The sequence below is a fragment of the Carcharhinus amblyrhynchos genome, chromosome 3 (genome assembly GCF_965287045.1).
Source record: "Carcharhinus amblyrhynchos chromosome 3, sCarAmb.v2.hapA, whole genome shotgun sequence".
NCBI classification, from domain to species: Eukaryota; Metazoa; Chordata; class Chondrichthyes; order Carcharhiniformes; family Carcharhinidae; genus Carcharhinus; species Carcharhinus amblyrhynchos.
The window spans coordinates 75,398,910-75,634,355 of record NC_137326.1 but is presented as its reverse complement, the minus strand read 5'-3'; the positions used below and the strand labels follow the sequence as shown (position 1 = coordinate 75,634,355).

The window sequence follows — 235,446 nt, the reverse complement described above, 5'->3', positions numbered from 1 at the left end:
CGTGCGCCCCCCCCGCCCCCCCCTCACGTGCGCCCCCCCCCCCGCCCCCCCCCCCGCCCCCCCCTCACGTGCGCCCCCCCCCTTCACGTGCGCCCCCCCGCCCCCCCCCTCACGTGCGCCCCCCCGCCCCCCCCCCTCACGTGCGCCCCCCCGCCCCCCCCTCACGTGCGCCCCCCCGCCCCCCCCTCACGTGCGCCCCCCCGCCCCCCCCCTCACGTGCGCCCCCCCCGCCCCCCCCCTCACGTGCGCCCCCCCCGCCCCCCCTCACGTGCGCCCCCCCCGCCCCCCCCCTCACGTGCGCCCCCCCGCCCCCCCCTCACGTGCGCCCCCCCTCACGTGCGCCCCCCCCTTCACTTGCGCCCCCCCGCCCCCCCCCTCACGTGCGCCCCCCCGCCCCCCCCCTCACGTGCGCCCCCCCGCCCCCCCCCTCACGTGCGCCCCCCCCGCCCCCCCTTCACGTGCGCCCCCCCCGCCCCCCCCCTCACGTGCGCCCCCCCCGCCCCCCCCCTCACGTGCGCCCCCCCCGCCCCCCCCCTCACGTGCGCCCCCCCCGCCCCCCCCCTCACGTGCGCCCCCCCCGCCCCCCCCCCACGTGCGCCCCCCCCGCCCCCCCCCTCACGTGCGCCCCCCCCGCCCCCCCCCTCACGTGCGCCCCCCCGCCCCCCCCCTCACGTGCGCCCCCCCGCCCCCCCCTCACGTGCGCCCCCCCCGCCCCCCCCCTCACGTGCGCCCCCCCCCTCACGTGCGCCCCCCCTCACGTGCGCCCCCCCCTTCACGTGCGCCCCCCCGCCCCCCCCCTCACGTGCGCCCCCCCCGCCCCCCCCTCACGTGCGCCCCCCCTCACGTGCGCCCCCCCCTTCACTTGCGCCCCCCCGCCCCCCCCCTCACGTGCGCCCCCCCGCCCCCCCCCTCACGTGCGCCCCCCCGCCCCCCCCCTCACGTGCGCCCCCCCCGCCCCCCCCTTCACGTGCGCCCCCCCCGCCCCCCCCCTCACGTGCGCCCCCCCGCCCCCCCCTCACGTGCGCCCCCCCCGCCCCCCCCCTCACGTGCGCCCCCCCCGCCCCCCCCCCACGTGCGCCCCCCCCGCCCCCCCCCTCACGTGCGCCCCCCCCGCCCCCCCCCTCACGTGCGCCCCCCCCGCCCCCCCCTCACGTGCGCCCCCCCGCCCCCCCCTCACGTGCGCCCCCCCCGCCCCCCCCCTCACGTGCGCCCCCCCCCTCACGTGCGCCCCCCCTCACGTGCGCCCCCCCCTTCACGTGCGCCCCCCGCCCCCCCCCTCACGTGCGCCCCCCCCGCCCCCCCCCTCACGTGCGCCCCCCCCGCCCCCCCCCTCACGTGCGCCCCCCCTCACGTGCGCCCCCCCCTTCACGTGCGCCCCCCCGCCCCCCCCTCACGTGCGCCCCCCCCTCACGTGCGCCCCCCCGCCCCCCCCTCACGTGCGCCCCCCCCCCTCACGTGCGCCCCCCCGCCCCCCCCTCACGTGCGCCCCCCCCGCCCCCCCTCACGTGCGCCCCCCCCGCCCCCCCCTCACGTGCGCCCCCCCCGCCCCCCCCTCACGTGCGCCCCCCCCGCCCCCCCCCTCACGTGCGCCCCCCCCGCACGTGCGCCCCCCCGCCCCCCCCCTCACGTGCGCCCCCCCCGCCCCCCCCTCACGTGCGCCCCCCCTCACGTGCGCCCCCCCCTTCACGTGCGCCCCCCCGCCCCCCCCTCACGTGCGCCCCCCCGCCCCCCCTCACGTGCGCCCCCCCCGCCCCCCCCTCACGTGCGCCCCCCCCGCCCCCCCCCTCACGTGCGCCCCCCCCGCCCCCCCCCTCACGTGCGCCCCCCCCGCCCCCCCCCTCACGTGCGCCCCCCCCGCCCCCCCCCTCACGTGCGCCCCCCCGCCCCCCCCCCTCACGTGCGCCCCCCCGCCCCCCCCCTCACGTGCGCCCCCCCGCCCCCCCCCTCACGTGCGCCCCCCCCGCCCCCCCCCTCACGTGCGCCCCCCCCGCCCCCCCCCTCACGTGCGCCCCCCCCGCCCCCCCCCTCACGTGCGCCCCCCCCGCCCCCCCCCTCACGTGCGCCCCCCCCGCCCCCCCCCCTCACGTGCGCCCCCCCCGCCCCCCCCTCACGTGCGCCCCCCCCGCCCCCCCCTCACGTGCGCCCCCCCCGCCCCCCCCCTCACGTGCGCCCCCCCCGCCCCCCCCCTCACGTGCGCCCCCCCCGCCCCCCCCCTCACGTGCGCCCCCCCCGCCCCCCCTCACGTGCGCCCCCCCCGCCCCCCCCCTCACGTGCGCCCCCCCGCCCCCCCCTCACGTGCGCCCCCCCCCCTCACGTGCGCCCCCCCCGCCCCCCCCGCACGTGCGCCCCCCCCTCACGTGCGCCCCCCCCGCCCCCCCCTCACGTGCGCCCCCCCCCGCCCCCCCCTCACGTGCGCCCCCCCCCGCCCCCCCCTCACGTGCGCCCCCCCCGCCCCCCCCGCACGTGCGCCCCCCCCTCACGTGCGCCCCCCCCGCCCCCCCCTCACGTGCGCCCCCCCCGCCCCCCCCCTCACGTGCGCCCCCCCGCCCCCCCCTCACGTGCGCCCCCCCCCCTCACGTGCGCCCCCCCCGCCCCCCCCGCACGTGCGCCCCCCCTCACGTGCGCCCCCCCCGCCCCCCCCTCACGTGCGCCCCCCCCGCCCCCCCCTCACGTGCGCCCCCCCCGCCCCCCCCTCACGTGCGCCCCCCCCGCCCCCCCCGCACGTGCGCCCCCCCCGCACGTGCGCCCCCCCCTCACGTGCGCCCCCCCCGCCCCCCCCTCACGTGCGCCCCCCCCCGCCCCCCCCTCACGTGCGCCCCCCCCCGCCCCCCCCTCACGTGCGCCCCCCCCCGCCCCCCCCCTCACGTGCGCCCCCCCCGCCCCCCCCTCACGTGCGCCCCCCCGCCCCCCCCCTCACGTGCGCCCCCCCGCCCCCCCCCTCACGTGCGCCCCCCCCCTCACGTGCGCCCCCCCCCCCCCCCTCACGTGCGCCCCCCCCGCACGTGCGCCCCCCCCGCCCCCCCCCTCACGTGCGCCCCCCCCCGCCCCCCCCTCACGTGCGCCCCCCCCGCCCCCCCTCACGTGCGCCCCCCCCTCACGTGCGCCCCCCCCCGCCCCCCCCTCACGTGCGCCCCCCCCCGCCCCCCCCTCACGTGCGCCCCCCCCGCCCCCCCCTCACGTGCGCCCCCCCCCGCCCCCCCCTCACGTGCGCCCCCCCCGCCCCCCCCTCACGTGCGCCCCCCCCTCACGTGCGCCCCCCCCGCCCCCCCCTCACGTGCGCCCCCCCGCCCCCCCCTCACGTGCGCCCCCCCGCCCCCCCCTCACGTGCGCCCCCCCGCCCCCCCCCTCACGTGCGCCCCCCCCCTCACGTGCGCCCCCCCCGCCCCCCCTCACGTGCGCCCCCCCGCCCCCCCTCACGTGCGCCCCCCTCACGTGCCTTCCCCCCCCAACCACCACCACGTTCCCCCCTTCCAGCCCCCTATCACGTTCCCCCCCTCCCCCATTACATTTTCCTTTTCCGTTCCTCCCGCCTACGCTCTGACGTGGCTACAGCTGATTGGAGCGCGCTGGCGTTATAAGCGGCCGCCCCGCTGCCGGGCTCACTCTGGCTTCAGGAGCTTCTCCATCGGAGAGAGCGCTAGCTGCGTGGACACCACCACCCGGTGAGTGCCGGCTGAACTAGGGCCTAGTTCAGGGCCGCACCCAGTCATCCCCTTTCACCCATACAGACCCTCGGCTGGCCACGGGGATGGTGATCGGTGGGGATCGAGAGCATCCTTCCCTGAGCCCCGGCCTGTGGAGCTGTGCGGCTACCTTGGCCGGCCGGTGGATGTGAATACCGGGGCGGAGCGTGGGGGTTGAGTATTTTTTTCGTCGTCGAAGGCCTTGGTTTCCTCTCTCCTCCCATCCTAGTTAAGTGGGGGTGGTCTTGGTCCCGGGGCCGGTATCGGTTTCCGGGCGGCCCCTGTAATTCGGGTTGGTGACGGGCTGTTCCCCGGTGTCGTTATGGGTTGGTTTCTGAGCGGGCCCGGTGTCACGGTGGGGTCGGTGTCGAGGCGTCCCGCCCTGTGTGGCGGCGGCGGCGGCCCCGGGGCCGGTGTGGTGTCGGTGTCGAGGCGGCCCCGGGGCCGAGCGGCCGCCTGCTGGCTATCGGCGCGAGCGCCGCTGGGACAAGCGGCTACGTGTCAATACTGCGCACGCGCACAAAGTTTCCCCTAAAGTTTCTTTAATTCTAGCCCGAAGTTTTGTTTTCTGCCCCCAAAAGAACTGGAAATATCCATCAGAGTGTCTGGGCTGCGATGCCCTCCCCAGTGGAAATTTTCCAGCCTGCATAGTTTTAACAGTAGAAATCTAGGGAGCTGCTTGCCTTTCCTTGCTGGAGAGACAAAGGTGATTATGTAATGGAGTGTGCTACGTGGAATTACCCAGAGCAGGTCTGGAATATGAGTAGTTGAGCAAACTAATCCAGAGATAAGCAAACCCCTTGCCCTTCAGTATGCCACACTCGGCCTCTTCTCCTTATTGTGTTTTTTTTTCAGAATCGTCTATATTTTGGGGGCATTTTTTGTTAATCTTTCACCCTTTCTCAGTTTGTCTGGTGACGTTGTCACTTCTGAAACTACTGTATGCAGCCCTCATTTGGGAGAGTCCTCTCAAGAGGATCTCGCCCTTTTGCTTTGAAAGTGCTTTTCTTTATGTAAACTTTACCTGTCACCCGCATTTGCAGCACATAATGTCTGTATGAGAATGTTAATTGAATGAGCCATGAGTTGCTGAGTTGGCAGTGTTTGCCACAGTCTACCCATTGCTCTCTTTAATTGAGTGAAGTGTTATTCTACAGTGATTTTAAGTGAACAGGTTTACCAGGCAAGTAAAACTTTTTGAGGTGGTGATGGTGGAGTTGAGTATGTTGCGTTAGCTTCTAACTTCAATTCCTAAGAAGACCTGGATTCACTTAGACACCAATGTAATGTACACGTGGGACCCACAATGTACTTTTGAAGATTTCTAATTGGATAATATTGTGAATCAGCTGATGTGCCTTTTAGAAAGGACGAGTATAGAAAAAAGTGGGCATGAAAATGTTTTTGATTTGTAGACTTAACTCATTTCTCCCCTGAACCACCTACTACAGGAGCTTTATCAGTATGGAATTTGCCCTTCGGCAGTAGTTGTCAATGTAAAAGTTCAGAAATTACTTAATTTAAGTAGAACCTAAACCCAATTGGTTTGTTATGTTGATTGGTGATGCTTTATTTGAGATAACATTGTTTTGGGTTTTACTTTTGCTGCCAGTTTTGCAATTTTGATAGATATTAGACCTGCTGGAGTGACTGATGAAGCAAAGATAGTTTTGTACAGTGTGTCATTCATGCTAACCTTGGCTCCATTGCATCCTTTTGCTCTTGATGGTCCAGATGTTATAATCTGGACCATCAAATAATCATTTTTTTGCCAAATCCTCAATCAGCATAGTGGATGTAAATTTCTGAAACAGGAACTTGCAGATGCTAGTGTTTAATTCCTCATCTGTGTCTGACATGTCTCAAAAGGGCATCTATTGCATCAGTCTGGTACATTTTCATAGGAAACGGCTGATTTTTCTTTGAGTCAATTAGTAATTGAACTGCAGACTCAAATCTTAAGGCTTCTACATGGGAGTGTTTGATAAAGGTTCCTTTTTTAGTTTACGGTTGTGATGTCGTGGCAGAAGTTGATTCAAAATCTTATTTGTTTCATCAATAGGTACATACTTTTTCCGTTCTCTTGTCTCTGTACTCTGTAAACAGAGAAAGGGACAGTGCAGAAATAAGCCTCCTTATTTTATCTAATGGTATGAATGTACCCTATTCTTTTCCTCATCTACTTTTCTATTTTTCCCCTTAACTTCACCTCAGCCATTCAATGTGGTCACAGGTTTCACATTGTCACTTTCTGACCAAGATTGAGCCATGAGGGAAAAAAAACCTCTTAATGCAGTGACTGTAGGATCTGTAATGCATTAATTGACAATAAGGTTGAGGTTAGTTCTCAGTCATAGCTTTTAAAATGGTATTGGGTAATTGCCTTGAGAGAGAGCTTGGGGGTAAATGTGTGTGAGGTAAGACTAGTTGAATTGTTCTTGCAGAGAGTGGCATGGACACTAAGTCAAATGGCCACCTACTATATCTTTGATCATTTCTGTTCTGCATGGGATCTTGAAACATTTCCTAACTAAAATGCCCAGTTTGTCTAATGCTGTCTGTTGCAAATGGGACAGGATTCATTTCCTGGCAGACAAAATTGAAAGCAACTGTTTATATTTCATGCAACACTCTTAATTCAATAAAATCTCAGCAATATCTCTCAAGGCTCATTGGCTCAATTTTGTCCAATTCCAAAGACTTAAACATATGTAATCTTGAAATGAAAGCTTGAAGGGGCTTTCAGAAGCCAATTCCAAAGTTAGGGTCTTGGTGACAGAAGGCATGTCTACCAGGGATTGGGTGAAGTAAAATGAAGAAATGAATGTAGAATTCTGGAAAGGTTAGAAATAGGAACTATGGTGCAATTTCAACATGGAAATGAGGATTTTAAAATTGAGAGATTGGTAAACCAGGAGCCATATGGGAAGTACTGGGGTGATAAGTGAATGAGCTGTCCTTTGGCAGCAAGGTTTTAGATGAACTCAAGTTTACAAGGGGGTGAAAACTTCTAGTGTGGCCAGAAACGTATTGCAGTAATTGAGTCTCAAGTCAATAATGAAAGCATAGGTAAGGGCAAAAGCAGTGCATAGGGCCTGGATGGGATTGTTGTTAGTGCAGGCTCGATGGGCCGAATGGCCTCCTTCTGCACTGTTGGATTCTGATTCCAAGTTGTATTACGGGGTGACAGTACTGAATGGGAGCACAGCTCATGGTAAAATAAGGACAGCAGTTATGAATGATCGGATTCAGCCTGGAACAGTGACTAGGAGGTCAGTTGATTGGTGGTTTGGCTTTTGTAACAATGCCATTCTCTAAGCTTTACCTTCCTCCAGATGCCATAGGTCAATTTGGTGGGATTTCTGGCAACTACATGTGCATTGCTCCTCAAAGTAAGTTTCAGATTTTTAAAAGTTGGGATCTCTGCTCTGCATTAACCTGTTTTTTATTAACATGTCTGTTGGAAACTTTGCCACAAAACTCCATTCTGACTTTTTAATTTTGGAGCAAAGCAGACATTTTTAATGGCACTATCCTGGAGACTTGAGTCCTGTCATTACACTGCACTTCTCTAATATCTTTATAAAGTCATAGAAACATATACACTAGAATTAGGAGTCATAAGAAATAGGAGCAGGAGTAGGCCATCTAGCCCCTCGAGCCTGCCCCGCCATTCAATAAGATCATGGCTGATCTGTCGTGTCTCAGTTCTACTTTCCCGCCCTCTCCCCATAACCCTTAATCCCCTTGACTATCAAAAACCTATCAACCCGTGTTTTAAAAATATTTAGCGAGGCAGCCTCCACCACTTCAACGGGCAGAGAATTCCAGAGATTCACCACCCTTTGAGTGAAGAAGTTCCTCCTCAACTCCGTTCTAAACCGCCCCCCCTTATCTTGAGGCTGTGCCCTCTCGTCCTACTGTCCTTTCTGAGCAGGAAGAGCCTCTCCACCTCTATCCTATCCATCCCATTCATCATCTTATATGTCTCAATGAGATCTCCCCTCATTCTTCTAAACTCTAACGAGTACAAGCCTAGTTTATTTGGCCTCTCCTCATAGCTCAACCCCCTCAACTCCAGTATCAGCCTAGTAAACCTCCTCTGCACTCCCTCCAAGGCCAAAATATCCTTGCGTAAGTGCGGCAACCAAAACTGCACACAGTACTCCAGCTGCGGCCTCACCAGTGCCCTATACAGCTGCAGCAAGACCTCCTACTTTTATATTCAATCCCCCTCGCTATGAAGGCCAGCATCCCATTTGCCTTCCTGACCACCTGCAGGCTGGGTTTTTGCGACTCATGCACAAGGACCCCGAGGTCCCTCTGCACCGTTGCCTGCTGCAGTTTTTTGCCATGTAAGTAATAGTCCTTCCTACCAAAGTGGACAACCTCACATTTGCCAACATTAAATTCCATTTGCCAGTTCCTGGCCCATTCGCCCAGCCTATCTAGATCCTTCTGCAGACTCTCCACACCCGCCGCGCGATTTGCCGTTCCACCAATCTTGGTGTCATCAGCAAATTTGGACACCATACACTCGGTTCCCTCCCCCAGATCATCTATATAAATGGTAAATAGCTGAGGCCCCAGCACCGACCCCTGGGGCACTCCACTAGTCACCAACCACCAATCCAAATAGCACCCATTGACCCCCACTCTCTGCCTCCTATTTGACAGCCAATCCTTTATCCACGCTAACACCCTACCCCCAACTCCATGCCCCCTGACCTTCTGTAATAACCTCTTGTGAGGCCATTTGGCCCTTTGAGTCCGCTTTGCCGTTCATTTTGATCATGGCTGACCATATTCAATATGCTGGTTTCCCCCCCCCCCCCCCCCTCACCCCCCATTCCCTTGGTCCCTTTACCCCCAAGACCTATACCTAATTTCTTCTTGACATCGGACATTTTGATTTTGGTGGTATTCCACACATTCACCACCCTCTGGGTGATGAAATTTCTTCTTGCTTCAGTTCAAAAGGTTTATCCCTTTTTTCCTCAAACTATGACCCTTGGTTCTGGACTCCCATTGGGTACATTCTTTCTGAATCTACCTGTCAAATCCTGTTACAATTGAGATCCCCTCTCCTCATTCTTCTAATTGACTTGGTCTCTCCTCAGATGATAGACCAGGAATCAGCTTGGTAGACCTTCACTGTACTTCCTCATCGTTCCTCAGATAAGGGCACCATGTAATGCAGAAAAGGCCCTTTGGCCCATAATTGCCACTTGAGGTGTGCTAATCCCATTTTCCAACACTTGTCCTAGAACCTTGAATGTTATGAAATTTGAAGTGTTCATCCAAATTTTTTTAAAGGTTTCTGGCATCCTATTTTCCCAGGCAAAGAATAGTATAGCACAGGAACATACCCTTCCATCCACCAAGTCTGTGCTGATACAGGTGTTCCTCGAATCTAATATTTTATTGGGCACAATAGGAAGTCTCTTAATATCACATTAAAGTTTATAGGTTTATTTGGAATCACAAGCTTTCACCTGAGAAAGGAGCAGAACTCTGAAAGCTTGCGATTCCAAATAAACCTGTTGGACTTTAATCTGTGGTTGCATCAATTGTTGTGAGACTACTTATTGTGCCCACCCCAGTCTGATGCTGGCAACTCCACATCATAAAAATTTCTTGCCTCTACGTGGCCCATATCCTCTATTCCTCACCTTTTCATATATTTATCCAGATGCCTCTTGAACATCATTGTAGAATGTGCTTCCACCACCACTTCTGGCAGTGCGTTCCAGGCATTCACCACCCTCTGTGGGACACCACACACACACAGACACATGTTCCAATGAAAACAGTCCAGATTTGTTCCACCTTTCTTCAGAGTCCATATCTTCTAAACTAGGCAACATCCTGGTAAATCTCTTCTGCACCCTTTCCAATACGTCAACATCCTTCTAGTAATGTGGCAACCAGAATTGTACACAATACTCCCAAATGTGGTCTGACCAAAGTGTTATACAGCTGCAAAGTGGTTTTCCAGTTTCTATACTCAACACCCCAACTGATGCATGCCATAAATTGTCTTGACCACCTTGTCCACCTGAGTTGTCACCTTCAGAGAACTATGGATCTGTACATCTAATTCCCTAATACTTCATAGGGCTCTACGATTTACTGTACACTTTCCTTCTGCAGTCAACCTTCCAAATCACATCTCACATTTGTCTGGGTTAAATTCAATCTGCCATCTTTTGGCCCAGGCACTCAGCCAATTTATATCCTGCTGTATCCTCAGACAATCCTCCTCACTATCTGCTATCAGACCACTTACATTTTCCTCCAAATCATTAGGCCCAGCACTGATCCTTATGGAACACGCTTGTTACAGACCTCCAATTAGAAAAGTACCCTTTCACTTCAACTCTCTGCTTTCTATGCCTAAGTCACTTTTGTATCTATCTCAACAGTTCACCTTGGATCCGATATGACTTCACCTTGTACCAGTCTGCCATGAGGAATCTTATTGAAGGCTTTACTAAAATTCATGTAAACAACATCCACTGCTCTGCCCTGCCCTAGTCAATTTTTCTTGTCACTTTCTCAAAGAAGGCAATCAAGTTTGTGAGACATGACCCTTCATAAAATCATGCTGCCTATCACTAATAATAATCACCTATTCTCTTCCAGATGTGAATACATCCTGTCCCTAAGCATCTTCTCCAATAATTTGCCCGCTACTGATGTAAGGCTTGTGGGCTTTTAATTTTCTGGGTTGTCTCACTGCCCTCCTTGAACAGGAACAATGTCAACTACTCTCCAATCCTCTGGTACCTCGTTTGTGACTAAAGGGGATGATACAAAGATTTTGGCCAAGGCCTCAACAATTTCTTCCTCACCCCTCAGTATTCTGGGACAGTCCCAGTCTGGTTCTGGGGATTTGTCCACCTCAGTATTTCAAAACCTCCAATACCTCTTCCCTTAATAGCTTAACATGTCCAACAATGTCAACAGCTTCCTTTCTGCACTCACATCCACCACATCCTTCTCCATTGTGAACACTGATGCAAAGTACTTGTAGACCTCACCCACCTCATCTAGCTCCACACTCAAATTCCCTCCAATGTCCTTGATTGGACCTGTACACAGCACACCATCTGTGGCATAACCAACATTTTGTACAGCTCCAGCGTTACCTCCTTGCTCTTCTGCTCTATGCTGTGACTGTTGAAAGGAAGTGTCCCATCGGTGGCCTTAACTATCTTGTTCACATGTTCAATTCAAGCCTGGCCCCTTTTTGTGCTGTGCAAGTCTTATATGGTGGTGGGGGTGTATCTGGATTTGCTGATTGGCTTTGTTTGCATAGTCAGATTTGAGTCTTGACTATTGTCAGCCAGAGCTGTTTTTTCCCTTTGCCTTGGGGATGAAAAAGAGAACGATCTGTTTGGGATCTCGCTTCTGACTGCTGTCCATTGCACTTGTTGAATGTTGCATGGGGTTAACATTTGGGTTTTGCCTCCAAATGATGAAATGGTTTGCTTACGGATTTAACTGAATTAAGGTATTTAGCCCCTGAGGGTTGGGTGCCAGAGCATGGCTGGCCTACTCTGAAAAGAGAACTTTTCTTTCTTCAGTGCCTTCCACATTCTCAGGACATCCCAAAACACTTTACAACTAATGAAGTACTTCTTAATTGTAGGAAAAGCAGCTGAGAAGAGATAGTAACCAAATGTTTGTGATGTTTAAGGGACTGAATGCTTGTCAGGCCAATGAAGAAAACACTCTTACTCTTCGTTGCAATTGTTAGTGGATTATTTCCATCTACTGAATAGATGGTGTCTTGGTTGAATGACTCATTGACAAATAGCACTGCTGACAGTGCTGCATTTTCTCAGTACTGCATTGGAGTATCAGAGAGTATACTCAAAATAAGAATGTCTAGAAATTCTATTACTGCGAGCATTGTGGTGGAAGTTAATCCTAGTCTTCTGTATTGAGCAGGAATATAGAAGGTATTTCCTCAGTACTGAGGGTCATCTCAGATTTTTGCGTGCACATGTCAGGCAATAAGACTTGAACTGCTAATCTTCAGACTGGGGTGAGAATGCTAACAGCCGAGCCAAGGTTGGACACAACCACGTCAAAGACTGTAGCAGTGTCATGGAATTAATAGTAAAACTGCCCCCCGAATTGGGAGTTACAATTTAGCAGTTAGATCCTGAGGGAACAGGAAACCTCAAGCATGTTTATACTATGATAGCTGCTGCTGTTGTACAGTTACTCCTCTACTTTTTAGTGGAGGCACAGTGGTTAACACTGCTGCCTCACAGCGCCAGGGACCCGGGTTTGATTCCTGGTTTGGGTCACTGTGCAGAGTCTGCATGGGTTTCTTCCGGGTGCTCCAGTTTCCTCCTACAGTCTGAAAAATGTGCTGGTTAGGTGCATTCACCATGGTAAATTATCTTTCAGTGTACCTGAACAGGTGCAGGAGCGTGGCGACTGGCGGATTTTCACAGTAACTTAATTGCAGTGTTAATGTAAGCCAAATGTGACACTAATAAATAAACTTAAAACAAAGTTGAGGCTACACTGGGCTGATATGGCCTTTCTAACTGAGAACATTCCCAAAGCCCATTGAAGCCTTAAGTATTTTATAGGGTAAGCCTATCTTGCACCTTTTAGTCTTCATTAGCTTTAATTTGATTAGCTGAGCTGTTGAGATTTTTTTCCAAAGATAACTTTAGAAAAAAGGATGAGGTTTTAAAAAGTGGCACAATTATAAAGGGAGTGCAGGAAGAGAGAAATGAGAAGTGGCAGGGGACAGGCTGTTTGTATTAAAGGAAAATCATATGGTATCCTTGGCTTGGCATAGAGAAAGCATGCAAGCAAGACCTTTTATCAAAACACTTAGTCCTCTGCTAGAATGTGTTCCATTGTGGGCACTGCACTTTAGGATGAATGATGAAGGCACGGAGATTGACTAGAATAGTAACAAAAGATTTTAATTCCCTGAACTACCAGTTAGGAATGAGCTTGCCAGCAGCACTCATATCTGAGGATGAATTAAAAAAAAATTGACTGAAGAAACAGGCCACCCATCCTTGGAGCAGAGGAGGTTAAAGAGCTTTTAAATGAGGGGCCTATTAGAGAAATTGGGGAAATCTCCCATTAATGAAGAGTCAGTAACCAGGAGAGATGGATCTTAAATAATTGACAAAAATTCAGAGGAATTTGAGAATTTGTTTAATGTAGTTACCTGGAATGTGCTGCTCGAAGCGATGCTGCAAACAGATTTGATCATAACTTTCAAGAAGTTGGAAAAATACTTGAGGGAAATTTAATTGCAGGGGTGTCGGAAGTAATTGAACATCTTTTCCAAAGAGCTGCCATTGGCATGACTGATAGAATGACCCTAGTGCTATATGATTTCAAGAACATTTAACTTGCTGGACAGTGCCTTTTCGTGTGGCTAAGTTACTGAATACAAGGTGTAACCAAATTATAATGGCTGTTTAAGTTCCAGTCTGAGTTGGATGGCCTCAACCATTGTAACATTTAGGGTGCTTCAATTAATCTCGCTGGTACTGGATCAGAGATGGCAAAGATTAGCAATCGTTTTTGTCGTGGATTTATTACTCCAGAGTACCTGATGGGCAGCGCGTGTATAAATAATGAATTTAGTCTTGCCCAGAAGCTTAGTGGCTTGCATTTGGGACAAATGGATGAAAGGCTTTTTTTTTTAACTTTATTCCAATCCAATCAAGTCAAATTAAACCCAATTCAGAGTCCCAACAAGTTGGGACATTCCTGATCCAAGCTGACAAGACGGGGCTCTCACCTCCTGTCTTGGGCTTGATCTACATGATCCAAGCTGATTGGAGTAGGTGTAGCTCCTCCTCCAGGGCTTGATCTTATTTGCATCTTAGCCAAAAGGCTGAGATGCCGCTTTAAAAAATTGCTTCAAATGAAGCTGAAATGCAACCTAATGACTTCAACCAAGTGCAGCATGTCGATACTACACTTGATCTTAGCCAAAAGGCTTAGATGAGGTTCTTGTGGCCTTTGAGAAACTGTGCAGTCCTTTCCTAATAAATAGGAACAAGCTGGATTAAAACTTGGCATCTGCTTTTAAGCCTGGTCTGTTTGTTGCATTGTTGAAAAAGTTAAATTTTGATTCTATGGTGATGTTTATTTCTCTTTTCTCCTACTCCACCCCCAATAGGCGAATATGTCCTGTGTGGGCTGCCATTGGTAGTTATTGAAACAGTTCGTGGCTGCCACATTTAAAGTTAACTTAAAGCAGGCTGGTTAAGGAATGTGAAAACAATTCTTATCCTTGCAGACTGTTGTGTAATCTTGTTCTCAGCAGTAGTGCTGTGTTGCCAACCATTCCTGTCCAAGCCTTTCATGTGTGATTCATGCTCCTGCCTAAGCTTTGCTCTCCCAGTTCTGGCGGAGCCTCACAGTTCTTCCACCTCTGTTTTCCTCAAAACTGAAACTTGTCTGGTGCATTCTTATAATTAGTTGAACATTTACAATGCCCACCCTTGTGGAGTTCCTATTATAAATTAGCTGACACTACTTTGATTTAGATTATAAAAGTCCTGCCCCCCTGCCCCAATTTAGTGTAATTAAGATTGATTTTTTAATTGTAAATGTTTGAGGAGAAAATGCCTGCCAAAGTAGGTGCAGAGTCAATGGGCCGAATGGCTGCCTTCTGCACTTGAGATTCACTGCCTTATTCTGGAATGAAATTCTGAGTACTTGCTGCCTTCCCAAACTCTACTTTAATTCATGGTGTGAGGTTCAATGCCGAAACAACGTTGGGCTTCAATATCTGGGCTTGGACATTCAGTAGGAAGGTAGCACTTTGGTAGGTCTGGTTCAGTTGACTGTAATGACTGCTGAGGTCCGAACAATTGTGGATACAGGCTCCACTCCCTCCATAGACATGTACTGAACTGACACTGCAATGCATCAATGAACCTGCTTGTCTCGTCAGGTTGATTGTAATAGATTGCATGGCAAGGATTTCTGTTCTGGATAACATTTCACTTCCTTTTTATGTGATGGGGTGCCCTAGAACTCTTATTTTAAAAATGTTTGGCCATAAATTTAAGGGTGAACTTTCTTTGAAATATTTTCTTTCTTCATCTCTGTCCTTTTGATTATTGTATTATACGGTCTTATTTTCTCTTCTGCAGATTTAGTTAGCTCCTCACGCAGATACATACGTGTCACTCCTTTTTGTGACCTTAGTCTGCCAGCTGCTGCTTTCGCTCCTATTTCAATGGAAATTTGCATAACGAAAATAAGCACCCTTCATTTGTTTGACAGTAATGACAGGCTTGCATTAAAATCAGTCTTTTGCTTTGCATTCCATCAACTGAGCTGAATTTTTAAATCTGTTCTTTCTTGAAATTTGGTGCATTTTTAGGCTCTGATTTCTGGAGCCAACATCGAGTGACATCTACTGAGTTCGCAGATGACCCAGCTTCCCTATTCTGGTGCTAGACTGTAGAATAGTTCTTTTATGGGTGTAAAATTCTGCTGGGAGTAAGGTGGCTGGACCACCATCCGTGTGCCTTCTGACCTACATTGGCTGCCAATCAGGCAACCCAACTTCAGTTTAAAAAATTCTTATTATTTTCAAATCTCTGTGGCCCTACTTCCTTCATCTCTATAAGGCTGGAGGAGATTTTAACTGTTTGAAAACTCTGTGGTCTTCCAATTTTGGTCCCTTGCACATGTTTTGATTTCTTTATTCAATGATTGGCAGCATTGCCTTCAGCTATCTTGACCCTAAGCTCTGCAATTCCCTCCTTGAACTGATCTATTTCTTTGGCTTTCCTCATTCTAAGACGTTGCTTTAAATCTACCTTTTTGACCATTCATTTGATCACCTGTACTTGCATTCCTACATGTAGCTCAGTATGATTCTACTTTGATTGTACTTCTATAAAATGCTGTGCAATGGTGCTATATACGTGTTGGTTGTGGAAATCTAGGCAGCCAGTGCATGCATCTGACCTAAATGAGTGGCTTTGATCAATATCATGTAGGCTGTTAATGGGTCCTTTTTATTCCAGACAAGCACACCAACAAATTTAACTACTGAGTACTGTAGTTGGTAGTTAATCCCACATTGTATGTGTGTCTACATACATCTTGCATAATTGTAGATCTGCACATGAACTGAAAACACTCTGTTCATCCATGTTGTATAAAATTCCAATAGACTGGACCATTGCCAGCAGTCCAGGACTCCGGTCATGTTCCTATTCTCATTATCTTCACTGGATCAAGAACTCCACAGTGCTGCTAATGGAAGATCAACCTGAAACGTTAACCCCCTCCCCTTGCATGCTGCCAGATCTGCTGAGTATTTTCTGTTTCTGTTTCAGCACCCACAGTATTTTGCTGTACTCCACTCTATTCATGGTGTTTCATAGAATCCATGTAGTGCTGAAGGGGGCCATTCAGTCCATCAAGTCTGCAAAGACCCATTCAGGCCCTATCTCCATGTATTTATCCTACTAACCCCCTAATGTACGCATCTTTGGGCTGGGGAGGAAACCCATGCAGACATGGGGAGAACATGCAAACTCCACACACAGTCCCTCAAGGCTGGAATTGAACCTGGGTCCCTAGTGCAGTAAGACAGCAGTGCTAACCATTGTACTGCCCCATGTGTTACTAAGAAATGAGAGGTACATTCTGTTCACCATGATTTGGGGCAACTTTATGCATCATCCTTCCCATTTGTTGGTAATGCCAATTCCTAATTTTTTTCATTCAAGGGGTGTGGGCTTCACTGGCTAGGCCAGCATTTAATGCCCATCTCTAATTATCCTTGAGATGATGAGCTGCCTGGTACACCCACTGTGGTGTTGAGGGAGTTCCAGGATTTTGACTCAGCAACAGTAACAGAATGGTGATACATTTCCAAGTCAGGATGCTGAGTGGCTTGTAGGGAACTTCCAGCTGTTGGTGTTTCCCTACATCTACTGATTTTTGTCCTTCCAGATGGTAGTAGCCATGCTGATATATTAAAACGAATGGGACTATTAAAATAGTGCACTTCACTTGCCCCTTCCCTGAATTTCATTGGTGTTACAGGACAAAACTGCTCATTTCCACTCATTGAGCTAGTCCTAGATAAATTCCACTGATTCTCCATTTGGTCTAATCCATTTATCCTCATTACCAAAAATGTACCCGTTCTGTATTGTCTCTGGGTAACTTGAAGTATAATTACTTTCCTAACTCCATCTTTCTGTCCGTATGTTTGATTTGGGGCTTGTGTTCATTTTGATTTATCCGTTACTTGCATGTTAAATTCACTTCTCAACTGCTTTGTTTCTTCTTTCCCTCCCTCCCCACCATGTAAATAATCATAACTGCAGATTTGATGCCCAATCCCATTTATCCATTTGTCAGTTTTGTTCTAGAGCAGGGTGCTCAGGATTATATGTCTGTGCATACAGGGAGTCCCAGAAGTCAAGCTTGTATGGCTGTTTTAAATACAGTAGATCTTCAATCAAACAGTGTCATTTGTATGCAAAATCTTTTGTCTTGATGATTTTGGATCTGTAAAGCAGATATTTTTAACATTGCATTTCTAGTAGTTTTGCATATTGGTCTAAATATAGTATTCCCACAGAACCATAGAAAATTACAGCTCAGAAACAGGCCTTTTGGCCCTTCTTGTCTGTGCCAAATCACTTTAAACTTCTCTCCTTTCACCCTTAACCCATGCCCTCTGGTTTTTTTTCTCCTCTAGCCTCAGTGGAAAAAGCCTGCTTGCATTCACTGTATCTATACCCATCAAAATCTTCCCTTGTTCTTCTACGCTCCAGGGAATAAAATCCTAACCTATTCAATCTCTCTCTGTAACTCAGCTTCTCAAGTCCTGGCAACATCCTTGTGAACCTTCTCTGCACTCTTTCAACCTCATCTACATCCTCCCTGTAACTAGGTGACCAAAACTGTACACAATATTCTAAATTCAGCCTCACCAATGCCTTATACAATCTTACCATAACACTCCAACTTCTATACTCAATACTCTGATTTATAAAGGCCAATGTACCGAAAGCACTCTTTACGACCCTATCCACCTGTGATGTCACTTTTAGGGAATTCTGTACCTGTATTCCCAGATCCCTCTGTTCAACTGCACTATTCAGAGTCCCACCATTTACCCTGTACATTCTACTTTGGTTTGTCCTTCCAAAGTGCAATACGTCACATTTGTCTGCATTAAATTCCATTTGCCATTTTTCCAGCTGGTCCAAATCCCTCTGCAAGCTTTGAAAATCTTCCTCGCTGTCCACTACACCTCCAATCTTTGTATCATCAGCAAATTTGCTAATCCAATTTACCACATTATCCTCCAAATCATTGATATAGATGACAAATAACAATGGACCCAACATAGATCCCTGCGGCACACCACTCGTCACAGGCCTCCACTCAGAAGCAATCCTCCACAACCACTCTCTGGCTTCTTCCATTTGAGCCACTGTCTAATCCAATTTACTACCTCCCCATGTATACCTAGTGACTGAACCTTCCTAACTAACCTCCCATGAGGGACCTTATCAAAGGCCTTGCTGAATTCCAGGTAGACGACATCCACTGCCTTCCCTTCATCCACTTTGCTGGTGACCTCCTCGAAAAAATCTAATAGGTTGATCAAACATGACCTACCATGCACAAAGCTATGTTGACTCTCCCTAATAAGTCCCTGTCTATCCAAATATTTGTAGATCCTATCCCTTGTCACACCTTGCAATAACTTGCCCACTACCGTCAAACTTACTGGCCTGTAATTTCCCGGATTTCTTTTGGAACTTCTTTAAAAAACGGAACAACGTGACCCACCCTCCAATCGTCCGGCACCTCCCCTGTGAATATTGACATTTTAATTATGTCTGCCAGGGCCCCTGCAAGTTCAGTACTAGCCATGTCTTATCCTGGGGATTTATCCACTCTGATTTGCCTCACGACAACCAGCACCACCTCCCCTGTGATCTGTAAATGTTCCATGATCTCCCTACCTGTTTGCCCTATTTCCGTAGACTCCATGTCCGTTTCCTCAGTAAATACAGATGCAAAAAGCCATTTGGTATCTCCCCCATCTCTTTTGGTTCCATACACAGTTTGCCACTCTGGTCTTCAAGAGGATCAATTTTATCCCTCAGTATCCTTTTGCTCCTAACATTCCTATAGGAGCTCTTTGGATTTTCCTTCACTGTCTGCCAAAACAACCTCACGTCTTTTAGCTCTCCCGATTTCCCTCTTAAGTAGCTTTTTGCACATCTTATACTCCTCGAGCATTTGACCTGTTCCTTGCTGCCTGTACGTTAAGAGGAAGAGAGAGTTGTATGTAATCAGTGTTACGATGTCCCTTGAACCAAGGTTCCTTATTCCTATTTACTTTGCCTTTAATCCTGACAGGAACGTACAAACTCTGCACTCTCAAAATTTCTCCTTTGAAGGCCTCCCACTTTCCATTTACATCCTTACCAAAGAACAGCCTGTGCCAATCCACACTTCCCAGATCCCTTCTCATTTCATCAAACTTGGCCTTTTTCCAGTTCAGAACTTCAGCCCAAGGACCAGATCTATCCTTATCCATGATCAGGTTGAAACTAATGGCATTATGATCACTGGATCCCTCACACTCATCCATCACCTGCCCTAACTCATTTCCCAATAGGAGATCCAATATCACATCCTCTCTAGTTGGCACCTCTATATACTGATGTAGAAAATTCTTCTGAACACATTTTACAAACTCCACCCTGTCTAAACCTTTAACAGAATGCAGGTCCCAATCTATATGTGGAAAATTAAAATCCTGTACTATCACAACTTTGTTTCTTGCAGCTGTCAGCTGTCTCTCTGATTTTGCTCCTCCAGTTCTCGCTGACTCTTGGGTGGTCTATAATACAATCCCGTTAATGTGGTCATACCTTTCCTGTTTCCCACCTCCGCCCAAAGGGCCTCTGTAGACAAGCTCCCTAATCTATACTGCCTGAGTACTGCTGTAACATTTTCCCTGACCAACAATGCCACCCATCCCACCTTTTATCTCTCTGTCTCTATCACGCCTGAAACATTGGAACACTAGAACACTCAGCTGCCAGTCCTGCCCCTCCTGTAGCCAAGTTTCACTAATGGCTATAATGTCATATTTCCACATGTCAGTCCACGCCTCCAGCTCATCTGTCTTCTGCACAATACTCCTGGCATTGGAGTAGATACACCTCCAAAAGATTATTTCCACCACGCTCAACTCTTCCATTTGTGATTTTGCTTGAACTAACCTGTCTTTTTGCCACCCGCTCCACTATCTGCACTGGCACTCTGGTTCCCATGCCCCTGCAAATCTAGTTTAAATGTTCCCCGATAACACTAACACTAGCAAACCTCCCTGCAAGTATATTGGCCCCCTTGTAGTTTAGGTGCAACCCATCTCTTTTGTACAGGTCCCACCTGCCTCAGAAGAGGTCCCAATGACCCAAGAATCGGAAACCCTGCCACCTACACCAGTTCCTCAGCTATGTGTTCATCCACCCAAGCATCATACTCTTACCCTCACTGGCACATAGTACAGATAGCAATCCTGAGATTACCACCCTTGGGGTCCTGCTTTTTATTTTCTGTCTATGCTCTCTTTAGGACCTCCTCACTCTTCCTACCTACATCATTGGTACCGATGTGTACCACAACATCTGGCTGATCACCTTCCCACTTTAGAACGCTTTGCACGTGATCAGAGACATCCCTGACCTTGGCATTTGGAAGGCAACAAACCACGTGGGAGTCTGTGTCCCGACCACAGAACCTCCTGTCCGTGCCTCTGACCATTGAGTCCCCTATCACTACCGCTCTCCTCTTCTTCCTCCCTCCCACCCTTTTGCGCTGCAGAACCAGACTCAGTATCAGAGTTCCAGCTGTCGCAGCTTGTCCCAGGTAAAGCATCCCCCACAACAGTATCCAATTCAGTATACCTGTTGTGGAGGGGAATGGCCACAGGAGAAGCCTGTTCTGCTTGTCCTTTCACATTTCCATTTCCTCTCCTTTCAGTGACACAATTTCCTGTGCTCTGCTGCTTGGGTGTAACTACCTTCGTAAAGCTACTGTCTATATACTTCTCATTCTCCTGAATTAGACGAAGGTCATCAAGCTCCTTCTCCAGTTCCCTAACACATTTTGCTAGCAGCTGCAGCTGGATGCATCTTTTGCAGGTGTTGTCGTTAGAGATACTGGAGGTCTCCCTGATCTCCCACATCTTGCAAGAGGAGCACTCCAACATCTTGCCTGGCATTTTTTTTTGTTTTTTAACTCCTCAGCACTCCTGCCAAGAATCACTCCTGAGTCCTGCTCCAGCCTAACATTGAGCAATGAGCAATTCATCTTTTTTCTCATTGTTTCTTTGGTGTGGCTTGATCGCTGCAGTCATGTTACTGAAGCTTAAGTGAGTTGTGGTCGTCTGTTTTTATAAAGGCATTGAGTCAGTATTTCAGAAACAGCCTATACAATTCAATTAGTATGTGCCAATGTTGATGTGCCACATGAATCTTCTCCCACCCTACATCTCACTGCATCACATTCCTCTATTCCTTTCCTCTGAAAAGATGGAGAGATGAATGAAGGAATATAAATTATAATGAAATCTTTATGCCCCTTGAACTTCAGGGAATGGATTTCTTTAATCTTGTTTTATATGCAATTTTGGTAGCCAGTTTATACGGAGTATGATCCAACTAAGTAATAAATGAACAGTTGATGTACTTTTGATTTGATTGAAGAGTGAATGTTGATTAGGGCATCAGAAAATACGATGCTTTTTTGCTTGGTAATGAGATGCTGCATAAATACACAAACCTAGATTACAAACACTTGAGTGGGGATTGAACCCATGACCTCTGAGCCATAAAATTTGCCACTAATCAAAGTCGACATTTGGATCATTTTAATGTTAAAACGCTGCTGTAGTAACACATTAGCCAAGATTACAGAAAATGGAGGGAGAAATGAGTATTCCATCTTGGTGCACCGAGTGCAAAATTGCACACCCCAGCCTATGTTCTCCTATTGCATGATTTTTTTTTTTCCAAACTGTGGCCCTGACATATGCTGGGTGATACTGGCTCAAAGTGGACGGCACGGTAGTGCAGCAGTTAGCACTGCTGCTTCACAGCTCCAGGGACCTGGTTCGATTCCTGGCTTGGGTCACTGTCTGTGTGGAGTTTGTACATTCTCCTTGTGTCTGCATGGGTTTCCTTCGGGTGCTCTGGTTTCCTCCCACAGTCCAAAGATGTGCAGGTTAGGTGGATTGGCCACGCTAAAATTACTCCTTAGTGTCCTGATATGCGTAGGTTAGAGGGATTAGCGGGTACATATGTAGGAATATGGGGATAAGGCCTAGGTGGGATTGTGGTCAGTGCAGACTCAATGGGCCGAATGGCCTCTTTCTGCATTGTAGGATTTCTATGATATTCCTCGCAATCTCTTGATTGCTTCTCCCTACCCCATTGAGGCAATGCTATGTCTGCTGGTGCAGTCTGAGTCTGCAGTAAGGAAGCCCTTGATCTGTCTTTGAATAAGGTTTGGGTAATTTGCTGAGTTGGCAGCTGTGGAGTCGGTCTCTGTATTGATCTGCCATGACCTTGCAGCTCTGCCTCATCCAGCCAGAACACGATTAGATTCCAGGAGTGGAAAGGAGCTGGGGCTACAGTTGACATGAGCAGCAGATTCCAGCTGGCACCAGAAGGGTGTAACAACATTGGATCATGAATATTTGCATCCTACTTGGAGCAAACGAGATGACTGGTATTGCAGGACAATGGGAAGTGAAATGTTAGCCTGCTTCTTGTGCAAGATGCCTGCAAAATAACATCATTACTGACATTTTTTATGAAAATTAACATTGCTTATGCGTGTGTCAATGAATTTTGAAGCAAAGTGAAGCGTTTTGAATTTAGTGAAATCTGCAATAAGGATTTTTACTTTGGAAAGCTGCACGTGAAATGTTTATATTCTTTTCTCTTCTGACAAAGCTGACTCTCAGTTCTGATAGCACCACCACCTAGTCAAAGTGCCCATTTGTGAGTTTTGTAACCAGATGCTAAGTCTGCAGAGCTTTCACCTTAAGAGGTGATGTTCCGTAACTGGATCCTTGACTAACCTAACATGGTTATGTCAGCATGACTACTAGATAGTGACCAAATGTAAATAAAAATAATTTCATTTGTGGTGCCCTTTAAAACATCATTGACTATCAAAGGTGGTTGTTAAGTGCAGCAGCCAATTTCAGCAGAGCAAAGGCCCTGAAACAAGATAATTGTGATTCATGTGTTAAAGGCTGAATATTGGCCAAGACACTGGGAGAATTGTCCAACTCTGTCAAATAGTGACATGGAATCTTTTATGTCTGCCTAAAAGGACAGAGGATTTGGGTTACATAAGAACATAAGAAATAGGAGCAGGAGTAGGCCATCTAGCCCTTCAAGCCTGCTCCCCCATTCAATAAGATCATGGCTGATCTGAAGTGGATCAGTTCCACTTTCCCGCTTTCTCCCCATAACCCTTAATTCCCCTGTCTATCAAAAACCTATCTACCTGGGACTTAAATATATTTAGCGAGGTAGCCTCCACCACTTCAATAGGCAGAGAATTCTAGAGATTCACCACCCTTTGAGTGAAGAAGTTCCTCCTCAACTCCGATCTAAACTGGCCCCCCCCCCCCCCTCCTTATCTTGAGGCTGTGCCCTCTAGTCCTGCTATCCTTTCTAAGCAGGAAGAATCTCTCTACCTCTACCCTATCCATCCTCTTCATTATCTTATATGTATCTATAAGATCCCCCCTCATCCTTCTAAACTCCAAGTACAGACCCAGTCCATTTAGTCTCTCTTCATAGTCCAACCCCTCATCTCCGGTATCAGCCTAGTGAACCTCCTCTGTACTCCCTCCGAGGCCAAAATATTCTTGCGCAAGTGCGGTGACCAAAACTGCACACAGTACTCCAGCTGTGGCCTCACCAGTACCCTGTGTGGTTGCAGCAAGACCTCCCTACTTTTATATTCTATCCCCCTTGCTATAAAGGCTAGCATTCCATTTGCCGCCTTGATCACCTGCAGACTGGGTTTTTGCGACTCGTGCACAAGGACCCCAGGTCCCTCTGCACCGTAGCATGCTGCAGCTTTTCGCCTTTTAAATAATAATCCTTCCTACTATTATTTCTGCCAAAGTGGATAACCTCACACTTGCTAACATTATACTCCATCTGCCAGGACATTGCCCACTCGCTCAGCCTATCCAGACCCCTCTGCAGACAATTTGCTTTACCACTCATCTTCGTGTCATCAGCAAATTTCATCACCCTACACTCAGCCCCCTCCTCCAGATCATCTATATAAATGGTAAATAGCTGAGGCCCCATCACAGATCCCTGCGGCACTCCACTAGTCACCAACCACCAATCAAAATAGCACCCATTGATATCAACTCTCTGCTTCCTATTAGACAACCAATCCTCTATCCACGCTTACATCTTACCCCCAACTCTGTGCACCCTAACGTTCTGTGGCAGCCTTTTATGAGGCGCCTTATCAAACGCCTTTTGAAAATCCACATCCACCGGTTCCCTTCTGTCTACTGCAGTAGTCACATCCTCATAGAAATCCAATAAATTCATCAAACACGACTTCCACTTAACGAATCCGTGCTGCGTCTGTTCTATCAAACCATTTTTTTCTAGGTGCCTCGCTACTTCTTTGAATTCAAGCATTTTTCCAACTACAGACATTAAACTAACCGGCCTATAATTCCCTGCCTTTTGTCTGCTAACATTAGCTGTTTTCCAATCTCCTGGCACTTCCCCGGGTTAAGTAGCACCTCTGACAATGCAGCATTCCTCAATACTGAAGTGGCAGCCTGAATGGATGCCTAGTTTCTGGGTGGAGTTTTGAATCCATGATGTTGTGTCTGAAACTAGTATACTATCACTGAGTTTGTTTCTGCCCAACTTAATTTCCTGTTCCTTCCTCCTGTTATCCCATCATGTTGATTTCTTCTGATTAATGTAAAGGTTACCATTCTAATCTGTTTTAATTTGAAACTCATTATTCCGATTATCCCTGCACTTCAATTCAATAAGATCAGTGCAATGTAACATTGGGTTGTTTACCTCCAATCCATATCTGTACACTCGGCATTAACTGCCATTTCTACAACATTCTCCAATGACCAGTGAGTGGCCTGATCGTGTCTTGCTGCTGGCCTGCTTTAGATTATAGTTTACATATGACATCACCAGTCACTACTGGGTCTGACCCCAGGTTTCTTGCTTCCGTTTCTTGTGTGTTGCAAGAATATATCAGGAAATTAGGATATGCTCTCTGCTGCAAGCTATTTAACTGGGAAAAGCACTCTGATGCAGCAAACCAGCATGGACTTGTTCTTGGTTTTGGCAAGAAGGCTTTGTGTAATTCTTTGTGTGAGCTGTCTTCTGTCACTCTTATTAACTACACTGTTGGGCTTTAGTAAACGCTCAGAGTAAATCTTGTAACCTGGGACCAGAATTGGTATGTAGAATCTAGTGGGTCTGTGAAAGTCATCACTTAAAAAATTACTGCAGATATTTGGGGTGAGAGAGACTGGAAAAAGGGCTGCAGTTACTTCACGATTTGTCAAGAAAATGTTGACTCTTTGGTCATAAAATCTTGCTTCAGAACTGAGAGATTTATTGATGAATAACGTTTGAGGAACAGGGAGCGAAGAACAAACTGGAAAAAGTGAGTTGTAAAATACTACAGTGAGAATTAAGAAATGATTAAAAGAGTAGGAGTGATATGCACAGACTTCTGCCTGTTAATGTTTGGTCCTCGCTTTAGCACTTAACAGGTCATTCCATGTTCAGTTTCCTAAATGATGTTCTCCAGTAACATCCTTCAGTTCTGAAGAGTTTTGCACATAAAATGCCAACTGTCTTGTATTCTGTTCAGACATGGCTGCTGAACTGGCTAGTATTCTCCAATATACTGTTACAGATGGATGGGGACTAATTTCATTACTACTTTTTCTGTCCATAAACGGAAAGGTGTTTTTGATTTTGTTTCTCTAAGCAGTGGCGTATTTCCCAATCTCTCTGCTTTGGTTTAATCCAATTTTCTATTATTAACCTTGCAACAAACTTTAGATATAATAAACTTAAAGGGTTAGTTTATTTGCACATATATCTGGGGCATAGAGATCACTGAATAAATATTGATTCCTGTGAGGTTTTCTTCAAAATTGGCAGGTTAGAAACCGATGCTGTATATTTCACTTTTCTGGTGATGTTGATTTTATAGTAAGGAGTCTCAACATCATGTTAAAGTCCAACTGATTTATTTAGTAAATAAACCTGTTGGACTTTAACCTGGTGTTGTGAGACTACTTGCTGTGTTTTCCCCAGTCCAACGCCAGCATCTCCACATCAATGTTGATTATGCACAGCGTTTCCAATCAAAGCAGTGTGGATGAGGCTACGTGATCAATGTGGGCCAAGTTCCTTGTTTGTGAGGCTGCTGGTCAGATAATAGAAAAGCAGACTGAAACTGTGCAGCTCAGCAAGCTAGAGGCCCCTGTCACATGACTCCCACCACTCCACACTGTCTGGGACCCTGAGATTGTTAAATGTCTTGACCATTAAGAATTGAAAGGTTGCAGGGCCCTCCGTCTTGGCAATCTCTTGTTGATCAATGTGTGTTATGAAATGCAGATGATTCTCTGGAATCAACTAAGTATGCATATTGGTGAATAGCTATGACCATGGTGTTACTATCCTTGTTTGACCTCCGCAGGTGTTGATAGTCCACCTTGATATGATTGTCAATGCCTTGCTCATTAGGTTAGACTGTTGATTTATTGATTGCGTTATCTATTTGACAGTAACCAGAGCACTTATCATTGTGTCACTTCCTGTAGTAATGCCTGCAGCCTGTCAAGGATCCACACCCATCATCCTTTATCATTGTTTTACATCCTCCCTTTCGACAATGTTTTCCAGTGATGTGATCCATGAATGCTGAGGACGCTCCACATTCTCTACCTCCTGTGACACTTGTTAGAATATTTGTCTGACATCCAACAAATTGAGCCTTCTCAGCCCCCAAAGCCTGATTGTTGTGTATTTATAGGTCTAGAAAGATCAGTGGTTCGATGAAATAATTTTTTTGTTAGTAGTCATATAAATGTGTGGGTCAGCTGCTGCATCATTATTACATATTGTAACTGCTTTCAGTTAAGCAATGGAACAAGGAATACTTTGGGCCTTGCTAATTAGTGGATTTGCATGGATGGGGCAATTGGAATATAGAGAGCCTGTGATAAAGGCAGGATTGCACAAGTTATTGTAGCTCAATTCCTTCTGAACAGTGGGCTCCTTGAGCAATTTTTTTTTCCACTTAGTGTATTGGCCACTGGTTCAAGTAGCTGCGTGTCAGGAGACATGTGGATGTGCTTCTGAATTACTGTATTTACTGAGTCTTTTATTGCCATCTATGTCTACTCTCTTTCAGATCAAAAAGCTGGCAGGCTGACGTGGGTAGGAATCCACTTACAGGACGGACTTTCTGGCAACTGACCATTTAGCTGGTGAGTCTATTTTGTCTGTTTGAGTTACTTTTAGGTTTTCTGCATTACAGTAGTGACTGCTACACATCAAAAAGTGCTTATGTGCCTGTGCATCCCTTTGGAGTGTCCTGAGTTTGTACAAGGTGCTATAGAAATGCATGTTCTTCCTTTTTCTGAATGCATTCTCCTGAATCAAGTAAAACTACTTCTTTCCCATCACTGGGTTGAATTTGAGACACTGATTTTCTTTCTCAGGCCTCCAACAGCCTAACTTTCCTCCCTCTGACTTTACTGTTTTCTGTAATCTACAGGCTTTTGATGTAAAAAAAAATTAACCCTTTGATTTAGCCCCAATTTGTCTCTTTGTAGGCCTTCACCAGTGTGTCCTATCTTGTATGATGGCAGTGCATCTTTCTTCAAATATCCTTGGTCAGAATCACTTGCTCCCACATTCTTTCATGCACACAAACCTTTGTCTTCATAATCAGACAAGCCATCCTGTAAGATTAGTATTGTCTTGCTCTGTCGATCCTATTAGCCAGTATATACTAGAAGAATTCATGTCGAGTGCAGATGGGTGGCACAGTGGTTAGCACTCTGCCTCATTAGTGCCAGAGACCAGGATTCAATTCCTAGCTTGGGCCACTGTCTGTATGGAGTCTGCACATTCTCCCCCCCATCTGTGTGGGTTTCCTCCCACAGTTTGAAAGATGTGCTGGTTAGGTGCAATGACCTGAACAGGCACCAGAGAGTGGTGACTAGGGGAGTTTTGCAGTAATTTCATTTCAGTGTTAATGTAAGCCTTACTTGTGACTAAAAAATAAACTTTCCATTCAAAAATAAAGTAAAAGTAGGTGGACCACAGAAAGCAATGATAGCTCACAGTTCCCTAACATCTGTTGTAGCCCAGAATGGTTCTGTAAATTTTCTGGAGAATAGACTTGCAAATAATCCATTGCTTTGTATGCATGGGATATTGTGTAATTATTAAAACTCTTGGACTCAAAAATGCTTTTTGATAAATAAGGAATGATGTAATAATCACGTGTAGAAGGGGCTATTTAAGTTGGCATCTGAATGGAATAGGAACCTACCTGGAAATGTGGTTATATGGCTAGCTGGAATAACCATTGTGTATGCTGTTACTCTGACATGCGGATTAGGTTGGACTTTGAGATGGGGGAGCAAGAATTGATGATTCTAGGATTTGTGTTTTTTAGTCCTTTACTTTTTATAGTATGTCTCTTGCTGTAGTGTTAATCTTAGTCTTTGCCACAAAGGTATATCTGTGATTTGAGGACAGCTGTAATTTTGATTTTTCTTCCCTTGTTTCTTTTTACCTGCAACTCAGAGGCTTGGCTGTTGGACTTCCTGTAACCCACCTATCGCTTTATCCCTTAGCCAGTTGTCTTGTTTTGCCTTATTTGTGTTTGTTTGTTTTATTCAGTGTGACTTACGGTAATGAGTCTTGCTCTCCAGATTCTTAATCTGATTTATTACCCTTAGATTTAGGCTTCCCTATAAGTGGAAATATTTTCTCTACTTCCTAGCCTTTTGAACTCGTTTTTAGAATTTAAAGACTCTTTATCAGGTTACCTCTCAGCTTTCTTTAGAGATCAGTCTTTCCCTGATGGCTGAATCTTTTCAATTCCGCTGTTTTTTTTTGTGTATAATATAAAGACCAGAACTCTGTACAGTGCATCTTGTGTGATCTAACCAAGGTTTCATGAGTTTTACGTAACTTCCCTAGTTTTTCACTTCTAGAAATTAAGCCTAGTGCTATGCTCACATCTGTATGGCCTTATTAACCTGCAATTTAATGTGAATAAAGCTTGAGTTAAGTGGCTGGTAGTCATGAAAAAGTATCTGCCTGTATATAAAGCCACATTTTTCTGTTATAGTGGCATACCCGGACCTCGTGTACGTGGGATATCGACAATGAGCTCCGTAGCCGTACTGACACCTGAAAGCTTTGCCGAACACAGGAGTGGCCTCAATGAACAACAGGCCAAAGGTTGGTGAACAGTTTGCAATTCTTTAACATGTTTAAACCAGTAAGAATTACTCCAAGCTCTCTTGTTCTGTTCTTGATCGTGAAGCTGCAGCATTGTCTTCATCCGTTGGCCAGCAGTTGCTTTCCAGAATGAATGTTCCAGCCCTGCGGAAACCTGTCACTCGAGTTTCCTGTCCAGGCTTTTGGAACATTCAGACTTGACCTGTCTCACTTTTTTGAGCAGAATGCATTGAACAAAGGCAATACATATAGACCAGCTTGCCAATCCTGACTTGGAGTCGAAGGGTGCTAATCTGCATGCTCTGTTTGAGGGGAATATGGTCTTGACTGTACCAGATTATATCAATCCTCCTTTTTCTTTTAAGATGATATGGGATGGGAGAACCAGAGATCTCTGCCCTTTTGGCATACAGATGATCCAATTTCCCGTTTTCTTGTACTGATAGTAAACAATAAGCCATATTGCATTTCACCTGTAGACTACCACAGACCTTTTCTTGCTGTAACACATTACCTGTCTTAGATTGTCTAATTTTTAGTTATATTTTTCTCATTCTTCCCCACTTCACTGCTTGTGAAAGAGTTTTTAGTGACATGCTGTCCATTTTCTGAGCTAGCTTCCATTCATGTTTTGTTCTCAAACTCTTGTCTAGTGCAGTACTTTGGAGAGCAAAGAACAATTCTTGTGTTTATTGTACAATGGTCCTATTTAGTGCTTGGGCACACCTAGGAAGCAAGACAATTTGGCCCCAGGCTGCACTCTTTTTTTTTTCAGTGGCATCCGCAACTCCTTCCTGACTCAGATGGTGCATAGACTTGCAATTGGAAGAAAAGATTAGGAAAACGTAGACTATGGATACAGTTGGTGGCATATCGATTGTCCCACAGTTCCTGGACTAGGAATAGACTGACATGCTGCCACCAGATTTGACTGGATTCTCAAGTAACTTTTTACTCCCGCCCCTCGTTTCTTTACAATTCTTGATTTTCTTGAACTACACTAAAGATGTTGGAACTGTCAATCACCCAAAACACCCAAGCTCAGGTCATTTGCAGAAACAAAACTACCACCACTTTTTGACTTAAATGTGCCCTCTTATGCTGTTATTGTTTTTGACAAATAACCACAACTGCATGTATTGAAATGTGTTTGCAATTCTCTTGCTTGCTGATTCTAGCTACTACTCATAATTCATGTAATGTTGCCAGCTTTGCTTGTGACTTTGACCAAAATAATATCATCTTCATCCTACAGCAAGTGTTGGTTCTGAAGATGAGACTGACCTGGTACCAACTTACAAGGAAGCATTTCCTCCTCTTCCTGAGAAAGCTACTCCTGGAGAGACAACAACCGAACCATCTGGAGCATGGACCAAAATCCGACCACTCAAATCTTCTCTCATTACTCAAGTATGTATTGTATGGGATGAAGAGTAAGACTCCACTGGGTGGGGTACAGTTGCCCCTACTTTAATTGTAGGGGCAAGCATGAACTCATTCTAATTGGGAGCAGTCATTTGAGCGCAACTTTTGCCTGAGATCTGACTTCAAATCCAACTCACAATTAAGGGATTGAATGTATAATTTATTTTGAAGTAGTTTTAACCTTAATCTTTTTAGCTCTACCGGTAACTCCCCGACTGTCCCCATATAAGGTAGTCCAAATAGCATTTCATAGGGGGATAAACCCAAATCCTTTCGAGGAGCTGTACAAATACGCAAAAGTGCTTTTGGTAAGCACTTAGTCCAAGGGAGTTTCGTTTCTATTATCAGCTTAGATCCTCTGTCCACTTTAAAACATTAGGTTCTTCTTCTAACAGTTTCAAATATAGTTGTTTAGTTTTCTGTGCGTACCCTTTGATCCACAATCTACAGTATCCTACTAATCCCAAGAACCTCCTAAGTTCCTTTTTAGTCCATAGTATATTTAGATCTAGGATTCCTTGTATTCTTTCTGGATCTATTCTTCTCCTTCCCTCACTGATTAGGTGTCCAAGGTATTTAACTTCCTTCTCTACGTACTGCAGCTTTTTCTTTGGCACCCTGAATCCCTGTTGTCCCAGATAATTCAATAAGCTATTTGTGGCTTCTATTACCTTTTCCTTTCCTCCTCCTGTTACGAGTGCAGAGGAGGTTTACTAGGCTGATACCGGAGTTGAGGGGGTTGAGCTATGAGGAGAGGCTGAATAAACTAGGCTTGTACTCGTTAGAGTTTAGAAGAATGAGGGGAGATCTCATTGAGACGTATAAGATGATGAATGGGATGGATAGGATAGAGGTGGAAAGACTCTTCCTGCTCAAAAAAGACAGTAGGACTAGGGGGCACAGCCTCAAGATAAAGGGGGGGCGGTTCAGAACGGAGTTGAGGAGGAACTTCTTCACTCAAAGGGTGGTGAATCTCTGGAATTCTCTGCCCGTTGAAGTGGTGGAGGCTGCCTCGCTAAATATTTTTAAGAAGCGGGTTGATGGGTTTTTGATAAGAGAAGGGATTAAGGGTTATGGGGAGAGGGCGGGAAAGTGGAACTGAGCCACGACAGATCAGCCATGATCTTATTGAATGGCGGGGCAGGCTCGAAGGGCCAGATGGCCTACTTCTGCTCCTATTTCTTATGTTCTTATGTTCTTATGTAAATATTTCCCAAGTTGCACTTGAGATATACTAGGAATACTACAATAAATGAGCATGCTGGAGAAACACAGCAGGCCAGGCAATATCTGCAGGAGGGATAATGGTAGGAATGGAATTAAGTACAGAACCCTCCAAGTAGTTATATCAGTCAGAAAAGGGGGAGTATGTAGATTGAAAACAAATGCAGAGAGGAATCTTTAATGGAATGAGTAACCTCAGTTAAATAATAGACATGAAGATAAATGGTGCATTAATAGATTATGCCACTACTTATCTGTTCTTTTTGTCAAGGTTTTTCATGTACCATTAGAAGAGCGCAAATACAAGGAAATGACCCAATTTGGCGAAGGAGATCAGGCCAAGATCTGTCTGGATATCATGCAGAAGACAGGTGCGCACATTGAACTATCATTGGCCAAGGACCAAGGTCTTTCCATTATGGTTTCTGGAAAGCTGGAGGCTGTCATGAAAGCAAGGAAGGAGATTGTTGCTAAGCTGCAGACTCAGGTGAGCAGTGAGCAAGGTCTGGGAATTGCGAAAAGTTATGAACTTAAGTTAATGTAGGACCGATGGGAAGGGGAAGAGACTTTCCATTACATACAGAAAAATCATAACCTCTTTCTGCACTGTAGGGAGTCTATCTGGCCTATCAAGTCTATACCACCTGACATGGCTAATCCCCCAACCTATACATCTTGGGACACTTGAGCAATTTAGCATAGCCAATTCACTTAACCTACACAATTTTGGACAGTGGGAGGAAACTCATCCAGGCACATGAGAAACCAAAAGAGAAAATACTGGGAAATCTCAGCAGGTTGAGCAGCATCTGTAAGGAGAGAAAAGAGCTGATGTTTCAAATCTAGATGACCCTTTTTGTCAAAGCTGACAGGCATAGAAATGGGAGGTATTTATACAGTGAAAAGTCTGACAACACCAGGTTTTAGTCCAACCTATTTATTTGATAATATACTCACAAGCTTTCGGGGTTAGCCCCTTCGTCAGGTGAACGGAGAGTTCTGGCCTCAGACAGAACATATAAAGCACAGACAGTTTAGAGATTACTGATTAGAATGCGAATCCTTACACCTAACCTGCTGTTCAAAGACCTGAAGTGGCTGATAATGTGAGTGGAAGGAGCACTGATTACAGGTTAAAGAGATGTGTATTGTCTCCAGACAGTACAGTAAGTGAGGTTTTGCAAACCCAGGCAAGTCACGGGGGTTACAGATAGTGCGACATGAACCCAAGATCCCTGTTGAGACCGTCCTCGTGTGCGGAACTTGGCTATCAGTCTCTGTTCAGCGACTCTGCGCTGTCGTGTGTTGTGAAGGCCGCCTTGGAGAATGCTTACCCAGAGGTCAGAGGCTGAATGCCCGGTGACCACTGAAGTGTTCGCCAACAGGAAGGGAACAGTCTTGCCTGGTGACTGTCGAGCGATGTTCATTCATTCGTTGTCGTAGCGTCTGCATGGTCTCCCCAATGTACCATGCTTCGGGACATCCTTTCTTGCAACGTATCAGGTAGACAATGTTGGCCGAGTTGCAAGAGTATTTACCATGTACCTGGTGGATGGTATTCTCACGTGTGATGATGGTATCCATGTCGATGATCCGGCATGTCTTGCAGAGGTTGCTGTGGCAGGGTTGTGTGGTATTGTGGTCACCCTTCTCCTGAAGGCTGGGTAGTTTGCTGCGAACAATGGTCTGTTTGAGGTTGCGTGGTTGTCTGAAAGCAAGAAGTGGGGGTGTGGGGATAGCCCTGGCGAGATGTTCGTCTTCATCAATGATATGTTGAAGACTCCGGAGAAGATGTCGTAGCTTCTCCGCTCCGGGGAAGTACTGGACGACGAAGGGTACTCTGTCCACTGTGTCCCGTGTTTGCCTTCTGAGGAGATCGGTGCGGTTTTTCGCTGTGGCGCATCGGAACTGCCGATCTATGAGTCGAGCACCATATCCTGTTCTTATGAGGGCATCTTTCAGGGTCTGGAGGTGTCTGTCACGATCCTCCTCCTCTGAGCAAATCCTGTGTATACGGAGGGCTTGTCCATAGGGAATGGCTTCTTTAACATGTTTAGGGTGGAAACTGGAGAAGTGGAGCATTGTGAGATTGTCTGTGGGCTTGCGGTACAGTGAGGTGCTGAGGTGACCGTCCTTAATGGAGATGCGTGTGTCCAAGAATGCAACTGATTCTGGGGAATAGTCCATGGTGAGTCTGATGGTGGGGTGGAATTTGTTGGTATCATCATATAGTTGTTTCAGTGATTGTTCCCCATGAGGCCAAAGGAAGAAAATGTCATTGATGTATCTAGTGTACAGCATCGGTTGAAGATTCTGTGCAGTGAAGAAGTCTTGTTCGAACCTGTGCATGAAGATGTTGGCATATTGAGGTGCAAATTTGGTCCCCACGGCTGTTCCATGTGTCTGGATGAAAAACTGGTTGTTGAAGGTGAAGACATTGTGGTCCAGGATAAAGCGGATGAGTTGTAAAATTGCATCTGGAAACTGGCAGTTGTCTGCATTCAGTACTGAGGCAGTCGCAGCAATGCCATCGTTGCGGGGGATGTTGGCGTAGAGCGCTGAGACATCCATTGTGACGAGGAGTGTCCCTGGTTCAACTGCTCCGTGTGTGCTGAGTTTCAGTAGGAAGTCCGTAGTGTCACGACAAAAGCTGAGGGTTCTTTGTAGAGTGGGTTTCAGGATGCCCTCGACGTAGCCAGAGAGGTTCTCACAGAGTTCCATTGCCCGATACGATGGGACGGCTAGGTGTGTTTGCCTTGTGTATCTTTGGGAGGCAGTAGAGATCTCCAATGCGGGGAGATTGCCTCCCAAAGATACACAAGGCAAACACACCTAGCCGTCCCATCGTATCGGGCAATGGAACTCTGTGAGAACCTCTCCGGCTACGTCGAGGGCATCCTGAAACCCACTCTACAAAGAACCCTCAGCTTTTGTCGTGACACTACGGACTTCCTACTGAAACTCAGCACACACGGAGCAGTTGAACCAGGGACACTCCTCGTCACAATGGATGTCTCAGCGCTCTACGCCAACATCCCCCGCAACGATGGCATTGCTGCGACTGCCTCAGTACTGAATGCAGACAACTGCCAGTTTCCAGATGCAATTTTACAACTCATCCGCTTTATCCTGGACCACAATGTCTTCACCTTCAACAACCAGTTTTTCATCCAGACACATGGAACAGCCGTGGGGACCAAATTTGCACCTCAATATGCCAACATCTTCATGCACAGGTTCGAACAAGACTTCTTCACTGCACAGAATCTTCAACCGATGCTGTACACTAGATACATCAATGACATTTTCTTCCTTTGGCCTCATGGGGAACAATCACTGAAACAACTATATGATGATACCAACAAATTCCACCCCACCATCAGACTCACCATGGACTATTCCCCAGAATCAGTTGCATTCTTGGACACACGCATCTCCATTAAGGACGGTCACCTCAGCACCTCACTGTACCGCAAGCCCACAGACAATCTCACAATGCTCCACTTCTCCAGTTTCCACCCTAAACATGTTAAAGAAGCCATTCCCTATGGACAAGCCCTCCGTATACACAGGATTTGCTCAGAGGAGGAGGATCGTGACAGACACCTCCAGACCCTGAAAGATGCCCTCATAAGAACAGGATATGGTGCTTGACTCAGATCGGCAGTTCCGATGCGCCACAGCGAAAAACCGCACCGATCTCCTCAGAAGGCAAACACGGGACACAGTGGACAGAGTACCCTTCGTCGTCCAGTACTTCCCCGGAGCGGAGAAGCTACAACATCTTCTCCGGAGTCTTCAACATATCATTGATGAAGACGAACATCTCGCCAGGGCTATCCCCACACCCCCACTTCTTGCTTTCAGACAACCACGCAACCTCAAACAGACCATTGTTCGCAGCAAACTACCCAGCCTTCAGGAGAAGGGTGACCACAATACCACACAACCCTGCCACAGCAACCTCTGCAAGACATGCCGGATCATCGACATGGATACCATCATCACACGTGAGAATACCATCCACCAGGTACATGGTAAATACTCTTGCAACTCGGCCAACATTGTCTACCTGATACGTTGCAAGAAAGGATGTCCCGAAGCATGGTACATTGGGGAGACCATGCAGACGCTACGACAACGGATGAATGAACATCGCTCGACAGTCACCAGGCAAGACTGTTCCCTTCCTGTTGGCGAACACTTCAGTGGTCACCGGGCATTCAGCCTCTGACCTCTGGGTAAGCATTCTCCAAGGCGGCCTTCACAACACACGACAGTGCAGAGTCGCTGAACAGAGACTGATAGCCAAGTTGCGCACACATGAGGACGGTCTCAACAGGGATCTTGGGTTCATGTCGCACTATCTGTAAACCCCGTGACTTGCCTGGGTTTGCAAAACCTCACTTACTGTACTGTCTGGAGACAATACACATCTCTTTAAACTGTGATCAGTGCTCCTTCCACTCACATTATCAGCCACTTCAGGTCTCTGAACAGCAGGTTAGGTGTAAGGATTCGCATTCTAATAAAGCACAGACAGTTTAGAGATTACTGATATGTTCTGTCTGAGGCCAGAACTCTCCATTCACCTGACGAAAGGGCTAACCCCGAAAGCTTGTGAGTATATTATCAAATAAATAGGTTGGACTAAAACCTGGTGTTGTCAGACTTTTCACTGTTTACGCCAGTCCAACGCCGGCATACCCACATCAGGTATTTAATGAAAGATAAGTCATAGCCACAAAAACAAGGGGAAAGACTGCTAGTGGTAGTCTTTAGAGAGAATAGAAGGTGTGAATGGCAAAACGGCAGAGAAACTGAAATCGGAGGGTATGCTGTGACAGATGAAGATGTGGGAGCGGTAAAATTGAGAAAATAGGAGAGAAGAAAAATTAAGACAATGAAATAAAAGGTAGAGAACAGTTTAAAAATTAAATCGAATGAAAATAAAGGGGTCAAGATGGGGTAGAGCTAATCATCTGAAGTTGTTGAACTCAATGTTGAGATTGGAAGGCTGCAATGCGCCTAGCCAGAAAGATGAGACGCTGTTCCTCCAATTTGTGTTGAGCTTCATTGGAACATTGCTGCAGGCCAAGACAGACATGTGGGCGTGGAAGCAGGATCATGTTTAAAGTGGCAAGCAACCGGAACGTCAGAGTCCTGATTGTTTAGCTGAGTACCTTCGATTTGTGTGCAATCAACCAGTCCATGTTTGGCCTCTCCAATGTTGGGAGCAGTGAATGCAATACACCAAGTGAAATGCTGCCTAACCTGGAATGAATGTTTTGGACCTTGGTTGGTAAGCATGGAAGAGGTAAAGGGGCAGGTGTTGTATCTTCTGCAATTGCATGGGAAGGTGCCATGAGTGATGGGAGATGCATTGGTTATAGTGGAGGATTGGATTAGTTATCCTGGAGGGAACAGTCTCTGGAATGCTGACAGAGGAAATGCGGAGAAGATGTATTTGGTGGCATCACATGAGTTGGCAAAAATGGTTTGCATGTGGAGGTTGGTGAAGTAAAATGTGAGAACAAAGGGGACTCTATCCTTGTTCTGGGGGATAGGTGAGAGTCATGGTGCAGGAGATGGACCGCATACTGAGGGTGCAGTCAGCAACTGTAGATGAGAAACCACAGCTAAGAAAGAAGGAGCACATTATTAGAAGCATCGCTTTGGAAAATGGCATCATATGAAATAAACACAGGAGAATGCAAACTCCACACAGACACCCAAGGCTCGAATCAAACCCAGGTCTCTGGTGCTGTGAGGCAACAGTGCTAACCACTGTGCCACATTGCCACCCCTCCCCTATGGTATGTGTTTCTGGGGGGGGGGGGGAGCAAAAATGATTAGTCACCAAGAATTCAGTGCAAGCTTCAAGGCCTGGACTTGAATAATGCAGTAAGAAGTCTCACAACACCAGGTTAAAGTCCAACAGGTTCTTTCGTAGCAAAAGCCACTAGCTTTTGGAGTGCTGCTCCTTTGTCAGGTAAGTGGGACATGCGCAGTAAAGGCATGCCATATTAAATTTGAGTCAGCACATGAATTTCCACATTACATATGTATTTCACTCTGGACAAAAGGGAAGATTGAAGCTCCACTTTGCATTTATCACAATGGCCTCTTCCCCCATCCAAACTTGGGTTCCCCTCAGAATTGTTAACCTAATGGCCATGTGACTGAAACTGGATTCAGGAACTGCACCCTTATTATCCCATGACCCAGAAGATATCCTAACCATCAGCTGCCAGCTAATTTTAGAATCAGACTCTGAAACTAAGTTATCAAGCAGCCAATGTACTCAACCTGTTCCAGTTTCAAAGTTCACCAGAGAACCAACTCCTAGATGCTCTACGACAAGAGCCCTCAGCTTACTCTGACTGAAAAGAAAAGTGCAGTATCCTTATCTATATCTGATCTTCATATGTCAGATTGTTAATTTGGGATTTTTGTGTGAGAATAACATTTTAAACTCAAAGCTTGCTGCTGAATTTAATTGAAGTACACACAAGTAAGATGAGGCCCATACCTTTCCATTCAAAATATGCCAATCATGAGCAGTAAGAGTGCCGATGTCAAAGTTCCATTATTTCTGGTGCACTTTGTACAGATGTCATCTCAACCATTCAAATATTGCTTTTTATATTAAAATACCTACAGAATCTGAGTTTATCCAGCTATTGGCTGTATGTTTGATTGACATTTTCAGGTGCTTATCATTGTTGTTGGCTTGCTTAATTCCTGAGGAGTGGTCAGTATAGCTGGATCTGGGTAGTTACCTGGTGTTTGCCAGTGTTCTCAGTTGCTTAGTAAATGACTGCTTGCATTTGGGTAATGGAGCCTGGTATCAGTCTGCTTATATCTTGAGTGCTTACCTGGTATGTCCGCTTGAATTTTGGCCTTAGGCTTCAGCAACAGTAGCCATCCCCAAGGAGCATCATCGTTTTGTGATTGGAAAGAGCGGCGAGAAACTGCAGGAGTTGGAATTGAAAACGGCAACTAAGATCCAGATTCCTCGGCCTGAAGATCCCAGCAACCAGATCAAAATTACTGGTACAAAAGAAGGGATTGAGAAAGCCCGGCATGAAATCTTGTTGATCTCTGCTGAACAGGTATGCACAATGAACACAACTTAGTTATGATTTGAGATTTTTGACCCAGAAACTGAAATGGCCAGTTTGAGATGCTTCATGAATGTGGCTTTAGTACGGCTTTGCTGACTTGTTCTTTGACAATATAGCTCTGTATTAATTTACAGCTCTGCAACACATCAAAGTGTTAAACAGAAGTCCTTTTTTTTTTGCCAGGTATGTACTGTTGCACTTGCTGTCTGCAGTAATAATGTCTACCGATAAACATTGCTCAGGGTTTTATTTAACCTCTGTTTCAATCTTTCCTGCTGTTGCTATTTTCTCTCCTTCCCACATCTCCAGATTGTTATCATCTTGAATTTGGCCTTCCCTCATTTACCCAACGTGTTTGGGCCATGTAAACTAAGACCTAATAAGGATCCTAGCACTGATTTTTTTTTACACTCCATTCAATTAATCTCCTCAGCTTGACACACTGGCTGAAACATGTGGGGTTGGTACAAGAACAAAGTCCTATGTGCTGCACAGGTTTTTTTTTGAAGACTTTCTGGCAGCCTCAAGTCCCTTCCTCAAAAGCTTTGTGTCGAGCACAGGAAATCAGTAGGATGACTGACACAGGAAAAGATGCAGTAAAAAAAACTGCATCCTTGAGCTTTGTGATCATGCTTTAAAGGCAAAAAATTCATTTTGAAATTAAAATGGACTTGCCCTCAGGACAAGCGTGCAGTCGAGAGGATCAACATCGAGAAAGTATATCACCCATTCATTGCTGGACCCTTCAACAAGACCGCTGGGGAGATGATGCAGGAGACGGGAACTCGAATCAATATCCCGCCACCAAGTGTCTTGAAGAATGAGATTGTTATCACTGGTGAGAAAGAACAGGTTGCACAGGCTGTCTCCCGCATCAAGAGGATCTATGAAGATAAGGTAAGGGGTGCAATCACTGAGGGTCAATCTTTCACAGAATGCCACTGGCTGACAAAAGGCCAGTCTTACTGAGAGTGGATTCATTGCCATATGAAATCATTTTTTTTGTGGGCTTAGTTGGTATTTGCTTTTGACCTTTTGAGTAATTTGTGCAGAAAATTACTTGCTGCAATGCATGAACACCACCACAGCACAGCATTGAGATAGTTATACCTGTGATTCCATGTTCTCCTGCACTGATCAGTAACTGGACATGAAAGAAATGTGTTACTAGTAATTGTTTGCTTGCCAATTTCTTTGGCAGAGGGTCTGAAGAAGAAATTCAACTAGTGTAAAGATTGGAGTTGGATGTTTGATTAAACCCTTACCATGTTGATTTTGGACCATCAGCCACTGGCTCATCCCTTGAACAAGCAGCTATTCTTCATGTGTTGGTGTGGCCATCACAGTTAAACCCAAAATAATAGCAAATGTTGGAAACAGATTGGACAACTTCTGTTCCAGCTCAGTTACATACCTTTCACTTTTTTGTGATTTTTTTTTTCTTTTTCTCTATAGATGCTGACTGTGTTTCCAGAATCTGCAGTATTTGTTTAGGTTTTATAATTGACTCTAATTATATCCTTGCCAAATGTCAAAACAGACACACTGCAGGTTATTGACTAATATCCTTTCTTTTCCTGTAGAATTTCAATGTCATTTCAGTCGTAATTACCATACTGGGTGTTTAGAAGCAAACTTTTAAAACTAGTAATTCATTTACTTTGTACATTTTAGAAAAAGAAAACAACAACAATTGCAGTGGAAGTGAAGAAATCTCAACACAAGTATGTTATTGGACCCAAAGGCAACTCATTGCAGGAAATTTTGGAACGGACTGGAGTCTCAGTTGAAATCCCACCCTCGGACAGCAATTCTGAAACAGTCATCCTTCGTGGTGAACCTGACAAACTGGGCCAGGCTCTGACTGAAGTCTATGCTAAAGTGGGTGAAGCATGGTGTTGTGGCTAGTTTGATGCTCAGATTATCTATTTTGCTTGCCAAATACGATAACTTTGTAGGACTGATGCCATCCTGTGAGCAGCCTGGTGGTCTTGTATTTATTGTCTCTCATTGCCCTGCATCTACATATATGATAGTGTAACCCAGAGATATAAGAATCGCACCCTTTTTTTTTCTGCAGACTTGTTTGAGGCAGGGCAAGTTAACTGTTTGCCAAGTTGAGACTTGACTTAAATGTTATGCTGCATTATGTTGCAGAAGGTGAACATGAAGAACAGTATTGAGCAGATCTACTTGTTTTCATCAACACAACTTGTTGTTTTAAACAATATAGAGATAATGAACAGTCTGCACTGTCCCACATAAATGAATAGTTTTCCTTGACTTGGAACTGATTTTTTTTTTTCCCCAGCAGCTTGCTTATATTCCATTCTTGAAGTTGTCTGACTGCGTCTATCTCAAGAAGCAAATAGCATTCACCATTAGCTTTTAGTCATGGACTAACTCCCTACCTCAGCCTCCATCCGTCTTTAATAGCAGTGATTCTCACTGTACTGTGAATAACTAACTCCTTAAGAACTAAGATGAGTCTTAATTTTGAACATGTAATACATCCAAGGCATCCCGACTCATGGGATCATAGTCTGAAACCCCAAAACAGCACTTGGATCCAGCATTGATGCTCAGCTGTCTTCTTCTTGAGGGAGTTGTTCTTATGGAAAAGGTGTGTGATTTGGGGTACAACATTTGCTGATGCAAAGAAATTTGATTCCTTTTTTTTCCTCCAATGCTGGTTGTGGATTGAGAGATGAAGACTTGGCCAGAGACATTGTGTACATTAGTTAGATTAGGAGAACTTCTGAAGTATTTTCATTCCTTGGGTTTCAAACTCTGCTCCAGTCCATGATGATTGCTCCTGCAAGGTTGTTACTTTTACAAGGTTAATTTGTCCTTTCCTTTGGTTATTTGTGTTAGTTTACATCATTTCTGCCACCCAAGTGATCCTAGATTTGGTATTTTGTTGCAGCTTTACTTTCTGCAGTAGTTCCCAGTTATTAACTCTTTCACTAGATTCGAAATAAAACCTAAAATGCATAGCAAATAAATCAGTACCTGAAACAAATGAGGGAGGTGGGGGGAGACAGGAGGTAATAACTTACCACCCTGACCTGCATCGTCAAGGGGAGACACACAAACACACCCCTTATGCCATTCTCCAAAAGGGGCAGAAAGCAGCAGGAAATTGCTCCCTGGCTCCCAGAGGTGCCCCTGGGAATTCCAGAAGACTCTGGGAAATAACCATCTGTACTTAGCTATTTACCTCTGTTAAAGCTACACCCCCTCCTAAGGACTGGTGAATCCACAGTAACCATACATGCAGGTAATCTCTGCTTCAGAGGATATTGATCCTCTGTTTAACATAACCATTTTCTTACGTTGTACTGGTGCCCCCATAGTCTTCCCCTTTTCTGTTCAACTCAAATAACAACATCCACTCAACCCCAATGTATTTCCTTCACTAATTAAGAAATCTTAATATCTTGAAGTGTATTCCAAGGTACCGTGTTCTACATGTATGATGGACCTCTATACATAGTCTTAAAGAGAAACGAAATGGGTTCATATTTTAGATGGAGCACAGCAAAGACTTGATAAAGGTTTATTCGCCCATTTAACCTGGCTCCACTTTGATTTTCACCTTTTCCTATCTAGAACTTCAGATATTTTATTAAACTGTTGATGCTTGACTGACTTTTTCACTTGTGCTTTCTTTAAAAAAAAGTGTATGTTTTATACACCCAATGAGATAGCAAATGATGTAATACTTAGATTTTTTTTCTTTCTCCTGTTTTCAAGGCAAATAGTTTTACAGCAGCAAGTGTCAATGCCCCAGCCTGGCTCCATCGCTTCATCATTGGAAAGAAAGGGCAGAACCTGAGCCGCATCACACAACAGATGCCAAAGGTACAAGAAGCACTGACTTTCCATTGTTTTGTAGATTTTGCAAGAATCTGGCCATATTCCACTTGTTTCCATTATCTATTAGGGCTTTGATCTGTGGGTTTTTAAAAAAACATTATTAGTCACAAGGCTTACATTAACAATGCAATGAAGTTGCTGTGAAATTCCCCACATCAATTGTCACAGTCCAGCACCTGTCTGGGTCAATGCATCTAACCAGCATGTCTTTTTGAATGTGTGAGAAAACTGGAGCACCCAGAGGAAACCCATGCAGACATGGGGAGAACGTGCAAATTCCACACAGTGACCTAAGCCTGGATTTGAACCTGGGTCCCTGGCATAGTGAAGCAGCAATGCTAACCACTGTGCTATCATGCCACCTCCTCAGGCTCCTTCTCTCATTCTACCCTGTCCTTTGCCCTGCAATCCACTGAGGGGTGGTTATTGTCCTGTGCGGCAGAGGGTATTGTATTGCCCTGGTCTACCTGGTGTGTCCAGCAGTGTTGTTTGGCTTTTTTTTTGCATAGGGTTTGTTCAGATGTTCTATTACTGGTTTTTCCTACCTGATGTATAATGCATATCCTGCTTTTTGAGCAATTTGGAATTTAAATGTAATTTATATTTCATTTCACTTTTGTTATAGGTATACATTGAATTCACTGATGGTGAAGATAAGATTTGTCTGGAAGGCCCAACCAAGGAGGTGAAACAAGTTCAAGAGCAAATTGAAAATGTTGTGCAGGATTTGGTGAGTGGCACTGGACTTGGAGCAATGAAATTTACTCATATCTTGGAAGCAGGGTTTTAGTATAAATTGGCTACTGGGTGTCTTGATCATTGGTATTTCTATATTTAGGCAGTTTATAAAATTAACCTACTTTTGGGCAGGGAGCAATATGTCAAGGAGTAATGTCAAACAATGAACAGGAGAGATACAAGACATTGCATTTGATCTTTTGTCATAAAGTTTTACTGCATGTTATTCCATATGGAAAGTTCAGGCTAGACTAAGTGGATTTTAATGGAAAGTGAATTCTGAGCTTTTTTTAAAAATAAAATTGATGTGTGGGTGTTGCTGCCAAGGCCAGCATTTATTGCCCAACCCTTGCCATTGAGAAAGTAATGGTGAGCTGCTGCCTTGAACTGCTGCAGTTCTTGAGATGTAGGCACACTTGGAATGCTGTTAGGGAGTGAGTTCCAGGATTTTGACTGTCAGTAAAGAAATGGCGATTTATATTTCTAAGTCAGGGTGGTTAGTGACTGGTGTTCCTCTGTCTGTTCCCTTCTCCTTTTGGTTGTGGTTGTGGATTTGGAATTTGCTATCTGAGGAACCTTGCTGAGTTCAAGTTCAGTGCATCATGTAGATGGTACATGTGACTGCCACTGCTCAGTCAGCAGTGGAGGGATTGAATGATTTGTAGGAAGGGGTGGCAATCAAGCAGGCTACTTTGTTCGAGATAGTGTCAGGCTTCTTCAGTGTTGTTGGAACTCACCCAGGCAAGTGGAGAGCATTCCTTTACACCTCTTGTGCTTTGTAGATGTTGGCCAGGCTTTGGGGAGTCTGGAGATGAGTTACTCACAGCAAGATTCCTAACCTTTGAAATGCCCTGGTAGCCGCAGTATTTACATGTAGCTAGTTCAGTTCAATTTCTGGTCAGTAGTAACCCCCAAAATGTTGATGTTGGGGGATTCCGAGGAGATGATGCCCTCTTTTTGGTGTAGCACAGGGTAGCTTGTCTGGCTGTTGGGGAAAGGTAGATGGTCAGTAGGTTTATGTTGAGACATAACTGGCTTGTGTTACTGTTTTTAATTGCAGGTAAACCGCATGGACTACACTGAATTAACAGTTGATCCTAAGTTTCACCGCCACCTTATCGGAAAGAATGGAGCAAATAGTGAGTGAATGCAAAGATGGATCATCATTGCTGAAATCTTATGTAGTTAAAAGTGATGGTCATCCTATCCCAGGAGATGGGTAGCTGACCTGTATTATCTTCAGTAGTCCACTATTCACTTCCACAGTGTCTGATTGTGATGCACTAGGATGTCACTACTCCTGCATTTTGGAATAGTGCTCATCTTTGATTTCCCTCTGATCTTTGGTTGTGAAAGGGGTATAGGATGAAGAGACCTAGAGGAGCCTAGTGTTCTGAAAATATGCAAAAGTAGGCAGCTCAGAAATTTTATGGTGTGAAATCAAATTAGGGAGGGTGGTGGGGCTCTGTTATTGGGGAATGTATGCTAAGCTGCTTCCTGTTCATTTCCATTTATAGACAAAGAAAATACAGACTTGACATACTAGATAAATATAAACTTGACATGTGGCAGTGGTTTTAAGAATTTGCATTGAACACAAGAATCTGATACTTAATCCCAGTAGCTCCCCCTTTATATAGCTAAAAGCTGAGTTCAGTTAAACAGGAGAAAATTTCTACAAACCGATTCAGTTTCTCTGTCACTCATTGTAGTATTAAAGTTTAGTATAATCTGAGTCCACTGGCTCTTTGTTCTTTACATCTAAGTAAACCGTATCAAGGATCAGTACAAAGTCTTGGTGCGAATCCCCCCTGATAATGAGAAGAGTAATCTAATCCGGATTGAAGGAGACCCTCAGGGAGTTCAAGATGCCAAGAAGGAGCTGTTGGAACTTGCATCTAGAATGGTGAGTAGAAGATTATTGCTGTTTGATGGGAGCAAATTGTTACAATCTATTGAGACTGCAAATTCTAATCCCATTATAATACCCTATATCTGACAGTGCTGCTGAGATTTAGAATTCAAGCACAGTGTGAGTTGTGGAATGTCTTCTGCCTTAGCTTGGTGTCAGATTTTTTTTTTAAAAATTGTTCATGAGGTCTGGGTGTCACTGGCTAGACCAGCGTGATCACCATCCCTAATTGCCCTCCCAAAAGTGGTAATGAGCTGCTTTCATACATCACTACAGTCGATTTTGTAGGAGTACTTTGTACTGTCAGAGAGGGAATTACTAGATTTTGACCTCCATGATCATTGTGATGAGATGATTATAGTACCAAGGCAGGATGAGTGTGATTTGAGGGAAACTTGCAGATACCATGCTCCCATGTATCCCCTTCTTGTTCTCCTAGGTCATGGGTTTGGAAGGGGTTTGACAATGCTCTTGTAAAGTATCTTGTTTGCCTTAATTACTATAAATGTAAGTTGCCACTGAGTCTAAACATTTTGTTACGGACAGGAGAGGGTTAATTTAAACAGCCCTGATTTATCCTCTTGCTACTTGTCCATAAACAAAAGTATTTCCCCCTCCCCCTCTTAAATGTTGGCATATTTTCCCCAACCCTCAGTTGGGAGTGGTCAGATCTTCCTCTATTAATAACAAACTCAAGATATATCAAACTTTTCATTTTATCTTACTATGCGCATGCAACTCATGAAGGGGTTTGACGATGTAAACCCTTTTTGATTGTATACAAGAGAAACGAAGGAAAGAAATGGGTACAGAGACTCAACATGATTCGAGAATCCTGAATGAAATGTCCAATGCTGTATTCCTTCAAAGGTTAGCAAGTTGGAACTGTTAGTGATTTGTCTCTCCAGAAGCGAGGGCCTTCGCAATGGGAGCAGGTGCACGGAAATGAAATTAGTCTTCTAGGCACTAATGTAAGAGTTAGGCAGTTTACCTGGACAGAGTTTTTCCACTGCTACCGTTAGGTGGTAAAATGATTGCCTGGGTTCAGTTCCACGTAGCAATATTACAGGTTCTCACAGCTTGGAAGGTTATGTGACATACACCCACTTTTTCCAGGTCTCGATCTTGTTCTTTAATAGAAGAGTCCCTTTTGTCTATCTCTGTGGCCATGTATTTCTTTGGAATTTGATTCTGTTCAGTCGCAGGGTTAGTGTCAGAAGCCCCTCCTAGTTTCTGAAGGTTAGAAATTCCTCTGCTATGAGTCGTGACTAGTTGGGCATGTCGGGGTAAAAATAAAATAATTTTATACAGTAGCCAGGTTGACTTGGATATAATATTCCCTTCCAGAATTCTGGACAGGACACTGAACATTAGCAACCTGTCTGACTCCGAAAGACTTCACACGTAAACCCAATTCCACTCTCAATAGCTGCCTTTACATAAGGGTTTTTTGATGGCGATTGGGGCTGGAAACCTTGAATGGTTTTGTTTTGGTCACTCATCCCATTTGACTGAGGCTAATTAACAGTCCGAATTACCGATTTGACACAACAGACTATGGATCAAATTTTTTGACTTTTGGGCTGTTTGGTTAAAATGTTACACTCCATGATGCATTGACCCAATAGACGCATTTTGTAATCTTTCTAATTAAATTTCACTACTGCTTGTAAGCCTGCTTTGAACTGAAATGAGCATGAGAGCTGCTACTGTGAAAGTAGTTTGGTCTTTGTTTAGAGTTAGGGGTTCCATAGGAGAAGGGAACTTTTTTTAACTTGGCATGCCATGTTACCATTCTGTGCTCCCACATCAGTGCAGGTTAGATTATTAAATTGGTTCTGCTTAGACCAGTTTAGGTAATGCAGCGTAAGGCTATGTCTGCTATGCTGTGCTTCCATTCGGAGTAAATAGAATTGTCAGGTCTAGAATGCCTTTTTTCTCCAAGTGGGACTGGGATCATTTGCGTCATCTATACTACCATTTCAGCACAAACCAGACATCTGATAGTGTTCTCGTACCAAGTCATTGAATGAACCCTATGCATTTCAGTATTAGAAGTCAATTAAGACAATGATTTCAGTCTGTCCTTATTAACTGAGAACGTCTTTATGATTCACAGGAAAATGAACGTTCCAAAGATTTGATCATCGAGCATCGTTTTCATCGTACAATCATTGGCCAGAAGGGAGAGAAGGTCAAGGAGATCCGTGACAAGTTCCCTGAGGTAACCATGCAAGGAGCTGTGCTTTTATCAACTTTGTTTCCTGTTCTAACTTGCGTGTTTGGATTTCTGCTAAATTGACTGTATCTCACCCCAATTTAGGTCGTTATTAATTTCCCAGATCCAAGTCAAAAGAGTGACATTGTGCAGCTCCGTGGCCCCAAAAATGAGGTAGAAAAATGTGCCAAGTTCCTGAGCAAAGTTGTGGCTGAACTGGTAAGTGGCTATGTGGTGCCATGCAGTGAAGGGCCAGTTTGGGAAGATATTTCAGTGGAATGGGAAGGAGGGAGGGTGCGGGGAGGATAGTCTTTTTCTTGCACAAAGCAAGGTCTGTGCAGTGATAAATATTGAAAGTATGTTCTGTGCTATGGGTCATAAGTGGAGTGAAGTAAGGGAGCTTTATGCTGCAGAGTAAATAAGGTAGTGGGCAGCTTTGCATTTTTCTTAAATCTAGGGAAGTGCACATTGCTGTCCATTCTGAGGTAGGTACAGCCATAAAAAGTTCCAGCATATTATCCCAGTGACAGTGAAGGAGAAAACTTGAACTATAGTGACAATATGTAAAATATTGGAAATCAGTAGATTTTGCTGAGAAACAGGTGCATGCTCCTGAGTAATTACAATGCTGAGACTGGTTAAATGACTGTTGTAACAGGAAGCTAATGAGAAACTTGCCCCATGTTAAAACATGGGGTTCTTATGCTACCTGGGGCTTCTGAGGATTTTGGAAGGGGCGGGGGGGGAAGAGCCTGAGTTGGCATCACGATGACACCAGGACCCTGTGTATGGGCATTTCACTGGCTATTATCATCTTCCTCTTTGTCTTTAAACTTAGGTGGAGAACAGCTATTCAGTTTCTGTGCCCATTTTTAAACAGTTTCACAAGAATATCATTGGGAAAGGAGGAGCAAATATCAAGAAGGTATGTGTGTTATGACCCTTTCTACAAGAAAAGTAGGTAGAAGGGAAATCCAGTCAGAGAGCAAGATAATTGAAAAAGATCTTGTGACATTTGATTTTGTAGTAAGGAAGTGCATTTGCTGGTCTGGGAGCAGCAACGCACATTTTTTTTTTCTTCTGGAATTCTAGCTTTTGATGTCTTTGGGTAAATTAGCCTGTTTAAGCACCTTGTGAAACCACACAATAGATGCATGGGTATTATTTAGAATCTGACCTTTGCATCACAACTGCTCACATGAGTTTGCTTAAAAAAATTTGCTTGTATCCCAACTACTGTATTGAATGGCTACCCAGTGTGATTAAGGTTAATGCCCCAATATGCTATTAGGAGCTGTTTGGGTACAGGTAAGAAGTAGCATCACAGAAACAGCAAGCAACTTTTCCTTTATTGCCCAATCTTCTTTTTACGTTGGTAACTTTTGAAATGGTTGCAAATACATAATGCCACACTCAATTGTCTTGCTGCTTGAAGCTATCAGATGGGCTTTTCTGTTATTCAGTAAGGTCCTTGCTGAGTTGTACTGTTGCTAGATCAGGCTATATAATGTAACAAAACAAAAATATATAACACGAGTAAATTTAGTTGAGCACATTTTAAAAAGTATGTAGGAGAAAAGCATGCAACCATTGCACAGGTAATGTCATTCCTTCACTTTTGATGCAACTATATATCAATTCAATTAGTGGATGAGATTGTAGTTTATATTTTTTTAATTTGGTATAATTTCCTTGGGAAATCTAAAGATCAAGTGGAGAGGTGATCATTACAACTTTGGATTTATTGGCAAATCATAGAATTCCTACAGCGCAGGAGGAGTCCATTCAGCCCACTGAGTCTTCAATTCTTACTCAGGCCCACACACCTCACCCATCCAATCCCTGTAACCCCTAATCAATCTTGCCTACACAACTTGGGACACTAAGCGGTAATATAGCAAGGTCATTCGACACTACCCGCACATCTTTGTACTGTGGCAGAAGACCAGGGCATGTGGAGGATACCCATGTATGGGGAGAACGTGCAAACTCCACATACAGTTACCCAAGACCAGAATTTAACCTGGATTCCTGGTGCTGCAAGGCAGCAGTGCTAACCACTGTGCCACCATATTTCCTTGTAGGAGGATTTTTGGACACAGTTTGAATCATTGACATTGCACCTCATTTAATGTCTAATTCCACTTCATGAAGGTAACCCAACTCTTTCCAAAGATGAGAAGGCACTTATGCCAATTCGGCATAACACATTAGATAATTACTGGACAAATAATGCATATTACTAGCAATTTCAGCTATTTTTAGCTGGCATTCAATCTGTACAAACACTGCTTGAGACTAAAGTCCACTTTGTATATTCTATATGTAGAGTGAAATTCATGAGCCTGCCCAGTTTTTACATCTTTAAATTGATAGAAAATTGGGCAGAGATGTTGTTAGGGTCATTGCCATCCCCTCTATCCACTCCTCCCTCATCTTGTATTAGTTGTGCCAAGGCCAATACTGATAATAGCTCATCCCCCTGTTGAAATTGCTCCATAGCCTGCAACCATCTGAGATATCTGCATTCCTGCAATTTAGTGTCTCTATATCCCTAATCTTAATTGCTCCACCACCAGCCCTGAGCTTTGAATTCCCTCCCTAAACTTGTCTATCTCTCCATATTTTTCTGCCTTTTTAAGATGCTGCTTAAAACCTGATGCCTTTTGAGTTTTTGGCCTCCTATTGAAATATTTCCTATGTGGCTTGCCGTCCAATTGTGGTTGATAATTCCAGGATGTGACGTTGTCATTTAAATGGACTTCTGTTTTATTCTTTACATCTAAATACCTATTACTCAGATCTCCCAGGGTGTTCTTCCATGTTCTACTTGCTACAACAGGTCATAATCAATGAAATGCAATAGGACAAGTGTCACATGCAATGAACTATTTAATATCTATGGCAGTATTTAAAAACCAATGTTGCCTGAAATATTCTCAAGTCTTGCATTTAGTGTTTCTACTAGGGATAGGCAGAGTACCAATTTAATATCCTTTATTTCTTGACTATCTGTCTTTGCTTTTTTTTCCCCCTGCTTACTAAAACCCATAATGCAAAAAATGCTAGAAATTTTTTGTCTTGAGGTTAATGTTGAATAATCTGGTAAGGAGTGATCAAATCTTCCTGCTGAATAGGATCCAAACTATATAGTGCTTTTATCCATTAACCCAGAAGGATGAACAATCCTTGCCTTCGTTCCCACCTTGTATTGTTGAGAACATTAATTTTTGAAGTTTTTTTTGTATTCTAATGTAGAGAAGTGTATTCTCCTAAGCTGAGGCACAAATCCTTACTGCCAGTCTGTTCACTCTTAGCTCTGACTTGAGGAAAAGAAGTGGTCAAGACCTGTTAACTTTTCACACTTTTTAGCATACCTTGAGATCGGAGTACAAATGGAGAAGACTCAGTTTCAAATAAGAAACTTGGCTGCAAATAATTTTAGCCTTCAGTCCAGTTTACAAGTATTTAATTTAATGGCCAATGAGTCATTGACTAGGCATTTACTATTTGGATGTCATTATTCAATCCTTTCTTGAGGAGCATTGCCAACCCTGTTGTGTCTAGTGAGAAACATTTATGTTCCCATGACAACTGTCAATTTTTGGCTCCCGTTAATCAGTGGGCAAGACTAGAAAGAGTTCTTTTGAACTTTCAAGAGATTTGCTGATTTGTTTTTCGATTCTTTCCAGATCCGTGAAGAAACTAATACAAAGATTGATTTGCCAGCAGAAAACAGCAACTCTGAGATGATCATTATTACAGGAAAGAAATCCAACTGTGAAGTGGCTCGCAGCAGGATCCTGGCTATCCAGAAGGAATTGGTATGAACTGCATTCAACTTTTTTCACAAACAAATCCTACTGTTTGTCCATAAAGAAGATTCTAGTGATATTCCCCCTCCTCTAATCCAGTACAGCCAGGTGTTTTTAAACTGTATAAACTCCTGAAGAGATATTTCAAGACAAACCCAAGAGCAACATCCCTGTTGCTCATAATGTTCAGTCATCCTCAGATGTATATAGGTGGCAATGCTTGAGAACATGTCATGTTTCATAGAATCCCTACAGTACAGAAAGAGGCCATTTCAGTCCATCAAGTTTGTACCAACCATAATCACACCCAGGCCCTATTCCTGTAACTCCACACATTCACTGTGCTAATCCCAGTGATACTAGGGTCGATTTAGCATGGCCAATCAACCTAACACGCATATCTTTGAACTGGGAGGAAACCAGAGCACCTGGAAGAAACCCACACAGACATGAGGAGAAAGTGCCAACTCCACACACAGACTGGAATTGAACCTGGGTCCCTGGTGCTTTGAGGCAGCAGTGCTAATTACTGTGCTGCTCCTTTTGTTTAACCAATATTTTATTTTGTTACAAGTTCATCAGCAGTCCTGTAATTCTGTTATCCATTTATTTAAACAAGCTCCAACATTTTGAGAACAGGATTTAACATTAGTGCAAGAGATCTGGTTAGCAGATTGAAGCAAAAGGCAAGTGAACATTTGCCACATGATTCAGAAAGATTGCATTAATTTATCTGGGAATTTGGTACACAAGAGCTGACTTGAGACCAGGCTTTTGAAAGACTTGTGCTATTTCAGTATGGAGGAAAAGAATTGAAAACAAGCTACGTAGGAGCTGCTCCTTAGTCTTATGCTAGACAGCCACCGAGCAGGATTGACTGTTTTGGGTGCAGTTGAGAACCAGAGAATACTGATTTAAGATGATTTGTTAAAAAGCAGCATGAAGAAATACTTCTGTGCAGCAAGTGACCACAATCAAGAATGGACTGTGTGATGGTGTGATGGAGACAGATCCACTTTTGCTTTTGAAAGGAAATTAGATAAGCACCTGAAGAGGGGGAAAATAAGTCTACAGTGAAATTAATGGGATTTGGGACTAGCTGAATTGCAGTTGCAGAGAGCTGGCTGGCAGTGACTCACTGGCAAATTGCCTCTTATGCTGCAATTACTCTCTGATTCTGAGTAGGCTTTTTGCCTTCTCGGTGGCTGACCATTCTTCTGAGATTTGATCCTAAATGCCCCCAGTCAGAAAATGTCAACTGCTCCGTTACTTAGGGGAGGATGGACAGTAATTGAGTTTTTAACCTGTGGGACTAGGTTTAAACTCCACTAGGATTAATGATAAGTTCTGAATCCACTCGCCAACATTTTATTTCCTTGGTTTGTTAATGAAAATAAGGATTTGCTCCAATTTTTCAAGACTAACTTTCTTCATTCTAGGCAAACATCACAGAAGTTGAGGTTTGCATTCCTGCCAAACTCCACAATTCTCTGATTGGTGCAAAGGGTCGCTTTGTCCGTTCCATCATGGAGGAGTGTGGAGGGGTGCACATCCACTTCCCTACTGAAGGGTCAGGCAGCGATACCGTCACCATTCGGGGATCTACTGAAGAGGTTGACAAGGCCAAGAAACAGCTTCTTCACTTGGCTGAGGAAAAGGTACTTTTATGCTATTAAAAACAGAAAATGCTGGAAATACTCAGCAGGTCATGGAGAGCTGGCAGCACCTGTAGAGAAAGAAACCAAGTTGATGTTTCAAGTGAAAAGGCTTTCATTAGAACATTTTGGAGTTCAATTTCCAGCACTTTTGTGTTTTTGGATTTCCAGCATCCACAGTAATTTGCTTTGTACTTTTATGCTATTCAGAGTGGGAGTATTACTGTACCACATTTGTACATAGCTGTTTTTTAGAACACGCTTGGAGTTGCCAGTCTCAGGTGAAACCATAAAGAAATATGGGTGGAATAGTCTGGAACGTTGCTCCTACCCGTAGGCATAAATGGCCAGTCATGACTCGATGGGTACCACTCTAAGGTTGTGGATTCAAGTGGGGTTGCAATACTGTAGGAGATGCCATCTTTCAGATAAGATGGTAAGCAAAAGACCGTGTCATGGCACTGTTGCTGCCCAGTAGTCTGATCAGTGTTTTTATCCATTCACCAGACATGGGTGTAACTGGCTAGGCCAGCATTTATTGCGCTTGGGAGAAGTAGTGTCCTGTAGCTACATCCAGGGTACTATTAGCAAGAGAATGAATAGTGATATACTTGCACATTACAAAGGTGTGTGTGGCTTGGAGGGAAACTTGTGGACGGTGTTCACATGCATCTGCTGCCCTTGACTTCTAGGTGTGGTGGTCACCAGTTTTGAAGGAGCGTTGGTGAGCTTCTGAAGTACGTCTTGTAAATGGTGCATGCCGCTGCCATTCTGTCAGTTGTTCTTTGTGGTGGAAAATAAACTTGTTTATTATTACTCTAATCATGCTCCAGTATCATTGATAACATGAAGTAAATAAATGGAGCTGGACTGAATGGAGAATGTTGAGGTCATAAAGATAATGGATTCGGCTGGGTGTACAGATATGTGCTCATTAATAAAATGATTGGTAAATTACAAATTTGTTCATTTTCTAAAACTCATGCAGGATTGTTAAAGGAACATATTAAGTCTCCTGATGAAATTGCAGCTAGTCTGCTAAGCATAAGCTTTGGCAACTGGAATGAGATGAGCAAGTTTCAAGTTCTGTACAAAATTGGGTATTGAAAGTACAAGTTATCATGTAATACAGCTTAGTTTCTGTAAACTTAACACAACCGTCTTTACGATGTATGAACATAGCAAAGGTGCTGATGTACTGATAAATGTTGCAATATGTATGCAAAGTGAAACACTGACAAGACTTTAACAAAGAAACAGTTGCATTTTTGAGGCCCCTTTTCGTATCTTAACACACTTTATAGCCAATGAAGCATGTGTGGTCACTGTTGTAATGCAGGAAACATTTCTTCATTCTTTACTTGGATGTGTGTTACTGGTCAGGCCAGCAATTATTGCCCTTCCCAATTGTCCTTGACAGTGGTGAGCTGCTGCCTTAAACTCCAAGTGTTGTAGGTGCATCCACCATGCTTTGGAGAGAGAGTTCCATTTTACCCAGCAGCAGTGAAGGATACAGTCCAAAGTCAACTTGGATGGGAACTTGCAGGTGTTGTTCCCATGCATCTGAAGCCCTTCGGTACAGGGTGAAGGGTTGGAAGGTGCTTTCAAAAGAGCCTTGGTGAGTCCCTGCAGTTAATTGTGTTAATGGTACACAGTGCTAGACCACTGTTGGTGATGGAGAGTGTAGGGGTGCTAATCAAGCAGCTTGCTTTGTCCTGGATGATATCTGGCTGCTTGTGATGTTGGAGTTGTACTCATCCAGGCAAGTGAAGAGTCTTCCACCAACACTCCTGACTTGTCTAGATGGTGGACGGGAGTTGGGAGATGAGGTACTCTGCATAGAATTCCCAGCCTCTGACCCACCATAACCAGCACTTAAACAATCTGCTCAATCTTTCATTGCTGTTTTTGGAACCTTAGTAAATCGTCTGACCATGTTTCCTGTATTACAACTGTGAGCACACTTCAAAGATAATTAATTAGCTGTCTGGAGTTTTGTGATGTCCAAAGGCTGTGAAAGGTGCTGTACAGGCTTGTCTTTTTCTTGATTTAATCCGAGACCAGATTCCTATCAGTTTCCTACTTTGACCTAGGAAAGACAGAGGCCAATCAGTAAGTAATCCAAATTGCACTAATATAGAACATCTAAAATAACTGCTGACTTTATCCAGAAAAGCAAACACAAGATATGTGAAACATCATTGGAGTGTCTCCTATGTAGAAGCACAGAAATTGCTTTATGTCTTGCACTGGCTAGATAGTTACCACTCCTAACCTCACCACCTCCATTTGAGTTGCAGTGTTTCAATAAGTACAATACCTCCTATGTATTTTTCCCTTCCTCTTGTGGAGTAACAACCCTTGGGATTCTACTTAGTGCCTGATTTTTAAAATGAAAGCATTACCTGAAGGTCAAACTGTTGAATGACTGAAAGCAGAACAACTTTTAGTGGAAATGGATTTTTAAAATATTTTTCACCTGACAACATTGTTGACTTCAGCAACTCTGTCTTCAGTACAGTTATCGTGGTTCATAATGTAGAGTCAATTTGGGTGGTGATGACAAAGAGCTAGAGAAAGGACTCACTGGTTGGAGTGACTTGTTGGCTCCCTACTCTACGCTAGATCAAGAGTATAACTCAGCAAAGGTTTGTAAGAAAAGTGCTGTAATAATCATGCCAAGTTTTAATCATCTTGAATATGGGCAAAGAGCCTTGAGAATGAGTTCATATTTGGGATACTTTTTAGAACAATTTGTCTGGAACCAAGCAGCAAACAGGTTATTTTATATTTAACATGCAATAGGACTCAGTGTCCTGGCTGGAGATAACAGCACAGCCTCTGTAAGCTGCTGCTCAAACCCCCTCTCCACTCACACTGTCTGCACCTTTAACACTTGGAAAGACCCACATTCCAACCACTATCTTGTAAATGGAGTCTGTGCCTATATACACCCTGTTTGTGAACACATCTCCCGCTCACCTGAAGAAGGAGCCACACTCCGAAAGCTCGTGCTGCCAAATAAACCTGTTGGGCTGTAACCTGGTGTTGTGAGACATCTTACTGTGTCCACCCCAGTCCAACACCGGCATCTCCACATCAAGATTGTGATGAAGCAGCGACTCGCCGTGGATTCGCTGCCATTGGGGACAATCCCAGCCAGCAAGAGGCAGCACCTTCCGTCCCCAAGAGCAGCATTTGCACCGTCCCACTTTCTCCTCCATTTGGGCAGCACCACAAACAGCTTCTTGTTATTTCTTCCATTGGCAGCACCCACGGGTGCTCTTGGTGCTCCCGTTCCAGCACCTTTCCTCTTAATGATGGGGGAATGAGGCTCCCATTGCCCAGAATAAACATCCAGCAACGGCGACGACTCCCAGCTTCCACACACTTATCGCCGTAACTCCAGGTGCTTTCTACTCATCCTCCCTCTCTGGACATGTTCCACTCTCTGCCTCATAACCGGATCATTCCGGGTGACTTTCCGTACCTGGTTAGCGGTTACCAGAACTTTATCTTCTTGTGTGAAATACATTATCTTCACATTCCAGCAGGAACATCTTTATCTCCAGGCAAAGGCAGCTTGGACAGAGCATCCACATTGCCGTGTTTCTCTGACTGACAGCACCAAAACCCAACTCTACAATCAAACTGCTGCCATGGACGCTATCCCAGTGTATGGTCCAAGGATGGAAGATAAAACATAGGAATTATGAGTGGGAGATGGCAATTCAGCCCTTCGAGCTTGCTCCGTCATGCAACATCATCATGGCAAAGCTTTTAATTTCTCAACATTAAAGACAATGTCTAATCCGCTTTCTTCCACCTGAGCAGACTTTTCCTCAGCTTATCGGCCCCCTAACCCTATAAATTAGTGTAGAGAGGATACCCGATCCTCTACACTAGTAGAGAATCCCACCCTCCCACCTCCTCTAACCTAATTATAAGTGTGGGGGAAGTTTTTTTTATTATATTTTTTATTTTTCTGCTGGTAATTGCTTCAGGGATGGCAGTTCAGGCAGTAAGCTGCATCTCCTGTGGGATGTATGTGGTGAGGGAATCTAGTAGTGTTTCAGGTGATTTTACTTGTAGGAAGTGTGTTAGATTGCAGCTTCTGGAGGAGCGTGTAAAGGAGCTGGAGGTGGAGTTAGAGGAACTCCGCATAATTCGGGAGGTGGAAATTGATAGGAGTTATAAGGAGATTGTCACTCCTAGAAATGAGTCTTGGGTCACTGCCAGGAAGAGGGGAAAGAAGCAATCGGGGGGACAATCCCCTGGGGCTGTTCCCCTCCAAAATAGGTTTTCGGTCCTGGAGGCTACAGTTGAGGAGGAATCAACTGGGGATAGCCAAAGGGAGCAGGCTGCTGGGGGTGAGCCTAGTGTGAAAGCTCAGGTGGTTAGGGGCTGTAAAAGATTGGGCCTCGTGATTGGGGACTCCACAGTTAAAGGGACAGATAAGAGAGTTGGAAGTAAAGGTAGGGACTCAGGGCTGGTGTGTTGCCTACCAGGGGCTGGGGTCCGGGATGTATCAGAAAGGGTATTCAGGACTCTTAAGGGAGAGGGAGATCAACCCCAAGTTATAGTTCATGTGGGGACACATGACATAGGGAGGTTAAGGGAAGGGGATATTAAGCAGAGATTTATGGAGTTGGGGTGGAAGCTAAAGGCCAAGTCTGATAGAGTGGTTATCTCCGGACTCTTGCCTGTGCCACGGGATAGTTTAGAGAGGAATAGAGAGAGGGAAAGTTTGAACTCATGGCTGAGGGGTTGGTGCAGGAGGGAGGGGTTCAGGTACTTGAGCAATTGGGGCTCATTCTGGGGAAGGTGGGACCTCTAAGAGGGATGGTCTCCACCTGAATCAGAGGGGGACCAATATCCTGGGGGGTAAATTTGCTAAGGCTATCCAGTTGGGTTTAAACTGATTCGGAGGGGGGGTGGGATTCTGAGTAGAGGGGTTGAAAGTGAGGGGGGCATAGATGGGGACTGCAGTGCACAGCATCGCAGGGGTGGGGTGGAGCAGGGTTTGAAATGCGTATACTTTAATGCGAGGAGTATTCGCAATAAAGTGGATGAACTTGCAGCGTGGATCAGTACCTGGGACTTCGATGTTGTGGCCATTTCAGAGACATGGATAGAGCAGGGGCAGGAATGGTTGCTGCAGGTCCTGGGGTTCAAATGTTTTAGTCGGAGTAGAGAAGGAGGTGGGGGGGGGGAGGGGTAGCATTATTGGTCAGGGATTGTATCACAGTGTCAGAGAGGAAGTTTGATGAGGACTTGTCTGTTGAGGTAGTATGGGCGGAGATTAGAAATAGGAGAGGAGAGGAGAGGTCACCCTGTTGGGAGTCTTTTATAGACCTCCTAAAAGTTCTAGAGAGGTTGAGGAAAGGATTGCGGAGACAATCCTGGTTAGGAGTGAAAGTAATAGGGTAATTGTTATGGGGGATTTTAACTTTACTAATATTGATTGGAATTGTTATTGCTCTAGCTCGTTAGAGGGGTCAGTTTTTGTACAAAGCGTGCAGGAAGGTTTTTTGACTCAGTATGTAGATAGGCCAACTAGAGGTGAGGCTATATTGGATTTGGTGCTGGGAAATGAGCCAGACCAGGTGCTAGACTTGGAAGTTGGTGTGCATTTTGGTGATAGTGACCACAATTCGGTTACGTTCACCTTAGTGATGGAAAGGGATAGGCATGAACCTCGGGTCAGTAGTTTTAGCTGGGGGAAGGGTAATTATGAGGCTATTAGGAGAGAATTAGGAAGCATAGGTTGGACTAGGAGATTACAGGGACTGGGAACGCCTGAAATGTGGAGTTTTTTCAAGGAGCAGCTACTGTGAGTCCGTGATAGGTATGTCCCTGTCAGGCAAGGAGGAATTGGTAGGGCTAGAGAACCGTGGTGCACCAAAAAAGTTTTTTCGTTGGTTAAGAGGAAAAAGGAGGCTTATGTTCGGATGAGACGTGAGGGCTCGGGTAGTGCACTAGAAAACTTTAGATTGGCTAGGAGGGAGTTGAAGAGTGAGCTAAGAAGGGCTAAAAGAGGACATGAGAAGACTTTGGCTGATAGGGTTAAGGAGAATCCTAAGGCGTTCTATAGGTATGTCAAGAACAGAAGGTTGGTTAGGGCAAGATTAGGGCCAGTTATAGACAGCAGAGGGAAGTTATGTGTGGAACCGGAGGAGATTGGAGAGGCATTGAACCAATATTTCTCTTCGGTGTTCACGCAGGGGGACATGGATATAGCTGAGGAGGACACTGGATTGCAGGGGAGTAGAATTGACAGTGTTGCAGTTGATAAGGAGGATGTGCTAGATATTCTGGAGGGTCTGAAAATAGATAAGTCCCCTGGTCCGGATGGGATTTACCCCAGGATTCTCTGGGAGGCAAGAGAAGTGATTGCAGAGCCTCTGACTCTGATCTTCAGGTCGTCGTTGGCCTCTGGTATAGTACCGGAAGATTGGAGGTTAGCGAATGCTGTCCCATTGTTTAAGAAGGGGAACAGAGACTTCCCCGGGAATTATAGACCGGTGAGTCTCACTTCTGTTGTGGGCAAGGTTTTAGAAAAAATTATTCGGGATAGGATTTATAGTTATTTGGAGAGTAATGAATTGATTGGAGATAGTCAGCATGGTTTTGTGGCGGGTAGGTCGTGCCTTACTAACCTAATTGACTTTTTTGAGAAAGTGACCAAAGAGGTGGATGGGGGTAAGGCAGTGGACGTGGTGTATATGGATTTTAGTAAGGCGTTTGATAAGATTCACCATGGTAGGCTTCTGCAGAAAATGCAGATGTATGGGATTGGGGGTGATCTAGGGAATTGGATCAGGAATTGGCTAGCGGATAGGAGACAGAGGGTGGTGGTTGATGGTAAATATTCATCATGGAGTTCGGTTACGAGTGGTGTGCCTCAGGGATCTGTTTTGGGGCCACTGCTGTTTGTAATTTTTATTAATGATCTGGATGAGGGTATAGTTGGGTGGGTTAGTAAATTTGCTGATGACACCAAAGTCGGAGGTGTGGTAGATAGTGATGAAGGGTGTCATAGTTTGCAGGAAGACTTAGACAGGTTGCAGAGCTGGGCCGAGAGGTGGCGGATGGAGTTTAATGCGGAGAAGTGTGAGGTAATTCACTTTGGTAGGAATAACAGATGTGTCGAGTATAGGGCTAACGGGAGGACTTTGAATAGTGTGGAGGAGCAGAGGGATCTAGGTGTATGTGTACATAGATCCCTGAAAGTTGGGAGTCACGTAGATAAGGTTGTTAAGAAGGCATACGGTGTCTTGGCGTTTATTGGCAGGGGGATTGAATTTAGGAGTCGCAGCGTCATGTTGCAACTGTACACAACTCTGGTGCGGCCGCACTTGGAGTACTGTGTGCAGTTCTGGTCCCCACATTACAGGAAGGATGTGGAGGCTTTGGAGAGGGTGCAGAGGAGGTTTACCAGGATGTTGCCTGGTATGGAGGGGAGGTCCTATGAGGAGAGGCTGAGGGATTTGGGGTTGTTTTCGCTGGAAAGAAGGCGGCTAAGAGGGGATCTTATTGAAACATATAAGATGATTAGAGGTTTAGATAGGGTGGATAGTAATAGACTTTTTCCTCTGATGGAGAAATCTAGCACGAGGGGGCATGGCTTTAAATTAAGGGGTGGTAGTTATAGGACGGATGAGAGGGGTAGGTTCTTTACCCAGAGGGTGGTGAGGGATTGGAATGCCCTGCCTGCTGCAGTTGTAAGTGCGCCTAGTTTGGGGGCGTTTAAGAGATCTGTGGATAGGTTTATGGACGAAAAGGGATTGGTTTAGGTTAGTGGGTCATTGTTTTGTAACTGGTCGGCGCAACATCGTGGGCCAAAGGGCCTGTTCTGCGCTGTAATGTTCTATGTTCTATGATTTTTTTTCTCTCTAATTGCTTTAAGTTTCTCTCTCCTCTTTGTGCCTTGATTTTTTTTTTTAAAATTCTTGGATTGCTTTTGGTGTTCTCTGCTTAAAAGGCTGATACAAAGTACCTGTACAAAGTCTCTGCATTAGAATTTCATATTCAGTTTAAAGATGACAAACAATCAAAGGAACTGGGCCTAAATGTAGTGTCTGAAATAAAGGCAATTACAAAGAAGGGAAGCAATTGGCTAAAGTGGACTGGGGTAAATAAGTCGGAAGATAAATAGACATGTTTCATAATTGTCAAGAAGGGTATGTTGCAGTGAGCAAGAGAGGATTCTGCGAGAAGCTTGAGTCAACCATGGTTAACTAAGGGGAACATAAGATCCACAATGCTGCAGAGATTAGTGGTGGGCCTAAAGAGGGACAAAGAAAAGAGAGAAATTAGAATGAGAAACTAATAGAAAATATACAAACTGACTGCACAAGCTTTAAAAAGGAAGAGTAGCTTAAATAAATGTTGGTCCCTTAGAGGATGAGTGGGGAATTGATGTTGCTAAACAAAAAAAAGCAGAGCTTTTGAACCTGTTTTGTTTTTATGTCTTCAAAATGGGCAATGTGAAAAACAGCCTTAGAGTATTAGAAGATCAAAGGAGAAAATAACTTTGATCACCAGAGGAAAAATTGCTAGGAAAATGTCCTACATCCTAGCATTATGAAAGTTGTGGCCCAAGAGATGGTGGATGCTTTGGTTATAATTCAAAATTCCCTAGTTTCTGCAAAGATTCCAGCAATTTGGGAAACTGTAAATGCAGTGCCCCTTTTTAAACAAAAGAGGGAGGTGAACCTGTAGGTCTGTAGCCATAAATCTGATTTAGATTGTCAGAATCAATTATTAACAAATAATAGCAAGATATTTCAAAATATCACAATATAATCTGGGTCAACAGTGTAATTAGTTTAGGCCTGTCATCACCTTCATTTAGAAAATTAAAGGTGATCTTGAAATAAGATTCTGAGGGGGCATGACTGAGCAAGTCAGAAGATGTTTCCTCTTGAAGAAATCTAGAACTGGGGGGCATAGTTTCAGAATAAAGGACCTTGACGTTGAGGAGCAGTTGCTTCTCTTGGAAGGTTGTTTGGAGTTCTCTCAGGTAAATCAGGACATTATGAATGGAATGCCAAGCTTGGCTCTTAAAAGCTAGTAGGTCCCAGGGATTAGGAAGGATTGGAATGGGTATGAAATTATAGCTTTGAAGTGCTGAGAGGAGACTGAGTGCATTGAATTTTGATGTCAACACATGAGATTGCAGGGCATGTAAGGCCCAACAATTGAGCTTCCATGGGATAGAAAAGGATGTATGGAGAATAGTAACATGGTACGGCTGCAAAATTCTGAAGTTGAATGTAGCTAGCTACTGTATGGCCAGTGAATCATCTCACGTGCTCTTGACCTAAATCATTTTTGTTGTCTTTGGATCTGACATTTTGAGGTTTAACAAGTATTGGATCTGCTCCTGTCACCCAATACTAGCACCCAAAAACACAATCATTCCAACACTAAATGTTCATTTCTTTGTACAGCAAATCAAGAACTATACCAGTGAGCTGCGCGCCAAGCCAGAGTACCACAAGTTCCTGATTGGACGCGGTGGTGCCAACATCCGTAAAGTGCGGGATAATACAGGAGCTAGGATTATTTTCCCTACAGCAGATGACAAAGATCAAGAACTGATAACCATCGTAGGTACGGAGGAAGCTGTCAAAGAGGCTCAGAAAGAACTGGAAATCCTCATAAAGAATCTGGTACGGCTTGCTATGCTTTAAACTGCATCCTAAGTTCTTGTGATTAGCTCCTCTTGTCATCCTCCCACAGGTACAATTTGTGCATGGGTACAGTTATTTTGGTGCAGTCTGCCTTGTCCAGAGATGCTGAGACCAATTATGCTCTAAGTGAACTGTTTAACATTGGTTGGGGAGCAGGCATGGTCTGTGTGATCCAGTAATACAACATAGTAAATTTACTCACTACTCTACACATGACTGTTCTGAAAGCTACCAGAAAACTCTCCACTGGGAGACTGAAGTAAGGGGAGACAGGAAACCAGCATCCTCTACAAAGGGAGTTGTGGTGCATGGAAGCTAAATATTAAACAGAGTGGTGATGCGAGATGGTCAACACAGACCATCCACTAAGTTCAAATGCTGATCAATTCAGAGGGTGAAAAGAGAACTTTGCCAGTTTGGTTTGAAAATGTGAATCCAGATGTGAGCAGAACTCATGTATGGACATTGTTGGCTGTTTTAACAGCATTTTAAGTTTTTAAGCTATACAACTAATAATAAAATGGAATATTTTGTATAAATTATTCTTGGTGTAAAATGAATTTAACTATTCGTCTAACACCGGCAGCTTGTTGCCCAGAACAAGACACAGTCAAAATGTGTGGGTTGTGAGGGCAGATGATTCTTTACTTTCCTTTCACTTAATTTCTTTCTCTTGTAGGACAATGTTATAGAGGATGCAATGACCGTTGACCCCAAGCACCATCGATTCTTTGTGATACGCCGTGGGCAGGTTTTGCGGGAAATTGCTGATGAGTACGGTGGTGTGATGGTCAGCTTCCCTCGTACTGGAACACAGAGTGACAAGGTGACACTGAAAGGTGCCAAAGATTGCGTGGAGGCTGCCAAGAAACGTATGCAGGAGATAATCGAAGATCTGGTATGGGAGAGCTCAATATTATTGTTTGTTCATGTCGAATGTCTCATCCTAACTATAATTATAAAATCCCATTTTAAGACGTTATGGATAGCAAGTATTAAGTTTGAGTCTGATTATTCCATGACCAACTCGTTGTTACATAATATTTGGTGTCCTTTTTGAAAAATTGCCAAAAAAACAAATCAGATTGCAAAGTACTGCAGTATTTTTGAGGCTCATTATTTTCTGGAACCTCCTTCCTCAAAAGGCAGTGGAAGCAGAGTCTTTGAATGTTTTTAAGGCTGAGCGAGAGAGATTCTTGATTGAAAAGGGGTGAAGGTTTATCAGTGGTAGGTAGAATGTTAAGTTGAGATTACAATCTGAATGGCAGAGCAGGCTCAAGAGACCGAGTGGCCTACTGCTCCTGATTCACATGTTGTTTATATGATCTCCCAGCTCTATCTTGGCAGATGATACCCATACCATAAGGCACATTTCATAAAACTGACCAAATTAAGGTTGGTGTCTTTGACTCACGATAGTATCTGTTTTCGGCAGTGCCCTTGGCAGTCCTGTATCAAACCTACCCAAGCTTCAGCCTGTTTTAAAAGTACTGTAATCACATCCTGAGCCATACACTATCCACTGCCTTACTGGTTGCATCCTTGTTTCCATTTCCAACGTCTTCCATCTTGCCTTCATTCTGCGTACACTCTCTCTTTACCACTGTTAGCCTCTTGCTGCCTCTGCCGCATTTCCAATGCCACACTTCTACCTTCTGGTTTTCCCCATTCTGTCCCATCTACCTGAAAGGCTTGTTTTTGCTATGGGGTATGAAGTTGCTGGACAGAAACTGTTTGCTATTGCTGATTTTATGCCCAGCACTGTAAAGGTTAAAAGTCACCCTTTTTTCTTTCAAAAGTGTCTTAAAGTCTTAGTGTTTAATGCTGACTTTGGTGTCATAACCCAGCTTCTCTTTTACATTCCTCCTTTTCTATGCTCTAACCCTTTTCCATCTCGTAAATCACCTGAGGCATCATTTTGAGTATAGATGTAAAGATTGAAGTGCATTTTGTTGAAACTAATTAGTATTTCTGGTTCAAAACAGGAAGCTCAGGTAACCATCGAGTGTGTAATTCTGCAGAAGTTCCACAGGATGGTGATGGGTGCCAAAGGTTTGAATGTGCAGCAGATCACCAAGGATCACAATGTGCAGATCAAATTTCCTGAGCGTGAGGAGAATCCAGGTTTTGTTACAACTTTCCTATCTCTGGGCTACGAGCACTGATGTTGCTGCATTTCTCACTTGACCTTAGCAATCAGTCTTATTTTAGAATTAGCTAACTGTTTATATTCAAATTGCACATTTTACAGAACAGATTTGAGCTAATAGGCTCAACTAGCCCACACTGATGTTCATGTGCCACACAAACCACTACACTTCACCTCTCCCTTTCAATTATCTTCCTATTCCTTTTTCACTTCCCTAGATTCCCAGTAGGTTGCCCTGTTACACAGTTAAAAAGGAAAACTATGCCCTGCTGCAAAATGCCACTTAAAATTTTTGGAGAAGAATTAATGCACTGTCACAAATGGGTGCTCCACATGGTTGAAAAGGAGACACACACATCCCTATGAAATGGCGCTCGTAAAAACATTGTGGAGAAGAAGTAATACATTCTGTATACTGTCAAAATCAATTACATTTTGATAGCTTATGTTCCTGTTGCATCTTCAGCTCTAACCAAATACTAGTCTAGGGATTTTGTTGCAAGATAATAATATTATCCCTTTTAACTCTGGATTGAATTTTTGTTACTTATGCCTGACTGCAATTTTGAAATTCATGTGAGCTTGCCCGTCAACAGCAAGAGGCACCAATGGTGACAGAGTAGTTAGTACAGCTGCCTCACGTGACCAAGGTCCCAGGTTCAATTCCAGCCTCAGTTAACGAACTGTGGAGTTCGTACATTGCATCCATCATGTCTTGTCCTCCATTAGTTCCTCCAGGCATCTCTGATAGCCCAGCTCCTGAGAGCCACGTTCTTGGCTGGTCAAAATTTGGATTGCATTCTTGCAGTCAATGCTCTTCAGAGCTACAGAGCTCAACCTTTGTGTGGATTTTCTCCAGGTCCCACAGTCCAGGTGGATTGGCCATGGCTATTCCAATGCTCTCTTCACCTTCCATCTTTTGCCCTCTAAACTCAAGCTCATCCTAAATTCTGCTGCCAGCATCTCGACTCCACAGCAAGACCTATCAGCCTTGTATTCATTGACCTACATTGTCTCAATCTACTGATGTCTCCATTGTATAAAGCTCTTCCTCTTAAACTCTGGTCCACTTATGCACCCCCCCAACCCTGCTTTCTCCAACTTCCAGCACTTGTAACCCTCAGGACTTTGTTCCTTCTACTCTGATCTCTTGTGTGTTCCCCACATACTTCACCATTGGCAGCCATGCCTTCAACTGTCTAAGCTCTAAGCTAAGGCGTTCTTTCCAAAAGCACCTTCCCCTTTTAAGAAGTTAGTTAAAACCTTCCTCCCACGTGCAAGCTTTAATGCTTTCTCCTTGGCTCCCAGTAATGTTTATCCGATAAAATGCTGTAAGATGCAATTCAAAGGCTCTTCAAGGGAGCCAAAAATGCAGACCTGTTGTCTGAATTTTTGATCCACTCTAGTATTGTGAAGATTGCTTTCCCAATTGCCATCTTTGCTCTTCTGACCTGGAACAAGATGCAGTTAACTGTATACTTGAGTGGCATCTAAGAAGTGCGCCCAGGATGAGACGGGAATAAAACACTTGTGTTTTTCACAGCACATGAGCAGCAAGTCCACGAGAATGGAGAAACCAATGGAGAAGTTAAAGAGGTTGATTCCTCTGTACCTCGGAAAAATGACATCATTATCATTTCTGGACGGAAAGAGCGATGCGAGACAGCCAGAGATGCTTTGTTGGTACGTTCTAAATTGTGTAGTGCTTTAATTGGGGAGAAAGGCTTACGATACGTGATTAGAAGCCTAATAGTCAAAATGGTTTTTTATTCATTCTTGAGGCGTGGTCGTCACTAGTTAGGTCAGCATTTATAATGATTCCTAATTGCCGTTGAAGTAGCTCGTGAGCTGCTGCCTTAAATGGCGCAGGTACACCCATCATGCTATTAGAGATGGAGTTCCAGGATTTTGACCCAGTGACCGTGAAATAATATCAATCTATTTCCAAGTCAGGATGGTGATTGAATTTGGTGGGAAACTTGCAGGTGGTGCTGTTGCCATGTATCCGCTTTCCAGTGGTAGCGGTTATGGGTTTGGAAGGTGCTGTCGAAGGAGCCTTGAATTCCTATGGTGCATCTTGTAGATGGCACACGTTGCTGCCGCTGTGCATCAGTGGTGGAAGGGGTGCCAGTCAAGTGGGCTACTTTGTCCTGAAAGGTGTTGAGCTTCTTCAGTATTGTCGGAGCTGCATTCATCCTGGCAAATGGACAATATTCAATCACACTCCTGACTTGTGCTTTGTAGCTGGTGGATAGGCTTTTGAGAATCAGGAGTTGAGTTGCTTTCCACAGAATTTCTAGCATCTGAGCTGCTCTTGTAGCCATTGTATTCATATGGCTGTCTAGTTGTTTCTGGTTAATGGTAACCCCCAAGGAAGTGGCAAATTTAGTGATTGATTAATGCCATTGATTGTCAAGGGTGATGATTTTAGACTCATTCTTTCTTGGAGATGGTCACTGCCTGCCACTTGCATGAAACAAATGTTACTTTCTACTTATCAGCTCAAGTCTGAATATCGTCCACATCTTGCAGATACTGTAATGATGTAACCAACTGCAGGAAAGATTGTAGTAAAGTGGGGGAGGTGGTGGCATAGTGGTAATGTCACTGGGCTAGTAATCCAGAGGCCCAGGCTAAAGCTCTGGGGACATGGGACATAGGTTCCAATATGGAGGAATAAAAGTTATTGTCAGTTGTCATAAAGTCCATCTAGTTTACTGATGTCCTTACCTGGTCTGGCCTACCTGTTACTGCAGATCCACATCAACTGCCTTCTGAAATGGTCTAACAATCCACTCCCATTCAAGGGGGCAGTTGGGGATGAGTAACAAATGCTGACCTTGCTCATGATGCCCATACCCAATGAAAGAATAAAGAAAACATATGCCATTCTTTTTTTCGAGCTTGAGAGTAAATTGAGTTTACAAGAATCAGTCCAAAATTTGATTATTTATTAGCGGGATTAACCAATTTATTTAACAGTTTATAGCTACAGGAATTTCAAGATTCTTCACCTGTCATCAACAATATTTAACTTGTAGCTCTGGCCACAGTGGGGCCTTTCTCATTTTGATGCTTTCTTATAGGCACTGGTTCCTGTTACAATTGAAGTAGCAGTGCCCTTTGACCTGCATCGTTACATCATTGGCCAGAAAGGAAGTGGTATACGCAAGATGATGGAAGAATACGAGGTAAAAAACTGTTGTACCTGTCTGTAGCTAGCAGACTGAAGGCAAGACAGAAAGAATCCATATCGTTGGTGTTTATTGTGGAGTCATTCCTGTTAAACCTCCACTGTCTAGAATTGTATGATGTTATACTGAGGGAACCAGCCAACTGGACCCATTGGTTTACTTTATGCTCACCCCCCCAGTATTTATCCATTTTCCATCTAAAATGTTGGATTCTGTATCCATTACTATCTCTGGCAGGGCATTTCAAACCTTCTGTTTTATATTTTTAATATCATCCACTAACCTCTCACTTCAATTTTTATCCTGTGGTTACATATTTCCCCAACTACTGGAAGTAACTTCTAATCCTTCACTAATTCTGCTAACTCGTGTCGGGACTCCTGACCTCTTCTTCTAAAAAAGAGAACTTATGTTTCTCTGGTGACTCCTCACATCTCATCCCCCAAAAGCATGTTTTACTGAAAAGGTCACTGAATAGTAATGTGGAACTGGAATGTTAGTGATTTTTTTGTTTACTTCTGCAACCTGTGACCACTGAAATAATTTGTGATACAGTAGCCATCAGCAGTGAAGAGGTATTTTAAAAATGGTATATTTATTTTTTGATATTCTGAAATCTTGATCAAAGTGAGCCCAAATCTCCTCCCAGGATAACTAATGGATTTTATTATAATACTTGTTGCTGCTGCCTCATGTTCTCTTTTAAAAATGAACTTGAATATGGGCATGTAACATTTTAGCCTCAGGATTGCCAACATGTGATGTCCTTGTCAGAGTAACGAGCAGAGCCCATAAGACATAAGAGCAGAATTAGGCCACTCGGCCCATCGAGTCTTCTCTGCCATTCAATCATGGCTAATATTTTTCTCATCCCCATTTTCCTACCTTTTCCCCATAACCTCTGATCTCCCATTTAATCAAGAACCTACCTATCTCTGTCTTGAGGCAAAGAGTTCCACAGATTTGCCACTCTGGCTGAAGAAATTCCTCCTATCTCTGTTTTAAAGAATCGTCCCTTTTTATCCTGAGGTTATGCCCTCTTGTTCTAGTTTTTCCTGCTAGTGGAAACATTCTCTCCACGTCCATTCTATCCAAGCCTCGCAGTATCCTGTAAGTTTCAATAAGATCCCCCACCCCCTCATTCTTCTAAAATCCAACAATTACAGATCCAGAGTCCTTGATCGTTCCTCATATGACAAACTTCATTCCAGGGATCATTCTTATGAACCTCCTCTGGACCCTTTTCCAAGTAAAAAGTCTGACAACACCAGGTTTTAGTCCAACCTATTTATTTGATAATATACTCACTAGCTTTCGGGGTTACCCCCTTCGTCAGGTGAATGGAGAGTTCTGGCCTCAGACAGAGCATATAAAGCACAGACAGTTTAGAGAACCCCGAAAGCTAGTGAGTATATTATCAAATAAATAGGTTGGACTAAAACCTGGTGTTGTCAGACTTTTTACTGTGTTTACGCCAGTCCAACGCCGGCATACCCACATCATGACCCTTTTCCAAGGCCAGCACATCCTTCCTTAGATATGGGGCCCAAAACTGCTCACAACACTCCAAATGGAGTCTGACCAGAGCATTTATATAGCCTCAGAAGTACATCTCTGCTATTGTATTGTAGCCCTCCCGACATGAATGCTAACGTTGCATTAACTTTTAACTTTTGACTGGACCTGCACGTTAACCTTAAGAGAATCTTGAACAAGGACTCCCTTGTCCCTTTGTTTCTGATTTCCTAAGCATTTCCCCATTTTAGAAAATAGCCTGTGTCCATTCCTCCTTCCAAAGTGCATAACCTCACACTTTTTTCCACATTGTATTCCATCTGCCACTTTGCCAACTCCTAACCTGTCCAAGTCCTCCTGCAGCTTCCTCAATACTCCCTGGCCCTCTACCTATCTGTGTATCATCTGCAAACTTAGCGACATTGCCTTCAGGTTCCTTGTTCCAAATAGTTAATATATATTGTGAAAAGTTGTGGTCCCAGCATCAACCCCTAAGGCACACCATTAGTCATAAAGCTGCTATCCTGAAAAAGACCCCTTTGTCCCTATTTCTGCTTTCTGCCAGTCAGCCAATCCTCTATCCATGCCAAGATCTTGCCCTTAACACCATGGGCTCTTATTTAACAGTCAGTCTACTGTGTGGCACCTTGTCAAAGGCCTTCTGGAAATCTAAATAAATCACATCCACCGGTCCTGATTTAGATAACTTGCTTGTTACCTCCTCAAAGAACTCTAACAGATTTGTTAGACATGACCTCCCCTTGACAAAGCCATGCTGTCTCAGCCCTATTTTTTTCATGCACTTCCAAGTACTCTGCAGTCTCCTGTCTAATAATGGACTCTGAAATCTTGCCAATGACCGAAGACAGGCTAATCTGCCCATAATTTCCCAACTACTGTCTTCCACCCTCCTTTAAACAGTGTTACATTAGCTACTTTCCAATCCTCTGATACCACCCCTGCTTCCAGTGGTTCCTGAGAGATCACCACCAATGCCTCCACAATTTCCTCAGCTATCTCTTTTAGAACTCTGGGGTGCGGTCCATCTGATCCTGGTGATTTATTCACCTTCAGACCTTTTCAGTCACCCCAGAACCTTCTTTTTAGTGATGGCCATTATACTCACCTGTGTTCCCGATTTTCTCCTGGGACTCTGACGTCCCACTGGTGTCTTCCACCATGAAGACTGATGCAAAGTAACTATTCAGTTCCTCTGCCATTTCTTTACTTCCTATTATTACTTCTCCATCCTCATTTTTCAGTGGTCCAATATCTATTTTTGTCCCTTTTACCTTTTTTATATACTGGGGGGGAAAAAACTCTTCCTATCTTTTATATTACTAGCTGGCTTGCACGCATTTCATCTTTTCCACCCTTTTAGCTGTTCTCTGCTCACTTTTAAAGGCTTCCCAAGCCTCTGGCTTCTCACTAATCCTTGTCACGTTGTATGTTTTTTCTTTTGCATTTATGCTGTCCTTGGCTTCTCTTGTCAGCCATGAATGCCTTGCCCTCCCTTGAGCATGTATCCTCCTTGGGATGAATTTCTATTGTGCCTCCTGAATAACCCCAAAAAACACCTGACGTTGCTGTTCCACAGTCTTCTCTGGTAGGCTCCTTTCCAATCAATTGTGGCCAGCTCCTCCCTCATGTCTTTGCAGTTACCTTCATTTATTTGTAATATCGTTACATCTAATTCTCAAACTGCAGGGTAAATTCTATCACATTGTGGTCACTGCTTCGTCAGGGCTCCTTCATCTGAAGCTTAGTAACAAGTACATAAGAACATAAGGAATAGGAGCAGGAGTAGGCCATCTAGCCCTTCGAGCCTGCTCCGCCATTCAATAAGATCATGGCTGATTTGAAGTGGATCAGTTCCACTTTCCCGCTTAATTCCCTTATCTTTCAGAAATCTATCTACTCCTGACTTGAATATATTCAACGAGGTAGGCTCCACCACTTCAATGGGCAGAGAATTCCAGAGATTCACCACCCTTTGAGTGAAGAAGTTCCTCCTCAACTCCTCCATTCTAAACTGCTCCCCCCCCCCCCCCCCACTTTATTTTGAGGCTGTGCCCTCTAGTTCTGCTATCCTTTCTAAGTGGGAAGAATCTCTCTACCTCTACCCTATCTAGCCCCTTCGTTATCTTGTCTCTATAAGATCCCCCTTGGCCTTCTAAACTCCAGCGAGTACAGGCCCAGTCTATTCATTCTCTCTTCATAAGCTAATCCCCTCGTCTCCAGTATCAGCGTGGTGAACCTTCTCTGTACTCCCTCCAAGGCCAATATATCCTTTCGCAAATATGGGGACCAAAACTGCACACAGTACTCCAGTTGTGGCCTCACCAGTGCCTTGTACAGTTACAGCAAGACCTCCCTGCTTTTATATTCTATCCCCCTCACTATAAAGGCCAACATTCCATTCGCCGCCTTGATCACCTGCTGCACCTGTAGACTGGGTTTTTGCGATTCATGCACAAGGACACCCCCCCCCCCCCCCCCCCCGGGTCCCTCTGCACAGTAGCATGCTGCAGCTTTTCACCCTTCAAATAATAATCCCTCCTGCTATTATTTCTACCAAATAAATCAAGTCTGTCTCATTACACATCACCAAATCCAAAATTGCATGTTTCCTAGTGGGCTCTGTCACAAGCTGCTTCAAAAAACCATCTCTTAGACATTCCTCAAATCCCCTTCCTTGGGATCTACTCCCTACCTACTCCCTATCTACTTCCCAATCCAGCTACACATTAAAGGCCCCCATGATTATTGTAATATTGCCTTTTAAATGCCCTTTCTATCTCCTGATTTTTATTTTTCTGTCCCACATCCTGACTGCCAGGGGGCCTGTACATAACTCCCATCAGAGTCTTTTTACCTTTGCGATTCCTCAATTCCACCTGGGATCCATACCTCGATGGATAAAATATTTCATTAAAAATGATCAAACTGATGTTTGTCTTCCTGGGTTTGAGCAACTCTTTATCAGCTCCCTGACCCAAAGTTCCTGGTCTGACCATGGAGTCTTTAGTGGTGAAGATGGGCTGTTTACTTAAGAGATATGCCAGATAATTGAGGCAATTCTTTTTTTTTAAATTCTATTATGTTGGGTTCTTTTGAATTGTGTAGGGATGGTAACACTAGAAAGTTTAGGCAAAAGATAGCAGGAATTTGTCTGCGTCCAGCCCACAGGAGATGTCCTGCAATTGTCCTAGTGAAAGCAAAGAGGAAGGTATTTCTGTTTGTGATTTGTGTATTCTGTTTGTGTTAATTAACTGTGATAGAGGCATTAACAGCCTTAGGTGGTCTCCTGCCACCTTGTTTGATTGTCCTGGGGAATCGGGGATTGATTTGCAGATTTCTCTTTCTCAGTTGATTGGTTAGGGGATGTGATTACCCAAGCATTGATGCAGGTTGGGTTTGATGAGCCTGCTGACCGTTGCTCATCTTTAATTTCACATGTTAATATTCACAAAGAGCCACTTCAGGAAATGTTTCTGGCCGGTCTCGAACCAGGGACCTCTCACCTGCGAGGCAAATGTGATAACCACTACACTACAGAAACATAGTGGTAAAGCAAGCTTCCACCAAGACTTGCGAGCCATTCTGATGACCTGTTACCAGAACAGCTTAAGCTTTGAGTTGCCTACTAGTGCCTTCAATTTTAAAATGTAGGTTGTACATTTCCTACTAAGTATAGGAAATATTAAATATAATCACCTCATTAGGCAAAATTTCATTTTGGCCCATGTTTTAAGATGTAAAATACACCAAGTAAATAGGTTTCTTTACATTGAAATCTCTTTGTAGTCTGTAATGTGAGTGTCCATCATTTCAGAAAGCCAAGCAGTATTGGTAAGTTTTCCTTTTGTGGGATTTTTAAAATATAGGTAAACATTGCTGTCCCCCCTCCTGAGGAGCAGTCTGACACCATTAAGATCACCGGGTTGGCTTCTCACCTGGACCGCGCTCGGGAGGGACTGAATGAGCGAGTCAAGGAACTGCAAATGGAGCAGGAGGACCGGGTAAGCCTGTTGATGACATCTGAATTAATGTGTATGGACTCCGTAAGTTACCATTGTTCATGCTAAGCCAGCATGTTCAGTGTAGCCTAGCATAGCTTGTACTGTAGTGCTTTGTATATGGTAAGACAGTTACTCAGAATGACCGTGGCTTGTATGGTAAGTATAGAAAAGTTAAGGTGAGCTAACTGACATGTTTAAGATTGATGCAAGCAATTGATAAGGGAGGAAGAAAGAAACTATTTTCTCTAATGCAACAGTCCTGATCAAGGAAGCATAACCTTAAAATTGAACCTAGACCACTAGGTGTGATATCAGAAAACAATTCTTCTCAGGGCAGTAGAATTTCTCTCTCGAACCTATTGAGGTTGAGTGAGCCAGTTGAAAATTTCAAAACTGGGATTGATTTTTGTGAACTAAGGTATTAAGGGACAGAAAACTACAACTTAAACTTAGTTCTGTAATATTTGTTTGAAGTATTTTCTTCCCTGTTTGGAATGCTTTCTGGAAGGACTGATTTTCAGTGAGCAGGTATGGGGGAGAGGGGATCCAAGGTTCTGAGCAACCCACTACTAATCATTGTTATGCCATTGCCACCCATGTTGTGGATGCCATGTGATCAGATTAAAATGGGTTAATTTTCAAACTATTTCCAGTTAAATAAAGTCTGAAGCCATGTTGGGAATGCTGAGTGTTTGATCATAATGATTTGATGACTACCTCTGAGTACAGTGTGTGCATTTCCTCAAACAAAAATGTTGAGCACCTTTTTGTATTTCACATGAATTTGGGTTAGTAAAAGGCTGGGCTCTGATCTGGTTGGGTTGAGTTTAATATGTTGGAGTGGGTTTGAAGCAATTCTCTTATTGGGAGTAGTGAACAATTTTTTAAAAAATTGTGATCACTTCTCCCAAGTAAGGATCAATCTGTTTTCACTGTCTCAGGCTCTGAGAAGCTTCAAGTTGACAATCACTGTGGATCCTCGCTATCATCCGAAGATCATTGGCAGGAAAGGTGCAGTTATTACTCAGATTCGTATGGATCATGACGTCAATGTTCAATTCCCTGACAAGAATGATGAAAATCAGGTATGGACCCCTTTTCTCTGACTCCACCCAGGCTTTGGTACAGACCACCTCTAACTCGACACAGTTTGGGTGCAGGACTGGGTCCATGTGCCTGACCCTTGGTCTATTTTCTCATCCTCCTATAGTTAAATGATAATACCAATTACAAGGATAACATCTCATGTCCCTCTGAGAAATTCCAGCACTGGGATCTGGTCACTCTCATTATGTAACCATATAAATCATCAGCAATGACCAACGAATATCCCTAATGCAACCTGATGGGATCTACTTCCTGATCTGAAACTGTGGGAAATCTTACCACCTTGGGTAAGAACAAGTATAAAGAGATGAAGACCTGAGGGGCTGTGAATATTAATATTTTAAGGGAAAACTAAATGAGAGAAGGCAAGAGGAGGATTGTGTGATGGGTAAAGTCCTATTGAGAACATAAATAGGAGCAGGCAGGCCATTTGGTCCTTTTGAGCTTGCTTTGCAATTCAGTATGATTACGGTGATCCACCCCAACTACATCAAGCAGTGACTGATATCTTTCGATTCCCTTCGTATCCAAAAAAAACCTACTATGTCAGGCTTAAATCTACTCATCGACCTGAGCACTTACAACCTTCTGCGTCGGCAACTCAACTTCCCAACCCTTTTGGTAATAATTTCTACCTGTCTCAGTCTTGAATAGTTGGCCCTTTAGCCTAGTTATGGAACCATAGCTCGGGGAAACAGCTTCCCATTTGGGCTGAATGGCCTTTGTGCTATTGCTGTTAATTCTTTGTAGTGTGAAAGGTCCATATTGGAGAGGACATGGCATCAACTCTAATTACATTATCAGGGTGGTGGACACTACAGCTTAGAGCTGCCTGATCTGGGAACACGTTGTTAACAATGATGTTGTCAAGTGAAGGGAAAAGCAATGACAGCAATTAGTGACCCTGCTAGGCAAGGCAGACATTGTCATATTATGGTGCCATGAACACCTTTTGAGTTATTGCCCTTGACCTCATCCTGCTTATGTTTTAGGATCAGATAACTATCACTGGGTATGAGAAAAATACAGAAACTGCCAAGGAAGCCATCATGAAAATAGTGTCTGAGCTCGAGGAGATGGTGTCTGAGGACATTACACTCAACCACAAAGTCCATGCCCGTATTATTGGTGCCCGTGGGAAAGCCATCCGAAAGATTATGGAGGACTTCAAGGTGAGCTGGTCTGCTGTAATGTTCTACGCATGAGACCAAAACCAAACACATGCAACTCCCCTGGACACGTGGAACGATGTGACCATTCGGTGCCTGGTACTGGAGTGTGCACTCATAAGACAGGATCTGACTGATGAGTAATGCTCCCTTTTTGTTGACATGATTAGATACTAATCCAACACTTGCTATCATGATTCATGCATGAAACTTGGGAACTTATACAGTGTCAAAGCTTCGCATCTGAAATGTGTGACTAGAGCCTAAGCAATGGCAACATATGTTTTTGACTGTTGTTTGGGGGTGGGGGGGTGGAGAGGGGAAAGGTGGTGGTGGTTTAGGGAGTTGGACAATGAGGCACAGTGCATTGGGGATGGGGTGAGGAGGTGGAAACTGGGCAAGCAGAGTTGATAGGCCAGAGTCCTTTCCTGTCTTTTTTGTTCACGTCATTTGTTTTCATTAATCAATAACTTCAGGAAAGAAAATGGAGGTATGGTGAATTATGCAAGTAATCTGCTGGTTGTTGATCTCTGAACGAGAAAGCGATGGCCTCGTGGTATGAAGTGGCTAGACTATTAATCCAGAAACTTGGCTAATATTCTGGGGACCTGGATTCAAATCCTGCCACAACAAATGGTGGAATTTGAATTCAATAATAAAATCTGGAATTGGTTTACTGATAACCAGTCGATTTGTCAGGAAAAACCCATTCACTAATGTCTAGGGAAGGCCATGCTAAATTGTCCCTTGGTGTCAGAGGGATTAGTAGAGTTAATAGCGGGGTTATGGGATAGGACCTGGATGGGATTGTTGTCGGTGCAGGCTTGGTGGGTTGAATGCCCTAATTCTGCACTGTAGGGATTCTACCAGCTGTTTTTACCTTGTGCCATCATTCCTCTTGTCATTTAATCTCTCCTGCCTTCTATTCTATCACAGACATTTCCATTTATTTGTTCCTCCCCTCCCTGGCACAGTAGTTAGTACTGCTGCCTCACTTCGCCAAGGATCTTAGTTTGATTCCAGTTTTGAGTTTGCACATTCTCCCTATGGCTGCATGGGTTTCATCCCACAGTCCAAAGATGTGCAGGCTAGGTGGATTGGCCATGCTAAATTGCCCCTTAGTGTTCCAAGATTTGTAGGTTAGGGGGATTAGCTGGGTAAAAGGTTACAGGGATACAGTCTAAGTAAGAGGCTTTGTTGGAAATGTGGTGCAGACTCGATGGGCCAAATGGCCGCCTCCTGCAGTGTAGAGATTCTATGATTTTCCCTGATTTCTGTACTTGGTATAGATCGTGTTATAACTAACATTTCCAGTTCTGACAAAGGGTCATTAAATTGAAGCATAAATTCTGTTGGTCTCCACTGACCCTGCCAGACTCCTGAGTAGATCCAGCATTTTCTGTTTTTATATAAAATGATTGCTCTTTCTGTGTTCTGTCTTTACAACTTGTGATGCACCTCACTGGGATCTTGCCCAGTATTCGTGCAGGCACTTTCCAAGTACAGATAACTTGCACGTTTTGCCTTTTCTTTTGTTGTGCTTCAGGTTGATATCCGTTTCCCTCCATCTGGGGCAGAAGATTTGGACCATGTCACGGTGACTGGTCTACCTGAGAATGTGGATGAGGCTATCGACCATCTCCTGAATCTGGAGGAGGAATATGTAAGTATCAGTTGTGTTGCTCAGCTGGCCATGTATAAATGGTACACCCAATCTAGCAGCAACCCTTCCAACTAGTTTACTGTGTTATTGAAATTGGGCTTCATCGAGGGCCTTCTGCATGCCACCACTGCTGATTTGTTGGAGATCTGATTGCCATTTAAGGCAGTACCTTCAACCATCAAAATCCCAAGCTTTGAAATTCCCTCCTTAAACCTCACCACCTCCATCTCCTTTTAAAGATGTTCATTAAAAGCTGCATATTTGTCTATGTTTTTCTCAATTGTTTATCAATTTACTTTATTTTGGTGCTTTAGGATGTTTTGCTATATTAAATGCAGATTGTTGTTAGATGTGTAGACTGGAGGTGTATGATCTCAGTGTATAAAACAAGTAACGCAAATAGCCTCAATGTGGTATCGATCACCTACAGTTGAGAGATTCAGCTGGATTACTTGTAAGCCTCTTTTATAAAGAATATAAATTAACATTACAGACAATAAATGTGTTGGATTGATAGACCTGCATTGTTATAGCACCTTTCACCACCACCTCAAGCACTTTTTACAGCTAGTGACGTACATTTATAACTATATGCTATTAAAACATTCAACACTTGAACAGAGCAAGATTTTACCCAAAAGTTGGCTTTTGCTGTTTGGAAGTTTGTGTGTGTGTGATTTCCCTGGCTTGTATTTCTTTTTCTGGTAGTTTTCTGCTAATTTGCAAATTGCTTTTTTTTTATTTGCCTTTTATTGTAAGGGAGTTGGAGTATGGAAGTCTAGCTACAACTGTATAGGGCTAGACTGTGATTGAAATAACGTGTGCAGTTCTGGTCTCTTACTTAAGGAAGGATAAACTTGCATTGAAAGCAGTTCCAAGAAGTTCACTGTTCAGCTGATTCCTGGAATGAAGGGGTTAAGGTTGTCTTACAAGGAAAAGTGTGAGGTAATTCACTTTGGCAGGAATAACAGATGTGTAGAGTATAGGGCTAATGGTAGGACTCTGAATAGTGTGGATAAACAGAGGGATCTAGGTGTATGTGTACATAGATCCCTGAAAGTTGGAAATCAAGTAGATAGGGTTGTTAGGAAGGCATATGGTGTCTTAGCGTTTATCGGTAGGGGGATTGAATTTAGGAGCCGCAGTGTCATGTTGCAACTGTACAAGACTCTGGTGCGGCCGCACTTGGAGTATTGTGTGCAGTTCTGGTCCCCGCATTATAGGAAGGATGTGGAGGCTTTGGAGAGGGTGCAGAGGAGGTTTACCAGGATGTTGCCTGGTATGGAGGGGAGGTCCTATGAGGAGAGACTGAGGGATTTGAGGTTTTTGTTGGAAAGAAGGCAGCTAAGAGGGGACCTTATTGAAACATATAAGATGATTAGAGGTTTAGATAGGGTGGACAGTGATAGCCTTTTTCCTCGGATGGAGAAAGCTAGCACGAGGGGGCATAGCTTTAAATTAAGGGGTGGTAGTTATAGGACGGATGAGAGGGGTAGGTTCTTTACCCAGAGGGTGGTGAGGGATTGGAATGCCCTGCCTGCTGCAGTTGTAAATGCACCTAGTTTGGGGGCGTTTAAGAGATCCATGGATAGGTTTATGGATGGAAAGGGTTTGGTTTAGGTTAGAGGGTCATTGCTTTTTAACTGGTTGGTGCAACATCATGGGCCAAAGGGCCTGTTCTGCGCTGTAATGTTCTATGCCCATTGAAACCTAGAATGAAAGGTATTCTTATTGAAATATAAGATCCTGAAAGGACTTGACCACCTGGATGCTGAAATGTTGCTCTGTCTTGTAGGGGCATCTAGAACTAGGAGGCACAGTTATAAAAATAAAAGGTATCCCATTTAAGACAAGGATAAGGAGGCACTTCATCTGAGTTGTTGCTCTTTAGAATTCTCTTTCATAAAGAGCAGTGAAGGCTGCAGCATTGAATGTATTCAAGGCTGAGCTGGACAAATATTTGGTTGACAAGGGAGTCAAGGTTATGGAGAACTGGCAAGAAAGAAGAGTCATATAAGCCATGATCTTGTTAAATGGGCCAAACAGTCTACTACTTGCTACTATTTCTTAGGATCTCTCTCTCTCTTCACCCCCCCCCCCCCCCCCCCCCCCTCAAGATGTCTGATGTGGTGGAAAGTGAGGCCATGCAAGCTTACATGAAGCCAGCATCACGCATGGATGAACCCAAAACCACCTCCAAGGGCTTTGTAGTGAGAGATGCTCCATGGACTAGTGGCTCAGAAAAGGTAAGGAACCTTCTCTTCGTTAAACAGAATATGTGGGTATAAAGAACTGAACCTCTTGAGGCTAAATTCTGGCAGCCCCTTTAGGGTCACTAGAATGCACAAATTTCCATTCCAGAATATATCATGATACGCTTGATCCCGAGGCGGCTCTTCTGTATATCCTGATAAGTTCACCATTGCAGTCTGTTTCTATTAATCTGGAAATGGGGCCTCAGATTGTTGGGAAATACAAACATTTTATATATTTTTTTAAAGACTAGTTTGGAACCGTTGAGATTTTTAATATCATTTTTGAAGCAACAGGAGGGTTATTGGGTTGTTGTTCAGCCCAGTTGCAATGCTTCGGTTTTTTTCCCACACTTTTGCAATTTTCTTTCTCCCCTTCCTGATCCTTGATCAGTTCTGTTGGGAGTCATGACTAGGTTTCCATCTGGCCATTCTTCATTTGGTATCTTAGTCACGCTACAGGTGATTGGCATGCTATCTCAAACTTGATATCCACATGCTCACGGGGAGCAGATGTGATGGAGTACAAACTTGGATGATTCTTTCTGTCAGCCTTCCTAAAATTCTGTGGCCCTGTGTATTCCACATAGTACAAAAACTGCAGAAGATTATTGAGTGGATATCTCCTGTCTTCAATTGGGCTCAGTTTGAAACCAGGGGCTGGAGTTTGGGTTTCAGATTTGAAATGTCAACAGTTGAGCCACTGTGTGCCTGTCCAGTCAAGGAAACCTTCTACTCTGGATTTGAGCCAGTGTTGGATTTTAAAGATCATAATTTTCTAATCATGCATTCATGTTTTAGTCTGCTTTGGGAAAATTTCTGTGAATTGCTCAATGACTTGAACTCTTTATCTCCTCAGGCACCAGATATGAGTAGCTCTGAAGATTTCCCAAGTTTTGGTGCTCCAGTTGCTCCAAAGACTTCACCATGGGGACCGAAAAGATTCTGAGCTAGAAGAAGCTCTTATTTTCTGTGCCCCTTTACTCGCTCCCCCAAAACCTACACGTACCTTCCTCCCTCCTCCTCCCTCCTCCCTACCACACAACCCCCCCCCCCCCCCCCCCCCCCCAACCATACTGCTGGGTTGTCAAGATGTGCTTCCTGTTTGATTCCAATTCAGCAGCCTAGCAAGTAATTAGCATAGCAAAAATTACTTCCTGTGTCACAATCGTTTCCAAAAACACAACCGCCGTGATTGAAGGCCATACTCGTGAGCCTCACTCTATAACCACGCAACTGCGTGTGCTAAACCCCACGGCATTCCACGTACCTTGATAAACACAACTCTGTTTGAAGAGAGCTTGGCTTTGAATCGATTGCTGACCTGTTCAATGCAATGGCCCAAATTGCGACGTTTATCCAAACTCCTCGCTGGGCACACAACTTGGTCCACGGTTTATTTCAGTTGAGTCAACATTTGCAGGATTTTGAAGCAAAGATCGAATGAGATTGTGGCTCCTGATTTCCCCACCCCTCCCCGGAGCCAGCATCCTTTTACCTGCCTTTGCAGTTTTCCTGGTTGAGTGCAATTGTTTTACCCCTCCAACTGCCACTTGCCATAGAGCTCGAGTCCATTTTAACACCCACCCATGGAACTTGGCCATGAATCCTACTGGTAATCCCAGTCAAGTTATAATACACAGAGCTAATGTAGACTTGACCTCATTTAAATTAAAACATGAATCATATGCTCCTCCCAATCGAGCAGACTAGTAGGCCTTTGTTCCAGGGTCACTCAACATTCACAGCCTCTGTTGCTTTGTCCTATCCTCTGAGATAGGCCCTTGTGCATACACTGATATTGCTTTGTCCAAAAATGAGGCAGTGAACAAACCTTTGAGTATAGAATACAAGTGGAGCTCTACTTAACAGGGTCAACAACAAATGAGCACTGAGGGGGTTATTTTTTTAAATGCTAAAACAAGCCAAATGGATTCTCTTAAACTGTCCCACAGCCAAAGACTTATTGGCTGACTTGCTGTTTGCAAACGGCACAAAGCCAGGGCAGTGACTGATGAACTATCATGAAGGGTGAGGCCTCAAAACATGCAGCCTGCTCCTATTGCAAAGATCTCTGAAGTGGTGAGTTTATTCCTTCCCTGATTTCTCTTTCATAATGCAGATTTTCTTCAATTTGGGGAAATTTTGGTTCCATTTGAGGAAACCACCCCTCCCCATCCCCAAGACAAATTAGAATGACATTATTGTTTACCCTGGACTTAGTGTTTCTGTGCACAGAAAAGGCACTCAATTATCAGTTTTGTGCATGTCTGTGTGTGTGTGTATATATATTACATACATTTCACGTGCATGATAATGACTTTCAGCTTTTTCAGTGTATCAATTCCAAAGAGCTTGGGCAAAGCTAACTTGTAGAATGTGTGCATTCTAATGTTAGAATGTACAGCACACCACTTGTACTTTGATGTAAACAGTACCTTGAAGGTGAAAAATAATTTTTTTCCTGTTTTAAATTGGAATTTATTTTCTCATGAAAGCGAGAATGCCCATGTGGAACAGCAAGAAGACAGTTCTTTGACCAACACTACAGCTTCTGAGCCAATTCACTCAAGGCTGGTAAATCTAATTAGCCACATTTTGCCTCCAAATAAATCATGCACATGGGTAATCCACACTCCATTTGGCTAACTCTTGCACAGAATACCCAAAGGCTTGGAAGGGGAGAGGAGAATGTGAAGTGCATCTCCTCTTTATAACTTGCATCACCACTCTTTTCCACCACCACCACCTCCCCACCACCCCCACCCCCACCCCCACCAAAATAATGCTGCTTGCAGTGACCAGGTCCTCACTACCTTCATGGATTTGAGTTGAGGGTGTTGGTGGGCACAGTTCATCATCCTTCTGCGTTGGGTAGATTTGAAAAATGACTTACTGAAAACTTAACTAAAACACTAATCTATTGAAAATTGAGATGATCTGTTGTAATTTTCACTTTTGTCACTGACTCCCCATAATCTCACTTCACTGTGAAAGCAACTTTTGCCTCAGGACCTGCAGTCCAGTGAGTTGAAGCCATTTTAGTTTCAGACTTCTGCTTCCAAGTTATTTTCAAGTGTATTTTCTGTCAAGCTAATGGCAGGCCCCGCCACTTTGCTGTGAATTTTTCTTGATCCTTAACCATTGGTTCCCTCTAAAATCAGAACAAGTTATCTTTTCTAGTTTTGCTGATTTCCTAATCAATTGAAAGTTACCTAGTTTGTTGAGCATTCCCGTCGTGTGTAAACCAGAAGGAAAAAAAACTGGGCCTTTTTTTTTATTCCTTCACCCCCATAAAAGAACTTGTTTGATTTGACTCAAACCTGTTTGACAGCCAGTATCAGGCTGTGTTCCTACAATTCACCTGGAGGTGTTGCAGTAATTATGTGGTTTCTGAACGAGTAACTGTGCTAGATTAGTGGCCCCTTCATGTGTAGGGACGTACTGCCTCTCAGAACCTGGCTATCTCTTAGTTATGGTAGTTTCTTGCTGGCACTTTAAACTGAGGTGTGGCTACACTTGTGTGCTTGCATGTGCACAGCTGTGAGTTTGCACCTTGCAGATTTAAACAAAATTTGTAGATCTCAGTTTAATAATACTTTGATTTACCCAGGGTAAAAATTGGCTTTTCTTTTGAAACAACTTGCTAATCTTCTCAGGGCGTCAGTGTGCAATTCCCTTCTCTGGTGCAGGCTGAGAATGCTAGCTGAAGGCTGACTCTCCCCTAAATGTTGGGAGCAAAGTAGCAATAATGTACCAAGATCACCAGGGTGCATGTTTGGTACTAAGTTCTCCAGCAGAACACAGCTCGGCCAGTGTTGCTGGTCTGATGGCACACTTTAGGTTCAGCTTACTTTCAAAGTGGATGTTCATGCATTAGGTACCATGGCCGCCTTGTGTCCTTTTGTTCAAACCATCAATGTTCCAATGCCATTTTCCTTGTCTGCTATTGACCCCTGCCCTGTTGACATAATGAAGGATTTGAGAAACAGGCCTATTTTCACTGCTCACACCTGTTCAAGTCTTCCATGTTGATGCAATACAAAGAACAAGCAGTTTCCATGTAAGACCCATTGGCCTTAATTCTGAATGGAGATATGCAAATGTATAGGAGATATGGATGACACTGGAATTTTATAAATCCAAAATAAAAAAATTGAATAACTAGTATTTCGAGACTGTGTGCACCTGTGTTTTGTAACGGCTAGCTACTATAATGCATGAAATTATCATTTGCCCAATTTACTGGTGTGATCTTGGCGTTCACATGGATAAAACAAATGGTATCCATCTGTGTCGACCTTGGTAACCAGATAGCATATGTCTGAACAAGTAATGTTGTCTTTCAAGCTGATAATAGAGTTTAATTGGAATTATGGAATGAGAAGGCCACTGGCCTGTTGTGTCATGCCACCTCACTAGGTGCTCTCCCCTGTCTTTTCCTTGTGACCCTGAAATTTCTTTCTCTTCAGATAATTATCTGTTTGCCTTTTGATTTGAATTTGCTTTCACCATGCTCTTGGTTAGTGCATTCTAGATCCTACCTATTCGCTGTGTTTTAAAAGAAAATTTTTAAGTCCCCTCTGGTTCCTTTCTCAGTCGCTTTAAATCTGTCCCTTGTCCTTGACCCTTCTATCAATGGAAACAGTTTCTCTCTTTATTCTGTCCAGCACTCTCATGCTTTTTGAGTACCTTAAACCAATCTCTTTTCAATCTTTCGAAGAACAGTCCCAGCTTTTCCAATCTGTGTAACTGGAGTCCTTGTTTGCTGAAAATGTTTCAGTAAATCACTAAATCAGTATTTTATGAAAGTTTATTCTAAGTTCCACACTTTTTTGTACTCTGCCTCCATTTATAAAGTCCAGGATCCCACATTCTTTTGATTTCTCAACCTTCCAACGCTGTGTTCATCTACCCCAATGTCTCTTCCCTATACCACTTTAGAATTATATCCTTTGTTTTATATTACCTTTTCTTTCTTCCAAAATGAATCACTTCACACTTTTCTGCATTGTTTCATTTGTCACATTGTGGCTGTAGAAGCATCAGAATCATAGAACCAGGGAATAGGCCATTCAGCCCTTGAACCTGTTTCTGTTGTTCAGTTAGATCATGGTTGACATGTATTTCAACTTGTTCCTTTGTGCCACAAAATCTTTGGTCAACAGTGATTCTATACTATCAGCTAAATGCATATTCTGTTAATAGATAGCTTAGGCGCACTGTTGTCATCCCTAGCTGAGATTTGTTGGCTATTTTCCACACCATCTGTCATAAAATCAAAGAAACAGTGGCAGGAATAGGCCACCTGACTCAAATCTGCTCTGCCATTCAATAAGATTTTAGCATTTCTGATTATGGCCTTAAACTGCATTTTTAAACCACCGCGCCCCCCCCCCCCCCCCCCACCAACAATAAATTGGCTTCCTTGTAGATCAAAAATAGAATTCTATCTTGAATATAGTCAATGATCTAGTCTCCACTGCTTTTCGTAAAAGACAATTCTAATGACTCAGGGGAGGAAGGATTTTTTCTCTCAGATGGTGTTAAAAATAAGGGGTCCTTATTTTGAAATTCACTCCGCTGTCCCCCACAAAGAGAAACATCCTCCTGATGAGTATTTATACTCCATTCATTCCTTCCTAAATTACTTGTACTTGCATGTTAACTTTGATCAATATACAAGTATCTGAGCTTTCTGTAGTGCCTCTGTTTAAATAATCTGCTTCTCTACTCTTCTGCCAAAACACTCTCCCATGATATATATCTGCCAAACATTTGTCCACATTATTGACCTATCTAAAGTTCTTTGCAGACTCTTTGTATCCTCCTCATAACCTGTTTCCTATCTTTCTTTGTATCATCAGCAAATTTGGCTGCTGTCGAATCAGTCAGTCTTTTCCTGGTCATGAATATAGATAGTAAATAGTTGAACCCCAGATGTTGATTCCTGTAGCACTCCACTGGTTACTTTTGCCAAATTTGAAGGACTAATTTTCCAACTCTTTGCTGTTATCCAATACTTCATTCATTGTAACATAACACCAACACCATGAACTCTTGTGCAGTAGCCTTTTTTATGTGGCACCTTATTAAATGTCTTGGAGACTTACTGGTTGCATCCTAAAATAACTATTGTCAAGCACAACTCTGCCTAATTTTATTATGATTTTCTAAATGTCCTGCTACTGCCTTAATATTTGACAGTAGCATTTTGCTAATGGCAGATGTTAGACTAACTTGCTTATGGATTCCTGTTTTATCTGCCTCCTTTCTAAAGTAGGTATTAGCTTTTCAGTTTTCCAATCTGCTGAGACCTTTCCAGGAGTAAGAAGTGGCTACCACCTTTCCAGGAGTAAGAAGTGGCTACCACCTTTCCAGGAGTAAGAAGTGGCTACCACCTTTCCAGGAGTAAGAAGTGGCTACCACCTTTCCAGGAGTAAGAAGTGGCTACCACCTTTCCAGGAGTAAGAAGTGGCTACCACCTTTCCAGGAGTAAGAAGTGGCTACCACCTTTCCAGGAGTAAGAAGTGGCTACCACCTTTCCAGGAGTAAGAAGTGGCTACCACCTTTCCAGGAGTAAGAAGTGGCTACCACCTTTCCAGGAGTAAGAAGTGGCTACCACCTTTCCAGGAGTAAGAAGTGGCTACCACCTTTCCAGGAGTAAGAAGTGGCTACCACCTTTCCAGGAGTAAGAAGTGGCTACCACCTTTCCAGGAGTAAGAAGTGGCTACCACCTTTCCAGGATCAAGAAGTGGCTACCACCTTTCCAGGATCAAGAAGTGGCTACCACCTTTCCAGGATCAAGAAGTGGCTACCACCTTTCCAGGATCAAGAAGTGGCTACCACCTTTCCAGGATCAAGAAGTGGCTACCACCTTTCCAGGATCAAGAAGTGGCTACCACCTTTCCAGGATCAAGAAGTGGCTACCACCTTTCCAGGATCAAGAAGTGGCTACCACCTTTCCAGGATCAAGAAGTGGCTACCACCTTTCCAGGATCCAGAGAATTCTGGAAGGTTACAACGAATGTATCCAATGTCTCTAAGCACTACTTTTAAGACCCTAGGCCATCTAGCCCATGTGCCTTGTCAGCCTTTAGTGACTAGTTTTCCTATACTATTATTCCAGTGACTGTTTGTTTGAAGTTCCCCTCCCCTCATGCTTGAAACACTTTGTCTTCTACTGAGAAGACAGAAAATACTTGTTCAAAAGTCTTTGCCATTTCTTTGTTTCGCATTTATTAATTCCCCAGTCCAATGCTCACTTTGCTACTTTTTCTTGTATATTTGCAGCTTTTACAGCATTTTATATTTTTATACTCCAATTTCTCCCTCTTTTTAGTTATTCGTTGTGGGTTTCTAAAATTTTGCAACTCTTCTGGCTAATCATTCATCATTGCAGCATTGTATGTCTTTTAATTTGATACCATTCTTAGCTTCTTTAGTTAGCCATAGACATTGCATCCTTCTCATTGTTTTTTTTCTCAGTGGAATATATTATGAAATATCTTTTGCTTCTCTTCATCCTGCCTTTTAACCTATTTTTCAATTCATTAACTCCATCTTCATACCCTTTGTAATTGTAAATTCAAGAAGGCACCCCACAACCGTTACCTTGGGAGCAATTAGGAATGCATAATAAATGCTGGTCTGTAGTACCCCCATAAGGCCTTTATTTAAACTCCATAAACTCAGTCCAGACCCAAATTTCTCAAACCTTACACATGTGTTCACTCTTACCTAGAGGATCCTTTTTACTATTGTGAGTTCTAAAATAGCCTTTTCTTTAGCTGGTTCTTTTGTACATATGTATTAAGAAATTAAATTAATAGATTACTTTAGTTCTTTATTTAAAGTGATTCACCTTCGATGTGCAAACTTCCCAGGCTTTCATGGCTACTGTCTAATGCCAGCTGTGTCCCCCCCTACCCCTGGCCAAAAGCATGTGGCATGCACATACACACTCTTTTTATCCCTTCCTTTACCCCTCCCACCATCGCCCCTTTTCCCTGGGTGTTTTGACAAAATCTGCTAATGTGTTGTGGATGGAAGTAGTAGTGGGTGCCAATTCCCAACCAAGTCTGCAGAATGGTCAAAAAACTGGGCAAGGTAATTCAGGGGGGCACTAACTCAAGACTATGCAACAATTATTCAAATGTGAAATTTAAACAAAGTGATATCACCATAACTATGCTGCTTGATACACTCCTCCACTAATTTAATCAATTGTAATGCACAAGACTTAAAGGCCATGGGTGGGGCTATTCCTGCCCTGCATACACTTTGCCTCTGCCTCTGGTTGCTCCCATAAAGTAGTTCAGGGTTCTGCCTGGGGTGATTAGTGAGTGTGGCACTAACTATTCCACAGACAACTTGAATCCTTGTGTGTTATCTTCAGAGAAGAGGGGCATCACCGTGCTTAGTCGTCCTCACAATGTTACCATTCCCTGAGGCATATCATGCCTTATATACAGGCTCTTGAGGTCAAACTTTCGATAAGCTACAACAACTGAGGTGTGATTCGAACATACAGCTCACAATCAAAAGCTCAGAACACTTGCCTTGAATCAGAAGGGTATGGGTTCACTCCAGAGACCTTTACACAAAAACTAAACTGACACTGTTGGAGGTGCTGCTCTTCTGTTGGGAGGTTAAACCAAAGCCCTGTCTGCTCCTTTAAGAGCAATTTAGAAGATCCCATGCTATTTGAAGAACAGATAAGTTCTCATTTATTGCTGTTGTAGCATCATGTGCTGAATAGCTACTCTGATTCTAAAATGTTAGAAAGTTAAATCCTTTTTCCCCCAAAGTGCATTCTTAGTTTGTAAGCCTGCCTTGCCTTGATTTGTATGTCAAGGAAGGTTTCCAACCTGTACAAGACTTTCTTGCCAGTAGCTCCCTTGCTGATAATTCTTGTACAGCTGTGACTTTCGATACTACATAGAACACTACAGCATGAACAGGCCCTTCGGCCCACAAGTTGCATTGATCATATCCCTACCTACCAGGCCTATCTATAAACCCTCAATCCCATGCTGTTGCTGTTTGGACGACTCGCTATTCGTAGGACAAGAGCCGCCATCTGTTGTAACACTTTTTCCATTGGCTGAAGAGGTCAGCTGGGCTGAAATATGAATCACGACAACTGCTAGCATTTCTCCCTCAAATGTTTTGGGCTGCTTTACATTTTGACACTAACAGGAAAGGATGTCACTCCAAAAACAAAGGTTTGTTTTGCAGTAATTCATGAAATAATCTAGATATTATTTATTGTGCCTTGGACTTTGAAGTACAAAGAAAATTATAGCACAGGATTATGCCTTCAGTCCTCCTGCACTGACCATATCCTTATTTCTCATCCTATTTGTGTGTTTCTCCAGGGTACCCCCTTCAAAGCCACTATTATATCTGCTTCGACTACCTTCCCTGGTAGCAGGTTCTAGGCACCCACCACCCTATGTTTTTTAAAAAAACTTGCCGCATACATCTCCTTTTAAACCTTACCCCTCGCACCTTAAAAATATGCCCTCTAATAGTTGACTGTTCCATCCTGGGAAAAAGCTTCTGACTATCCACTCTGTCCATGCCTTTCATAATCTTGTAGACTTATTTCAGGTCACCCTTCAACCTCCACCATTCCAGTGAGAACAAACCAAGTTTCTCCAACCTCTCCTGGCTAATATGCCCTCCATACTAGGCAATAGCCTGGTATATCTTTTCTGTACCCTCAAGTCTCCGTATCCTTGTAGTGTGGTGACCATAATTGAACACTATATTCCAAGTGCGGATTAAGTTCTATAAAGCTGCAACATGACTTGCCAATTTTTAAACTCAATACCCCAGTTGATGAAGGCAAGCATGCCATATGCCTTCTTGACTACTTCACCTGTGTTGCCACTTTCAGTGACCTGTACACCCAGATTCGTTTGCCTATCATACTCCTAAGGGTTCTGCCATTTACTGTATTTCCTGTCTGTGTTAGACCTTCCAAAATGCATTGCCTCGCATTGTCCAGATTAAACTCCATCTGACATCTGTCTGCCCAAGTCTCCAACTGATATATGTCCTGTTGTATCCTCTGATGGTCTTCATCGCTATCTGCAAATCCACCAACCTTAGTGTCTTTGCGAACTTACTAATCAAACCAGTTATGTTTTCCGCAAAGGTCCCAGCACTGATCCCTAACGAACACCACTTGTCACAGCCTCCATTCAGAATTGCACCCTTCCACTGCTACTTTGTCTTCTATGACGAAGAGTAGCAGCCCCTTGAAACTGGATGTCTTGTTATGATGTCAAAGGTGGTAAAATTGCCATTGATCCTCCGTAGTATGTTCAGCATATACTTGCACACTGGCTGCATTGATTCCTCCATGGCTGTCTGAAGTCACATTGTGGTACAACAGTTGAATGCACTTGGGAACTGGGGGAAGAACCATAAAGCACAACTGTAGTGAATTTGGGCCAATTGATTTTGGAATGGAAAATTAGCTTTCACCCCATTTTTGACCAAAAGAGTTGCATTTCCTGATGTACATTTTACTGTGGAAAATATGAAAATTACTTGGGTAAGCAGGTAGGTTTTTGGATGCTGATAATTTGTTCCCTCCCCCGCCTACCCCCCAAAAGATGGGTCGCTAGTTTAAATCAGCATTTGGAAGATACCATTGTATTAAATTTATAGTGTAACCAGTTAAATGTCAGAAAATAATTAGATAATCAGTGATTTTGTTTCAAAATTGAAAAATAAACAAAGGTAAAGATGGTAAGACAAGTGATGTGTTGCAGCTATAGCATGTGGGTGCTAATGAAGGCCAGTGTGATCTATTAAGTATGGAGCAGCATGGTAGCACAGTGGTTAGCATTGCTGTTTCACAGCTCCAAGGACCTGGATTCGATTCCCTGCTTGGGTCACTCTGTGTGGAGTTTGCACGTTGTCCTCGTGTCTGTGTGGGTTTCCTCTTGGTCCGATTTCCTCCCACAGTCCAAAGATGTGCGGGTTAGGTTGATTGGCCATGCTAAAATTGCCCCTTAGTGTCTTGAGATGCATAGGTTAGAGGGATTAGCAGGTAATTGGGTGGTTGGGGGGGGTAGGGCCTAGCTGGGATTGTAGTCAGTGCAGACTCAATGGGCCAAATGGCTTCACTCTGCACTGTAGGGTTTCTATGGTTCTATGATCTGCAGCTTGAGGAACATTGTTCTGAGTGAGTCGGAGTTCATGTTTCAGACACTGCAATCAGGATGACCACCTTTTGGGAGTGGACATGTTAAAGGGGTACTTTGCCAAAAGAGTGGATGAAAGGGATGTTGGTGAGGCTGGAGAGTTGGTCTCACTAACATGCTTTTCATCCACCCAAGGGGTTGGCTGTAACACACTCGCACTGTTTCGCCACCAACCCCCGCCCCCACCCCCACCCCCGGCCCCATGTTTGGCTCTCAAGTTGTCCAAGCTTCCCATACAAGTACACCACAGGTCTATCTGGACTTTCCCACCCCCATCAACTCTGTACCCTACTTCTGAAATCTCCCAGGATTGCAGTTAATTGCCCCCCAAATTGCAAAATGCTTCTGCATCTGTTTTATTAAATTTTGGAAGAATCTGTACAAATTTAAACATTGTTGCAGTGGGTCCTGATGTGGAAGTGAGCCTTTCCTTTAGTATCTCTTTTTAACTGCCAGCAATTGAAGCCAGAATTCTGTCTCTCTCCCCCTTCCTTTGCTAACTTTTCCATTTCCTTTTTTCTTTCTCCCTTTTTGTTTTATTTGAAACACTTTCACTTTTTCCTTTTCCTCTTTCATTTCCTTTCCATTTCACAAATCTATTTCTTTGAAGCATTCTCACTCTTTTCCATTTCATATTTTCTCATTTGCAGTTTGATTCAGTTCAGTTGTCTCACGTTTTGGAGAACTTAAATCTCTCTGGTATACTTGCAATTCCAAATGATTAACTATACTTCAATTATGTCAGCTTTCTTTACATCTATGGGTAATTTTGACTTCAATTTGTCTGCCAGTTTCACTAATTTTGCTTAAGCTATATTTTTCAAACCTTTCATGGTTTATATCATCTTCTCTCAAACAATTTGAATAATTGCCAAAGCCATTTTGCAGTCAGCCACTTTAATACTCTACCTGGTTCAATGCTCTCCTCACTCTCATTATGTTTCAAATCATGAATTCCAATACAAACAAGGATAATGCTTTTAATATACTGCAAAGAGCACAGTTGATGTTAAATGCGAGGATATTCCAAAACCCAGAACAGAATTTCAGAATGCCTGCCCAACTGTATTTCTGCAGTTTGTTATGACATGAGAAAGGATGAGGGGATCTGTGAAGGATGTCCCACATGCTTTTGGGATGACTTTGAACAAAATAAATGCTTAATTTACTTTGTTTTACTGTTTAATAAAAATACAGTTAACTACATCAATTGCAGTCCACAATTTCTCTTATTTACCTAATCTCAGTTCAACCTCCCAAAACAACATGCCAGAGGTTTTAAAAATATAAACAAAATCCAGCAATAGTCACCACACTAGGCATCTATGTCTTTGTGTTGCTTCTGCGTTGGAACACTAGTTTCTCAAAACAGGCTTTCTTCAGACATAATGTGGTTGGGATTAAATACAGCATCCTGCTGTGTGAGCTGGAATCTCAGAGCATCTCTCTCCATTCTGTTTGGTCTTCCCTTATCTGAATAACCTTCTCAAATATTGTCCACAATTTTATTATATTTATATTCCAAAAGTTGAGTTCATGTGAAATCCTACATTATTACCAAACTTGTCTTAGGTAAGCACATTTTCCTAGTGGTACTTTGCTCACCAGTATATCAAAGCCCTAGTTCTATCAGCTTAGACAATATGTTTATTTTCCATCTTAACAATAATAGTTATTTTCTCCCTTAAGCCTATTTTTCCATTTTATCACAAAGTCTTAACACTTCGCATTATCAGTTGCACTAGAACATGATTCGGGTAACTTGTTTATTAACCTGATCTGGTGTTTGGCTGATAAATGACCCAATAGTTGAATCAGATTCTTATCTGTCAAGTGTGTGAATAAACTGCCTTTATTGTGACCTCAAGCCTTTGTGACTTTCTGTCCATTTAAATAAATGGTTGTAAAACCAGATACTATCACCCAGTGACTTTGCAGCTTCACTCCATTAGTATCTACTGAGGTAAAGTAAGCTCTGTCATTGACATAATATATCATTACAGCACAGAACCTAGAAGATCCTAGGCTCAAGCTCCATTTTGATCTCAGCCAAGATAGATGGGTAGAAATTGTTAGCTTTCGAGCTCAAGCACGTTTCAATCAGCCAAATGTTCCTGATCAGCATCGACAGTTAGTCTAATCACTTGGAGAATCATGTAGGAACTACATTAGGATTGAGCTTGTATGTGTGCCTTCTGCAGCTGAATAGTTGGGCTCACTCATGATAAGTAGCCACTGGGGTGAGTTGGCTTGAATTATATTCCAGCAAGTACCAGCTTCTTCAAGATAGGAAGAAGATCAAAGAGACACAACAGCTTCAATGTACCAATTGGTCACCAATATTCCCTGTCTTATTTAAATAGACTACTCCCAGTAGAGGAGCATGTGTGATTGGGAATAGCCTTGAAATCCTGGAAAAATTAAGATTGGTAGAACCTCTATCATATTTGCATTTGTTTCCTTCTGGACAGTTGGATCACTTGAAAGGCTGGATGGGAATTTCTGTGGTAAAAGACAAGAGAGGGAGCTTAGAGAAATTCAGCAACACAGTGCCATCCTGAAAGTAGTGGGGTTGATGGGGGAATTGACTGGTAGAAAGAGGGAAGGGGACCAGGTGCGATCACAGCAGAAGCTTTGTGCTTGAGCTGACAGATGAGCGTTGCCACTCCTTTTGACCCATAAGTAGTGCTAGAAAAAGCACATAAATGGCCTGCACCTGTCTCCCTTTATTTGTCAGGTTGTCTGGCAAACCTTTACAAGAGGTGTTAAAATCAAACCACCGCCAAAATATCTGGGAAGAAGCCTCATGTAAATATAATTATAGACCCACTGAATGGACCTGTGTTTAAAACAATGTAGCAGGCAGATAGAAGCCAGGTTTTGGATAGATGATTTGACATTTATTTCTCCAGCCTTCCCCAACCAACCACATGTGGGGGTTTGGGAAGGTTTACATTTTCCTCTTCAAATTTTTGACTGGAATTGTTCAGCCACACCCCTGGGGTGGCTTTTCCCACAGCAGAGGCAGCTCACCGTTTGGGGGGGATCTTCTAGTCCCACCAAAGTCTACGGTATTGGCTCGCTCATCCTGTTGCCTGCAGAGCAGATTCACTTTGGTGGGACTGGAAGATCCTGTCAGCAGGGAGAGCTGGAAAATTTCACCCATTGTGTCTCTTTAGTGTGAAGTGAGTGAATACTTCCTGCTAGACTCAGATCTGATTTGTAACATTGTTGTACAACTGTAGGCTGGTGAGCGATGAACATGAGCAGGAGATGTCAGGGTTCAAGTGGTCTATCTTCTGGAATGGGAGGCAGATTTTGTTGATCTACAGCAACTTTAGTTTCTGACAGCACTGGACTGGGAAATCCATTTGAGCTTTCAGCTTGTTCCAGAAGAACCTGAAAAGCAACATTGGAAAAGAAACAGTCAGAGTTTCCTACAGGCAGAGCTACTTGTGGGTGCAGGGGGCGGGGAGGGTGGGTGGGGTTGCCGTTTGCAGCATATGTGTAGTGCATATACTCTGTGTAATATGTTTGTTGATACTATATGAATTCAAAGATGATCACAAATCCTATGGATTCTCCTAGATGTATTGCGCCTTTCTTTTGTTCCTGAGCTCCAATTGTTGCCTATGCTATGCTATGCTCAGATTAATGCGGAGATGCTGGCGTTGAACTGGGGTAAACACAGTAAGAAGTCTCACAACACTCAGTTGAAATCCAACAGGTTTATTTGGTAGCACAAGTTACTAGATTTTGGAGTGCTGCCACTTCATCAGATGAGTGGGAGTTCTATTACAAACAGGGCATATAAAGACATAAACTCAATTTACAAGATAATGGTTGGAATGCGAGTCTTTACAGGTAATCAAGTCTTAAAAGTACAGACAATGTAAGTGGACAGAGGATTAAGCGCAGATTAAAGGGATGTGAATTATCTCCAGCCAGGACAGTTAATGAGCTTTTGCAAACCCAGGCAAGTCACGGGGGTTACAGATAGTGTGACATGAACCCAAGATCCTGGTTGAGGCCATTCTCATGTGCGGAACTTGGCTATCAGTCTCTGCTCAGTGACTCTGTGTTGTGTGTCGTAAAGGCTGCCTTGGAGAATGCTTACCCACAGATCAGAGGCTGAATGCCTGTGACTGCTGAAGTGTTCCCCGACAGGAAGAGAACAGTCTTGCCTGATGCTTGTTGAGCAGTGTTCATTCATCCGTTGTCATAGCATCTGCATGGTCTCCCCAACGTACCATGCTTTGGGACATCCTTTCCTGCAGCATATCAGATAGACAACGCTGGCTGTGTTGCAAGTGTATGTACTGTGTACCTAGTGGATGGTGGTCTCACGTGAGATGATGGCATCCACGTTGATGATCTGACACATCTTGCAGAAGTTGCTGTGGCAGGATTATGTGGTGTCGTGGTTACTGTTCTCCTGTTCTCCTGAAGGCTGGGTAGTTTGCTGTGACAATGGTCTGTTTGAGGTTGTGGGGTTTGAAGGCAAGAAGTGGGGGTGTGGGGATGGCCTTGGCGAGATGTTCGTCTTCATCAATGACATGTTGAAGACTCTGGAGAAGACGCCGTAGCTTCTCTGCTCTGGGGAAGTACTGGACAACAAAGGGTACTCTGTCTGCCGTGTCCCGTGTTTGTATTCTGAGGAGGCCAGTGCGGTTTTTTGCTGTGGTGCATCAGAACTGTCAATCAATGAGTTGAAAGCCACCTGCTGCTCTTATGAGGGCATTTTTCAGCATCTGGAGGTGTCTGTTGCAATCTTTGTCATCTGAGCAGATCCTGTGTGTACGGAAGGCTTGTCCATAGGGGTTGGCTTCTTTAACGTGTTTAGGGTGGAAGCTGGAGAAATGGGGTATCATGTGGTTATCCGTGGGCTTGTGGTACAATGAAATGCTGAGGTGACCATCCTTGATGAAGATGCGTGTGTCCAAAAATGCAACTGATTCTGGAGAGTAATCCATGGTGGGAAGGAACTTGTTGATGTCATCATATAGTTGCTGAATCGCTGAGCAGAAACTGATAGGCAAGTTCTGCACACATGAGGATGGCCTCAACCGGGATCTTGGGTTCATGTCACTCTATCTATAACCCCATGACTTGCCTGGGCTTGCAAGATCTCGCTTACTGTCCTGGCTGGACGCAATACCTGTGCTTAACCCTCTCTCCACTCACATTGTTTGTCTGTACCTTTAAGACTTGATTACCTGTAAAGTCTCACATTCCAACCATTATTTTGTAAATTGAGTTTGTGTCTTTTTAATGTCCTGTTTGTGAACAGAACTCCCACTCACCTGATGAAGGAGCAGCGCTCTGAAAGCTAGTGGCTTCTGCTATCAAATAAACATGTTGGGCTTTAACCTGGTGTTCTGAGTCTTCTTACTATGCTCAGATTACCAGCTTTACTTAGATGCATTGTTGGAGAGAATCATAAACCAGTTAAGCCTGTCATCAGTATTAGGGAAAGTGCCGGAAACAATGTGATTAAGCAGAGCCAACAAGATTTCAATGAAAAGGAAAAAGTGTTCGCAATATTTGTTTTACAGTTTGTGTTAATTGTGTAATAAGCAGCATAGATATAAGAGAAGCAATGGATATAGTATATTTAGATTTTCAGAAGGCATTTAAGAAGGTGACACATAAGAGTATGATAGACTTTAAAAGGTTTCATAGAATTGGAGGTAATATATTAAAGTGGATTGAAGATTGGTTAATGGACAGACCAAGAGAGTCAGAATAAATGGATCACTTTCAGAGTGGCATGTTGTACCTAGTGGGATGCATTAGGGATCAATGCTGGAAGCACAGTTAATTCCAATTAATATTGATGACTTAGATGAGGGGATCAAGTATAATGTATCCAAGGTTGTTGATAATACAAAACTAGTCAGGGAAGCAAGTTATGAGGAGGATAGCTGCCAAGGCAAATGGGGTTAGAGGAGTGGGCAAGAAAATAAGAGACTATAATTTTGAAAAACTTTGATAGGAAGAGAAAAGCAGGACTTTTTTAAAAGGTGATTAATTGGTAAATGTTGGGTTCAGAAGGATTTATGTGCCCCTGTAAACAAATCGCAGAAGGTCAACATTCAAGCACAGAAAGCAATGAGGAAGGTAAACGGGATGTTAGCCTTTATTGTAAAGGAGCTCTAGTATGAGAGTAATGAAGTCTGGCTGCAATTGCATAGAATTTTGGTGAGATCACACACAGTTTATTATGTACGGTTTTGGTCTCCATATTACTACCGGAAGGACGTGAAGACTCTGGAGAGAGTGCAGAGGAGGTTTACTAGGATGTTGCCTGGTATGGAAGGACTGGAAAGATTGAGCAAATTGGGGCTGTTTTCCCTTGAAAGACGGCGACTGAGGGGGGATCTAATAGAGGTATATAAGATTATGAAGGGTATAGATAAACGGTGGTAAGCCATTTCCTATGTTAGAGACACACAGTACGAGGGGCCACGGGCTTAGGGTGAGGGGGGGGAGAGGTATAACACGGATATTAGAGGGAGGTTTTTCACACAGAGGGTAGTGGGGGTATGGAATGCTCTGCCAAGTAAAGTGGTGGAGGCAGGCACGCTGGAGTTGTTTAAGAGTAACTTAGGCACATGAGTGGGTTGGAGATGGGAGGATATAGGAGATTGTTTTAAATAAGGTTCACTAGCATTGGGACGTCCCTGGTAATGTGAAAGGATGTGGTATGATATTAATGTTTTTCTCTTTTAATTCACAGGTTTTAAGTCGGTCCGCCTTGTTGTCCAACGAGGGGCATACACGCGACGGGTCGTACTAGGGCTGCTCTTGAATGTTCGAGAGTGGCCTAGTGCTTCATGTCGTTAGTCTGTGCTTAAACTGGACCAGATGCTGGGCAACATGACAGCTCAGTGACTATCACTGTTTGCTGTGCAGACACATGGATTTGGGCCAGTGTCTGTGGGAGTTTGCGCATTCTCCCCGTGCTTGTGTGGGTTTTCTCCGGGTGCTCCGGTTTCCTCCCACACCCCAAAGATATGCTATTAGGCTGACTGGAGGTAATAAATTGTCCCTAAATTAGTTTCCCTCAATGTGGATTGCCATAAACAATAGATAAGGGTCATGGGTGGAGGGGGGACTGGTAATGTTAAAATGGTGGCGCAGGCTTGTTGGGCTGAAGGGCCTGTTTTTGTTCTTTGTATAGCTAAAGAAGGATATACTTGCCTCAGAGGGGATTTAACATAGATTCACTAGATTGCTGGGATGAGAGGTCAGTTTGATGCGGAGTGATCAAGTGGAATGGGTTTACATTCTCTGGACTTTAGACAAATGAGAGGTGATCTCACTGAAATGTGTAAAATGTATTCGGGGGCTTGACAGCATTGGTGCTGAGAGGCTGTTTTCCCCGAGAGTTTAAAATTAGGGATCATGGCTTCAGAATGAGGGGTTAGTCATTTGGGACTGAGGTGAGGAGAAATCTCTTCACTTGGAGCATTGTGAATCTTTGGAATTCTCCACTTACAGCTGCGGCTGCTCAGTCATTGAGTCGATTCAAGGTCGAGATCAATAGACTTTTGGGCTTGAAGGAAATCAAGGGATGTTGCAGTAGAGTGTGAAAGATCAGCCATGACCTTATTAATGGTGGAGCAGGCCCAAGGGGCTCACTTACTACATCTTCTCTTCCACTAGAAATTTTATGCAGCGTGTCAAGATTCAATTTATACAGCCTAGGAGGGATTTCAAATCTTCATCTTGGGATGATACAACTAAATTAAATATAAACCATAAGAAATCAATGTAAGTTTTTGGGAATGTCAAGAAGAACTTGGCCCACCAAAGAATAGATCAAAAATAAATACTGAAAATGGTGGAAAGACTCAGCAGGTCTGACAGCATCTGTAGAGAGAGAAACAGAGTTAATGTTTCGAGTCTGTATGATGATTCTTCAGTGCCAGAACGGAAACAATGTGCAAAGTTACAGGGGAAAGGCACTAAGTCATAACGATCATTTGGAGAACCAGTGCAGACATGGCAGGCCGAATGGCCATCTTCTACACCGTAACAATTCTGTGATTCTCTCCACAGAAACTACCAGATCTGCTGAATCAGTCCAGTGTTTTGTGTTTTTAGTTCTGATTTTCAGCATCCACAAATTTTTGCTTTTATTTCAGGATTAGTCCAGTCCAGCCCCCTTCTAGAAATGGTGCTTTTCATTAACTATGTTGGTTTAGAACAATGGAGGTTCATTCTGCTGCCAGCACCTTCCACAGCTCAGCACTTGCACTCTCATACGCAAGTCACAGAATACTGTGGCACATCATGCAACACACTAGCGCATATACATGCAAACTCCACCCCTTCCATCAAGAAGATCTGTAACTTCATTCCCACACATGATTTCAATGCAAATTACACCCAGACAAATGAATGGGAGTCATTAGACATGACAAGCAAGTACCTGGTCTCAAACCCAACCCACTAGCTGCCCGGTTTCAACTTTCCAAGGAAAGAGTGGTCCACTCTTAACAGGACTGAAAGAAACTGCTTAGCTTAGGGACTACGTATTCGCTAAATAAATGGATATTTGTTTAGGATATTCACACGAGTTGGAACGGCATACTTCATTCAGGCTCAGTGAAATTTAGGAACCATCACTAAGAAAGGGTTTCTAAATCCAGCTGCAGGAATTTAAGATTAATCCCCAGGACACTAATGTGAGAAACCACCATTTTAAGGCAAAAAATATTAGTTACTGATTTTTCAATTTTTTTCTATTTCTCTGAACACCTTCATTTACTGGGAATGAAGATATTGGGGGAGAAAAGCAACTTTCAACTGGACAGGCCAGATCATGTGATGAAACCTCCAGGAATACATCCAACCAGAGTTGTGAACTAAGATGGTTGCAGCTATTTTTTTTTAAATAGCTTAACTGTTCAATTAGTTTGCACGTGGGTCAGGGTCAAGTTTTGTGCTAACTATTCAGAAAAGAGGAGGAAAGATGATCTGTCCAGAACTGATGAGAGAGACTAGTACGGAATGTGAGACAGCCCCACACCCACTCCCATCTTAAGTTTACGGGTTTTAGAAAATTATTCACCTCTAAAGTGTATTTACAAATGTGGCATGCTTAGTTATTTTATAGTTATGAGGGTTGATGCAAAACAGCTTCAAATTCAAATATAAGCATTATTCTGCCAGTTCATAGCTATGTAAAGTCTGTTATAATGTCTCATAAGAAGGTTCAGCAGTCCAATTTACAGAAGATGGAGGACAGAGTGTGGGTGAACTCAAGATTGGGATGTCGGATTCCCCTAATGTGAGATTCCACTTTAACAACTCCCATGGTCAAGCTGAATACTGACCAATAAACCAGAACTGCCCAATACATGCTATGGGAAAGTTTGGACTCGAAAGAATGTCAAAGGTAAATCTGAAATGTGAACAGTGAGTGAATGGCGGTCTATTTAATTCTGTAGCATCCTAATGGACCCCTATCGATTCTCATTGTACAGAATCATTAGTGGTCATTTTAATCCATGGGATCAGGTGGAATTTTACTCTGAGTGAAATTTAAAATTGGCAATCCACCCAATGGTCCATTACGATGCTACAGAATTGAAGTCTGGTGTTCACTGGCTACTCTCCAACTTTCTGTACTGGTACTAACTAGGCCATTAACGAGGAATCCATTGCGTCAAAGAGGTTCTAGAGAGTCGGGTCATTTGATTCGTGAGCTTTTCATCGACTGGAATTCTTTAATGGTTTTTAAGTTTATTTATTAGTGTCAAAAGTAGGCTTATGTTAACACTGCAATGAAGTTATTGTGAAAATATAATGGAGGTGTATATTGGAGGTATAGTCAGGACATCCTGTACAAAGGGTGTGAATGCGGATCCCATGAATATGTGTCTGATTCCAGGGTTAGATGATGTGTTCATCTGTATAAATAAAATTTAAAAATCAAATCAGCAAATTACTGATGCTGAGGGCAATGATATTCCTGAACAAACTAACAGAATAATCTCCTGTAAGTCACATCAATTTCTTAGTAGTATTACCTGGTTCTCAGCCAGAGCCTGCCTTGCCATGTAGCGCATTCTCTTCACCTTAATTTCTACAGCTTCAGGTATGTCAGGTACCAGCAAGTCAATCATTCGGGCTATAAAGAACACCACGTGCTGTTGAACAGACAGGAGATGAGGAAGTTAAAATGGTGAGCAGTGTTTCTAAATGGTCACACATCAAAGAACACACAATAACCAGGAAAAAGGAGGAGGCGTAGGTCACAAGGCCTTTCAAGCTTGCCCCACCATTCACTAAGATCATGGCTTGTCCATGACGACCTCAATTCCTTTATTGTGCCATTTCCCCTTTACCCTTTATTTTTTGATATTCACAATAACTTCATTGCAGTGTGAATACTACTTGTGACTAATAAATAAACTTTAAGTACTTCTAATGATCTAGCCTCCAATACCCTTTGGAGCAGAGAATTTCAGAGATTCACTATCCTCTGTGAGAATAAATTTCTATGTACCCCAGTTTTAAATGGCCAGCCCTTTATCTTGTAGCTGTGTCCCCTTGTTCAAGACTCTCCCACTCATAGAAACATCTCACCATCTACCCAGTCAAACCCTCTGAGAATCTAAAAGCAAAATACTACAGATGCTGAAATCTGAAACAAAAATGGAAGATGCTGGAAAACCTCAGCAGGTCTGACAGGATCTGTGGAGAGAGAATACAGCCAACGTTTCAAGTCTGAATGACCCTTCATGTGAGGTAGGTACAAAGAAAATCAGACAAGATTTATATTATGAAGGTGGTGGTGGGGGCTGTAATTGGACAAAGGAAAAGTAAATGATGAAGAAGAAAGCTGACAAAGGCACTAAAAGCATACACTAAGCAATCAGAATGCATAAATGGGTGGAGGTATAGTCAGAATATTCTATACAAAGGGAGTGAATGTGGATCCCTTGAATATGAGTCTGATTCCCTCAGGAATGTGGCAGTTGCCCTGACGAGGGAGGTTCTTGCCTACAGCTCTTCACACCCCACATCCCATTCTTTCAGTTGCTTCATCCGCTGTATCTGTTTTGATGATGCCACCTTCCAAAATAGTGCTGCCGATAGGTCTTCCTTCTCACTGCACCCACTGTGGTTGACAAGCCTCTCAACTGCGTCCGATCTGTTCCCTGGGCCATTGCTCTCACCTCTTCCCCTCCATCCCAGAACCAGGATAGGGTCCCCCTTGTCCTCACTTTTCACCCCACCAGCCGCTGTAATCAAAGGATCATCCTTCACCATTTCCAACAAATCCAGCATGATGCCACCAGTCAACACATCTTCTCCTTACTCCCCGTCAGTATTCTGCAGGGACTGTTCCCTCTGGGACACCCTATATCACACTCAATACTTTATTTCTTGCCCACGGCACTTTCCCATACAATCGCAGAAGATGCAAAACCTGGTCCTTCTCTTCCTCCCTGTTTAGGCCTTTGGGTAGAGAATTCCAGAGATTCACCACCCCCAGAGAAGAAATTATAACACACCTCAGTTTTAATGACTGGCCCTTTATCTTGTAGTTATGTCCCTTCTCCGAGACTCTCCCACTACTGACCAGATCTCACCATCTACCCTGTTTCAGGATCTTACATATTTGAATAAGGTCACCCCTCATTTTTTTGAAACTCCAATGAATATAGACCCAGATTATTTAGCCTCTCTTGATTAGACACCCACTTATCCCAGGAATTAGCCTGTTAAATTTCCTTTGAACTGACTCCAATGTTACTATATCCTTTTTTAAGGAAAGGGGTCCAAAACTGTATGCAGTGTTCCAGGTGAGACCTTACCAATACCCTGCACAATTTCAACAAAACCTCCCTATTATTAAACTCCAGCCCCTTTGCAATAAAGGCCAAAATGCTGTTTGGCTTCTTAACTACTTGTTGAACCTGCCTGTTAGCTTTTGGTGATTCACACATTAAAGACCCTAGCCCTTCTATATTTCATTCACCTGCAGATGCTCTCCATTTAGATAATAATCTGCATTTCGATTCCTCCTACCAAAGTGCATGACTTCACACTTCCCCACATTCAGGTCCATCAGCCTAACAGTTTAAGAGTAAGATGTTATTGAAAGGTTGAATTTAATCTCTCAATGTTATGTACACATAAAAACTTAATAGATTAAGAGATATTGGAGGGACTGGCATCTCTGAAGATGGATATATCACCAGGGCCAGATGGAATGTATCCCAAACCATTGAGAGAAGCCAGGAAGGAAATAGTGGATGCTCTGAGGGTCGTTTTCCAATCCTCACTATAGACAGGTAAAATCCCAGAGTATTGGAGGTTTGTACTATTATTTAAAAAGGGTGTGAGGGATAGATCAGAAAACTATTCATTCATAAGACATGGGAGGTGCTGGCTGGGCAACATTTATTGCCTAGTTGCCCTCGTTGCTTGGGAAGAGTCAACCACATTGTTGTATGCCACATGTAGATCACACCAAGTAAGGACAACAGATTTCCTTCCCTAAAGGACATTAGTGAACATAAAACATAGAAGAATATAGAACACAGAAAAACTACAGCACAAACAGGCCCTTCAGCCCACAAGTTGCGCCGATCATATCCCCACCTACTAGGCTTACCTATAACCCTCAATCTTATTAAGTCCCATGTACTCATTCAGAAGTCTCTTAAAATACCCTATCGATTGGCTTGGGATACAATCCATCTGGCCCTGGTGATATATCCATCTTCAGAGATGCCAGTCCCTCCAATATCTCTTAATCTATTAAGTTTTTATGTGTACATAACATTGAGAAATTAAATTCAACCTTTTAATAACATCTTGCTCTTGAACTGAACCAGATGGGGTTTTCCGAAAATCGACAATGGTTTGATGGTCATCGGTGGATTCTTAATTCCAGATTTTAAAAAAATTCCACCAGCTACTTTGGTGGGATTCAAACTCAGGTCCCTAAAACATTAACTGAGTTTCTGTATTAAAAGCCTAGCGATAATACCACTAGGCCATCACCTCCCCTACCTATAGAGGCAATTTATTGAAAACAATTCTGAGAGACAGGATAAACTATCACTTAGAAAGGCCTGCATTGATTAGGGATAGCATGGTTTTGTTAGGGGAAAATCACATCTTACTAAATAGAATCTTTTGAGGAAATAACAAGGAAGATTGATAAGGATAGTGCAGTGGGATGTTGTCTACATTGATTTCGATAAGGCATTTGACAAGGTCCCATATGGCAGACTGGTCAGAAAAGTAAAATTTCATGGGATACGAGAGAAGGTGGTCAGTTGGATCCAGTGGCTCAGTGACAGGAAACAAGGTAACGGTTGATGGATGTTTTTGTGAATGGAAAATTGTTTCCATGGTGGGTTCCACAGGGGTTAGTGTCAGGCCCCTTGTTGTTTGTTGTTTTTATGAATGGAAAATTTGCAGATGACAAAAATTGGCCATGTAGTTAATAACGAAGAGGACAGCTGTCGCTTCCAGAATGATATCAGTGGTTTGGTTGAGCGGGCAGAGAAGTGACCAACCATATTCAATCTGGAAAAGTGTGAGGTAATACATTTGGAGAGGACAAACAAAGCAAGGAAATATTCAATAAACGGGAAGATATGGAGAGGGATTGAGCAAGTGAGAGACTTTGAAGTGAATGTCCACAGGTCCCTGAAGTTGGCAGTACAGGTAGACAAAGCAGTCAAGAAAGCCTATGGAATGCTTTCCTTTATTGAATGCAAAAGCAGGGATGTAATGTTGGAACTGTATAAAATGCTGGTTAGGCCGCAATTAGAATTTTGTATATAGTTCTGGTCACCACGTTGTACAAAAGTTCTGGAGGGAGTGTAGAGGAAATTTACTAGAATGTTGCCAGGGCTTAAAAATTACCATTATAAGGAGAGATTGGATATGCTAGGATTGTTTTCCTTAGAACGGAGGAGGCTGAGGGGTGACCTAATTGAGGTGTACAAAATTATAAGGGGCCTAGGCAGGGTAGACAGGAAAGTTTTGTTTTCCCTGAGCTGAGGGGTCCATTGCCAGTGAGCACAGATTTAAGATGAGTGGTAGAAGGATTAGAGGGGACATGAGTAAAAACTTTTCACTCAGAGGGTGGTGGGTGTCTGGAATTTGCTGCCTGAATTAGTGATTGAGGCTGAAACACTCAACTCGTTTAAAAGGTACCTGGATCTGCATCTGAAGTGCTGAAACCTGCAAGACTACTGACCGGGTATTGAAAGTGGAATCAAAATGAATGGCTAGTTTCTTTATTCTCCTATTTGGCTAGTGCTACCATGATGAACTAAATGGCCTTCTTCTGCACCATAACTTTTCTATGGTTCTAAGTCAGTTATAATAGGAGATAGTTGCATACTTGATACTCTAACAAAACTTTTATGGGTTAAATTCATCTTAAACTTCTGTTCAAGAGCATTAACACTGAATTGGTGGCATGTTTCACTCAGTCTGATCCTCTTTCCCTCCACATCTTATCCCTTTTCCCCTCTGCATCCAATCCCCTTTCATTCCCAAAAGGCTGAGAATACTGGAGGAGGTTGGCTGACATTTTGAAGCCTGAAATTAATAGATTTTGTTATCGTGTGTCAATGGACCTGGCATGGTAGCACAGTGGTTAGCTCTGCAGCCTCACAACACCAGGGACCCAGTTCAATTCCCAGCTTGGGTCACTGTGCGGAGTTTGAACATTCTCCCCATGTCTGCATGGGTTTCCTCTGGGTGCTCCAGTTTCCTCCCACAGTCCAAAGATATGTGGGTTAGAAGGACTGGCCATGCCAAATTGCCCCTTAGTTTCCCAGAATGCTTAGGTTAAATGGAGTAGCAGGGTTGCGGGCATAGGGCCTGGGTAGGATTGTTGTCGGTGCAGACTTTATGGGCTGAATGGTCTCCTTCTGCATTGTAGGGTTTCCATGATTTCTATGGACATGAAGCAGATAACCTATACACAGATCAGCCATATCCTAACTGAATGGTGGAGTAGACTCACAGGGCTGAACAGCCTCCTTCTGTTTCTTATACGTGACTGTCCCAGTTATACTAAGACATATCACCAAAATATTTTATCAAAGGAAAAGGTTGCTGAAATCTTCCTACTCCATTGATGTAGCTCTGACAAAACTGTGTGATATCAATAGGGGGCAGTGTTATTCAGTGTAAAAACTAGCTGAAGCGGAAACATAAAGAAAATTGAACTGACTATTCACTACAATGATATTGAACACACATACCAAAACCCAGTCCCCAATTTCACAGACAGCTGAAGGAAAACAGGAGATTTACTTGGAAAGTAATTGAAAGTGGGTTTCAATCTGACTGGAACACTGATGCCGGATAGGAAGTTAGCAAAATTAACACTCAAGAAAGGAGGGAGAGATAAAACAGGGAACCAGAGGGCAGGTAGTCTGACATTATTCACTGGGAAAGTGCTGCAATCTATTATGAAGGTAGTCTTAACAATGCATTGAGGAAAAACATAGTATGATAAGAACAAGTCAGCATGATTTTACAAAAGTTTGGAGTTTGAACGTTCTCCCTGCATCTGCATGGGTTTCCTCTGGGTGCTCCGGTTTCCTCTCACAGTCTGAAAGACTTGCTGGTTAGGTGCATTGACCCAAACAGGCGCTGGAGTGTGGCGACTAGAAGAATTTCACAGTAACTTCATTGCTAACGTAAGCCTTACTTGTGACTAATAAATAAACTTTAAAAAGGAAATCCTGTTTGGCAAATTTATTGATGATATAACTTGCAAGGTCAATAAAGGACAAAGGGGAATCAGTAGATTTAGTATACTTGGATTTCTAAAAGATATTTGATAAGGGGCCACACAAAAGGCTAATACACAAGATAAGAGCTCATAGAGTTGGGGCAATATATTAGCACAGATAGATAGGTAATTGGTCAGGAAACTGAGAGTAGGGATAAATGGATATTTTCAAGTTGGCAGGCTGTGATGAGTGGAATGCTGCAACGATCAATGCTGAGGACTCAGCTATTTACAATCTATGTTATTAACTTAAATGAAGACTAATGTCTCTAAACTTCTTGACAATACAAAACTAAGTGGAATGCAAGCTGTGAGAAGAACACAGAGGTATGGGCCAGAATCTTATCACCCTGCCATGGGAATTGGAGCGGGCGAAGGGCAGACAATGGGAAGGACTGTTGATCTTGGATGGGATAGTTTCCATATAAGTAAAGCTGTAAAACCCTACCCATCGACAGGTTAAGTGAAAGGGCAACAAAATGACAGATGAAATATAATGTGGGAAACTACAAAAGTTATTCACTTTGGTCATGAGAATAGAAAAGCAGAATATTTATAAAAGGCCTGAAACTGAATGTTGATGTTCTGAGAAACCGGGTGGACTCGTCCAAGGAACACAAAAAGATGCAGGTACAGCAAGTAATTAGGAATGCAAATAGCATGTTGGCCCTTCTAGCAAGGGGAGAGTCCTAGAATAAAGTATTGCTACAATTGTACAGGGTTTTGGTGAGATCACATCTGGGATACTGTGTGTAGTTTTGGTCTCCATATTTAAGAAGCGAAATACTTGCATTGCAGGCGGTACAGCGAAAGTTCACTAAATTGATCCCTGGGATAAGAAGATTGCTCAATGATTGTAGGTGGAGTAAATTGGGTCCAATTCTCCATGGTTTAGAGTAATGAGTGAACATTCTCATTGAAACATTCAAGATTATGAAGGGGTTTGACAGGATACACATTGAAAGGTTGTCCCTTCTGGCTGGGGAATCTAGAACAAAGGGGCACAGTTTCAAGATAGGGGACTGATCATTTTGGGCTGAAGTGAGAACCTTTTGTGATTCGAGGGTTGTGAATCTTTGAAATTCTTTACCCCAGAGTGTTGTGGATGCTCCAGTGTTGAATATATGGGGAATGTTGGTGGCACAGTGGTAATGTCACTGGAAAAATAGTCCAGTGACCTAAGCTAATCCTCTGAGGACATGGGTTCAAATCCCATCATAGTAACTAGTGGAATTTAAATTTAACTCATAAAATCTGGAAATGAAAGCTAGTATCAGTAATGAAATACTGATTGTTGTAAAAACACATCTGGTTCAACAATGCCCATAGAAAAGGAAATCTTTATCTGGTCTGACCTACATGTGACTCCAGACCTGCAGTAATGCAGTTGACTCTTAACTGCCCTCTGAAATGACTCTACTCCATCCTGGGCAATTAGGAATGGGTAAAAATGTTGACTTTGTCAGCGGTATCCATATCCCCTCAAAGAATTCAACAAATAAATTTACAAACATATTAATTGGAAGGCCATTCAGCCCCCAGAGTCTGCTACACCATTCAATAATAGTTACGTCTGAGATAGGACAGATTTTTGGTCTCTCGTGGAATTAAGGGATATGAGGAGTCAGTGGGAAACTGGAGTTCAGCCATGATTGTATTGAAAGGTGTGAAACAGGTTTGATGGGCAGAAAGGTCTTACTCTGCCTCTGTTTCTTATTTTCATGCACAGAGCTTTGCAGGTGACATTCATATTGAAAAAGTGGTTAGCAAGGCACGTGGAATCCTGGGCTTCATAAATAGAGATACTTGAGTACAAAAGCAGGAAAGTTATGCTGAACCTTTATAATGATCTTATTAGGCTGAAGCAGAGTATTGCATCCAATTCCAGTCACCACACTTTAGGAAAAATATCCGGGTCCTTGAGAAGATGCAGGGGGAGATTTACCAGAAGGGTTCCAGGGATGGAGGATTTTACTGACAAGGTTTAGTTGTGGTTGTTCTCCTGGGAACAAAGGAGATTATGGGAAGATTTGATGAAGGTGTACGAGGTTAGGACTGAGATGAGGAGAAATTTCTTCACCCGATGGTGAATCTGCAGAATTCACTGCCACAGAAAACAGTTGAGGCCAAAACATTGTGTGATTTCAAGAACAAATTAAGCATAGCTCTTGGGGCTAAAGGGATCGAAGGGTATGGGGGGGTGTGAGGGGGGGAGTGGGATTTGATGATCATCCATGTTTGAAATGAATAGTGGAGCAGGCCCGAACGGCATACTATATTTCTGTGTTATGACATTTGTTGGTACAAAAGCTGTTTCCATTAGTTGATGGGATAAGGACTAAGGACTCGGTGTGGGAGGGGTGGGGGGCATGATTGTGTGAGGAAGGTGGAAAACGAGACAATTAATCATTTCAATCTTAAATTGGATGGGCGATTAAAGGATATAAACTCACAGGGTTACAAGGATAAATGGAGGACTGAAACTGACTGGATTGCTCAACAGAGAGCTCAGTGGTGTAATGACTCTATGAGTGACTCTTCTGTTTACCCTCCTCTTTCCGTGGGGAGATTGAACCTTCCCTGGTAAAATGGTATCTGGCTTCAGGTGCTGTGCTGATTGAAGCACGTAAATTGTCATTTTCCAAAGGTATATCTTCCCACAGGACACCCAGCATGGGCAATATCTCAGACTGATTTACTGGACACTGATAACATTCCCCATGTGAGACTCAATCCCACCAACTCACCTCAAACACAATGATAAATGCCAAACGAATAGCCAGTAAATTCCAATATGTCAAACTCAAGCTCCCATTGGGATTCCTGAAATCTCTGTACCTGCAAATTAGCAAACACATGCACATTATGGATTGCTAACCACTTCAGGCAATGAATCAGTCACATTTTACTGTGTTTCATAGATTCCAATACTCCCCAAAGCCTGTCTACCTTCTACAAGGCACAAGTCAGGAATCTCCACTTGCCTGCGTGAATGCAGCTCCAACATCATTCAAGAAGCTCAACACTATTCAGGACAAAATAGCCTGCTTGATTGGCACCGAATCCACCACAATAAACAATTACTCCTTCCACTATTAACACACAGTGACAGCACCGAGTATTATCCAAGATGCATCACCGCAAATCCTTTGATAGCATCTTTCAAGCTTGTGACCTCTACTATCTAGAAGGACAAGGGGGGTGGGGGGTGGTGGGCTGGGGAGTGGGTGGGTTTAGAAATGCATGGGAACACCACCACCTGCAGTTTCCCTTCCATACATCACCATGACTTAGAAATATATTGCCGTTCCTTCATTGTTGATAGGTCAAAATCCTGGAATTCCTCCCTAAGAGAACTGTGGGTGTGCCTGCACCACATGGACTGCAGGGTTCAAGAAGGCGGTTCACCACCACCTCCTCAAGGGCAATTAGGGATGGGCAATAAAGGCTTTTTCCAGCACTTTCAGTTATTATTCCAGTAAGTGCTGGTTCTGCTAATCCACATCCTGTGAATAAATAATTCATGGATAGAGGGTTTCTATTAGTTTATAGCCAATTAATAACTGGATTTTATTTGTGTGAAGAATCAATTAATAAGTGATTGTTTCCCAAATCTGAAAACAATCCTGGATTTTTCATCCTTTTTAAAACCAAAAATCAGATCTGGAATTTACAATAGTCCTGGTATTGTTGGATTAGTACAGAATCTGCTGAGGCGAGCAAAGCTTTATTGGAACAGGTCTTGCTTCGTCTTAGTGTAAGGTTGTACAAGAGGGAGCAAGATCATGAGATTTTGCATCACTTCCTGGATACAGTAACTGATTAGCATATTACACAATTATAATTAACCCCTTGTATTAAATCTCCCCAAGTCTCTGACTTTAATCATCTTGTTTACTTCTCCAGAATCCACTTATTTTTGCCATTTCTTTAACAGGGACAACCATTGTGGTAGTTTCAGGAGTCTACCAGATCAGGGCCCTCCTCATCTAGGGGGGACTGAGGTATTGAGTCCTGTAGATGGTGTCTCAGACTCTGCTGGGCAGGTGGGGAATTAATAGATGACTCGGGTTCACTAGTCAGGTTCCCTCTGGATTATTGGATGAATGCATCATATCTGGCTGGTTCAGTTAGGTAGATGATTGCATCCACAGGGTAGGAGCTGCTTCTATACGTCAACCAGTGCTCATCTGTTCCGCTGCACCACATTATTATCTGCTTCAATAAAGATAGGACCATTTGTCCATAACGAGCTTAGTTTCGGATCCAAACTGGCTGTCATGGTTGGAGGTCTAGCAGGTTACATGTCCTGGGATGTTTATCATAATTCTGCATCTGGCTGCATCCTCTTTCATAGGATCACAGATTCATAGAAACCCTACAGTGCAGAAAGAGGCCATCTAGCCCATTGAGTCTGCTCCGACCACAATCCCATCCAGGCCCTACCCCCATATCCCTACACATTTACCCCCTAAACCCTATAACCTATATATGCATCTCAGGACACGAAGGGGCAATTTTAGCATGGCCAATCAACCTAACCCCCACATCTTTGGAATGTAGGAGGAAACTGGAGGACCCGGAGGAAATCCACGCACACATGAGCAGAATGTGCAAACTCCACACAGACAGCGACCCAAGCCAGGAATCGAACCCAGGTCCCTGGAGCTGTGAAGCAGCAGTGCTAACCACTGTCTCTCTCACTTTCTCCAAGTCATCAGCTTGTACATATAGTATGAATGTATGTGGGAGAGTAGGGAGTTCAGGTCTCAGTCTATTTTCCATAAGGAGTTCACACGGTGCTAAAGCATTCTGGAACAGAGCTGAACCATGGCTCAGAAGTACACGTTAGATGCCATCATCCTTCTTCAGCAATGCTTTCACTGTACGCATTTCTCTTTCAGTTTCACTGCTGGTTTGAGGGTATCCTAGTGAGCTGATAGTCTGGACAAATCCATACAATGCCATGAACTCCTTAGTACTCACTGGTATATTTTCTGACATTACAAGGTCTGGGATTCCCTGTGTTGTAAATGTTTCCTGCAGTGATGTAAACACTGCTTCAGAAGTGTGACCCTGCAGCTGTTTGACTTCTATCCATCTGGAGTAATAGGCTACCATGATCAAGAACATTTCTTATGTTCAAAGAGGTCATATCAAGGTGTTCCCATGGTCTTTGATGGAAAGGAAAATGACATTAATGGGTTTCTTCTTCCTGAATGATGCTTTTTGCAAGCAATACAGTTTGTTATCACCCTGCCCAATGATTTTGAGAGACCTAGCCATCAAACAAGATCTTGCTCTGGCTCAAAATTTTGTGTTGCCCAAAAGTCACAGGTGCAATCGCTGCAACATATTGAGTCTCAGAACTTTTGGAATGACTGCTGTTATCATTGACAAGTCAAATTTCAACTACACTGATGTGTTCCCTCCGTTCTTAGTCCTGTCTGAGACTGGGATTGGGTGGCATGTATACAGGCCATCTTTTGGTACAGGATTCTCTGACCTGGGCACATTCTTCATCAGAGTCATGTACATCTCCAATTTCATTCCATTGCTGAGTTGTTGCTGGTATAGTTGTGGTTGTTGATACAAACGTTTGCCACCATTCCAACCAGGGATTCATTACCTTGTTTGGGTCTTGCCGCTGGAAGAAGGGACAAATTATCCACTGCATACTGTTGTTTTCCTGGAACTCAGTCTTTGCCTCAAACCTAATCATCCTCAGTTTGAATTATTACACTCATGGAATAATTTTTGCTAACTCTTCTTTATCTCGAAGTGGAGACCAAGAACATTGTGATCTGTGAACTTTATACTAACACATGTAGTAGCTAATGCTTCTTTCTCTATCACTGCAAATCTCTATTCAGTCTGTATCAGTGAACGAGAAGCATAGTAATCTGCTCTACACTTTCCCTCTTCAACTGTATCTAAAAGAGTACAGCCCCTAGCCCTGAAGAAGATGCATCTGCAGCAATGATAGTGGGAGCTCTGAGTCATAATGAGCTAAAATATCAGGTGATATCAGCATCTCAAAAAGCCTCTGTTGTCCTTTCTCCCGGTACCATGCATTATTCTCTCATAACAAATGGCATAGTTCTTCATTGACAACAACTAGGTTGGTCAAAATCTTTCTCACTTAGTTCACCAGAGTCATGAATCTCTGGAGCTAAGTCATGTTCCAAGGAGCTAGACTCACAGGGGGGTGACTTTGCTCATGAGCTGGTGATGTAACAAATGCTTTTAAATGAATGTTTCCTCCAAGTAAGGAACCTCCTCCCCACCATCTTGTCAACATGACATCATGTAACGTCAGCGAGGTTTACAATAGCTATTGGAAAACAGGCAGCAGTTGAGAGGAACCTGCTGGGGGTGCAAAGGTAAGCATAGCCCCCGGCAGGAGAGAAAGACATGACCGGGCAGGACACTAGCAGTGCCAACCTGGCAGTGTCAACCCCAGTATCCACGTTGGGGATGCTTTCTTTTTAACACAGATCACTGACCTTTATGGAGCCAGCGTTTCCAGATCTATGAGGCTCGTCCCACCAGTGTGATGGCAGAAACTACACTCCAGATTTTCAGTGCACAGCGCTGCCAGATTATCTGAAGAGGGAGCTCAGCTATGCAGCTGAAGAGCCACACACTGGTTTTCTTGCCTCAGCCAGCACTCAGAGTGCAAAATTCCACCCATTGATTACTCTTGTCTTCTGTGGATCAACTCTGACGCCAGATGCGTCCTCAATATGCCCCAGGGCTCTGACAGTTGGCTGTGATAATTTGCATTTATTGTTGAGTGCAAGTCTTGCTTCCTGCAGGGCATTGCAGCACAAACACATTCTGGTGTCATGTTCTATCTGAATGCACTTGATGTGGAGATGCTGGCATTGGACCAGGGTAAACATAGTAAGGAGCCTCACAACATCAGGTTGAAGTCCAACAGGTTTATTTGCTAGCGAACACCATTAGCTTTCGGAGCACTGCTCCTTCATCAGGTAAGTGGAGTTCTGTTCACAAACAGGGCATATAACTCAATTTACAGAATAATGGTTGGAATGTGCGTCTTTACAGGTAATCATGTCTTAAAGTACAGACAATGTGAGTGGAGAGAGGATTAAACACAAATTAAAGGGATGTGTATTGTTTCCAGACAGGACAGTTAGTGAGATGTTGCAAGCCCAGACAAGTCGTGGGGGTTACAGATAGTGTGACATGAACCCAAGATCCTGGTTGAGGTCGTCCTCATGTGTCAGAACTTGGCTATCATCTCTGGTCAGCAACTCTGAATTGTCATATGTCGTAAAGGCCGCCTTGGAGAACGCTTACCCAAAGATCAGAGGCCGAATGCCCGTGACCACTGACGTGTTCCCCAACAGGAAGAAAATACTCTTGCCTGGTGATTGTCAAGCAGTGTTCATTCATCCGTTGTCATAGCGTCTGCATGGTCTCCCCAATGTACCATGCCTACAGGAAAGGATGTCCCGAGGCATCCTGTAAAGATTTGCATTCCAACCATTATTTTGTAAATTGAGTTTGTGTCTTTATATGCCCTGTTTGTGAACAGAACTCCCACTTACCTGACGAAGGAGCAGCGCTCCGAAAGCTAGTGGCTTTTGCTACCAGATAAACCTATTGGACTTTAACCTGGCATTGTGAGACTTCTTACTGTGTTTACCCCAGTCCAACGCCGGTGTCTCCAAATCAGGATATAATCATGCCAGGAGCTTCTGCTTGGTTTCTGTATCTCTCCAAGGAAAGGGGCTCCTTAATATTGGTTTATTTATTAGTGTCATGAGTAGGGTTACATTAACAATGCAATGAAGTTACAGTGAAAATCAAAATACTTCATGGATCTTGTCACTTTTCGAAAGCTTCCAATTATGTATATCTTCTACAAGTTTCTTGCTACAATATACAGTCTGGAAGTGGCCCTTCTTTCTGTACAAATGGCTTTGTCTTCTCTGACAGGGCAATTTTCCTACCTATATTTTTTCATGCCACATCGGTACAGTTAGTTGGGGTTGTTGATGGATGCTCTTCCAGTCTCCCCTGCCCTTGCACAACCACTTCTCTGTTTTCACTCTTAAACTACATTACTGATTCTGTTGCTTCTGAGGTGGAGTTCCACTGTCACCTCGAATTGCCAAGCAATTTTGCCTTCTCACCTCAGCATGTCTGCTTAGTAGGATTAATTTTGCTAAATTGGGTCTTCTCTTGACTGCAAATGGTCAGACAATCTCTCATCCAAGATTCTGCTAACAATTCTATCCCTGATTAGTTCATATTTCAAACTGCTGTATTTACAGTTCTCAACAAGCCTATTCAGGTGGTTTACAAATTTATCAACATTTACCCCATGCCATTGAATGAATCTTTTTGATTTGTTTTGATTTATTATTGCCACGTGTTAGCATACAGTGAAAAGTATTGTTTCTTGGGCATTATTCAGACAGAGCGTAACGTACACTGAGAAGGAAAGGAAAGAGTGCAGAATGTAGTGTTACAATCATAGCTAGGATGTAGAGAAAGATCAACTTAATGAAAGGTAGGTCCATTCAAAAGTCTGATGGCAGCAGGGAAGAAGTTGTTCTTGAGTCAGTTGGTACGTGACCTCAGACTTTTTCATCTTTTTCCCGAAGGAAGAAGGTGGAAAAGAGAATGTCCCGGGTGCATGGGGTTCTTAATTATGCTGGCTGCTTCACTGAGGCAGTGGGAAGTATAGATGCAGTCAATGGATGGGAGGCTGGTTTGCGTGATTGATTGGGCTGCATTCATGATCTTTTGTAGTTCCTTGTAGTCATGGACAGAGCAGGAGCTATCCCAAGCCTTGATACAACCAGAAAGAATGCTTTCTATGGTGTATCTGTAAAAGTTGGTGTGGGTCATAGCTGACATGTCAAATTTCCTTAGCCTTCTGAGAAAATAGAGGCGTTGATGGGCTTTCTTTATGGTATTGGCATGGGGGGACCAGGACAGGTTGTTGGCAATCTGGGCACCTAAAAACTTGAAGCTCTCGATCCTTTCTACTTCGTCCCCATTGATGTAGTCAGGGGCATGTTCTCCTCTACACTTCCTGAAGTTGATGACAATCTCTTTTGTTTTGTTGACATTGAGGGAGAGATTACTGTCACTGCACCAGTTCACCAGATTCTGTATCTCATTCATGTACTCCATCTCTCGTCATTGTTAGAGATCCGACCCAATACAGTGGTGTCATCAGCAAACTTGAAAATCGAGTTGGAGGAGAATTTGGCTGCATAGTCTTAGGTGTATAAGGAGTTGAGTTGGGGGTAGAATGCAGCCTTTCGGGGCACCAGTGTTGAGGATGATCATGGAGGAGGTGTTATTGCCTATCCTTACTGATTGTGGCCTGTGGGTTAGAAAGTTCAGGATCCAGTTGCAGAGGGAGGAGCTGAGGCCCAGACCACAGAGTCTGGAGATGAGTTTCATAGGAATAAAGGTGTATAATGGTGTTGAAGACTCTAGTCGTTAAATAGGAGTCTGATGTAAGTGTCTTTGTTATTAAAGGTAGCCCACTTGACCACAGTATTTCTTCTCAGATTGAACTTGGTATCAAGTACTTTTATTACTTCCTCATCAATCTCCTGTTTGGACAGGATATCATCTATACAGCTACCCATTGCATAGAACAGCATATTGACCAGTCATTGCTCAGCTTCACATCGAGGCCCAGTACAGTGTAATATCTGGAAAATCTTCACTGCCAATTCAACCATACTTTGACTTAGAGGCCTGCAAACTGCTTGAAACTTTCCAGTAGAGATGGAGACTTTTCCCAAACTATTCTTTTACATGCTACTTGTCCTCAAAAGATTAAGCAACAACCTGGTATCTCCATCTTGCCTATTCAACATTGCAGTCCAGATGACATTTTTTTCTCTTCTCCATTCCAGCAGAACAGGAATTACTTCACAGAATTGTTACAGTGCAGAAGGAGGCCATTCAGGCCATCACACCTGCAATTTACTTAGTGCCATTCACCTGCCTTCTCACCATACCCCTGCAGATATTGTTCCAAGAGTCCCAACTTCTCCAATCTGTCTTCGTAACTGAAATTCCTTATTCCTGGGACCATTATCACGAACCTTTTCTGCATTCTCTCCAATGCGGTCACATCTCCCTGAACTGTTGCATCCAGAACTGGATGCAATAACTCAGCAAAGGCTGAACTAATATCTTTGAAAAGTTTAACATAATCTGCTTGCTCTTATTCTCTAGAACCATAGAACATTACAGCACAGAAACAGGCCTTTTGGCCCTTCTTGGCTGTGCCAAACCATTTTTCTGCCTAGTCCCACTGACCTGCACCTGGACCATATCTCTCCATACCCCTCTCATCCATGTACCTGTCCAAGTTTTTCTTAAATGTTAAAAGTGAGCCCACATTCACCGCTTCAACTGGCAACTCATTCCACACTCCCACTACTCTGTGAAGAATTCCCCCCTAATATTCCCTTTAAACTTTTCCCCCCTTCACCCTTAACCCATGTCCTCTAGTTTTTTTTCTCCCCTAGCCTCAGTGGAAAAAGCCTGTTTGCATTCACTCTATCTATACCCATCATAGTGTTATACACTTCTATCAAATCTCCCCTCATTCTTCTACGCTTCAAGGAATAAAGTCCTAACCTAATGAACCATTCTCTGTAACTCAATTTCTCAAGTCCCGGCAACATCCTTGTAAACCTTCTCTGCACTCTTTCAACCTTATTAATATTCTTCCTGTAATTAAGTAACCAAAACTGCACACAATACTCTAAATTCAGCCTCACCAATGTCTTATACAACCTCACTGTAACATTCCAACTCTTATACTCAATATTTTGATTTATAAAGGCCAATGTTCCAAAAGCACTCTTTATGACCCTATCTACCTATGACGCCACTTTTAGGGAATTATTTATCTGTATTCCCAAATCCCTCTGTTCTACTGCACTCTTCAGTGTCCCACCGTTTACCATGTACGTTCTACCTTGGTTTGTCCTTCCAAACAGCAATACTTCACACTTGTCTGTATTAAACTTCATCTGCCATTTTTCAGCCCATTTTTCTAGCTGGTCCAAATCCCTCTGCAAGCTTTGAAAACCTTTCTCACTGTCCACTACACCTCCAATCTTTGTATCATCAGCAAATTTGCTGATCCAGTTTACCACATTATCATCCAGATCATTGATACAGATCTGATAGCACTGATCCCTGTGGCACACCACTAGTCACAGGTCTCCACTCAAAGAAGCAATCCTCCACTACCACTCACTGGCTTCTTCCATTGATGTGGGTATGCCGGCGTAAACACAGTAAAAAGTCTGACAACACCAGGTTTTAGTCCAACCGATTTATTTGATAATAGACTCACAAGCTTTCGGGTTAGTCCCTTCGTCAGGTGAATGGAGAGTTCTGGCCTCAGACAGAGCATATAAAGCACAGACAGTTTAGAGATTACTGATTAGAATGCGAATCCTTACACCTAACCTGCTGTCGCACTATCTGTAACCCCCGTGACTTGCCTGGGTTTGCAAAACCTCACTTACTGTACTGTCTGGAGACAATACACATCTCTGTAACCTATGATCAGTGCTTCTTCCACTCACATTGTCAGCCACTTCAGGTCTTGAACAGCAGGTTAGGTGTAAGGATTCGCATTCTAATCAGTAATCTCTAAACTGTCTGTGCTTTATATGCTCTGTCTGAGACCAGAACCCTCCATTCACCTGACGAAGGGACTAACCCGAAAGCTTGTGAGTCTATTGTCAAATAAATCGGTTGGACTAAAACCTGGTGTTGTCAGACTTTTTACTGTGTTCTTCCATTGAGCCAATGTCTAATCCAATTTACTACCTGTCCATGTATACCCAGCGACTGAACCTTCCTAACTAACCTCCCATGAGGGACCTTGTCAAAGGCCTTACTGAAGTCCTTGTAGACAACGTCCACTGCCTTCCCTTCATCCACTTTCCTGGTAACCTCCTCAAAAAACTCTAATAGATTGGTTAAACATGACCACAAAGTCTTGTTGACTCTCCCTAATAAGTCCCTATCTATCCAAGTATTTGTAGATCCTATCTCTTACTACACCTTCCAATAATTTACCTACTACTGACATTAAACTTACCATTTTATAATTTCCCGGATTACTTTTTGAGCCTTTTTTAAACAACGGAATAACATGAGCTATCCTCCAATCATCCGGCACCTCGCCTGTGGATACTGACATTTTAAATATATCTGCCAGGGGCCCTGCAATTTCAACACTAGTCTCTTTCAATGTCCGAGGGAATAGCCTGTCCGGTCCTGGGGATTTATCTACTCTGATTTGCCTCAAGACAGCAAGCACCTCCTCCCCTTTAATCTGTATTGGTTCCATGACCTCCCTACTTGTTTGCCTTATTTCCGTAGACTCCATGCCAGTTTCCTTAATAAATATGGATGCAAAAAACCCATTTAATATCTCCCCCATTTCTTTTGGTTCCATACAAAGCTGACCCATTCTGATCTTCAAGAGGACCAATTTTATGCCTTACTATCCTTTTGCCCTTAATATACCTGTAGAAGCTCTTAGGATTATCCTTCACTTTGACTGCTAAAGCAACCTCATGTCTTCTTTTAGCCCTCCTGATTTCCTTCTTAAGTAGTTTCTTTCACTTTTTATACTCCTCAAGCATCTTATTTGTTCCTGTTCCTATACATGTCATACATCTCTCTCTTCTTCTTTATCAGATGTGTAATATCCCTCAAGAACAAAAGTTCCTTATTTTTATTCATTTTGCCTTTAATCCTGACAGGAACATACAAATTCTGCACTCTCAAAATTTCTCCTATGAAAGCCTCCTACTTACTAATCACATCCTTGCCAGAGAACAGCCTGTCCCAATCCAGGTTTTCTACATCGTTTCTCATTTCTTCAAATTTGGCCTTTTTCCAGTTCAAAACCTCAACCCAAGGACCAGATCTATCTTTATCCATGATCAAGTTGAAACTAATGGCGTTATGATCACTGGAACCAAAGTGTTCCCTTATACACACTTCCGTCACTTGTCCTAACTCATTTCCTAATAGGAGATCCTATATTGCATATTCTCTAGTTGGTACCTCTATATATTGATTCAGAAAATTTTCCTGAACACATTTTACAAACTCCACACCATCTAGACCTTTAACAGTATGCGAGTCCCAATTTATATGTGGAAAATTAAAATCCCCTACTATCACAACTTTATGTTTCTGGCAGTTGGATGCTATCTCTGCAGATTTGCTACTCCAATTCTCGCTGACTATTGGGTGGTCTATAGTACAACCCCATTAATGTGGTCATACCTTTCCTGTTTCTCAGCTCCACCCATATGGCCTCAGTAGACAGGCCCTCTAATCTGTCCTGCCTGAATACTGCTGCAACATTTTCCTGACTAGCAATGCCAACACCGCCCCCCCCCCCCCCCCCACACCCTTCATCCCTCTGCCTCTAACACATCTGAAACATTGGAACCCTGAAACGTTGAGCTGCCAGTCTTGCCCCTCCTATAGCCAAGTTTCACTAATGGCTATAATATCATAATTCCATGTGCCAATCCACACCCTCAACTCGTCTGCCTTCCCCACAATACTCCTAGCATTGAAATAGACACACCTCAGAAGATTACTACCACCACACACAACCCTTCTATTTGTGATTTTGCACGAACTATCATTTATTTTCACCCCCGCTCCACTATCTGCTCTGGCACTCTGGTTCCCACCCCCCTGCAAATCTAGTTTAAACCCTCCCCAATAACACGAGCAAACCTCCCTGCAAGTATATTGGTCCCCTTGTAGTTCAGGCGTATCCGTCTCTCTTGTACTCTACGCCCTTATTAATAAAGCTCCGGATAGTGTATGCCATTTTGGCAGCTCCCTCCATCTATCCTGCACCTTCAATTACTTTATGCAGATTTACCCCAGGTCTCTCTGCTCCTACACCCACTCCAGAGTTGGACCCTTTATTCTATACTATCTCTCCTTGTTCTTCCTATCAATAGGGGTCACTTCTATTTTCTCTGCATTAAACTTCACCTGTCGCCTGTCTGCCCACCCCACCAACTTGTTTATGTCCTTTTGAAGTTCTACACTGTCCTCTTCACAGTTCACAACACTTCCAAATTCCATATCATCTGAAAATGTTGAAATTGTGCCCAGTACACCAAAGTCTAGTGTCCTATTTGAAATAGAGCCAGTTTTGATAGTCTTGCCATCGCAGGCCAAGCTTATCTCTTGAGATATTCCATTCTCCCTTACCTGCATGTGCCATTGTTCTGCCGGTTGAAGCTGAGGGGTGAATATGCCAAGGTGAAGTTGGTGTAGCCGGTCAGGTCACTTCGGTGCATATGTTGGTAATATTGACGAGGCAGAAAATCGGAGGTGAATGCTATCAGAAATGCCTGTGGGAACAGTAAGTTGTGCATAAGTATGGCACGCACCACAATGTCACCCTTATCAAGACTTGCAGTATGATTCTGTTGTATAACCAACCACCAGTAGTTGTATTTATTTAACGTCTTTACCATCATAACATGTCCCCAAGGAGGGGCGCAAAGGAAATCATAGAGCAAAAATTAGCACGCAGCCACAAGTAGAGAGATAATAGGACAAGTGACTGGAAATGTAGCTAAAGAGATACGGTTTAAAGAGTGTCTTAAAGGAAAGGGTGCTGGAGAAGAGGAGAAGTTTAGGGAGAGAATGTGGCAACTGAAATCTTGGTTGCCAATGGTGAAGTGATTAAAATCAGGGTTGAACAAGAGAATTGGAAGAATAAAGAGATCTTGGGGTGGGTTTGTAGACAGTGTTCTCTTCGATGGCAACTCAAAGGTTCCTGTGCAGGATGGCACAAGTTGGTCCCTTTAAGTTAGAGTCTGAGTAGCCATGCAAGAAAATGTAAAGACCTTTTGGACTTAAGCAAATCAGCCACAAGCTCCACAAAAATAAAGCGAAAGGGTATGTTGTTGTAGGGAAGAGATTCCAGAGATGGGGAGAGTTGCATCTTGGAGGAATCTGAAAATAAGGGTGAGAATTTAAAAATGTTAGCATTGTCATTCTGGAAGCCAGTGTAGGTTAGTGAGCATAGTGGTGAAGAGTAGCAGGATTTAAGAGACAGGATATGGGAAGCAGAGTTTTGAATGAGCTCACATTTACGAAGGGCACCAGATAGAAGGCTGGGTAGGAGAGATTTGGAGTAGTCAAGTCTGGAGATAACAAAATTGTCCATGAGGATATCAGCAGATGGGAGATGCTATGATTTTTAAAGATATTCTCTCATGGAATGTGGGCTTCATTGGCTAGACCTGCAGTTGTTACCCATCACTAATTGTCCTTGAAATGATGGTGGTGAGCCACGCTCTTGAACTGCTACAGTCCATGTGCTATAGGTACACCTACAATGCTGTTGGGGAGGGAATTCCAAAATTTTGACCCAGTGATAGTGAAGAAACGGTGTTATGGTTCCAAGTCAGGATGGTGAGTGACTTGGAGGGGAACTTGCAGGCAATGGTGCTCCCAGGAATCTGCTGCCCTTGTCCTTCTAAATGGGAGAAGGTATGGGTTTGGAAGGTGCTTCCTAAGGAGCCTTGGTAAGTTCCTGCAGTACAAGTTGTAGATGCTACACATTGCTGTCAGTGGTGGAGGAAGTGGATATTGAAGGTGGTGCATGGGGTACCAATTAAGTGGGCTGGATGTGGAAGTGGAGGATCTTGGTGATAGAGAGGATATGGGATCAGAAAGTCAGGATCTAATAGAATGTAAGGTTACCCAGAATCTGTTTCAACCTCAAATAATGGCCAGCCAAAGGGATTGTGTTGATAGTTAGGGAACAGGAATCAAGGAAACTGGTTTTGATCTTCTCAATATTTAACTGAAGGAAATTTCTGCCATGGGTACAACAGTATCCAGCATAGGAAGGGATAACATGAGCCTAGCTGTGGTACTGCCCAGTGTGATGTAAACAGACAGATGGCCGCAGTCTAGGATTGGACAGAAACCTGTGCAGAAGCCAGCATGGAGTTAGCTCCTGGCTGGAATATATTTTCTATATATGTACATAGTTATACATTACCAATAGACATCTAATATTAAACTATACAAGTCTCAGAACCACTTTGTTGGACTTACCAAACAGTTTACAACATGGTGACAGCTATTTTTAAAAATTCCCAGAACTCAGAGAAGCTGGAGCAGAAATTCAAAAGCTTTAAGCTAAAAAGAGCAGCATTTTGACCTCACTGACAGCACCTGAAGTGAAGATAAAAGGAAATTGCCCGAGAGAATCTCCAGAACAGGACTGGCAGCAGAAGGCAGCAGATAGAATTCCACTGTGCAGCAGAGGTCTCTATTAGATCTCATGGAGATCCAGTTTGAATACCCATGGAATGCACAGTCAAAGGACCCAACAGCAGGAAGCTAAAGAATCAAGTTCTTGATCAGAATTAGTTTTTAAAAAAAACATTTTCAGTCTGCTGGATAACAGAGCAGCCGTTTTCTAAAGCACCATGACCAGCCTAGGATCCGAGTCAGTACCATAGCCACATAGTAGCTGAGCTTGTTGCAAACACAACAATCTAAAATTAGCCCAACCAAAGTCAGGCAATTTTGTTTAAAACACCCACCAATAGTATGGAGAAGGCCCAGAATAGTCGATTAAAAGACTCATGGCGTAAAAAGTTAAACAAAAACTTTGGGACCGACATCACGGCAAGAACCCATCAACACGGACAAACACAGGAAGACTCATCGCAAAAATGTTTGCTGTGGCCCCATTTTGGAATTCCTCTCCACATTTACTGCATGAAGTTAAATGTCACGGGATCCAGGGTGAGGTATCTAAATGGATATAAAATTGGCTTCTTGACAGAAGCCAGAGGGAGGTTGTAGAGGGTTGTTTTTCAAACTGACCAGCAGTGTGCCTCAGGGATCAGTGCTGGGCTCACTGTTATTTGTCACTTACATTAGTGATTTGGATGAGAATATAGGGGGCATGGTTAATAAGTTTGCAGATGACACCAAGATTGGTGACATAGTGGTCAGCGAAGAAAGTTATCTCCAATTGCAATGGGATCTTGATCAATTGGGCCAGTGGGCTGACGAATGGCAGATGGAGTTTAATTTAGACAAATGTGAGGTAATGCATTTTGGTAGATTGAACCAGAGGAAAACTTACTCAATTAATGGTAAGGCACTGGGGAGAGTTACAGAATAAAGAGATCCAGGGGCACATGTTCATAACTCCTTGAAAGTAGACAGAGTGGTGAAGAAGGCAGTCGGCATGCTGGGTTTCATCGGTCAGAGCATTGGATACAGGAGTTGGAACGCCTTGTTAAAGTTGTACAAGACATTGATAAGGCTACTCTTGGAATACTGTGTGTAATTCTGGTCACCCTATTATAGAAAGGATATTATTAAACTAGAAAGAATGCAGAAAAGATTTACTAGGCTGCTACCAGGATTTGATGGATTGAGTTTAAGGAGAGGCTAAATAAACTGGGACTTTTTTCTCTGGAGCATAGGAGGCTGAGGGGTGACTTTATAGAGGTCTATGAAATAATGAGGGGAATTGGTCAGCTAGAAAGTCAATATCTTTTCCCAAAGGTAGGGGAGTTTAAAACTAGAGGGCATAGGTTTAAGGTGAGAGGGGAGAGATACAAAAGTATTCAGAGGGGCAATTTTTTCACACAGATGGTGGCGAGTGTCTGGAACAAGCTGCCAGAGGTAGTAGTAGAGGCGGGTACAATTTTATCTTATAAAAAGCGTTGAGATAGTTACATGGATACGATGGGTACAGAGGGATATGGGCCAAACACAGGTAATTGGGATTAGCTTAGAGGTTTTATGAAAAAGGGTGGCATGGACAGGGGCCTGTTTCCATGCTGTAAACCTCTATGACTCTATTTAAAACTGTATCTACAAAAGAATTTTAAATGACCATGGGTCAGAAATTGATTTTGCTAGAAGAGTTTGAATTTATCTAAAGCTCAGGCAATGCACAAAATTGGCGATTTTGGCAGAAGTGATTCCTTAGATGTTTTATAGTTTCAAAAGGGCAGAAGCTGAACTAATTCTATGCTGCTTTATTCAGTAGGTCCAATAGCCAATGATATAATAACTAGACAAGGAATGAGTGAACCTTCAGCTAAATTAGACATTTAAAATCATTTTGTACATGCTAATTTGAGAAGAACAAAATCCCAGAGAGACCAAAGTTCAATGAAGGTGTCCAAACATCTGAGGATTTGGGGTAGGCCATTTAGGGCGGAGGTGAGGAGACATTTCTTCATCCAAAGAGTTGTGAGCCTGTGGAATTCATTACCACAGGAAGTAGTTGATGCCAAAACTTTGAATACATTCAAGAGGCAGCTGGTTCTAGCACTTGGGGTGAATGTGGATCAAAGGTTATGGGGAGAAAACAGGATTATGCTATTGCGTTGGACGATCAGCCATGATCATAGTGAATGATGGAGCAGGCTCGAAGGGCCAAATGGCCTCCTCCAGCTCCTATTTTCTATGTTTAAGAGAACCAAATTGGTGCAGAGGAGCAGATGATGCACTTTCAGACATGCTTCAAGCTAAGGAAGATTTGACCCTTGAAGTGGCCATTTAGATTGTCAGGCAATCCAAAATCCTTTTGCAGCATTGATCCGTCTTAAGGGATGAAGAATGTCAAATTGAAAATACTACAGGGGAAAAAGGTGTTTGGCAAATTGGCTTATTGGCCAAGGCGTTGCCATGGTGAAAGCAACAGGGAACTACAGCTTCTCTAAGCTCTTGGATAATTCAAAAAAGGTGCAAGGCTTGAACACGTCCTTTTTGTTTTCTGTAGAATAAATTATTGTGACAGTATCTAATTTGGCACTCTTCATCCCTTAAGATGGATCTGCATATGAATGTATGTACTCCATTTTGAATAAAGTAATGACATTTATCTCAACTAATCTTTTGCAGATGATCACTGGCCTACCCACCAATGCATTGACTGAGTAGATGGCTCCACATTTGTCATCCCATCTCTTGCATTATTCATCCAATGATTAACTAATATAGGGAAGAATACAACAATGCTAATTCTACATTGTACAACCATTTCTCAGAAAGCCTGGCCTTGGATTGTGCTTTCTCTATCTTTGCTGAAAACTGACATTTTCCTTCTTGTCAAACGTATAATTATTTCAGAATCTATTAATCTTTGGCCTTGATCCAGTCAAGATGGACTATGGAATTGGCAGCAGATCACTGGACCACATGTATCTGTATCACATCCAGATAGGGAAATGATTGCTGAGTTGTTGCTCCAATTCAGCTAATGACAGAAGTGGGATGTTGGGTGTGGTCCAAGCACAATGTCAAGCATTCCACCCCACTTAGTTAAAGTCCAATCTGCCTAAATTTGATTTGATTTATTGCCACATGTATTAGTATCCAGTGAAAAGTATTGTTTCTTGTACACTACACAGAAAAAGAATATCATACATAGAGAAGGAAAGGAGAGGGTGCAGAATGTAGTGTTATAATCATATTCAAGATTCAAGAGGACGACAACAAATTTTATTTATATGGTGCCTTTACCAGAGTAAAACATCCCAAGACACTTCACAGAAGTGTTTTAAGTGAAATTACAAGATACATAAGGCAGATGGCCAAAAGTATTGCCAAAGAGAGAGATTTTAAGGAATGCCTTAAAAGGTCAAGAGACCGAGAGGTTTGAGAGCATGAAATGCCACAGCTTGGGACCTCAGCAACTGAAGCTGTGGGCACCATTGATGGAACAATCAAAATCAGGGATGGTTAAGTGAGCATGGGTTGTGGGGCTGGGGGAAGTTACAGAGATAGGAAGGAGCAAGGCTATGGAGGGATTTGATAACGTGGTGGCAAATTTTAAAATCAAGGCGTTACTTGGTCAGGAGCCAAGGTCAATGAGAACAGGGAGTGATGCTGAACAGGGCTTTACGTGAGTAAGTACAAACATAGCAGAGTTTTGGGTGACCTCAAGTTTATGTAAGGGTGATGGTGGAAGGCTGGTTATGAGTGCATGAGAATGGACAAATGTGGAGCAAACCTGCCAAAGTCAATTGTTGGCATCACATTCAAGTGGTTACTGATTGTGTGTGAGCTTTGACAGTCCAGGTAGACACAGGGAACATCACTGCTGACCTTTAAAGTATGTCCTTAAACAGTGACTCTTGACAGCTCAGATCGCTGAATCATGACCACAAATGGATGATTTTTCTTCCTCCGTTCTTCTCTCTTAGGAAAAAAAAAACTACAGCACAAACAGGCCCTTCGGCCCACAAGTTGCACCAATCACACTGCTACCTATGGTTGCGCCGATGGTATCGTTACATACAAGGCTTACCTATAACCCTCAATCCTATTAAATCCCATGGCTCTGGACCCCTCTGACTAATTACAATTCCCCTACTGTGGTCAGACTGAGGTCAACTAATGCATAGGCCACAAATAGGGAGTATTCACTGTACAGAGAATATCTGGAATGGGAATATTCAAAGTTTGGGCTTTCCAATATGGCAAAAGAAGGTTGCGTGAAGGCTGTGCCTGATACCTGCAATGCAGCCAGGGTACTCACATTAGACATTACTGCTATTTTGGTGATGATCTCCAGGATGTTGAACCAGATTCCGATCCCCTGAGCTTTCTCCACGACAGGCCGTCGGTACTCACACACAAACTTGTTGGCATCCAGTCGGATTTCCACCCAGTTATTGAGAAGGGCAAATAAAGGAGTCAAGGGGCAGGCAGCAACAAAGATGGTGATGAATCCAAACTGCAGGACTGCAAATTGAGACAGGATGATCATTGTTATACAAACGTGTGTTGGAAGTTAAAGGAAGAAGTTGCAGTTGTAAAATCACTTTCTCTGGATCCCCCAAAGTGCCTCACAAGGTGATTGCCACATTTGCCCACAAACAATAGTGAAATGCGTAGGCAAATGAAGCAGCCATTTCGTGTAAATATCTTTTAATTAATGTTGCTTGAGGGATAAACATTTGCCAGAACACCAGGAGAATTCCCTTGCTCTTCTTTAAACGGTGCTGCAAGATCCCTTTCATCCAACTGAGGTAGATGGAGCCTCAGCTGAACATCTCTTCTTAAAGACAACGCTCCCACCAATGCAGTATTCCCTCAGTATTGCCCTAAAGTATCAGCCAAGATTATGCATTCTTGGAGCAAGATTTACATTCTTGTTTTGGTCCCCTTACTTGAGGAAAGATGCAGTGGACTTGGAGAAAGTTCAGAGGAGGTTCATTAGATTGATTCCGGCGATGAGGGGTTTGTCATATGAAGAGAGATTGAATAGTTTTGGCCTATATTCTCTGGAATTTAGAAGAACGAGGGGAGATCAAATCGAGGTATACAAGATGATAAAAGATATGGATAAAGTAGATGTGGAGTGGATGCTTCCTCTTGTGATGCATTCTAGGACAAGAGATAATAGTCTTAGGATAAGGTGTAGCAAATTTAATACAGTACGAAGTCTCACAACACCAGGTTAAAGTTCAACCAGTTTATTTGATAGTAAACCCACAAGCTTTCGGAAACTCTGTTCCTTCGTTAGGTATGTCAAACTGGTTGGACTTTAACCTGGTGTTGTGAGACTTCTTACTGTGTTTACCCCAGTCCTATACCAGCATCTCCACATCATAGCAAATTTCAAACAGAGTTGAGGAGAAACTACTTCTCCCAAAGGATTGTGAATCTATGGAATTCACTGTCCCAAAGTGTGGTGGATGCTGGGACAGTGAGTAAATTTGAGGAGGAGTTAGATAGATTTTTAATTGGTAATGAGTTGAAAGATTATGGGGGAAGACAGAAAAATGGGGATGAGAAGACATGATCGAATGGCAGAGTGGACTCGATGGGCCAAATTCCTAATTCTGCTCCAATACCTCGTGAACTTAGTGTCAGAGATACGAGTGCTATGATTTAGCCAAATGCTAACGTAAAAATCATCTGGAATCAAGAAAATTATTTTCTGGTGTTTGAATTGATACAGTCACCTTCAGGGAATATCAAGAGACATTGTCACACACAACCCTGGTAACTAGGACTGAACACGTTATTTGAAATGATCACTTTATTGGGAAATTACATGCATTTTATGTTAATACCTTTCAGGCTCTTGAGCTGAGACAAAGACGAGATGTGTGGCCCATTACTCCACAAACCATTCATGGTGAAGTACGCTGGTATCTAACCTTCTTAGTGAGATTCTTCACTCTTCCTCCAATCCCTAACTTGCAGACTGATAAAGCTAAACCTACACCATCTACCTGAGCTAACATTCTGCACCAGTGCTTTTCCCTATTTTCCCTATTTGAGGGGGAGTGGTTGAGCAGGGTCAAGCTTTGGGGTTATTTGGAGGGTGGGCATGCAGAGGCTTCAGCTGTTGGGGGTGGGGGAGGGGAGGCGTGGAGTCAATGAAGAAACAAGCTTTTAAAAACAAACATTTACGTTTTTACAGGCTTTATCTTTCCAGCAGCAATCAAGCCTCGGAGAGAACTCCATTAAGCTTTCAGTCCGAGCTTCACAGCAGCCATTGCTGCCTGGGGGCCCATGACGCAGAAGTCTTGTCTCGTGATCCCACCTGGGGGCTTGACCCACCTTTGGGAAGCATTATTCTATATCTACACTTCAAAACATGGCTGATTCCACAATCCCCATCAGGAATCCTTCCATTCAATTTAGTGTTCATTCATTTCAGTCTGTGGTCAGCCTTACAATCATATCATGATCTCATTTTACACGTGGCCAAACAGGCCACCTACAATGGCGATTTACAGATCATGCTGGGATAATCGGACAAGCACTGAAACAGGCAGGCCATTAGGTATACACCCTGAGATCGGTGTGGCAGCTCATTGGACTCTTATTGATCAGGGTGATCAAGCCCTGATCAACTGATTAACAAGAATCAAGAGATCGCCCAAAAGGACACAAAACCAAGGAGGGATGAAAGGTGCGGCCTCTCTCTCCCAACAAACCACAACAATGGTGACCATCGCCAGCAATGACCAGCACGAAGAGAGCCACCATACCCAAGAAGGAAAGAAGGCTAGAGCCAGAGTATCAGACCAGACCAAAGGACCAGACTACACAAACGACTACAGAGGCCAGCTCACAGATAAAGGCCAATATCTGCCTGGGTTCTTGCCAGTCACGCAAAAGTTGTCAAGATCCAGTATTGGGCTTGAACTTTAGTATTCTTTAAAGATAACTTATTACTGATTGGGTGGGTGATTAAAAATTGTGTGTAAATAAATATTATTGTGATCTCTACAAACCAATGAAACACACAATTTTATCAGGCTATGTCATTCAGGCTAAAAAGTTAGAACAATTTTTCCTGTAATGTTACTGAACCATAATTGAATTTGCAATTTTTGTTGAAAAATAACATTATTGTCCTGAAAACAGCAAACTCTTATGTAGTATATTTAACTTAAGTGCAAAGAGTAGCATAGACAGTATTCTGCCTCAGTGCAACCATTACAATGAACTTCACAGAAGAACTTAGAAAACCTCATTGTATTTGTGCCCAAATTTAGGCAGCTTCTGGCTAAACCAGAATAAAAAGAGTTGGTTTGTATACTATTTTGACTTAGCAGTAACTACTCTTTAAACAGAAAAAGCTCACTTTAATGCAACAAGTATACATATATATATATATAAGAACATAAGAAATAGGAGAAAACGCTCATTGCAAAGTCATAATCATTGTTGTGGAAAAGCTACAAATGATGGAAAAGAGACAAATTTCTTCAAAATAAAACCCAGCAGAAAAAAGGAGGAACAAACACAAGAAAATAAAAGCAAAATACTGCGGATGTCAGAATCTGAAACAAAAACAGAAAATGCTGGAAAATCTCAGCAGCTCTGACAGCATCTGTGGGGAGAGAATAGAGTCAACGTTTTGAGTCTTGATGACTCTTCATCAGATTTCTGGTCTGACAAAGAGTCGTCTAGACTCGAAATCTTGGCTCTATTCTCTCCCCACAGATGCTGACAAACACAAGAAGGATGCTTTCAGGTGATTTAATCAACTTTAAATGGCACAACTTTTATATTTTAACTGCTTAAAACAAATTATGGTTGTTTCAGACTGGAATTTAACTTCTCAATTAAATGGCAGTCTTCCCTATCTGCTAACAAAATGATAGAATTACATTTACACTACACTGCTGCAGAGTGCTTAACCACTCTCTTAGCCATCATCAGTGTCTTTCGCACACAGACCCAGATATCTCTGCTCCTGCACCCTTTTAGAAATACTCATTCTACCAAAATAACGTATTCCTCAACCAAAGGATAAACCTTGTTCTGATCTTCATCAGAGTCTGGTTGTGTTATGGAGAGTACGTACCCATCTCAAGATACTCATCAAAGAGACCCTCACATTCCAGGAGATTGTTATCCTTCTCCCAGGGCTGTTGAACTGGAACGGACTTCTCTTTGTCATTGCCCTTCAGCTGGCGCTTCTGCCACCAAAATTTCACCTTCCTGTCCAATAATTAACACAGTAATATTCAAAGAAAAGCAGCGAGTTAAAGCTAGCTCAAAGTCACGTCTTTGCAGGCATTTCTGCTGGTGTGGCTATAGCCAACATCAACATGCTGGGCTGCTGTTATTTTTTAAAATCCCTTCACTATTAGAGTCGTAGAAACCCTACAGCACAGTGGGAAACCATTTGGCCCATCACACCAACAACAATCCCACCCCGGGCCCTATCCCCACAACTCCACACATTTACCCTGCTAATCCACTTAACCTACACATACTGGGACACTAAAGGTCAATTTAACATGGCCAATCAACCTAACCTGCACGTCTTTGGACTGTGGGAGGAAACTGGAGCATCCAGAGGAAACCCACACAGACAGGAAGAGAATGTGCAAACTCTACCCAGACAGTGCCCCAAGCTGGGAATCGAGCCCTGGTCTCTGGAGTTGTGAGGCAGCAGTGCTAACCACTGTACCACCATGCTGCCCAGCATTTATTGTGCATCCAGCATTCACACCCCATCCCCAATTGTTCTTCAGAAGGTGTTCCCATACCGCTGTAATCCATGTTGCGTAGGTACACGCCCAGTGCTCTTAGGGAGGGAGTTCCAGGATTGCGTTTTAATGAAGACACAGCGATATAGTTCCAAGTCAGGATATTGTGTGAGTTGAAGGGACACTTGCAGGTGGTGGTGTTCCTATGAATCTGCTGCTCTTGTCCTTCATGGTGGTAGAGGTTGTGAGTTAAAAGGTGCTGGCAAAGGCACCTTGGTGAGTTTCTGCAGTGCATCTTATAGATGGTACACATGGCTGCCACTGTTGGTGAAGGGACTAAACATTTGCTGTGATGAATGGGGTACCAATCAAGCTTTGCCCTGGATGGGATCGAATTTCTCAAGTGTTGTTGGAGCTACACCCATCTAGGCAGTTGGAGAATGTTCCATTTAGGCCTTCCCAACACTAGAAACTCCCAGTCAAGACAGCAATGATACATTTTGCCAGATGGTAATGCGTAAAAGCGTCCCTAAGCTGTATAGTCAAAGCCCATCAATGGTGTAGCCAGGGTAGACAGTCAATGCTCAAGGATGCACCGAGCATACATTGGCAACGTCCATGAAAGATGCACCACAATGATGCTTGAAAGGTTAATGTGTTGGAAAAATCAGCAGACAGTGTGGGATAAATCTTTGCTAAACGCATCTTCCATTCTTCAGTTCAAAGCATTGTGAAAGTCAATCAGTTCCAATGGCTGCCTTTGGAAGGTGGTCAACTCTTGTTCAGATTAAATGATAATGTTGCCATAATCTACCCCCTGTTCTCCATTCTGGTGCATTACTGACTCCATCTAGTTTGCAGCTGGTGCTGCCTTTGGGGCCATTGAGATACTGATGGAATCACACAAGAGGGAACAGAAGTTTGGTCTGATATTCTGCCAGGTTTTGATTGAATAGCTGCTATACCAGGGAAAGAATTGAGGGCATACAAAATGTTTCCCTGAATTTGAATGGTATATGGGTGGATCGGAGGTGGGGAGGCAGTGGGGATCATGGTGGGAGTTATGAAGGTTGATGGGAGAATTCAGGCACTTGGCAGCATGTCTGAGGGGATCTTGTAGCTTTGCCCTCTGGAGTGAGGCTTATAAGTGGCCTAGACAGAGAGTGAGGGCAGAATGGGAGGAAACCATGATAATCCACAAAAAAGAATGATTCACAGCCAATTAATATTTCATTCCTGAGAGAGGTAGAAACTTCAGGAAGAGATAACCTGTTGGTCTTGCATAAAATTTACAACACAGAAACAGACCATTCAGCCCAACTGGTCTGTACTAGTGCTTATGCATCACACAAATTTCCTATCCTTGTTTGAACATTATTTGACTGGCTGACCTCTCCATTCTTATTCACATACTCACGGGATGATAAACTCCTGTATATTGTTGATAATTTGCTTTCCAACCATGATGATAAGCAGTTCCTGAGCCAGTTCAATCAGACAGCCGCCATTTCCGCACTGCAAAAAGAATATAGACACACGTAATCTGATTGACAAGTCATTAGAAAGCTACAAACAGCCATCAAACAGTAGAGATGATTGTACCATGAAAACGCTTAATGGACTAGCCATATCTTGATCAGACATAAGTGCTGTCCTTTCCACAGAGAGGGGCAACATGACTTTGTTAAAGGTAAGTCACACCTACCTAATCTAGTGATATTTTTCCAAGAAGGTCACAAATATAGGCGAAGAGTGTCTATGGATGTTGCTTACATGGGCATCCAGAAGGCATTTAATAAAGTTTGACACAAAAGATATTGTCAAAATGTGAATGGACTGGATTGGAGGTAGACTTTTGATGGATTGGAGGATATTTGGGAGGATAGGAGGCAGAGACTGGAGATAAATTGATCTTCCTGACTGACAGAACAGGCTCAAGGGGTTGATTGGCCTCCTCCTCTTCCTGTGTTCACATCAACAATCTAGTTTTGCCAAGTTCCCAGTCTCAGACACGTTGATAGAAAAAATGCAATGTGGAAATCAGGTTCAGGTCAAACAGCAGGGTGGAAACAAGTTGTGTTGAAGAGAGTGATGATTGTTAAGTGTAAAACAACAGGAAGAGACAGGGATACCAAAGGATTTGTTCTAGACACTCAATGTTTCATTGTATTTAACAATGGATAGAATGCAGAAAGGGAGAGCAGTCAATCCAAGTTTGCAAGTAACATTAAATTAATGGAGGGGGGACAGGAAGTTTCAAAGGGCAAAACAGATCTAATAAGAGAGCAAATCTGTGGCAGATGGAGTTCACTGAAATAAGTTTGAAGCCATTAGCTGAAGATAACTAAATCCATGTAATCTCTGACAGATTCAAAATCAAACAAGAAAGCAAATAAAATGGCCATCATCTCAAGAAGATTAGAGAGGCAGCCATGTTTCAGTTGTATAGAACCTTAGTTAGTCCCCCATTTGGAATACAGCTTTTGGTGCTGCACTTAAAAAAGAATATCTCTCCGCTCGTTGCTCTGTCCCCACCAGCTCCATGCCCCAACCCAGGGATCAAGGGTGACTTGAGTTTGATGGGTTTGGAGATGGATGATCACTGTGTGGTCTCTGCTACATGTGGGCAGGCGTTTTTTGAGGGGTTGGGCCGATGGGTTGTTTGGAGGCTTGTGTGCTCCTACCGACACCTCGACTTCATCTCTGAATATTCCTGAGGAGATGTCTTGATGTGTTTGGTGCCTTCCCAAATGATCCTTCTCCTTTTTGATCAGTCATAGGCCAGGATTTTCCATGAGTTGGTGGGAATGTTTGATACTACGAGGACAGCCCAAAGGACTTTCGGCTGTCCTCCAGTGACTGAATTCCGGGTGGAGCAGTTAGGTCAGGAAGGATGTTGGAACCTTAAAGGAACTAGGGCACAGATACATCAGGCGGATACTGAAGATTAAAGGATTAAATTGCAAGGCCTTAAATGCATAAACCTGGTTTGTGTTCCCTTCGGTCTGGAAGATTGAGGGGTGATCTGATTCAGGGTTTGATAAGAGTAGAATGAGAGAAACCCATGGTGGAGGAAACAAAAACAAGGCAACATGACGTTAAAATTGGAGCAATTCAGGAGTGAAATTAGGAAGCAATTTTTTTCCACCAAAGGATGAGTAAAAATGTAGGACTGTCTGCCGCACAAGACCATGGCTAATTGGAGTGTTCAAGATCAGCAGATCATTGTTAAGTAAGATTTTCTTTCCCTATATTTGCTTAAGAGACATTAGTCTCACTGGCTAGGCCAACAAATATTGCCCACCTTTAATTACCCTTGAGAACATAGAACATAGAACATAGAACATTACAGTGCAGAACAGGCCCTTCGGCCCACGATGTTGCGCCGACCAGTTAAAAAAAAAAACAATTACCCACTAACCTAAACCAATCCCTTTTCGTCCATAAACCTATCCACAGACCTCTTAAACGCCCCCAAACTAGGCGCATTTACAACTGCAGCAGGCAGGGCATTCCAATCGCTCACCACCCTCTGGGTAAAGAACCTACCCCTGACATCTGTCCTATAACTACCCCCTCTTAGTTTAAAGCCATGCCCCCTCGTGCTAGATTTTTCCATCAGAGGAAAAAGGCTATCACTATCCACCCTATCTAAACCTCTAATCATCTTATATGTTTCAATAAGATCCCCTCTTAGCCGCCTTCTTTCCAGCAAAAACAACCCCAAATCCCTCAGCCTCTCCTCATAGGATCTCCCCTCCATACCGGGCAACATCCTGGTAAACCTCCTCTGCACCCTCTCCAAAGCCTCCACATCCTTCCTGTAATGTGGGGACCAGAACTGCACACAATACTCCAAGTGCGGCCGCACCAGAGTTGTGTACAGTTGCAACATAACGCTACGACTCCTAAATTCAATCCCCCTACCAATAAACGCCAAGACACTGTATGCTTTCTTAACAACCTTATCTACTTGATTCCCAACTTTCAGGGATCTATGTACACATACACCTAGATCCCTCTGCTCCTCCACACTATTCAAAGTCATCCCGTTAGCCCTATACTCAACACATCTGTTATTCCTACCAAAGTGAATTACCTCACATTTCTCTGCATTAAACTCCATCCGCCACCTCTCGGCCCAGCTCTGCAACCTGTCTAAGTCTTCCTGCAAACTATGACACCCTTCCTCACTATCTACCACACCTCCGACTTTGGTGTCATCAGCAAATTTACTGATCCACCCAACTATACCCTCATCCAGATCATTAATAAAAATCACAAACAGCAGTGGCCCCAACACAGATCCCTGAGGCACACCACTTGTAACCGAACTCCATGATGAATATTTACCGTCAACCACTACCCTCTGTCTCCTATCCGCTAGCCAATTCCTAATCCAGTTCCCTAGATCACCCCCAATCCCATACATCTGCATTTTGTGCAGAAGCCTACCATGGTGAACCTTATCAAACGCCTTACTAAAATCCATATACACCACGTCCACTGCCTTACCCCCATCTACCTCTTTGGTCACTTTCTCAAAAAACTCAATAAGGTTAGTAAGGCACGACCTACCCGCCACAAAACCATGCTGACTATCTCCAATCAACTCATTACTCTCCAAATAACTATAAATCCTATCCCGAATAATTTTTTCCAAAACCTTGCCCACAACAGAAGTGAGACTCACCGGTCTGTAATTCCTGGGGAAGTCTCTGTTCCCCTTCTTAAACAATGGGACAACATTCGCTAACCTCCAATCATCTGGTACTATACCAGAGGCCAACGACGACCTGAAGATCAGAGCCAGAGGCTCTGCAATCACTTCTCTTGCCTCCCAGAGAATCCTGGGGTAAATCCCATCCGGACCAGGGGACTTATCTATTTTCAGACCCTCCAGAATATCCAGCACATCCTCCTTATCAACTGTAACACTGTCAGTTCTACTCCCCTGCAACCCAGTGTCCTCCTCAGCTATATCCATGTCCCCCTGCGTGAACACCGAAGAGAAATATTGGTTCAATGCTTCACCAATCTCCTCCGGTTCCACACATAACTTCCCTCTGCCATCTATAACTGGCCCTAACCTTGCCCTAACCAACCTTCTGTTCTTGACATACCTATAGAACGCCTTAGGATTCTCCTTAACCCTATCAGCCAAAGTCTTCTCATGTCCTCTTTTAGCCCTTCTTAGCTCGCTCTTCAACTCCCTCCTAGCCAATCTAAAGCTCTCTAGTGCACTATCCGAGTGCTCACGTCTCATCCGAACATAAGCCTCCTTTTTCTTTTTAACCAACGAATCAACTTTTTTGGTGCACCACGGTTCCCTAGCCTTACCAATTCCACCTTGCCTGTCAGGGACATACCTATCACACACTCGCAGTAGCTTCTCCTTGAAAAAACTCCACATTTCGGATGTTCCCAATCCCTGTAATCTCCTAGTCCAACCTATGTTTCCTAATTCTCTCCTAATAGCCTCAAAGAAGATGATGGTGGGGTGCCATCTTGAACCGCTGCAGTTCATGAGGTGCAAGTACACCTACAGTGCTGTTAGGAAGGGAGTTCCAGGATTTTGACCCAACGACAGTGAAGGAATAGCGATATAGTTTCACGTCAGGATTGAGAGTGGCTTGGAGAGGAACTTCCAGATGGTGGTGTTTCCACGTATCTGCTGCACCTGTCTTTCTAGATAGTAGTAGTTGTGAGTTTGGTAGGTACTGTCTAAGGTGCCTTGATGAGTTCTTGCTGTGTATCTTGAAGATGGTACACACTGCTGCCACTGTTCATCAGTGGTGGAATGTTTTTGGAAAGGGTAGCAAACTAGCAGGCCGCTTTGTCCTTGATGGGAAACTACTTGAGTGTTGTTGGAGATGTATTCATCCAGGAAAGTGGAGGGTATTCCATCACACTCTTGACTTGTACCTTGCAGATGGTGGACAGGCTTTGGGGAGTTGGGACGTGAGTTACTCACCACAGGATTCCTAGTCCTTGAACTGTTCTTGTAACCACAGTATTTATATGGCTGATCCAGTTCCGTGTCTGTCCAATAGTAATCCCAGAATGCTGATAGTGGGGAATTCAGCAATAGTAATGCCATTGAATGCCAAGGGACGATGGTTAGATTCTCTCTTGTTGGAGGTGGTCATTGCCTGGCACTAATGTGTGGCACGAATGTTACTTTCCACTTGTCTGCCTAAGGGTGTCAGGTAATATAGTAAAGACCAGCAAATGAAATTAAGGTACTGGTCAGCCATGATCTTCTTGAAGGATGGTACAGCTTTTAAAGAGTGAATGACCTGTTCCTAATGCTAGGCTCAATCAACAACCCATACATGCCAAGCTCCCACTCTCCAGAGTGTTGATAGGGCTTAGATGCAATACAGAGACCAAGTCCATATCAAATAGAGATAGAAGGAAGGGGAGAGTCTTGACTGTCCAAAGTAAAATGGACTGATGAACTAACATAATACCCATCTCTAATCTGATTGTTGCATTTCAGAATGGGCAGGTACCTTAGACAAGACATTGGCCAAGAACTTCCAATTTCTGATGATAGTATCTCAAAAGATTTGCTGGGGTCCCCCTCAGAAATTCCAGGACACTAACAATGTCGGAATTGCCCAGGAAGTCTGGACTTCTATTGAGAAATTCCCTGTGCCTGGAACCTTCAGAAAATCCAATTTAAAACTGAAGATTTTGTTTGGTTCTGACTTACTTCCCAGGATAGTTACCAAGGAAAAATTAGTAGGATTGAAATGAGTTCTAACTCCTGGATAAGTTGAGTACTGACTCCCCCTACATTCCCCATCCTGACTACACATTTGGACCACACAACTAATCTCCCAAAACCCAACTAATACCCCATCTGTCAACTAGCCTCTTGACCCCTTGACTAACCTTCGTGAACCCCCAATCACCCCTCCAACCTCCCTCGATTTTCCCTGACACTCACCAACTATTCCCCCACCCAGCCAACCACCCCCACCCCTCTTGATTATCCCAACTCCTGATCTTCTTTGCCACATTCCCAACTACATTCTAGAACAATCCGCCCCTGACTACACCCCCAACCCCAATGCCTCCCCCAGCTCCCCACACCCCACATCGTAAATGTATTCCAATCAACTCCCTTGACCCACCTACACTCTTCCCCCCACCTCATCCACACTATCCTCTCTCTGTAGCTTGTCAAAGTGGGTGGGACATTTGAACTCACCAGAAGATAGCAGCTAATGTCATAGAGAGGGGCCATGGCTTTGTTTCCCTGGATGATCCTGCATTACAAGGGAAGGAGTCCACAAACAAGAAGACTTCTCATTTCTCAGGAGGCCAGGTTTGGAAGCCCGGGTGGAAAACGTGGAGCTTCAGTTCATGGTAAGTAAATTGCAGCAGAGTGGTGATCCTCAGAAGATTCAGCCCAATATTATATTGGGAAATATAGAGATATTAGAGAATTAAAAAGACTTTTATTGGAGAAAATAAGGAGAAAGTCATTCCAATTGGCAGCAGGGCCGGTAACTAGAGGGCACAGATTTAAAATAACTGGTTGGTGAACATAGCGGGGAGCTGACAAGAAACAAAAGCCTGTTTAAAACTCGTTAAACCTCTAACTTTTTCCAATTCTGATGACAGGTCACAAACATTAAACCTTGTTTTTCTCTTTGCACAGATGCTGCCAGACCTGCTGAGTATTTCTGGCATTTTCTGACTTTATATTCTATATTATCTGAGGAGGTACTTTTTAAGCAGTGAGCTGTGATCCAGTATGTGCCACCTGAGAGGGTGATGGAAGTGGATTCACCAGGAACTTTCCAAAGGGAATTCCATAACATCTTGAAAAAAAAAGTCATAGGACTATGGAAGAAGAGACTTGGCTGTTTCAAAGAGCCAGCACAAATGTTGGGCGGGATTTTATGACCTTGCTTGGGTGGGACCAGAAATTCCCGCCTGAGGCCAACGGAGATTTCTGTTGTTGGACCCTCACCTGTGTCGAGGTGGGCGAGGTGGTAGAGTTCCAGCCAATGGATCAAATGGCCTCTTTCTGCACTATAAAGTGTGAAGTGTTATAAGATGTGCCAACAGTATACAATGCAGGGTGTAAAATTAGCATGGGGGAGTTAGAAAGCCCCAGACTGTTCCAATGTCGAAAGATTGTGAAAGCAAAGATATGTTGGTACCCTCACCAAAATTAGCAATGGAGAAACCCACAGAGCCCACACTCTGTAGTAGCATTGCTCTAATAAGCTGAAGATCAAAATTGTTGCAGTCTACAGTGTCCAGCTAGAAATGTGGAAACTGGACGATTGAGAATAAGAGGTAATATACACTCACTTCACAATGCCTATGATAGGAAAGATTATTTGACCCAGAGTTCGATGACTGGGAACAAAATATAGAAAGGCAGCGATATCACTTCGCTGCAAATGAAATAAATGTGGAAGGCAAGAGGCAGGTTATTTTATTAATAGTCTGTGGCTCATAGATGAGTGAGAACACTAACATTGCCAGATGGTCATTGGACCAGATTGTGGAGCTGGCCAAAAATCACTTTAACCCCCCACCCTCCATCAATTTGTAGAGATACAAATTTCATACAATAATCCGTGAGCCAGGAGAAACTGATTCAGGTTTCCTGGCAAGACTTAAGGGATTGGCAGAACACTGCAAATTTGGCCCAGTATTAGCTGAGATGTTAAGGGACAGAATGGTCTGGGGTACAAACAGTTTAATATTTCAGAAAATGTTACAGGGGGAGACCAAAATCACCTGTGAAAAATCTGTGCAGCTGGCCCAGGCGACTGAATGTGCGGAGCAGGGAGTAACAGATTTGCAAGGAGTGCCGAATGAAGTAAATCATTTGTGGTGCAAAACAGTCGAGGAGTGGACGCAGCAGTGTCCAGTAGCAGCAATACAACTGTGAGGCTGAAATGTGGGGGAGAACATGTCTAAGAAATCTGTCAATTCAAGAACTATGTGGGCTTCAAATGTAATAAGAAATGTCACTTAAGGTCATAGTGCAGGGCAAATCAATCAGCCCAGTCACTGCACTGACTACTAGCTTTAGTCCTGTAAACAATTTGGACAAGGAGCTGGCAAGGGCTCTGAGTCGTTCTCCCTAAACCAGGTCCAACCAAACAAAGTGCCCCCAATAGAGATAACTTTGCAAGTAAATGGCAATGGATACAGCGATGGCCACAGTCATAGGGGAACAGGCATTTTGTTATCTGTAAAAGGGGCTCCAACCATTAAGGCCAAGTGAGTCAGGTGCCATGTTGTCCACATATACCAGAGATACACTGCAGTCTTTAGGTGTAGCAACCAACAGTGGCATTTCAGAATCAGGCAGCAAGGCTGCCAGTCTTGGTAATCAAGGGTCACAGACCTTGTTTATTGGGATGTTCGTGGTTAAAAAAGATATGGTTAAACTGGCTGAAAATTTTAAACCTCCTGGATAAATACTCAAAGGTCTTCAGAGTCAAAATAGGATGTATATGGAGAGCTAAAGCCAAAATTTATCTGGATCAAGAGGCAATGCCCAAATTATTTCAGGCCATTCAGTACCTTAAGCCCTGGGTGGAAAGCAAGTCAGGAGGCTGAAAGATTTGGGCTTTATAAAGGGTGTATAATTCTCTGAATGGGCTCCACCCATAGTCCACATTTTAAATCTGGATCAGACAGTAAGAATTCATGATGATTACAAATTAACTGTCACTTTGGGAGCTCAGATAGACAGGTACTCCACACAGAATTGAAGATCTCTGTCTACACCAAGCCAGCAGGAGGTTTAAAATATACTAAATTGGACCTCAGCCGTGACAACCAGCAGCTGGAATTGGATGAGGACTTGTAAAGTACATTACAATCAACACTCACAAGGGGTTGTATCAATATACCAGATTGCCTTTTGGAGTCTCATCGCCCTTTGCCATTTTTCAGTGTAAGATGGAAAGTGGGTTATCAGGATGATGTACTGATCACTGGTACCTCACCTGAAGGACACAGATCAAATTTAGAAGGAGTGTTGAGACATTTCGAGGAAGCAGGATTTAGGCTGAAGCGGGAAAATGTACATTTTAATCGGAAAAAAATACCTATTTAGGATTCAGGGTCGATTTGAAGAGTCTACGTCCTCTTGGAGAAAAGGTAAAAGCCCATCAAGGAGGTCACATAGCCAAACGATGTATCCGATCTGAAATCACTTCTTGGCATGTTCAACTGCTATGGCAGATTTGTTAAAAAATGTTATTACCATTTTAGCCTCACTTCACTATCTGTTAAAAAAAAAATCAAAATGGGGAGAAAAATAGAAGAAAACCTTTGCAGAAGTTAAACAGGCACTGCAGTCATCTGCCTTGTTATTGCAGTTTGACCCAAACAAACTTTAATGGTAAGCTAAAATGCTGCACAGTATAGAGTGGGAGCTGTTTTGTCCCACTGGATATCAGATGATGCAGAAAAGACAATTGCTTTCGCTTCCGGAATGTTGTCTTACGGGGAGAAGAAATATTCCCAAATAGACAAGGAAAGTTTGGCTGTCATCCTCACGGTCAAGAAGTTCCATTAATATATTTATGACCAACATTTTACAACAGCCTCAGACCACAGCCATTGTTAGGTCCATTCAGCGGAGATAAGCCAGTGCCTCCAATTGCCTCTGCAAGTATTCAGAGATGGGCTGTTTTGTTAGCAGCCTACAATTATTCTTTTCAGCATCATCCTGGGGCACAGATATCACGGACTCACTGAGTCAATTATCATTGCCACAAACAGCAGCATCACCACCGGTTCCTCAAGAGATTATACTGGTCCTGCATTTGGCAGACGCCTTGCCAGTTTTGGCAAAAAACCAAGTTGTGGAGTGGCGAAGGTAAAAAAGACGCACATGTAAGGTGACACTATGAGAAGTCACAATTGTTAAAACCCCACCAAAGTCAGAAATAATCTCTGAATGTTGCTGTGGGGGTCCAGAATTATAGTCCCAGCCCAAAGTAGAACTCTCCTGTTACAAGAATTGCATGAATCTCGCCCAGATTGAAGTAGAGTGAAAGCCCTAGGCAGGAGTTTTGTGTGCTGGCCAGGCATTGACAAAACAATAGAATGGATGGTTAGTCAATTCCCCAGTTACAAAGCTGAACAGGCTTTACTACCACCAGAAAATTTGCATCTTTGGGAGTGGCCAGGCCATGGACAAAGTTACACATAGATTTTACTGGGCCATTTATGACTCATATGTTTCTTATATTAGTGAACACACTCCAAGTGGTTAGATGTGCACGTGATGAAGTCAACAACAGCTACACCATTGACAAGTTAAGGAAGATATTCGCCATCTATGGCATTCCGGAAGTGGTGGTGTTGGACAATAGCCTGCCATTCTCATCTCTCCAGTTTGGCCCTTTTCAGTGGCAGGCTCATCTGCATTTACTGAGGCGCTCTAACAGACTAAACCTTTGATCAGTTTTCCAAAGGTTCTTCTGGATACCCTTTTTGTACAAGAGCCTGTGATGTGCTGATTAATGTTGTTCTTTGTTTCTCCTTCGGAGTGTTTTGGATTTTGTGGGGAAGAAGAGTGTAGTAGCAAGGCCCTTTAAGGAAGGTTGTGTTCTAAGGACAACGTGACCAGAAGGACCCTATGGATCGCTCCAGCGGGAAACTGGGCCAATCGGTAGGAGGGCGCGGACCATGGGTCGAGGAGGGGTTGGCAGTTAGAGGCCAGAAGTCTAGAGGAGCAGTCATACTTCTTCATACCTTGTTTGTCCTGTATCTAAACACTCTGTTGGCAATAAAGCCTTTTAGTTTCAAACATCATCAAGTTGCTCTTGATCTATTGTGTGCTTCACCATGCTTTACAACCCCTGGGAAGAGATTAGGTTTCAAGTGTAGTGAGGTTGAAGAAAATGAAGAAAACCGAGAGTAACTCATGCTGTGCCCTTCACAATTTTATACACCTCTATTAAGTCACCCCTCATCCTCCGTCTTTCCAGGGAGAAAAACCCCAGTTTGCCCAATCTCCCCTCATAACGCTCCATACCAGGCAACGTCCTGGTCAACCTTTTTTAACTCTCTCCAAAGCCTCCACATCCTTCTGGTAGTGAGGCATCCAGAACTGGATGCAGTATTCCACATGTGGCCTAACCAACGTCCTATATAGCTGCAATATCATACGCCAACTTTTATACTCTATGCCCCGTCCTATAAAGGCAAGCATACCATATGCCTTCTTCACCACCTTCTCCACCTGCGTTGCCCCTTCAAGGACCTGTGGACCTGCACACCCAGGTCCCTCTGTGCACCTATACTCCTGATGGTTCTGCCATTTATTGTATAACTCCCCCCTACATTAGTTCTACCAAATTGCATCACTTCACAATTATCTGGATTAAATTCCATCTGCCACTTCTCCACCTAATTTTCCAGCCTATTTATATTCTGCTGTATTCTCTGACAATGTTCATCGCTATCTGCAAGTCCAGCCATCTTTGTGTCGTCTGCAAACTTACTGATCATACCAGTTACACCTTCTTCCAAATCATTTAGAAATATCACAAACAGCAGAGGTCCCAGTACTGAGCCCTGTGGAACACCACTAGTCACAAGCTTCCAGCCAGAAAAATACCCTTCCACTGCTACCCTCTGTCTTCAATGGGAAAGCCAGTTCTCCACCCATTTAACTAGCTCTCCTTTTATCCCATGAGACTGAAGTTATAGTGGGGCACAATTTTGCCTGGGCAGCAATGACAATTGTTCCAAATCCCAGGATCCCAAATCCCAGCATTCCATGTCAGGCAGCCTCATCTGTCAAGGGGCAACCGAGGTGTCCACGCACAAGGGCACTAGAAACCCAGAACTGCCAGGGAGGGAAGGAGCCAGAAGCTCTGACACCCCCAACTCAGAAGGCAATGGGCACAACACATAAAACAAATGGTTTCTCAGGCTTTTGCCTTGTTTTTGCACTGAATCTACACATGATCTTAATAGGCATGGGATCCATTGGGCTGAAGAAGGGCCAGCTGGGCTGGATTCCCAGGATATCATAGAATGATCCCAGACATTCCTCCCAAATTGTGCTTGGTGCATGTCAAGAGGATGGGTGGCTGACGTGGCAGGACCACACAGGCCCGTATTTCCCACACCAGGCTGTATGGCTTGGAAATCTGTTGGATTTTCTGTGCCTTCTCCGCCTGCCTTATTGGGATCATGCCATATTCCTGCCTTGCCCATCTCCCAGGATTGTGATTCAGTTGAACGGGCGCCCTGGAGGTGAACTGCCGTGATTTCTGTAAAGTGTTGTTGACTGATACTTACACTCTCGTTTCTGATTCCAAAGAACGAGCCATAGTGTCCAGGGTAACCAACAAACCTAAGGAACACAGCAGAACGGGAACAGGTTCAGCAATCGGGCAAGGAGTGTGGAAATCAAACAGAACTGAGAATTCAGATATTCTAGAAAAAGGACACCCTTCGGATTTTACTGCCTCCACATTCAACCCACAAAAAATTAACATATACATCTCTCTAGTCATTGTTAAAATAAGGTGACAGCAACAGTTACACTAAAACAGAAAAGTAGAAATCTCGGTATTTTGTGGCAGTTATTGATGAAGTATCATAAAGGGCAGAATGGTTGATGGTTATGGACTTTCAAAATCTTTTTACAAAGAACTACTTAACAGACCTGCCGACAAAATTATAGTGTGGATGGTAATCATGATGTGGAGATGCCGGCGTTGGATTGGAGTAAACAGAGTAAGAAGTCTCACTACACCAGGTTAAAGTCCAACAGGTTTATTTGGTAGTAAACGCCACTAGCTTTTGGAATGCTGTTCCTTCGTCAGGTGAGTGGAGAGTTCTGATCACAAACAGAGCATGTAACGACACACACAGTTTATAGAATACTGATTAGAATGCAAGTCTTTACAGCTAATTTGCTTTTCAAGTCTTAAAGGTGCAGACAATGTGAGCGGAGATAGCATTAAGCATAGGTTAAAGAGATGTGTATTGTCTCCAGACTGGACAGTTAGCGAGATGTTGCAAGTTCAGGCAAGTCATGGGGGTTACAGATAGTGTGACATGAACCCAAGATCCCGATTAAGGCCATCCTTGTGTGCGGAACTTGGCTATCAGTTTCTGCTCAGCAACCTTGCGCTGTCATATGTCGTGAGGGCCGTCTTGGAGAACGTTTACCCGAAGATCAGAGGCTGAATGCCCGTGATCGCTGAAGTATTCGCCAACAGGAAGGGAACAGTCTTGCCTGGTGATTGTCGAGTGGTGTTCATTCATCCATTGTTGTAGCGTCTGCATGGTCTTCCCAATGTACCATACCTTGGGACATCATTTCCTGCAGCGTATTAGGTAGACAACGTTGGCCAAGTTGCAAGAGTATGTGCCGTGTACCTGGTGGATGGTATTCTCACGTGAGATGACAGCATCCATGTTGATGATCCGGCATGTCTTGCAGAGGTTGCTGTGGCAGGGTTGTGTGGTGTTGTGGTCACTGTTCTCCTGAAGGCTGGGTAGTTTGATGCGAACAATGGTCTGTTTGAGGTTGTGCAGTTGTTTGAAGGCAAGAAATGGGGGTGTGGGGATGGCCCTGGCGAGATGTTTGTCTTCATCAATGACATGTTGAAAGCTCTGGAGAAGATGTCGTAGCTTCTCCGCTCCGGGGAAGTACTGGATGATGAAGGGTACTCTGTCCACCGTGTCCCATGTTTGTCTTCTGAGGGGGTCGGTGTGGTTTTTTGCTGTGGCGAACTCTGTGGTTCCTGGACCACAATGTCTTCACCTTCAACAACCAATTCTTCATCCAGACACACAGAACAGCCATGGGGACCAAATTCGCACCTCAGTATGCCAACACCTTCATGCACAGGCTTGAACAAGACTCCTTCACAGCACAGGACCTTTAAGCAGTGCTATACACTAGATACATCGATGACATTTTCTTCCTTTGGACTCATGGTGAACAATCACTGAAACAACTATATGATGATATCAACAAATTCCATCCCACCATCAGACTCACCGTGGACTATTCTCCAGAATCAGTAGCATTCTTGGACACACGCATCTCCATTAAGGACGGTCACCTCAGCACCTCACTGTACCGCAAGCCCACAGACAATCTCACAATGCTCCATTTTTCCAGCTTCCACCCTAAACACGTTAAAGAAGCCATCCCCTACAGACAAGCCCTTCTTATACACAGGATCTGCTCAGATGAGGAGGATCACAACAGACATCTCCAGATGCTGAAAGATGCCCTCATAAGAACAGGATATGGCACTCGACTCATCAATTGACAGTTCCAACGCACCACAGCAAAAAACCGCACTGACCTCCTCAGAAAACAAACATGGGACACAGTGGACAGCGTACCCTTCGTCATCCAGTACTTCCCCGGAGCGGAGAAGCTACGACATCTTCTCTAGAGCCTTCAACATGTCACTGATGAAGACGAACATCTCGCCAGGGCCATCCCCACACCCTCACTTCTTGCCTTCAAACAACTGCACAACCTCAAACGGACCATTGTCCATAGCAAACTACCCAACCTTCAGGAGGACAGTGACCACAACACCACACAACCCTGCCACAGCAACCTCTGCAAGACATGCTGGATCATCGACATGGATGCCCTCATCTCACATGAGAACACCATCCACCAGGTACACGGCACATACTCTTGCAACTCGGCCAATGTTGTCTACCTGATACGCTGCAGGAAAGATGTCCTGAGGCATGGTACACTGGGGAGACCATGCAGATGCTACGACAATGCACGAGTGAACATTGCTCGATAATCACCAGGCAAGACTGTTCCCTTCCTGTTGGCGAACACTTCAGCGGTCGCGGGCATTCAGTCTCTGATCTTTGGGTAAACGTTCTCTAAGGCAGCCTTCATGACACACGACAGTGCAGAGTCACTGAGCAGAGACTGATAGCCAAGTTCCGCACACATGGGGACAGCCTCAACCAGGATCTTGGGTTCATGTCTCACTATCTGTAATCCCCATGACTTGCCTGAACTTGCAACATCTCACTTACTGTCCTGTCTGGAGATAATACACATCTCTTTAACATATGCTTAATGCTATCTCCACTCACATTGTCTGCACCTTTAAGACTTGAATAGCAGATTAGCTGTAAAGACTCACATTCTAATCAGTAAACTGTGTGTGCCTTTTTATGTCCTGTCTCTGAACAGAACTCTCCACTCACCTGATGAAAGAATAGTGTTCTGAAAGCTTGTGGTGTTTACTATCAAGTAAACCTGTTGGACTTTAACCTGGTGTTGTGAGACTTCCTACTGACAAAATTATAGGCCAATGGGATTCAAGGGGCAAAAAACAGAAAATGCTGGAAAATCTCAGCAGGTCTGACAACATCTGTGGGGTGAGAATAGACCCAATGTTTTGAGTCTGGATGACCCTTCATCAGAGCTGATACAAGGGGCACAAGGGACGGTGGCTGCGTGGGACAGAGCGCAGAGAGCAATGGTGGATGTTGGTTTTCAGTGTTTCAGATTGCAGAAGAGACATAATTGATCCTGCCTCCAGCACCACCACTCTATGCCAGTGTGTTGTACACCCTAACCACTCGCTCTGTAGCAGTGTGTTGTACACCCTAACCACTCGCTCTGTAGCAGTGTGTTGTACACCCTAACCGCTCGCTCTGTAGCAGTGTGTTGTACACCCTAACCGCCTCGCTCTGTGGCAGTGTGTTGTACACCCTAACCGCTCGCTGTGTGGCAGTGTGTTGTACACCCTAACCGCTCGCTCTGTGGCAGTGTGTTGTACACCCTAACCACTCGCTCTGTGGCAGTGTGTTGTACATCCTAACCGCTCGCTCTGTGGCAGTGTGTTGTACACCCTAACCGCTCACTCTGTGGCAGTGTGTTGTACACCCTAACCACTCGCTCAATGGCAGTGTGTTGAACACCCTAACCGCTCACTCTGTGGCAGTGTGTTGTACATCCTAACCGCTCGCTCTGTGGCAGTGTGTTGTACACCCTAACCGCTCACTCTGTGGCAGTGTGTTGTACACCCTAACCACTCGCTCAATGGCAGTGTGTTGAACACCCTAACCGCTCACTCTGTGGCAGTGTGTTGTACACCCTAACCACTCGCTCAATGGCAGTGTGTTGAACACCCTAACCGCTCACTCTGTGGCAGTGTGTTGTACACCCTAACCGCTCGCTCTGTGGCAGTGTGTTGTACATCCTAACCACTCGCTCTGTAGCAGTGTGTTGTACACCCTAACCACTCGCTCAATGGCAGTGTGTTGTACACCCTAACCGCTCGCTCTGTGGCAGTGTGTTGTACACCCTAACCGCTCGCTCTGTGGCAGTGTGTTGTACATCCTAACCACTCGCTCTGTAGCAGTGTGTTGTACACCCTAACCGCTCGCTCTGTGGCAGTGTGTTGTACACCCTAACCGCTCACTCTGTGGCAGTGTGTTGTACATCCTAACCGCTCGCTCTGTGGCAGTGTGTTGTACACCCTAACCACTCGCTCTGTGGCAGTGTGTTGTACACCCTAACTGCTCACTCTGTAGCAGTGTGTTGTACACCCTAACCACTCGCTCTGTAGCAGTGTGTTGTACACCCTAACTGCTCGCTCTCTGGCAGTGTGTTGTACATCCTAACCACTCGCTCTGTAGCAGTGTGTTGTACATCCTAACCACTCGCTCTCTGGCAGTGTGTTGTACATCCTAACCGCTCGCTCTGTAGCAGTGTGTTGTACATCCTAACCACTCGCTCTGTGGCAGTGTGTTGTACATCCTAACCACTCGCTCTGTAGCAGTGTGTTGTACATCCTAACCACTCGCTCTGTAGCAGTGTGTTGTACATCCTAACCACTCGCTCTGTAGCAGTGTGTTGTACACCCTAACCACTCGCTCTGTAGCAGTGTGTTGTACACCCTAACCACTCACTCTGTAGCAGTGTGTTGTACATCCTAACCACTCGCTCTGTGGCAGTGTGTTGTACATCCTAACCACTCGCTCTGTAGCAGTGTGTTGTACATCCTAACCACTCGCTCTGTAGCAGTGTGTTGTACATCCTAACCACTCGCTCTGTAGCAGTGTGTTGTACACCCTAACCACTCGCTCTGTAGCAGTGTGTTGTACATCCTAACCACTCGCTCTGTAGCAGTGTGTTGTACACCCTAACCACTCGCTCTGTAGCAGTGTGTTGTACATCCTAACCACTCGCTCTGTAGCAGTGTGTTGTACATCCTAACCACTCGCTCTGTAGCAGTGTGTTGTACACCCTAACCACTCGCTCTGTAGCAGTGTGTTGTACATCCTAACCACTCGCTCTCTGGCAGTGTGTTGTACATCCTAACCGCTCGCTCTGTAGCAGTGTGTTGTACACCCTAACCACTCGCTCTCTGGCAGTGTGTTGTACATCCTAACCACTCGCTCTGTAGCAGTGTGTTGTACATCCTAACCGCTCGCTCTGTAGCAGTGTGTTGTACACCCTAACCACTCGCTCTGTAGCAGTGTGTTGTACACCCTAACCGCCTCACTCTGTAGCAGTGTGTTGTACACCCTAACCACTCGCTCTCTGGCAGTGTGTTGTACATCCTAACCACTCGCTCTGTAGCAGTGTGTTGTACATCCTAACCGCTCGCTCTGTAGCAGTGTGTTGTACACCCTAACCACTCGCTCTGTAGCAGTGTGTTGTACACCCTAACCGCCTCACTCTGTAGCAGTGTGTTGTACATCCTAACCACATGCTCCGTACAAAATGTTTTTCCTCATGTGGGCATTGCTTCTTTCACCAGTCCCCATGAATTGGTGTCCTCTCGTTCATGGTCCTTAAATCAATGCGAACAGTTTTTCTGTCTGCTCTGTCCAGGCCCCTCATGGTCCTAAACATTGTTGGAAGGCAGGGCCAGAACCATTAATGGAAACAGATTCCATAGCGACATTCAAAAGTGGAAGCACTTGAAGGGAAATATTCTACAAGGCTATGCGGAAAGGGCAAGGAAGTGGGACTAACTGAATAGCTTTTAATGAGACAGTACAGGCACAATGGCCTCTTTCTGTGCTGTTTGGTTCTATGATTCTACTGCTTCACTCATCTGATACTTTGCACTCAAGGACTGAAGAAATCTGATCCTTCCAATGCAACTGTTCAACCCAATGCAAGTTTCACAAAGAGGGCTGGGACTGTGAGGTTTGATTATCAATGGTGAGCCTCACTAGGCACAAGCTTGTTTGAAGGAGTGGGAGCCAACCTAACCACAGAATGTGTCCTCCTTATTGTTTTACAGAATCTAGAACATGAACAGGCCATTCGTCTGTGTTCACATCAGCCTCTGACCGCATTGTTTTCATTACACCTGGTCAAAATCTCAGTCAGAACCCGGAACCATATCCCAGCAAAGGTCGGCATATTTGCGAGGAGAGAATACAGAGAAAAATCCAAAGTAACTTGACATTAATTCGCCTGAACAGGGGAATTGCTGCTTACCGGCCTTTGAAGAAAGCAATGTAGATTGGTGAGGAATAGAAGTTGGTGAACTGGAAAATAAACACCTTGAAGACAAATGCATCTTCGTATTTTGACTGAGTCCTGTGCATTTCTGGAACAGATGAAACAAAGAGACTCAAAACATCCCAGGTATTACAAAGATAAAAAAGATATGTATTTCCTGCTTATCAGGCTCACTTCTCCAGCTCTCGCTCGCATACAATATTGTTTAATCCAAACCCAGGGAACCCACTTACTCAGGATCACAGTCTCCTCAATGTCCAACATTCCTACAACTGCAGTTAGGTGGCACAGTGGTTAGTACTGCTGCCTCATAACATCAGGGACCCTGGTTTGTTACCCGGCCTGGGTCACTGCCTGTGTGGAGTTTGTACGCTCTCCCCATGTTGGTGCGGTTTTCCTCCGGGTGCTCCGGTTTCTTCCCACAGTCTGAAAGACGGGCTGGTTAGCTGCATCGACTACGCTAAATTCTCCCTCGGTGTACCCGAACAGGCATCGGAATGTGGCGACTAGGGGATTTTCACAACAACTTCATTGCAGTGTTAATGTAAGCCCACTTGTGACAATAATAAATAAACTTAAGACTTAGAAAGGGCAGCCATTTGGGGTTTAAGTGGCTATTCATAAGCTTATAAGGTATAGGAGCAAAATTAGGCCATTTGGCCCATCAAGTCTGCTCTGCCAATTGATCATGGATGATATGCTCCTCATCCCCATTTTCCTGCCTTCTTCCCATAACCCTTCAACCCATTACCAATTAAAAATCTGTCTAACTCCTCCTTAAACTTACTCACTGCCCCAGCATCCACTGCACTTTGGTGAAGCGAATTCCACAGATTCACAATCTTTTGGGAGAAGTAGTTACTCATCAACTCTGTTTTAAATTTGCTATCCCTTATCCTAAAACTATGACCTCTCATTTTAGAATGTCCCACCAGTGGAAGCATCTGCTCCATCTCTACTTTATCCATACACCTTATCATCTTGTATACCTCAATTTAACCTCCCCTCATTCTTCTAAATTCCAGAGTGTATACACCTAAACTATTCAATCTCTCTTCATACGACAAACCCCTCATCGCTGGAATCAATCTAGTGAACCTCCTCTAAACTGCCTTCAATGCCATTTCATCTTTCCTCAGATAAGGGGACCAAAACTGAGGGATGTCAGGAGTTGCAGCGTGACATAGATAGGATGGAGAAGTGGCAGATGGACTTCAACCCGGATAAATGTGTAATGGTCCATTTTGGCAGGTCAAATGGGATGAAGGAGTATAATATCAAGGGTAAGACTCTTAGCCGTGTAGAAGATCAGAAGGACCTTGAAGCCCAGGTCCATAGGACTCTTAAATCGGCCTCGCAGGTAAAGGATGTGAAGGTGTATGGTGTACTGGCCTTCATCAATCGAGGGATTGAGTTTAGGAATTGGGAGATAATGCTGCAGCTTTATAAGACCCTGGTCAGACCCCACCTGGAGTACTGTGCTCAGTTCTGGTTGCCTCATTACAGGAAGGATGTGGAAGCCATTGAAAGGGTGCAGAGGAGATTTACGAGGATGTTACCTGGATTGGGTGGCATGCCTTATGAGGATAGGTTGAGAGAGCTCGATCTTTTCTCCTTAGAGAGACGAAGGCTGAGAGGAGACCTGATAGAGGTGTATAAGATGATGAGAGGTATTGATCAGGTGGACTCTCAGAGGCTTTTCCTCAGGGCTGAAATGGTTGCCACAAGAGGACGCAGGTTTAAGGTACAGAGGAGATATCAGGGGTAGGTTTTTCACTCAGAGGGTGGTGGGTGAGTGGAATCGGCTGCCGTCGGTGGTGGTGGAGGCAAATTCATTAGGGTCTTTCAAGAGACTTCTGGATGAGTACATGGGACTTAATAGGATTGAGGGTTATAGGTAAGCCTAGTAGGTAGAGATAAGATCGGAGCAACTTGTGGGCTGAAGGGCCTGTTTGTGCTGTAGTTTTTCTATGATTCTATGATTCTAAAACTGTGCACCTCACATTGGTGAGGTGCGGCCTCACCAATGCCTTGTATAGTTGCAACAATACTTCCTTACCTTCATATTCTACTCCTTCAGCTATAAATGCAACATTCCATTCACTTTCTTTATTATCTGCTGTACCTGTATGCTAATTTTCTTTGACTCATGAATGAGGACACCCAGATTCCTCTGCACATGAGCACCCCAAAGTCTCTCCCCATTTAGATATAAGTTGTCTTTCCATTCTTCTGACCAAGGTGCATGACCTCACACTTGTCCACATTAAATTCCATCTGTAGCATTTTAGCCCACCGCTTAACTTATTGATGTCCATTTGTAAGGTTCTTATTTTCTCATTGCAACTTACTGGCCCCCCCTATTTTGGTGTCATCTGCAAATTTGACTATTGAGCTTTCTACCCCTGTATCCAAGTCATTAATATAGATTGTAAATAACTGGGACCCAAGGACCGAACACTGCGGCATCCCACTGGTTGCTTCTTGCCATCCAGAAAAATAAACATTTATCCCAATTCTCTGTCTTCTGTCTATCATGATGTGGATATGCCGGCGTTGGACTGGGTAAACACATTAAAAAGTCTGACAACACCAGGTTTAAGTCCAACCGATTTATTTGATAGTAAACTCACTAGCTTTCGGGTTTGTCCCTTCATCAGGTGAACTCTCCATTCACCTGATGAAGGGACAAACCCAAAAGCTAGTGAGTTTACTATCAAATAAATCGGTTGGACTTAAACCTGGTGTTGTCAGACTTTTTATTCTGTCTATCAGCCAGTCACCTACCCAAGCTAATAAATTACTCCTAATCTCATGTGATCTAACCTTGTGAATTAATCTTTTGTGTGACACCTTATCAAATGCCTTCCAGAAGCCCAGATATACTATATCAACAGGATTCCCATTATCCACTTTGCTTGTTACATCCTCGAAGAACTCTTGCAAATTAGTCAAACATGATTTGCCCTTCATAAAATCATGCTGACTCTGATGGATAGCATTTTGATTTCCAAATGTCCTGATAATTGATTCTAAGACTTTTCCAACAACAGAAATTAAATTAACTGATCGGTAATTTCCCACATTTTGCCTCCCTCCCTTTTTGAATGAGGGCATTACATTAACATTTTTCCAATCCACTGAAGTCTTTCCTGTGTCCGGAGAATTTTGGAATATTATAACCAATGGATCCATTATCTTCACCATCACTTCCTTTAATACCCTAGAATGGAGGCCATCAGGGCCAGGGAACTTATCTGCCCTCAATCCCAATAGTTTGCTGAATACCTTTTCCATATTGATGTTGATTGTTCTAAGTTCTACCCTTTCCACTACCTCTGACTTGCCCATTCCTATGGGAATAGTACTAGTATACTCCACTGTGAAAACTGACGCAAAATATTGATTTAGCATCTGTGCCATTTCAGTGTTCCCCACTATTAACTCTCTGGTTTCATCTTCCAAGGGACCAACATTCATCCTTGTGACTCTTCCCTTTCATATACCTATAGAAGCTTTTGCGATCCTTCTCGATATTTTGCACTAGTTTTCTTTTGTAATTTACATTAGCTCTTTCTATTTCTTTTTTAATATCCTATGTTCATGTTTGAAAATTTCCCAATCTTCCAGTCTGCCATTGGCCTTTGCAATATGGTATATCTTAGTATTTGTCTTTATGTTGTCCTTGACCTTCTTGTTTAGCCATGGATGTTTTTTACTCCCCCTTGGTATCTTTCTTCCTCTCTGGAATATATTGAGCATCTCCTTAAACAACTACCGCTGCTCATCCACTGTCCTACCTTTTGGCCTTCCTGCCCACTCTACTTGGGCCAAATCTGTCCTCACGCCTATGTAATTTCCTTTGTTTAATTCCAGAATGTTAGTCTGGGAATCCACTTTCTCACCTGCAAACTGAATTTTAAATTTTGACTATTAAGTTGTTGTTTAGTCCAGGAAAAAAGTTCCCTTGCAAGAATTGGCAGCCAATCTGACTGTTACAGATTTGCTTTTTCAGAATTATTGACCCCATCCATTACTTTTTTGTATGGTGAATAATCTTCTCTGTATTGTTCCAATTTTAGCATATGTGCTGCCGAAGCGAAGGATAAGCAAAGTGTTTGGGTTTTGTGGACCTTCTCTTGTTCTTCAAGAATCAAGGGAAGGCCATCCTCCATTCCAATTATCTTCACCATCCAGAAAATATAGCAATGATCCAACAAAGCACAAAGCTCTAGTCAGGTCCCATTTGGAGCACTGCGTTCAATCCTGGGTATAGAAAGACATAGAAGACTTCAAATCGGAAAACATGTGACAAGACTATAATAGAAAAGGGCATACACAGCCTTCCGCAGGGTGTGCAGTTTGGAGTGACAATCTATGGTCATCTGATTGACCTGGAGAATCAATATCATAGTTCCTCACTCTATATCAGTCAGCTATGTACATCAAGGTGGAGCTTACCCCATTTAGTCAGGAGATGGGCGAGTGATGTATAAACCCGGGCCATGAGGAGAATCAACAGGAGGTTAACTAACGATCCCGTTAAACTCGCAATCCTTGGAGCCTGGTGAGAACAAAATACAATATAGATTAGATAAAAACTACATACTAGAAAGAGATACTATGTAACCCACACTTATCTGAATACAAGGAGATATCAATTTAACATATAGAAAGTTATAATCAAAAATAAATGGAGGCCTCATTCTTCCCCAAGTGGCCCTTGGTTGACCCTACCCCTGTGGGTCCTTTCTTTGCTCCACCATTATCCCTTGATCCAGGTTCTGGCCATGCTCTATCCGACTGTCACTTTAAATGTGAATATGACTGTAGCAATTTCTTGACACCCTGAATCCAATGGATCTCAGACAGCAGCAAAACAGACATCGGACAAAGTGTATGTAACATGATGGCACCATGAACTGAAATCATCACACCCAGCAAGCTCCTGAGAGGAAATACTGTAAAGGTGCAAGAATGGGTGCACACAAGAGTGGGCGCCAGCTCTTGCACCTTTACGGGAGATGGGGGGGGAACGTGTGGGGGGGGGAAACACATGTGGAGAAGGGGACAGGCATAGGGGGCAGGGCGCGCGCAGGGAGGCAGGGGGTGCATGCGGGGGGGCACACGGGGGAGGCAGAGGGGTGGGTGCACAGGAGGGGGCCCCATCTGAAGGGGGGCTCATCTGGGGGGGGGGGGCCATCTGAGGGGGGAAGCATTAAGGGGGGCCCCATCTGAGGGTGCAGGGCCCATCTGAGGGGAGCACCTGTGTGGGGGGGTCACCTGAGTAGGGGAGGGCCACCTGAGTATGGGGGGCCAAATGAGCAGGGGGCCCCATCTGAGGGTGCAGGGCCCATCTGAGCAGAGGGGTGCCCATCTGAAACATGCTCCATTGGCCATCTAAGGCTTTGGGAGTGTCCTGGGGATGTTACAGGTGCTACAGAAATGCAGATTCACTCCTTATCTTTATACATTATCATTGGAGAGTGAATGACTCACTGTTGCCATGGCAAAGACGTTTCCTGTCTTATATATGAGGATGCTAATTATGGTTCGGTACAGAATGATAGATATTAGGAAGATGACCACCACTGCAACCTGTAGAAAGACATCAGAATCAGCTCAGCCTTGGGATGAGTTGATACCCAGACCCAGATAGTCAGTAAAACACACAACGATTTATTAATTGTACTAATTAAACACATATATTTCCCTTAATTTTCATATGTATATCATATGTGCATATATATATACATACATACATAAATTCTTCAGTAATTTATTTTCATACATATATTACATTTGGCATTTATAGCTGAAGAAATAGAGCATAAAAGTAAGAAAGTATTGCTGAAACTATACAAGGCATTGGTGAGATTGCACCCAGAATACTGTGTATAGTTTTTGTCCCCTTATTTAAGGAAGAATGTAGTGGCATTAGAGGCAGTTAAGAAGAGGTTCACTAGATTGATTCCAGAGATGAGGGGTTTCGCTTGCGAAGGGAAGAGGAAATTTAGGCAGACGGATCAACAATCAGTGGGCCAGGAGATTGAGAAAGAATTTGAGGAAAACCTTTTTTCACCCAGAGGGTGGTAGGAATCGAACTCACTGCCTGAGAGGATGGTAGAGGCAGGAAGACTCACAACATTTAAAAAGTATTTAGATAAGCAGTCAAAATGCTATAGTATACAAGCTATAGGCTAAATGCTGGAAAATGGGATTAGAATAGATAGGTGCTTGATGGCCAGCACAACATAATGGATCGAAGGGCCTCTTTCTGTGCTGTAAAATTCCATTCTCTAGAGTTTAAAAGAATGGGGGGAGACCCTATTGAGATTTGTAAGTTGATAAATGGAATTGACAAAGTAGACATAAAGAGGATGTTTCTTCTTGTGGGACAATCTCAAATGAGGGGTCATAGTTTTAGAATAAGGGCTAGTAGATTTAAATTAGAGATGAGGAGAAACAACGGGGGCAATTCTCTGACCTTGACGTGTCGCGCTGATCCCACAGAATAGTGTGAGGGCCTTAAAAAAAATCGGTTTTGTGCCTGGCGCCAAACAATCTGCAATCTTCCCAGCCTCTTTCTAATGGCGGATCTGGGCATTAGGCCAATTAGCATATTTAAAGTAGTATTTAAATATATATAGCTCGTTCAACTCCCAGCACATGGAATTCTCCAGCATTCAGGCATGGCACAATAGCGGCGAGAATCACTACTGGTCTCCACTAGTGGAGAACTATCATGATGGTGATCAGGGTGGGTGGTGCCCAGTGGGCAGTTCCCACCAGGCACACTGACAACACATTGGGGCAGTGCCGTGGGTGGGCCTGAGTAGGGGCTATGACAGGGAAGGGGGGGGGGTCATGCAGGGATGTATCATGTTGGGTGTCATGATGGGGGGGCATTTAGGGTGTCAGGCAGGGGGAACTCATCCAGAGTATCCCAATGTCAGAGACCAATGTCGGGGATGGGGTGGGGGAACACATACAGCCAATGAGTGGGGGATGTCCCGATGTCCGTGGGGAGAAGGAAGGGGTCTCCCAGTGCACTGTGGGTTTGGGTGCCCGTACAAAATGGCTCTGAAGCCAGGCTCACCAGTGTGCTTAGACCCTGCACCTACCAGCAACTCACCTCTCTCCAAAAACATGACTGAGTGTGAGAGGATTGCAATGCGGAATGTGCCTGAGAGACCGGCATGAATCACTCTGTTATTCACATTTATAATCTACTGAAGCTTCATTCTTGGCAGGTTTGGTCAGTGGTAGTTTGCTGTTGCCTTCCACCGTCAGGAGTGGGATGAGGAAGCAGGTCCCAATCTATCCTAGTCAGAATAGTAATCAAACTTGCATTGTTGGCATTATTCTGATTGCTGCAGCTCCTCAGATATGGAAGCAGTCCAGGCCCACAACCAGGTAGATAACATTCCAGCTTTAGCTGCTACGTAATAGGAGTGGAAAATGAATACTGGCCCAGCCAGCAAAGCTGGCATCCCACCGATGAATATAAAGAACAGTGACCACTGCAATGTCATGGTCACTCCCGCCCCAGGTGGCCTGCTGTCTCCAGAGAGAAACAGCATGGTAGACAGTGAAAAGCAGCATCCGGCAGTGTGACTGCTGCCAACACACAGCTGTTGAAGGAAACCTAGGAAAGATGTGGCAGTTTTACCCATGTGGCTGTTGTGTCCTTGCACATTTAAGTTTTTGAAAATGGTCCAAACACTTTTTCTTTCTTGTGCTTTCTTTTCCTTTTCTGTAAATGTGAACTTGATGAATTAATACAGCGAAAATCCCTTTCAACCAAACCACCAGTTCTTAAAACACCAAAACACCTGAGGTGTATAGAATTATAGGGGATGTAGATGGCATGGATAGAAAGTAAATTTTCTCCTTAGCAAAAGGGTCAAATTCCATAGATTTGTGGGAAGGACCAGGAGATTGAGAGAGAATTTGACGAAATTATCCAGAGGGCGGTGGGAATCGAACTCTCTGCCTGAGAGGGTGTAGAGGCTGGCACTCTCACAACATTTATAAACTTATTTAGATGAGCACTCAAAATGCTATAGCATACAAGGCTACAGACTAAATGCTGGAAAATGGGATTAGAATAAACCGTTACCTGATGGCCAGAGTAGCCATAATAGACCAAAGGACCTCTTTCTGTGCTGTAAAATTCCATGGGCACAATTTCCCCAAAAAATTATCAAGTGTCATTTCGGGTCCGGCACGAATCGAATCGCAGTCTCCCCACACTTAGCTATCTGTTAGAAGAATGCAGAGCTTTGCACTAGTTCTGAGAGAGGTGGGAGAATCCCAGCGCTGGAAGTGGTGGTCCCCTACCCCGTGATTCTCCGACCCCAGCACAATGCAGCCAGAAAATCACCCCCATGACTGGAATGAAGCAGAGAAGAAACAGACCAAGTGGAGAAGGAAAAATCAAAGAATGTGCGTCTAATTTAATGAGTGACCTTCCTACCAGGATCAGAATCACAATGGAGCTTGCGATAACTCGCTGCACCCTGTCCTTTTCAGGGAAGTACGGCTCCTCCACCCCTGTGACTGGATTCCGTATTGTCATAGGAGCCACAGCAGAAAACTCAGGACTGGGGCGCTCCTGAAATGGAAACCCCCCCAAAACAAATTAACCTTTCAGAATGGAGCTGAGATCAGCGCAATGTAAATACGCAATTGACAAGATATTTGGGGCTTTCCCAATCGCAGCTTTGAAATCAATTCAATACTTAAATAAAAACAAAAGAGCTTTGGGAAGACTTAGAAAGCAATCTGTGAAGCGGGAACTAGGACTAACCGGCTGGATTTTATATTTGACAGGTTGAGGGAGGCAGGTAGGGTGGGGGACGGTGGAGGGCGGAGAGGGGGGGTGGGGGGGGGAGCTTGGCAGGGAGAGGCCGCTTAAACTCCAGCCCAACACTTCATCACTTTTCACCAGAATAGTGATGGAAACATTGAGTTCACGGCTGGAGGCGGGCTGTTGTTAAACACTCGGCAGCAAACACTGTCACAACCTTTCTCGTTTCATTCTTAAACAAACACTTGCATCTCAGCAATGTCATTCGCAAGTTTAGAACATCCCAAAGCATTCCCATGTCAGTGAAGTACTTGTGAAGTTACTGCTGTTGTGATATGCGAAAACACATCAACCAACTTAGGTGCAGCAAGTTTCCACATACAGCAAGATAATAATGATGAGATAACATCGTTTAGTGATGTTAACTGAGGGATAAAAACAAATACAACAACAAAACACACCAGAGGGAATTCTCTTTTGCAAAATGATGGGATTTTATGCTTAGGCCAAGAGGGAAGTGGAGGTCTTAGTTTATTGTCTTATTCTAAAGACATCAGGCAGGATTTTAAAGCTTCGCTCGACCAGAGGCCGGAAAATCCTATCCAAGGCCAATGGATCTTCCCATGTGCCACCTCTCGCCTGCTCCAATTCCCATGGCAGGCAGGATAGTAAAATTCCAGCCAGCATCTCTGATAGTGCAGCAGTCCTACAGTACTCCCAGTGACATGACAACACTGCTTCCATACTGCACCAAGACTTATCAGCCTCAATTGTGAGCACAGGTCTCTGGAGTGGGATTTGGGTTGTTGGATTCTGAAGTGAGACTGCTGTCACATTAGGTGTTTGGGGATTCGGCTAAACTTTGGGGTGTTTTGCTTGCTTGAACCCTCTTCTACCTCAGTCTCCTCATAGTTGAGGCTGTCCCACTTATGGGCCATGATAGCACTTTTTCTCTTCCAGTATTCGAGGAATGTTACCGCCCACAGTGACATGAAGATACTGAAGAACACGGTGCCCCCATTGTCGAACAGCTGGCTCACCTGGTGGAAGGGAGATATATGGATGGTCAACAATGTACCTATATTTTTCAATACATTAATTCATATCCTGCTGTATGGAACATTTAGGGTGATCTAATTGAGGGATTTAAGATTGGCTAAAGAATTTGATAGTTTCTTTCTATCAATCCTATTTCCTTGGTGGGGGAATCCAGAAGAAGGGGCATTATTTTAAAATTAGAAATTGGGCCTTTGGGTCTGATGGCAGAAAGCACTCTTCACACAATGGGTAGTGGAAAACTGGAATTCCCCCAAAAAGGAGTGAATTAAAAATTTCAAAATGGAAATGATGGATATTTGTTAGGTATGAAGGGTTACAGATGCAAGTTGGGTAGATGGAGTTGAGTTACAGACCAGCCATGATCCAATTGTTGGAAAGTATAAAATCTGATTGAAATGTATAAAATTCCAACAGAGCTGGGCCAGAACAAGGAGTCACAGTCTCAGGATATGGGGGAGACCATTTAGGACTGAGATGAGGAGGAATTTCTTCACTTGAATGTTGGTGAACCTGTGGAATTCTCTACACAGAAAGCTGTGGAGATCAAGTTGCTGAATATATTTAAGAAACAAATAGATTTCTAGACTCTAAAGGTGTCAAGGCGTAAGTGGAGAGCTCTTAAGTATGGTGTTGAGATAGAGAATCAGCTGCGATCATTGAATGATGGAGCAGGCTCAAAGGGCCAGATGGCCTACTTCTGCTCTGATTTTCTATGTTTCTACGAATGGCCTACTGCTATTCTGATGCTCTGTTAATGCTATACTAGTTTGTGTGAGGCTACAAAGACTAGTTGAGTATGGTGAATACACCACCTATTATGAACAGACATGGTGATGTGCTGTTTGATATGATCCATCAATCATTGGAATATACCATCTATGTACCTGGCATCACACCAGCACTGAAATCCTATCTCAAATCTGAGCGACAGGTGAAACTAGCTCTTTCACATTATACAGGAACAACAAGAGTAGTATTTGCCACTAACGGGATGCCGTTAAACCAAAAAGATGTTCTGCCTAAAATACAAATAAGCAAGGTGTTATATGAATTTCAGAGCTGGAGCAGTGCCAGGTACACAAGCTGTATGCCCCAACACTGAGGGATCATTTTTTTCTTTAAATGTTAAGTTAATTTATGGGAGGTGGTACACAAGAACATAAGAAATAGGAGCAGGAGTAGGCCATCGAGCCCTTCGAGCCTGCCCCACCATTCAATAAGATCATGGCTGATCTGAAGTGGATCAGTTCCACTTTCCCGCTTTCTCCCCATAACCCTTAATTCCCTTGTCTGTCAAAAACCTATCTAACCGTGACTTAAATATATTTAGCGAGGCAACCTCCACCACTTCAACGGGCAGAGAATTCCAGGGATTCACCACCCTTTGAGTGAAGAAGTTCCTCCTCAACTCCATTCTAAACTGCACCCCCCCCCTCCTTATCTTGAGGCTGTGCCCTCTAGTCCTGCTATTCTTTCTGAGCGGGAAGAATCTCTCTACTTCTACCCTATCCATCCCTTTCATTATCTTATACATCTCTATAAGATCCCCCCTCATCCTTCTAAACTCCAACGAGTACAGACCCAGTCTATTTAGTCTCTCTCCATAGTCAAACCCCTTCATCTCCGGTATCAGCCTAGTGAACCTCCTCTGCACTCCCTCCAAGGCCAAAATATCCTTGCGCAAGTGCGGCGACCAAAACTGCACACAGTACTCCAGCTACAGCCTCACCAGTGCCCTGTACAGTTGCAGCAAGACCTCCCTACTTTTATATTCTATCCCCCTCGCTATGAAGGCCAGCATTCCATTCACCTTCTTGATCACCTGCTGCACCTGCAGACTGGGTTTTTGCGACTCATGCACAAGGACCCCCAGGTCCCTCTGCACCATAGCGTGCTGCAGCTTTTCGCCCTTTAAATAGTAATCCCTCCTACTATTATTTCTGCCAAAGTGGATAAGCTTACACTTGCTAACATTATACTCCATCTGCCAGGTCCTCGCCCACTCGCTCAGCCTATCCAGATCCCTCTGCAGACTTTCCGCACCCTCCGTACAAATTTGCTTTTCCACTCATCTTTGTGTCATCAGCAAATTTCGTTACCCTACACTCAGCCCCCTCCTCCAGATCATCTATATAAATGGTAAATAGCTGAGGCCCCAGCACCGATCCCTGCGACACTCCACTAGTCACCAACCACCAATCAGAATAGCACCCATTGATACCAACTCTCTGCCTCCTATTAGACAACCAATCCTCTATCCATGCTAACACCTTACCCCCAACTCCATGCACCCTAACCTTCTGAAGCAACCTTTTGTGAGGCACCTTATCAAACGCCTTTTGAAAATCTAAAAACACCACATCCACTGGTTCCCCTCTGTCTACCGCACTAGTCACATCCTCATAGAATTCCAATAAATTTGTCAAACACGACTTCCCGTTAACGAATCTGTGCTGCGTCTGCTCTATCAAACCATTCCTTTCCAGGTTCCTGCTATTTCTTCTTTGATGACAGATTCAAGCATTTTTCCAACTACAGAAGTTAAACTAACCGGCCTATAATTCCCTGCCTTTTGTCTGCTACCTTTTTTAAACAGCGGCGTAACATTAGGTTTTCCAATCTTCTGGCACTTCCCCGGAATCCAGCTAATTTTGGTAAATAATCACTAAGGCATCCACTATCACCTCTGCCATTTCCTTCAGAACCCTGGGATGCATTCCATCCGGTCCTGGGGACTTGTCCACCATCAGTCCCATTAGTCTATCAGGTGGTAGTCACTGGATAGGCCAGCATTTATTCTCCCCTAGTTGTCCTTCAGAAGGTGGAGATGAGCAGCCTTCTTGAACTGCTGCAGTGTCTGAGGTGTAGGTACACCCAGTGCTGTTAGGGAGGGAAGTCCAAGATTTGGACCCAGCGACAGTGTTGGAACGGTGATATATTTCCAAGTCAGAGTGGTGACTGAGTTGGTGGGGAAGCTCCAGGTGCTGGTATTCCCAGGTATCTACTGCCCTTGTCCTGAACAGCAAACAGCATTGTCCCTCAACTGTACTCAACCAGCCTGTGTTTGCAAAACTCAGAACACAATGTTCGGTGTTATTCTGCAAATGACAACACTTACTGATCAATCCTGATGGTGCTCAGAATTTACACCAATGACCAATTTAAGATTATCAATGGGGCTCACGTCCGCTTTCTGGAAGTTACATCTATTCATTGACAGGACTGTGTCCTCTGCAGACAAAAGGAACTTGACCAGGCAGTGCACCTTTGGTTACATTGAACAAAAGATAACAATTCCCTGCTACATTCTCCATGACAACACATCTACCAGGGTCAAATTGATAATCAGCACCCTTTTCTCATGCACCTTAAATTGTTCCTTTGAAATTTGGCATTCTCGTGTGTGTCCTGATGAATGCAAGATGAAAAACTTCAACAGTTATGACTGTGTGGCCAAATTCCCCTCCAATTCGATTTTCAAGTTTGCTGATGACACCACGGTAGTGGGTAGGATCTCAAATAATGATGAGACAGAGTACAGGAGTGAGATAGAGAATCTGGTGAACTGGTGTAGCAATAATAATCTCTCCCTTAATTTCAACAAAACGAATTGTCAGCGACTTCAGGAAGCGTAAAGGAGAACACGCACCTATCTACATAAATGGGGACAAAGTAGAAAGGGTTGAGGGCTTCAAGTTTTTAGATGTCCAGAACACCAACAACCTGTCCTGCCCCTCCATGCCGACACTATAGTTAAGAAAGCTCACCAATGTCTGCTTTCTCAGAAGACTAGGGAAATTTGGCATATCAGCTACAACTCTCACCAACTTTTACAGATGCACCATAGAAAGTTGTATCACAGTTTGGCATGGCTCCTGCTCTGCCCAAGACCACAAGGAACTACAGGAGGTTTTGAATGTAGCCCAATCCATCATGCAAACCAGTCTCTCATCCATTGACTCTGTCTCCACTTCCTCGGCAAAGCAGCCAGCATAATTAAGGACCCCAGACATTCTCTCTTCCACCTTCTTCCGTTGGGAAAAAGATACAAAAGCCTGAGGTCACATGTCCACCGACTCAAGAACTGCTTCTTCCTGTCAGACTTTTAAATGGACTTATCTTACCTTAAGTTGATCCTTCTCTACACCCTAGCTATGACTGTAACACTAGATTCTGCACTCTCTCGTTTCCTTCTCCATGAATGCTATGTTTTGCCTGTAAAGCGTGCAAGAAACAATACTTTTCACTGTACATTAATACATGTGACAATAATAAATTAAATCAAAAACATCTCTCTTTTCTCAGTGTTACTTAAACTCTGTACAATTAAGAGATTACATCTTACGCTTAAGGTTCCAGTTTCAAACTCCCTCATTCATGGAAGCATCAGATGCACCCATTGTTATAGGAATATTCCACTGCAAGAGTTACATCAACAGATCCAGTCACTCAAACACACCCAAGGCTGAATGGATGAAGAAACAGGGTTACCTTAAAGAGGGGACAGATGCTGGAGAGTTTCCAGGTTTTGCAGTTTGTGCAGAGTGGGCACATGGTGAAATTATTTCCATGTTCGCAGATTTCCTTTCTGGTACAGACAGAAGAAGCAGATTCTCAGGATCAGGTATAAGAGTGGTCTGCATCGCTGGCTACACACGCTGTGCTCCTGGGCTACACCAAGATTCTGTCAACTTACTTTCAGTGGCTTTCCAACTGAGATATAACCACCTTGCTTTGGAGGACCAAGAAATATTGTACAATGAACAATAAGATCATATTCAGACTGTAGCTTTGTACAGCTTGAACATATGCAGTCTGTAGCTCTATACAGAGTGAGCACATTCAGACTGTATTTCTGTACAGTATGGTCACGTGCAGATTGTAGTTCTGTACTAAGTGACCACATTCAGATTGTAGTTCTGTACAGAGTGGTCATTTTGACTATACAGATTGACTTAATTCAGATTGTACCACTGAACATTGTGACTCTATTTGGAGTGCTTATTTTCTAGATAGTGTTCGGTTCACGGCTCTATTCGGAGTGCTTATTTTCTAGATAGTGTTCGGTTCACGGCTTACACAGGAATGTCAGCGACCATCATTGAGATTCCAACAAAAAAGACCACAGTTCCTACAATTGCTGCTGGTAACAACCACCCAGTGTAAAATCCTGAAAAAAAAGGTAACATCAATTAATGAAAGTACAGCCGGCATGATGGATACAACAGGTCTTCAGGCAGGCAGCTCACCATCACCTTCAAGAGCAATTTGGGATGGACAATAAACGCTGGCCAAGCTAGTAGGACACACATCCCATGAAAGTTTTTTGTAAACCTGGGAGATAGTGTGTGTCCTAGTTGTATATCATGTATCACAGGCTGAGCGATAGGGACAGACACGGCCAATGAGGCAATGCTGGGATAATGGGTACCCCGGGGACACAGAATCCCCGAAGATATATGGCACAGGGATAGGCCATTAATGCTATCCAGCCGGGTCACTTTTTCTCATTTAAATCTACTGCTATGTTCTCCCTCGTATGCTTCTCTAGATTCCTCTTAAACACATCTACACTACTTGCGTCAAATATTTTGATGGGGAATTTCTGACACCACCATGGCAAAGGCAGCAAGCCAGCAGAGAGTCCATGATTTTGAGAGGGCCAAGAAATCCTGCTAGTTAGCGGAGCTGGAAAGTGATATGTGATCAGGAGTTCCATATTCCTACCACTCTTTGAAGTGACAGTGGCGGGGAGGGAGGTGGGAGAATAGCAGCAGTGAGATGATGGTGGTAACATAAGAACATAAGAAATAGGAGCAGGAGTAGGCCATCTAGCCCCTCGAGCCTGCCCCGCCATTCAATAAGATCATGGCTGATCTGATAGTGATTCGGTTCCACTTACCCACCTGATCCCCATAACCCTTAACTCCCTTATTGATCAGAAATCTATCTACCCGTGACTTACACATACTTAACGAGGCAGCCTCCACCACTTCAATGGGCAGAGAATTCCAGAGATTCACTACCCTCTGAGAGAAGAAGTTCCTCCTCAACTCTTCTAAACTGACCACCCCCCCCGCCCCCCCCCCCTTATTTTAAGGCTGTGTCCTCTAGTTCTTGTTTCAGTTCTAAGTGGAAATAATCTCTCTACCTCTACCTATCTACCCTCTTTATTATCTTATATGTCTCTATAAGATCTCCCCTCAGCCTTCTAAACTCGAACGAGTACAGGCCCAATCTACTCAATCTCTCCTCATAAGCTAACCCCCTCAGCTCTGGTATCAAACTGGTTAACCTTCTCTGCACTCCCTCCAAGGCCAATGTATCCTTTCGCAAATAAGGGGACCAAAATTGCACACAGTACTCTAGTTGTGGCCTCACCAGTACCTTGTACAATTGCAGCAAGACCTCCCTGCTTTTATACTCCATCCCCCTCGTGATAAAGGCCAACATTCCATTAGGAGGTGCTGACAAGGGGTGTTGACCCACCTGATTTGCAGACATCAAATCCAGCCCCTTCTCCCAAAAACCTTTTCAGATATTTAAAGACCTCTATTAGGTCACCCCTTCAGCCTTCTTTCCTCAACAGGAAAGAGACCCAGGCAATTAGTCTTTTACTTTAGTTCTAATACCATCCTTGTAAATGTCTCCAGTGTCTTGATATCCAGGTTTAGTCCTGATTATAATTTGTATATTTCACAGAATCATAGAATCCCTATAGTGCAGAAGGAGGCCATTCAACCCATTGAACTTGCACCAACAGTCATCCCACCCAGGTCCTATCCCCATACTCCACGTATTTACCCTGCTAATCCCCTTGACCTAAAAATCTTGGGACAAAGGCGCAATTTAGCACGACCAATTAACCTAACCTGCACATTTTTGGACTGTGGGAGGAAACCAAAGCATGCAGAGGACAAGAGAAGAACGTGCAAACTCCAGACAGGCAGTCATCTGAGGCCGGAATTGAACCGAGGGTCCTAGCACTGTGAGGCAGCAGTGCTAACCACTGTGCCATTTGTATATTCGCTTTTTTATAAGGTGATAGAACTGCACAGAGTATTCTTAAAAGCATTCTAACCAAGGTTCAAAATGATCTCTTTACTTTGCCTATCAATCCCTCTAGAAATAAAGGGCAGTGCTTGGTTTACAGACAGGAAGGATAATATTGATAACCAGCAGACAGTGGGTTAGGTTAAAAGCTCCCCCATTGAGGCCACCCAGAGTACCTACAGATGAGGTGAGCTAGCTTGGTGCAAACTGGTGATTGGCCCCTGGGATTTGTCTTTCACTGGCTTGCTGTTACACGGGTGGTACAGGCATTAACTGAGCCACAGGAGACACTCTGAAAATGTTCTTAATAAAGACAAACCGAAGGAACATGTGTTTGGAGTTAGAAGAGGTGATTAGTGCACAGGCATTTTATACGGAGGGCTGTCCAAGGAATCAGATAACAGGGAAAAGGTTTCAGGTGGATTTGCTAGCTAGCTGAGGGAGTTGGTGGATTAAGCGATGAGTTCACGGGGCTGATTCTGGGCACCCTTCTCCATTGTGGATTTTAGAAATTTGAAAAAGATTAACTAAAGAGCCTTTCAGGCAGAAACATACCAATCCAGGTGAAGTAAAAAGCAATCTTCTCTCCAAAGTAATCCCGGATATGGTCCAGAGGCTGGTATTTGTACCATTTGCCCCAGCAAGCCCAGTATTTGTACAGTACCTGTCTATGGTTGAGTTCCTGAGGACATGTGACCTTATCTGGGGTCTTGTATGGACCCTGCAAACAAAACCAATTCTAATTGTTAGCGATTACTTGGCTCTCGAGGGCTATATGATGAGACATATGCAAATAATTATAAATGTATATAAATGTTTTTTCTTGTTTAAGGGGAAATGTTTAAACTTTCAGATTTTTCCGGCAGGCAGTCTGAAAGTCTGGAAAACATTTAGCTCTAGGATGGAAAAGCAAGTTAGTCAATCGTTTTAGTTAGAAATTTGTTACTTTCACGGAGCAGATATGCTTTTGCTTATACCAAAGAGATCCCTTGGGAGTTTGATTGACAGGGTCATGTGATAATATAAAGAATTGGGTCTGTGCAGGGAGAAGGGAGTTTTGCAGTTTGGAATGCAGCTCTGCTGAAGCATGTGCAGGCTGTTTCTGAGAACTCTCTCTCGTTCCACAAGATCTCTCTGAAAGATTCAACACTGTTAACACAATTAATAGCAAGTATATTTATGAGTGCTAACTATATTTAAAGTGGCATCTATATCTCTAAGAGGAATGTTGCTTATTTGGAACTGAAACAGTTATAAAATAGAATGTAAAGTTGCTTCCTTTCAATTTTAAATATTGTTCAACTGTTTATAGTTGTTATGGTTCAGGTTAGAAACTCCAAAATGTTTTATGAAGTCTGTCTGAATCATAAGTTTTGCATCTTGAATTTGGCTAGGATAACCATGACATGTTCCACTTCAGGTATGATTCAAAAGACTTGGGAGCTTTTATCAAACAAAGTTTATTAAAGAATATTGTTAACAAATACAGAATGAAAATTAGCTATATCAATTACAAGTGAAAACAAAACAACCACAATAATGTATTACCCTTAATCAATATATCAGATGTTCCAATCAAAACCAATATCCAATAAACAAATCCCTTCAAATAGGTTTATCACTGCACAGTCTAAAGCTTACATGATACTGGAATCCAGTTCCCCAGGTTGAATGCTGATTTCAAATGATCTTGAAAACTCAGAGCAGTTTGCAGTTAAATCAACTCCCCAAAACACCAAAGCATAGATTCTTCTGCACCATGGCAACAGGCCTTTCTTTCAGCTAACTGGTAAAATTTTCAAAGCAAAACAGAGAGAGAAAGAGACTTCTTTTCCAGCTTTCTTCTAAGACTGCCTCTAACATGGCAGCCAAATTGAAACTAAAAACTGAAAAACTTCGGTCATCTGATCTACCCACAATTTTTTTCTTCCAGCAATGACATCACCCAAGACTTTGACCATGATTTAAAAATGCCTCTTAAAGGTACAGTAATATCACATAGTTACGCTGCTTCACTTGTTAGACTTATTTTTAACTGTGTTATTAAATAAAGTTGTTTTTACTATAAAAGATTCCTAATTTGTCAGTGGAGTCATTCCTGTTAGGAAGTATGCTTTCCTCGCATTTATGCCAAAATAGAAAAATTGTTGGGGTCTAGTCTGGCTTCCTAATGTAATTTTAGGATTCTGGTCTAGCATCCCAACAGGCTGATCAGAGATGACTCCAGCAATGCCTTCCCTGTATACTTCTCTCAGATCCATTAACTGGGTGAAACAATTCCACCGCACCAGTACTTTTGTCTGAGTGAGGTCTTCAGTCAGACTGGTCAGGATAAATCTTCCACCCATGCATAGCCGACAGGGAGCATCCAAGGGTGTGAGCATGGAGTCTCAGAAGGCCTTTGTGACTCTTTTCTCCTCATTAGCTTCACAAATTTCAGATTAGCAGGCCACAAATCAGGCATGCTGCAAAATGCACTACATAGGGCAGGTTCCACCTTCAGACCGCTCTTAAATAAAGAAGTTTCTTCCCAATTGCTTCCCACTTCCCACCAATAGTCATTATTACGTAGGCTCTCCCACGAGTGGAAACATAATCCAAGGTAGCCACACCAAAGCAGGACAATGCTTTTATAAGGTCACAACTTAGAAAACTGGGTTCACTTTGAGTCATTGGAGCACTAGAGAAACTGTCAGGATGGAAGCTGTGCGCAGGAGTGCAAATCCCCAAACTTTTCCAAGCTTGATTGGGTAGAGTTAAGGGTTGCATTACTGCGCCAAAGCAGCAACTCCCTGAACAAGCTAGGAAGTATTTGTCATTCAGTTTAATAGCAGTTAAAATTCTTGCATGGCCCAATTAAAGAATTTCTGGACATTTTTCATGTTTTTAGACACCACTTGTTTTTGGATAGCCAGATTTGAGGTATTGTACTTACATTTGAAAGATGTGTGATGGTTAAAGTATCTCTGAAATTTGGAACTAGAACTCAAGCTCACAAACAAAGCAAAACTCTTACATCATGAAGGGGAAATGCCGCTGAAAACACATTGTCCCTTAATAGATTGGTGATGCCAATCTGGGCTCTTCGTCGATGCCCATATTTAGTCCTCGCTAATATTTCATAAACCTGTCCAAGGGGGAAAAGAAATCAGAATCAGATCAGATCCATCTGTTAAAAAGCCAAGATGTGACAAGACCCAGAATGGAATTTTCCAGAATATCGGCAAATGTCTGATTGAGCCTGACCTCAGGTTGGGGTTGAAGGTTGGGCTGCCATTTTTAAAAGGCCGCTCCCATGCAACAAAAGTTAACCAGAAACCCCCCAACCCAACCTTCCCAGTTCCAGGGGACAGTGCCTGGGAGAAGTGCCAGGGCCGGGGCTGGACACGTGTGCAGATGGTGCCGGAAATTGTATGGGATAGAGCCCGGACATTACCCTGTCCGTAAGCGATGCACTCACCTGAGCTCCTCTGGGAGGAATGCTTGCCAGGTGCACCCTTTGGGAGGCCATTCAGGACTCACAGTGGTCTATCCTCACACTGACATGGTGAATTTTCTTGGGGTGCGGAGGTGGAATATTCAGGCATAGAAACCTGATAATGAGGTGCGAATAAATGGGAATGATGTTCCTCATATAATGTCACTGGCAGGCATCAGGGACAATCCTGGTATACTTTTATGGTAGTGTGAAATGCATCTTGCCTGATTTTCTGCTCCTGTTGCCAAAGCTGCCAGAAAAAAAACAGGGGCAGTAAATCCAGATCCCAGTGATTGGAGCCACCAGCTCACACCCACGAGGACTGAGATTTGGACTTCCAAAAGGTCAAGTTGGAGTCAGATTTACCTGTAGCAGAGCCCAGTGTGTGTATACTCACACCTCTGAGCTCCATCATCAGAAGCTGCACAAACAGAGGCTTGAAAGGAAGAACATCCACTATCCGTAATGTCGTAACATTGCCGCTTGTAGAATAAAAGATAAATAACAGATATGTACAAGGGAACGAGCGTGGTGCTTTATTGAGCCTGCTCATGTACAGTACTTTAGAGTCACACACAGCCCATTACCTGTTATCTACCAACCATTCAATTCCCAGTAATAAGTGCTCCAAAACCAGCAGTGCTCCGAAAAAATGCTACAGCTTAAAGAACCGTCAACATTGCTAACAACCTGAACTGAACTTTCACACACCAACGAGGAACAAAGTGACTTAGTCACAATTTCCCCAGCCACAAGGACAAGTTGACAGCAAACAGTCTGGTATGCAGAGGTTGGTTGGGGCTTGGCAGCCTGTTCCAGGAAGGACAGTGTAACTAGCTATGTTAGGAGGGGTTGTGGGTTTTGAACGAAAAGAAAAAGACATGGTTTGCACATATAGATTCAAAGTAACACACAACAGGTTTATTAAAAGAAATGTTCTCAGCGCAGAACAGAAAATGAAACTAAACATGGGTCTATGAAACATGATATCGTCATCATGTGACTAGCACTTTAAGCAATTGGCCACTTAAATCCATAACAGCAAGGTTACCCAAAGCCCAGTACTTACTATCTGATGCCTTTGTGTGGTGGTGAAGAAGTCCTCTGGGTTTTTACTGTTTAAATACCTGCACAAAAAATATCGCAAGTAATTAATTCTCTCCTAACCCCTCTAAAGCGTAAAGCAAGTCAATAAACTCTCGCAATAAGGAAAGGCTGTGCGTTTTTGCTTTGACTTTATCAGTTGGCATGAACCCTGTTATCACTTGTTGTGGGAAGATTGGCTGCCATGTTTCCCACATTGCACCAGTGACTACACTTCAAAAACACTTCATTGATTTGGGTCCCCAGGGGCACAATCAAAATGCAAGGATGGGATTTTTCAGTCCAACGTGTCCCAAAATTGGAAATTCCCACCCAAAGTCAACTGGCCTCTCAATAGTCTATCAAATTGTCCATCCCTTCCATGACGATTCCCACAGTGGAATGGACTAGAAAAATTACCCTCAAGTCTATTGCTCCATCTTTTACAGGGTGGCTAAACGTGATCATAGAATTCATACAGACCTTTCTAACTTGGAGTGTTGGAACGGGCAGGTGAAATATTCTAGGGGGTTGTTCGGAATGCCTTCGTGCATGACATTACAGATTCTCAGCTTTGAGAGTAACTCCTCTGACCAGTTGCAGCTAGACTGTACTGACGCCTGAAAGAAACAACAGTGAAGGTTAATAAAACTGGTCAGACACGTCCTACCCAAACTGTCTAATTTAATCAACGCACAAGACTGTCTCTAAATCACATTGCAGAACCGGTTACTTTTATTCAATTGGGATGACAATGGTTCTACCTTAGTTCCAACCTTAGTTGAGCTTTGCTTCCCACAACAGGAACAATTAATTCACCACTTCTGTTCAGGTATACTGTATTTCTTTAATTTGATATAAAACTGCCCAATCCCAAAGCGCTAATTCTTTTTATGTATCTCTCTGCCTTTCTACTCCTGTCTTTTACTCACTCTCCCAAAATCCTTCACATTGTCCACTGCTTCTGGCGCTAATGTCTCTCTCACTGTACTAGTTGAGTCTTTGGCTGAGCTTTGACATGAGAAGCACAGAAATAGAAGGCAGTGCTGGATATACAAGTGGTATCGAAACACCTGCCCAGGCCCCACATGCACTACTATTTCACACCAGCTGACCAGTGAACTACCAGCAGGTGGGGAATCCAGCCAGCACCGCAGCTTTGCCAGTGAGGGACAGGGAAGAGGACAGCAAGGTAAACACAGTGAAGAGATTCTTGTTGCTATGGCAATAGGAAGTCTCTATTGGCTCTCTGTATCCCTTTGGCCAAAATACATCACCTCACATTTGCTTGTGGTAAATTCTGTTACTTGCCCATTCTGCTGGCCTTTCTATGACCTGAAGCAGCTGATTGACATCATCCTCACTGTTTGCCACTCCTCAATGTTTAGTATTTTTGCCAAACTGAAATTTTACTCTGTATTTTAATTTCCAACTCATTTATATCAATCCAAAGAAGCTACAGGCCTGGGTGAGACCCATCACCATTTACCATCCTCTAATCTGAAAAACAACTATCAACTGCAACCCACTTACTTCTGTCCTTCAACTAACTTTTTATCCAAACTGATGCTGACCATCCTCATTCAAAGAGCCACTATTTTGTTAACCAATCTTTAAGGTGGCATTTTGTCAAAAGTTTTCTTAAACTCCATATAGACCACATCTACCACATCACCTTCATCAACCTTCATTGTTATTTCATAAAAAAAAATCCATTAATCAAACACAATCTGCCTTTCATAAACCCAAGTTGGCTGATCACCTTTATCTTCCAGCTCCTCCAATTGTATCTTCTTTGTATCCATTGCACTCCTTTATATCTGCCAGCCAAACTAGGGAGGACCATGCCCTGGTCTTGGAGGGAGCATGGCCAGAAAATCTTGCCCTATAAACTTTCTTAACTTCTTTCCTGTTGATGTTGCTTCCAGGTCAAAGGTCACCAGGTCATGTGAATTAGTATTTCTTAGTATTAATCTCTTTACAATTGATGCAAACTCTTACAAGTACTTTTCAAACATTCTGAAAAACAATTATACATCCCATTGACCTTTTAAAGAAATTACAAATACTGCTTATTGTATTGCTTCCCTGTTAAAGGTCACCACAAAATTTATTTATTTATTAGTCACAAGTAATGCCTACATTAACACTGTAATGAAGTTACTGTGAAATTCCCCTAGTTGCCACACTCCGGTGCCTGTTCGGCACAAACACTTTATTTTCAATTTGCTCAAATCTCTCCAAGTGCTATTGACTTTTTCCCCCTTAACATTATTTCAAAAACCTTACCCACCATTGATGTTAAGTTAACTGACCTTTACCAGGACTCTCTTTATGCATACCATTTTTTGAATAGGAGTGTCACATTTACCATTCTCCAATCCTCTGGCACTTTCATTTAGCAACTTGGGATGCAAGTCATTTGGACCCAGTGAACTATCCACTCCAGGCATAGTCAGTCTTTCTTGTGCAACCTTCAATTTTCACCCTATCCATTACCTCTACCACCTCCACATTGCCCTTTATCTTGAGGGCTAGAATACAAAGACAAGGTGTCACACAAAAGACTGATCCAAAGGTAAGATTACAGGGGACTGAGTAGATTGTTAAAGTTTATTTATTAGTCACAAGTAAAGCTTACATTCACACTGCAATGAAGTTACTGTGAAAATCCCTTAGTCACCACACTCTGGTGTCTGTTCGAGTCAATGCACCTAACCAGCACATTTTTCAGACTGTGCGAGGAAACCAGAGCACCTAGAGAAAACCCACACAGACACAGGGAGAATGTGCAAACTCCACACAGACAGTGACCCAAGCTGAGAATCGAACACAGATCCCTGGCATTGAGAGGCAACAGCGCTAACCACTGTGGATTGGGTGACTGACAGAAAGCAAAGGCTTGGGGTACTGCAGGGGTCAGTCCTCGGACCTTAACTGTTTACAATCTGTATAAATGATCTGCAAGCAGGGACAAAGTTAACATGCAAAATTTGCAGATGATACTAAAATAGATAGGACAGCAGGCAGTGAAGAGGAGATAAAGATTTTGCAATCAGATAGCCTAGAAGAATGGGCTAAAATTTGGCAGATGGAATTTAATGTGGATAAGTGTGAGGTTATCCACTTTGGCCAAAAAAATAGAAAGGCAGATCCAAAATGCATCCAGGCAGAGGGGTCTGGGTGACTTTGTTCATGAATCACAGAAAGTCAGTATGCAGATGCAGCATGTAATAAAAAAGGGAAATGGGATGTTGGTATTTATTGCAAAGGGACTGGAGTATAAAAGTAGAGAAGTATTGTTGCAATCGTATAGGGTGTTGGTGAGACCATGTCTGGAGTATCCAGAGTATTGTGTCCAGTTTTGGTCTCCTTATTTGAGGAAAGATGTGATGGCATTGAAGGCAGTTCAGAGGAGGTTTACCAGTTTGATTCCGGGGATGAAAGGGTTGATGTATGAGAAGAGATTAAACAGTTTGGACTTATACTTGCAGGAGGTTAGAAGAATGAGGTGGGATCTGATCATGGTATATAAAATACTTAAAGGGAATGATAAAGTAAATGCATACCAAATGTTTCCCGTGGAGCAATCTAGGACAAGTGGTTACAGGTTGAGACGTGGTAGACTTAAAGCTGATATGAGGAGGAACTATTTCTTGCAGAGGGTGGTGAATTTATGAAACTCACTATCCCATGGCACGGTGGAGTCTGAATCATTAAATGGTTTCAAGAAGAAGATAAATATATTTCTGATTTTTTTAAAAAATGGGTTAAAAGGATATAGGGAGCAGGTAGGGAAGTGGATTTGAGACCAGGAAGAGATGAACCATAGTCTGATTGAATGGCAGAACAGGCTTGAAGGGCCAAATGGCCTATTTCTTCTCTTAATTCCTATCTTGCTATGTTCCGATACTATAATTGTACAGATTTCAGAGAGGTGGTAACATAGTGGTAATGTCACTAGACTAGTGTTCCAGAGGCCAACACTAATGTTCTGGGAAAATGGGTTACCATGACTGCCAATGCAACATAAATTTAATGAATAAATCTGGAATATAATGGCAATCATGATAACTATTACTAGGCTTACTAATGCCTTTTAGGAGAGGACAACAGATCTTTACATGATTTGGCCTGTTGTATTATGGTGCCTCATTGAGCACCATATTGTGCTGTGTGTTCAGTTGTGTTGTCTCAATGTTGAGATCTTAAGACTTGTATGTCTAAACATGAACCATTTATTGTTAATCTTTAACTATTTTCAGATCCCAGTTACTGAAATGCATGGTGCTGCTTCTCCATGCAGGCTGCTCCCAGAGTGTTTTTTCTGAGTCTCTTACCATGTGTTCTATGCATCATAAGATGAGCAGTGCTATCCTCCAATCCCATATTAATCCTTGCTCTGTTGAGCACCTCTCTATTATAATAGCATGCGCACAATATCACCACGTGATCTATCTATGACCCCAGGCCCACAGCAATGTGGTTATTTCTTAACTGCCCTCTGAAAAGCGTGATAAATCATCCAATTCAAAGGGCAGTTAGGGATGAGTAACAAATGCTGGCTTGCCAATGACACCCATATCCCATTAAAGATGAAAGAAAAAAATTCTGGTTAGACTCCATTTACAGAATGGACCTGGGTTTGATTCCTGGCTCGGGTCACTATCTGTATGGAATTTGCACATTCCCCTCATGTTTCTTCTGGGTGCTCCGGTTTCCTCCCATAATCTAAAGATGTGCGGGTTAGGTGGATTGGCCATGTTAAAATTGCCCTTTAGTGCCCTGAGATGCGTAGGTTAGAGGGATTAGCGGATAAATATATAGGGATATGGGGGTATCGCCTGGGTGGGATTGTGGTCGGTGCAGACTCAATAGGCCGAATGGCCTCTTTCTGCACTGTAGGGTTTCTATGATTCTTTCTATGATTCTAAGAACTGTGTTGAGTTCTAGTTCTAGTCTCACAAGTAGGCTTATATTAACATTGCAATGAAGTTACTAGGAAAATCCCTTAGTTGCCAGTGCCTATTCGGGTACACTGAGGGAGAATTTAGCATGGCCAATGCACCTAACCAGCACATCTTTCGGAAATCGGAGCACCTGGAGAAAACCTACGTAGACACTGAGAGAATGTGCAGACTCCACAACTGAACCCACTGTGAGGCAGCAGTGCTAATCACTGTGCCACAATGCTGCCATTGAATATTTTTGTTTAGTAGTGATAAAACTGCCAGATATGAAGATGAAAGATTGTTTGATTTACACAAAGGAATCATCCAGTCAGACAATGAAGAATCTATTCATTTTCCAATTGGTGGAAAGGGCATTGCAGCATGAGGAAAGACTTATCCAGTGACCAATGGGAGGGGCCATTAGATGGCCAAGATCATGTTTTAGACTTGGACTCTGGTCACATTAACACTATGCTACCGTTCCCCGTCACTATCGGGTAGTGAAACCACAATCAAATTTATTCTGAACCCGATCGTCTATTAATGTATAATGAGCCAGATTTAATTAATAGACTAATGGCATATTAACATTTATCTAATAGTGTGATCAGGTTCAATGTAGTGTTTAAAAGAAAGAAGCATGAAGCAGTTGCTAAGATATAGTAGGTAAGGCTCAATCCAGGTCTCCACCTCTTCAACTGAACCTCTGTGCCTGTTTAATGCAACTAGGGAGGGAGTAATTTAGTTTTATTCATTTGTGGGATGTGAACTTTGCTGACTAGACCAGCATTTATTGCCCATCTCTAATTGCCCTTGAGAAGGTGGTGATGAGCTGCCTTTCGGAACCACTGCAGTCCATGTGATATAGGTACACCCACAGTGTTGTTAGGGAGGGAGTTCCAAGATTTTAACCCAGTGATAATGGAGGAACGATGCTATATTTCCAATTTAGGACGGCGAGTGAATTTGAGGAGAACCTCCAGTGCTGGTGTTCCCAGGCATCCGCAGTCCTTGTCTTGCTAGATGATAGTGGTTGTGTGTTTGGAAGGTGCTGCCTAAGGACCAGTAATGACCAGTAACATCAGCCCTATGTCTTTAAGAAAGAAAGGGGCAAAAGTTGTAAGAAATGAAAACAGGAGTTAAAATTAAATGAAAGACCCCACCAGTAAATAAATAATGAGCCTTTCCACAAGCACTCGATGATTCACCTACCTGCAGGGGAACTCGCAGCCTCATGTCCTCTGCATAATAGCAGAGGACTTTCCATGGAGCATTCAGCACAATGTAATGGATCTTCTGCTTCTCATTCTGTGTCACATGCTGCAGAGAGATAAATCCAAATAAAGGCCAGGTAATCTCCTTCAGCCCCATAACCCTCAGATATCTTCACTCCTCCAACTCTGCCTTCCTGAGCATTGCTGATTTAAATCACCCATCCTTGACAGTCCAGTCCAACACTCTATAATTCCATTGCTAAATCTCTCTGCCTGTCTACCTCTAATTCTTCTTAATGCTCGACCTAGCTCTTTGTCCAGACTTTTGCTCACCTTCCTGAAAATCTCCTTATGTCACTCGGTGTCAAATTTTATTTGATAATGTTTCTGTGAAGCAGCTTTGTTATGTAAAACATGCTATACAAATATACATTGATGTTGTCATGCAGCACCCTCCTGGCTCAGACCTGACCTACATAATATTCTAGAATATTCTAAGTAAAGAGAGAGACGTCTTGCCAAAGTTTTTCATTTTGTACTCATCAGGACAAACATAAGAATGTTGAAAAGGAAAGTAGCTAAATATTTTTATAAAGCCAGAATTTAAAGTACATAGGGAAAGATGGAGGAGAAGGGGGTAGGGTGCTCTTTCAAGGAACTAGCAGAAATGCACTTAGCTGAATGGCCTCTTCCTGTGCAATAACATTCCATGGGCAATGACTGAACAAGATGCTGAGTGACCATGACATACCTGAGATTTGTTAGGTTGTCCCATTCATGTGGCTTTCTCCCAATGGCAACTCACCTGGATCACTGTATACATTTGTGCCAGGATTTTTTAAAAGTCATTTATGGGATGTGGATGTTGCTGGCTAGACCAGCATTTCTTGCCCATCTCTAGTTGCCCTTGAGAAGGTGGTGGGTGAGCTGCCTTTTTGAACCGCTGCAGTTCCTGTTGTTTAGATACATCCACGCTGCTGTTAGGGAGGGCGTTCCAGGATTTTGACCCAGTGACATCGAAGGAACAGTAATAAATTTCCAAGTCAGGATGATGAGTGACTTGGAAGGGAAACTCCAGGTGGTGGTGTTCGCAGGTATCTGCTGCCCTTGTCCTTCTAGATGGTACCAGTCATAAGTTTGGCAGATGTTATCAAAGGAGCCTTGGTGAGTTGCTGTAGTGCATCCTGTAGATGGTACACAGAGCTGCTATAGTTCGCTGGTGGTGGAACGATTGAATGTTTGTGGAATGGGTAGCAATCAAGTGGGTTGCTTTGTCTTGGATGACGTCAAGCTTCTCGAGCGTTGTTGGCGCTGCACTCATTCAGTCAAGAGGGGAGAATTTCACACACTCCTGACTTGTGCCTTATAGATGGCGGACAGGCTTTGAGGAGTCAGGAGGTGAGTTACTTGTCAGGCAAGTCCTAGCCTTTGACCTGTTCTGGTAGCCACTGTATTTATATGGATAGTCCAGTTCAATTTCAATGCCCCCCAGATGTTGATAAAGAGGCCTTGATAAAACTATTTTATTTTCTCCAAAACAGTCATGAAATTAGTGGGCATTTTCTTCACAATTAAAGCCTCCCTATAAATGCTGCAGTGAAAGGATATTACTAGCAAAGTCACTGCTCTTACAAACATAACAACCCCACTGAGTCAGTCTAGCATCACACAGGCCCCATCTGTGTTAACTCCTACATACTTCAACCAATCAATCCCAGTTTGAAGAATCAAAATAGCCCCTGCAGTTGAACATGTGGGCAAAGATTTACAAAAGAGAATGTCCTCATGGATCCCTCCATCGTGTTTATACTTACACTAAGTTTAAAAGGTTTGCAATAATTCATCCAGATAAAGTGCACTAAATCGACTTGCTTGTATTCTCACTATTAGCTGATCACTCACGTTGTGGACCAACTCATTGATTCTGTGCTGGATTATGTTAGACCACAATGAAATTGTTAATTTGCTTGCAGCCTTCTCTCCCAGCATAACACTCACCATCTCTTATAATGGGAATAATGGGATTATTATTTAAAAGGCGAAAAGCTGCAACATGCTACGGTGCAGAGGGACCTGGGGGTCCTTGTGCACGAATCGCAAAAACCCAGTCTGCAGGTGCAGCAGGTGATCAAGAAGGCGCATGGAATGTTGGCCTTTATCGCGAGGGGGATAGAATATAAAAGTAGAGAGGTCTTGCTGCAATTGTACAGGGTACTGGTGAGGTCGCAGCTGGAGTACTGTGTGCAGTTTTGGTCGCCACACTTGCGGAAGGATATATTGGCCTTGGAGGGAGTGCAGAGGAGGTTTACTAGGCTGATACCGGAGATGAGGGGGTTGGCCTATGAAGAGAGACTAAATAGACTGGGTCTGTACTCGTCGGAGTTTAGAAGGATGAGGGGGGATCTTATAGAGACGTATAAGATAATGAAGGGGATGGATAGGGTAGAGGTAGAGAGATTCTTCCCGCTCAGAAAGAATAGCAGGACTAGAGGACACAGCCTCAAGATAAGGAGAGGGCAGTTTGGATCAGAGTTGAGGAGGAACTTCTTCACTCAAAGGGTGGTGAATCTCTGGAATTCTCTGCCCGTTGAAGTGGTAGAGGCTACCTCGCTAAATATATTTAAGATGTGGGTTGATAGGTTTTTGGTAGGCAAGGGGATTAAGGGTTATGGGGAGAGGGCGGGAAAGTGGAACTGAGCCACGACAGATCAGCCATAATCTTATTGAATGGTGGGGCAGGCTCAAAGGGTTAGATGGCCTACTCCTGCTCCTATTTCTTATGTTCTTATGTTCTTATAACAACATCTCCCCGATTGTGTGTGGCTTCACCATCTTTGCTTTGAGCTGAGCTACCCAATACGACGCCTCCACCGAATTAGCATCATCACTATCAGTAGATGTGCATTCCATTTTTAACCACTTTGAAATTCCTGGAACTTGTTTTCAAAAAATACAATTGATTTGGATACGCATTCCGCATGTGTAGTCTCAAGATGATGGCAAAGATTAGTACGTTTTAAGCTTTCATTTGACAGAACTTCATGACATATAATACATAGCGGCAATGGTTCAGTGCCTATGTAATTAAATCCCAGTTCTAAGTACTTGCTGCTGTATTTTCTCTGCAGCTTCATTTACTCTTGTTGTGCTGACTGTCATTTGCTAATGCCTCCCTGTCATTTTGATCGTTTGTCTCTTTTCGCTTAAGTGTGCCAGATGAAAGCCAACAGTCCATTTTTGACTTTGCCAGGCTAATGTTTTTTAACCGTTGCCTGTGCAGAGGGGAGCATCGGTTCAAACTGAAGTCATTCAAAAGCACTGTGTAAGATTGATTATGATACAGTTGGCTGCTTTCGCTTAAGGAGGCTTCAGCAGACAGAACACTTGTGCAATTTGTCTTTTACAGTTGATGAAAGCACCAATGCACCCTTCAGACAGAGAACTTACTAACATGGTTAGTAACTTTGCAGATGACACCAAGATTGGTGGCATAGTGGACAGTGAATAAAGTTATCTTAGATTGCAACAGGATTTTCATCAATTGGAGCAGTGGGCTGACAAATGGCAGATGGAGTTTAACTTAGACAAATGTGAGGTGATGCGTTTTGATAGACTGAGCCAGGGCAGGACTTATTCAGTTAATGGTAGGGCATTGGGGAGAGTTACAGAGCAAAGAGATCTAGGGATACATGTTCATAGCTCCTTGAAAGTGGAGTCTCAGGTGGACAGAGTGGTGAACAAGGCATTCGGCATGCTTGGTTTCATCGGTCACAACATTGAATACAGGAATTAGGACATCTTGTTAAAGTTGTACAAGACATTGGTAAGGCCACACTTGGAATACTGTGTGCAATTCTAGTCACCCTATTATAGAAAGGATATTATTAAACTTGAAAGAGAGCAGAAAAGATTTACTAGGATGCTACCGGGACTTGATGTTTTGGGTTATAAGGAGAGGCTGAATATACTGGGACTTTTTCCTCTGGAGTGTGGGAAACTGAGGGGTGATCTTATAGAGGTCTATAAAATAACAAGTGGCACAGATCAGCTAGATAGTCAATATCTTTTCCCTAAAGTAGGGGAGTCTAAAATAGAGGGCATAGGTTTAAGGTGAGAGGGGAAACCAAGCATGCCGAATGCCTTGTTCACCACTCTGTCCACCTGAGACTCCACTTTCAGTATTGCTTGATAGAGCAGACGCAGCACGGTTTCATTAAGGGGAAGTCGTGTCTGACAAATTTATTGGAGTTCTATGAGGATGTGTCTAGGGCGGTGGATAGAGGAGAGCCGGTGGATGTGGTCTTTCTTGATTTTCAGAAGGCGTTTGACAAGGTACCCCACAAGAGGTTATTGCAGAAGGTAAGGGGACATGGAGTTGGGGATAGGGTGTTAGCATGGATAGAGGATTGGTTGTCAAATAGGAGGCAGAGAGTGGGGGTTAATGGGTGCTATTCGGATTGGCGGTTGGTGACTAGTGGAGTGCCCCAGGGGTCGGTGCTGGGGCCTCAGCTATTTACCATTTATATAGATGATCTGGAGGAGGGAACCGAGTGTATGGTGTCGAAATTTGCTGATGACACCAAGATTGGTGGAATGGCAAATTGCACGGAGGGTGTGGAGAGTCTGCAGAAGGATCTAGATAGGCTGGGCGAATGGGCCAGGAACTGGCAGATGGAATTTAATGTTGGCAAGTGCGAGGTGGTCCACTTTGGTAGGAATAATGGTAGGAAGGACTATTACTTACGTGGCGAAAAACTGCAGCAGGTGATGGTGCAGAGGGACCTCGGGGTCCTTGTGCACGAGTCGCAAAAACCCAGCCTGCAGGTGCAGCAGGTAGTCAGGAAGGCAAATGGGATGCTGGCCTTCATAGTGAGGGGGATTGAATATAAAAGTAGGGAGGTCTTGCTGCAGCTGTACAGGGCATTGGTGAGGCCACAGCTGGAGTACTGTGTGCAGTTTTGGGCGCCGCACTTGCGCAAGGATATTTTGGCCTTGGAGGGAGTGCAGAGGAGGTTTACTAGGCTGATACCGGAGTTGAGGGGGTTGAGCTATGAGGAGAGGCTGAATAAATTAGGCTTGTACTCGTTAGAGTTTAGAAGAATGAGGGGAGATCTCATTGAGACATATAAGATGATGAATGGGATGGATAGGATAGAGGTGGAGTGACTCTTCCCGCTCAGAAAGGACAGTAGGACTAGGGGGCACAGCCTCAAGATAAAGGGGGGGGTGGTTTAGAACGGAGTTGAGGAGGAACTTCTTCACTCAAAGGGTGGTGAATCTCTGGAATTCTCTGCCCGTTGAAGTGGTGGAGGCTGCCTCGCTAAATATCTTTAAGACACGGGTTGATGGGTTTTTGATAAGCGAGGGGATTAAGGGTTATGGGGAGAGGGCGGGAATGTGGAACTGAGCCACGACAGATGAGCCATGATCTTATTGAATGGCGGGGCAGGCTCGAAGGGCTAGATGGCCTACTCCAGCTCCTATTTCTTATGTTCTTATATTCTTATGAGAGATACAAAAGTGTCCAGACGGGTTATTTTTTCACACAGAGGATGGTGAGTGTCTGGAACAAGCTGCCAGAGGTAGTAGTAGAAGCGGGTACAATTTTGACTTTTAAAAAGCATTTAACTTGTTACATGGGTACGATGGGTATAGAGGGATATGGGCCAAATGCAGGCAATTGGGATTAGTTAAGCGGTTTAAAAAAAAAGGGCGGCATGGACAAGTTGGGCTGAAGGGCCTGTTTCCATGCTGTAAACCTCTATGACTCTAAGCAAGATTACCAGAGCAGCCATCACTCGCTTGGACGTTCTCTTTAATGGCTTTTGTTGGACATATTTCCACAGATGGGACATGCTCTGCAGGTGTCCCTGTATGAACCAGTGCCAGGCTTTACGATTTAGGGAATCCTTGTGTCCATAATAATGGCCATATTATTATCAGGACCTAATGCCTTTAGGTTCACCAGCAAGCCGAACTGAGCTGCCCTTTTTAATGTATTTGTGCTGTCTATATTTGAGGAAAGGAACTCCTTTGTCATTATTGTTTTCAGGCTTGTTTAACTTGTTTGTATCAGGTTCATTCCACATGTCATACGCTGCAGTTTGAGGTAACTTTACAATCGTCTTTTAAGCTACTGATTTCCTTATAATGGAATTTCAGCTCTCTTGCTCCTGTGACTTATGGTTTTAATGCTGTTTTCTTCCTGCTCTTGGTTTTCAACTCAGTTTCTCTACGCAAGCTGTCACTTAATGCACTGGAATGTTCATCTTCAGATTTAGTGTGACCACGAGTCATTTAGAAACTTCACCTCTACTATCCTCTCTGTACTGTCGGATGCCATGACCTTTTTAGATTGGATGTTTGTCAACTGTCCAACACAAGTTGCTTCCACTTTGTTTGACTCTTTGGGTTCTGAAAATATCAATTTTTCACCCCCTGGAAGTGGTTTATTCAATGGCAATGCACAGATGAAATCTTGCTGTGTGATTTTTGCTGGGCTGGGGATGTGGATTACTTGGTACTTTATTTAATGTATGATGCAAACCATTTATTGATATCAGTCCACGTGCATCATCGTCTGGATGTGTGCAAACCTGGCTGAGCTGTTTGCTGCCTATCTGCAATGCATCTTTAAAATTGAGATTTTCTGCTGTTGCTGCAAGTTTATCAGTTTCTGCAACCAAAACTCCTTCTTAATCTTTTCCTATTGTTTTTAATGATCCCCATGTTTTGGTTTCAGTGCTGTTCCTCAACTCTACGTAATAATCTCCAGAGCATTCTACAGTTAACCATTTTGAACAGATCGTTCTGTCAGTGTGCGATGCTGATCGTAGTCTACAAATAATCATTGCTTAAGGTTATCGGCAGATGAGGAATGGTTATTTTACTGCCTAGGGTTGATAATTTTGCACAAATTTATGCTGAACTCTGTTGGGTCCTTTCATCAACATCTGCAAACTCTGAACAATGACAGACCAGTTGGCCAGATTTAGTTTCTGTTGGAGGTGGACTTTGTTAGCTGAAGTTTTTGAGAATTGTGGTTGTTGTGGACAGTTCTGGACCTGCTTCAGCTCATTCTCTTTTCAAACAGATTTTCCCATTCAATCCATGCCACTAAGAAATCGCACAAAGGGTCCATGTTGCATGGTTCATCATGAACTTTCATCTGTGTTCACTTGAGGTGACTTCCTCCAGCTGAAAGTTGGAAAGCAATCTGGCCAGAGTCTGATCATCGTTCATGGTGGCGGGATTTCCCCATCCCACTGCACTGAACTGAGATTTGGCTGGCCGCCAAATTCTCCAACATCATTGCAATGGGAGCATAGCGTGAATGGCAGGTAAGATCGTACCCAATATCTTCACTGAACTCTCCATTTTCCAAAGAGTTCTGCACGTCTTCTGAAGCCACTATTTCTTCATTTCACAGTCATTTCTGCTCCCCTCGGAGATCTCCATAAGGCACCCCATGCCTACATGCAATCTCCACATTTTGATCAGCATTGCTGAGGAAGTTAAGCTGTGTTGATTTATTGCTTATCCGTGTGTACTCATTACAAGTAATAGATGGGAAGTCTGTCTGCCTCTGGGACTTGGTAGCCACTAATGCATCTTTACCCATGCTCATTTCTTTATTGTCAAGAGAGCTTTGCAACTCTCTCTTTTATTCTCCATATTGTCAGTTTCAGGAATAATTTCTTTGGTCAGGTCAAATCTCTTTGTATTTAAATCCTTTGCACTGTGTAAGATCCCACTGGCAGCACAACTCAAATCACATGACTAGCTGTCTAGCACTGCTGTGAAGTGCTGCGCACCTCCACTTATCATGCATCTCTTTTGAATCAGATACTGTGGCTTTAGTTTGCTTACATCCCTTAGACTCTAAGGGGCAGTAGGCAGTGGTACTAAAGGTTGGCTCAGTGTTGCAGCCAGAGGAACCACCTGCACGTGTGGGAACACAGGAGCAGGGCTTTGTAGCTCCTCTTGTGGAATGAGGTGAGGTGGACCGATAAGCAATATCATGAGATCTGGGCACGATGGCACTCCAGCACTTGTCAAGACCAAACTCATTCTGGTAACTTTTATGATTATTATTGGGTGGAATATTCCCAAAAAAACGATTAAGTGTCATAACAACAAGAATAGTGAAGCGGCCTGCATCAGTCTCTCAGGCGAACTCCACACTATAATCCTCCCACACTCAGTCACTTTTCTGGAGAGTTGGGAGTTCTAGTTGTTGTCAGTAGAAAGGGACTGGGATGATTGCAGAACATTAGTAGTCCACAGAGCAGAGGTTGGGGACAACTGCTCCAGCTGAAACCTATCAAATGCTGGAAAACCTACTTGTTTTTGTGCTTTACTCTTATGCTAATAAAGACAAGGAAGCCTTGTTTTTAACTTCTCACTTATGGTATCACCTTCAAAGATCTGTGTACCAATCTCTCTGTTTTTGCAACCCCTTTAAAATTGTATCATTTGTTACTTTTTCTTCTCGGAATATAGACTTTGTTGTGTTAAATTTTGGGCATGCGTCTGATCTTCTCTGTGCCTGCCCCGCCACAAGTGAGATGGAGAATTTGGCGTTCACTTTCAGTGGCATCAGAGGATTCCAGTCACCAATGAGGATGGAGATTTTCGGCCTTCATCTGTAGCTTCCGACTTCACCAGTCTATCATTGTCCACCTGAAGTTCTGCTGCTATCTTCCTCATTTCTTTACAACGTTTCGGAGCTTTTATGTCATCTGTAAATGTTGATATTTTGCCCTGTGTTGAAGTCCAGGCCTAGTTTAGAGGCATTTAAGGGATGACCATGGCATAGTGGGAATGTTACTAGACTAGAAATCCAGAGGCCCTGAGTAAAGCTCTGGGAGAATGAGTTCAAATCCCACCACAGCAGCCGGTGGAATTTAAATTCAATTAGTAAATCTGGAATTATAAACCATAATAACTGTCGTTGATTGTTGTAAAAACCCTTCTCGTTCACCAATGCCCTCTGAAATGGCCTGACAAGTTCAAGGGATGGGCAACAAACTGCTGGTCTTGTCACTTGTTAGTGATGCCTACATCCCATGAAAGAATAAATGAAAACTAAAAAGAGATCATTGTTGATTTTGTTTTTTGCTCGTTCATGGATGTGGGAATCACATGCTGGGTCAGCATTTATTACCCATCTCATGAGGGTATTTAAGAGTCAACCACATTGCTGTGAGCCTGGGGTTACATGTAAGCCAAGCCCAGATGGTAGATTTTCTTTCCTAAAGGACATTTGCGAACAAGATGAGTTTTTACAACAACCGACAATTGTTTCATGGTCATCCTTTAATTCTAGATTTTTTATTGAATTAAAACTCTGCCATCTACCATGGTGGGATTTAAATCCAGGTTCCCAGAGTATTCCCTGGGTTTCTGGAATACTAGTCCAGTGACAATACCACTGCACCAATACCTTCCCCAGAGTCTAACACACCACTGAGGGAAGTAATTCCTCTTCACCTCAGTCCTAACTGGTCATTCTCTTATCCTGAGACTGTCTCCATGTTTTACATTCCCTGATCAGTTGAAACAACCTCTCAGGCAGTACTGATATGATTAAATATTAAACTGAAACTTTACCTGCCTGTTGAGGTGACTAGACGTGTAGAGAGCTCTCTCTCCAGTGTCTGGGACAACAATCATCACTCAACAACACCACTAATTAATCCATCAGTCATCTCCCTTACTGTGTGTGGGACCTTGATGTGAGGAATCAGCTGCTCTATTTTCCTTCATGGTTTTATTGAAAAAAAAATGTCACTGATTGTGAAGCACTATATGATGCCCTGAGTTTGTGAAATGCATGTTCTTTTTCAGTGCATATGTGAAGAATTTCTTTTATTCATTCATGGGACATAGGTGTCACAGGCTGGACTACCATTTATTGCCAATCACTAATTGCTGTTGCACTGAATGTTTCACTAGGTCATTTCAGAGGGCAGTTTTGACCACATTGTTGTGGCTCTGGAGTCACATGTAGGCCAGACCAGGTAGGGACAGCAGATTTCCTTCACTAAAGGACATTAATGAACCACATGGGTTTTCACAAATTTAATGACTTCAATGAGGCCTGAGGTTGGCCTCTTGGAATATGAACTCCCTAATTGATTGAGCTCATTATTACCTGCCCAATCAGGGAGTGTTTTCTGTACGTATAACTGGGAGTGTAAGGTCTCCTGGCACTCTGGATGCTGATACAGAACCTGTAGTACTCTACAAACTAAAATAGAGTTTGTAACTGAAAGGGAATCTGGTGTAGGGATACCAGCCTTTGCAGACTTATTTCAATGACAATCAATTCAAGGTCATGATCAGATTTTAATTCCATATTTTTATTGAATTAGTAAGATTTAAGCTCAGTCCCCAGAGAAATACCCTCGGTCTCTGGATTACTAGTCCAGTGATAATACCAATGTGCCACCGCATCCTCCCATTGACATGGTGAAGGCATTCAGGGTCGAATGACTTGTGACATTGGACCTACTGATCCCCTTCAGCAGGGACGGAAATAAAACATGATTTTAATACTGAACTGAAGATACGCTAATGAAGAGGTGAGGTGATGAAGAGAGCCACTTAGAAGGAAAGGGGATAAATTCAAGGTTGCTAAAGGAAGAAGCAGATATAAAAGGAGACATTGGCCAGAATTCACCGGTCTTGTACGCCAGCAAGAACAAAGAATTTGGCATTCAGTCTCCATTCACGGCACTGGGACTGGAGAATCCCAGCTCCAGGTGAGGTTGGAGAATTCCGGCCATTATGTCCTTTGCAAGTTCGTACAATGCCAAAATGCATGTGTACACGTACTGTACTCCAGCTGTTAACCATGCACTGGTTGTAAACAGAAAGAATTATTTTGAACCTCACTGCATCAATTAAGTTCGTTCCTTACCTGAGCTCTTAGCAAGAAATTTGATGTAAATCAAATGCTGGGTAGCACTGCTCCAAGGAGCTAACGTTTTCCTTTTTAAACTCCAGCTGGGAACAGCAATTTGACCTCTAGAAATGTCTCAAGCAACAACTGTTACCTAATTCCCTGAATCACGCAAAAAAGCGAGATATTCAAAAACATGTAGAGAATATTTCCTTAGAGATTTGCTTAGACAGGCACACACCTTCCTGAATTAACAACAGTAATAAGTTTCAACACGACCCTTTGTGGCAATCTCCTTCAAAAGCCCCTCCAGGAACCATATCCTGAGAATGTAATTATGTTTCATCTTCCTCACATTATGAGTGGAACCCTGTGCTCCTTGCAATATTACAGTAGTGCCTGATGTGGACTATATCTTGGTGAAACCCCTGGTTCTACAATTACATGATGTTGAGTTCTGTTTGGAAATCAAGTTCTTTTTCTGTTGCTTTAACCGAGCAATTAAGCTGTTTTCCCACAAAATAATTCATAGAGTCTTACAGCACAGAAGGAAGTTTTCCAGCCCATGGTATCTGGGTTAGCTCTTTGGACAAACTTTATAATTAGTCTCATTCTTTCACTCTTCTCGGATAATCCTGTCAGCTGCTTTCCAATAACAATCCCCATGGGGTTAAACAAGCGATGCTTCAATGCATTACTGAGTGAATGCTGGATTGCCAGAACTGCATGGAGCAGTATTACAAATAACTTTTTAAACATTCTTTCATATCAACATATGAAATAGGAGCAGAAGTAGGTCATTCAGCCCCTCGAGCCTGCTCCGTCACTTGATAAGGTCATTGTTGATCTGATTGTGGGCTCCACTCTCCTCCCTACCCCCACACCTTTTGACTCCTTGTAAGAATCTATGTAGATCAGTCTTAAAAATTTTCTCTTTCTGGGGAAGAGAATTTCAAGGACCATCGACCCCCAGAAAATGATTCTCCTCACCTCAGTTATAAATGGAGACCACTCACATTCAAACTGTGCCCCTGAGTTGTCCCTCTCACAAGGGGAAATACCCTCTCAGCATCCATCCTGTCAAGCCCCCTTGGGATTTTTTATGTTTCAATAAGATCACCTTTCAATCTTCTAAACTCCAATGGATATAGGCCCAATCTGTCCAACCTTCCTCAGTTCCTTCATCCCAGGAATCTGTTACATGAACTCTCTTTGCACTGCTTCCAATACAAATATAACCTTTCTTAAATGAGGAGACCAAAACTGTGCACACTACTCCCAGTGCGGACTCACCAGCAAAATTTCCCTACTTTTGTTTCTTTGTAATAACCACAACAATCCATTTGCCTTCCTGATTACTTAGTTATCATAATAATACATAATAACCTTTTGTGATTCACAAACCAGGACACCCAGTTCCTTCTCTATTGCAGAGTTCTGCCACCTCTCTCATAGAACCCCTACAGTGCAGAAGATGCCATTTAGCCCATCGAGTCTGCACCGATTCTCTGACAGAGTATCTTACCCAAGGCCCTCCCCCCTGCCCTATCCATTTAGCATGGCTAATGCCATCTAACCTATACACCTTGGGACACTAAGGGGTCAGGCGTGCCAGAACACGTGTAAAATTGCGCAAGATGAAATTGGGCATGCGTGTTAGCACACACGTGTAATTTTGAGATCTGCAGGTGCACGCGGGAGTCAGATTTGCACTCACTGACAGTTAAACAGCCAATTACATACATTAAAAAGTCTGTTAACATGGATTTTCAGTTGCACGTAGGGTTTTGTGCTTCTCACATGGGCATAACAAGCAGGCGAGCATTATGTTTTTATCAATTTATCTTCTGAGGATAGGATAAAAGGTCCCCGGAGCACAAGCATGCTGTGTCATTTGTGATTCGGCTGCTGTCACATTTCTGAGATTTGCCAGATTTCCTTTCCATTCTGCTGTAGCTTTCTAAAGTGGTTCACCTACAAATCTTTGCAAAATTCTAACAAAATGGATCAGTCTATACAAACATTTGCTGTGTACAGTTTTGGTCTCCTTACTTGAGAAAGGATATACTGGAGAGGGTGCAGAGGAGATTCACTAGGTTGATTCCAGATTGGGAGGGTTGGCTTACGAGGACTGTTTGAAACTTAGAAGAATGAGGGGTGATCTTATAGAGATATATAAGATTATGAAGGAAATACATAAGATAGAGAGGGTGTTTCCACTGGCGAGTGAGACTAGAACAAGCTGACAGGCCTCAAAATACGGGGGAGCAGATTTAGTTGAGAAGGAACTTCTTCACACAAAGAATTGTGAATCTGTGAATTCCTGTCCAGTGAAGTAGTTGAAGCTACCTCATTGAATGTTTTTAAGGCAAGGATAGATAAATTTTTGAACAGTAAAGAAATGAAGGGCTATGGGAGCAGGTGGGCAAATGGAACTGAGTTCATGAAAAAAATCAGCTATGATCTTATTGAATGGTGGAGCAGGCTTGAGGGGCCAGATAGTCTATTCCTGCTCCTAGCTCTTACATTCTTATGTTCTAACATTGACATTTACAGCAGATATTGGTTTTGAAATTTCATGGCCATTTGGCATGTTGCCACTGTATTTATTTGAGGGGGCAAAGACAGGGGGGTTTGGGCTGAGTGTAGAGGCTCCCTGAACATCAGACACCCTATTGACCCAGGCCTTCACTATTACCCAGCACACAGATACATAGAACATAGAACATTACAGCGCAGAACAGGCCCTTCGGCCCACGATGTTGCGCCGACCAGTTTTTTAAAAAAAAAACACTGACCCACTAATCTAAACCAATCCCTTTTCGTCCATAAACCTATCCACAAATCTCTTAAACGCCCCCAAACTAGGCGCGTTTACAACCGCAGCAGGCAGGGCATTCCAATCCCTCACCACCCTCTGGGTAAAGAACCTACCCCTGACATCCGTCCTATAACTACCACCCCTTAATTTAAAGCCATGCCCCCTCGTGCTAGCATTCTCCATCCGAGGGAAAAGGCTATCACTATCCACCCTATCTAAACCTCTAATCATCTTATATGTTTCAATAAGATCCCCTCTTAGCCTCCTTCTTTCCAGCGAAAACAACCCCAAATCCCTCAGTCTCTCCTCATATGACCTCCCCTCCATACCAGGCAACATCCTGGTAAACCTCCTCTGCACCCTCTCCAAAGCCTCCACATCCTTCCTGTAATGTGGGGACCAGAACTGCACACAGTACTCCAAGTGCGGCCGCACCAGAGTTGTGTACATTTGCAACATGACGCTGCGACTCCTAAATTTAATCCCCCTACCAATAAACGCCAAGACACCATATGCCTTCTTAACTACCTTATCTACTTGATTCCCAACTTTCAGGGATCTATGTACACATACACCTAGATCCCTCTGCTCCTCCACACTATTCAAAGTCCTCCCGCTAGCCCTATACTGAACACATCTGTTACTCCTACCGAAATGATACTGCAGCTTTCGCATCGGGGTGTCCTGACTGACTCAGCAGTAGGTGCAGAATATGACCAGATCCGTGCATAATTAAAAATAGTTTTTAAAAAAGGATTCTCCCACAAAAGGAAACAATCACACTTCATTTACAGCCCTCAGCATCCCTTCCCTTACTTCACACCCCCACCCCTCATCACAGCCACTAGCCCTAGTTGCACCATCTCATGTGGGCAGTCCACAGCTGCTGCAAAACCAGGTCGACCAGATGCATTGTTGTAGGTGTCTATCACGTTGGAGCATTCAGCTTTCTGGAGTTCAGTAGGTTATGGGTTCAAGTCCCACCGCAGAGAGTTGAGCACATGAGCTTACAATTCTGAAAGAATGTTGCACTGTCTGTGGTGCCAGCGTTCAGGTGAAATGTTAATCTGAGAATGTTTACCCTCTCAGATAGATGTAAAAGGTCCAACCTTGCTGTCTATGGCAGCTCACTGTGTGGAAATTGGCTGGCCACATTAAAGTAGTGAGCACACTTTAAAAAGCAGTAAAGCACCCAGACGATCTGATATCAAGAAAGCCACTGGACAAATACTTAGCCATTATTTTTCTTACTTCACTGACGTAAGTAGATGAAGGGAACCCCGCTCCTCAACACTTGCTTCCCTCCTCCCATCCACAGCTTCTTCAGTCGCCACAAAGTTTAGTTGAATCAGTGGGGGCAGGGGCTGTAGATTTTCAAGGTGTCTTTCAGAGCTACTATGTACAAATCTATTGAGACAGTGAAGCTTTTAGTCAGAAAAGCTGCAGTATTAACACCAAATTAATTTCCATGTTGTGGGACTTCTGTTTTTCCACTAGAAGTTTAATTTTCACTAAAGTTACCAAACTACACCCTCCTCCCCCTCCCCTCCTCACACAAACAGCACTGACCCAACCAATAGGCACATTCCACACAGAACAGGCCCTAATTGGCCCATCCAGCAGATATCGCATTTTTTCAGGAATGTTGGCTGAAGTAAGTTTCACAGCCATTTCACTCCTGCCTCATGCGTGCACCCAGTACTCATGAAATTCAGTCCCTTATGTCCTCTGCACACCTTCTTAACTTTGTGTCATCAGCAAATTCAGAATCGTACATGACAGATGATTAGTGGGAAGTGTTCACAAAAGGATTTAGACTGATATAGGACCAGTTATATAATTAAGAACAAGAGTTGTAATTGCCAAAAGAATTTTTACTGACATGCAAATCCTCTTCTCCTGCTCCACAATGTAACTCAAATGTATAATTGGAAACATTAAGAAGCTTTGAATAATTTTTCAAATGATTTGTTTGCTTCAAAAATGATAGCAGTGAACTGAGAAGGGAGTTAATAGTGAGCTAAGCAATGATGAAGATAACCCTTTCAACACTTACCTTTCAACCAGAGAAAAGCAACAGAAAGTTTCTCATTTATCTCTCCAGTATCATTTAACCAGATCCATGCAGCAGATTTCTAGCCAACAACAGCCATCATAGCTCCCGACCCTGCCTTTCGCATTGCGGGTTATCCTATCCTTTCCAATCCACCCCTTCCCCTGACCTGCCCTCTCCAACGTACCCCTTGAACCTACTCTCTCCAACCCACTCTCCCCAGCACCTCTCCCTGGTCCACCCTGTCCATTGCACCAAGCGCCAAGACCTACCTTGTCTGATACCCCAACAACATTATCCCTCCCACACACCAAACTCCTAAATCTCTGACACCCCTGACTTACAACCGCCAACACACCAAACCCCCAACCCACCCTCTCCTACCTCCTGACCTACTGTCTCCAAACCACCCATCCCAATCTAACATTACAGACACACCTCACCTACTCTCTCCACCACCCCTCCTCCATCTACAGACCTACCCTCTCCAACACCCCTCCCCCGACCTACCATCTCCATGAGCAGGCCACTTTTCGCGAGGTTCTTTAGAAATGTATTTCTCCACTCTGTGTCTCGCTCCATATCCCCCGTCAGTTTCAATTTCTGGTCCTTTTCACAGGCACTATCCATACTTTTAGCTCTCAAGCCCTCTTTCCAAACAAGGACAAAATCTGAATAAATGCATAAGAGCACAAAAGTGTTTTAATACTTCCTTCTCTGGGTCAGATCTGGACCAATTGCTAAATTCTTACAGCAGGAGCAGCAAAGTGAAATGGTAACATGATTAGTTGGGACTGAAATGTGAACATGGCAGAGCCAAGAATTAAAGGATATCTCTCAGACTGCATTGAGTGAAATGATTTGGGGCAATCTCAATCAATGTTGAGCCAGTGCAGCTCCAGCATCTTAAGCTGCCCAGAATTGACCACCGGATGACAAACATATCAATCTCATTGACCTTACAAAGGGTGTGCTGGTTTGGAAAATACATCACAGAAATGTTTACCTGAGACTAGAAATTAGAAAGCATTCTCAGGGCCAAAGGGAAGGAGTTATTCTCTGTATCTCATGTGTGGTTCCTTATCTGGGTATGATGGATGGGGCAGTGTTGAACAAGACACACCTAACCCATGTTATAACAACATGGAATAATCAGTGGAATTTTCACTACATGCTTCAATTTGAACCCTTCCCAAATTTAAAGCGGCAGAAAATCAATCTCCCCAAATAAATTTGCCAGTAAATGAACATGATAAATTCAGAGGTCTAAAACTCACCAACTCTGGTTTTTCCATCGCTGAAAAAGTTTTTTTCTTCTTTCTTTGGATTTTCTTCTATTTCTTGGAATTTATTATTGGCCTAAGCAGAGGAAGGTGAAAAAGAGTTCAGCTTTAGGATCGGAAAGATGTCCCAATTTGGATAGGAGCATTGCCTTTGAACTTTAAACTGTGTGTCAACTGTGTGGCTCAGCTGCTACCTTGTGACCTTCAGACTCAATTGCTTCATTGCTCTTTTCTGATAAGCTGCCTATATTTTGGACTCCATAAATTTCTGCTGCCTGTGCTCTAACTTGCACTAAATCCCATCCACCCATAAAACCCTTGGCTTACTCACTCACATTGGCCCAAGGTCAAGCAATGCCTCAATTTTAAAATTTATATCCTTATTTTCAAATCCCTCCATGGTCTCCCCCTTCCTCATCTGTGTAATCTCCACCAGCTCCACAGTTCTCCAAGGTGTCTATGCTCCTGTAAGTTTTGGTCACTTGGTCACACACATTCCTGACTTTCATCATTCCTCTATTCTACTGCCAAGGTCCTAAGTTGTGGAACTCCCTCTCTAAAACTCTCTGCCTCACAATCTCTCTTTCTTCATTTAAGGTGCTCTTTTTGACCAAACTTATGTGGCTCAGTGTCAAATTTAGTTTGATCCTGCACCAGTGAAGGACCTTGACATCTTTTATTATCTTCAAGCCTGGGGAGAAAGTGAGTTAAGAGTGGGGGACAATGGGATAAGTCTTGATTTCAGACGAATGGAGGACAACCAGAAAAATGTAAGGAGAAGCAAAGACTGTCCATAAAACTGAATGAGGGTGAGAAAGAGAAAATGGAGGCAAGAGGGTCAAATCAACTACAACTTGCATACTTATAGCACCTTTAACATTTTGGCATGATAGAACATCCCAAGGAACTTTACTGGATTGTGCAATGAAACATTAGGCCAATGAATCAGGTCTTATTCAACCAGCTAAAGGAAATAAACATGGTAGAGAGGCAAGTAAGTTTAGGGAGGAATTCCAGAGGTCAGGGCCTAGCAGCTAAAAGCATGGTCACTGTTCAGTCATAGTCACAGAATTTTACAGCACAGAATGAGCCCTTTAGCCCATCATGTCTGCACCATCATGTTAGCGCCTAACTATTCAAATTCCATTTTCCAGTACTTGGTCCGCAGCCTTGTATGCAATGGTGTTTCAAATATTCACCTAAATACTGCTTAAACACTGTGAAGGTTCCCTACCACCTTTACCATCCTTTCAGGCAGCGTGTTCCAGATTCCTACCACCCAGAAGGAAAAATAAAATCAGTAAACTGACATTTCTTCTATCTGTGACTTTGGGGACGTTGTTCATGTAGCTTTAGAGATGTATGGGCTAGATTGCCCATATCTCTTTCCATTCTATATCACATCTTCCCTGAAGAGTATATGGATGTTAATTATTCACTCTGCAGCTGCACTTATCCAAATTAAACATGATTTGTCAGTCACAAGTCCATCCAAATTTGCCTGATTCGCAGTCAAACATCATGTACAGCCCTGGCACAGGTCTTAGTATAATTTGCAAATCATGTCCCCAACTCTAGTTCATCAATAAAAGTAGTAAAACATACATTAAAAGTAAAAGCAACAGTAGGTTTCTGCAGGATATATTGCTGATGGGTGTCTGAAGAGATTCAAATCCATTTATGGTTGCTTTTTGCTTAGGTTCTTCCAGATAGTTGTCTATTCAAATCAAAATGTTGTGACTCAAACCAGAGGTCCGAACTTACAGGACAGACCTTTTTTACAGGAACTTTTGAAAAGTCTTCCCTCATTCACCATCTTGATAGTTTTGTCAAAAAAGTATCAAATTTGTAAAGCATAATCTCTTAAAAAAAGAAACATTTTAAGCATCCCTAACAGATATCTCAATTAGCTTATTATTTTTATTTATTATTAGTGTCGCAAGTAGGCTTACATTAACACTGCAATGAAGTTACTGTGAAAATCCTCTAGTCGCCACACTCCGGCGCCTGATCGGATACACTGAGGGAAAATTTAGCACGGCCAATCCACCTAACCAGCATGTCTTTCAGACTGTGGGGAGGAATCTGGAGCACCCGAGGAAACCCATGCAGACACAGGGAGAACATACCATCTCTACACAGACAGTGACCTAAGCTGGAAATCAAACCCATGCCACGTGCCGCCCCACCGATCATTGTAGGTGATGCATTGACCTCAATACACAAGGATTAGCGAATGGGGGAAGAAAACCAACTAGATTTCCCATTCATAATGATTAGCCACTGGCCCATGGCAGAATATGTAGATGTTGGAAGAGGATTGACCTCTATAGTGATGCCCTTGAGTTTGGAAAAGCTTGCAGGAGTCACTGTCAAGTCTCACCCATAGAACCAGAGAAAAGTTACAGCACAGAAGGAAGCCATTCAGCCAGGTCCATGCCAGCCCAAGGATATCTTGGTGCTCTTTCTAATCCCATCTTCTGCACCCTGCCTATAGCACATAAGGTGAAGAAAATGAAAATTGAGGTTACTGGAAGCAGGAGGGTGCATGGTGCACAGCTTGTATAAGCCCACTTGCACACAGAGTACAAAAAAAATAGAAAGAGCTCGGAGTTGGGTGTTGATTCGGGTTAATGATCACGATAAAATAGAAAATCTAGAAATTTGAATATTAGGAGTGGATCAACCTGGAGCAGTTAAAACTCCACACATATTCTGCCAAACCACTTTGAAAAAAAACTGCGTACTTAGCTAAAAGGACTGACACCTTGAAGGCTGTGGAAAATTTGAAACATTAGGTAAAACACATTACCCACCTCCTGCTTTTCCATGTAGATTTCATTGTCAGTATCGTCCTCCTCATTGTCCAAGCTGCCATAGTACTCCCCCTTCGCATCTTTGGCTACAATGAGGTTGATGACATCATTCTCCTCATTGCCTTTTGTTTTCAACATGGTGTTTCAGCAGTGCGTTATCTTTTTCGGAAGCTGATGTCCAGTAATGACCCTGCTCAGAAATAAACAAAAGTCACTGAGCATTTGAAGAGAATTCTCCACAGATGTGGTGCAGGTCCTTTGTCTTTTCAGGAGTCTATTTTTTTAAAAGATTGTGAACAACATTATTGTGCGTTCACAAAACACGTTTGGAGAATTACCAGAGGATCAGAAGACTGGGACAGGGAATTTAGGAGAGGTTACTGCAATAGGTTGAGGGCAGTGTGATGTGGCTCAGAGTAACAAGGGATTTATTGCAAACAGTAAGGCTGGTATTCTCCCATCCCGCCCACCACTGGAACTTTAGCAGGCAGGTTGCAGACAATGTGAAACCGCATTGACTGTCGGGAGGGAATTTCCAGCTTTTAAACCAATGCAGCTGGAGAATTCCATCCTAAGTACTTACAAATGGTCAGCCATTGTACAACTCTCCTCCCTGACTCCAGGGTATGCGCCCTTGCTCCCAATTGGTTCAGTTACCTGCCTCATTACCACAGTTACCAAAACAAAATTGGGTGAAAGGTTGAAATAAGGAGGAACTATGGAAGAACGTTGACGAGAAATATCTGGGCTCTTTTGGGAAGGTGTTCAGAAGGGATGTGTTGGAGGTTTTCAAAATAATGAAAGATTGTGATCAGACACATCAGGAAAACATGTTTTTATTGTCCAGTGAGCAGTATATCGTAGCCATAAATTTAAAATCATCACCAACAGTGCACAGGTGAGGAGATTTTTTTTTAAATAGAAAGCTGGTAAAACATGCTTCAGTCGTTATCACCCTCAACTCTGAGTCAGCAGGTTATGAGTTCAACCACCACTCCAAGATCTGAGCACAGAGATTCAGGCTGACATTCCAACGCAGTACTGAAAGAGTGTGGCACTGTCAGAGGTGCCATCCTCCTGAAGGGTTGTTAAACCAAGGCCCCCTTCAGATGGGTATAACCAATTCCATGCCATGATTTTGCAGAAAAGAGAAGTGATCCCTGGCCAATATTTATCCCTCATTCAATCTCACAGATTTTTGATTGTCGGAGCTTACTGTGCACAAATTGGCTGCTGCATCTCTTACATTATGACAAGGACTCCCTATGATTATTAAAATGAATGCAAAGGCAGTGGGAGGTATTCTCCCACCTTCCTGCAGTATCTTTCTTATGGCCAGAAGCAGCATACTGTTAGCTAGCGGTGGGATTTTCCAGTCCCGCCACTATCAATGGGATTGCATGGGACATGACAGGGGTACAAAAATTAAAAGTATGGTGAACACTGAACAAGTTGCTGTGAGTATTAATTGACTTATTCCCCTCAGATTGATTCAGCCCCACAATTACCATATCTTCCTTATTTTACTTCATTCTTTCAAGGGATATGGCTGTCACTAGAAAGGCCAACATTTATTGCCTATCCCTAAATAGAACACCACAGTGCAGAAAGAGGCCCTTTGGCCCATTGAGTCTGCACCGACCACAATCCCACCCAAGCCCTATCCCCACATTCTTACATATTTTACCCACTAACCCCTCTAATCTACACATCTCAGGACACTAAGGGGCAATTTTTAGCATGGCCAATCAACCTAACCTGCACATCTTTGGACTGTGGGAGGAAACCCACGCAGACACAAGGAGAATGTGCAAACTCCACACAGACAGTGACCTGAGCTGGGAATCGAACCCAGGTCCCTGGAGCTGTGAAGCAGCAGTGCTAACCACTGTGCCGCCCACTAAATACCCTTGAACTGGGAAGCTTTCCAGGCCATTTCAAGGAGAAGTTTAAGAGTCAACTGCATTGCTGTGGGTCTGGAGTCACATGTAGGCCAGACCAGCTAAGGAAAGCAGATTTCCTTCCCTAAAGGATATTAGACAACAAGATAGGTCTTTACAACAATCAATGATGGCTGTTATGTTCCTCATTACTGATATTCTCTTAATTCCCAATTTATTAATTGGATTTAAATTCCACCACCTGCTATGGGGGGGATTTGAACCTGTTTCCCCAGAGCATTGCCAGTCGCGTATCACTAAACCACCACCTCCCTATGTATACTTGTTTTGTTTTCACCAGTGAATTTCAGCAAACATGGAGAACCGTGAACCCTACGTTAAATTGAAATATGTCAGTAAGTACCGCTTTAATTAAGCAACTGGTAGATGGTAATTGACAACCTGCTTCTCACAAAGAAGTTGTGCACACACAGCTTAATGTGAAGTCACAAGATTGGTGCCAGCTTATCAATGTGCTGACATTTTTCTACATCTTAACATCCAGGCCCTTCCCCTCCTGATATGGAATTTCACTGCTATCAAATAAAATTTGTACCTCATACTCTTGAGACCAGATAAAGCCTTCAGAGATTTGTTCAAGATATAGCGAGGAAGTCTACCTTCTGCAAAATGGCATACAGACTTGCTGAGTGATGCATGGCATCAGCAATTGTACATTTGCTTATCTTACAAATAATTCACATATACCAATCACAAGTATACCTTTGTTCTGAAATCATTGATATCCAATTATAACTAATATTCTGATTACTTCATTTATGTCAGGTGCTTATAGTTACTCATTTACTGCCTCTTTTTGCCTGTCTAATTATAATGAATAATAATGAAGTACATCTAGTTGTCTATTCCAGCCAAACATCCACACCTGCTACTATGGCTACCACCTTTTCTTTATCAGACCCTCTTGTTCCCTGGTCAGCTTGTTTGTGTTGCCTATCAGCAAGTGTGGGAAATATGCTGAAACATCCTCACAGCAGTTTCCCAGCGATCTATTAGATATTTAATGCACAGAGGATCTCTACAGCATTCAATGATTTTTAATCCCTTCACCTCCCTACTCCCCTCATCTGCATCCAAATTAGCAATACTTCTGGTAAGGGAGCCCATTTTCCACAAGTATACTCGATCAAGCCCCTTCACAGCTTCTATCAGGTCACCCCTCAGCTTTCTATAATCTGGATTAATAAAACACAGCCTATTCAGCCTTCCCAATAGTTAATAGGACATGGTTTCTCACTAGTTGTTGGGGATTCCTGAAGTAGATCACTAATGGTTATATATTAATATGTGAGAAGTCATGGACGCTCCTGGTGTCCTAGACAACCACACGTGCAGGAAGTGTCACCAGCTGCAGAACTTTGAGCTCTGGACTTTGGAGTTCAAGTGCCAGCTGGAGACGCTGTGGCCCATCCATGAGGCTGAGTGCTGCGTGGATAATAAATTCAGAGAGATAGATAGAGTAAACAGAGGTAAGCTATTTCCTATAATAGAGACACGTAGGACAAGGGGCCATGGACTTAAGGTGAGGGGGGAGCGGTACAACGCAGATATTAGAGGGAGGTTTTTCACACAGAGGGTTGTGGGGGTATGGAATGCTCTGCCAAGTAAGGTGGTGGAGGCAAACACGCTAGAGTCATTTAAGAGTAACTTAGACAGGCACATGACTGAGTTGGAGATGGGTGGATATAGAAGAACCTTTTAAATAAGGGTCATTAGCATTGGGGCATCCCTGGTAATGTAAATGGGTATAGTATGATAATAATGTTTTTTCTCTTTTCATTCACAGGTTTTAAGTCAGTCCACCTCGTGTCCAACGAGGGGCATACACACGATGGGTCGTACTGGGGCCGCTCTTGGTTGTTTGAGATTGGCCTAGTGCTTCACGTCGTTAGTGTGTGCCTAAACTGGACAAGATACTGAGCAAGACGACAGCCCAGTGACTATCGCTGATTGCTGTGCAGACACATGGATTTGGGCCGGTGTCTGTGGGAGTTTGTGCGTTCTCCCCGTGCTTGCGTGGGTTTTCTCCGGGTGCTCCGGTTTCCTCCCATACCCCAAAGATGTGCTGTTAGGCTGATTGGCAGGAATAAATTGTCCCTAAATCAGTTTCCCTCAATCTGGATGGCCATAAAACATTAGATAGGGGTCGTGGGTGGAGAGGGGGACTGGTGGTGTTGGGATGGCGGCGTGGGCTCGTTGGGCCGAAGGGCCTGTTTCCCGGGCTGATTTTGTTCTTTTAAGTTGATCTTTCTGAACACTTTTTAGTTATGATTGTAACACTATATTCTGTACTTTTTCCTTCCCTTCTCTATATATGGTATGCTTGTCTGTATGATTTGCAAGAAACAATATTTTTCACTGTATGCTAATACATGTGACAACAGTAAGTCAAATTTGCATACAGTTTCTGCCAAGAGTTTCCATATTTAGATTTTCAGTTAGTGTAATTTACCAGGGGTAGCTTTTGTCGGAATACCTTTGTATTCATCTCATGTGAGTGAGGAAATAAGGTAAAGGAGGGATGTCAGGCAAGTAGGATTGCACCAGGTTACACCTGTCTTTACCCTTGACCCCAGATCTTGAGAGAGACCTAATGTTATAATCCAGAAAGCCAGTTGGTGAAGGATAGCACTACAGCCAACCATCACACTGCAGTTTAGGAATCTGGAAGCAAAGAGGGGATGCAGTCCAGGACAACCAGGTAGGTAGTGCAGTGGTTCCCTGGGGTCCTGCTCACCAATCAGTTTTCCAGTTGAATACCGACAAAGATGTTGGTTCCTCAGAGGAGTGCAGTCAGAGCCAGGTTTGTAGCACCACAGGCAGCTCTGCTTGTCTCAGCCAAAGGAACTCTTCAAATACAGACAATAAAAATAGAACAAAAAATACGCAAGCTTATAAATCAAATAAAACATCTAATAAAGAACATTATTACTCCAAACTTGGGGCCACACCCTGAGTAACTCCAAACACCCCCCAATTCCCAACAGGTTCTTATTTATAGTGAGTCAGCTGGCCATCACATCATTCTGCAATTGGTTCCATGGTTTATTGGGTCAGCTGACTCTTAAAGCTTGTTACGATTGGTCACATTACATCCAATACAAAGTTGTCACAGGTTACATTCTAACACTACTGCACTGGAGGGGAGGAAGAAGAAAGGAAGAGCAATAATGATAAAGGATTCATTAATTAGGAGAACGGATGGGCATTTCTGTGGTTGTACATATGACTCTGGGATTTGATTTGATTTAGTATTGTCACAAGTAATGGGATACAGTGAAAAGTACTGTTTCTTGTAAACATACAGACAAAACATACTATTTGTAGAGTACATAATGGGGGGATGGAAAGCACAAGGTGCTGAATATAGTGTTATCGTCATAGATGGCATGTTGCCTCCCTGGTTCCAGGGTCAGGGATGTCACAGAGCAACTGCAAGAAATTCTTCTTGGGGAGGGTGAACAGCTAGAGGTTGTGATCCATGTTGGTATCAATGACTTAAGCAGGAAGGGGGAATGAGGTCCTGAAAGCAGATTTTAGGAAGCTAGGAAGAGGATTGAAAAGCAAGTAATCCCAGGATTACTCCCAGTCCCACGTACAAGCAAATATAGAAATAGGAGAATGGAATGATTAAACACATGGTTGGAAAGCTGGTGTAGGAGGAAGGGCACTGATGCTTCTGGAGAAAGTGGGACCTGTACAAGCCAGACAGTCTCACTGAATAGGGCTGGGACGAATATCCTCATAGGGAGATTTACTAGTGCTGTTGGGGTGGTAGGGAGTGGTTTTAAAACGAGGTTGGCAGGGAGATGGGCCTGAGGGAAAATTCAGAGCATGAAATAGGAGATGCAGATTTAGTGAGTGACTGCAAGACGGAAGCAGCACAGATTAAAAAGTGTGCAGCACAAGAATTTGGCAACGTTAGAAGGTATATATGTAAATGCAAGCAACATAATAAATAAAGCCAATGAGCTGAGAACACAGACAAACACAGGGCAGCATGATATTATTGCTGCAACAGAAACAGCTTAAGGGCAAAAATGGCAGCTAAAAAGCCCTGGATGCAAAGTTTTCCGGCAGGATAGAGAGGAAGATAAAAAGGTGGATGTGTAGCATTTTTGACTAACAAATCAATTACAGCTGTGAGGAGGGATGAAACAGTAAGTGAAGCATCAAATGAGGCCGTATGAATTGAGCTCAGTAATAGAACAGGACAGACACTCTGCTCAAACTGTACAAAGTAGTGGAAGGGCAAATATGTAAACAGATTTCAGAGTACAAAAACAATAGGGCAATAATCACTGGGAACTTCAACTACCCTAATAGCAACAGCATTACAAACAGTGTGAAGGGCACAGAGGGTGCAAAATTCTTCAACTGTGTTCAAGAGAGCTTTTTTAGTTGGCACGTAATAGGCCAATGAGAGCGGGGCACAATTCTAGACTTAGTCTTAGGAAATGAAACTGGGTAAGTGGAAGTAGCAGCAGTGGGGGACTCACTTTGGAGATAGTGATCATAACATATAATTTTCAGTGAAATCCAACACAAATTGGAGGAACACTACCTCAGCTTCCAATTAGACTTCCAGATTTAACACTGAGTTCAACAACTTCAGACTGTGACCTCCCTGCTCCTCCTTCAGCCCATTTTTTTTCTGTTTATTGTCATTTCTTCCATTGATTTATTTTTTCATCCCCTCTTTATCCTACTTTCCATCTTTTTTTCCTTTACCACCATCCCTCCACTTCCCCCTGCCCCCTGCCCCCACCTCCCCCCTGCCCCCACGCCCCCCCCACCCCACCCACAAGGGCCATCTGTTACCTGTTCCAGGTTGTCCTTTGACACAATGCTTTGTTCTGCCGTTAACACATTCTGACCTCTGTGCCTCTATCAGCAGCCTTCTTGGCCACGATCACCACCATTTACATTCCTTTAGTCTCTTTGGCCATGACATCTTTGTCAATGTCTCCTGAGCATCCATCTATTGCTGGCCCCCTAGCCAGTTCCTAGTGCTCCACAGTATCATCCCCCCAACCCAACATGCACACCAGTATAAATTTCAAAACAGAAACAAAAGCAGAAAATGCTGGAAAATCTCAGCAGGTCTGACAGCACCTGTGGGGAGAGAATAGAGCCAACATTTCGAGTCTAGTTGACCCTTCATCAGAGCTATAAATTTCATCCTATTTCCAGTTCTGTTCAGCTCTGACAAAGAGTCAACTAGACTTGAAACGTTAGCTCTGTTTCTCTCCCTACAGGTGCTGTCAGGCCTGCTGGGTTTTTCCAGCATTTTCTGTTCTTGTTTCTGATTCTAGCATCCATTCTAATTTGCTTTTTATCTAAGTGACCATAATATTGTTAGATTTAGCATCACTATGGAAAAGGACAAAGATAGAAGAGGAGTAAAAGTTCTAAACTGGGGGAAAACAAACTTTACAAAGTTGAGAGATGAGCAGGCAAGAGTGGCATGGATGCAGTTATTAGAAGGAAAAACTCTTGTCAAATCAGTGAGAGGCTTTCAAAGGGGAAAGTCTACAGGCACAGTGTAGACATGTCCCCACAAAGATAAAGGATGGCACAGCCAAATCTGGAGTCCCCTGGGATAAGATTTTCCCACCCTTCCTGCCAACAGGATCTTCTGATCTCATTGAAGCTGACTTCCTCCACATTGGGTTCCCTGGCAGCAGGATGGGCGAGGCACATAAAATACTGCAAACATTGGCAGGACTGGAAGGAACCATCAGTGGCCAACGACAATCAGCCTCCACCACCCAAAAACATACACGGGGGCACCAGAATATCCCATCTCCGGTTACTCAGAAGCACACAGGCCAAGATAAAACAAAACAAGAAAGTTTCTGACAGTCACAAGAGACCAAATACTGTGGTAAGCCTACAGGAATATAGAAAGTATAGGGGTGAAGCAAAAATGGAGGGGATATGAAAAAATATTGGCTTGTAAAATCTAAGAAAATCCTAAGATGTTTTATCAATACATTAAGAGCAAGAAAATAATTAAGGAAAATTTAGGGCCTATCAGAGATGTAAATGGTATTTGTAGCATGATTCAGAAGATGTGATCAAGGCTGTCAGTGAGTAAGTGTCTTCATTAAGGAGAGGAATGACTCAAACATTCTAGTTAAAGGGATGAGTGTGAAATATTAGACACAATAAGCATAGTGAGAAAGAAAGTACTGGAGGGACTGACATCCAAAAGGTTAATAAGTCATCAGGGCTGGATGGACTGTATCCCAGGCTGTTGAAGGAAGCCAGAGGGGAAATAGCGGAAGTTCTGAGGACCATTTTCCAATCCTCATTACGTACAGGTGAGATACCGGAGAATTGGAAGTCTGTGTCATTATTTTAAAAAGGTGCAAGGGATAGGCCAGAAAACTATAGACCGATCACTCTGACTTCATTGGTGGGTAAATTATTGGAAACAATTCTGAGAGACAAGATAAACTAGCATTAGAAAGGCATAGATTGATCAGCAATAGTCAGCATGGTTTTCTTGGAGGAAGAGCTTAATAGTTTTTTTTTTGAGGAAGTAACGAGGATCGATGAGGGGAATTCAGTAGATGTTGTCTACATGGATTTCAGTAAGGCAGTTGCCAAGGTCTCACATGGCAGACTGGTCAGAACAGTGAGGTCTCATGGGATACAGGAGAAGGTGGTGAGTTAGATCCAAAATTGACTCAGTGACAGGAAACAAAGGGTAATGGTTGATGAATCTTTTTGCAAGTGAAAAACAGTTTCTAGCACTGTTCCAAGGGGCTTAGTGTTGGGAGCCTTGTTGTTTGTTGCATATATTAATGACTTAGATTTGAACAGAGTGGAATGATTGGGAAATTTGTAGATGACATAAAAATTTGCCATGTAGTTGATAATGAAGAGGACATCTGTCAACTCCAGAATGATTTTTATGGTTTGGTTGAGTTAGGGTTAGGATTAGAGAACTGGCAAATCAAATTCAATCTGGAAAAGTGTGAGGTGAACAAAGCAAGGAAATACTCAATCAATGGCAAAATATTGAGAGGGGCTGAGGAAGTGAGAGACCTTGGAATGGCAGCTGGACAGGTGGACAAGGTGGCAAAGAAAGCCTATGGAATGTTTTCCTTATTGGGTGAGGTATTGAATACAAAAGTAGGAATATAATGATGGAACTATATAAAATGCTGGCTAGGCTGCAGTTGGAATTTTGGGCATAGTTCTGGTCACCACATTATAGGAAGGATACAGTTGATCTTCTGAAAGTATGGTGGGGATTTACAAGGATGCTGTCAGGCCTTGAAAACTGTAGCCATAGCAGAGATTCAGTACACTATGGTTGTTTCCCTTCAAACAAAAGAGGCTGAGTTGTGACTTAAATGAGGTGTAAAAATTATGAAGGGCCTAGACAGGGAAAAAGCAGTAGGAAGACTCACAACACCAGGTTAAAGTCCAACAGGTTTATTTGGTAGCAAAAGCCAAGAAAGGCTTTTGCTACCAAATAAACCTGTTGGACTTTAACCTGGTGTTGTGAGACTTGTCACTGTGTTTATCTCAGTCCAACGCCGGCATCTCCACATCTAGACAGGGTAGACAAAAAAGACTTGTTTCCCTTAGCTGAGGGGCCAATTACCAGGGGGCATGGATTTAAGGTGGGAGAATTAGAGGGGACATGGGAAAAAACCTTTTCATCCAGAGGAAGGTTGTCTTCTGAGAAGCACTCAATTCGTTTAAAAGGCATCTGAAATATTAGAACCTGCAAGACTACTGATCAGTGCTGGAAAATGGCATTCAAATGAACAGTTTTTTTCTCTTTTTTGACCAGAGAGACATGATGGGCTGAAAGGCCTCTTTTTGCAGCATAATTACTGTGGTTTTATGATTCTAATAGTGTGGGAGAATCTATATGGCTGGAAATGTGGCGGCTCAATACCCAATGAGCGACACGCTGCATGTAACTCATGGTATGTCAGGAATGCACCCAGATTTATAGGGTAGGATTCCCTGTGTAACCATTTTGGAGCGAAGGGGAGAAAATTATTTCCTGACTACAGATGCAAATTGGAGGGTGTTTCATTACTTTAGCCTGAATGTGAAAGGTGAAGCTACTTTTGATAAACAAGAATATCTGGAATTTCTTGTGCACTGATAGCAAAAATTGGCAGAGGGAGTTGGGGAAAGCTGAGAGTGCATGGGTGCATGAGAGAGAGAGAGAACTGAGAGCACAGAGGGAGAGTGTGAAGAGAGATAACGCTGAGCAAATCTCCTCTCGATCAAAACTTGCAGCTTCGCAGTAATTTTTATGATAGAGGCAGCATTTACATGGACATCCTGGACAAACCAGTCGCTGACATAACCTATTGAAATATTACTAACGTACGAGTTAACTCATTTACACACACTTGTGTTAATTGATTCCTGGAACTTCCTCCCTAACAGCACTGTGGGTGTACCTACACTACAGGGACTGCAGTGATTCAAGAAGGCAGCTCACGACCAACTTCTCAAAGGTGACTAGGGATAAAAACAAATACTAACTTAGCCAGCGTCGCCCACATCCCATCTAATAATATTTTTAATTTGCACACAATGATCTGTAATCTATTCAGACACACATTAGAACAATTATACATTAACAATCACACACATTTATATGTCTACACACACACACATGCCCACACATTTGCCTAATCTGCCTCAAGCAATAACTTGAGCAATATCTGATTTCATTCGTTTGAAGAATAAAGTCTTATCTTTATCCTGGAATTATTCCAATAAGCAAATTAGTCCATTATTGTTTTCCTTAAAACTAATCAAGCTACAACCAAATGAGTGCATGAGAATGTGATTAAGATCTGTTACAGATAAGCTATGAGCCACAATCCTGTTGTCATTCAACAGATTAGACATTGTCAAATCAGTTTAAGTGAGACATTTAGTTTCTGATATCAGGCAACATGCAGCACATACCAGGCAATGTGTTCCCAAAGCTGCACTGACAACAGAGAAACCCGCCAGAATTCTACTGCCTTGCCCATCACGGAATCAGAGCGGGTGACGGTGGGACAACGGAAATGTTTGTTGACTTTGGGTGGGGAGGGGGGCATTTCCGGTCTTGCTCAAGTGAGGCCATAAAATCCCACCACTGTATCAAACCGGCTACAAAGCTAACAGCAGCAGGAGGTGTTCTGCATGGTGCTAACTCAAACTTTACCTCACTGTGTAATGGGGAGGAATTTGCTCAATGTTTTGCATCCATATTGGATAAACTCACCTCTACCTCCTATAAAGCCTAGGTGAAAGATTCTTGCTCATGTCTGGCACTGTGCAACCCATTTATGCATCTCTATCAAAAATTTGAGATGGGGTTGTGGGTGTGGGAGGAGAAATTCAGTATTGGAATTAGGGTTGCCAACTGGGATTTAATATATTCCTGGAGGTTTCATCACATAAGAAATAGGAGCAGGAGTAGGCCAACTAGCCCTTCGAGCCTGCCCCGCCATTCAATAAGATCATGGCTGATCTGTCGTGGCTCAGTTCCACATTCCCGCCCTCTCCCCATAACCCTTAATCCCCTCTCTCATCAAAAACCCATCAACCCGCGTCTCCCCATAGAGTGGGGACAAATCACATGATTTGTCCCCACTCTACAGCCAGCGCACCCTAGTGACACACTGCCTTTCTTCACCAATTGGAAAGCAAAAAGACTCATTAACCATTTGGATGATGCTTGACTTTCAGCCAAATAGCCTTTTCCGGCCTTTTCAATATTTTTATATTGGATAAAGAGGAACCTTCAAAGAATATGACAAAAAAAACCTTATTTAATGTCCTGATGATTTTTCTGCAGGATTACAAACAGTAGTGTCACGGGGATTGATCTTCAATTCCTAAATCTGTGACTGTGGAGAGGCATCCTAAAAAATGAAACATCTTTGAGTGGATACATTGGTGGTTATCATTTGATAGTCTTTAGATTCTGGAAAGGTTCCTGCAGACGAGAAAGCAGCAAATGTAACCCCATTATTAAGGAGGGAGAGAGAGGGGGAATACAGAACTACAGATTTGTAGTTTGACGCCAGCAGTAAGTAGTAGTAAGTAGTAAGTCAGAATCAATTACTAAGAATATGATAATTGGACATTTAGAAAATAATGGTAAAATTGGGTAGAGTCAACATGGGTTTATGAAATGGAAATCATGTTTAAGAACTTGTTGGAGGATTTTGAGGATGTTACTTGTAGCACAGATAAAGAGAACAAGTGGATGTAGCTTTTGATAAGGTCCCACACAGGTAGTTAGTAATAAAATTAGAGCAGATGGGATTGGAGGAAATATACTAGTACAGATTGAGACTGGGTTAAAAAGCAGAGAGTAGGAATAACCAATCATTCTCAGGATAGTAGGCTGGAGGGGTGCAATAACGATCGGTGCTAGGTCCACTGCTGTTCACAATCTTGCATAAATGATTTGGATGTGGAGACCAATTGTAATATTTCCAAATTTGCTGATGACGCCAAATAGAGTGGGAATGTAAGTTGTGAGGAGGATGCAAGGAAGCTTCAAGAAGACTTGGTCAGTCTAAGTGAATGGGCTAGAACATTCAAACCTGCATTGCTATTCAATGAAGTCATGGGTGACCTTCTACTTCAACACCATTTTTCTGCACTAGGAATAGAGGAATGTGCCGAATTCAACCATTATTTTCTCAGTTGCCTGTTATCACATCCTTTGTTATAGATTCCAACATTTTCCCTACTATTGATGTTAGGTTTATTGGTTTGTGGTTCCCTATTTTCTTTCTCTCTCTGAATAGTGGGGTTACATTTACAACATTGCAAACAGCAGGTACTGTTCCAGAGACTACAGAATTTTGAAAGATGATCACCAATGGTTAGAGTTTAGAAGGATGAGGGGGGATCTTATAGAGACGTATAAGATAATGAAGGGGATGGATAGGGTAGAGGTAGAGAGATTCTTCCTGCTTAGAAAGGATAGCAGGACTAGAGGGCACAGCCTCAAAATAAGGGGGGGGGTGCAGTTTAGATCGGAGTTGTGGAGGAACTTCTTCACTCAAAGGGTGGTGAGTCTCTGGAATTCTCTGCCCATTGAAGTGGTGGAGGTTACCTCGCTGAATATATTTAAGTCACGGGTAGCTAGGTTTCTGATAGACAGGGGAATTAAGGGTTATGGGGAGAAAGCGGGAAAGTGAAACTGATCCACTTCAGGTCAGCCATGATCTTGTTGAATGACGGGGCAGGCTTGAAGGGCTAGATGGCCTACTCTTGCTCCCATTTCTTATGTTCTTATGCTCTTATGTAACCTATCTACTATCTCCGCAGCTAATTTTTTCAACATTCTGGGATGTGGATCATTGGGTCCAGGGAATTTATCAACTTTACATAAGAACACAAGAACATAAGAAATAGGAGCAGGAGTAGGCCATCTAGCCCTTCGAGCCTGCCCCGCCATTCAATAAGATCATGGCTGATCTGTCGTGGCTCAGTTCCACTTTCCCGCCCTCTCCCCATAACCCTTAATCCCCTCTCTTATCAGAAACCCATCAACCCGCGTCTTAAAAATATTTAGCGAGGCAGCCTCCACCACTTCAACGGGCAGAGAATTCCAGAGATTCACCACCCTTTGAGTGAAGAAGTTCCTCCTCAACTCCGTTCATTAAAATCTCACAGTTCCTCATTTACTTTCCATTACTTCTGGGATGGTTTTTATCATTTTCCTCTGTAAAGACGAAGTCTTTTTTTAATTTCTCTGCCATTCCTCATTATGAATTCTTCACTTGTAACCCATGTTTGTTTTTGCTTATCCTTTCTGAAGCCTTTACGTTTTTTATGTTTCTCACTAATTTACTCTCATGTTCTAATTTCACTTTCTTAATCTTTTTCTTGGTTATTCTTTGCAGAATCTAAAATGTTATCAATTCTCAGGTTTACCATACTATCTCTTCCTTTGACCTACTGCATTCCTTGATTTCCTTTGTTAACCATGGTTGGAACACTATCTTTGCTGGGTTTTTGTGCATTAAAGGAACATATTTTTGGTGTGAACTATGTATTAGTTCCTTAAATGTTAGCCATTGCCTAATTACTGTCATGCTTTTAACATAGTTTCCCAATCTATTGTAGCCAATTTCCCCTTCATACCTGCTTTGATTTAAATTAGTCTTTTTATTTAAGACCCCAGTCTCTGCTTGGACTACATCACCTTCAAACTCAATGTAAAGTTCTATCACATTATGGTCACTCATTTCTAAAGACTTCTTGACCACAGGATTATTAATTAGCCCTTTTTCATTGCGCAATACTAGACCTAAAATAGCCTGTTCCTTGTTTGGTCCCCCAACATGCTGTTCCAGGAAATCATCTTGCATACATTTTAAAAATTCATCCTCCACAACATTAATACTAATCAGGTTTATCCAGTCTATATGTGGATTGAAACCATCCTGATGATTACCAAACATATTGTTGTTGGACGCATCTCTAATTTCCTGATTAATACTATGATTTACATAACCACTGGTATTTGGTGGCCTATAAACATTGCCCAAAAATATCACTTGCTGTTTGTTTGTTCTACCCAAACTGATTTTATATCTTGGTCTTTAGAATTAAAAGGTCATGTCTCACTACAGCACTAATGCCTCTTTAACAGAATCATAGAACCCCACAGTTTAGAAAGAGGTCCTTTGGCCCATCGAGTCTGCACCGACCACAATCCCACCCAGGCCACACCCCCATATCCCCACACACTTTACCTGCTAATCCCTCTAACCTACGCATCTCAGGACACTAAGGGGCAATTTTTTAGCATGGCCAATCAACCTAACCTGCACATCTTTGGACTGTGGGGGGAAACCGGAGCACGCAGAGGAAACCCACACAGACACAAGGAGAATGTGCAAACTCCACACAGACAGTGACCCAAGCCGGGAATCGAACCCAAGCCCCTGGAGCTGTGAAGCAGCAGTGCTAATCACTGTGCTACCGTGCCACCCCCCGGGTGGTGGGAGTGAGCTACCCCACCGCCTTTTCCCCAGTTTCCTGTACTTGCTGAATGTCACACACTTCAGGTCCCAGCTTCAGTTTCTTGTAACCATGTCTCTTTAATGGCTATCAATCAGACATAAGAAATTCTGTCTGAGTTGGCAATTTATTTGTTTTATTGCAAATGCTGCAAGCATTCAGATACAAAGCCCTTAATTCAGTTTCTTTTCACTGTTTTTGTAAACTCTGACCTTATCTGCTGGCTTAAGTTTGCAATCACTGTCCCTTCCTGCCATACTCTCTGATCATCATTTCCTTTATTGTTACTGTCATCTGTAGCCTAGTAATTTCCCTTTAATTTACTCAATGTAACCTGACATAATCCCTTCACTTACTCTAGTTTAAAGCCTTCTCTACTTGCCTAGTTATACAACTCACTAGACCACATCCCAGCATAATTCAGGTGAAGACCATGCCAACAATACAGGCCCCACACTCCCCAGTACTGGTCCCAGCGTCTCACAAGCAGGAAGCCACATCTCTCACACCAGCCTTTAAGTCACGCATTCATCTCTCTAAACTTAATTACCCTCTGCCAATTTCCACATGACTCAGATAATAATCCAGAGGTTACCAGCTTTGAGGTTGTGCTCCTCATACTCACCTCACAGAACCACTTTCCTAATCTTACCTACATCATTGGTACCTAGACTGACCACAACAACTGGAGCATCCCCCTCCCACTGCAAGTTCCTCTGAAGCCCTGAGCAGATATCCTGCCTCAGGTTATACATCTGGATCCCAAATGTGGTAAGTAAAATGATTTTCTTCTTATTCTCCTCCTCTATTCCATTAGCCCTGAAAAAATACTCCAGTTGTTCCTGCTACTGGACCCAGTGCTCAATGGTCCTATCAAAGCTTTCTAGCTTCTGAAAGAGAGACATGCCTGCTCTCTCTTTTTCAGGCTTAGATTGACCTGATTCACCCTGCAGTTTTGCAATGACATTCTCTTTGAATTCCTCACTGCAAACAGAGACACTCTGATTTACCTCATCACCAATGTAGTAATTGCAAGGATTGGAGAGTACTAGTTCATACAACAAACTATCATAGAAACCCTAGAGTGCAGGAGAAAGCCATTCAGCCCATCGAGCCTGCACCGACAATAGTCCAACCCAGGCCTTATCCCCATATTTACCCTGCTAGTTCCCCTGACACTAACAGACAATTTAACATGGCCAATTCATCTAAGCCACACATCTTTCAGACTGTGGGAGGAAACCGGAGTATCCAGAGCGAACCCACAGACACAGGGAGAACGTGCAGACTCCATGTAGACAGCTACCCAAGCCGGGAATCAAACCCGGGTCCCTGGCGCTGTGAGGTAAGAGCGCACCACTGTGCCACCCACCATTTATTTATAAATAGATTAATGTGCAGAATATTTCTATGATGTTAATATTTTTAGTTTAAGGATGTATTTTGGCTGTAAAAGTCCATCCTGAGATCTTCACGTTCATTCCTTATTGAGTGAATGGATCAAATGCTTTTTGATGTATACCTCTTAAAGAGGCCAGTTACTACAGCATACTTCTGGACATTTGTCTCGGCTGCAGGGAGTTGTGTCTAAAGTAGACTGATGACAAATATCAGGAGCAATATTTAGTTATTAACATGGAAAAATATGAGAAATACAGGAGGGAATTGAAAATCCAGATACGATCTATGGAAATTCATCAAAGATGCCAAAAGACAGTACTGGACCAAGCTAGAGTCCCAGGCTAGCCCCATGGACACCTGCCAACTGTGGCAATGTCTGTAAAACAAAACAGGCTACAAGATGAAGGCAGGTAAAATCACTGGCTCCAACTCATCCCTTCCTGATGAGCTCAACACGTTCTATGCCTGTTTTGAGCAAGAGGTCAGTGGGAGCATGCCCTCCATCCCAGAAGCCTTGGATGAACCTGTATCCAAGGTCACCATTGTCAACATCAGAGCAGCCTTCTCAAAAGTCAATACACAGAAAGCAACTGGCCCGGATGAGATACCCGAACAAACACTCAGGTCCTGCACTGACCGGCTGGCAGGGTATTTGTAGACATCATCAACCTCTCTTTACACCAATCTGAGATATCTACCTGCTACAAGAAGATGACCATCATCTCTGTACCAAAGAAAAGCCAGGCATGTGGCCTAATGACTACCATCCAGTGGCTCTGACATCCATCATTATGAAGTGCTTCGAAAAGTTGTCATTGCATAAGTCAATTCCTGCCTACTGGATTGTCTGGATGCACTATAGTTCACCTATCGTCACAACAGGTCCACAGCAGACACTATCTCCCTGGCCCTAGACTCAACCCTGGAACACCTAGACAACAAAGACACCTATATCGGACTCCTATTTATTGATTACAGCTCAGTCTTCAACACCATTATTCCCACAAAACTCATCTCCAAAGTTTGTGGCCTGAAGCTTGGCTCCTCCCTCTGCAACTGGATCCTAGATTTCCTGACCCACAGACCGCAGTCAGTGAGGATAGGCCACAACACCTCTTCCACAATCACCCTCAACTCCAGGGCTTGGCTAGGCTGTGCCCTCAGCCCCTTACTATACTCCTTTTATACTTATGACTGTGTGCCAAATAGCCTTCCACTTCAATTTTTAATTTTGTTGACATCACCACCATGTGAGCCGGATCTCAAACAATGATACAGTACAGGAAAGAGATAGAAAATCAGGTGAACTGGTGCGACAACAATAATCTCCCCCTCAATGTCAACAAAACAAAGCAGATGGTCATCGACTTCAGAAAGAGTAGTGGAGGGTATGACCTTGTCTACATCAATAGGTGCAAAGTAGAAATGGTTGAGAGCTTCAGGTTTTTAGGTGTCCAGATCACTAACAACCTGTCCTGGTGCCCCCATGCTGACGCTGTAGTTAAGAAAGCCCACAATGCCTCAACTTTCTCAGGAGACTAAGGAAATTTGGCACGTCCACTGCAACTCTTACCAACTTCTATAGATGCATAATGAAAGCATTCTTTCCATACAGCTTGGTATGGCTCCTTTGTACAAGACCACAATAAACTACAAAGGGTCATGAATGAAGCCCAGTCCATCATTCAAACCAGCCTCCCATCCATTGACTGTCTACACTTCCCACTGCCTCGGAAAAGCAGCCAGCATAATCAAGGACCTCACGCACCCCAGACATTCTTTCTTCCATCTTCTCCCGTTGGGAAAAAAGATACAAAAGTCTGAGGTCATGTACCAGCCAACTCAAAAATAGCTTCTTCCCTGCTGCCATCAGATTTTTGAATGGACTTACCTTGAATTAAGTTGATCTTTCTCTATAACGTAGCTATGACTGTAACACTACATTCTGCACTCTCTCCTTTCCTTCCCTATGTATGGTATGCTTTGTTTGTGTAGCACACAAGAAACAATAATTTTCTCTGTATACTGATACATGTGACAATAATACATCAAATCGTATCAAAATGTTAGTACAAGAGGCAAGGAGAAATGATTAGGTTGAACACTAAAATATTTAATAAGCATAAAAGTGTAGGTAGCAAGCTCAGGCAAAAGCTGAGCTTATTAAGGAACAAGGAAATCTTCATGTAGAGGTAGTTTACATTGCTCAAGTATTAAATGAGTACTTTGCTGCTGTATTCACAAAGGGAGCTGACAAAGTGAAGGCAATGCAAAAACAGATTGAAGTTATGGAGAGGAGACTAAAATATAACAAATTCATACTAAGATTAACATTACTAAATGTTGATTAGTCACCTGGTCCAGGTGGAATGTATCCTTGGATGCTGAAAGAAGCAAAGGTGAAAGTGGCAGGGGTCCTGATCACATTCAATCCTCATTAAGTACAACCTAAGGATTGCTGATTGTAATGATGTAAACTCTCAGACTTCATCAGGCACGCAGTGGGGTGATTTTGAGCCCGCATTCTCCTTCCTTGGGAAATGTGGCATGCAGTCGGAAAATGAGATTCATGCCAATAAGTTTCTGAATTCCGATCTTCCAGTTCCCTCGCTGGTGGAATAGCGAGAAACATGCCACAGGACACCAGGAAGTTCATTTTAGTACATTATCATGTCACCCGGGTGGGGTCCCATGAGAAGCTGGGCTATCAGGGCAGAGGGCAGGATTCAGGAATGGGCTGCATCTCCCCTCATGTGGCCTGAAGGGCCTCGCACTCAGGACAGAATGACTGTGGTATGACTGAAACCCACACTCAGGCAACAGTGTGAGAGAGAAGTCCAAACTAATTGTCGGGGTGCTTGCATGCAATGGTAAATCTCAATGGTGTGGAGATGCCGGTGTTGGACCGGAGTAAGTTACTGGAGCCAGCAGTTTGCCCCAAATCTCAATGGGTCATAGAAGGCTGCTCAGCTCTGCACCTTTTGTGACCTGGGAGAAACAGGGTATGCTCTGGGAATGTGCTGGATATGCTAATTGCTGGTCTCATGATTCAGCTGAGCCTCATCTGTCACAAGAGGCAGATATTTGGCTGAACAGCCATCCCAGCCTCCTCCTCCTCTCCTCACCCATCCTGCCCCACCAGTGATTATGCCAATAAATGACGTGCAGCAAGAAAACACTGCCATTTAATGAAGGTCACCTTTTGACCGTTTGTAAACCAGTGTCCCAGGCATTGAGGTGATATTCCCAGAAAAGCTGCAACATCACACAGAAAACATTGATGTGCCCCCCCAGTGCAAGGAGTGATGGTGATAACTATCATCATGCACCCCCAATTAAGGTCATGATGGGGTCATCGGCAGGGCCCTCTCATTAGGATGCAAACGCTGATCAATCTAGCCACTCGACTGCCCTCTAATGTGATACCAGGTTTGTTTTATGGGGAGTTGGGCCTGGGAGAATGTGGCCATTTGGTGCCACTAAGACCCTGGTGGGTGCACATGCTGCATCCTGCTGGAGCTGGCAGTGACCAATGTGGAGATGTGGCTAAAGTCTCAAAGAACAAGGTGTAAGGGATGGCATTGAGCCACCTACTGAGTGTGCTGCTATTGGGGATAGTCCCAGGGGAATTGAGGGTTGAGGGTCAGGACTCTTTCTCGAACCCTTGTAACTTATTGCGGTTTTTTCTTCTTTACAGGTCATGGTCTGGAGGATCATGGAGCCTGTCGAGTTGGCTATCCTATTTATTGGCATTGAGCAGCGGCAAAGGTACCAACATGCAGCGCCAGCTGGCCAGAACCAGCACCTTGCAGAGGAGGGAGAAGCTGGGCCTGTCACTGTTCCGGGAGCAATATTTTTCATTGTGGGAGGCAGTTTGCTGTGGTGTTCCACAAGGATCAGTTTTGGGCCCATTAATCTATCCAATTTTTATAAATGACCCCAACTCTCAGATGTATAGATCAGTTTGTATATAGGATGTTAGAAAATTTGGCGCTAGTAGATTTTTTTTTTAAGTCATGGGCTCTGAGTATCACTGGTTGGGATAGGATTTATTGTCCGAGTGACTCACAGGGCCATTTCAGAGAGCAGTTAAGAGTCAACCACATTGCTGAGGGTCTGAAGTCACTCGTAGGCCAGACCAGGTAGGGACGGCTTATTTTGTTCCCTAAAGGGACATTATTGAACCATTAACATAATCAACAATGGTTTCATGGTCATCAATAGACTTTTAATTCCAGATTTTTACTGAATTCAAATTTCACCATTACTGTTCGAGGGCAATTCAGAATGGGCAATAAATGTTGGCCCAGCCATTGAAGCCCAGGTCCCATGAAAGAATAAAAAAAAGTTAACAACCACGTTACTGTGGGTGGAGAATCACATGTAGGCCAGACCAAGTAAGTCTGATTGTAAGATTTGGTACAGTACTGCCCACACAATGATGTAAGAAGAGAACATAAGAACATAAGAAATAGGAGCAGGAGTAGGCCATCTAGCCCCTCAAGCCTGCCCCGCCATTCAATAAGATCATGGCTGATCTGTCGAAGCTCAGTTCCACATTCCCGCCCTCTCCCCATAACCCTTAATCCCCTCGCTTATCAAAAACCCATCAACCCACGTCTTAAAAATATTTAGCGAGGCAGCCTCCACCACTTCAACGGGCAGAGAATTCCAGAGATTCACCACCCTTTGAGTGAAGAAGTTCCTCCTCAACTCTGTTCTAAACCGCCGCCCCTTTATCTTGAGGCTGTGCCCCCTAGTCCTACTGTCCTTTCTGAGCGGGAAGAGTCTCTCCACCTCTATCCTATCCATCCCATTCATCATCTTATATGTCTCAATGAGATCTCCCCTCATTCTTCTGAACTCTAATGAGTTCAAGCCTAGTTTATTCAGCCTCTCCTCATAGCTCAACCCCCTCAACTCCGGTACCAGCCTAGTAAACCTCCTCTGCACTCTCTCCAAGGCCAAAATATCCTTGCGTAAGTGCGGCGACCAAAACTGCACACAGTACTCCAGCTGCGGCCTCACCAGTGCCCTGTACAGCTGCAGCAAGACCTCCCTACTTTTATATTCAATCCCCCTCGCTATGAAGGCCAGCATCCCATTAGCCTTCCTGACCACCTGCTGCACCTGCAGGCTGGGTTTTTGCGACTCATGCACAAGGACCCCGAGGTCCCTCTGCACCGTCGCCTGCTGCAGTTTTTCACCACGTAAGTAATAGTCCTTCCTACCATTATTCCTACCAAAGTGGACCACCTCGCACTTGCCGACGCAGAGCTAGGATCAGTCTAGGTATGGACAGACATGTGTAAAGATGTAGACTGGAGACAGCTCCATACCTGTATCCTTTACTGTATATATACACATATAGTTGTGAAGCAATCCACTGACTGCCATTCCCCTGCTTTCTCTCCATATCCCAGCGCATTGTCCTTTTCAGGTAACTGTCTAATTCCTTTCTGACTACTTGATTGAATCTACCTCCACCACATTCTCAGGCAGTTCATTCCAGATCCCAATTGCTCACTGCATGCAGAAGTATTTTCTCATTTCATGTTTGCTTTTTGATGCCAATTACTCTAAATTTGTGCCCTTTCTTTCTTGAGTGGGAACAGTTTTTCCCACCTACACTTTTCAAACCCCTCACAATTTTGAATATCTCCATCAAAGAGGCCATTCTATCTGTTATCCAGTACAAACTATAGCAATCTAAAACTAATCCCACTGTCCTGCCCTTGGCCTACAACCCCATCTTGTCCTGTTTCAAATATTCACCTTTAAAAGGTACCTCTCCTTCATTTCTCTCCTCACTTTTAGTGACAATTTTGAATTCGCTGGCCCTACTCATCCAACAAACAGAACTTGTCCTTCCAGCTTCAGGCCATTAACATTTTTCATAATGATACAACCATTTCTTCAACCTTTCTTAGACTTCCTGCTGGAATGCAAATAGATCCGGTATTGCAAGTCTCTTCTCAAAACTATATTTTCTCAATGCTGAGGCCATCTAAGCAAAGCAACCTTATTCCCTAAGACATAAAAATGAGCCTATCCACAGCTCTGCTGCTTGCATCCTATTGCATGTTGAATTCTTCTCACCTGTCACCTCTGTGCTTGCTCACCTACAAAGGCTCTGGTCTGCACCTTGATCTTAAAATCCTTATTTTTCAAATTCCATATGGCCTCACTCCCCCCCTTCCCTATTTCTAATCTCCTCCAGTCCTATAACTCCCAGGGATCTTGCCACTCTTCCACTTATGGTGACTTGTGCATCCCAATTTCTTTGGCTCCACTAATGTCAGCCATGTTTTTAGCTGCCTCAGTTCCAAGCTCCTCCCTAAACCTCTCCACTCCACCCTTTCTCCCTCCTTTCAGAAGCAGCTTAAAACCAACATCTTTGCAAAACGTTTGGTCACCAGCACAGTGTCAAATATTAGTTGGGTTACACTCTATGTTGCACCATGGGACACTTTATTGTTTAAAGCACTATATAAATGCAAATTGGTTGAAAGAGCTGACAGGACAATATGCAGATATGAGAGTCCCTTCCAATATTGCTTTGTTTCTGATCAGGATTGGTGTTACCATCACAGAGCGACGATTGGTGCTTGATGTAATCATTACCAACCTCAGGGAAATTGCTCCAAAATGCAAAAATAGCCTTAAGACATTTTTTTAGGGCTTATCATTTGTATCATCACATGGGTGGGGGGTAAACCAGAGACTATGGCCTGAACTCTGTTTTATGGAATAGGAACTGAGTGGATCTTCTGTTTGCCCAATGGTGGCATATCTGATCTGTTGGAAGTCCCAAAACACAAAATATTTTAGGTGGATGATTGTGCTGTTCAGGTTCAACACTTGAATGGAAATAGTGGTGGTGGTGAAGGGGTATGGTGGGGAAGGGTACAATAGAGAGCGAGAGGCAAAGTATGTCTCTATATGAACTGTACTCAATTTCCCCAATGCTTTGGCAGTCAATTGTAGGTCCAAACTATCTCAAAGAAAACAGCAGTATCATCACAGAAAATGACTTTTTTAATGTGAAACATGAGAAAGAATATATTTGTTAGTAAATCAAGAAACACAAACGAATAAGAAAATAAATGAAGGTTCCTGAAATGCTGTTCTAATGCTCAGTGATCTCCCCAAGTAGACAGTCAACAAACTGATCACCTCATGGATCCACCAGGGACTAGGATGGGCAGGTTTTCAATCGCTAACCTGTTCCCAAATTCAGACAACCCAAGAACAACTCGCATAAACTGATGTACCTGTAGAAAGGCAAAAATACCTGAACTCCATGAGCCATTCCCAGCCCTGCCTCAACTACCTACCTCCCAACTCCAGGGAGGAGCCAGACCAGCTGAAGGTGTCTTGACCCTGAGGTGCTGCATGGGCACATTCACCTTCCAGTACAGCACTGTTCAGCAACCTTGTAGCATTCCCACTGAGTACAGCACCAGCATTATCTGTCTGCTTTTTGGAGTGCAAGCACACTTTGTGCATAGTCCTCTTGTCTCAAACTGTGGTGCGTACAGAAAGATGAGGGAGGAGTTGGGAGTTAGGTTTGGAATAACCTTAAAGTTCACACAAGACCACTGGACCTATATTATCAATCTGGGAGTTGCTATCTCTAACTTGCTGTAATCCTGGAGGTTTCATCTTATGACCAACTCCTTCCAACAGCCCTGATCCTGTACTTTCCTCACTGGTCACCTTACCCGTCAATCCTTACAGTGCAATTCCTTCCCAGCCCATTGGAAAGTGAGTAGACTTATTACACTTGATCGGAAGATTTTTGACTGCTCAACAGTCTTTTCATTTTCATAACCAATAACCAAACGAGATGGTTTTTTTAAAATGCAACCCCCCCCCCCCCCCCCGCACACACACACCCCCCGCCTGCTCAATAGTTTTTCTCCTGGGTTGCTCTCAGGGGTGTCCTGGAGATTAATCCCCAATTCCTGAAAACTGCAAGACAATCTGGAATGTTGACCACCCTGAGAAACCCAACAGGCGTGTCCCCCAGACAGCAACCAGAGGCTGCCGAGAATCCCTATCCATCAAGACAGAGTGGCCAGTGGTGTTACCCCGCATTGCTCTGGAACAGTTTCTCGCTTGTATATTCTATCCAGATCTTTCGTGGTTTTGAACACCCCGATCAAACCAAGTTCACCTTCTCCGAGGGGAACAGTCACTCAGTCTGTCTAATATCCAAGGATGAGGATATGGAAGGATCGAGCTGGCGATTTCACTGTGGACAAGTACCTGATTCCAGCAAACAAGGCTCTTTAGAGCTACCCATGCAGAAGGTGTGGGGGTGGGGGGGGGGGGAGGCAGTGGGGAAAGGGACTGTGAAGGCACTAGGATTTTAACCAGTAACAAAGCAGTAGCGAGTATTTAACACCACGCACCAACAAATTGCAGCATTGATGAACTTTCTAATGCTTTGATTTCACTGAGGAGGAAGGGAATAAGGAAGCAGCCGCTGCCTCTGTGTCTCTGTTCTGTGTTATTTAGTCAGCTCTCTCTTTCTTGCTGCCTGCAATGAAAGCCCTGACCTCTGAGCTGCGTGTGAACGCAAAAGCAACAAGATCTTGTTTTCTTCCTCATCACTCAGCTGTCACGTTACGAAAAAAATGTTTTATTTACAGAACAGGCAGATCCGGTGTAAAAAGGATTGACTCATGAGGCAGTCCCAGGCAGTTCCTGGAACAGGAACAGACACAAAGAGGGAGAATTGTTTTTAATCAGAGGCACTGACAGATCTGCTCCATCGAGCAGGAACTGAACATAGGGTATCAGCTCTGCCCATCACAAGCTGTGTTCTTCAGGAACTGCTCCCGTGTTTGAACATCAGTCATGCTTTGTCTCGTTCCCTGTGTTTAATTGATCTAATGCGTAAAGGACTATTCTCATAGGGAGTGTGGGTGGGTTACAATGCTATAACTGACATCCTTACTCGCACAGTAACAGCACAAATGTAACAATTCAACTTTTTTGTCTTTTAGGATCCATCCTAATACACCATTCCTCTGTAATGCGACTGCTCAGTGGCCATTCCCAACATCCAATCAGGGACGGTGTACATTGTAGCAATGAATGGTATGTGGATGCCAATATTGAAAGGAATTTCTTTTAGCGCAACTTACAAGAACTGAAAAATTCACACGCAACACCGTGGTACTGCAGGAATCCAGAGTCACATTCCACAGGGAGAGAGTGTTGCTGCAGTAATCCGGTGCCACACTCCAGAGGGACAGTGTCACTGCGGTAATCCAATGCCACATTACAATGGTTGCAGAGTTAGTGCAGTAATCCAGTGCCACACTCCAGAGGCACAGAGTGTCATTGCAGTAATTCAGTGCCACATTCCACAAGATACTGTGTTACTGCAGCACGCTAATGCCACATTCCACAGGGAGATATTGTTACTGCTGTAATCCGGTCTCACACTCCACAGGGAGTGTTAGCAGTAAACCAGTTGCAAATGCCACAGGGTGATTGCTACTGCAGTTAGTTATCCAGTGCCACATTCCAGAAGAACAGAGAGTTCCTGCAGTAATCCAATCTGACACTCCACTGGAAGTCTGGAATAATCCACTGCAGTAAGAAGTCTCACAATGCCAGGTTAACCTGGTGTTGTGAGGCTTTTTATTGTGCTTGCCCCAGTCCAACGCCAGCATCTCCACACCATAATCCAGTGCCACAGTCCACAGGGGCAAAATATTACCACAGGATCCCAGTGCCATATTTTACATGGTTAACATTCATTGGCAATATTGTACAATATTTACATCGGTCTTGCTTTAATATTGCCTGTTCGAATCAAAATGAGATATATTTCAAATTTTTTCTTAATAAGTCTATGATTTCTGATATAATCTGTTAAACATGCCAGGACCGTTTCTTGTGGCTCTGATATCCTCCCTGCTATTGAATAATAACTGGTCTTTGCTCATGATTATTTTCCTCACCTACCTGCTCTAACACCCTACCTGCTCAAACACTATCTACATACCCTTCTTCCTTTTCTGTCACATTTTAGCACTTCCTTAACCACATCTGATGATGGCAACTTTCACATTCTAACCACTGTCTGGGTTTCTTCTGAATTCACTGCTGCATTTTATTAATCACGATCCCTAATTTTTGTTCCTTAGCTTTGGTCTCCCCTGGAAGTGGAAAAATCTTCTCTATGACTTTCATATCAATCTGTTTCATTTTTTAAAGCTGTCCCTCAGTCACCCCTTTTCTAAATACCCACAGCCAGTTCAGTCCTTCCTCAGTTCTAACCTCTCAGCTCCAACATCACCCATGTAAATCCTATTTTATTTGTACCTTCTCCAATGCCTCTATGTCCTTCCTGTCATTATGGAGACCAAACTGTACGTAACACTCCATTTAAAAAATATATTTATTCCTTCCTGGGTGTCATCCCATCATTTGTTGCCTGTCCCTAATTTCCACTGAATTGCGTGTCTTGCTGGGCCATCTCCAGAAGGAAGTTAAGCATCATAAGAACATAAGAACATAAGAAATAGGAGCAGGAGTAGGCCATCTAGCCCTTCGAGCCTGCTCCGCCATTCAGTAAGATCATGGCTGATCTGAAGCGGATCAGTTCCACTTGCCCGCTTTCTCCCCATAACCCTTAATTCCCTTGTCTGTCAAAAACCTATCTACCCGTGACTTAAATATAATTAATGAGGTAGCCTCCACCACTTCAACGGGCAGAGAATTCCAGAGATTCACCACCCTTTGAGTGAAGAAGTTCCTCTTCAACTCCAATCTAAACTGCACCCCCCCTCCCTTATCTTGAGGCAGTGCCCTCTAGTCCTGCTGTCCTTTCTAAGCAGGAAGAATCTCTCTACCTCTACCCTATCCATCCCTTTCATTATCTTATACATCTCTATAAGATCCCCCCTCACCCTTCTAAACTCCAACGAGTACAGGCCCAGTCTATTTAGTCTGTCTTCGTAGTCCAACCCCCTCATCTCCGGTATCAGCCTAGTGAACCTCCTCTGCACTCCTTCCAAGGCCAAAATATCCTTGCGCAAGTGCGGGGACCAAAACTGCACACAGTACTCCAGCTGCGGCCTCACCTGTACCCTGTACAGTTGCAGCAAGACCTCCCTGCTTTTATATTCTATCCCCCTCGCTAGAAAGACCAACATTCCATTCGCCTTCTTGATCACGTGCTGCACCTGCAGACTGGGTTTTTGCGACTCATGCACAAGGACCCCCAGGTCCCTCTGCACCGTAGCATGCTGCAGCTTTTCGTCCTTTAAATAATAATCCCTCCTACTTTATTTCTGCCAAAGTGGATAACCTCACACTTGCTAACATTATACTCCATAACTGAGCATCTGGAGTCACATGTAGGCCAGACCAGAGAAGGATGGCAGATTTCCTCCCCTAAAGGTACATTAGTGAATCGGATGGGTTTTTATAGCAATTAATGATTGTTTAATGGTCACCATTACTGAGACTGGCTTTTAATTCCAGATTCATTAATTCACCACCAGCTGCCAGACGGGATTTGAACCGTGCTGCCAGACACCTGGGCCTCTGGATTACTAATCCAGTGATATTACCACAACGCCACCCTATCCCAATAGTGGTCTAACCATGGTTCATATATTAGAGGGTGCCAAAGAGCTGCATGCACAAGGAACAGAAATCGACATTTATGCCTTGAACCTGTTCTGTCATTTAATTAGATTGTGATTGTTTTTATCCGTTAATTCCTGCCTCTGTTCAGCACTCTTCAATACCCAAGCCCAACAGAAAAACTATTAGTATTGGTTTGGAAATTTTCAACCAACACACAGCCACAGCTGTTTCTTTTAGAAGTAAATACTCCAGCTTTCCACTAACTTTTGTGTAAAAAATGTTGCACAACATTACCCCTGTTTGGTCTGGCTCTAATTTTAAGATTATGCCCTTTATCTGCACTCCACCTGTCTCACGCCAGCAGGAGATATAGTTTCCCTTTGAACCCTGTCAACTCCATTAATCATTGGAAACATCCAAATTAAAATCACCCCTTAATCTTCTGTATTCTAGGGAACCTGCCCATAATTTAATCCTTTTAGCCCCAGTATGCTTCTGATTAATCTGCTCTGCCCTCCCTCAAAAATCAAGATATGCACCTCAACTCAGCATTTCCCTCTCCACATGCTGCCCACCCTGTATGGTTAGGTAATGTACACAAACAGGTCATGTAAAGATACAAACTCAATTTACAAAATAATGGTTGAAATGCGATTCTTTACAGGTAATCGGATGCCATCATCTCACATGAGAACACCATCCACCAGGTACACAGAACGTACATTTGCAACTCGGCCAATGTTGTCTACCTGATACGCTGCAGGAAAGGATGTCCTGAGGCATGGTACACTGAGGAGACTATGCAGACACTACGATAGTGGATGAATGAACACCGCTCGACAATCACCGAGGTGTTCTCTTCCTGTTGGGGAACACTTCAGCGGTCATGGGCATTCGGCTTCTGATCTTCGGGTAAGCGTTCTCCAAGGCGGCCTTCACAACACACGACAGCGCAGAGTCGCCGAGCAGAGACTGATAGCCAAGTTCCGCACACATGAGGACAGCCTCAACTGGGATCTTGGGGTCATGTCACACTATTTATAATCCCCACAATGTACAAAATCTCATTAACTGTCCTGGCTGGAGACAATACACATCTCTTTAACTTGTACTTAACCCTCTCTCCACTCACGTTGTCTGTACCTTTAAGACATGATTAGCTCTAAAGACTTGCATACCAACCATTATTTTGTAGATTGAGTTTGTGTCTTTATATGCCCTGTTTGTGATCAGAACTCCCCCTTACCTGATGAAGGGGCAGCACTCCGAAAGCTATTGGCTTTTGCTACCAGACAAACCTGTTGGACTTTAATCTGGTGTTGTGAGACTTCTTACTGTGTTTACCACAGTCCAACACCGGCATCTCCACATCATGTTTAGGTAATGACCTATGAGCACACAGAATCCCTCCTGCCGCAACAACGACATCCCTAAATCTCGACACCAGGTCAGAGAAGAAACCTGATGCTGCAGCCAGTACATATTGCAACCCAGTGCTTTTGGTATGGACACACAAGAGCCGGTTCACGTACCAATAGCATTCCATATGCCAATACTGCCTTTTTCTGAGTTCAACACCACCAATTCCACCACCCAGCCATATGGGTCAACTAAATAAACTATTCAGTAACATTTAATCAGCAAATAAAGTCATTCATATACTGTTCCTCCTTATGTAAACAATCTAGCCCATATCCTGTTCAAACCTATTTATTGATAATATTCAGCTATAAGGACAGCACAGATGTACAGTGGTTAGCATTGCTGCCTCACAGCATCAGGGACCCAGGATCAATTCCAGCTTCAGGTGACTGTCTATGTGGAGTTTGCACATTCTCCCTGTGTCTGCATGGGTTTCCTTTGTGTTCTCTGGTTTCCTCCCATTGTCCAAAGACGTGCGGGTTAGATTGATTGGCCATGCTAAATTGCACCTTCATGTCAGGGGAATTAGATGTGTGGGGTTACAGGAATAGTGGGTGGGATTGCGGTCAGGACAGATTTTATGGGCTGAATGGCCTCCTTTGTACTGTAAGGATTCTATGAAGAGTTTTGGCAAATTTCAACCAGAGATCGAATCTCTGGGAAAAAGGGAAATCTGACACATTAAATCTGTAAGCATTGAGTCCAGAAGAAGGAATTCAGCTTGGCGCAAACGTTTAGTTGAGCACATTTGAAATTGAACTCGCCCTCCAGAGGCATCATTGTTCCCTGTTTCAAAGTTTAATTCTTAAGGTTTTGGTCAGCTTCAAAAGCTCTTTGCTACTAAAAACATCCCTCAGAAACCCAGGTAGATTGTTTGTCAATAATTCCTACCTTGTCAGATTCCTGATGCTGCTGCCTCTTGTCTGCTGGTTTCCATTCAGATAGATGGTGAGCACCTGCTTCCCACTCAGCTCAAAATTATATGGTCAACATGACCAGCTGTGCTCCGAACTAACGCTATGTCTCACAGAAACAAACTGTGAGGAAGTGTCTGTCACAAGGATTTATCAGCAGTGCTGGAGCTTTTATGTTCAACAGTGCACCCTCCTGGTGTGCAAACAGTCACACTGTTAATACAGAGCAGAAGGAAGCAGACAGAGGTCAGTAATAGATCAGCTTTTCACTCACACACATCTTTGGAGATCGGATACTACATAGCTCAGGAGTCAGATTCTAATCTGCAGTGTGTCAGAGAAAGTGATATTAAGAAAGATGACAAAAAGTGGGAGAGCAAAGAAAGTCAGGAATGCTGCCAGACTTAGGGAGAAACACAGTAAGAATTCTCACAACACTAGGTTAAAGTCCAGAAAGGTTTATTTGGTAACAAAAGCCATTAGCTTTTGGAGCGCTTTCTGCCCCTTTGTCAGGTCATGAAAGGGCAGCAAGCGCTCCGAAAGCTAGTGGTTTTTGCTACCAAATAAACCTGTTGGACTTTAACCTGGTGTTGTGAGACTTCTTACAGATTTAGGGGGATACAGAGATTTGAGTGTAGGGCTGGGGGAAATTACAGAATTAGGGGGAAGTGAGGCCATGAATAGATTTGAAAATCAGGATGTGAATTTGAAATCTGAGGCAGAATAAACTCAGATGGTTGACCATGTGGGTATAGAAAGTGAAAGGGCGATCTAATTGAGGTGGTTAAGATATTTTAAGGAGACAATGGCAGACAGAAACTATTTTCTCTGGTGTTGGGAAGGGAGGAGTCCAGGACAAGGAAGCTTAACTTTCAAATTAAAATATTAGGTGTGACAGCAAAGATCATAAGAAATAGGAGCAGGAGTAAACCATTCTGCTGCAACTTTTACTTCAATTATTTGTCAGCCCACAAAACCCTTCACTCTCTTGTAGATCAAACATCTGTCCAGGATCAGCTTTGACTATATTCAATGACCCAGCCTCCACTGCTCTCTGTGACCCTCCAAAAAAATACATCTTAAATGGGAGATCCAAAATCACACAAATGTTACAGTACTGAAGGAGGCCTTTTGGCCCATCATGTCTGCACTGGCTCTCCGAATGAGCATTTCACCCCCTGCCATTTTTGATTTGATTTACTGTTATCACATGTATTAACATGCAGCGAAAAGTATTGTTTCTTGCACATTCTACAGACGAAATATTCCGTTCATAGAGAAGGAAATGAGAGAATGTAGAATGTAGTGTCGCAATCATAGCTAGGGTGTAGAAAAAGATCAACTTAATGCAAGGTAAGTCCATTCAAAAGCATGATAGCAGCAGGGAAGAAGCTGTTCTTGACTTGGTTGGTATGTGACCTTAGACTTTTGTATCTTTTTCTCAAAGGAAGAAGTTGGAAGAGAGAATATCTGGGGTGTGTGGGGCTTTGCCAAGTCAGTGGGAAGTGTAGGCAGAGTCAACAGATGGGAGGCTGGTTTGTGTGATGGATTGGGATACATTCATGACATTTCGTAGTTCCTTGTAGTCTTGGGCAGAGCTGGAGCCATACCAAGCTGTGATACAATGAAAAAAAATGCTTTCTATGGTGCATCTGTAAAAGTTGGTGGGAGTCGTAATCTATATGCTAAATTTTCTTACTCTTCTGAGTAGGCAGAGGCATTGGTGTGCTTTCTTAACTGTAGTATCGGCATGGGGTGGACCAGGATAGGTTGTTGGTGATTTGGACATCTAAAAACTTGAAGCTCTCAACTTTTCTACTTCGTCCCCATTGATGTAGACAGGGGCATGTTCTCCTTTACGCTTCCTGAAGTAAATGACAATTTCTTTCATTTTGTTGACATTGAGGGAGAGATTAATGTTGCCGCACCAGTTCACCAGATTCCCTATCTCATTCCTGTACTCTGTCATGTCATTGTTGGAGATCCGATCCACTATAGTTTCCTGCCTTCATCCTAGTGACTTTGTCACTTTTCAAATAATCATCTGGTGCCCTTATGAATGCTTGGATTGAACCTGCATTGAACCATCACACACTCAGGAAGTGTATTCCAGACCCCAACCACTCATTGTGTGAGACATTTTTTTCTCATAATGCTTTTGCTTCCTTTACCAATTACCTTAAATCTCTGTCCTCTGATTCTCGATAATTCTGCCAATCAGAAGTTTCTCCTTATCTGCACTGTTTTCAGACCCCTCATGATTTTAATACTTTTTTCAAATCTCCTGTCAACCTTCTTTTTTCCAATGAGAAGAATCCACAATCTTCTACAATCTTCATAACTGAAGTTTCTCATCCCTGGAATCCTTCCCATAAACCTCTGCTGCACTCTCTCCAAATCCTTCACATCTTTCTAAAATGCAGCACCCAGAAATGTACACAACACCCCAACTTCAGTCCGAATAGTGTTTCCTTGCTCTTGGACTCCATGACTTCCCTCTACTGAAGTGTTAGGATCCCAGTTGGTTATTACTGGACAACTTAGATCCCAGGTTATAAAACTGTCTTGATAAATCCTAACTTTTTTTTATTTAGAAATGTGGAAGGCTGAACAGAGTCACACGAGTTAGCTAATGAGCCAGCTGGTCTCACAGAAGCTCTAACCCGGATTTCTAATCTCCCCTCTCAAAGAACTCACCTTGGAATTTCCTCAAAAGCTCTGCTTTCACATGCACATCTTCAACAGGGATCCACCTTCAGGCTTTCAACCCCTCCTTCTGATGTTCCTCTCCCTGGGTTGCCTGCAGATTACTTTCTGCAGTTCCATCTCCTGTGTCCATCTCTGCCTAAAATTGCTCTTTTATTTCTCCCTGTGTCTGTGGGTCCCCATTGCTAGGCAACAGCCCAGTTTTTCTACTTTGTTTTAACTTCCCTAAACCACTTCAAGGGTTGTAAAACCATGTTAAAGTTCAGATGTGCAAACAAACCCACAGACGTGCAGGAAACTTTACAAATTAAGCCAAAAGTCAGCTTCCCCCTTTCTTAACATAGATACAGAAATATAAATTAAACTAAAAATTAAAGCTAAAAAAATTAAATCTAAAGCTATAGTTCACTTCTAACATTCACAAATACAAATACAATTTACTTAATATCTCTATGTCCTAATAGCAGTAATTAATCTCTAGTACATTCAGGCAAATCTCTGCTGCATCCTAAGGCATCCCTTGTGAAGTGGAGCATCAAGAATTTGAACAGAATCTTTGCAGGTTTAACATCCTATGCTTTCATTACTATAGCCAAGAGATTTTAATTATCCTTTAAAAAGCCTTTCAATAAGCCTTTTTAACAGCCTGTTCAAGTTATCCAGTCAACTTCAAAGATTTATGTACATAAATCCCCATATCTTTACCTGCACAGCCTCTAAGATTATACCACTGAGTTAATCTACTTCAGTCATTGTGTTGAAACTTTATAATATTAAGCACAGCCTTCAAGAAGAGAATGATTGGAAATAAATTGGGGAGTTCTTTCTCCAAGATGTCATGGAGCAGTAAGTAGATCATTGGGTCTACCATTTCTGTGACAGCTGTTATCACCTTGTATTCTTTCCTGGGAAGGCAAAAATTGAAAACTAAGTCATAGGCTCCAGAAATCCATTGACTATCATGTTCTTTGGTCTTGGTTTTAGCCATCGCTGTGTATTTGATAGATATTCTTGAATGCTCTCACTAAAATGATCCAATGTGATGCAGAAAGTCCATTTCATTTCCCCATCTGCCTATTTAAAAAGAATGGGAGATCGTGGTTTTCAAGACAGGTTTTAGTAGATGGACTGTGCAATGCCCATTTTCCCTACACTGCCTTGCTGGTTTCAGCACTGTGTCGAAATGTGTTTGAGGCCAGGATTTGAATGCTGACAATCTTTATGAAAATGTCAGTGGGAAACCTGGCTGTTTTTTCCTTATTCTTTCACAGGAGGCAGGCATTGCTGGTTATGCCAGCATTTATTGCTCACCCCTAATTGTCTTTGAGAAGGTGGTGATGAATTGCTTTCATGAATCGCTGTAGTTCCAGCAGTGTAGGTACCCACAGTGCTGTTAGGGAGGGGGTTCCAGAATTTAGACTTGATAGTAAAGGAACAGCCAGGTATTTCCAAGTCAGGATGGTGAATGACTTAGAAGGTAACTGCCAGATGGTGGTGTTCGAAGGTATCTACTGCTTATATCCTTCTACATGATAATGGTCATGAGGTTGGAAGATGCTGCGTAAGGACCCTTGGTGAGTTGCTGCAGTGCATCTTGTTGCCACTGTGCACTGTTCGTGAATGCCTTGCCAGGCAAGAGGGCTACTTTGTTGTGGATCGTGTTGAGCTTCTTGAGTGTTATTGGTGCTGCACTCATCCAGGCAAGTAGAAGGTATTCCATCACACTCCTCACTTGTGACTTGTAGATGGTAAACAGGCTTTGCGGAATTTCTGGCATCTGACCTGTTCTTGTAGCCACAGTATTTAAATGAATGTTTCAGTTCAGTTTCTGGTCAATAGCCCAGGACATTGATAGTTTATATCCAATTACATCTTGAAAGGTTTTCTATGCGTCATCATGTTAAGGAAAGGGATCAACTAAATTAAGCCATCAAAATCGAACCAATCAGGCTTTCTTACAAACATGCACTGATGTTGGTAATGTTTATCAAAGTGCACTTAATAATCATTCTGCACAATTGTTAATAGACTAACAAATGACAGAATGTTTCTTTTGCAGCTTCCAAGGTCACATGTGTCCTATTAGAAAGTGTGGAGACAGGCCTTGTAGGCAACCCAGAAACAATTCAAGTATTTTGCAATCATCCCTAATTATTGAGCCAAAAGTGACATGTATAGCGACGTATTCCATCACCATTCTGGCTTCACTGAATGGACAAAACTGCCGACACATTCTGCTCATTAAACCTATTCTAGTGAGGGACACAAAGATATGCAAATCACTGCTGAGATAAAACATTAACCATAACCACAATCAAATATTTATAACTTCAAAGTTTGTGTGATGCTGTTGGCATAGATATACCTATCAAAATGTTTAGCAATAGCAGCATTTAGCATCTCTTGTTGCTCTTTGTGAACTGGTGCATGCTCCAGAATCCAGGGAAGCTGCAGACCATCCCAGATAAGACTTCATCATAAGTCCAAGGGAGGGGATAACATTGCTGGCAAGCACATTGACCATGTGTGCTGTCCCTTAAATGATCAACATTGCAGGGCAACATAAACATGAGTCAGTCACAATACAGCTACCTTTGTTGGTGAGCTATTTAGAATATCAGTACTATTGGGACTTGTTACTTTCTAACAATATTGTTTACAGGTAAGCTGACAGCATGGGCATAATTTTATGCTGACAGACCGACATACAATGGGAAGACTGGTGCTGAGTTTGGAACCCTTTTGTTCTGTCAGTGGGATTTGTCTTGACACTCTATCTCAACCATAGCTTTCAAATTTTTTTAGTTCTTTCATGAAATGTGGGCATTGCTGGCAGGGCTAGTAGCATTTGTTGTCCATACCTAATTGCCCATGAGAAGGTAGTGATAAGCCAGCTTCTTTAACGCCTGCAGTCAGATCTGTAGCAGTTTGGTATAACAGTGGCTTGTTCGGCCATTTAAGAATCAACTATGGTGCTGGAGACATTTATAAGCCAGACCAGATTAAGATGGCAGATTTCATTCCTGAAAGGATAGTGAAGCAGAAAGGTTTTCATGACAACTGTCAGTATTTCATGGTTATTAATGCTGAGACTAGCTTCCCAATTCCAGGTATTTATAAAGCACATGGATTTATTGACAATTTAAATTCCACCAGTTGCTGTAGTGGAATTTGCACCCATACCACCTGAGAAGTAGCCTGACCAGAATGCAGATGTAGTGATGACCTGTAATCTGGGAATAAAGGAATTTTATTTAGAGGG

General features: G+C 43.6%; 2 protein-coding genes and 1 long non-coding RNA gene across 5 annotated transcripts; 2 read left to right on the top strand and 1 right to left on the bottom strand.

Moving 5' to 3' along the window:
• The first annotated feature begins 3,553 nt into the window (after window positions 1-3,553).
• hdlbpa (high density lipoprotein binding protein a) lies at window positions 3,554-84,216 on the top strand. Of its 2 annotated transcripts, none has more exons than XM_080185332.1 (28): window positions 3,554-3,662; window positions 27,216-27,291; window positions 29,172-29,284; window positions 30,540-30,694; window positions 32,205-32,420; window positions 38,842-39,048; window positions 39,742-39,957; window positions 40,735-40,941; window positions 42,817-42,924; window positions 43,565-43,669; window positions 44,738-44,816; window positions 45,444-45,583; window positions 47,709-47,813; window positions 47,913-48,026; window positions 48,646-48,732; window positions 51,500-51,631; window positions 53,062-53,280; window positions 62,733-62,954; window positions 63,655-63,873; window positions 64,961-65,084; window positions 66,668-66,807; window positions 68,211-68,315; window positions 73,721-73,855; window positions 74,797-74,940; window positions 75,955-76,134; window positions 77,678-77,794; window positions 79,912-80,040; window positions 80,906-84,216. In XM_080185332.1, exons 3-28 carry the CDS (start codon window positions 29,209-29,211, stop codon window positions 80,993-80,995), a joined length of 3,771 nt encoding a protein of 1,256 aa, XP_080041458.1. In that variant the 5' UTR covers window positions 3,554-3,662; window positions 27,216-27,291; window positions 29,172-29,208; the 3' UTR covers window positions 80,996-84,216. The 2 variants fall into 2 exon arrangements, with proteins under 2 accessions (XP_080041458.1, XP_080041457.1); XM_080185331.1 differs by having other exon boundaries at window positions 64,961-65,099.
• A 9,155-nt stretch (window positions 84,217-93,371) lies between these two features.
• Window positions 93,372-229,616, bottom strand: LOC145340863 (anoctamin-7-like). Of its 2 annotated transcripts, XM_080185329.1 has the most exons (24): window positions 229,456-229,616; window positions 199,136-199,325; window positions 196,314-196,395; window positions 195,547-195,707; window positions 179,255-179,362; window positions 173,574-173,710; window positions 173,077-173,134; window positions 171,546-171,656; window positions 169,085-169,250; window positions 166,556-166,646; window positions 165,968-166,064; window positions 161,314-161,457; window positions 160,085-160,222; window positions 157,105-157,203; window positions 156,067-156,169; window positions 151,582-151,693; window positions 145,410-145,464; window positions 133,519-133,616; window positions 131,471-131,607; window positions 127,676-127,881; window positions 121,348-121,490; window positions 109,809-109,899; window positions 101,309-101,428; window positions 93,372-94,667 (listed from the first exon to the last, which is right to left on the bottom strand). In XM_080185329.1, the coding sequence occupies exons 2-24, from the start codon at window positions 199,271-199,273 to the stop codon at window positions 94,545-94,547; spliced, it is 2,718 nt and encodes a 905-aa protein (XP_080041455.1). In that variant the 5' UTR covers window positions 199,274-199,325; window positions 229,456-229,616; the 3' UTR covers window positions 93,372-94,544. The 2 variants fall into 2 exon arrangements, with proteins under 2 accessions (XP_080041455.1, XP_080041456.1); XM_080185330.1 differs by lacking the exon at window positions 161,314-161,457.
• LOC145341407 (uncharacterized) lies at window positions 219,587-228,454 on the top strand. Its single transcript, XR_013886367.1, has 3 exons — window positions 219,587-219,923; window positions 224,541-224,634; window positions 227,807-228,454. It is a non-coding gene; the product is annotated as an uncharacterized LOC145341407 (long non-coding RNA).
• Window positions 229,617-235,446: the final 5,830 nt, after the last annotated feature.

Bases quoted from the DNA above. Each gene is read 5' to 3' on its own strand.
- hdlbpa (XM_080185331.1), top strand. From the start codon at position 29,209: ATGAGCTCCGTAGCCGTACTGACACCTGAAAGCTTTGCCGAACACAGG. The intron at 53,281-62,732 runs GTACTTTTATGC...TTCTTTGTACAG, and splicing joins TTCACTTGGCTGAGGAAAAG to CAAATCAAGAACTATACCAG. The intron at 68,316-73,720 runs GTAAAAAACTGT...TTTAAAATATAG, and splicing joins AGATGATGGAAGAATACGAG to GTAAACATTGCTGTCCCCCC.
- LOC145340863 (XM_080185329.1), bottom strand. From the start codon at position 199,273: ATGTTGAAAACAAAAGGCAATGAGGAGAATGATGTCATCAACCTCATT. The intron at 166,065-166,555 runs GTAAGCCGTGAA...TGTCTGTACCAG, and splicing joins ATGGTCGCTGACATTCCTGT to AAAGGAAATCTGCGAACATG. The intron at 157,204-160,084 runs GTAGGAAGGTCA...GTCTTTCTACAG, and splicing joins CCATTGTGATTCTGATCCTG to GTTGCAGTGGTGGTCATCTT.